Genomic DNA, 287360 nt, shown 5'->3' with positions numbered 1-287360 from the left:
GTGTTAAAACGCGTTTAACTATATGCGAAAATTAAAATACTTTCTTACCTTTGTATTCTTACCTAATACATTATATTCTAAATTATAATTTATACAGCTCTGCACACTTAGTTGATCTAGCCACAAGTGTGCAAAGAGGTGTTTATATATGAAATTGTCGTTTTGTCGTACTGGCCACTTTGATCTCAAATATCTCCTCTTTGGTTACGAATTACAATTTCAAATTTATACAGCAATTTACTCATGCATTTGTTTTTCGAAAACCGTAATCCATATGTTTTCCATCCTTGGTTTTTTCTTTGCGTCACTCAGTTTACAAAATGGAAAATTGGTTACGAATTACAATTTCAAATTTATACAGCAATTTACTCATGCATTTGTTTTTCGAAAACCGTAATCCATATGTTTTCCATCCTTGGTTTTTTCTTTGCGTCACTCAGTTTACAAAATGGAAAATTGGTTACGAATTACAATTTCAAATTTATACAGCAATTTACTCATGCATTTGTGTTTCGAAAACCGTAATCCATATGTTTTCAAAAATGGAAAACTTTCGATATAATTTTATCGTGATTAACTTTAAGCGAAAATTAAAAATATGTTCTCACCTTAATATTCTTACCCAAGAAATTCTGTTCTAAATTATAATCTATACACATATTTTATCGTGATATTTTCCTTCATGTCCCAAGTACGTGCTGACCTCACGTTTTTCTTCTCAGCCATGGCAGCCCCAGCTTCTCAACCGTCCGTAAAAATTTTCCGTTATCCCTCCGATGTTGGGCACACTGAAGGGACAAGTCACAATCATAGCGGTCAACGAACCACGGCAGGTCGGGAATTTAAAGAATTTGGGAGGCTGTAGATTCACAATTATTATGAATTTATTATTTTCTTGTATATATATATATATATATATATGTGTGCATATATATACAATGGAAGAGGATGACATACAGCGCTAACCCAGCAAACATAGTTTTACTATATTAATTACTATCGTTATTAACAATAGGGGTTGGTGATAGAAGGGTGAAAATTTAGGGTTGTATGCATTTTTAGGCCATATTGTAAAATAATAATTTTGCCAAAAACAAAAAAAAATGTTAGGTGTATGAAATCTTTAGGGGTATGAAAAATAGATAGTAGCCGATCCTCAGACCTACTGAATATGCATGTAAAATTTCATAAAAATCGGTTAAGCCATTTCGGAGGAGTATGGTAACAAACACCGCGATACGAGAATTATATATACATACTAGTTGACCCCGCGACTTCGTCCGCGTGAAATTTAACTTTATTTTTCTAAAATAAAAGTAGCCTAAGTTCCTCCTTATTACATCAGCCACCTGCCAAAAAAAGTCCCATCAAAATCGGTCCATCCATTTCAGAGATTAGCCGGATCAAACATACAGACAGACAGACAAAGAAAATTGTAATAAAATGTTATTTTGGTGTATGTACCTTATTTATATTCATATGCATGTAGTAAGAAACGGTTATTTCAATATTACAAACAGACACTCCAATTTTATTTATATGTATAGATTATAGTTTTTTTTAGGGATATAAAGGATTTATGGATATTCCGCGGGCGGGTGAGTATGCAATTTCACACCCTTACCGTTTAGAGATGAAGTGAAAAAGCTAATATTTATTAGAAATTATTCATAAAAATACATTAGACAGTACTAACAGAAGGACTTTTAATTAATAAATATATATTCATTTTTATTAGAATAGAATAGAATAGAAAATCATTTATTCAAATAAACTTACATTGAAGCACTTTTGAATAGTCATTACATTGTTTTTTAATCTACCGCTCGTTCGGAAAGCTGTCTCATCACAAGAAGAACGAGCAAGAAACTTGCGTGTTGCTCTTTTAAATATTTTTATTATTACTCTACAATTTAAGTTTAAATGTGTGAATACAAACTACCGATTAGCACTAATTCAATTAAATAATCAAATAGAAAAAATATTGAATATACAACTAACTGGTTAAACAATTAATAAGAGGAAATCAGTCATAGTGATTAGAGCAGACCAGTCCCTACAAGCAGCACCCGTTCACGAGTATGACGGATACTTAATTATAAAATATAGATAAAAAATACTTTGTAAAGAATGGTTTTATTTATATATATTTGTACCTTAATGTTGATATTAATAAGGAATAAGATTACCAAACCAATGATGGCTGTCTCATCCGTCATACTCGTGAACGGCTACTGCTTGTGGGGACTGGTCTGTTCAGGTTACGAACACTGATTAGACATTTCGCTTTTGCAATAGCATATGCTGGTGGTCACTCTATTCTCCCAAATTTGAATTTATAATGAATCTGTATTATTGTAAACATGTACAACATTTATTTGAAAAGAATACGAGCTGAGTTTTTTGTTAGTTCTTCTCATCTCGAAATCATTCCGAACTGACGATAGATTTGACATATCATTTGACATATCACTGTAATATCATGACATCACATCTTTATTCATGTAGGTCTATTGACCTGCATGAATAAAGATATTTTGAATTGATTTTAAATAAAAAAAACTGCATTTTGGAATGTGGAAAATATTTAATTAATAATAAAAAAAGAATAAACCATATAAAAACTAATGGCGGTAATGTATCAGACGCCGATGAATACGAATAAAATCTGTTAATCCGGTAAAAGCATCAGATATATTGAAGTGTATGCATTAACAACTTTATTTATATATTGGTTCAATTTCAGATTTTATTTCCATTTAACACATCTATATCTTTTTTTATTCATTTACTAGCTGTACATGCGACATCGGCCGCGTGGAAATTAACTTTATTTTTCTAAAATGAAAGTAGTCTAAGTTATTCCTTATTACATCAGCTACCTGCCAAAAAAAGTCCTGTCAAAATCGGTTCAGCCATTTCAGAGATTAGCTGGCACATACAGATAGACAGACAGACAAAAATTGTAAAAAATGTTATTTTGGTGTATGTACCGTATTTATATTCATATTTATAGTAGTAAAAAATTGTTATTTCAATATTACAAACAGAACAAACAGACAGACAGGCAGACCAAAATTTGTAAAAAATGTTATTTCGGAGTATCTACCGTATTTATATATATTTGCATGTAGTAAAAAACTGTTATTGCAATATTACAAACAGACACTCCAATTTTATTTATATGTATAGATTAACACATCCAGTATGTATGTGGAAATATTTTTTTTTATATTTATTTAGAAGCTTTACACGTGTACAGTTTATTTTTACAATTATCGCCAAACCGGTTGACATTGTCAAACAAACAAACAAACTCTTCAGCTCTATAATCAATACATATAAATAAAATTGGAGTGTCTGTTTGTAATATTGAAATAACCGTTTTTTACTATATGCATATGAATATAAATACGGTACATACACCAAAATAACATTTTTTAAAATTTTTGTCTGTCTGTCTGTTTGTGCCAGCTAATCTCTGAAATGGCTGGACCTATTTTGACGGGACTTTTTTTGGCAGGTAGCTAATGTAATAAGGAGTAACTTAGGATACTTTTATTTTAAAAAAATAAAGTTAAATTTCACGCGGTTCAGTTAGTAATATAACATAAATAATTCTTTCATAGAGGTGAAGAGGGCTGTTAGTAATATGGACTGATGACCCCATTGCTACCAATGTACCATGTCAGATTGACCTCCACGCGGTTCCCTCTGGAAACCATTGTGATAAATTTACCACGATGGGCTAGCTGATCTGATCTCATGCTCATCTTATCATCCTCCACTAGTGGCAGCAGCGTAAACCATTAGAGCAGGTGGGTTCACCTTTCCATTGTCATCCGAAAGAAAAAAAACTGGCAGGCAAGCCATTCCAGTTAAAAAAAAATGTTTAATATTTATTATACTAATTTAGGAAAATGTTACTTCTATTCTATTCTTCATTATAATAAATAACATGACGGACACCGAAACTCTAACAAAGGCAGATAAGACGAAAATATTTATTGCTTGTTTACACTTAATACACGAGCACTCCGGTCAATAACGTTAAAAGATTAGAACGGCGGCATACAGTCGATTAATCGTCGGGTTGACTTAATATCACTAATGTTTCGTTGGACGCCGCATTTAGACTTTTGGGTGCTACAGTATTTTTATTCTTTCAGTATTTTATTATTTTATGCGCCAATTGTAATATACGAAGGAAGGTTAGTTGTAGAAGGACAAAGTGTGACTTAGTTCGCTAATTAACTAATTCATAAGAGCGATCCGAAAGAATTAAGCGTCCAAGTCTGCAGATCAGTCAGTTTTTAGTTCGTTCTATAATATATAATACTGATTAAAAAAATAAAATATTGTTGACGGCTAAAGAATAAGTACATGTATTTGAGTTTAAAAAAAGCACTCCGGTTAATAAAGTTAAAAGATTAGAACGGCGGCATACAGTCGATTAATCGTCAGATTGATTTAATACCACTAATGTTTCGTTGGACGCCGTATTTAGACTTTTGAGTGCTACTATATAGTATTTTTCTAAATGCGCCAATTGTAATATACGAAATCCATCGGAAGGTTAGTTGTAGTAGGACAAAGTGCGACTTTGTTCGCTAAATTATTTAATTGAATTAGTGCTAATCGGTAGTTTGTATTCACACACTTAAACTTAAATTGTAAAGTAAGAATAAAATTATTTACAAGAGCAACACACAAGTTTCTTGCTCATTCTTCTTGTGAAGGCAATCTTAATCCTTATTAATATCAACATTAAGGTACGACTAAATAAATAAAACCATTCCTTACAAAGTATTTTTTTGAGAACGGGTGCTGCTTGTAGGGACTGGTCTGCTCTAATCACTATGACTGATTTCCTCTTATTAATTGTTTAACCAGTTGATTATATATTCAATATTTTTTCTATTTGATTATTTAATTGAATTAGTGCTAATCGGTAGTTTGTATTCACACACTTAAACTTAAATTGTAAAGTAATTATTAATATTATTTAAAAGAGCAACACACAAGTTTATTGTTCGTTCTTCTTGTGATGAGACAGCTTTCCGAACGAGCGGTAGATTAAAAGAAATGTGATGACTATTAAAAAGTGCTTCTATGTAAGTTTATTTGAATAAATGATTTTCTATTCTATTCTAATGAACTAATTCATAAGAGCGATCCGAAAGAACTAAGCAAACAAGTTTACAGTTCACTCGGTCTTTAGTTCGTTCTATATAATACTGATTAAAGAAATAAAAAAATAAAAAAAGCACTCCGGTCAATAACGTTAAAAGATTAGAACGGCGGCATACAGTCGATTAATCGTCAGGTTGACTTAATACCACTAATATTTTGATAGACGCCGCACTTAGACTATTGGCGCATTTGGCTGCTATTATACAGTATTTATTTATTTCTTAAATGCGCCAATTGTAATATACGGAATCCATCGGAATGTTACTCGTAATAGTACAAAGTGCGACTTTGTTCACTAATGAGCTAATTCATAAGAGCGATCCGAAAGAATTAAGCAAATAAGTCTGCAGATCACTCGGTCTTTAGTTCGTTCTATATAATACTGATTAAAGAAATAAAATATAGTTGAGGGCCAAAGAATAAATACATGTATTTGAGTTGAAAAAAACACTAGTTCAAAATAACAAATCTTGACTGATGACAGGAACCATTTAAGAAATAACTTTTTTGTAAAGAAGAAATAACGTTTGTGGTAAATGGTGGTGTTAAAAGCTGAACTGTGACTTCAATGTTGCGGACTATTTTGCAATGGAAAGAATCTTTATTCACATAAACTTATTATAAGCACTTAAGGTCATTGGGCTCCCTAAAATATGGTCGAGCGCAGTGATGGCTGGCTCATACGTCATACCCGTGAACGAGTGCTGCTTGTAGGGACTGGTCTGCTCTTATCACTACGACTGATTTAATCTTTTATTATCTATCGTGTTTTTATATTTGAGCCTAAATAAATTGCTGGTTGGTAGTTTGTATTCACACGTTTCGACTTGTAAAATGTGAACTTACAAGGATTATTTAAAAGAGCGACACACAAGTTTCTTCCTTATTCTTCTTGTGATGATACAGCTTTCCGAATAAGCGGTAGATTTAAAAATAAAATTGTTGACTATTCAAAAGTGCTTAAATTAAGTTTATTTAAATAAATGATTTTCTATAATTCTATAATCTTCATATTTTATTTTCTTCTAACACTTATTCGGAATGCAGGCTCTACACAAGAAGAACGAGTAAGAAACTTGCGTGTTTCTCTTTTAAATAAATTTATTCTAAATAAATACACAATAACCAGGATTAGGCATGCGACAATCAACATAGAAACCGCTACACACTCAATTATTGCGCAAGATAGTATTGTCAGCGCTACGAAATTTAAGTTAGAACTTCTCTACTACTCTTTGTGTAAGACTAACGGTTGATTGACTGTATGTTGCCGCTCTTTGACGAATTCCGAAGTCTTAAATCACGATATTACGATCAGTTTCTTCTAGTCTTTCAGCTGGAAAAATACAGTCTAATATTAGGAAAGGCCATACATAATCTTTCGTATTGGCCGATAGCCAGAAAACTGACCATTACGGACAAACTCTTATTAGATCTTTAGATTTAAGTTAGATGAAAAACAGGGTCTTAATTATAAGAATAATAATAATAGTAATGACCCTAGACAGGGTTGTATAGGGTTATATGGATCATACAGGGTCATTTAGTCTCAATGTAAGCAGAGCTTATGTTATAGGTATTTATACATTTTTTTTGTAAATACATACATAATATACATAGAAAACATACTCATGAATACCAATGATTGTACCGTGCGAGGCATCGAACCCGCAACCATCGGAATAAATCCTCCTATTGGTCCCGTGATGTTATATATGTTCCCGTGATATCTAATATCCATCGATAAATGAGCTATCACTAAAGACATACAGTATTTTTTTTAATTCGAATTTTTTTTTCACCATCCAGTTGCGGTATCGTCTTTAGTTGAGAATATCCGGCAAGAAGTTATACATATACATTTATTAAATTATACCAAAGATCCATATAAGATCCATAATATATACAGACGAATACAATCAATAAAATTGATAAAAAAAATCGAAAAGATTGAAACCGCTATCATTAGCAGATGTTATCAAAGCTGCTCAGGGAAATTTCTGTCAGCCATCTTTTCCACCACTGCGCAGAGATATCCTCTCTGCGCTCTCGTTGGCCCAAAATGCTAAAGAGAAGGCCGATCTCCTTGGGTCTTTTTGCATCCAACTCGACACTGGACGATAGGGAGCAATCACCGCCGGTCATCTCGCGGTGTGAGACTTTTATGCCAGAGGTAAAATTTACCCAAAAGCTGGTACGTAAGTCTTTTTTCTCCCTTGATATCCACAGGTCGAGTGGGCCTGACGGTATTCCTGCTATTGTGCTCAGGACGTGTGCACCTGAGTTGGCTCCGGTACTAACGCGTCTTTTCCGGTACTGCTACTCTACAGGTGTAGTCCCGAAACTTTGGAAGATGGCTTTGGTTCATTCGATTCCTAAGAAGGGAGAACGCTCAGATCCAGCTAACTATAGGCCCATAGCCATCACCTCCTTATTCTCAAAGACCATGGAGTCGATTGTCAACCGTCAACTCCTACGATACCTAGAAGTGAACCAGTTGATTTCTGATCGTCAGTATGGCTTTCGCCAGGGTCGCTCAGCTGGTGATCTTCTAGTGTATTTGACACATCGATGGGCAGAGGCTATTGAGAGTAAGGGCCTCCCCCATCTGTTAGACTGGATATTGCGAAGGCCTTTGATCGGGTTTGGCACAAGGCTCTTCTTTCAAAGCTACCATCCTTCGGGTTGCCTGCGAAGATATGCAAATGGGTCGCCAGCTTTCTCGCTGATCGGAGCATCAAGATCGTTGTCGATGGTGCTTGCTCCGACCCACACTCTGTGAATGCTGGTATTCCACAAGGCTGTGTGCTGTCTCCGACCCCTTTCCTTCTGCGTATCAATGACATGTTACAAATCAGCAACATTAATTGCTATGCGAATGACAGTACCGGAGATGCCTTGTACAGCGGCCATGTTAATATGTCGCAGGCAAAATTATAGAGTACCGGAACAAACTTGTGTCCGAAATCGAAACTTCACTCCATCAAGTTTCGGTTTGGGGTCAGGAAAATTGTGTTCAATTCAACCCCAAGAAGACACAAGTTTGCGCGTTTACCGCTAAAAAGAATCCATTTATCGTATCTCCTCAGTTTCAAGACACTCTCCTTGATGTGAAGCCAAATCTCGAGATCCTTGGCGTTGATGTATCCAGTGACGTTCAGTTTTACGGTCATTTGGAGGACAAGGCTAAAATAACCTCAAAAAAGCTTGGTGTGCTCAGTAGAGTGAGACGGTATTTCACGGCGGCCCATCGCTTGCAATTATACAAGGCGCAGATCCGGCCGCACATGGAATACTGTTCTCATCTCTGGGCGGGAGCACCACAATACCAGCTACTTCCATTTGACCGCATTCAGAACCGAGCAGCCAGAATCATTGGTAATCAACGTCTATGTCACAGACTCGACCTACGGCGACGGGGAGTGTTCTGAGGAATTGTTCGGATTAATACCAGCTGCTGAGTTTCACCACCGTACCACCCGCCAGAAACTGAAATAACATCCTGATCATCTGGATGAATGGCGGTCTTCCACAGTGCGGTTTTCTAGAAACTTTTTGCCTCGCACAACCACATTATGGAATCACCTTCCAGCAATGGTATTTCCGAACCGATACGATATTGAAACCTTCAAGAAAAGAGCTTATTCCTTTTTAAAAGGCCGACAACGTACTTGCAATTCCCCTGGTGTTGCGGGTGCTCATGGGCGGCGGTAATCACTTACCATCAGGTGAGCCGATTGGTCGTTTGTCCCCTGTGTTCTAAAAACAAAATGTTACTTTTAACCACTGCACCACTGAGTCCGCCCCACGAACATCATTCGCCAATTCATAAAGTGTTCACATCGACAACAACCTAATTTCTTAAGCGGTGAGTTTATAGTGAATTAATTATATAAAACTCCTCGGGGAGCGGTTCAATCAACGGCCCTCTCAAATTGGGAATTTGCAGAATTGATAAATTCCTGAATTCATTAGTGAGTTTTCAATCGTTTCCATCCCAGCGAGCCGGATCAATATAATGTTGTAATCGACGCCCAGACATTGGGACTGACAGCCTCGGTGGTCTAGTGGTTTAGCACCGCCTTACTTCCGATGGTCGCGGGTTCAATTCCGCGCACGGTTCAAACATTTATGATAGACAGAGTTACTTTCGCATTTATAATATTAGTAAGCCAATGCATTTATAATGTTAGTAAGTAAGTATTTTTTTTGTATGTTAGACATGTTTAAATATTAATTGATGAATTTCAAATATCTCATATACCATACTACAGAGCTACATTATCAAAAGTGGAATGGCATTAGTTTGGAATTAATGACCCAATATGTGTGTTCAAACAAGCTAAACCTAGAATAGAATAGAATAGAAAATAATTTATTCAAATAAACTTAATTTAGGCACTTTTTAAACAGTCATAACAATTTTTTTTTAATGGTAGATTAAAAAAAATGTTACGACTGTTTAAAAAGTGCTTAAATTAAGTTCGGTTCTCATTCGGAAAGCTGTCTCATCACAAGAAGAACGAGCAAGAAACTTGTGTGTTGCTCTTTTAAATAATCATTGTAAGTTTTCTAGCTTTAAAAATGACAAAATTTACAAAATTTCATATTCTGTTTTAATCCCTTACTATAGTTTAAAACACATAACGTATACAACGCAATCTAATTAAAAAGTAGTTTATCCTTTCTCAGGATCTAGACTATCTGTGTACCAAATTTAATTTAAATCGTTTCAGTAGTTTTGGCGTGAAAGCCAAACAGACAGACAGACGGAGTTTCTTTCGCATTTATAATATTAGAAAGATAAACATGAGTATTTTTTTTATATGTACTAAAATAAATTTAAAAAAAAGTTCGCATAGAATTAACAAGTTTCAATATTAATGGATCAATTTAAGAATCCTTGTATAATATATTACAGAGCTACAATATCAAAGAGTATCTATAGCCAACAGTGGCTTATCATTACTTATTATTATAATTGATAAACTGTACAGTACTGTACGTGAGGCCGTCACACCTACACTGTGACGTCAACAGCGACTCGTCACTTGGTCACAGTTGCATACGTCACTGGAATTAATGACCTAACATGAGTGTGGTCATTAAAAAAGCTAAACCTATATATATATTTGCAATAATTAAAAAAAAAACATTCATTCAATAGCCTAAAAAATAAGTGCCAAGCATCTAGCTTTAAAAATGACAATAATTCCATACAAAAATTCATATCCCCTAACAACCCTTTCTTTGCATTAAGAAGTAGACTATTTCCTTTCTCAGGGTCTAGACTATCTGTGTACCAAAATTTCAGTTAAATCGGTTCAGTATTTTTGGCTTGAAAGTGAGACAGACCGACAGATAGAGTTACTTTCGCATTTACAATATTAACAAGATAAACAGAAGTAATAAAATTGTAATAGACAAGTTTAAATAAACCATAGCCAACAATGAAACCATATCAAAGAGTGACTATAGCCAACAGTGTCTTATCATTACTTATTATTATAATTGATAAACTGTACAGTACTGTACGTGAGGCCGTCACACCTACACTGTGACGTCAACAGCGACTCGTCACTTGGTCACAGTTGCATACGTCACTGGAATTAATGACCTAACATGAGTGTGGTCATTAAAAAAGCTAAACCTATATATATATTTGCAATAATTAAAAAAAAAACATTCATTCAATAGCCTAAAAAATAAGTGCCAAGCATCTAGCTTTAAAAATGACAATAATTCCATACAAAAATTCATATCCCCTAACAACCCTTTCTTTGCATTAAGAAGTAGACTATTTCCTTTCTCAGGGTCTAGACTATCTGTGTACCAAAATTTCAGTTAAATCGGTTCAGTATTTTTGGCTTGAAAGTGAGACAGACCGACAGATAGAGTTACTTTCGCATTTACAATATTAACAAGATAAACAGAAGTAATAAAATTGTAATAGACAAGTTTAAATAAACCATAGCCAACAATGAAACCATATCAAAGAGTGACTATAGCCAACAGTGTCTTATCATTACTTATTATTATAATTGATGAACTGTACAGTACTGTACGTGAGGCCGTCACACCTACACTGTGACGTCAACAGCGACTCGTCACTTGGTCACAGTTGCATGCGTCACTGGAATTAATGACCTAACATGAGTGTGGTCATTAAAAAAGCTATTATTAAAAAAATAAAATAGTATAGAGGCTTAGCACTCTGCCTTACTTCTGATAGTCGCGGGTTCGATTCCTCGCACGACACAAACATTTGTATTCATGAGCATGATTGTTTGTATCGTCTGGATGTTTTCTATGTATAATATGTATGTTTTTACGAAAAAATATATATCTATGTATTTGTATCAGTTGTCTAGTATAACACATGCTTCAGCTAGCTTAACTCAGGTCTACATGGCGCTGTGTGAATTGTCCTGAGATTATTATTATCACCCTCCGATCGATCCCCCGTCCAATTCAAACGGGGATCGAAATTACGACGGCCTGAGCCGAGGTTCGAACCCCTAGTGGTGCCCTCAGACTAAAGTCGTATCCGTCAGGCAGGAGTTGGCCTTCAGCCGCTGCATAAGTCCTTCCGCGGGTTTGGAGTGCCATCTGCACTCGCCCCCTATCGTCCGGTGAAGCTGTAAAGGCCAGCTGCGGCCAACAACACTAGAGTAATCCGAAAAAAAAAAGTTTGTTCTTTACGTATATATTTTATATATCTCCCTTTATTTCCGGCTACTAATAGCCCATATTATAAATAACTTATAGACAAACACACAAATTAATCATTATAAAACAAAGTCACTGTCTGACCCTATGTAAGCTTAAATCTTTAAAACTACGCAACGGATTTTAAAGCAGTTTTTTTAATAGATTGAGTGATTCAAGAGGAAGGTTTATATGTATATGTACGCCCGTGCGAAGCCGGGGTGGGTATCTAGTTAATATTAATAAAATATATATCTAAGTAAACTAAAAAAAAATATCTCTATAGTTTATTCCAGAGGTCCAGCGTACCTATTGAACAAATAGATACCGTAAGCTGCTATTAAGGGTTTCAATTGAAACTACCATTCAACTGGGATGATAGGAATTTATTAAAAAAAATAACTACATCCCTGTAGTTTTTTTTTTTAATAAATAATCATAATTTTTTTTTAATAAATAGTCATAAAAACAAAAAAAATCTTAATAGTGCCAGTTATCTGTGGCGCCATCTAGTTTGCACGGAGTGAACTAAAATTATACATTTGTAACTATCTTAAACACCTAAGGTTACACAGGTTCCAGATAGAGTAGCAAACATCAAAATATTTATATTCTTGCCACAGAATAATCGCCGTAAACCGCTCCCGCTGACGCTTATGCGCGTGGTACTCATCGCTCATTTCATGGCCTCCACATTAATCGTACGCCTCGCTCATTGTTTTTTAAACTGTGCGTCCGTTGTCCGCCCTCTGTCACTCGCAGGTGACCATCACACCGTTGACAAACTGACCGTCCATTCTCACTTTGCAGTTTAATTTATTATATCAAACAGAAATGTGAAGCGAATTTTTTTTAATCATCATTTTCAACCAGAGTTCATGGTTACGCAATGGGGAATTTTTTCACATATCATATTTTTTTTACAAATTCAAATTCAAAATATCTTTATAAAAAATTTTGAATTTGAATTTGAAAATTTGAACTTCAGTTATAGATTTGGTATTTCAGTCTCATTTGATTTCACCGCCATTTAGCTTTTGCCCGCGGCTTCGCTCGCGTTAATTTATCCCCTTAGGGGTGTAATTTATCAAAATCCTTTCTTAGGAGATGCCTACGTCATAGTAGCTTTATGCATGCAAAGTCTCAGCCCTATATATATATATATATTTATTTATTTATTTATACAGGAAACACCAGATCAATACAAACAATCATACTTATGAATACAAATTTCTGTAATATGCGAGGAATCGAACCCGCGATATTTGAAAGTAAGGCAGTGTCCAGACTAGACCATCGAGGCCGTCTCAGGGATCTATTACGTGGACGATCACTTAATAGATCTCTTATGTAATTAACAAATTTTACTATTTTAATAAAAATAATCTTATATAATCAAATTACATTTATAAGTCAATCGGTGTGATCCAGACTTGAACTCATAACCTCTTAGTTATTAAACCACTAAGCTATGACGTTCTCTACGTACCTATGCTGCTTTATCGCTAAGTATTCCGGATAAGCACTAAGTAATTAAAGGAAACACTAAGCTACAGTACCTATATAATAAATTATCTGAGAACAATTGCAAAGTCCATAAAAGAAATTATGTAGGCAATACCTAGAAGCTTCGATTAGGGTTGCCATCGTTTAAGGAAATGGGAAACTGAAAATTATTGCGATTCTGCCCAAAAGGAGCTAAGAGATATACCATCAGGATTTTATGCATTAGTCACCGATAACGAATTACTCTCCCTGGCCGACTTTCCTGATGTAAAAATAAAAGTAATTAATTAACAGAAACACTAAACTATACATATAACAGATTATCTGCGATTAATTGCAAAGTCTATTAAAGAAATTATGTAGGCAATACTTAGAAGCTTGGGTCAGGGTTGCCATTGTTTTCAGCATTGGGGCATGTGTCGGGCAACCTCCTCGTATGTTCCTGCCATTGGAAGGCTTCCCCATCCTCGTGGATACGTCCGCGGGAACGGTGGCCGAGCAATGGTTGGTTCTGGTACGCCCGCGGGATAGTAGTAGTTCCTTCGGGATGTTGCTACTGTGTCGGTAGTCTGGCGAAGGGGGGCGGCGCAGGCTGGGACAATGGGCCCAGGTGGGGCCCGTCCCGGCCGTTAAGCGTCGCATTGGTGGCCCGCTCCTGCTATGACTCTACTCTTGTAGAGACCTCTGCGGAGCGAGCGCAGCTCTATGTGGGCGGCAGTCTCAGAGGTTCAAGTCTGCCGCTCACACAACAGGAGTCGACATGGGGGGGAGGCCTTCCGTATTCCGGTGCGTCTACCCCACGGTGGGCGGAGGCGGGGGAACTGGGAAGATTTCCCCCGAGTTGAGCGGGCAACCGCACCTGGGGTCGCGGTTGATTGCCAGCTCGATCCCGTGACCGAGATGGCGCCGAGGAGAAATATCGTGGGATTTTTAGTAAGTAGGAATCTCACAGTACCCGTCCGTCCAACCCCTCAGATGGGCAGGTCTCCATGAGGAATTGTCCTAAAAGAAAAAACGTTGCTATTGTTAAAACTTTTCCTCGTACATTAGAGCTTTAAATCTCATATCTAGATCTTCATCTAGACATCTTTTTAAATACTTCATATTTATTTAATATAATTTTCTTTGAATTCGGTGTCGAGACCCTTGGTCCGTGGGGTCCTAGCGCTATAAGACTTTTCAAAGAAATAACGAAAAGGCTAGTCGACATCACAGAAGACCGAAGAGCTGGCAGCTACCTTGGACAAAGAATTAGTCTAGCTATTCAAAGAGGGAACGCTGCCAGTGTCTTCGGAACGTTGCCTAAAGGGACCCCTTTTAATAATATATTTTAGTCATCATATTATATATATTTTTTAAGCTTTTTAATTTTAGATTTTCTTTTACAAAAATATACAGTAACGACTTTTAACCCAGATGAGGTAGTCAGTGGCTTTTTTTTAACGGATCATAATGAAATGGTGCACTCGGCTCTGCTGACGGTTCAGGCGTGCCCAGTCAAGGAAAAGATCAGGTGAGTTAGTCCTTCACGGCAAATTCAGCAGGTATTTATCACAATGGTTTCCAGGGGTTCCATAAATGTGATTAAAAAGTAGAATAGAATAGAATAAAAATAATCTTTATTCAAATAAATATAAGCACTTTTGAATAATCAAGTTTTTTGATTCTACCGCTCATTCGGAATACAGATTCATCACAAGAAGAATAAGCAAAAAACTTATGTGTAGCTCTTTTAAATAAATATTGATTTAATTATATTTAATTAACAACAAGGATTAGGCATGTGATAATCGACATAGAAACCGCTACGCACTTAATCTCTGTTCAACAAAAGTTGTCTATATATATAAATTAGTTTAAATTTACATTTAATTCTTCTACAGTTGACAACCCTAGTTACAATCGAGTTCATCAATAGATGAAGAACTGCACTCTCCAAGAAATTAGTTTTTAATCCCAGCCCTGCAAACTTGAGCACCTAACAAAGTTCTCTGTAAATTCTTAGGTCGTACTTGAAGTTTCATAGCATCCTTCAGATTGATGACTACACTTGTAATATTTCTGTCGACACTTAAGACCCTTCCGTTAGTTTACGTCTCCATTAACATAGATTTAAGTTAAGTGTAAAATCAGTCTGCGTCCCGACTCCGCGTCGACTGTACGCGTTATTAATAAACCATGTAGCAAACTACCAATAAACTTAATAATGTCTAATATATAGTGCAATCATTTTACCGGTATACTCACTACCTACATACTACAATCTATAATATATTATATAGCGACACCTCATCACAACATATATAACGCTACAGTGATGAGGATACCACCGCGCTACAATACAATAATCTATTTTACCAACTTCAAAAAGGATATAATAATAATAATAATAATGGTGTGGAGAAAATAAAACAAACAAAAAAATAAGTTCATATCAAAACAAAATCTGAAAAAAAAAATCTCAGGACAATTCACACAGCGCCATCTAGTCCCAAGTTAAACTAGCTAAAGCTTGTGTTACGGGTACTACATAACTGATACAAGTACATGGATATTTTTTTTTGTAAATACATACATATCATACATAGAAAACACCCAGACCGATACTAACAATCATACTCATGAATACGAATGTTTGTGCCGTGCAAGGAATCGAACCCACGACCATCGGACGTAAAGTGGTGTGCTAACCGCTAGACCACCGAGGTCGTCAACGTCGACAACGTCAACTTCAAAAAGGAAGTCGCAGTTTTGGTCGTCGCACAGTCACCACTGGGCTTCTAAGTCGTGTACAAACTCTATTTAATGCCTGATGACGCCTTCAGAGGCACGTGTCGCAATATGGGTAAGACTCAATAACGGTCGGAATTTGATCGCCAATAGAGAAGATCTTACGCTTCCAGTTGCGATGGTCACACATCTATACATATAAATAAAATTGGAGTGTCTGTTTGTAACATTGAAATAACCGTTTTTAACTACATGCATAATTGCATAGGAATATAAATAAGGTATTTACACCAGAAGAACATTTTTTTACAATTTTTGTCAGTCTGTCTGTCGGGCTGTTTGTTCCGGCTAATCTCTGAAATGGCCAGACCGATTTTGTCGGGACTTTTTTTGGCAGGTAGCTGATGTAATAAGGAGTAACGTAGGCTACTTTTATTTTAGATAAATAAAGTTAAATTCCACGCGGACGAAGTCGCGGGTACAGCTAGTGAATAAGTAAATAAGCCTGGGCAATTAACACAGTGCATCTATTAAACTACAACTAATATAAATACTTAATTTTTTTTGTAAATACATACATAATATACATAGAAAAACTGAATATACGATCTCTATATCATACAATATTTTAAAATTGACTAAGGTTTTATTATCTGTCTCATAGTGACTGTTATAAACTTCCAGCTGTATATAATCTTTATAAGTAAATAATTAGTTTATTAGCATACAACGTTATAATTTATTTATCTCATTGCTTTCTTGATTCAATTATTTTAGAAATATGAAAGCGTAGCGGTTTTTGTATTGATTACCGCATGCATTCTTATGTGAAATGTGAATACTATAACCATCAGATGAGACAGCATTCCGAGTGAGCGGTAGATTAAAAAAAAATGTTATGACTATTCAAAAGTGCTTCAATGTAAGTTTATTTGAATAAATGATTTTCTATTCTATTCTATAAGAAATCGTCAAAAATATACAAACAATTCAAACTTCTCTTCCAGGTGTTATGTTTGGAACCCATTGAAAGTTAGCTAACTGCTATACTTCGGGCCACTGTACCCATAAATCAAGTAAATAGCGCGGTTAGGCTTTAATTCTTTTTAGCGAACGAACGGACGGACAAAGCGAAACATGAATCGTATGAATATGTATATATATTGATAGAAATGGTTGATTGTACACCTGACGTGATCGTCTGACCGGACAGGATTGTTGGTAATCAAATCAAATCATTTTTGTTTTGATTTGATTTGACTGTATTACAATGTTGCATTACTGTATATACTGTACTGTATGTTGTTGTTGGATTACAAGCTGTTCCCGCGACTTCGTCCGGGTGGAATTTAACTTTATTTTTCTAAAATAAAAGTAGCCTAATTTACTCCTTATTACATCAGCTACTTTCCAAAAAACAGTCCCGTCAACATAGGTCCAGCCATTTCATGGTCAGAGATTAGCCGGAACAAACAGACAGACAGATAAAAACAAAACGGAAGCTACAGCCAGAGGTTGCAAAAAAATTAAATAACTACTTTCTATTCCAAATGTTCACAAATCTATAAGAATTATTTTCATTAAGGAACCTTGTATCCATTTAGAGCGAAGATGTCCTGTATAACATTTTAATTTGGGGGAAAAGGGGATTGTTAGTAATGTGGACTTATGATCTTATTGCTAGCAATGTACCATGTCAGGTTCCACGCAGTTCCCCTAGGAAACCATCATAATAAATAAAGTCTTGGTGAATTTGTCACGATGCGCTAACTGATCTGACCTCATGCTCATCCTATCATCCTCCACTGGTGCCCCGACAGCGTAAACTGTTAGCGCAGGCGGATGCATCATTACATTATCATCTATAAAAAAAAAAAAAAATTGCGTGAATCCGCGGGCACATATTTCGCACATTTATCTATTGAAATATATATAACTCAAAGCTGACTGACTGCCGTAGTGATCTATCAACGCACAGCCCAAACCACTGGACGGATCGGGCTGAAATTTGGCACGCAGGTAGATGTTATGACGTAGGCATCCGCTAAGAAAGGATTTTGATTAATTCTACCCCCAAGGAGATAAAATAGGGGATGAAAGTTTGTATGAAACTTTGTCAATTATAAACCGATCAGGCTGATACTTTGCATGCATAAAGCTACTATGACGTAGTCATCCCCATAAAAATGGTTGTGATAAATACCACCCCTAAGGGGATAAATTAACGCGAGCGAAGCCGCGGGCAAGAGCTAGTTAACTGTAAATATGCAAAATGTCGTATTCTTCCGTCCGCGTAGTTTTCGTAAAACTCTATTTCTATTCCTATAGTTTACAAGTCTATAAGAATTAATTTCATTTAGTAACCCTGCAGATTCTGCCCTGCTGAGGAGCCATGCGCCAAACGCCACTATACATCCTGTGTGGTTGTTGCCCACTCATGCATGAACGAAATATCTCCTTTGGAAAGTTAGGGGAAAAATGGATTGTTAGTAATATGGACTTATGATCTTATTGCTAGTAATGTACTATGTCAGGTTCCCCGCAGTTCCCCCTGGAAACCATCATAATAAATAAATTCTTGGTGAACTTGTCACGATGGGCTAACTGATCTGACCTCATGCTCAAAAAGGGGTACGAAGTTTTTTCTTGATATATAAACTCTATTTCTATTCCCATAGTTTACAAGTCTGTAAGAATTAATTTCATTAAGGAACCCTGTATCCATTTAGAGCGAAGATGTCCTTTATAACATTTTAATTTAGCGGGCGTCCTCGGGGAAATATTCTCGAAACAATATCTATGATTACACCAGTGTCGCCATTTTGTACAATGCAAAAATGTATGCGCCATTATCAAGATGGAAGGTAGTGCATTTCATTAGGATATTGGACCTTATTGTATTGAATTTATTTAATACTAACTGTACACGTGACTTCGTCCGCGTGGAACTTAACTTTATTTTTCTAAAATAAATGTAGCCTAAGTTACTCCTTATTACATCAGCTACCTGACAACAAAAGTCCCGTCAAAATCGGTCCAGCCATTTCAGAGATTAGCCGGACCAAACAGACAGACAGACAAAAATTGTAAAAAATGACATTTTGGTGTACCGTATGCACGTAGTAATAAACGGTTATTTCAATATTACAAACAGACACTCCAATTTGATTTATATGTATAGATTACGTATAATATACTACTATTTGTACAGATGTATAGATTTGTATCAGTTGTCTAGTATCGATAACACAAGTTCTGCTCACCTTGAAACTAGATGGCGCTGCGTGAATTGTCCTGAGTTATTATTTTTATTATACCATTCAGACAAAATCTTTGAGCAAATATTTGACTATTTGCAAGTAAATTGTATTCCACAAGCCGACCGCGGCGCGATCAGAAGTTGATTTTTGGTATTACACATCAGCCATTCACATATTCAGGCCTTAGCGCGTCCTTGGCTACAGAGGGGATAGTGTGGGGATATACGGGAGTGTAATTCGTACGGGCCTGCAACAGATACCGCTGTTAGATTACCGCGTTTGTGAACCTATGTGTAATATTAACCTCTCTTCTGCGAAGGTTAGACTCTTAAAAGCCTGTGTGCACGTAACTTAATTAAACTCGGGGTATGTTTGTTTTCAATAAAAAAGTTTGTCACGAATGTTGGTTCTGACCAGTGTAGCATTTATGTTGTGACGTCACTGTAGAGTTAATCTGTACCAAATCATAATATCTTTGTTCATACAGCCTCTTATCTGCGAAGGAGCCAATTATTGGAGTTGGACACTATAGCCCCATCTGTGAGAAGTCCAGTATTTTTCTAGTCCTGAGATTATTATATGTTAACAGTACATCTCGAAATACAATAATTTGGTCCGAAAGCTATATGTGATAGTCGAATTCGAAATGCAACAGCCAGATTTGAAAATAGTCGACTTGCAAATACCATAAAATATTTTCCGAGGTTTACTCACGAGACAGCATGGGGTTTCTCATGAAGGGTATTTTAAGGTTTCTTAAGGGTCGGCAACATGTCGTGACACCATGTTTCAGGTATTCATAAGCCGTAGCCAAGCGAACTGCTCCGTTACCGTAGTAACCGTTTACCATCAGACGAGCCGTGTTCGTTCGTCACCTACATGATACAAAAACTTTTGTATTTGATAATGCGCGACCGCTCACAATACTCGCCCGTGTGTCACAAATAGAACATCTCAATCTACATTCAAAGCAAGTCCATGAGAGTGTTTTCCGAGCGTTTTCGCCGCGCAAAACGAAAGCCAACTACTTCGTATGCGCGAGGACATAGCCATGATTTATTTACATAGGGAGGGGGATGAGGGATGCTGTGGGGGGAGGGCGCGACGTGATGTCTTTTTTGGTTTTTATTTATGTTCCAAATCCGTTGTGATTTGACAATGTGCTTTACTCTATAGTCCTAATAAAGTACCTATTAATAGTAGTAAGAAGTTAAAAAAATATGTAAAATTAAATAAATTTATTCGAAAATCAGAAAATTTAGTGAAAAGTCATAAAAAGTGTTTAAAATCAATTATTACTAGGAAGCAAAAAATTGACTTATCAATAGAATTAAATAATTGTAAAGAAAAAATATATAACAAAGATTTAGAAATAGATGAATTATCACAAAAAATTAAACTATTAGAGAACTCGTTGTCCAATTTATCTTTGAAATACGAATCAGCTAAGAATGAAATACATGAATATTCTGATCAGTTGGATAATTTAATAAAATTAGGTAACTACAACATGGAGCGGTTTGTTTCTCTTACGGATAGATGTCACTGTAATTCACCAGAGTCTGATAACTATATCCAACCGTCCCACCATAATCAGTTGAACATTGATATCTCATCCGTCACGGAACCAGACGTTTCATGTTTACCCACACGAAACAGTACAAAAGTAAATAAATGCAGCACTGTACATGAAACCATCAGGAGAACAATTATTTATTCAGATGAATTTGGCAGGGATTTAGGTAGTTTATTATCGAACCGTCTCTCGCAACAAGTAATAAATAATTGTTTTCCGGGATCAGGTATATATAAGATTATAAGAAATATAGTAAATGAAAAATATGATATTCACACGACCCTAGTAATAGCGTTAGGGAATTGTTTGCATATGCGTAAATCTGATATAGTTAATTTAATAAAATCATTATATAATATAGTGGAGCTTGGTATAGGTAAAATATTATTATGCGCATTTCCCTACTCTCAATCCCTGACTAATGAACAGAATAAGTTCATTTATAGTATAAATAATTTAATTTATTCGATGACATATCATTGTAATGATATATTTTATTTTGAAAGTAACAAATTTGTTACAAATTATTATATGACGGGAGGTAATTTTTATCTTCCTAAAAAACAAAAAAAGACTATTGCTAGTTTACTAGCGTATAACATTATGATCCCATTATAAGTAGTATAACGGATTTAATTAGTAATATTAGTAATTATACTAATAATGTGACATGTGTTAATTTAAACTAACATCTACGACATTGGTTAAGCCACAGGATATGGTCATTATTCATCAAAATATTCGTGGCTTCTCCAGCAAAGAATTAGAATTAAGTCTTTTCTTAGAATCTAACAATGTACGGGTGTTATGTCTGACAGAACATTGGCTTAAACAATATGAAATAATTTGTCCTTTTGAACATTATAATATAGCTAGTTTTTTTGCTAGGAACAATGCCATTCATGGCGGGTCAATTATTATTTTAAAAAATGATGTAGAATATAAAAACCGTCAAGACATTGTAAATATTTCTATTGAGCAAACAATTGAACTATCTTGCGTAGAATTAGTTACTTGTATAATAATTTGCGTTTATCGTCCGCCATCGGCTTGTTTTGATTCTTTTGAACTGGCTATGGAGGAAGCATTGAGACGAGTCGCACGGAGGAATAAAACATTATTTGTATGTGGCGATTTTAATGTTGATTTATTATCGGAATGCTCAATAAGCTTAAGATTGATTAACTTATTTAAATCATTTAATTTGCACAATCTTTTTTTAGAACCCACTAGGGTCGCAGGCAATTCTGCCACTTGTATAGATAATGTTTTTTGTAATTGTGAAGTAAAGGTGAAAATGAATTTCGACTGTCTTGGATCTGATCATTATGGACAAAAAGTTATAATTGAAACTAAGGGATCCAAAGGGACTCAAACAATTACATGCAGACAAATAACACAAAAGAATTTGGCACGTTTTAAAAATAAAATTGAACATAAAATATCTAGTGTCATAGTACCTCAATATGACCCGGACATTGTATGTGAACATATTTTTAATTTAATTGAACATGAAGCTAGCAGTGAATTTAAAACAAAAACCTTTTCAACTAGTGTTAAATCAAAGTTTTGTGACTGGGCCACGTTTGGTATTTATAAGTCTAGGGCTAATCTTTACGAACTTTACGAAAAACGAAGCTATATATCCGATCCCTTATTTCATGAACATGTAAAATCTTATTCGAAAATATTTAAAAAGGTTTGTCATATAGCTAAGTCTCTCTATTTAGGTAAAATAATAACTAAATCTAAAGATAAAATAAAAGCCACTTGGAAAGTAATAAATAGCGAAACTGGAAAAGTTAATTTTCAAAATAGCAAAATAGCTTTAAATATTAATAACAAATTGGTAAATTCCGACACAGAGGTCGCGGATACATTCGAATCTTATTTCACTAATATTCCATTAATTACGACACAGGCTCTAAAATCTTCCCCGTCTGCTGCTGAAACTTTACTAACAGACAATGTTAGCAAGTCATCAGCTGTATTTAACTTTAGACATACATCATCAGTAGAAATAATGAAAATATTCAAACAGCTTAATAATAAAAAAACAGAGGATCTATGGGGTATATCTGTTAAAATACTGGATAGTATAATGGAAATTATTGCGCCCTCTCTTGCTTTTATTTTCAATAAATGTATAGATGAAGGTAAATTTCCTAACATAATGAAAATTAGTAAAATCATACCGCTTTTTAAATCTGGAGATAGGAGTGACCCAATAAATTATAGACCTATATCTATACTCCCAGCACTCAGTAAAATTTTTGAAAAAATAATCCTTATGCAGCTTGTCAGTTATTTCAATTTAAATAATTTAATCCACAATAGTCAATTCGGTTTTTCCAAAGGTCGTTCAACTACAGACGCAGGTGCAGAGTTGCTTAGACACGTATTTGCTGCATGGGAAACTAAAATGGATGCGATAGGTGTTTTTTGTGACCTTTCTAAGGCTTTTGATTGCGTTGATCATAATACATTGCTAAAAAAACTTGCTTTTTATGGCGTCAAAGACAATGCTTTAAATTTAATAAAATCTTATCTATCTGATAGAATACAGAAAGTGAAGGTTAGCAACGCTACGTCTGACGGGTCACTTGTGCAAATGGGTGTACCTCAAGGATCTATTCTCGATCCATTTTTATTCCTAGTTTACATTAATGATCTCCCATATACCATGCAGGATAGATGCGGCATAGTATTATTTGCAGACGATACTTCATTGATTTTTAAAGTTAATAGAATGACTAATAATTATGACGATGTAAATAGTGCTTTGCGGCGTCTCCTGCACTGGTTTACAACTAACAATCTTATGTTAAACGCTAAAAAAACAAAATGTGTTAATTTCTCTCTGTCTAAAAGTTTTAATACTAATTGCAATATTAAATTAAATGACGAATCTCTCGAATTTATAGAATCTACTGTCTTTCTAGGAATCACACTAGATAATAAAACACAATGGGGTGCACAAATTCAAAGCCTTGCAGCGAAATTAAGTTCAGCAGCTTTTGCCGTGCGTAAGGTTAGACAGTACACCGATACTGATACTGCTAGATTAGTCTATTTTAGTTATTTTCATAGTTTACTTTCTTATGGAATATTACTATGGGGAAAAGCGGCAGATATTAAAAATATATTCATATTACAAAAACGTGCCGTTCGAGCGATCTACTGTATGAAGAGTCGTGACTCATTAAGAGAGAAATTCAAAGAGGCAAATATTCTCACCGTTGCTTCTCAATTTATATATTCAAATATCCTATATGTTCATAAAAATCTTGACTTATTTCCAAAAAACAGCAATATTCATAATATTAATACAAGATTTAAAGACAAACTTGCTGTCCCCAAGTATCGTTTAGAAAAAGTTAATAGGTCTTTTATGGGAATAGGTATAAAAATTTACAATAAGATACCAAAGGATATGTTGGAATTACCCTTAAATAAATTCAAAACATCTGTTAAATCATATTTACTGAGCAAAGCCTATTACTCACTAAACGATTACTTGAATGACGAGTGTGCATGGCAATAGTTGTTCATGCACTGAATTTTCATTTAATGTTAGACATAGACACCTATATAAATATACATTGTAAATAAACTGGCTTTAAAAAAAAAAAAAGTAATTCAATTGAGTTTCTTGCCAGTTCTTCTCAATTGGATCTATATACCGAACTGGACGGTAGGGAAAAAAATAAAATTATAATGTAAAATTTGACGTTCATAAGCGGCTAAAATGTCCTACATGAATAAATGATTTTTGAATTTGAATTTGAAAAATTTGAATCTGTAAAATATCGGTTGCTTTCTGCATGTGTCAGTAGGTTCGAAGCCACGTGCGTGTATATATATTTTAAGGGTAATATGAAAGCCCCATGGTAATAATGAATCTTCATAACCTTAAAATAACCATATTTTATGTAAATAATAATAATCTTCATAACCTTAAAGTAACATAAAAATAGAAATAATAATAATCTCAGGACAATTCACACAGCGCCATCTAGACCTAAGTTAAGCTAACTAAAGCTTGTGTTATGGGTACTAGATAACTGATGCAAATACATACATTTTTTTCGTAAATACATACATAGAAAACAACCAGACCGATACAAACAATCATACTCATGAATACAAATGTTTGTGCCGTGCGAGGAATCGAACCGGCGACCATCGGTCGTAAAGCGGTGTGCTAAACCGCTAGACTACCAATTGTACGCACTAAAAGTAATTAATAATTATATCACTTCACCAGTAATCAAATTGCCATTCAAACGAAATGTAATGGATTTTAATGAAACTAGTATAGAGTTTATTTGAATATAGATTATTTGTATTTCTCACAAATAATCTATATTCAAATAAACTCTATACTAGTTTTTTGTCAAAGAGCTAAGCTACTGCAATTTCGAGAACGCAAGTCATAACAACAAAGTATAGAAATAGAAATAGAAATAATCTTTATTCAAATAAACTCATTACAAGCACTTTTGAATAGTCATATATAGATTCTACCACTCATTCGGAATGCAGATTCATCACAAGAAGAATGAGCAAGAAACTTGTGTGTTGCTCTTTTTAATACTAGATTTTTGTCAAAGAGCTAAGCAACTGCAATTTTGAGAACGCAATTTGTTATTAATTTAGGTAATGTATTTTTAATGAATATTTAAAAGAAATATCAGTACTCTGTACTCCCTGTTATAGAAACGAATGACAAGTGTGTGAAATTTCACATTTACCCGTCTGCTCAATTTTTATAAAGAGGGGTAAAAACTTTTTGTTCACGTATATAGTAGTAATACACAGATAAGTAGATAGTGTATATTAATAACAGTTATTTTCAACATGCCATCAAATTGAAATGAATATCGTCATTTGAATAACTTCAATCATAACAATAAAGTATGATCAGCAAAAGCAAAGCAAGTACAGTCTATGAATATAAGTGTTTATTATATTCAGAGACTGTACTTGTTCTGCTTTTTGAATAGTTCACTAGTATTGAGTTTATAATCATCATCTGCTTCTTCCTTATCCCATTTATTTGGGGTAATATGTTTTTCTCTTCCATTCATCTCTGTTCGCAGTCATTCCGTTATTGACTCCCTTTCTCACCATATCATCTTTCACACAGTCCATCCATCTCTTTTTCGGTCTTCCTCTACCCTTATAATCATCCACATTCATATGTAACACCGATCTTCATTCCTACGCATTACATGCCCATACCACGATAGACGATTACTCTTTAACCTCTCTGACATTGAGTTTATAATCTATATTCAAATAAACTCAATATAGTTACTTAGTAATAATAGTTTCATTAAAATCCATTCAGTTTGTGCGTGAAAGATTAACAAACATACATCCATCCATCCAAACTCATAAACACCCGCGTTTACAATATTAGTAAGATGTTTTTTTTCCAAAAAAGTCTGTTGATATAAGTCTTGTTTTTAAATTATTTATGTAATATAAACAAGATATCAAAACACAAAAAAAAAATATAATAAAAACACAATACTCAATAAAGTGTTTTTCTCAATTTACATTAATAATTCTCATCTATACATCTATACATATAAATAAAATTGGAGTGTCTGTTTGTAATATTGTAATAACCGTTTTATACTACATGCATCTTCTAAATATATATATATATATAACTCAAAGGTGACTAACATAGTGATCTATCAACGCACAGCCCAAACCACTGGACGGATCGGGCTGAAATTTGGCATGCAGGTAGATTTTATGACGTAGGCATCCGCTAAGAAAGGATTTTGATTAATTCTATCCCCAAGGGGATAAAATAGGGGATGAAAGTTTGTATGAAACTTTGTCAATTTTAAACCGATCGGGCTGAGACTTTGCACGCATAAAGCTACTATGTCGTAGGCATCCCATAAGAAAGGATTTTGATAAATTCCACCTCTAAGGGGATAAACGCGAAGGAAACCGCTGGCAAAAGCTAGTATGATACAGCTAGTATGGTACATACACCAAATTTTTTTTTTTACAATTTTTGTCTGTTTGTCTGTCTGTTTGTCTGTTCCGGCTAATCTCTGAAATGGCTGGGCCGAGTGTGCCGGGACATTTTTTGGCAAATAGCTGATGTAATAAGGAGTAACTTAGGCTACTTTCATTTTATAAAAATAAAGTTAAATTCCACGCGGACGAAGTCGCGGGAACAGCTAGTTTGGAATATATAAGCGGATAACATCTCAAGGGCACTTATGCAACAAATATAATTTAATAGGTACAGGTATTAGTACAGATTTGCCTCATTAGCATTCGGCCTTTCAACTCGTGCAAATTTCACTCCCTTTTGAAATTGAGCCCGCCATTTTGTCATAAGTATTTCTTTGTCTCGCTGGTAACGACCTTTACTTTTACAATAACATTGTAACTACAGACATATATATTACTAGCTGTCCCGGCAAACGTTGTTTTGTCTTAAAATAAAAAAAAAATTTTGGGATGGACTACCCCTAACATTTAGGGGGATGAAAAATAGATGTTGGCCGATTCTCAGACCTACTCGATACGCTCATAAAATTTCATGAGAATCGGTCAAGCCGTTTCGGAGGAGTATGGGAACGAAAACTGACCTTTACGCTCATTTTATCATTCTCCACTAATGCCCCAAAAGCGTAAACCGTTATTGTAATTCCATTATCATATATTATTGACCACCTCGGTGGTCCAGCGGTCTAGTACACCGCTTTACGACCGATGGTCGCGGGTTCGATTCCTCGCACGGCACAAACATTTGTATTCATGAGTATGATTGTTTGTATCAGTCTGGGTGTTTTCTATATATAATATGTATGTATTTACAAAAAAAAATATCTATGTATCAGTTATCTAGTACCCATAACACAAGCTTTAGCTAGCTTAACTTGGGTCTAGATGGCGCTGTGTGAATTGTCCTAAGATTATTATTATTATTATTATTATTATATCAGCGCCATCTAGTTTCAAGGTGAGCAGAACTTGTGTTATGGATACTTGACAACTGATACAGATCTATACATCTATACATATAGTAGTATATTATGCGTAGTCTACACATATAAATAAAATTGGAGTGTCTGTTTGTAATATTGAAATAATCGTTTTTTACTACATGCATATGAATATAAATATAAATATGGTACATACACCAAAATAACATTATTTACAATTTTTGTCTGTCTGTTTGTTTCGGCTAATCTCTGAAATGGCTAGACCGTTTTTGACGGGACTTTTATTGGCAGGTAGTTGAAGTGATAAGGAGTAAGGCTATTTTAAAAAAATAAAGTTAAAATCCACGCAGATGTTTTGAAAGGAACAGCTAGTCATCAATAAAAAAAATCAACCACAAGAAATTTTATCAATGCAGACGTTTTAAGAGGAGCCCATTAGAATCAAACTTTCTATTCTTTAATATTTCATCTCATATTTCATAAGCAAAGTCTTTTAATAATACCCACCGTTTTCCTTCCTAATTCCGTAAGTTTATGAGGCGAAAATTTTCAGATAACTTACAGTGATATCTCAATTTTTGTGAATTTTAACAGAACAATATCTTGTTTTATGGCTGCTTGTTAAATACAGAGATACCTAATTTATACTTATATAATAATAAGTAGCTGTCCCGGCAAACGTTGTTTTGCCTTAAAATAAAAAAAAAATAGGGGTGGACTACCCCAAACATTTAGGGGGATGAAAAATAGATGTTGACCGATTCTCAGACCTACTCAATACGCTCACAAAATTTCATGAGAATCGGTCAAGCCGTTTCGGATGAGTATGGGAACGAAAACTGTGACACGAGAATTTTATATATAAGATAATAATAAGTTACCATCTCCTTTCCTTAAGATGAGAATGTTTTTCTTAAGTTTAAAAAATAATAAATATAACAGATGCATCAATAAATACCCTGACTTGCCTCCTAGTATATACTGCCAACTACAGAAGGCTGTAATTCAAAACACATGCCGCATTGTCAGAAAATTTTTACAAACCGATTATACCGATATTTATAGTACATAATTATAATAATCTCAAAATATAACATTACTATGTACTTGGCTTAGGCCCGTACATACCAAAATTACCGGTGAAAACCGAGAAAAAAATTAATAAAAAAAAAGAAAAATTAATAATAATAATTGAATGTATTACACCTGTAAAAAGGGAGATATATAATAATAATAATAATAATAATTCTTAAACATCTGTCGTACTGTCCGAAAAATTTCTCGAAATAGATGAAAAGAATATAAGACCAGTCAAGCAATAAGTACACACACACACACACACACACACACACATTCGAGTACAATTAACACACAGAGAGAGACAGACGTTTGACATATTTGAGACAAGATACTGACATTGACAGATTACATGAAATAACAACACACTAGTGAAGACAATAGCTGTATGGGCTGAGTCCTTTTGCTTTTCCCTGAGAAGGGAAAAACCGACCCAAAAAAAAAATAGAGCGTGATTTAATACTCTCTCAGTGGCATATACATACGAATCAATTGATAGAATCATGATGATTACTATACATATATGACAGCCTCGGTGATCTATTGGTTTAGCACACCGCTTTACTATCCGATGATCGTGGGTTCGATTCCTCGCACGGTACAAACCTTTGTATTCATGAGTATGATTGTTTGTATCGGTCTGGGTATTTTAAAAAAAGATTATTAAAAAGAGCAACAAACAAGTTTCTTGCTCGTTCTTGTGATGAATCTGCATTCCGAATGAGTGGTAGAATCAAAATATGACTATTCAAACGTGCTTGTAATGAGTTTATTTGAATAAAGATTATTTCTATTTCTATTTCTCTGTATAATATGTATTTATTTACAAACAAAAAGTATCCATGTATTTATATCAGTTGTCTAGTACCCATAACACAAGCTCTGCTTAGCTTGGGACAAGATGGCGTTGTATGAATTTTCCTGAGATATTATTATTATTATATAAAAGAATCCTTGAAAAAGATTTCTGTTCAGTCCTAATGAATTTCAATAATATACAATGAAGGAGATATTCGTACTTGCAATTGCTTTAAATTAAATTCTCAAACGTCTGCCATCCCCATTTTCTTTGTGACCAGATTGGCTTGATAGACAATTACGCGTGAAATTATTTGATTGATATTGAACGACTTTTCACCGAGACGAGTAGAGCCTGAATACTTGAGAATATTCATTTTTTTTCACAAAGACCGAAATACATTCATTTTAACAAATGACTCGACAGACTGTCGAGTCATTCTTTGCTTTATTGCTTTTTTTGGGAACAGAAATTAATGAGCAATGAATTATTGTCTAAGTCGTTTCTTAATAATATGACTTATGATAATCATGAAGACGTCAGCCTCAGCAGGGAAATAATGATCATCACAGTTCGGTAACTGCATATCTTTTTTGTGTACTTATTTTTTTATTACTGGACACATACCTTTTTTTATGTACTTATTTTTTTTATTCCTGGACACATACCTTTTTTATGTACTTCTTTTTTTATACCTGGACACATGCATTTTTTGTGTACTTATATTTTTATTCCTGGACGCATACCTTTTTTTATGTACTTATTTTTTTATTCCTGGACATATACCTTTTTTATGTACTTATTTTTTTATTACTGGACACATACCTTTTTTATGTACTTATTTGTTTTAACCTGGACACATAAATTTTTTGTGTACTTATATTTTTATTCTTGGACACTTATCTTTTTTTATGTACTTCTCTTTTTATTCCTGGACAATTCAATTATTAGTGGTTATTATCAGTTTTCAATGGACTAAACTATTCTCGGAAGTGGATAAAAAAATTAAACAATAAGACGTATCATACATATTTATTTTATGTAGATATAAAACTTACTACATACATAGTTTTAGTTTAATAAATGGAATACATATTTTTTATAATTACTATATATTCAAAAACTAGATACTATATTAGATTATCTGAAGACCTTCTGTGGTCAAGCGATTTAGAACACTGTCTTACCACCAAAAATCGCAGGTTTGATTCTCGTTCATATATGTTTTTATATATTACTTAATTACTTAATGGAGATTCTGAACGAAGAACTGTATATATATGGGGCTGGTAGATATAATTATGAAAATACGGGTTTTAAGAAGCAATAATATAATGTTATGTACAAAAGTATAATAGTTACAGAACAAGAATGACAATGATATACATATTCTATATAAAAATAATAGGTAAAAAACAGAAATAATATCTAAAGAGGTGGGTCATGCACAGAGATTATTTTGTTTAATTCCGCTTCTATTAGCATGTGTGAGACAACGAATGACGGCATGCAACTGAAAAGCGAATGTTGATAGATGTGTGGTGTGACAAGAATGGATAAAATAAAGAATTAATACATTAGAGGAAGTATGAAAGTGGCGCCGGTGTCGGAGAGGTTGAAGAATCATCTGTCGTGGAATGAGACTCTAATGCGTAGGAATGAAGATAATATTTTAAGGAAGGTGTTACATATGAATGTAGATGGTTATAAGGGCAGAGGAAGGCCGAAAAAGAAATGGATGGATTGTGCGAAAGATGATATGGTAAGAAACGGAGTAAATAAAATTGGCTGAAACTTTGCATACATAAAGCTACTATGACGTAGGCATCCCCTAAGATAGGATTTTGATAAGTTCCATCCCTAAGGCGATAAATTAACACAGGCAAAAGCTAGTTATAAATATAAACCTTCCTCTTGAATCACTATCTATTAAAAAAAAACGCTTCAAAATCCGTTGCGTAGTTTTAAAGATTTAGGCATACATAGGGACGGACAGACAGCGACAGCGACTTTGTTTTATACTATGTAATGATGACTATTTGTATACGATTAGATATTTTATATGTATATTATGTATATATTTACAAAACGATACTCAAGTGTTTCAATCTTTTCTTATATGAGTACAAATCTGTAGGACTTATTGAACGAATTTCTTTCATTTACGTCAATTCTTTTATACACTGCAGCGTGTCTTCTAGAAGAATTGAATCACAGAGGTAACGCCGTGATGTACCGTATCCACTCCCTCATAATCGGGATGTTGGTGTACACTCCTGGTTGATCAGGGACAGCACAGCCCACTCCAAATGACACTAGCCCAACTAACTTGCCATTGATAACTGCTGGTCCACCAGAATCACCCTGATGGAGAAACCATTAATTATTTAAACGTTGATGTAATTTTGACTATAATGAATTAGTGCTAGTTGGTAGTTTGTATTCACATTTCTACTTAAAAATATAAAGTAACAACAATTATTTATAAGAGCAACACGCATATTTCCTGCTTGTTCTTATGATGATACAGCTTTCCGAATGAGTGGTAGAATAAAAACGTGATTTTTCAAAAGTGCTTACATTCAGTTAACTTGATAAAGAATATTTACATTTCTATTGGAATGCCGATCAATTTGACTGACCACTTGATATTCATGGCCTCGGTGGTCTAGCGGTTGAGCACACGGCCTTACTTCCGATGGTCGCGGGTTCAGTTCCTCGCACGGCACAAACATTTGTATTCATGAGAATGATTGTTTGTATCAGTCTAGGGGTTTTTAAGTATATATTTACGAACATAAATATATATCTATGTATTTGTATCAATTATCTAGTACCCATTACACAAGCTTTAGCTAGCTTAACTTGGGTATAGATAGTGCTGTGTGAATTGAAGAAGATTATACTAGCTGTACCCGCGACTACGTCCGCGTGGAATTTAACTTTAATTTTCTAAAATAAAAGACATTTTCTAAAATAACAGTAGTCTAAGTTACTCCTTATTACATCATCTGCCAATAAAAGTCCCATCAAAATCGGTCCAGCCGTTTCAGAGATTAGCCGGAATAAACAGACAGACGAAAATTGCAATAAAATGTTTTTTTTGTGTATGTACTGTATTTATATTCATATGCATGTAGTAAAAAACGGTTATTTCAATATTACAAACAGACAATCCAATTTTATTTATATGTATAGATTAAAGTTTCACTTCGAAAAGAATATATTTGTCTACCTGACAAGAGTCCTTAGTGCCATTCGGGAAGCCAGCACAGAACATTCTAGGCGATATAGTGCGATAGTTCTGATTGGGCTGCGATTGGCATACCTCAAACGAAATAACTGGCACAAACACTCGACGTAACACGTCTTCCATTCTTCCTTGCTGAAATAATAATAATAATCACTCATTATTAATATAATCAGATAATATTGTCAGTGCTGTGGATTTTAAGTGTTTCTATAAAAACATTATTATCGTTAACGAATTCTTCAATTTTACAGTAAGCTCTTTTGCAAAGGAAGTGTTTTATATGACATTTAAATCTTTTTTCAGGCAGATTTATAACAGACTCTGTACTATGTATTTTGTTGTAAAACCTTACGCAATTGCCATAAAACGAATTACTAGCTTTAGTTAAACGACATTTAGGTAAAATCAGATTGTTATTGTTACGTAAGCTTTTATTAGTGTAATCACTAACTCTTTTGAAACTGTCTATATTCTTCCTGGCATACATGATATTTTCATAAATATATTGAGAAGCAACGGTGAGGATATTTGATTCCTTAAAGCACTCTCGCAAAGACTCCCTGGAACCCATGCTATAAATGGAGCGAATGGCCCTCTTTTGTAAAATAAATATTGTATTTATATCAGCTGCTTTGCCCCATAACTTACTTACGTACTTAATTATACTTAAAAATAATAATAATAATATATGAGGTATGTTGCCATCTCCTCTCCTTAAGATGGGAGATGAGAATATTTGGAAAATAAAAAATTCTTTTATAATTGTCATTGTTTGGTGATATTCACCCGTAATGACAAGTTTAACACTTCATCAAAGGGAGATATATAATATATATATAAAAAAACAATAATAATAATCTCAGGACAATTCACACAGCGCCATCTAGACCTAAGTTAAGCCAGCTAAAGCTTGTGTTATGGGTACTAGATAACTGATACAAATACTATATATATAATATTATACATAGAAAATACCCAGACAAGTACAAACAATCATACTCATGTATGCAAATTTTTGACGTGCGAGGAATCGAACCCGCGACCATCGTACGTAAAGCGGTGTGCTAGACCGCTAGATCACCGAGGTCGTCAAATACTTACTTTATATCTTGTATGACCCCATCCGCTTACTGAAACCATAGCTCCGGAAACTATATCCTCAATCGACCCAATCGCAATTGGTCTCGACTTGGATGTGACCGGAATTGGAGTCTCAAGTAACAGCAATTGATAGTCGAAGTCATGGAAATGCACTTTTTCAGTGCTATTCCATAATGGATGTATGAAGTGAGCGCAAATCTTGAACGGGAGAGTTTGACTGCGGTACGTCGATCCTGCGTATACATAATTCTCTGTGCTTCTGTAACAGTTACAATAGTTTTTATGAGATGGAATGGTATGATTTTGAAGGCCGTCATACTCGTGAACGGGTGCTGCTTGTCCCCACGAGCACTGGTCTGTTCAATTTACGAACACAGTAGAGTTTTTACTTTTGCAATAGCATATGCTGGTGGTCACTCTATTCTCCCAAATTTGATGCGTATACATAATTCTCTGTGCTTCTGTAACAGTTACAATAGTTTTTATGAGATGGAATGGTATGATTTTAGTAGTCGTCATACTCGTCATATATCTATTGCTGAAAACTGTATTGAAATTCGTTGCGTAGTTTAAAAGATATAAACGAAAAGACAGATAAATAAAAAACCCCTGGACAATTAACAGCGCCATCTAGTCCCACGGTAAGTAGAGCTTGTGTTATGGGTACTAGACAACTGTTATAAATACGTAGATATTTTTTTGTAAATAAGGACATAATATAAATAGAAAACACCCAGACCGATACAAACAATCATACTCATGAATACAATTAGAAATAGAAATAGAAATAGAAAATAGAAATAATCTTTATTCAAATAAACTCATTACAAGCACTTTTGAATAGTCATATTCAAAAGTGATTCTACCACTCATTTGGAATGCAGATTCATCACAAAAAGGTTGAGCAAGAAACTTGTATGTTGATGTATATATATACAGATAGAGAAATATCACTGTCACCTGCAATGTGCTGCAGTGATGACCCACTCCGGGGCTATGAGGGTCCCTCCACAGTACCTCCCGTACATCACCTGGTATGGAATATCCGTGATGGAGATCTGCCTGCCACCTACGATGCGCCATTTTAACTGTAACATAGAGGGGGGAAAAGGATCGTCAATAATGTGACCCATTGCTAGCAATGTACCATGTCGGATCGACCTCCACGCGGTTCCCCCTGGAAACCATCGTGATACATTCCCGATTGAATTTATCACGTTGGGCTAATTGATCTGACTTCATGTTCATTCTATCATCCTCCACTGGTGCCCCGCCAGCGTAAACCGTTAGCGCAGGCGGGTGCACCATTCCATTATCATCCACAAAAAAAAAACACTGTACATAATATACAGCTTGTTAAACATAAATATTTGTTCCCACTCTTCCTGTTGAGGAGCAGGACCTTCGCAACTTATTTTTTTTAATAATAATATCCAGCTTCTCAACCTATCCTCGGAAATACATCCTTTCGCTAGATCTCATTGTACAACTATCCAAAGCAATTTAAAACAAATAAAAAAAATTGAACTGTCCGTTTACAATTTCAAATTAACAGCTTTTTACTAAATGCATATGAAACTATATAAGCTAATCACATTAAAAAATAATATAAAAAAAAAACTTTTAGTCGATATGTCTGTTTGTACTTGGTAATCACTGAAACAGTGGGATCGATTTTGAAACGACTTTCACTCGCAGATAACTAATATTATAAATTAAATCAAAAATCATTTATTCGTATTTTTTTGGCTGTTTATGAAAGTCAAGTTTTTGTATTAATAATTTTCCTACTATCCAGTTTAATATAGATTCAATTGAGAAGAACTGGCAAGAAACTCAACAGATTTTTTTAAAAGCCAGTATATTTACATTGTGCACTGTTAGCGGTATGATTATAGGGGCTTTATTTATATGTCAGTTTTGTTGAATAAAAGTAATTTACAGACAGATAAAAGTAATGAAGAACAGTATAAAAAAAATTGTGATCAGAAGTACAATAGTTTAGAAGAATCTCTAGAAATCTTTAGAAAAATCTTCAGAAGAAGCCATTTTGTAGTTAGTGTCCCGCGCAAACGCAACGCGCCACAGATAACACAATATGCAAGGCGCACAGCCGCAGTAGGATGACGAGCGCGTCATGGCTGTATGAGCGATGTTAATAGTATGAGTATTAGCACTGCCTTAAAGGTAATACATTCAAAATTTGAATGTCACATTTATTTATGTATATGACATTCAAAGTTTGTAAAAAATATAAGTTTATATAAGTATTTTATTGTAATAAAAGTAATTTACAGACAGATAAAGTAATGTATAATAAAAGAGTATAAAAAAATTAGTGATCAGAAGTACAATAGTGTAGAAGAAAATCTGCAGAAGAAGCCATTTTGTAGTTAGTTTCCCGCGCAAACGCAACGCGCCACAGATGCACAATATGCAAGGCGCACAGCCGCAGTAGGATGACGAGCGCGTCATGGCTGTATGTGTCGTCTATGTCCAAGGGCGGATCCAGGTTTGGCGCCAGGAGGGGGTCACATAGTCGTGGTCAAGTCAAGAACTTATAATTTAATTTTGACAACAATAGACACAAGTAAAAAGTAGGTATTTTAATAATGTACAAAGTTATTATATTAATTAAATATTGAAGGTATGTAGTTACATAAAATCTGTATGGTGTCAAAATATATAAAACAAATCATTGTTTAATTAGTGGTCCACCTAAGTCCTGGAACCAGCTCAGGGGGGGAGGGGGTTATGACCCCCATGACCCCCCTGGATCCCCCGTTGTCTATGTCTAACATTAAAGGGAAATCCTGCGCATGAACATTGCCCTGTCAGTTTTTCATTTCAATATTCGTGTAGTTAGACCCAAGTTAAGCTAACTAAAGCATATGTTATAGGTACTAGATAACTGATACAAATACATACATTTTTTTTCGTAAATACTTACAGATTATACATAGAAAACACCCAGACCGTTACAAACAATCATACTCATGAATACAAATGTTTGTGCCGTGCGAGGAATCGAACCTGCGACCTTCGGACGTAAAGCGGTGTGCTAGACCGCTAGACCGCCGAGGTCGTCGTGGTGTTGCTCATTAAATATGATTTAACAGATATTTTAATTTATTTAAAGGTAATTCTAGCAAATCTTATTGTATTTTTTTCTAGGCTAACTCAGACCTCACGCTCATCTGATCATCCTCCACTGGTGCCCCGCCAGCGTATACGGTTAGCGCAGGAGGGTGCACTGCATTATCATCCATTAAAAAAAATACCTTGACATTCCTTGTAGTCTCCATATTCTCTTCATAAAAATGGACTGGGTCTGAACTCCTGGTTTCATGGAAGTATTGGTAGTTTCTTGGTGGTACCCTTCTGGTGATGAACATCCGATGGTAGCTGGTGACACAACCAGGGGTCAAGAGACCTGTATAATTACCTAGTTAACAAAATAATAAATAAATAAATAACCCTGAACAATTAACACAGCGCCATCTAGTCCCACGGTAAGCAGAGCTTGTGTTATGGGTACTAGACAACTGATACTTAGATACATATTTTTTTGTAAATACATATATATTATACGTAGAAAACACCCAAACCGATACAAATAATCATGAATACAAATGTTTACTGTGCGAGGAATCGAACCCGCGACCATCAAAAAAAAGCGGTGTCCTACACCGCTAAACCACTGAGGCCGTCATGAAATTAACTGAAATGATTTTTTTTTTATAACAGAGGGGTCAAACGTGCATGCGGCTCTCCTGATGATAAATGATTACCGCTGCCCATGAGCATCCGCAACACCAAGAGGAATAGCAAGTACGTTGTCGGCCTTTTAAAAAAGAATAAGCTCTTTTCTTGAAGGTTTCAATATCGTATCGGTTCGGAAATACCATTGCTGGAAGGTGATTCCACAATGTATGTAGTTGTGCGTAGCAAGAAGTTTCTAGAAAACCGCACTGTAGAGGACCGCCATTCATCCAGATGATCAGGATGGTATTTCAGTTTCGGGCGGGTGGTACGGTGGCGAAACTTAGCAGCTGGTATTAATCCGAACAATTTCTCAGAACACTCCCCGTGATATATGCGGTAGAAAATGCATAGAGACGCAATATCTCGCCGCAGCCAATGGGTCGAGTCTGTCACATAGACAAAAGATTCAACAACAATGATTCATTTCATTAAAATCATTACAACTAATTATTGCACTTTATCTTTAAAAATGCTTATTATGAAATAGAAGAGTTTGTAAATGATAATCAAGATAAGAGAGTGACATCGAGCAATCAGCTTGGCGTTTGAAATATGTAAGATTGAGGTACCCACGCAGGCTAGTCTTTACAGTCCACTTCATTCTCATGAAATATATTCGCCACTCAATGAATTTATATTATTTTGTTTAATTCCGCAACCATTGTCGTGTTTTGAGTAGTCATGCTCACTAAAATGTCCAGACTTGTGGCGGCGTGGTGGGCCTGGTCATTGGGCTCCCTAAAATATGGTCAAGCGCAGTGATGGCTGGCTCATCCGTCGTACTCGTGAACGAGTGCTGCTTGTAGGGACTGGTCTGCTCTAATCACTATGACTGATTTCCTCTTATTAATTGTTTAACCAGTTGGTTGTACTGCTAATATTTTTTCTATTTGATTATTTAATTGAATTAGTGCTAATTGGTAGTTTGTATTCACACACTTAAACTTAAAAATGTAAAGTAATTATAAAATTATTTAAAAGAGTAACACGCAAGTTTCTTGCTCGTTCTTCTTGTGATGAGACAGCTTTCCGAACGAGTGGTAGATTAAAAAAATGTAATGACTTTTCAAAAGTAAATATAATATAAAAAGTAATATAAGTAAGTTTATTTGAATAAAAGATTTTCTATTCTATTCATTAGCATGTGTAAGATCACAAATATTCAGTACGGAAACTTGACCACTGCTGTTAGAAACGTTGCGACCTTCTCTAGTGATGATCAAAATCCGGATTATTAGATCTACACCCATATTACACACATGTTTCATCTCTGTACGAGGTGCCATTAGATCTCGGATATAGCTTGCCTAGTGTTGACTGTTCGACGACTAGACTTCAGGCAGACTCAAGTAGTGAAATGGACTTGAGTAAAAATCTTAAAATGGCCTTCACTAAAAATCTATTTTTTACTGTTCGCTACTTAAGTATCTCTGAAGTCTGGTCGCTGAACATTCAACAGTAAGCTAGATTAGACCTGCCAATGAATAGGAATATAAGGCTAAATCTTTACTATAGACTACATTTAAAATTAACCTAAGTCTAAACTAAACTCAGTCTGAAGTCTGGTCTGAACATTCAACACTAAGCGATCTCGCTTAGTGTTGAATATGAAATATTAATGAATATATGTTGAATTGAATAAACTTGCCATTGATCAGAAATACTATTAAATAGTTATCCATCAATATCAATTGAAGTTAGAAAACCCGATGACCCTAAACCTAAAACAGTAAAAACTTTTCATTCCAAATTTAGGAGACATGGATTGGAAGAAGAGGTTAAACCTCCTCCATCACGCGCAGCCCTATTAAATAAAAAGGTCACACCTGTTCTACCACCCACAATACAAATACGTAAAAGACCATCACCTGTACATAATGAAAATCCACCAGAAAAGAAGCCTAAGACTGTCGAAACAATTGAATCGAAACCTGGTTCTATAAAACTATAAAGTTAGACTACAGAAGTAATTTTAAAGAAGAATTCTAACAATGTTAAAATGTTTTACGTACCATAAACAGAAGATGTAACAAAGACGAATAATGTAACAAAAATTGATGGCATCGTAAGTACAAGCATTGCGTTCAACTGCACGCATGTATTGCAACTAGTAGGTACAGTTCGGTGTCGCAATGTAAAGCGGAACGAATATCTTCACGCCTACTAACTGAAGAACTGATTGAAAATAAAATGTATTCTTAATGATTTCTATGAGTGTTGTTTTATGATATTACACTTGCATTCTCTAAATCTTTGTTCAAATGCCATAAGACATAAACATATAAACATCTTTCCAAGGACATGGGTAGTTAATAATACGACATTAATTTATGGAAAATTGTAAAAATTATCTCTTGCTTTTACCGGACTATTCATTTGTTGATGTTTTCTTTAGTATGTATGTATTTGTGTATAAATTTATATATTTATGTTTTTATATATTATGCATTATATATAAGTATGAATGTAGTTGGATATATGTGTTTACTTTATTTATTCCTACTTGTATTTATTTTCATGTTATTTTCTTAATAATGCACCGCCCACTAATCTCTGTTTACCTCATGGTCGACTGGTAGAAAATGCCTTATGGTGTTAAGTCCACCATTTGCACCATTTTTTTTGTATTTGTGCATTAAAGTTTTAATAAATAAATAAATAAATAAAATAAATTCATTTTTTTAATTGAATTCAATTTATTTCCATGCAACTGATGCTATGTTGGTGGTCACTTTATTCTCCCAAATTTGAATTTAAAAATGAATCTGTATTATTACAAACATATGTAACATTTATTTGAAAAGAATACGAGCTGAGTTTCTTGTCAGTTCTTCTCATCTCGGAATCATTCCGAACTGACGGTAGATTAGACATATAAGAGTCTGTAATAGACCTACATGAATGAAGATAATTTGAATTTTGGCAATTATGGGACACAAATGTCTTGATATTACAATGTTATTTTTTTTTTGATGACAATGGAATGATACACCCGATAGCGCTACAACAGTTTACGCTGGTGGGGCACCAGTGGAGGATGAACATGAAATCAGGTAAAGATATTTTGAATTTTTATTTGAACTCAAAGGTACTATCTTATCCATTCTTGTCACACATTAATTTGGAATGTGTGACAAGAATGGATAAGATAAAGAATGAATACATTAGACGAAGAGTGGAAGTGACGCTCTTTGACTGATTTTGAAGGGACTTTCACTCGCATATAGGTAATGTTATAATTAGACTAGACTTAGGTTAATTTTATTTTAGAAAATTTATTTATTTTAATAAAAGAGAGCTAATGTTACGAGATGTAACTTAGACTAGTTTTTGTTTTAGAAATAAAAAAAAACAGTTAAATAACACGTAGACGAAGTCGCTTGTAAGATGTAGTAAATGGGTAAGAAAAAAATATTTCATTTCACACAATAAAGAATGGCAAATATAGTAATAATACTATACAACTTGTTGAAAAATCAATTTCCTTCGAACCGTCTGAACTACATGAAGTGATAGTAAATTCCGCCCCCAAAACTGACGGGGTTGGGTCCTATCTCAGTTATTTGCAGATAAGAGCCCTACCCCAATAAAGTACCGCACTTTTGTCTAACATAACGTCGAAAAACTATAATATGCTAATTTTAGTTCGTTCACTCTGTCGCATATTGAACGAAAGTGATGTTTTTTTATATGAAAATGGTAGAGAAAATTGTCTACCATGCAAATTAGTTTTTACAAAGTTACTAGCTGTGACCCGCGAGTTCGTCTGGTTTTTAGACTAAAGTCACTCCGTTACACACCCAGACTAATACAAGCTATCATACTCATGAATACAAACGTTTGTACCGTGCGGGAAATGAACTCGAAATTATCAGAATTAAGGCGCTGTTAAACCGCTAGACTACTGAGACCGTCACCATTATTAATATGAAATAAAGTCGCGGTAGCTGTCTCTCCGTCCCTAGGAGGAGAGAAATCAAACCCGTCACCACCGAAAGTGAAGCGGTGTGTTAAACTACTAGACCACTGAGGCCGGACTTTTTAGGCTTTATAATCTGAGACTGTAATACTCCGTATTCACGATTTTTTTCTATATCTATATAATTATAGTGTCCACCAACATCTATACTTCATTATTATTATATAGTATAAAATAAAGTGGCTGTATGTCCGTCCCTATATATTCTTAAATCTTTAAAACTAAACAACGGATTTTGAAGCGGTTTTTAATAGATAGAGTGATTCAAGAGAAAGGTTTATATATATAATACATGTACACACGTGCGAAACCGGGGCGAGTAGCTAGTAAAATATATGAGAACTATTTACTGTGTTCGCTTGCAAATATATCATTAATTTATTAAATTTATTTATGGGACACAGTTACCTAGATATATCTAAATAATAATTGCATTTAATATTGTCTAGTAAGACAAATCCAATATTGTGTACTAAGCATACTGTGTTATGGATACTAGATAATCTGATACAAATACATAAATATATATTTCTTTTCGTAAATACATAGAAAACATTCAGAACGATAAAAAAAATCATACTCATGAATACAAATGTTTGTGCCGTGCGAGGAATCGAACCCGGGACCATAGGAAGTAAGGCGGATTGCTACACCGTTAAACCATCGAGGCCATCAGATGATGTCAATCTGTTATAATCAGTCTGTTATAAATCTGCCAGAAAAAAGATTTAAATGTCAAATAAAACAGTTCCTTTGCAAAAAAGCTTACTATAAAATTGAAGAATTCGTTAACGATAATAATGTTTTTATAGAAAAACTTTAAATCTATAGCACTGACAATATTATCTGATTACATTAATAATGAGTGCGTAGCGACTTCTATGTTGATTATCGCATGCCTCTTACTTGTTATACTGTAATTATTTATATAAAAAAAACATCTATTAAAAAGAGCAACATACAAGTTTCTTGCTCATTCTTCTTGTGATGAATCTGCATTCTGAATGAGTGGTAGAATCAAAATATGACTATTCAAAAGTGCTTGTAATGAGTTTATTTGAATAAAGATTATTTCTATTTCTATTTCTATTTCTATTTCTATTTCAGACGTTGGAAGATGAATATGGAACATCGCATTTAATTTTAAGAAGCATTGCCGCAAACCATGGTTTCTTGTACATATAATTATATTATATCTAGATATAGTAATCACCAACATCTATACTTCATCATTATTATTACATAGTATAAAATAATGTCGCCGTATGTCCGTTAAAGATTTAAGCATACATAGGGATGTATGCTTAAATCTTTAAAACTAAAAAAACTAAACAACGGATTCTGAATCGGACTTTAATAGATAGAGTGATTCAAGAGGAAGGTTTATATTTATAATACTAGTAATATATATAAGAACTATTTACTGTGTTCGCCTGCAAATAAATCATTAATTCATTATATTTACTTATGGGACGCAGTCACCTAGATACATCAAAATAATAATTGTATTTAATAATGTCTAGTAAGACAAATCCAATATTGTCTACTAGGCACTGCTGTCTAAACTGTGTCACCCCACCTTATATTTTCCTATTGTTATTTAGTATATAAGATCATTATTTGTATGTACATATTGTCAGTTTATTACCATCTGTAATATACATCGTCTCACCTCAACATGATATTATCCCGCACCATACTCATAGGATCGTCCAAGTATTACGTAAGCAGATTACTTGTTAGAATATTTTAATCTCTATCGTAAAGTAACCTACTCTGTACAACTTTTGTGTTCTCTGTTTTTTTATTATCTGTGATTATTTCTTTCACCTTGACCTTCTTCTGGTTTTTGTTTAGGCAATCAAAGATGTTTGACGTCTTTTGTTCAAATAAATTATTAAATAAGTACATAAGTATCTAATTGACGACCTCGGATGTCTGGCGGTCAAGCACACCGCTTTACGACCGATGATCGCTGGTTCGATTCCTCGCACGGCACAAACATTTGTATTCATGAGTATGATTGTTTGTATCGGTCTGGGTGTTTTCTATGTATAATATGTATGTGTTTACAAAAAATATATCTATGTATATGTATCAGATATCTAGTACCCATAACATAAGTTTAACTTGGGTCTAGATGGCTCTATATGAATTGTCCTGAAATTATGTAAAAAAATAAAAAATAAGTATCTAATTATTTCACAATTGTCAACAATGGTAGCAGAGCGTGGTTTAATCATTCACCCCCCTCCCCCCATTCCCCTTATCAGCAAAAGTAAGCAAAGCTCTTACCCCCTTGCCATTCGTGTAAAAAAGTAACTAACTCCCGATAACGTAATCATCATCTAGACTCCACTACCCCCATGTCATCCAAAATAAGAAAAATAAAGCCCCGCCCACCCCCACTCCCCCCATAGTGCTTACGTAATACTTGAACGGCCCCATATGAATATTACGTGACATAATCTATCGTCATGAAAATTTTCATTCAAATCCAGTCAGCAGTTCTGTCGTAAAAATGTACCAAACAAACAAACAGACTTTATCATTCACAATATTCATATCGAAGTAGGGACGGTACTCTACGACAGTATATCGAAACAGGTACGATAACAATGTAGCAGTTTAAATTAATATAAAGTTTAAACTCGTTAAACTACTGATGCGTATCTCGTTTATTGAATTCACTACACTGTGACGCGTGATTTAGTTCTAAATTACATAATTTAGTTTAAACAAAGTTCTAATCGCAGTTTTGATTAAATATCTCCAATATTAATATTGGAGGGTCTGTTTGTGTTTCAGACGAACCCCAATAACTGTATGTAAACCAGAAAACTATTTACAAATTATACTTAGCTACTCGCCCCGGCTTCGGACGGGTGTACATGTATTATATTATGTTTAATATATATATATATATATATATATATACATCCCAAGTTCGGCCGCACATGGAGTACTGCTCTCATCTTTGGGCAGGAGCACACGGATACCAGCTCGGTCCTTTTGACTCGGTTCAGAGACGTGCTATGAGAATTGTCGATGATCCCAATCTCTCAAACGGTATCGAACCACTTAGCTTGAGGCGAGACTTCCCATTGCTTTGTGTGTTCTACCGAATATACAACGGACTGTGTTCTGATGAATTGTTTGACATGATGGCTACCTTTTACCATCGCACCGCTCGCCATCGACAGGGAATTCATCCCTACACGCTGGAACCTAAGTGGTCTCGGACAGTGCGGTTTCAGAGGAGCTTCCTCCCGCGTACACTTAGATTGTGGAATGAACTACCTGCCGAGGTTTTCTCGAGAGACTACAGCATGGAGTTTTTCAAGAAGGATATATTAAGGTTCCTTAAGGGTCGGCAACGCGTATGTGAGACCCCTGGTGTTTCAGGCGTCCATAGGCTACTGTAACCGTTTACCATCAGATGGGCCTTATGCTTGATTGCCACCTAAGTGGTATAAAAAAAATATATACGTTTCTAGAAAACCCTGTTACCTGTGCGAAGCCGGACGAGTAGCTAGTTTTATTATAAAAATACATCAAAAATATGTACGTTTAAAAGAATTAAGTGAACCGAATATTCTAAAATTTGTTTCCAAAATTTTGAGTTTCCTTTATAGCTGTAGATGTTCTCCTGAAAACACAATGACACAAAGAGGTGTCTAACGGTGATGAAGATATCCTTGGTCCAAATTATCTGAAGTCAAGAAAGAAGAAGGAAATAATACACAGAGTGTATTATGTGTACAAAACTTTAAAATTTTAACGGCGATCAGTTAACTATCTATACAAAAAAAAAAATCAAAGTGTCTATTTGTAATATCAAATTAACAATTTTTCACTAAATACGTATAAAAGTATATGGTTCTTACACGAAATAAAAGTAAAATTTCCGTCAACTGTCTGCCAATTTGTTCCTGCAAATTTCTGAAATGGCTGGACCGGATTTTGACGTGACTTACACTCGCAGATAGCTAATGTTATATGGAGTAACTTAGGCCACTTTTATTTTAATTATTAAAAAAAAGTTAATTTGCACGTAGACGAAGTCGCGGGTAAGATTTAGTATACATTATAGGTACAAGCACCGTATGAATAATGTTGTAAGGAATAGCGTGTAGCGTCTATACGCAAAAAAGGCAGGATCTCAGTGTAGGTACTGTTTACTCGAGAAGCAAACCAATAATTTTCAGGTTACTAATACAATGTAATAAACTATGCAATAAATATTATCTAATCTGTGCTAGGACAGACAAAAAAATAGTAGTTCCATTCATACGTGGAAATTTTTCGGATCCAAGCAGAGAGACCGCACCGAGCAGCCAGAATCATTGGTAATCAACGTCTATGTGACAGACTCGACCCATTGGCTTTGCGGCGTGATATTACATCTCTGTGCATTTTCTACCGCATATATCACGGGGAGTGTTCTGAGGAATTGTTCGGAATAATACCAGCTGCTGAGTTCCACCATCGTACCACCCGCCAGAAACTAAAATACCATCCTGATCATCTGTTTGAATGGCGGTCCTGCACAGTGCGGTTTTCTAGAAACTTTTTGCCACGCACAACTACGTTGTGGAATAATCTTCCAGCAATGGTATTTCCAAACCGATACTATGTTAGAACCTTCAAGAAAAGAGCTTATTCCTTTTTAAAAGGCCGACAACGTACTTGCAATTCCCCTGGTGTTGCGGGTGCTCATGGGCGGCGGTAATCACTTACCATCAGGTGAGCCGCATGCTCGTTTGTCCCCTGAATTATAAAATAATATATATACATATATATATAAACGTTCCTCTTAAATGACACTATCTATAAAAATAAACTGCTACAAAATCCGTTGCGTAGTTTTAAAGATTTAAGCATACGTAGGGACGGACAGACAGCGATCTCGACTTTGTTTTATACTATGTAATGATTAAAGTTAGATACTACTGATTTGGATAGAAACTTCTAATTGTTTAGTATACGTGAATCTTAATTAATTAAATTATTATTTTGAACTAGCTGTATCCGCGTGGAATTTAACTTTATTTTTCTAAAATAAAAGATTGTTTCTAAATAATAGTTACTCCTTATTACATCAGCTACCTGCAAAAAAAATCCGTCAAATCGGTCCAGTCATTACAGTGATTAATCGAAACAAACAGACAGACAAAAATTGTAAAAAATGTTATTTTTGTGTATGTACCCTATTTATATTCATATGCATGTAGTAAAAAACAGTTATATCAAAATTACAAACAGATAATCCAATTTTATTTATATGTATATATGTATACAGTAAGAATCAGATGGATATAGATATAGATATAGATATAGGATTTTTTATTTAAAAAAAAAATACATACATCATATTAAACCAGGAAGTATAAAATCATAACATAATCATAACGAAATATCAAGATTTACAATCTAAAAATGTGTACTTGCGCACTGTAACAATGACCTTTCTATTTCCGTTTAATTCCTGGCTTCTAGTGGAGGTAAATATAGCTATCCAATATTACAATGAGGAACGAATTTAAGATGAAATCATCTTAAATTCTATCCCAGAGCGAGAATTAATTAAACTCAACTAAGATGGCAATTATTTTGGCAAAAACAAAAACACTCAAATCCGTAATTATTCCCCTAAAGATAAGGCAACATTTTTCAATTTGCCGCGAGTAAATCTCTTCGTTTATTTACAAAAAGCCTATTTTATGTCACTGGGGGTTGTATTGCGAGGGGTTGTTGAGTGTTTTTGGGACCGTACTAAGGGTGCGCATCTCCATTTTGCAGGGATTGCTGAGACTCTGAAATAATCATAGTATACTGCATCTTGAGAACGTTAGTTTCTTGTTCATTCTTCTTGTGATGAATCTGCGGTCCGAATGTGTGGTAGAATCAAAATATGACTATTCATAAGTTTATTTGAATAAAGATTATATCTATTGGTTTAAGTTTCACTACGAAACTTATCAACTTCAAATGTTTAAATCTGATCGATACCAGGAAGTTTGTGTCGATTTACAATTCTAACTAATTTTCTGGTTATTTCTAATAACAACTTTCAAATTAAAAAAAAACTTATTTATGTAGGACATTTTAGTCACTTATGAACATCAATATTTTTATATTACCTATAATTTTTTCTCTACTGTCCAGTTCAGTATGTAGAACCAACTGAGAAGAACTGTCAAGAAACTCAATTGAATAACTTTTTTTTAAAAGCCATTTTATTTAGGGGAATAATCTCTTCGTTTATTTACAAAAAGCCTATTTTATGTCACTGAGGGTTATATTGCGAGGGGTTGTTGAGTGTTTTTGGGACCTTATTAAGAGTGCGCATCTCCATTTTGTAGGGATTGCCGAGAATCATGAGACTCTGAAATAATCATAATATACTGCAGTATATAGTATGGATCAGAGTGCTGGCCCATAAAGGCGACGGATGAGAGAGGACTGCATGCAACTGAAATGCGAATGTTGAGATGGATGTATGGTATGACAAGGATAGACAAGATAAAGAATGAATACATCAGAGGAAGTATGAAAGTGGCACATATGTCGGAGAGGTTAAAGAGTAATCGTCTATCGTGGTATGAGCATGTAATGCGTAGGAATGGAGATCATATCCTAAGAACGGTGTTACATATGAATGTGGATGGTTATAAGGGTAGAGGAAGACCGAAAAAGAAATGGATGGACTATGTGAAAGATGATATGGTGAGAAAGGGAGTAAATAACGCGATGACTGCGAACAGAGATGAATGAAAGAGAAAAACATATTACGACGACCCCAAATATATGGGATAAGGAAGAAGCAGATGATGATGACTGCAGCTTGAGAACGTTAGTTTCTTGCTTATTCTTCTTGTAATTGATCTGCGTTCCGAATGAGTGGTAGAATCAAAAATATGACTATTCAAAGGTTTATTTGATTAAAGATTATTTTCATTTTCTATCGGTTTAAGTTTCACTACGAAACATGTCGTCTTCAAAGATTCCATTCTAATTGATATCAGAAAGTTTATGTCGAATTACATTTCTGACTAACTCTAGGGTGATTATAGCACTGTTAACAATACGAAATATCCCGATTCATTTCGGATGTAGGCAAATAATTTGACAATATTTCGATACCTTATTTATTTACTTTTATGAGTCACCAACATAAAATACAGCATTTCAATATATTATACTTGAATATATAAGTATACTGACGGCCTTCAAATTCCTATATTTACAGGTCAATTATACTAATAATAATAATAAAGCACTTAGACAATTTACGTTTAATTAATTTCCAGAACGCCATCCAGTCCCAAGTTAAGTAGAGTTTGTGTATGGGTACTAGACAACTGATATAAATACTAAGATTTTTTTTGTTAATACGTACATAATATACATAGAAAACACCCAAACCAATACAAACAACAATACGAATGAATACAAATGTTAATACCATTCGAGAAATCGAACCCGCCATCATCGAAAGTAAACCACTAGACCACAGAGTGTTTATACCATGCCAAGAATAGAACCCGCGATCATCGGTAGTAAACCACTAAACCATCGCGGCCACGTTATCAGTTTATTAAAATGTAGCATCGGAAGAGATGCAACGGTTTTATAGAGTGGAGCAGATATCCGTTTTACCGAGGAATAGCTTTCATTCCACGAATAGAATGGACATAAAAAGTGCATAAAGTTAAGGGCCCGGGTCTGCGATGATGGAGTTTTTATACGGAAACAACCCATATCCTACGGGTTCACCCGCCTGTTACATTTAAAAGACATGGCGACCACCCACACACTGCGTCTTTCCGTATTGCTCTGCACCACTCACTTGCGTTTATATTTAGAATGACAACAATTTCAGTAATTCTGACACCTTGTAGGGACTGGTCTGCTCTTATCACTACGACTGATTTAATCTTATTGTGTTTTTATATTTGAGCCTAAATAAATTAGTGCTGGTTGATAGTTTGTATTCACACGTTTCGACTTGTAAAATGTGAACTTACAAGGATTGTTTAAAAGAGCAACACACAAGTTTCTTGCTTATTCTTCTTGTGATGAGACAGCTTTCCGAATAAGCGGTAGATTTAAAAAAAAATGTTGACTATTCAAAAGTGCTTAAATTAAGTTTATTTGAATAAATGATTTTCTATTCTATTCTATTCTATTCCTTTTAATTATAAAATTTAATGTTTGAATATTAGAAATAGAAATAGGAATAATCTTTATTCAAATAAACTCAATACAAGCATTTAATGTTATATACCTTTTATGCTACCACTCATTCGGAGCGTCCTTGGTAGAATAAAAAAAATAAGACTTTCAAAAGTGCTTATATTAAGTTTATTTGAGTTCTATTTCCTTACGATACGATTTGTCTATACGTTAAAAAAAATTAAAACCAAATTATCTTTATTCATGTAGGTCTATTACAGACTCTTATGATATGTCAAATCTCCCGTCAGTTCGGATTGATTGATACCGTCAGATGAATGATTTCGAGATGAGAAGAACTGACAAGAAACTCAGCTCGTATTCTTTTCAAATATGGTTGTACATGTTTACAATAATACAGATTCATTTTTAAAATCATATTTCGGAGAATACAGTGACCACCAGCATGCTATCGCAAAGAACAAAAAATGTTATCAGTGTTCACAACCTGAACAGACCAATCCCCACAAGCAGCACCCGTTCACGAGTATGACTGTATGACTAGTATGACTGTATTGATAATCATAATTGTTCAAGCACAGACAAAATGGAATAATGAGTGAACTTACGGGATTGTTTGCTGGTTTCAGTCGATATGTTACACCATTCTTGTTATTGTTATGTTATAAGCTATAGCAATTTTGTCAAAAGGAGCAATAAGCAAATAATGTAGTCAGTGTTTGTAACCCAAACAGACCAGTCTCCACAAGCAGCACCCATTCGCGAGTATGACGGATGAGCCAGCCATAATTTCACTCAACCATATTAAAAGGACATTGACCCAGTTAAATTTCATTAAGTAACAAACAGATGGACAGACAGGCCATCGCATTTATAACATTATTAGTACGGATACGGAAATACTGAATTATTATTCGTAATGGACGCGATAATTAAAATGGAAGCTTTCATGAAATGTGCTTTAGTTAAGGGATGTATACAGGTGATTTAAAATGTTAAGTTACGTATGAAAGGAACTACTATTTTTTGTCTGCTATATTATAGCCCCAAACCATTATGCCATACCATAGAAATAGAAATAGAAATAGAATATCATTTATTAAAATAATCTTAATTTAAGCACTTTTGAGTAGTCATGATAGAATTCACATCATTATTGTAGAAAAAATCCAATATTTTAAAAAAATATTAAAAGATGGTAGTTTGTTTTTAATACTAATGAACGACCCAATGTAAGGATTATTACGAATATTGTAAATAGCGCCATCTAGTATTTATAGACCAACTTACTACACTGACTTTGGTCTATAAATACGGAGGCGTTGTCGGCCTTTTAAAAAGGAATAAGCTCTCTTCTTGTAGGTTTCAATATCGTATCAGAAATACCATTGCTGGAAGGCGATTCCACAATATGGTTGTGCGTTTTTTTATATAATACAGGGAACAAACGAACAGACACAAAATCCGTTGCGTAGTTTTAAAGACTTAAGTATACATAGAGACCGACAGAAAGCGACAGCGACTTTATTTTGTATTATGTAATGATAATGATACCACATCAAAAAAAAAATGGATAAGGCATTCTCTGGGGTACAGTGCTGGTAATGGGGGCAATGACCCCATTACCAGCAATGTACCATGTCAGGTTGACCTCCACGCGATTCCCCCTGGAAACCATCGTGATAATTTCCTGGTGAATTTGTCACGATGGACTAACTGACCTGATCTCATGTTCATCTTATCATACTCCACTGGTGCCCCGCCAGCGTATACCGTTAGCGCAGGCGTGTGCAACATTCCATTATCATAAAAAAGAAACTCTCTCTCTGTCTCGCTCAAAAAACATGCTGTCTCAACCATTTGATACTTGTTGTAACTCATCTAATTTTTAACTTAAACTTTATCTAATTAAACACAGTAGGTATAAAGGAGATGAAATTAAATCTAATTGTCGAGATAAGAAAGTTACAAGGTAATTTCAAACGCCAACGTATTACACGGAGATATTAAATCTGTAGCAGTATCAGTAACGAGCTCTTATCAACGCGTCTCATTTTGACTTCTTATAAACTCAGCAATTAATATTATCTAATAAAAATTTATGTTACAGTTAAGTAGGCATTTAGTTGTTTTAATTTCTTCTAGAATATTCGATAGACCTGAGAGTCACTTCTCTTATCTCAGAAATGAAACGAATATTGTTTAGAAACTTTATGATTTAACTAGTTACTCACCCCAGCTTCGCACGGGTGTACATGTATTATATATATATAAACCTTCCTCTTGAATAGCTCTATCTATTAAAAAACTGCTTCAAAATCCGTTGCGTAGTTGTAAAGATTTAAGCATACATAGGGACGGACAGACAGCGACAGCGACTTTGTTTTATACTATGTAATAATGATAAGATCCTGCAATTATTGTGTAGAAGAGGTACTCCAACCCATTCCGAGGTATTGCAATAGTTTAAGGTAATTACAGATACCTCCCAAACTCGGATATGTGACCTCAAACTTCGCCGTTTGATAATATTAATTAAAAACAAATATAGTTAGACAAACATGTAATTGATACACACTCAAAGCAAATTAATGGATATTTTCAGTTGATCTGCCTCCAACTTTATACGTTACCGTTTGAGTATCCTTTAATTAATATTTGTGGTCGAAATTATGTGCGGTATACTAGCTTTTGCTCGCGTTAATTTATCCCTTTAGGGGTGGAATTTATTAAAATCCTTTCTTAGGGGATGCCTACGTCATAGTAGCTTTATGCATGCAAAGTCTCAGTCCGATCGGTTTAAAATTGACAAAGTTTCATACAAACTTTCACCCCCTATTTTATCCCCTTGGGGGTTGAATTAATCATAATCCTTTCTTAGCGGATGCCTACATCATAACATCTACCTGCATGCCAAATTTCAGCCCGATCCGTCCAGTGGTTTGGGCTGTGCGTTGATAGATCACTATGTCAGTCAGTCACCTTTCAGTTATATATATTTTGATGTCTAGTACTCATAGCAATCTCTGCTTATAGTGGGACTAGATGGCGCTGTATTTGTTGTCCAGAGTTATTATTAACTGTAATAACTTTACACTATTGCAATACTTTAGACTGAGGTGGCTTAAGTCGGCGTCAAAATAAGCACACGATCGCTTTGCGGCTGTTGTTCTGTATAAAAAAATCTTTATTAAAGTTCTGTATGCAAAATTCTACAGAAATACTAGCAAACGCTATTCCGCCATATAAATTGTCGATGGTATCACATTATAAAAAAAAATATGTCCAAAATATTAAGAATGCATTATTTAATGCCACATTATAAGAAAAATATTTTGAGCAAAAAATAAAAAAAATTGTTAGGGGTGAACTACTCTTATCATTTAGGGGTATGAAAAATAGATGGTAGGTATGCGTATAAACTTTCATAAAAATCGGTCAAACCGTTTCGAAGGTGTATGGTAACTAACATTGTGACAAGAGAATTTTATATATGTTTAAAAAATAAAATAAAAATCAGTGTGTCATAACATTACTCCCTGTCGAAAAGAGTTACAGATAAATGTGGATGGTTATAAAGGCAGAGGAAGACCGAAAAAGAGATGGATGGACTGTGTGAAAGATGATATGGTAAGAAAGGAAGTAAATAACGAGATGACTGCGAACAGGGATGAATGGAAGAGAAAAACATATTACGACGACCACAAATAAATGGGAAAGGAATAAGCAGATGATGCCCAGGAACATACGCGAGGACGCATGTAACAAGACCGACACGTCCAACCAGCCCAAGATTTCATGTAACTTTGTCTGTACTAAAAATTAAAATTAAAATCTTTGTTTGCTCAGCCGTCAAAAAGATTGGAAAGGTTTTTTCACATATTACTGTTTTTCTTTTTAAAATATTGGGATGTTTGGGTTATTCTCAGATGTTTGTAGCACCTGTAGCACTGCGACCTACATAGATCTATTGTACTCGCCCTTTTACAAAGTTCGCTACCTAGACCCGTCAGGGACAAGAATTGAAGGATATTCTTAGGTGCGATGGTTTTTAGCTCCTCGGGAAAGAGTGTAAACTTTCCAAAGGAGATATTTCGTTTATGCATGAGTGGGCTACTACCACATAGGATGTGTAATAATGCTGTTTATAAATATATAAAAATTTGCAATTAAATTGGTGTAATTAAACAGTTGCCAATAATATTATTGTCTAGACATATTACTATGATCTAATTGTATAATACACAAATAAAATTTCATTTCATTTAATGTCATTTGATGTATATAGGTGATAGTTACACTACATAATCAGTCAGGCTATCAGTTTGTCTGCTACAATACACTGTTGTTCCAATTTTTTATAAAATTATAATTTCGTACACAGGTAGATCTAAATTAACGTAACTCTCCTGGACTGTAGGTAATTTGTATTGTAGTGGCGTTTCCTCTTCAGTTTGGCAGAATCTGCAGATATTTGTCGTGCATAAGCCTAGTTTTGCCATATGCTTGTTTCATATTACTGTTACGTTAACTGTATATATGTTTGTTATAGTGACACGCGTTAGTGAGTAATCTAAATATAGCGTATCGAGTTAACAGCCTTGAATGGTGCCGATAATAAAGAAGTAATAACGATATTGTAACCATTTTACAGTTACGTTCATCAATGTGAAAATATAATAAAAAATGTGAGTTTTTTTTCACCGATTAAGTATGAAATATATAATAATAACCTTGGACAATTTACGCTTAAAAAAAGGGTTTTTTTTTGCCGATATTATCTATACATATAAATAATATTGGTTTACTACATGCATATGAATATAAAAACGGTACATACACCAAAATGCCATTTTTTACAATTTTTGTCTATCTGTCTGTTTGTTCCGGCTAATCTCTGAAATGGCTGGACCGATTTTGACGGGACTTTTTTTGGTATGTAGCTGATGTATTAAGGAGTAATTTAAACTACTTTTATTGTAGAAAAACAAAGTTAAATTCCACGCGGACGTAGTCGCGGGAACAGCTAGTCAGTTTTTAATAATATCTCTAATTCAAACGCCTTTACTTGAGGTCATCATGATTAAATTGATTAAAATCAACGTGATGTAGCGTTAAGACTGAATGCTTAGTGGTATAATCAACTCGCTTTCACTACGGTTGGTGCAGGAGCCAACGTAAAAAACGAACCATGACTGATTAAAAAATCATAATCATTACATCGTATAAAACAAAGTCGCTGTCGATGTCTGTCCGTCCTTATGTATGCTTAAATCTTTAAAACTACACAACGGATTTTGAAGCGGTTTTTATTTAATACATAGTGATTCAAGAGGAAGGTTTATGTATATAATACATGTACTCCCGTGCGAAGCCAGGGCGAGTAGCTTTGTTTTATATAAAATTAAAATACATACACTTAATGGAACTGATATATTAATATAAAGAAAGCGTAAAAATAAATACAATAAAATAATAAAAAAATGTATAATACTAAAATTAAAAAGTTAATTCATGTTCATATGTAAGTTTAGGTGTTGGACAAGTTCTGACCAACCATCTAAATATTATAACTCAAAGGTGACTAACATAGTGATCTATCAACGCACAGCCCAAACCACTGTACGGATCGGGCTGAAATTTGGCATGCAGGTAGATGTTATGACGTAGGCATCCGCTAAGAAAGGATTTTGATTAATTCTACCCTCAAGGGGATGAAATAGGGGATGAAAGTTTGTATGAAACTTTGTCAATTTTAAACTGATCGGGCTGAAACTTTGCATGCATAAAGCTACTATGTCGTAGGCATCCCCTAAGCAAGGATTTTGATAAATTACACCCCTAAGGGGATAATCTAACGCGAGCGAAGCCACGAGCAAAATCTAGTCTTGTTATTATAGTGTTCACTTATTGGTTATTTATGTCTTCTTGTACATATGTAAGTTATCGACGTAATATCGGCTCGTTAGCCATAGCTCCACGTCTTTACTCCGCGGCGCTTGCGCAGGGAATCTCTTCCCTCTTGCGCACGGCGGTCCGTGTACGCTCGGCTCGAGACGATAGATAATAAACTGCTAGTGTTTCCACATACCCTACAGTTATATAATTGGTTTAGGTAAATCTATCATTTTAGATCTCAGTAGGATCGTATCCCCATCTCTCTGCCTACAATCCAGTGGCACCCAATCAAGCAAAAATTTGCTAATACATTTGCACAAACATTTGATGATACCGCGCGCTGTGATGATTACGTGGTTATGCAAACAGGCCAATATTTGATTTTCGTAATGTATGCTAGCATTAATTGATCAAACGTTTGTAATAATTGCGTTTGCTTTGCGTGTTTCAGTACTCGTATTAGATACTAGCTGAGCCTGCGACTTCGCGCAGCGCACGCAACGGAAGCCCTCAAATATGATTCATTTACCTACCCATTTTTGCAACATTTTTCACTAATGCTTCACTTCTATAGGTCGTAGCGTAGTGTTATATAGCTTAAAGCCTTCCTCGACAAATGGACTATCCAACACAAAAATAATTTTTCGATTTGAACCAGTTGTTCCTGAGATTAGCGCATTCAAACAAACATCTATCCATACTCACAAACTTTCTCATTTATAATATTAATATGATGTGTTATTCTAATGTATAAGTTATATTACTGTAAAGTTTTGTTTTAGTCCGTTTAGTAGTTTTTGCGTGAAAGAGTAACAATCATCCATACTCACAAACTTTCGCGTTTATAATATTACTAGCTACTCGCCCCGGCTTCGCTCGGGTGTACATGTATTATGCATATGTGTACATATAAACCTTCCTCTTGAATTACTCTATCTATTAAAAAAAACACTAAGCATACATAGGGATGGACAGACAGCGACAGCGACTTTCTAATAATAATAATGATAATGAAGTGTAGATGTTGGTGGATACTATATCTAGATATACATATAATAAAAATCGTGAATACGGAGTATTACAGTCTCAGATTATAAATTCTAAAAAGTCCGGCCTCAGTGATCTAGTAGTTTAACATACCGCTTCACTTTCGGTGATGGCGGGTTCGATTCCTCGCACGGTACAAACATTTGTATTCATGAGTAATTAATTTTTTTTTTATAACACAGGGGACAAACGAGCTTGCGGCTCACCTGATGGTAAGTGATTACCGCCGCCCATGTGCACCCGCAACAGCAGGGGAGTTGCAAGTACGTTGTCGGCCTTTTAAATAGGAATAAGCTCTTTTCTTGAAGGTTTCAATATCGTATCGGTTCGGAAATACCATTGCTGGAAGGTGATTCCAAAATGTGGTTGTGCGTGGCAAAAAGTTTCTAGAAAACCGTACTGTGGAAGACCGCCATTCATCCAGATGATTAGAATGGTATTTCAGTTTCTGGCGGGTGGTACGGTGGTGAAACTCAGCAGCTGGTATTAATCCGAACAATTCCTCAGAACACTCCCCGTGATATATGCGGTAGAAAATGCACAGAGATGCAATATCACGCCGCAAAGCTAATGGGTCGAGTCTGTCACATTGATTACCAATGATTCTGGCTGCTCGATTCTGAATGCGGTCAAATGAAAGTAGCTGGTATTGTGGTGCTCCCGCCCAGAGATGAGAACAGTATTCCATATGCGGCCGGATCTGCGCCTTATATAATTGCAAGCGATGGGCCGCCGTGAAATACTGTCTCACTCTACTGAGCACACCAAGCTTTTTTGAGGCTATTTTAGCCTTGTCCTCCAAATGACCGCAAAACTGAACGTCACTGGATATATCAACGTCAAGGACCTCGAGATTTGGCTTCACATCAAGGAGAGTGTCTTGAAACTGAGGAGATACGATAAATGGAATCTTTTTAGCGGTAAATCTTTGTGCAATTAGGTAATTTTGAGCAGAAACCTTACACTGGGTTAGCTATTAGACGCTATTACTAAAATCCCTTCCCTCTACTTAGTAGTAATAGGTCGTGATTTAATTAATAAAATTGACATAAATACGTATGTATGTACACAAAGGAAACACGGCATCTGTGTTTGAAGTGGAGACAAAATGTGTTACCAATATGATGCTCAAAATATTTGCTCATTTCTCTGAAAATATCATAAGTTATTGTTCTTTCGATTTAGTCCAAAGATTAAATAAAAATCAGACATGACAATTCAATCGTTATGTTTTAACGTACTAGATGTTATATTTGCAGAAGTCCTTTTCTTTATCGGGTGAATCTACGGATAGCGCGCGACATCGCCGTTGCCTAGCGACGTAAGATTAAGATGATTCAACAAGCCTGACATAGTCTTAGTAACTTCTTATTACATCAGCTACCTGCCAATAAAAGTCTCGTGAAAAGCGGTCCAGCCATTTCAGAGATTAGCCGGAACAAACAGGCAGACAGACAAAAATTATAAAAAATGTTATTTTGGTGTATGTACCGTATTTATATTCATATGCATGTAGTAAAAAATGGTTAATTCAATATTACAAACAGACACTCCAATTTTATTTTTATGTATAGATAACTTATATATCTTATATAACAAAGGTGACTGACGTAGTGATCCATCAACGCACAGCCTAAACCACTGGACGGATCGGGCTGAAATTTGGCATGCATGTAGATGTTATGACGTAGGCATCCGCTAAGAAAGGATTTTAATTAATTCTATCCCTAAAGGGATAAAATAGGGGATGAAAGTTTATATGAAACTTTGTCATTCTAAACCGATCGGGCTGAGACTTTGCATGCATGAAGCTACTATGACGTAGGTATTCCCTAAGGAAGGATTTTGGTAAATTCCATCCCTAACGGGATAAATTAACGCGAATGAGGCCGCGGGCAAAAGCTAGTATTGTATATTTTCGACGTCGATATAATTTCAAACTATTCAGAAATGTTTACATAGTATAAAACAAAGTCGCTATCGTTGTCTGTCCGTCCCTATGTATGCTTAAATCTTTAAAACTACGCAACGGATTTTCAAGCGGTTTCTTTTAATAGATAGAGTGATTTAAAAGGAAGATTTACATGTATAATACATGTACACCCGAGTGAAGCCGGGGCGAGTAGCTAGTATACAAATCTATCTCCTGTCCTCTGAGATGTATGCATCTCAGTGTTTGCCTACGACAATATAACAGTTCTGCGTGTTACCTACATTATAATCTTTGACACGTAGAAGTTAGTGTCCTAACGAGGGTTCAGAAAGTTTGCGCAAGGGTTATTTGAACAAGATTCTCTTGATTTCACGGAAAATACGATCCGGAATGTATTTACCTTTACTTCGCTCGTTGTTTCCATCCAATGGTTATGTTTCGTTATTGTTAAAGAAGCTAATTCAATATTTAACGTGTTTTTTTTAATAAAAAGATGGTTTATTCCAATAAACCTAATACAAACATTTTAAAATAGTTTTTTTTTTATATTCAATCACTATTTTCGTAATATATGAATGTGGATGGTTATGACGCCAGGAAGACGAATAAAGAGATGGACTGTAAGAGATGATATGAATGGCAGAGAAATCTTATTATGCAGACTGCAAATGAATGAGATAAGGAAGAAGTAGATGATGAAATTCAGTCAAGAAATAAAGTATGAAACATGTCTGTTCATCTTTTCAAGCAAATGGTCCTATATGGATAATAATGTTTCTGTAGAAAATATCTAACTTAAAATTCATAGCGCTGACAATGTTATCTAATTGAACTGAACAGAGAGTAAGTGCGTGGCGGTTTCTATGTTGATTGTCGCATGCCTAGTCCTTATGTTAATTAAATATAAGTAAATCAATATTTATTTAAAAGAGCAACATACAAGTTTCTTGCTCATTCTTCTTGTGATGAGTCCGCATTCCGAATGAGCGGTAGAATAAAAAAACATGACTATTCAAAAGTGCTTATATTATGTGCAAATCAAATTTGCAATCGGTCCAGCAGTTTAGAAATCCATCGCGGACAAACAACTTGACACGTCATTTTTATATATAAAGATTAGTCATTAAGGTACATATAATGTGTGCTTACATTGTGTATGAAGTTGCCAGATATAAAAATCAATTATTATTATTAAATGCTGTTTCCCATTTAAATTAAAAAGAAACACTTTCACATAAGCGACTTTTTTAAATGACGCAACTAAAAAAACAACTTTCTCGTCATGTATACATAAGCTTTAACCACTCACCCTTACAAAGAGCTTTTTGCAAAGGGACATACGCCAAGTGTCATGTTTTGCGGACGTCCCAGATCCCTGAGGGAATGCCTTAGCGTTGTATTTATACTATTGTAATATTTATACACATTTTCAACCTTATTTTCAAGGGGATAAGTTTATAATTGTGAATAGGTGTTTAAGTTTTAACATACGAGTAAAATTTGGGTTTAGATATACTAATTCTATATGTTATCTTATATATAAAATTCTCGTGTCATAATGTTAGTTACCAAACTTTTCCCAAACAGACAGACAGACAGACAAAAACTCTAAAAAATGTTTTTTGATGTATGTACCGTATTTATATTCTTATGCATGTAGTAAGAAACGGTTATTTCAATATTACAAACAGACACTCCAATTTTATTTATAGATTGTAGTATGTAGGTAGTGAGTATATAGGTGTAATAATTATACTATTTATTGTACGTTATAGTTATTTCTACTAATCTTATATATGTGAAAGTAGGGATGTATGTTACACTTTCACGCAAAAACTACTGAACCGATCATCATGAAATTTTGTATTTGAATGAACATAGAATACATTTTATTACAAAAAAACATTCGATCGAAGCCGCGTATAAAAGCTAGTAGTATATATATTAAGTTTATTAGGTAGCAGATATGATACTTAAAAAAAACATGCGAGCGAAGCCGCGTATAAAAGCTAGTAGTATATATATTAAACTTAAATTGTAAGTAAGAATAAATTATTTAAAAGAGCAACACACAAGTTTCTTGCTTGTTCTTCTTGTGATGAGACAGCATTCCGAATGAGCGGTAGATTAAAAAAAAAAAAAATGTTATGACTATTCAAAAGTGCTTCAATGTAAGTTTATTTGAATAAATGATTTTCTATTCTATTCTGTAGTATATAAGTTTATTTGAGTGACTTATTAGTAACGCGTACATTCGACGTGGAGTCTGCACGTGGACTGACTTTACACTGAACTTAAATCTGTTATCTGGAGAGGTACTAATGGACGGGTCCCGAGTGATGACAGAAATATTACAAGTGTAGGCAGAATAGCAAAATTTGTAGTTAATAATTTCCATACAATTTAGCCTATGAAGATTTGGATGGATATAGGCTGATGGCGGATGGTTACTACTGACATAGAGAAGTTATGGAAAGGGTAAGAGTTATAAAAAAACAACAGTACACTCAAAAGTTTAAAACAAATTTATTAACCATGTTATATCTTATATTATAATATTGTCTTAGGGAATAACACGGTGTTATACAGAAGCATTTGAATATAATACAAATATATATATATGTATATACATATAAAAACAATTTTATGTGTTGACATCAGAGTAGATATACAATATTTCATCTTTCCATTCCTAAGATACCCTCAAAAGACATAGGTACACGAAAAAAAAACACTATACCAAACCGCCTGGCCAGCATGGCAAGTATAGATTAACATAGTCTTATATTTTGACACTTTACTTTTTAATAAAGTACTGCTAGGAACAGTAGATTAATCTCGTCATATTACATTTGACAAACGAGCTTGCGGCTCACCTGATGGTAAGTGATTACCGACGCATATGAGCACTCAACACCAGAAGAATTGCAAGTGCATTTTCTTGAAGGTTTCAATATCGTATCGGTTCGGAAATACCATTGCTGGAAGGTGATTCCATAATGTGGTTGTGCGAGGCAAAAAGTTTCTAGAAAACCGTACTGTGGAAGACCGCCATTCATCCAGATGATCAGGATGGTATTTCAGTTTCTGACGGGTGGTACGGTGGTGAAACTCAGCAGCTGGTATTAATCCGAACAATTCAGAACACTCCCCGTGATATATGCGGTAGAAAATGCACAGAGATGCATTATCACGCCGCAAAGCCAATGGGTCGAGTCTGTCACATAGACGTTGATTACCAATGATTCTGGCTGCTCGGTTCTGAATGCGGTCAAATGGAAGTAGCTGGTATTGTGGTGCTCCCGGCCAGAGATGAGAACAGTATTCTATATGCGGCCGGATCTGCGCCTTGTATAATTGCAAGCGATGGGGCGCCGTGAAATACTGTCTCACTCTACTGAGCACACCAAGCTTTTTTGAGGCTATTTTAGCCTTGTCCTCCAAATGACCGCAAAACTGAACGTCACTGGATATATCAACGCCAAGGACCTCGAGATTTGGCTTCACATCAAGGAGAGTGTCTTGAAACTGAGGAGATACGATAAATGGAATCTTTTTAGCGGTAAATCTTTGTGCAATCAGGTAATTTTGAGCAGAAACCTTACACTGGGTTAGCTATTAGATATTACTAAAATCCCTTCCCTCTACTTATAGTAATAGGTCGTGATTTAATTAATAAAATTGACATATATGTATACACAAAGGAAACACGGCATCTGTGTTTGAAGTGGAGACAAAATGTGTTACCAATATGATGCTCAAAATATTTGCTCATTTCTCTGAAAATATCATAAGTTATTGTTCTTTAAAGATTAAATAAAAATCAGACATGACAATTCAATCGTTATGTTTTAACGAACTAGATGTTATATTTGCAGAAGTCCTTTTCTTTATCGGGTGAATCTACGGATAGCGCGCGACATCACCGTTGCCTAGCGACGTAAGATTAAGATGATTCAACAAGCCTGACATAGTCTTAGTAACTTCTTATTACATCAGCTACCTGCCAATAAAAGTCTCGTGAAAAGCGGTCCAGCCATTTCAGAGATTAGCCGGAACAAACAGGCAGACAGACAAAAATTATAAAAAATGTTATTTTGGTGTTTGTACCGTATTTATATTCATATGCATGTAGTAAAAAATGGTTACTTCAATATTACAAACAGACACTCCAATTTTATTTTTATGTATGGATAACTTATATATCTTATATAACAAAGGTGACTGACGTAGTAATCTATCAACGCACAGCCCAAACCACTGGACGGATCGGGCTGAAATTTGGCATGCATGTAGATGTTATGACGTAGGCATCCGCTAAGAAAGGATTTTAATTAATTCTATCCCTAAAGGGATAAAATAGGGGATGAAAGTTTATATGAAACTTTGTCAATTCTAAACCGATCGGGCTGAGACTTTGCATGCATGAAGCTACTATGACGTAGGTATTCCCTAAGGAAGGATTTTGGTAAATTCCATCCCTAACGGGATAAATTAACGCGAGTGAGGCCGCGGGCAAAAGCTAGTATTGAATATTTTCGACGTCGATATAATTACAAACTATTCAGAAATGTTTACATAGTATAAAACAAAGTCGCTATCGTTGTCTGTCCGTCCCTATGTATGCTTAAATCTTTAAAACTACGCAACGGATTTTCAAGCGGTTTCTTTTAATAGATAGAGTGATTTAAAAGGAAGGTTTACATGTATAATACATGTACACCCGGGCGAACCCGGGGCGAGTAGCTAGTATACAAATCTATCTCCTGTCCTCTGAGATGTATGCATCTCAGTGTTTGCCTACGACAATATAACAGTTCTGCGTGTTACCTACATTATAATCCTTGACACGTAGAAGTTAGTGTCCTAACGAGGGTTCAGAAAGTTTGCGCAAGGGTTATTTGAACAAGATTCTCTTGATTTCACGGAAAATACGATCCGGAATGTATTTACCTTTACTTCGCTCGTTGTTTCCATCCAATGGTTATGTTTCGTTATTGTTAAAGAAGCTAATTCAATATTTAACGTGTTTTTTTTAATAAAAAGATGGTTTATTCCAATAAACCTAATACAAACATTTTAAAATAGTTTTTTTTTATATTCAATCACTATTTTCGTAATATATGAATGTGGATGGTTATGACGCCAGGAAGACGAATAAAGAGATGGACTGTAAGAGATGATATGAATGGCAGAGAAATCTTATTATGCAGACTGCAAATGAATGAGATAAGGAAGAAGTAGATGATGAAATTCAGTCAAGAAATAAAGTATGAAACATGTCTGTTCATCTTTTCAAGCAAATGGTCCTATATGGATAATAATGTTTCTGTAGAAAATATCTAACTTAAAATTCATAGCGCTGACAATGTTATCTAATTGAACTGAACAGAGAGTTGTGGCGGTTTCTATGTTGATTGTCGCATGCCTAGTCCTTATGTTAATTAAATATAAGTAAATCAATATTTATTTAAAAGAGCAACATACAAGTTTCTTGCTCATTCTTCTTGTGATGAGTCCGCATTCCGAATGAGCGGTAGAATAAAAAAACATGACTATTCAAAAGTGCTTATATTATGTGCAAATCAAATTTGCAATCGGTCCAGCAGTTTAGAAATCCATCGCGGACAAACAACTTGACACGTCATTTTTATATATAAAGATTAGTCATTAAGGTACATATAATGTGTGCTTACATTGTGTATGAAGTTGCCAGATATAAAAATCAATTATTATTATTAAATGCTGTTTCCCATTTAAATTAAAAAGAAACACTTTCACATAAGCGACTTTTTTAAATGACGCAACTAAAAAAACAACTTTCTCGTCATGTATACATAAGCTTTAACCACTCACCCTTACAAAGAGCTTTTTGCAAAGGGACATACGCCAAGTGTCATGTTTTGCGGACGTCCCAGATCCCTGAGGGAATGCCTTAGCGTTGTATTTATACTATTGTAATATTTATACACATTTACAACCTTATTTTCAAGGGGATAAGTTTATAATTGTGAATAGGTGTTTAAGTTTTAACATACGAGTAAAATTTGGGTTTAGATATACTAATTATATATGTTATTTTATATATAAAATTCTCGTGTCATAATGTTAGTTACCATACTCCTCCCAAACGGCTGGATCGATTTTTATGAAATTTTATATGCATATTCAGTTGGTCTGAGAATCGGATGCTATCTATTTTTCATACCCCTAAGTGGTAAGGGATATCCACCCCTAAAAATATATTTTTTATTTTATCGACATATTTTACTTGAAAAATACATACAACCCTAAATAATCACCCTTGTAGCGTCAACCCCTATTTTTTAATAGCGATTTTAATTTATATGGCAAAACAACGTTTGCTGGTACAGCTAGTATATCTATACATATAAATAAAATTGGAGTGTCTGTTTGTAATATTGAAATAACCGTTTTTTACTACATGCATAAAAAACGGTTATAAATATTACAAACAGACATCAAAATAATTTTTTATTTTTGTCTGTAAATGTTATTTAGTATGTAGGTAGTGAGTATATTATTATTAAATTTCTCGCCATAATTCTTGAATCTATCTATCTATAGAACAAACAGACAGACAGACAGACAAAAATTCTATACTATTTATTGTACGTTAAAAAACGTTATCTCTACTAATATTATATATGTGAGATATTTGATGTATGAACATAGAATCATCATTTTATTTGAAAACAAAATACATTTTATTTAAAAAAAATCATTCGATAGAAGCCGCAAGTAAAAGCTAGTAGTATATATATTAAGTTTATTTGGTAGCACATGATACTTAAAAAAAAACATGCGAGCGAAGCCGTGGTTAAAAGCTAGTAGTATATAAGTTTATATGAGTGACTTATTAGTAACGCGTACATTCGACGTGGAGTCGGCACGTGCACTGACTTTACACTGAACTTAAATCTGTTATCTGGAGAGGTACTAATGGACGGGTCCCGAGTGATGACAGAAATATTACAAGTGTAGGCAGAATAGCAAAATTTGTAGTTAATAATTTCCATACAATTTAGCCTATGAAGATTTGGATATAGGCTGATGGCGGATGGTTACTACTGACATAGAGAAGTTATGGAAAGGGTAAGAGTTATAAAAAACAACAGTACACTCAAAAGTTTAAAACAAATTTATTAACCATGTTATATCTTATATTATAATATTGTCTTAGGGAATAACACGGTGTGATACAGAAGCATTTGAATATAATACAAATATATATATGTATATACATATAAAAACAATTTTATGTGTTGACATCAGAGTTGATATACAATATTTCATCTTTCCATTTCTAAGATACCCTCAAAAGACATAGGTACACGAAAAAAAAAACACTATACCAAACCGCCTGGCCAGCATGGCAAGTATAGATTAACATAGTCTTATATTTTGACACTTTACTTTTTAATAAAGTACTGCTATGAAAAGTAGATTAATCTCGTCATATTACATTTGACAAACGAGCTTGCGGCTCACCTGATGGTAAGTGATTACCGACGCATATGAGCACTCAATACCAGAGGAATTGCAAGTGCGTTTTCTTGAAGGTTTCAATATCGTATCGGTTCGGAAATACCATTGCTGGAAGGTGATAAAATATCATGTTCATCTTATCATCCTCCACTGGTGCCCCGCCAGTGTATATAACCTGCCCGTTAGCGCAAGCGGATGCATTCCATTAACATCCATTACAAAGACGGACTATATCAGTCTATATCGAATCGCTTTGCGATTTAGCAGAACGAATAATTCAAGCACCTTAAACTATCAAAAAGGGCAACAGCTGTTATACTTAAAAGGACACTTGTTATACATAAAAGGACAAACAGCTGTTATACTTACAAGGACAGCTGTTATATATAAAAGGACAGCCGTTATACACAAAAGAGCAAACAGCTGTTATACTTAAAAGGACAGCTGTTATACATAAAAGGACAAACAGCGGTTATACACAAAAGGACAAACAGCTGTTATACATAAAAGGACAAACAGCTGTTATACATAATAGGACAAACAGCTGTTATACATAAAAGGACAGCTGTCATCTTTAAAAGGACAGCTATCATATATAAAGGGACAGCTATTATACACAAAAGGTCAAACAGCTGTTTGTCCAATAGGACAAACTGGTGGTTTATACATATATATATTTAACAGCTGTTATAAACAAAATACTGTTAAATTTTTTTTTGCATTACAAATATAAAAACAACACTTACAAACTAAGCAGAAGTTAAAATTAACAATTTTAAGGAATCACAGTTTAAATATATATTTTGTCTTAGCCTTTATTTTTTTTTAAACCTATAAATAAATAAATAACCCTGGACAATTCATTAACACAGCGCCATCTAGTCCCGCGGTAAGCAGATCTTGTGTTATGGGTACTAGACAACTGATATAAATACTTAGACTTTTTTTTGTAAATTCATACGTTACATATATAGAGAACAGATAAGATCAGCAGAACTAAAACTGAATACCTATTCTGCGATTTCGGCGGTCTCTCCAGTTTCAAGCCTATCTATCTAAACGGTGTAATGCTTCCGGTATGCTCCGATTTTCGATCGGTTACATTATATATATTTACATAGACTCGATGTAACAAAATACTGTTGGATGAAATTTTTTTTCTCGCGATTACAAATATAAAAACAAAGGGTTACAATAAATCTATCATAAGACCTGTCATTTTGTATGGATCTGAATGTTGGGCCGTAAGGAATCACAAAGTTGCATAAATATATATTTTCTCTTGGATGTGTGGGGTTAAACCTTTAAATAGAATAAATAATATACGAGGAAGTTTGAAAGTTGCGCCGGTTATACAAAAGCGCCATAACAGATTGAGCTGGTAAGGGCATGTTATGCTTGTGTTTATGGAAAGTGTATAATATGAATGTGGATGATATAAATACTTAGATTTTTGTGTGAAATTCATGAATAAATATATAGTTTAGAATGACGATTGATAGAGATAAAGAGAAGACATACTCATGAATAAAGGCAAGGCAATGATGACATATATAGAGAACACCCAGGCCGATAAAAACAGTCATACTCATGAATACAAATGTTTGCACCATGCGAGGAATCGAAGCCGCGACCATAAGAAGTAAAGCGGTGTGTTTGTATTGTGGGGTTGTTTGTATTGTGGGGTTACCCATTGCTATTAATGTACTGTGTCAGGTTGACCTTCACGCAGTTCCCCTGGAGACCATCTTGGTAAATTGCCATTTACCAAGATGCGATTTACCAACTGACTTCTTGCTCATTTTATCATCCTCCACTGGTGCCCCGCCAGCGTAGTCCGTTAGCGCAGGCCCCGCCTGTACCATTCCATTATGTTTCTTTCCGGACTACTCTAATCCTGTTTTTTATGTGGCCTTTACAGCTTCACCTCAAAGGGAGCGAGTGCAGATGGCACTCCAAACCAAAGGAAGGACTGATGGAGCGGCTGAAGGCCAATTCCCGTCTGAAGGCTTGGGGTTCGAACATCAGCTCAGGCCGTCGTAATTTCGATCCCCGTTCGAATCGGGGATCGATCGGACGGGATTCCATTATCATCCATAAAAAAGTACGTATTAATTTTAATAATAATAATAATAATAATCTCAGGAAAATTCACACAGCGCCATCTAGACCCAAATTAAGCTAGCTAAAGCTTGTGTTATCGGTACTAGACAACTGATACAAATACATAGATATTTTTTTTTTTCGTAAATACATACATATTATACATAGAAAATACCCAGACCGATACAAACAATCATACTCATGAATACAAATGTTTGTGCCGTGCGAGGAATCGAACCCGCGACCATCGGACGTAAAGCGGTGTGCTAGACCGCTAGACCACCGAGGTCGTCGATTTTAAGCGTTTAAACATAGCCTTACACGGGTGCACAGTGCATGTAAAAGATCGTATATATAATATTAATAATCCAGGATAATACACTCAGCGCCATCTAGTCCCAAACTACAACACATATCGTATTGTAGAATATAACTGCGGCAGAACAGTGAGGCTCTGCCAAAAACACCTTTCCTTTCGAATCAAACTCCCTGAATAGTAAAAACGTGTAAAATAACCGGTTATTTCAAGAGTTTTCCGTATTATTCCGATTATCATACAGCTCTATTTGATTTCATTGCTGTTAAAAATCATATCACAACAGTACATAAGTAATTTGAATTTCATTCAAAGATTTTTGGGTTAAATTGATATAGTATTTGATATAAGTACATATATTTCGATACCACAATTGATAAACAACTTTAAACATACCATACTTTCACTTAAAGTTCAATTTTCTTTGACACGTATATTAATAAAATATTTATAATAGTCCTTAGAAATAGGTATATAATTTTGTGACTAAATTTAATTTTAATTTACACCTTAAATATATGATTTTAAAGTTCAAAATTCATTACACTTCATATTGTACATTTTATACGTGATACAAAATATAGAAAAATATACGATACTATAATTAAAAATTATAGACATTTTGATCTTTATTCCATTTAACATATGGTACATAATAGTTCAACTTTGCTGTAACAGACTTTATAGTAGAAATATCACATGCAGATAGGCATCTGCAAATTTATACAGAAGGCAAGCACTATAAAAGAACAAGAATTGGTATATAACACTAAAATAGTAATAAAGATAGTAGAAGAGAAAATAGATAAGAGAAAGAAAAAAGAAACAAAAGAAAAGTCGAAAGCAGTCCAGCAACTTATTAATGAAATTAAAACTCTCGTATCACAAAATAAAATAACAAGCATGTGTTAGGGGCATCCATAAATTGCGTGAGATGTTTAAGGGGGGGAGGGGGTCGAGTCAAATCTCATCTAATCTTACGTTGAAGAGAAGGGGGTCTCGGCAAATATCACGCAATTTTTTTTCTGATTGAAACATAAAAAAATTTACTATTTTGGTCCATTTAATCCAGATTGTACATGCTTATTACACTTATAACTCTCAGCAATATTGATTACTAGTCTTAACTAGTCGTAAATAAAAGCACGAGGCAATTTTTTTGTTCTTTTTACAATAACAATTAAACGCGTTTACGTGAGAAATCCATATTTTGAAAAATCTCACGTGATATTGGGGGATGGGGTAGGGGGTTGAATAAAATCTCGCGTCATCTCACCAGGGGGGGAGGGAGGGATAGGAAATTCTAAAAACATCTTACGTAATTTATGGACCCCTTGGCATGATATAAATTCATACATAAGTATAGAAACAGTAAAACATTCAGGTGCATTTTGTATCTTAAGCGTATGTACACAAAGTATATTAGAGCATCGTCGACCTTACGATCTATACAATAGAGTTCATAATATATTCTTATCTATACCGGTCATGTCCAAACTGTCATCAGTATCGTATTGTTCCTCGTGGAAGTTCTCCACAGGTTCCTGGTCTTCTTGGAGGGCCCTGGTGAGTATCCTTTCGAGTTTGGGCTGGACGTCACCGAGTAACGCCCGCTGCGTGGGTTCAGAAGCCCAGCAGGACTCCATGATATTCCAACATTCGTCTGTGAAGTGGGGTAACCGTTCGGGACGAAGACCTGTTGAAGACAATTGTGTGAATGGTATACCACTGCCGAATTGATGGGGTGATGGTGAATGACAACCAGCCATCGGAGTAGGTAGAGCTATTTTATGTACTTGCCATATGATAGAATAATATGGATAATTCCAGTGGTGCAGAAAGAGACAAAGAAAGATGTGTCACTCTACTCACACCCGTGACACTACCTGTACGTGTGAGCAAGAGCGCATTATAATTTTATTATTTTAGGCAGCTAGGCTCCTTATAAATACTTTATAGACTAACATACATATGAAATAATATTTTAATATCAATATATTGATATTGTCTGTGTGGTCACGGTACTGATGACGCCAATCTGCCACGGTAGCGCCGATACACCACACCGTTCGGCCAGTAGTCCTCCTTCATGAAGATGAGCAGCATGTTGGTGGGGACCCGGGCCATAAATGCCTTAAAACTCGAATCCAGCTGCGTCACCACAATGTCAGGTTACTTTTGGTTCGTATATAATCGACAATATCCTGCTCCTTAGAGGCTTTAAGCAGCGATATCACGACGAGTGTCAAAAGAGCGGTGAAGTCGCTCGTTGATCCATATAACATCAATAGCTCTACCTACTAAGATTAGTAGTGATAACAGTCTATAAAGGGATTATAAGTAATGTGGGGTGATGATCTCGTTGTCCAGTCACGTTGTCCTCTACGCAGTTCACTCTGAAAACCATCGTGATAAATTCCTGGTAAGCCAGGATAGGCTAACTGACCTGACCTCACGCTCATCCTATTATCCTCCTGATGCCCCAGCAGCGTATATCTTTAGCGCATGTTTATCATTCCATTAACATCCATAAAAAGGAAGGAGTAACTAGGAAGGAAGTAGTACTACTAAGGAAGGAGTACTACCAATCCTCTTTCCCCCCCTCCCTCCGTAAGGGGCAAGGGGGGAGAAAGAGGATTGGTAGTAATAACGCCATTGCGCGGGCAATGTCAGGTACCAGGTCAGGATGCCTTCCCGTGATTCCCCCTGGAAACCATAGTGATAAATTCCTAGTGAATTTGTCACGATGTGCTAACTTAACCTGACCTCATCTTATCATCCTCCACTGGTGCCCCGGCAGCGTAGATCACTAGCGCAGGCAGGTACACTAGGGCATTCATTAAAAAATCCGTCGTCGACATGAACTACGGACATCACGTTATCATGTGGCGTCACATGATCCTCATCATGATCACATAGTCCTCCTTCTTGAAGGTGGGCAGCATGTTGGTGGGGACCCGGGCCACAAACGCCTTATAAATCACTAGCGCAGGCGGGTGCACTAGGGCATTCATTAAAAAAATAATATAGTGCAAAATGATTATAAGTATTAAAAATATACCTCGTTTCACTTTGGACCAGAGCTGTTCCTTGTTCTGGAACATTTCGAAGGCTGTAGGTAGCGTTATGTTGCCTGCGCACACGTACCTGTAACAAGCATTGTACAAAATTCAAAATTCAAAAATTCTTTATTCAGATAACACAATTTTACAATTACATTCTACAGTTGTTGAAGACTCCTTTTAAGCCATCTCTGATCGATCCCCCGTCCAATTCAAACGTGGATCGATATTACGACGGCCTGAGCCGAGGTTCGAACCCCTAGTGGTGACCTCAGACTAAAGTCGTATCCGTCAGGCAGGAGTTGGCCTTCAGCCGCTCCATAAGTCCTTCCGCGGGTTTGGAGTGCCATCTGCACTCGCCCCCTAACGTCCGGTGAAGCTGTAAAGGCCAGCTGCGGCCAACAGCATTAGAGTAGTCAGAAAAAAAAAAATCCTTTTAAGCATGAAGATGCCTTTGCAACGAGGCTCCACTCTTCCAAAGCTTACATCAAACATTTGTAAAATGTTTCTAGTTTATTATACTATAATTAGTTAAAAGGTGACTGATATAGATAAACTTACATCAAACATTTGTAAAATGTAAGCACATTCTAGTTTATAATTATAATTGCACTATAATTAGTTAAAAGGTGACTGACGTCGTGATCTATCAACGCACAGCCCAAACCACTCGATGGATCGGGCTGAAATTTGGCATGCAGGTAGATGTTATGACGTAGGCATCCGCTAAGAAAGGATTTTGATCAATTCTACCTCCAAGAGGATAAAATAGGGGATGAAAGTTTGTATGAAAATTCGTCAATTTTAAACCGATCGGAGACTTTGCTTGCATAAAGCTACTATAACGTAGGCTAAGAACGGATTTTGATAAATTCCACCCCTAAAGGTAGTTAGTTATATAATTCAATTTTAATATACATACATTATAGGAATATATACATATGTGTGTTTGTGTGTGTGTCATCACTAGATAGTATAAAACAAAGTCTCTGTCGCCGTCTGTCCGTCCCTATGTATGCTTAAATCTTTAAAACTACGCAACGGATTTTGAAGCGGTTTTTTTTAATAGATAAAGTGATTCAAGGGGAAGGTTTATATGGAATTACATGTTCACCCGGGCAAAGCCGGGGCGAGTAGCTAGTATATATAACTTTCACATCTATATTAAATCATGGATGAACTTAGGTCCTCAGGCTCAGCAAAAGAATAGTATAGAAAATCCTGTATTCAAATAAACTTAATTTAAGCATTATTGAATAGTCATCACAATTTTTTTAATCTACCTCCTTTGGAAAGCTGTGTGAGAAGAAGAATGAGAAAGAAACTTGCGTGTTGCTATTTTAAATAATCGTTGTAAGTTTTCATTTTTAAGTCGAAACGTGTGAATACAAACTACCAACCAGCACTAATTTATTTGGGTCAAATATAAATATACAATAAGATTAAATCAGTCTTAGTGATTAGAGTAGAACAATTCATACAAGCCCGTTACCGAGTATGACGTAGCCAGCTATCACTGCGCTCAACCATATTTTAGGGAGTCCAATGACTCGAACCTATATCTACAGGTGTTGACTTATTTAAATGAGATATCCAATTTTAAATTAACCTGTATGGACTTGTTACATATAACGAGTAGTTCCTCTATTTGGGATACCTCGTCATCAGAACCCATATTGGGCATGGTGTAGGCAAGAAATAATAGTCTTATTGCAAAATATAATCGTCTATTCACTCACTCCCAATAACAAAATAATAAAATCACTAACAATCAGCCAGATGACAACGGATTATTCAGGGAAACGCGGCAAGTTCGGTACAGAGTGCAGCACAACCTCTCACGCTCGCGCCCAATTCAAAAGTGCCGTTTCGTAATTGCTGTCAAAACTGCTTTACCCTGTACCGACCTCACCCAAGCCGCTTGACGTTTCCAACAACGATAATAGATGGCGCTATTCTAGTAGAAATTAATCAATTGAGCCTCGTTGTTGATTCTGCGACATATATAATTCCAGCTATATAAAGAAAACTTACCAAAATAATATTCCAAAGGCGTATACATCAACAGAAGCGTCATACTCGCCGGCTAACAACTCCGGTGCCATATGCACTGGTGTGCCGACCACCGACCCTGATATGAGAGCTTCTGCTGCACAGAATCCAAGATCTGATAACGCAGCCCGATCCTCGTTGTCCAGAAGTACGTTCTTCATTTTGATATCCCGGTGCACCAGCCCCAGGGAATGGAGGTAACGGATACCTGATAAAAAAATCTAATCTAAGAATATAAATGCGAAAGTAACTCTGTCTGTCTATCTGTTTCGCTTTCACATCAAGACTACGGAGCCGATTTAAATGAAATTTGATACACAGATAGTCTAGACCCTGAGAAAGGGCATAGTCTACTTCTTAATGCGAAAAAGAGTTGAAAGGGGTTGAAAGGGGTTGAAATGGGGATGAAACGTTGTATGGAAGTATTGTCATGTTTAAAACTAGTAAATAATATAATAATAACTAGCAGACCCGGCCACAGGTTGCTGTAGCTAAGGTTCTTGAATAAATCTTTACATACATTTTCATACCTATTTGTGAAATGGTCTTAATTTTAACGTTTTATTTTCTTTAGTAATATTTACGTACGCTCTCTCGTGTGTGGTGGCCCCACTGAAAATCAGCGCTGTGGTATATGTATACTGCAGTATAAATGCTGAGTGGGAGTCACATTCAGCGTTACTAGTTTTAGCTTCTAGCTTTTAAGTTGTATAGTATATAAGATAAATAGCATCTAAGAATACTGTAATGCTGAATAAATGTCTTTATTATTATTTAAAATAATATTACGACTAAAAATTGAGATGTTAGCTATCCTATCTTTCAAGTTGGATCAAATTGCACACAATGTGCAAATCAAATTTGCAATCGTTTCAGTAGTTTAGGAGTCCATCGCGGACAAACAACATGTGACATGTAATTTTTATATATATAGATATTCCTGGACTACTTTACACTGTAGAAGAGACTAGACTAGAAAATACCAGGAGCAATGTAAATATATAATACTAGCTGTGGCCACGACTTCGTCCGCGTGGAAGGTAACTATACCTTCGATATTTTTATATATTTAGGGTAATTATTTTATAACGCATGACATCGTTCTAGCATCAAAAATTACAAATTTCAGTACAACCTTTCATACCCTATTTAATTTAGGGGCTAAAATAAAATACGGTATGAAAGGTGTAAGGGTAATTTTTTACAAATTTTGAATATCATATTTAATCAACAGCCTAAAATATTAGTTTCAAGCAACTACTTCTATACAACTCGTGATCTCCCGTTTCAACCCATTTTCGCATTAAAAAGTAATCTGTAATATGGTCTTTCTCAGGGTCTAGACCAGTGTATCCCAAAGTTTTTATGCCATGTCCCACATTAGTCTTTCTAAACTTCTACGCAAACTATGAAGGGCATACATGTAATCAGTATGTAGGGCGGTCAGTGTCTGTGCTTACCTTCAACGATGTCACAGGCGATTCTCATGCGCGCTGCGAACGACAGCCCAGCTCGTACAGCAGCGTGGAGGTCACGTGTCTGTGAACAGTACAGTAATTACAGATTAGCAAGAACAGACAGACAGACACAAAATGTCTAGACAGTTTTTTTTGTCTAACAGACTAAATGTCTTTAATTTTTTTTTTGTATCTGCAGTCTGGCCGTTTGATGTTTGCGTTTCTAACAGGTCCAGGGCATCGACCAATCAACTGTTTGTTTTTGTAGTGATGTGATGTGACCAAATAACCTTGAACCAGCGCCGTTTGATGTGGTTTGACTTTTAAAAAATATTGTTTTTATATTTGTTAAGCAGTTATAGGTAATAATTCTAGTCCAAAATTAATAAGTTTCTTGTAAGTTGGAATAAATATTAAAGTTTTAATATTATCACTCGTTAGTAAGGCAAAAAAAAGATATTTAAAATTTTGCCGTAAATTGTACGTCAATACAAAGTTACATCGCCCTTTCAGTACCGACCTGTCAGAAATGCTAACTCTGGGCGGCCGGACTGTACTTTTACTTTCGAATGAGTGGTAGAATAAAAAAAACTATCTCTATTCATACAATACAAAAGTTCTTGAATTGAGTTTCTTTGAATAAAGATTAAACTCTATTTCTACTTTTATACCACGATGGTAGTAATCAAGTATACAGCCCGTCTTGTTGTAAATGTTTAGACATACGTATATTAAATAACTAGCTTTTGTCCGCGGCTTCGCTCGCGTTAATTTATCCCCTTAGGGGTGGAATTTATCAAAATCCTTTTTTAGGGGATGCCTACGTCATAGTAGCTTTATGCATGCAAAGTCTCAGTCCGATCGGTTTAAAATTGACAAAGTTTCATATAAACTTTCATCCCCTATTTTATCCCTTTGGGGGTAGAATTAATAAAAATTCCTTATTAGCGGATGCCTACGTCATAACATCTGACTGTCCAGTGGTTTGGGCTGTGCGTTGATAGATCACTACGTCAGTCACCTTTGAGTTATATATATTTAGATGATTTTTTTTTTGTAGTAAATACCTTCCGTTCGGAGACAAGTAGCACTGCGGGTGCTGCGCCCCCGCGCTGCAGCACAGACCCTAGGAGACGCACGATGCGAGGGTGCGCAGGGATGCTCCTAGAATTCAAAGCAATTATAATTATAACAAAGACTGAACAAGACTCTATGTGCTTACACTTACGATACGACTGGTCCACCAACTCAAAGTACCTCTCCGAGCTATGGAAAGATCTATGCTTGGAGTTCATCTGAGAGACCAAATCTGAAAGAATGTAATTCGCCACCGAACTAAGGTCACATAGCTCTTCGTATTTGCAAGTTGAAGTGGCAGTGGGCTGGTCATATCTGTCGCAGAATCGATGCTCGTTGAAGTAGACGTATTCTAGAATGGAGATCACGAATTGGCAAATATAGTGTAGGACGCCCAGCAGATAGGTAGAGCAACGACGTTTGTAGGGTTGCGGGTAGTAACTGGAAGAGAAGGGCTGAAGATCGTGCCCAGTGGTGTGCCTTGGGAGAGGCCTATGTCCAGCAGTGGACTGCAGTGGGCTGATAATGATGTGCTAATATGTCTCGGTGCTAACTCCTCCATGTGCCGTAGTTAACGGCCTCGGTAGTCTAGCAGTTTAGCATCGCCTTACTTCCAATAGTCGCGGGTTCGATTCCTTTTATTTTAAATACAATTTTCCACAGACATATTCGTCCGTGCCTTTTTTAATTTACTTTAATATTATTATATTTCTTTAATTTCCACCTTTGTACAACTCCAGAGGAGCCTCCAGCCGAGATGTTACAATTTGGCTTACAGTGACACCGAGGCAGACCTTATCCGTCTGGCCCAGAACCACCGCTGGCCGGCCGGGTGGGTTGACAACATGCAGTGTCACCTATTTTTATTAGGAGCCAGGTTCGAATCCTTGCACGGCACAAACATTTGTATTCATGAGTATGTTTGTATCGATCTGGGTATTTACTATGTAAAATATTTAGATGGAAATTACGACGGTCTGAGGGGAGGTTCAAGCCCTTAGCGGTGCCCTCAAATTAAAGTCGTAACGGTCTAGCAGAAGTTGGCCTTCAGCTGTTCCATAAGTCCTTCCGCAGGTTTGGAGTGTCATCTGCACTCGCACTCTATCATCCGGTGAAGCTGGACAGCTGCGGCCAACAGCATTAGAGTAGTCCGAGAAGAAAAACGTACAAAGTTGCCAGCTGTGGACCAAAAATCCACTCTTCTCCAGCAGATCCGGTCAAATCTTATAGAAAAACTGACCTGGTATAGAAGAACTCCATGGCGAGGTCCTGGTAGTGTCGCTCGTCTGCCGGCAGCACCGACTTGACGGCGGCTGGTGAGTGACCTCCCCACCCGCCGCGGGCCGCGTACACCACGCCGTACTGACCACGTCCTGACACGCCGACAAACACACTATTACTTATACAAACAAGAATACCATAACAATAACCTCCCCCGCTGATCGATCCCTTTGTCCAATTCAAACGGGGATCGAAATTACGACGGTCTGAGCCGAGATTCGAACCCCTAGCCGTTTCCTCAGAGTTGTATCTGTCAGGCGGGAGGTGGCCTTCAGCCGCTCCATATGCCTTTCCTTTGGTTTGGAGTGCCTATGCTTTGAAAATTGCGTATTAATCCTTTAAATAATTGTTGTAACTTACATTTTTGACGACCTCGGTGGTCTAGCGGCCAAGTACACCGCTTTACGACCGATGGTCGCGGGTTCGATTCCTCGCACGGCACAAACATTTGTATTCATGAGTATGATTGTTTGTATCGGTCTGGGTGTTTTCTGTGTATGTGTTTACAAAAAAAACATCTATGTATTTGTATCAGTTATCTATAAATAATTGTTGATAATTGTCCTGAGACTTATTATTATTTTTAAGATAAAATGTGTGAATACAAACTATCAACTAACACTAACTCATTAGAGTCAAATTATTAAATACACAGTGAAATTAAATTAGTCATGATATAATAGAGCAGACAAGTAGCATTCGTTCACGAGTATGACGGACTGATAATGACTAATTAGTTAACTGAACATACCGATCTCTCTCCCCAGTTCCGGTGTCCCGTACATAAGTAGATCCCGCATAGATGTACTCTCGAGGCACAGGCGTGCAAAAGAGGGGGCGTATCTGCAACACGTATGTATAATATTTTTTACTGGCAATAACAAAAGAAATTTCTTACTTATGTATATTACAAACGCGAATGTTTGTGAGTATGGATGGATGGATGGGTGGATGTTACTCTTTCATCTGAATGGATTTTAATGAAACTTTATAGTAATATAGCTTATTACTTACTATACATCAGAATAACAAATAGCCCATTATTTAAAAAGATATTACGTAAATTGGGCGTAATATAATCATAAATGTCAAGTAAAGTCAAGTGTCATACAGACGAAGTTGCGTGGGTTAACTAATAAAAAATAAATTTTAAAGAAAGTGTTATATATTTGTATGAACAGGGATATAAGAAATAGAAATAGAAATAATCTTTATTCAAATAAACTCATTATAAAATCATAAAACCACTCATTCGGAATGCAGATTCATCACAAGAAGAATGAGCAAGAAACTTGTGTGTTGCTCTTTTTAATAGATGTTTTTTTATATAAATAATTACAGTATAACAAGTAAGAGGCATGCGATAATCAACATAGAAGTCGCTAAGCACTAATTATTAATGTAATCAGATAATATTGTCAGTGGTAGATAGTGATAAGGGCAGAGGAAGGCGATGGATGGACTGTTGAAAGATGATATGGCAAGAAAGGGAGTAAATAACGAGATGACAGCGAATAGGGATTAATGGAAGAGAAACATATTACGCCGACTACAAATGAATGGGATAAAGAAGCAGATAATGATTATAGAAAATAAATTACTTTTTCCTTATTGCTAATTTGATAACTTCCGTATGCTTCAATCGGCTTTCCAGCGCCGCTTCAAGCGATGACAGCGCTGATTGGTACTTCTCGTGCGCTAGTGTCAGTCTTTCTAGAATCTGAAAATTATTTTTATACTTTAGAACTATTTATGAACATACAATTAGAAAAAATCACGGGATCTTACAACGTTTAATTTATTTTCATTGAGTTCCCGATATTTCGGGAGTGTTTCAAACGCCATGATCACGGGTAAATTGAAAAGCAACAGGTAGATCATAAATAATATATTTTATGGGCAGATGTATTTGTCTACCTTTACACGTCGAAAATATGCACCAGGGTACCCTTATATTTCCGACGACTAGACATCAATTATCAACAAAAAGAGTTACGGGCCTAAAATCGATCCCTGATGTAAGCCTACAGCCACTCTGAACTCGCTGGTGTCTCCAGCATGGTGTCTCCGACTGAGCATGAGTACGAGGTTGACTGTACATAGCACGAATTAACTCCACATATTTCACTGGCACTCTATCTTTCAGGGCCCACCACAAAACAGTAAGGAGTACTTTATCGTAAGCCTTTTCCAGGTCTACAAACACCATGTACAAGTTCTTATGAGTCTATACTTTTCCCATAGCTAGCGCATATATTACTTCGGGCTGGCATAAATTCAAACTGGTTTTTGGTGATCTCAGTATCTTCACGCAATCTCGTCTCTATCAATTTCTCCCATACTTTCATGAGGCATAAGCTTTATTCCCCAATAACTTTTGCAATCCTATACATCACCCTTGATCTTAAAAATGTGCACTAGTGAACTATTGCACCATTTGTTAGGGATCGCCACGCCAAGAATTTATTAAAAAATCAATCTAGCCACTGGCAGCTATCTTCTCCTAATAATTTCCATACTTCTACTAATATACCACCTAATCCAAAGACTTTCCCATTTTTCATAGTTTTAGCTCTTTTCCTTACTTCATCCATACCAACCGCATTCACTACACCATTCTTTACCATGCCATCTTTTATAGCATCATTCCACTTCCTTTCTTCGTTTCCAAGTTTGTCAAAAAATGTTTGTTTGTTTTTATGTCGACCTCTTTCAAAATTTGCTCCGTATCATAATTTATGCGTTTTACATGCTTCATATTTTTCGCTCTTTTTTCTCTCATTCTTGTTATCCGGTATTGTTCTCTTTGACCAATAGGTTCATCAAGCGACATGTATATTTTATCTACGGTCCTTCTTCCAGATACTGCTCTTGTCTTTTTCCAATTTTTATAAATCATATTTTTCTCTTCTTTTAGTCGTTCATTCTCAATCTTTGTAAGCATTCTTCTTTTCTTTTAATAATTTTTATACGTCTTCACTCCACCACTGTCTATCCTTGTCTATCACAAGCTTTCTATTACTTTCTCGTAAGATATTTTGCTACTATTCTATTAGACTACTTTTTCAGCTCAACTTTCATTCACTATTTTTCCTTTCATATCATTAATACTAATTATCTTACCTACGATTTCTTTCTGGAATCTACTTGTACACTCATTGTTTTCTATTATTCTATTCCATCTAGTACAACTAGGTGGCGTGACACATTTCATATTTTTATTCTTATTTATATTATTAACAATCTATATGGCGTAACTAGATATTCCCTTGGTCCGGGTGTTTCCATGTATAGGACATATGTTACACTGCATGAAGTTATGAAAATTTTGAATGCAATGTAAAATAAAAGGCTGTGTGGTTATAACGTTATGTCTATATTCATTGATAAAAATATTATCGATATTTGACTGAAACCGTCGACATTTTTATTAAATCTATATTTTGACCGTGGTATCTTTCCTAACAAATTAAATGTATAGATCAAATATGACATTAATCGAATGTGGTGTGCTACAAGGTTCTATATTAGGGCCAATTTTGTTTCAGTCGTTTAGTACCCATAGTACAAGGTGTGGTCGGGTCTGTTAGGGTAGTTACCTGCGCGGTGATGAGTCCGGCGAGCCGTGCGGGCCGCAGCGAGTGCAGCGTGTGCAGCGCCACGCGCCGCCGCCAGCGAGGACTCAGCGCGCAGCACGCCGCCTCCGCCGCGCCGCCCGCCGCCCACACCCTGACACAGACACACACACACGTACCACGCGCCGCCGCCAGCGAGGACTCAGCGCGCAGCACGCCGCCTCCGCCGCGCCGCCCGCCGCCCACACCCTGACACAGACACGCGCAGCACGCCGCCTCCGCCGCGCCGCCCGCCGCCCACACCCTGACACAGACACACACACACGTACCACGCGCCGCCCACACCCTGACACAGACACACACACACGTACCACGCGCCGCCCACACCCTGACACAGACACACACACACGTACCACGCGCCGCCCACACTCTGACACAGACACACACACATGTATCATACAGACAGTCACATATCATACACACAGACAACCAGTTTTTGCGCGTGAAATGACGATAAATACACCAGAATACCATTTTTTACAATTTTTGTCTGTCTGTCTGTTTGTTCCGGCTAATCTCTGAAATGGCTGGACCGATTTTGACGGGACTTTTATTGGCAGGTAGCTGATGTAATAAGGAGTAACTTAGGCTACTTTTATTTTAGAAAAATAAAGTTAAATTCCACGCAGACGAAGTCGCGTGAACAGCTAGTGTATTATATATATAAACCATCCTCTTGAATCACTATATTTATTAAAAAAAACCGCTTCAAAATCCGTTGCGTAGTTTTAAACATTTAAGCATACATAGGGACGGACAGCGACAGCGACTTTATTTTATACTATGTAATGATCTGTGTTGGTGATGAATAAATGACTTACTTGTTGAAGAGCCTCCGGAGCGACTCCAGCATGGACCTGAGCAGGGAGAAGGAAGCGCAGGGCTGCAGGTCGACCTGCCGCGCCACCGACACCAGCTGCCGCATGGCCTCCGTGGCTGGTCTTCCACCCAACTCCTGACGGCACGAGGACTCCAGAGAGTCCAGACATCTGACATCCATCACCGAAGACTCCACAATTAATTAACCGATTTAATATTTTTTTATTAAATACTTTGTAATTTGTATAAAAATTTTGAATAATAAATGGTCGAGCGCAGATGGCTGGCTCATACGTCATACTCGTGAACGAGTGCTGCTTGTAGGGACTGGTCTGCTCTTATAACTACGACTGATTTAATCTTATTGCGTATTTATATTTGATCTTAATAAATTAGTGCTGGTTGGTAGTTTGTATTCACACGTTTCGACTTGTAAATGTGAACTTACAAGGATTATTTAAAAGAGCAACACACAAGTTTCTTGCTCGTTCTTCTTGTGATGAGACAACTTTCCGAATAAGCGGTAGATAAAAAAAAATAAGACTATTCAAAAGTGCTTAAATTATGTTTATTTGAATAAAGAATTTTCTATTTTTTCTATTCTATTCTTTAATTACAGTTAGCCCAGTTCTATTGCGTAACTAAAACAGATTGTTTATGTGCTCTTAAAAGACTAACTTACAAAAAAAAATTAATACAACAATAATTATTTTTAATTATAAAAATATTTTCAGATTCATGTATAAATTTTTTAGAGCCATACAATATAGGGGTTGGTGATAGTAGGGTGAAAATTTAGGGTTGTATACATTTTACCTACATCAATATAATAATTGCATTTAATAATGTCTAGTAAGACAAATTCAATATTGTCTACTAAGCACTGCCGTGTCTAAACTGTGTCACCCCACCTTACATTTTCCTATTGTTATGTATAATAATAATAATAATCTCAGGACAATTCACACAGCGCCATCTAGACTCAAGGTAAAATAGCTAAAGATTGTGTTATTGATACTAGATAACTGATACAAATACATAATTTTTTTTCGTACATATTATATATAGAAAAAACCCAGACCGATACAAACAATCATACTCATGAATATAAATGTTTGTGCCGTGCGAGGAATCGAACCCGCGACCATCGGACGTAAAGCGGTGTGTTAGACCGCTAGACCACCGAGGTAGTAAATAAGATCAATATTTCTATGTACATATTGTCAGTCAATTATCATCTGTAATATACATCGTCTCAACCAACAATATAGTATCATTTACCCGTAACAAATTATAAAAAAAGTGTCCAAAAAATAAATGTTACTGGTGGACAACCCTTATCACGTAAGGGTATAAAAAATAGATAGTACCCGATTCTTAGATCTACTGAATATGCGTATAAAATTTCATAAAAATCGGTCACGCCGTTTCGAAGGAGTATAGTAACTAACATTGTGACACGAGATTCTAAATATATATAACTCAAAGGTGACTGAGATAGTGATCTATCAACGCACAGCCCAAACCACTGGACGGATCGGGCTGAAATTTAGCATGCAGGTAGATGTTATGACGTAGGCATCCGCTAAGAAAGGATTTTGATTAATTCTACCCCCAAGGGGATAAAATAGGGGATGAAAGTTTGTATGAAACTTAGTCAATTTTAAACCGATCGGGCTGAGACTTGGCATGTATAAAGCTACTATGACGTAGGCATCCACCAAGAAAGGATTTTGATAAATTCCATCCCTAATGAGATAAATTAACGCGAGCAAAGCCGCGTGCAAAAACTAGTTCTATATATAAGAAGATTACTGAAAAAAAAACCAACTTCATTTATGTCACAATGAACTGGCTCATGATTGAAGCTTATATTTTGTAGCATGAAATTAATTATCACAGATTATCGTATATAAAATAATAAATTACCTTTGCAATGTTCCGAAGTACGAATCTCTGAGGCAATCGACAAATTTCACAAGCTTTAAGCTTATTTTGCGGCTTAAATTTGACAAAACTGAAACGAAACATAACAAATTAAAAAAACACTCCACACCAAAACTTCAATATTTCACAAATTGTTCTTGCTAGGTTTATTGAACTCGAGAGACTGCTTTGCGATTGAAATACGTGAGCTATAGTTGTAAAAACCCGTTAGCTACCGTTATTTAACTAAATGTATGGTTAGCTACTGCTAAAATGCGGTTATTAACTGTTAGTTATCCGACCTGAGACGAAGAAATTTAGTAAAATACAGTTTTTTATTGTGTAGTTTTTTATAAGGAATTTATCTGGTCTGTATTGAAACATTCTGGGATCATCTTCTGAATTCATCATCTTTATGATGCCTTTCATGGTCACGTTGCCTTTCATACCTAGAATTGAGAAAGGCTTGTTTTTGGAGTTTCTACTTGAGACTTCTTTTATTAACTTAATTTGTCTTTTGTTTGTGTTTTTTTTTATCAAATGAAAGTTGAGTTCTAGCTACTGAAAGAACGACGCATAAAATGCAGTTAATTAACCGTTAATAACGAAAACTGAATTTTTAACCGTTAACTAAAAAAACAATGTAATTTCTCACCTGTTTGTTGTACATCTAACGACGCCTCCTTTACAGATAGATTCCCAGAGTTGGTACACATGCTGCTGCCGTTCCAACTGAGGCTGGTCAGCGAGAATATCTCAGATTCATTCTCTATAAGTATCTGTCCGATTTGGGAATCGTTTGACGATTTGTTTTCAGGTTTTGACTGTGGATTGGAAATAGAAACATTTGTGTTACAGTCAAGTCAATTACCAAGCAATCTTATTATATTAGTTTTTTTTTCGGACTACTCTAGTGCTGTTGGCCACAGCTGGCCTTTAAAGCTTCACCGGACGATAGAGGGCGAGTGCAGATGGCACTCCAAACCCGCGGAAGGAATTATGGAGCGGCTGAAGGCCAACTCCTGCCTGACGGATACGACTTTAGTCTGAGGGCACCACTAGAGGTTCGAACCTCGGCTCAGGCCGTCGTAATTTCGATCCCCGTTTGAATTGGACGGGGGATCGATCGGAGGGGTATTATAGTAGGTTCTTCGGAAAGTAATTTCGTTTTTTCCTAAGTTAGGATTTAATTGCATTTTTTGCACTCAACTTCACATTAAGTGTGAAGTTGCAAAAAATACCGGCGAGTAACACAACACGTAAGATCGGATTGAGGTTAAATTTATCAAATTTAACAATTTATGACCACTTAAAAGGCCTGGGATGTTATAAGTGTTGTTGTTCGCAGGTTCGCATCCAACCAATGCCTTTATCAGCTTCAACCGGCCTTCCCGAGGGTGGTGGATCTTCGACATCAAAATTGCCGGAGTAATTAACTTGGTGTAAAGAATATCAGGATTATTGAGACTGAGAGATTGTAACTGTAAGTCTAATTTATATTTAACCGTGATTTCGTATTTATTAATATTGTAAGCATTTATTTGTCTTTTTGATCTTTTATTATTGGTATTTTTTTTTAGTCTGATTACTAAACTTAACAACTTGACCACAGTTATTTGAAGGAAGTTTATTTATTATTAATTTTTCAATATACTCACCAACTCTTTCAGTTACCAAAAACATTGTCAAGACAAGTAGCATTCGATGATGATGATGATGATGATGATGATGATGATGATATACTTACCCTAAATTGACTGAAACTGCTCGTATTAGTATTTAAACTCTCATCATTTGACTGTATAATTTCGTATTCATCGAAATTATAACTATCATATGACAAGGCTTCTTCGCCGTCCGACGGCGCTTGGTCTGGTCTCCCGGACGGTAGACTGGCGAGGCGGACGGACGCGCCCGGACGGTAGGACGAGTAGAAAGTGGAGTTAGAGACCATGAACTCTCTGTCCTGGTGGTAGGGCAGATCTGAAATATATCAAGCTTTTCAGAATATAACCAGTGCCCCGAAACGGTAACTAACAGTGACCATCACTGTCAAACTCCAAAACCTCTTTGGCTTGTTATTTACAATAGTTCAATTTTGTTATTTATATATCTAAATAAAATTGGAGTGTCTGTTTGTAACATTGAAATAACCGTTTTTTACTACATGCATATGAATATAAATACGGTACGTACACCAAAATATTTTTTTTACAATTTTTGTCTGTCTGTCTGTCTGTTTGTTCCGGCTAATCTCTGAAATGGCTGGATCGATTTTGATGGGACTTTTTTGGCAGGTAGCTGATGTAATAAGGAGTAACTTAGGCTACTTTTATTTTAGAAAAATAAAGTAAAATTCCACGCGGACGAAGTCGCGGGAACGTAACTAAATAATTGTTGTACTACTCAAGTTTGGTATATCAACCAAAACACAGCTTTGAAAATTTATTAAAACTATATTTTATCTTGGATTTTATTACCTCCTAAAGTTTGTTTGACACTTTTTCAAATATTTTCAGTGCTAAGAAATTGGAGTTGTTTTAAGTCTAAGCAAGCTACTTGGTGATTACAATCGGTTAAAACTGTAGTTATCTACGCAGAGGATATATTACAAAATGAACTTCGGTTCAAATTCACCACCAAATCACGAGGACGAAGATAGCCTATCTTGCACTTTTTCAACCACTACGATAGCAAACATACGGCCCATCGGATGGTAAAGGGTTACCGTAGCCTACAGATATAGTACAACAGGGGTGTCATGACACCTTAATATATACCCTTCTTAAAAACCCCATGCTATTTCTCGTGTGAAACCCCTGTAGTGAAACCACACTGTCCCTGACCACCTAGGTTCTAGCATGTGGGGATAAAGTCCCTGTATAAATGTATTGGTAGATCTGAACTGCTTACCGTCCACACTCCAGTCCATAACCTCGACCTCCGCCCGCATCTCCTGGAGGACCTCCTGCATGATCTGCACCAACTCCTGCTTCTTATCGCCCTCAGAGAACTTGCTGTTTATGGTCTGTCGCCGAAACAATAATCCTATTATTAATAACAACCAAAGACAATTCATACATCTCATCGCCATCTCATTCATTTCAATATAGAATTAATAATAATAATAATCTTAGGACAATTCACACAGCGCCATCTAGACCCAAGTTAAGCTTGCTAAAGCTTGTGTTATGGTCTAGATAACTGATACAAATACATAGATATATTTTTTTTTGTAAATACATACATATTATATATAGAAAACAAGACCGATACAAACAATCATACTCATGAATACAAATGTTTGTGCCGTGCGAGGAATCGAACCGCGACCATCGGTCATTCATTTGGACCACCGAGGTAGTCACACAATTTATCACACACAGCGGGCCAGAAGACGCAGCGTGGATTTGAGGTGATTCAAGAGGTTTATATATATGTACACCCATGCGAAGCCGGGGCGAGTAGCTAGTATAAGTTTAAGCTAGTATAAGTTTGTTACTATATCTAGAATTTTACACTAGCAAAACGAGATTTCACAGATTTTATTTTCCAATAAGGCGTGGGAAGGCCTCCAGCAAGGTGGACCGACGATCTGGTCAAGATCGCTGGTAGGCCTTTGTGGCTGGTGGATCTTTGGGGAGGCCTTTTTTTTAATTTATTTATATTCTAATTTTTTATTTCCACAGATAGCGGTCCGTGCCTTTGTTAAAATTAATTCGAATTTATTTTATTAACATTTTATGACCTTATTAACATTTTATGGAGACCTTTGTTCAGTGGACGTCTTCCGGGCTGAAATGATGATGATGGAAATAAAGTGTAACTACAAACCTCGTAGAGTTGGTGTTCTTGTGTGGCAACATATTGTATCTTCTTTGGCACGACTTGCAACTCTCTGGCTAAGTCAAACGACGCCAGTATAAACTGTTGTAGTAACCTCACGTGAACCTGTAAATATATACGATAAAAAATTAATTCTACGATTGTTAGAGGTCACGTCAATATTGTAGAAAAAGCCGATATTTTAAAAAGATATTAAAAGAAGGTAGTTTGTGTTTAGTACTAATGAAGTACCCAATGTAAAGATTATTACGAATATTGTAAATAACGCCATCTAGTATTTATGGACCGAACTAAGTTATCTGTCATATAACCATTACCCCCGCTTCTCTCCCTACTACACTGACTTCGGTCTATAAATACGGAGGTCAGTAGTTAAATAATGTCCCCTCCGATCGATCCCCCGTCCAATTCAACTAGGATCGATGTTACGACGGCCTGAGCCGAGGTTCGAAATCCAAGTGGTGCCCTCAGCCTAAAGTCGTATTCGACAGATGGGAGTTGGCCTTTAGCCGCTCCATAAGTCCTTCCGCGGGTTTGGAGTGCCATCTGCACTCGCCCCATAACGTCCGGTGAAGCTGTAAAAGCCAGCTACGGCCAACAGCATTAGAGTAGACCGAAAAAAAAAATAATTGAATAATCCTCTTTCGTTGGGTGAGCCGCGGCATTCAGTCGACGAGCGCAGAGCGTGCCGGTTGTGTTTTGGATACTGAAGTGAATTGTATTAGGAATGGGTTTATCCCGGTCTTAGTTGGGCCTGGGGGGAGGCTGCGAGTAGTGAAGGTGAGTGTTAATGCATTCTAAAAGGGCCTTTTAAACCTACACCCGTGTCACAAGTCACGGGCGTTACTTGAGGTTTCCCTTGCGGTAGCCGGCTTCAAAGTCTAAGTCGTCATCATAATTAGTGCTTCTTACAATTATTACTATATCTTACCTCGCTCAACCTCGTACTATACTCCAAAAGGTAACTCTGCATACATTCCGTGGCAAATTTGTATACGTTATTCAATAGTACTGTTCTATTTTTAACAACCCTATCTCCATTTTTACCCTTCGTCAAAGTTTCGCCGATAATATGCATGGAGTTGTTGAGGTATGATGCGTGAGATTTGTGGTTGACTGTATTTAATAGTTCTACATCATTTACGATTAAGTTTCGACTTTTAACGTAATGTTTTAGGGGTGGGCTAGCTGGAAAAAATACAAATTGTAAGTATATTTAATAAAAAAAAAAACAATAGTTAATTTTAAACTTTCGTGTTTAATATACATTATTTAAATTATTAACCGGGTCTTAACACCAATAATTTTATGGCAAATAAAGGTTTCTTTCAGTAGCATCAATAGTCAATAAGTGTGTGCTGTGTCACGGATACCGTGAGTGCTGTGTGTCGCGAACTTTCGTTAAACAATCTAGTGACGGTAGATGAAGAAAAAACTGCTGTCACCTATCTACATTGACATCGCTGTTACTCCAGTCAGCTCGTGACCACGGCTAGTGCAACCTAGTCGAAACGTCGAGAGGTAAATAACTTTATTTGCCATAAAATTATTCGTGTTAAGACCCGGTTTATAATTTAAATAAAAAAAACAATATTTTATATCATCCTATATTTCACCCCTTTCCTTTATTTTGAGGTACAAGATAGCCTATTTCCATCCTCGTGTATTTTCATACAAAATTTCATTTATATATGTTCAGCCGCTTGGCAGCGAGAAGGTAACAAACAGACAGACTAGATAGACCGAATTTTCTATTTGTTATACTAGTGGTTACCTTCTCATGAATACTATAGATACAAATTCAATAATTGACGACCTCTGTGGTCTAGGGGTTAGACGACTTACTTTCCATGATCGCGGGTTCGATCCCCGCACGGCACAAACATAAGTATTTTTGAGTATGATTGTTTGTATCAATCTGCGTGATTTCTATGTATTTACAGAACAAATATGTCTATAGGTATTTATATCAGCTCTAGTACCCATAACACAAACTGCTTAGCTTGGCACTAGATGGCGCTGTGTGAATTGACCAGATTACTTATTACAAGTTCAATACACATAAAATAAATCTTGAGTCAGCAATGAGCAGGTGACACCCCTGGTGTTTCAGGCGTCCATAGGCTACGGTAAACGTTTATCATCAGATGGGCCGTATGCTTCTTTGCCACATCATGTTCATCTTATCATCCTCCACTGGTGCCCCGCCAGCGTAAACCGTTAGCGCAGGCGCGTGGATCATTCCATTATCATCCATAAAAAAACCATACAGCTCATAGAGTTTCATGCGGTCGATCTATTATTAATTTAATATTAATATACTCACACAACAATTCCCATTGGTCTAATAAATCATTCATAAAACCGATCTGCTCCTCTTCCAGTCTTCTGTTCTCTATGCTCAATTTGCTTATTGGAGATTCTTGAGAGTGCCTGAAAATAAGAATATAATCTTATATATAACTAGCTGTCCAAACAAACGTTGTTTTGCCTTAAAATAAAAAAAAAATTAGGGGTGGACTACCGCTAACATTTGGGGGGATGAAAAATAGATGTTGGCTGATTCTGAATGAAAACTGTGACACGAGAATTTTATATATAAGAAATTCTCGTGTCACAGTTTTCGTTCCCATACTCCTCCGAAACGGCTTGACTGATTCTCATGAAATTTTGTGAGCGTATTGAGTAGGTCTGAGAATCGGCCAACATCTATTTTTCATCCTCCTAAATGTTAGAGGTAGTCCACCCCTAAATTTTTATTTTTTTATTTTTTAGAAAAATTTTTTAGTTTCTATTATTTTATGATACAACATACAAAAATACATACCTATCCTAAAATTTCACTCTTCTATTATCAACCCCTATTTTTTATAGCGTTATTACGGCTGGCAACGGCAGTGAATTAGGGTAATATAAATGAAATTACTTACCAAAATTATAGATGTATTTAGTGGTAGCGTATATGACAAAAACAATATAATAAAAAATATATGTCAAAAATTGTATATAAAAATATATGGTTTAAAAATAGAAATATCTATAAAAAGAGGTCTGTCGCCAACAAGCGTTATTAATTTATATGGCAAAACGTTTGCCGCGACAGCTAGTAATTTTATAATATCTCTCTTGCTTCATATAATATAGATATACAGCTCTACGTATTTCAGCTGCCAAGTAGCTAGATTTTTTTTTATACTGCTATGTTGGCAAACAAGCATACGTCCCATCTGATGGTAAACGGTTACCGTAGCCTATGGACGCTTGAAACACCACATGTGTCACGAAGTTGTGTGTGTTAAAAAACCTTAATATACCCTTTTTGAAAACCCCATGCTGTAGTCTCGTATGTGTGTGTGTGTAAGAAACAATGTGTGTGTATGTGTATAAAGATAATGATAGGTTGTAATTAACTTTTCGAATGTCTATCGTCTGTCGCAGCGATCGAAAGTAAATAGGCGATGTGTGCGTCTGCTGTTTTTACAAATGCGTTTCAATTTTATTTCGTTTTAAATAAGGACTAAATTGGTCCAAAAAATCACTGTTTTGCGGGCACAGATCTTTGACAAGACGGTAATACGGTTTAAGAGGGGTGCACAGATCTGTGTCAAAACGTTCGAAGGGTGTTCAAATTACACAAAAAAATGTTAACATTGGTTTGTCGTACCTTATCACGCCTTGCAACCCTTGGTCCGACTCTGGCAACTCTTCTACTCTGTATACTGTATCCTCAGTAGACTCGGTGGCTTCGTTTCTATCTCTTACACTCTCTTCTGGATCTGTGCTGTCCGAGAACAGAACGAAGAGCACCTGGCTGTTCTGGTTGATGTGTTTTATTTGGTGGAGGTCTAAGCAATTCTGGAATGTTCCAATGTGGGTATTAGCGTATTACTATCAGAAGAACATCAGTCTTTTTTCAGAGCAACACAATGATCTACTGCGACACTAAGCAGTTTATTTTTTTAATAGCTTTTTTTATGGATGATAATGTAATGGCGCACCCTAATAGTTGACACTGGCGGAGCACCAGTGGAGGATGATAAGATGAGCACAAGGTCAGGTCAGTTAGTACATCGCATTTAGCCCATCATGACAAATTCACCAGGAATATATCATGAGGGCTCCCAGAGGGAACAGGGTAGACTTGAACCTGACATGGTACATTGCTAGCAATTGGGTTAATACACGACGGTAGACTTGAACCTGACATGGTACATTGCTAGCAATTGGGTTAATACACGATGGTTTCCAGGGTGAATTGCGTGTAGTTCAATCTGACATGGGACCTAGCTAATGACGGGGTCAACAGTCCATATTACTATTGCTAGCAATGGGGTTAATACACGATGGTTTCCAGGGTGAATTGTGTGGAGTTCAATCTGACATGGGACCTAGCTAGTGATGGGTCAACAGTTACTATTGCCATGGGGTTATTACTAATTGACATGGGACCTAGCTAGTGACGGGGTCAACAGTCCATATTACTATTGCTAGCAATGGGGTTAATACACGATGGTTTCCAGGGTGAATTGTATGTGGTTCAATCTGACATGGGAGCTAGCTAATGATGGGTCAACAGTCCATATTACTATTGCTAGCAATGGGGTTAATACACGATGGTTTCCAGGGTGAATTGTGTGGAGTTCAATCTGACATGGGACCTAGCTAGTGATGGGTCAACAGTCCATATTACTATTGCTAGCAATGGGGTTAATATACGATGGTTTCCAGGGTGAATTGCGTGTAGTTCAATCTGACATGGGACCTAGCTAGTGATGGGTCAACAGTCCATATTACTATTGCTAGCAATGGGGTTAATATACGATGGTTTCCAGGGTGAATTGCGTGTAGTTCAATCTGACATGGGACCTAGCTAATGACGGGGTCAACAGTCCATATTACTATTGCTAGCAATGGGGTTAATACACGATGGTTTCCAGGGTGAATTGCGTGTAGTTCAATCTGACATGGGACCTAGCTAGTGACGGGGTCAACAGTCCATATTACTATTGCCAGCAATGGGGTTAATACACGATGGTTTCCAGGGTGAATTGCGTGTAGTTCAATCTGACATGGGACCTAGCTAGTGACGGGGTCAACAGTCCATATTACTATTGCTAGCAATGGGGTTAATACACGATGGTTTCCAGGGTGAATTGTGTGTAGTTCAATCTGACATGGGAGCTAGCTAGTGATGGGTCAACAGTCCATATTACTATTGCCAGCAATGGGGTTAATACACGATGGTTTCCAGGGTGAATTGTGTGTTCAATCTCACATGGGACCTTCAAACAGTCCAAATTACTATTGACATGGGGTTAATACACGAAGGTTTTCAAGGTTATTTGCGTGTAGTTCAATCTGACATGGGATAGCTAGTGACAACAGTCCATATTACTATTGCCAGCAATGGGGTTAATACACGATGGTTTCCAGGGTGAATTGTGTGTAGTTCAATCTGACATGGGAGCTAGCTAGTGATGGGGTCAGCAGTCCATATTACTAACAGTTCCTTTCCCCCATGTTTTTCATCCAATATATATATATATATATGTATATATATATTGAGCTCTATACATCTGTGACACGCATATTTATCTGTCACGGTATTTAAAATCTGTTTATCTCTTATAGGATTAAAGAAAATTAACTTATAAGTTTCCTATTTCGGACGAAATAGGAAACTTATAAGGACGAAATAGGTCGCCCTAACGAGATGGGGCTTGTCCTACACCATTTACAGAGCGAGCCAACGCCGGAGTCGCGATAAAATGGTAACAACCTCGGGACTCCAGCAATATCGCTCGTAGGTACACCGTGTTATTTTTCATGGGTAAGGGATACATCCCCTCACTATCCCTCCTGCGAGGGAGTTGTTTTTGTGATGATGTTTCCATGACGATGATGTTATAGAAGTTTCAAGAAAATTAAAAAAATTGTACAAACCTCAGCTGAGAAGACTGCAGCATCCCCGCCTCCCTCCAAAACCGTCTCCTGATCCCGCGCAACAGTCTTATCACTACTACTCGTTACGTTGTACAAATTGAACGTATTCCAAAAGTCCTCCTCACTTCGCGACGTCATCATAGAGCTGGGCATGAAGCTCTCACTGAAAACACTCTTCCCTATCTTGTCTATGGCGTACAAGTAGACCGGGTTAAAATTCTTTAGTATCACATGCCGCTTCGAGTACAGTTCGGAGTGGATTTCCTTTAAAGTTTGAAGATTGGACCCGCCCGGGTCGAGGATATCCGGGGGAACGATGATCCGGAGGCCGTCTTTGAGGAATGAATTGTTCAGTTCCACTTCTAGCATGGTGGCCTGGTCGGTTTGGTCTTGACGGAGGAGATCCTGAGAGACAGATGGTATCTTAAATATGATGTAGAACAGGTTTTGCCGTTTGTTTGTTTGTTTGAATTATTGAAGATAACTCAAAAACTACTGGTCTTTTGTAAGACTATCGAACTAAGAAAAAAAAATTCAACACATAAACAAGTTTGAAGTTTGTAATTTAAAATTTTCAAACTTTTTACTAAATACATATAAAAGTGTATATAAAAATATAATTTATAAAAAATATCTGTGTGCCTGTTTGTTCTTACTCATCTCTAAAACGGCTGGGTCGATTTTGACGGGACTTTGACTCGGAGATATCTAATCTTACAAGGAGTAACATAGACCACTTTAATTTCAGATATTTTAATGTGTTCACTAAAAAAAAAAGCGGGTAACTTCTAGTCAATAAAATTATTAAAAAAAGCTTTACGTAGAAAAAAAACAGTCGAAATAAGAATACCCTCATTTTTTGAAATCGGTTTAAAAAGGCTAAAAACTATGTACTTCTAGGTATGTAGAATATGTCATGGCCTCTTCAAGTCAATAAAATAAAACAAGCTTTACGTAGAAAAAAACAATCAAAATGAGAATCCTCTCTTTTTGAAGTTGGTTAAAAAAGGCGAAAACTATATACCTCTATAGGCTAAAATTCTATACCTCTATAGGTAGAGTATCCCACGGTCTCTTGTTGCATTCCAACTCCTCAACAAGTTCAAACTCAGAGTTCCCGAGCGTGAGATGCACTTGTGTCGAACTTCCATACTGGATTCGTAGCTGTAATAAGGCAGAATGCACCATTATTATAAATAAACTAGCTGTCCCGGCAAACGTTGTTTTGCCATATAAATTAATAACGCTATAAAAAAATAGGGGTTGATGATAGAAGGGTGAAAATTTAGGATGGTTTGTTGTATCATAAAAAAATAGAAACTAAAAATATTGTCTAAAAAATAAAAAAAAATTAGGGGTGGACTATCCCCAACATTTAGGGGGATGAAAAATAGATGTTGGCCGATTCTCAGACTTACTCAATACGCTCACAAAATTTCATGAGAATCGGTCGAGTCGTTTCGATTATGGGAACGAAAACTGTGACACGAGAATTTTATATATAAGTAATAAGAAAGATATTTTGTTCAGGTTACGAACACTGATTAGACTTTTTGCTTTTGCAATAGCATATGCTGGTGGTCATTCTATTCTCCCAAATTTGAATTTAAATGAATCTGCATTATTGTAAACATGTACAACATTTATTTGCACAGAATACGAGCTGAGTTTCTTGTCAGTTCTTCTCATCTCGAAATCATTCCGAACTGACGGTAGATTTGACATATCATAAGAGTCTGTAATAGATCTACATGAATAAAGATATTTTGAATTTGAATTGGAATTCTTAGGAGCGATAGTTTTTATCTCAGGATATGATGTAAACTTTCCAAAGGAGATATTTCGCTTATGCATGAGTGGGTTACAATCACATCGGATGTGAAGTGACATTTACTGTTCTGCTCGACAAATACTGTAGATTGTTGTTAAGTTGATTTTGCCAGTGTTTCTTCAATTTGCAGTGTCCAGTGAGGGCCCTAGTCATGATGCATATTGTTTTTACTCAATAGCAATAGTTTATCGGAGTATTGATTCCCTTTGTTATTAACTATCTCCATAGTTGCCAGTTACCACCTACCATCAGATTTTTTTCTATTATTATTCCATCCTGAATTAACCATTACTGAAATTTCCTTAACAGCTTATCCAGACACTAATTTCTCATAATCTCCTAACACAGCTGATCAGAGCTGTGTTCCAGACCCTTACCCATCGACAGCCTCTTGGTGTTGGATCCGGAAGCAGCTGTCTCCCCAGCAGGCAGTGCAGTAATCGGGCCCTCGCTGATGGGCTGGTCCCGAAAATGATGAGCGCTGTAGAACGAGCCGACAGGTTGCCGATTTCTTGGACAGTTACTGATATATCGGGGTCTGAAAAAAAATCAGAATAATATATATAAAAAAAATTTAAAAAATTTGGTGTCTGAAAAAAGTCAGGTAAATCGTGATAAAAAAAGAAAGGAAATTGAAAAACTTGAGATACCGAATCATAATTTGTACACAGTATAAAATTATAATTACGAAGTCACTGGGGTTTATTTATACTTCAATACCAATATTTTTTAAATTTAAGTACGCTGCGTATCCCGTGCAAGCTGCGAGTGCGTGCAGCGTCGCGGGACGCAGCCACTACACAGTACACAGTACACAGTACACAGCGCTACCTGTGGTGAGTATGTCGGCGACGTCCCGGAGCGCGCGCTGCGTGTCCCGCACCAGCCCGCGCAGGCTGCGAGTGCGAGCAGCGTCGCGGGACGCAGCCACTACACAGTACACAGTACACAGCGCTACCTGTGGTGAGTATGTCGGCGACGTCCCGGAGCGCGCGCTGCGTGTCCCGCACCAGCCCGCGCAGGCTGCGAGTGCGAGCAGCGTCGCGGGACGCAGCCACTACACAGTACACAGTACACAGCGCTACCTGTGGTGAGTATGTCGGCGACGTCCCGGAGCGCGCGCTGCGTGTCCCGCACCAGCCCGCGCAGGCTGCGAGTGCGAGCAGCGTCGCGGGACGCAGCCACTACACAGTACACAGTACACAGCGCTACCTGTGGTGAGTATGTCGGCGACGTCCCGGAGCGCGCGCTGCGTGTCCCGCACCAGCCCGCGCAGGCTGCGAGTGCGAGCAGCGTCGCGGGACGCAGCCACTACACAGTACACAGTACACAGCGCTACCTGTGGTGAGGATGTCGGCGACGTCCCGCAGCGCGCGCGCTGCGTGTCCCGCACCAGCCCGCGCAGGCTGCGAGTGCGAGCAGCGTCGCGGGACGCAGTCACTACACAGTACACAGTACACAGCGCTACCTGTGGTGAGTATGTCGGCGACGTCCCGGAGCGCGCGCTGCGTGTCCCGCACCAGCCCGCGCAGGCTGCGAGTGCGAGCAGCGTCGCGGGACGCAGCCACTACACAGTACACAGTACACAGCGCTACCTGTGGTGAGTATGTCGGCGACGTCCCGCAGCGCGCGCTGCGTGTCCCGCACCAGCCCGCGCAGGCTGCGAGTGCGAGCAGCGTCGCGGGACGCAGCCACTACACAGTACACAGTACACAGCGCTACCTGTGGTGAGGATGTCGGCGACGTCCCGCAGCGCGCGCTGCGTGTCCCGCACCAGCCCGCGCAGGCTGCGAGTGCGAGCAGCGTCGCGGGACGCAGCCACTACACAGTACACAGTACACAGCGCTACCTGTGGTGAGTATGTCGGCGACGTCCCGCAGCGCGCGCTGCGTGTCCCGCACCAGCCCGCGCAGGCTGCGAGTGCGAGCAGCGTCGCGGGACGCAGCCACTACACAGTACACAGTACACAGCGCTACCTGTGGTGAGTATGTCGGCGACGTCCCGGAGCGCGCGCTGCGTGTCCCGCACCAGCCCGCGCAGGCTGCGAGTGCGAGCAGCGTCGCGGGACGCAGCCACTACACAGTACACAGTACACAGCGCTACCTGTGGTGAGGATGTCGGCGAGGGCGTCCCGCAGCGCGCGCTGCGTGTCCCGCACCAGCCCGCGCAGGCTGCGAGTGCGAGCAGCGTCGCGGGACGCAGCCACTACACAGTACACAGTACACAGCGCTACCTGTGGTGAGGATGTCGGCGACGTCCCGCAGCGCGCGCTGCGTGTCCCGCACCAGCCCGCGCAGGCTGCGAGTGCGAGCAGCGTCGCGGGACGCAGCCACTACACAGTACACAGTACACAGCGCTACCTGTGGTGAGTATGTCGGCGACGTCCCGCAGCGCGCGCTGCGTGTCCCGCACCAGCCCGCGCAGGCTGCGAGTGCGAGCAGCGTCGCGGGACGCAGCCACTACACAGTACACAGTACACAGCGCTACCTGTGGTGAGGATGTCGGCGACGTCCCGCAGCGCGCGCTGCGTGTCCCGCACCAGCCCGCGCAGGCTGCGAGTGCGAGCAGCGTCGCGGGACGCAGCCACTACACAGTACACAGTACACAGCGCTACCTGTGGTGAGGATGTCGGCGACGTCCCGCAGCGCGCGCTGCGTGTCCCGCACCAGCCCGCGCAGGCTGCGAGTGCGAGCAGCGTCGCGGGACGCAGCCACTACACAGTACACAGTACACAGCGCTACCTGTGGTGAGTATGTCGGCGACGTCCCGGAGCGCGCGCTGCGTGTCCCGCACCAGCCCGCGCAGGCTGCGAGTGCGAGCAGCGTCGCGGGACGCAGCCACTACACAGTACACAGTACACAGCGCTACCTGTGGTGAGTATGTCGGCGACGTCCCGGAGCGCGCGCTGCGTGTCCCGCACCAGCCCGCGCAGGCTGCGAGTGCGAGCAGCGTCGCGGGACGCAGCCACTACACAGTACACAGTACACAGCGCTACCTGTGGTGAGTATGTCGGCGACGTCCCGCAGCGCGCGCTGCGTGTCCCGCACCAGCCCGCGCAGGCTGCGAGTGCGAGCAGCGTCGCGGGACGCAGCCACTACACAGTACACAGTACACAGCGCTACCTGTGGTGAGTATGTCGGCGACGTCCCGGAGCGCGCGCTGCGTGTCCCGCACCAGCCCGCGCAGGCTGCGAGTGCGAGCAGCGTCGCGGGACGCAGCCACTACACAGTACACAGTACACAGCGCTACCTGTGGTGAGGATGTCGGCGACGTCCCGGAGCGCGCGCTGCGTGTCCCGCACCAGCCCGCGCAGGCTGCGAGTGCGAGCAGCGTCGCGGGACGCAGCCACTACACAGTACACAGTACACAGCGCTACCTGTGGTGAGGATGTCGGCGACGTCCCGCAGCGCGCGCTGCGTGTCCCGCACCAGCCCGCGCAGGCTGCGAGTGCGAGCCGCCAGCCGCCGCGACCACACGCAGCCGCCCGCCATCGCGGGGTCTTACCACGGGGGCCGCCCACATGCGACGATGATTCCTTCTGGAAATAAAAAAAAAATAACATCATTAATTTTTTTTTTATTTTGTATTTAAAAATATTTAAGATTTATTTTTGTATTCCTTTATGTACACAACTGCAAATGTACTTATAACGTTAACAGAATGTTGGAGGGAACTGACTTTCGTGGCACAGGTTCACCTATATCGAAAGCCAGAGCTAACTGTATTTATCTGTACCATACAGTTATGAATAGAGATTATTATTCAAATACAAATTCAAAATATCTTTATTCATGTAGGTCTATTACAGACTTTTATGATATGTCAAATCTACCGTCAGTTCGGAATGATTTCGAGATGAGAAGAACTGACAAAAAACTCAGCTCGTATTTTTTTTTAATGTTGTACATATTTACAATAATACTATTTCATTTAAATTCAAATTTGCATTTTTGTCGCAATTTCTCAGCTTTTGCTGTTTTTTTTCACACTTACGGGCCAAAACCAAGTAAGTGCAGTATGTGTGTGTATGTGTGAGTGTGTGCGTGTATGTATGAGCGTGTGTGTATTATGTGACTGGTGTTATTATTATTATTATTATTATTATTATCATCACTATCGTCTCACTCTCTCAGCTTTTATTTATATTATTAATGTTTTAAGTTCTGAATAAAAACCAGGTTATTACGAGTTCAGTTTCGTTTACAAACATTTTATAAATCCATTTCAGTTCAAATTTGTGTAAAAAAGTCTGAGTGAGTTAAGCCCCCCCCCCCCCCTTTACCCCTTCAAAAAAGTCCCAAACCTTGCGTCGTATCCATTGTAGCAATCAACTAGAAATAGAAATAATCTTTATTCAAATAAACTCATATATTTATTCTACCATTCATTCGGAATGCAGATTCATCACAAGAAGAATGAGCAAGAAACTTGTGTGTTGCTATTTTTAATAGAACAATATCGTGGAATTTAACGTTATGTTTTTTAAAATTTTAAGAACTAAAAAATATTTAGTGCATCTTAATTTATTCGTTCCATTTGGTACAGATAGGTTCAAACTAATACATTTATATCCTGCATCATCCCTTATTTTATTCCCATGATACAAAATGTTTAAGTCTTCATCATAGTAGCTCCAATCTTTAATTTCAGTTCAATCACTCGAAAATCTAAGAAGATTTATACATCATCCTCTATACCCTATATATAGGAGATGAAAGATGAAAAAATCGAATCGACCACCGTGTATAATATATATGATTTTTTTTTGTAAATACATACATATATACACCCAGACCGATACAAACATTCATACACATGTCTTATCGTTAACACAATCTACAAACAATTATTTACGCATGAATACAAATGTTTGTCCGTGCGTGTAGGAAACGTGGAATTAGCGTGTCTCTGTCTAACAACCGTCAATTTGCATCTTGCTATCCACCGCCTCGTAAATATATGAAAATTGCAGGTATTCTCCACACATTCTTTTTTTTTATGGTGATAATGGACAAGCGTCCGCCTGCGCAACGGTTTACGCTGGCGGAGTCACAAATGATTCATGAGCATGAAGTCAGATCAGTTAGCCCAACGTGACAAATTCACCGGGAATTTATCACGACGGTTTCCAGGTGAACCGCGTGGAGGTCGACCTGACTGGTACATTGCTAGCAATGGGGTCATGAGTCCACATTACTAACAATCCCCTTCCCCCAATATTAGTACTAATTTGATAATGGTACTCTACCATCACTGGCTGTCCCGGCAAACGTTGTTTTGTCATATAAATTAATAACGCTATAAAAGAATAGGGGTTGGTGATGGAAGGGTGAAAATTTAGGGTTATAAGTATTTTTTGAAGACATAAAAAAAATTGCCCAAAAAATAAAAAATAAAATATATGTGTGGACAACCTTTATCACTTAGGGGTATGAAAAATGAGAAAGTAGCCGATTCTCAGACCTACTGAATATGCATATAAAAATTTCATAAAAATCGGTCAAGTCGTTTCAAAGGAGTATGGTAACTAACATTGTGACACGAGAATTTTATATATATAATATATGTAACTCAAAAGTGACGTAGTGATCTATCAACGCACAGCCCAAACTATTGGACGGATCAGGCTGAAATTTGGCATGCAGGTATATGTTATGACGTAGGCATCCGCTAAGAAAGGATTTTGATTAATTCTACCCCCAAAGGGATAAAATAGGGGATGAAACTTTGTATGAAACTTTGTCAATTTTAAACCGATCGGGCTGAGACTTTGCATGCATAAAGCTATTATGACGTAGGCATCTCCTAAGAAAGGATTTTGTTAAATTCCACCCCTAAGGGGATAAATTAACGCGAGCGAAGCCGCGGGCAAAAGCTAGTATAAGATAAAGAGGTAGGTACATGTGGTAGAGTTACGAATGCTCAGATAGATGTGAGGGATTATTTTTAATGGAGGAGAATGAAATGGATATGGATAAAATAAGAACTGAAGAAGTACTGCAAAGGGTTAAAGAAAAGAGATCTTAAACATTATTGAGAATAGGTGTGGAAAAATGTTGGGGCACTTGATACGACAGGACGAAGTAGCTGTACCCGCAACTTCGTCTGCGTGGAATTTAACTTTACTTTTCTAAAATAAAAGTAGCTTATGTTACTCCTTATTACAACAGTTACCTGCCAAAAAAAGTCCCGTCAAAATCGGTCCAGCCATTTCAGAGATTAGAACAGACTGACAGACAAAAATTGTAAAAAAATATATTTTTGTGCACATACCGTATTTATATTCATATGCATGTAGTAGAAACGGTTATTTCAATATTACAAACAGACACTCCAATTTTATTTATATGTATAGGTATATAAAGTATCGAAGGAAAAATAGATGGAAAGAGAGGAAGGGGAAGACCAAGACACAGCTATATCAAGCAGAATAAAGAAAAAGATGGAGTCGTGTTGAATCAATAACTAAAAGAATTGATGGAAGATTCATGTAGATCTATTACAGACTTATGATATGTCAAGTGACGGTCACTTCGGAATGATTTCGAGATGAGAAGAACTGACAAGAAACTCAGCTCGTATTTTTTTCTAATGTTGTACATATTAATAGAATAGAATAGAATTTTTCTTAACTCGTTTTTACAGTAATAACATAAGAAATACAAGAATAATTTACACATTAAAAAACGGAGTCAATGTGGACCACAACTCAGCATAATGCTGGAAATAGTTTCCAGCGCTGATTAACAGTAATACTATTTTATTTAAATACCAGCTTGTATTCTATTCAAACAAATGTTATACATATTTACAATTATACATATTCATATCTATATTACAATGATATCTTTTGTCTATAAATTAGCAGACGAATTCGCGGGAAAAAGCCAGTATTAGTACAGATGACAAGTGTTCTTTATCAGAATCATGGAGAAAGGTTAACGCATCCTGTATTAGATAATGATGTTGAATTAGAATGTTTGTTTACAAATGAGACACTAATTACGTGTGGCAGCCGGTGAATTGAAATAGAAATAGAAATAATCTTCATTCAAATGAAGTTCTGGAGTAAAGAAAATCCCCTCTGATCGATCCCCCGTCCAATTCAAACGGGGATCGTATTCATGAGTATGTTTGTATCGATCTGGGTATTTACCATGTATAATGACATATTGTAAATTAAATAATGTAAATTTAATATTGTAATGGGTGAAAACTGTGATCGGTACAGCCTATGCTGTAAATAATATAATTAACGTAGTGGAGTAACCTGAAACAGTCATGCTCGCTGAAACTTGCCGAGGTTCGAACCCCATAGTGGTGCCCTCAGACTAAAGTCATATCCGTCAGGCACTATTATTTGAAAAAATTACGAGCTGAGTTTCTTGTCAGTTCTTCTCATCTCGATATCATTCCGAACTGACGGTAGATTTGACATATCATAAGAGTCTGTAATAGACCTACATGAATAAAGATATTTTGAATTTTGAATTTTGAATAATATTTAGATGGAAATTACGACGGTTTGAAGAGAGGTTCTTCAGCTGTTCCATAAGTCCTTCCGCGGGTTTGGAGTGTCATCTGCACTCGCCCCCTAACGTCCAGTGAAGCTGTAAAGGCCAGCTGCGGCCAACAGCATTGGAGTAGTCCGAAAAAAAATGATTGTATATTATAGTACAGTTTGTTTTTTTAATCTCGGAGGCTAAATTAGCAGATAAGCAAGGCAAGCGGCAATCAACATAGAAACCGCTACGCACTCATTCTTTGTTCAATTGTAGCTGTGACGTGGTCGAGTGGAATGAGTAGTCATGCTCACTAAAATGTCCAGACATGTGGCGGCGTGGTGGGCCGGGTCATTGGGCTCCCTAAAATATGGTCGAGCGCAGTGATGGCTGGCTCATCCGTCATACTCGTGAACGAGTGCTGCTTGTAGGGACTGGTCTGCTCTTATCACTATGACTGATTTAATCTTATTGTATATTTATATTTGACTCAAAAAAATTCGTGCTGGTTGGTAGTTTGTATTCACACGTTTCGACTTGTAAATGTAAACTTACAAGGATTATTTAAAAGAGCAACACGCAAGTTTCTTGCTCGTTCTTCTTGTGATGAGACAGCTTTCCGAACGAGCGGTAGATTAAAAAAAATGTAATGACTATTCAAAAGTGCTTCAATGTAAGTTTATTTGAATAAATGAGTTTCTATTCTATTCTATTCAATCAGATAACATTGTCAGCGCTTATACTTATAGAACAAAAAAATGCTTATAGTATACCAATAATCTAATAATAATCTCAGTACAATTCACACAGCGTCATCTAGACCCAAGTTAAACTAGCTACAGCTTGTGCTATAGAGGTACTAGATAACTGATACAAATATATAGATATACATAGAAAACAGCCAGACTGATAGAACCAATAATACTTATGAATACAAATGTTTATGCCATGCGAATTGAACCCGCGAAAAAAATTATCTAGGTATTTATATCAGTCGTCTAGTACCTAATACAAGCTCTGCTTAGCTTGGTACTAGATGGCGCTGTGTGAATAGTCCAGGGGTATAATTATAACTTTTAAAAGAACCGCCCCTTTCTCCCCCGCTCCAAACCCCCGTAATTTGTAAAAAATATCTTATCGACAGTTTGATGTAATTGGTTCACTATTAATAAGTTGAGATAGACACTCTTATCTCTTATCTATAGTGATTACGTCTATGTAATAATGATTATCTATAATGTATGTCTATCCAAATCTAAACATATTAAAAATGACTACGAATTTCATAAAAAAAACACATCTAGGTACACCATATAAATAAATAAACTTGAAATTTGAACTTGAATTTCAAATTAACAGTTTTTCATTAAATGCATAGAATAGAATAGAATAGAAAATCATTTATTCAAATAAACTTACATTGAAGCACTTTTGAATAGTCGTTACATTTTTTAATCTACCGCTCGTGATAAAGCTGTCTCATCACAAGAAGAACGAGCAAGAAACTTGCGTGTTGCTCTTTTAAATAATTTTATTATTACTTTACATTTTTAAGTTTAAGTGTGTGAATACAAACCACCAATTAGCACTAATTCAATTAAATACTCAAATAGAAAAAATATTGAATATATACCAACCAAGAAATCAGTCATAGTGATTAGAGCAGACCAGTCCCTACAAGCAGCACCCGTTCACGAGTATGACGGATGAGCCAGCCATCACTGCGCTCGACCATATTTTAGGGAGCCCAATGACCCGGCCCACCACGCCGCCACAAGTCTGGACATTTTAGTGAGCATGACTACTCAAACTACAAAACATATTACTCACAGATAGTCAAATTTCATTTTTGTTTATACCTAACAAGCTGTAAACGCAAACAAAGTCGGTTGTCCAAGTCCAAGACAACTGCTCGTTCGGTTTTCTTCGGTCAGTCGCCTGGGCCCTTGTGTGGATGATAATTACTTTTTTTTATCGATGATAATGGAATGGCACTCCCTGCGCTAACGGTTTACGCTGGTGGGGCACCAGTGTCGGATAAGATGAGCATAAGGTCAGGTCACTTAGCACATCGTGACAAATTTGTCAAGAATTTATCACGATGGTTTCCAGGAGGTACCGCGTGGATGGCAACCTGACATGGTACATTGCTAACAATAAGATCATATTTGACGACCTGGGTGGTCTAGCACACCGCTTTACGACCTATAGCCGCGGGTTTGATTCCTCGCACGGCACAAACATTTGTATTCATGAGTATGATTGTTTGTATCGGTTTGGGTGTTCTCTATGTATAATATGTATTTATTTACAAAAAAAATCTATGTATCAGTTATCTAGTACCCATAACACAAGGTTTAGCTAGCTTAACTTGGGTCTAGATGGCGCTGTGTGAATTGTCCTGAGATTATTATTATTATCATCAGTCCACATTACTAACAATTCTCTTTCCCTCGGTATAAAGTTGTTAAATAGGTCATGGTCGCCAGTCGATGCGAAAATAAAATAATCTTAGTGAAAGAGTCATTGAAAAATATATTAATTATTTTGTTTTGCATCCTTCTAGAGGTATTTGTCCTGGGGTTATCATTTGTAACCTTATTGCTACTTGTCGCTAAGTTGATAATGCTCTGCCATAAATAAAATTATGACAGTAACTTCCTATATCATTACAATAGAAATAGAAATAATCTTTATTCGAATAAACTTAATATAAGCAATTTCGATTAGTCCTATTTTTTATTCTACCGCTCATTCGGATCGCAGACTCATCGCAAGAATAATGAGCAAGAAACTTACGTTTTGCTCTTTTAAAGCACAGTTGTAAGTAACAAAACTTGTTGCAAGTAAATACACATTAACAAGGATTAGGCATGCGACATCACAATCTTTGTTCACATAACATTGTCAGCAATATGAATTTAAAGTTACATTGTTAAAAAACTTAACTATCATGTATGAACTCTTTAGTTTTATAGCACCTCTAACTTTTTTACAAAGAAAGTGTTTTATAAGCCATTTGAAAAGCTTTTCTGGCAGATTGAGGAAACTGTCAGTTTGTCTGTCTGTACATAGTGAAGAGCATATCCCGCGTTCTCTTCAGGAAATATTAAAGCACTCAAGAACATTTTGTTGTACTGTACGCCTACGCTATCTCAACAATTCAATACATATATAAAAAAATATATAAAGTCTAAAACAGGCAAAAATGGGTGTAGGAGCGCAGATCCTTTTACCATCAGAACCAAAAAGTCTGGCTGTTTGTTGTGAAATCGTATAAAAATCGTCTTTGTAATATATACATTTATGATATTACTACCAGAAAAAAAAACCGATTTTTTAACCGACTCCAGAAAGGAGGAGGTTCTCAATTCGCCTATATTAATAATAATAATAATAGTAATAATAATAATAAACCGAAACTTCGATTACAAACCAATGTGCTTGTCAACTGAAAAAGGTGTTACTGAAACTTAAAAAAATCTATGTAAACTACCCTTATTCTAACCCCTTTATTCGTAAAACTTTCTTCAACACAATCTATACATATAAATAAAATTGGAGTGTCTGTTTATAATGTTGAAACAATCGTTTTTTACTACATACATATGAATATAAATACGGTACATACACCAAAATATCATTTTTTACCATTTTTGTCTGTCTGTCTGTTTGTTCCGGCTAATCTCTGAAATGGCTGGACCGATTTTTTTGGGAATTTTTTTGACAGGTTGGTGATGTAATAAGGAGTAACTTAGGCTACTTGTATTTTAGAAAACATTATTTTATTCTAGACAAATAACGTTATATTCCACGCGGACGAAGTCACGGGTGCAGCTAGGAGTATATCAATTAGACACAAAAAAAGTAAGTCTCATTTAAATATAACAATTTCTTAAATGTCCAATCATAACCAATGTACAATTATTAATAGTAACTTTATAACAATGGCCTAATGTGTTTTTTATTTTGTAACAGTTTAACATACTATTATGTATCGTTAGATACAATTAGTTTCTCTACTCGGGGAAATCCTAACAGCTTCCGGTGTTGTAAACTAGTGAGCAATCATAATGTTAAACGTTTGACGGTCTGTTATTGTGTAGATACAGAACTAGTTGGTCAAATTACATTACCCGTTTATGCAACATTTTTCATAGATAGATATTTACTTTATTCACATCAATACATACACACACACATGTCAAAAAACAGTATGAATTAAAAAAAAAACACTTTCCAGCATTAAAAGATAAACTACGCGTACTTATTATGTACTAGTTGTACTCGATACTCTGTCCGCGTGGAATTTAACTTTATTTTTATAAGCCTAAGTTACTCCTTATTACATCAGCTACCTGCCAATAAAAGTCCAGTCAGAAGTGCCATCAGCATTGGCCCCTAGCATCCGATGAAGCTGTAAAGGCCAGCTGCGGCCAACTGCATTAGAGTAATTCGAAAAAAAAAGCTATTACATAAGGAGCAATACATTCTTTATAGCATAGGGGACAAACGAGCTTGCGGCTCACCTGATGATAGGTGATTACCGTCGCCTATGAGCACTTGCAACATCAGAGGACTTGCAAGTACGTTGCTAGCCTTTTAAGAAGGATTGAGCCCTTTTCTTGAAGGTTTCCATACAGTTGATGCTAAGTTACCGCCGCCCATGAGCACTCGACTTAACTGACTTGCCTCCTTTGTATTTATTTTAAATTTCATTCATTTGTTTTAAGAATAAAAATATTAATGGATGTTAAAATTCCAGTGCCCCACCAGCGTGAAGCGCACCAGCGTCAAGCGCATACCATGGGAGCACTTTTTATATCATGTTCATTTTTGACTAGAGCCCCACCAGTTTTAAGTCAAAATATTAATGGATGTTAAAATTCCAGTGCCCCACCAGCGTGAAGCGCAGGCGGGAGCACTTTTTATACATTTATCATTTTTGACTAGTGCCCCACCAGCGTCAAGCGCAGGCGGGAGCACTTTTTATACATTTATCATTTTTGACTAGTGCCCCACCAGCGTCAAGCGCAGGCGGGAGCACTTTTTATACATTTATCATTTTTGACTAGTGCCCCACCAGCGTCAAGCGCAGGCGGGAGCACTTTTTATACATTTATCATTTTTGACTAGTGCCCCACCAGCGTCAAGCGCAGGCGGGAGCACTTTTTATACATTTATCATTTTTGACTAGTGCCCCACCAGCGTCAAGCGCAGGCGGGAGCACTTTTTATACATTTATCATTTTTGACTAGTGCCCCACCAGCGTCAAGCGCAGGCCGGGAGCACTTTTTATACATTTATCATTTTTGACTAGTGCCCCACCAGCGTCAAGCGCAGGCCGGGAGCACTTTTTATACATTTATCATTTTCGACTAGTGCCCCACCAGCGTCAAGCGCAGGCCGGGAGCACTTTTTATACATTTATCATTTTTGACTAGTGCCCCACCAGCGTCAAGCGCAGGCCGGGAGCACTTTTTATACATTTATCATTTTTGACTAGTGCCCCACCAGCGTCAAGCGCAGGCCGGGAGCACTTTTTATACATTTATCATTTTTGACTAGTGCCCCACCAGCGTCAAGCGCAGGCCGGGAGCACTTTTTATACATTTATCATTTTTGACTAGTGCCCCACCAGCGTCAAGCGCAGGCCGGGAGCACTTTTTATACATTTATCATTTTTGACTAGTGCCCCACCAGCGTCAAGCGCAGGCCGGGAGCACTTTTTATACATTTATCATTTTTGACTAGTGCCCCACCAGCGTCAAGCGCAGGCCGGGAGCACTTTTTATACATTTATCATTTTTGACTAGTGCCCCACCAGCGTCAAGCGCAGGCCGGGAGCACTTTTTATACATTTATCATTTTTTACTAGTGCCCCACCAGCGTCAAGCGCAGGCCGGGAGCACTTTTTATACATTTATCATTTTTTACTAGTGCCCCACCAGCGTCAAGCGCAGGCCGGGTGCCCCACCAGCGTCAAGCGCAGGCCGGGAGCACTTTTTATACATTTATCATTTTTGACTAGTGCCCCACCAGCGTCAAGCGCAGGCCGGGAGCACTTTTTATACATTTATCATTTTTTACTAGTGCCCCACCAGCGTCAAGCGCAGGCCGGGAGCACTTTTTATACATTTATCATTTTTGACTAGTGCCCCACCAGCGTCAAGCGCAGGCCGGGAGCACTTTTTATACATTTATCATTTTTTACTAGTGCCCCACCAGCGTCAAGCGCAGGCCGGGAGCACTTTTTATACATTTATCATTTTTTACTAGTGCCCCACCAGCGTCAAGCGCAGGCCGGGAGCACTTTTTATACATTTATCATTTTTTACTAGTGCCCCACCAGCGTCAAGCGCAGGCCGGGAGCACTTTTTATACATTTATCATTTTTGACTAGTGCCCCACCAGCATCAAGCGCAGGCGGGAGCACTTTTTATACATTTATCATTTTTGACTAGTGCCCCACCAGCGTCAAGCGCAGGCCGGGAGCACTCATTTTTTAGGGACAAATAGCAGGTAGCAATTTTTATACACAATATTACTGACAGCTAATAAGAAAGAATATTATGCGTCACAAAGCAAATGGAGGAAAAATCTAAATCAATTAATACCCCTACTAATTAACTGAAACAGTAATATCTATTATAGCAGGGATAGGGCAGACCAACACGCGGCCCGCGGGGCGATGCGGTCCTTTAAACATATTTAGCTGAAAATCAGTGTTTTGCTCCTTGAGTGATTCTCCACACTGAGCTATATACCATGTTGCGGGTGAATAATAAGATGTTGTTGGTCGAGACGATGTATATTACAGATGATGATAAACTGACAATATGTACATAGAAATAATGATCTTATATAATAAATAACAATAGGAAAATGTAAGGTGGGGTGACACAGTTTAGATAAGTGTCTATGTGTGTATCTATCAGTGCCTAGTAGACAATATTGAATTTGTCTTACTAGACATTCATCATCATCATTGCCTTGCCTTTATCCCATTATTTGTGGTCGGCGCAGTATGTCATTCTCTTCCACTGCTCTCTATCGGTCGTCATATCTAAACATTTATCTTTTTTATTCATATCATCTTTCACACAAGCCATCCATCTTTTCTTTATCATTTTTTACTAGGCGTCCCCCAGCGTCAAGCGCACATCCATCCACATTCATATTATACACTTTCCATAAGACATGGTCCTCATTCCTGTCTTACTAGACATTATTAAATCCAATTATTAATCTGATGTATCTAGGTGACTGTGTCCCATAGATGTTTTAGAATAGAATAGAATAGAATATTTATTACTATCACACATCACAACACAACAATGACGATGCTCACGGCAGCATATAAGTTATTATAACATATAAATAGAAATAATAAATACAATACAAATCATTAAGAGAAAAAAAATTAAATAAAAAAAAATGCGAACTAGAAAATCAAACAAAAGATAATAATATATATAAACACATATACCAAAAACATTGATAAAAATGAAAAAAAAAAATGCGTATCCACCACTGCGGAGCATCGTCACCGAGTCACTGTGTACTGATGTGTGTGTAAGGGATGCCATGACAAAAACCACGACGCTGATTTTCAAGAGTTTTGTATTGCTGTAGCATACACATGTGAGTTTACCATTATTGAATTGTTATATTATAGGTACTTGTCATGTGATGTTATAATTGAGCCTATATGTGTGTACTAAGATACAAATAAAAATTATTATCTATTTACCTATTTATGCTAGGGGGGGAAAGGGGACAGTTAGTAATGTGGATTGATGATCTTATTGCTAGCAATGTACCATGTCAGGTTGACGTCCACGCAGTTCTCCCTGGAAATTCTTGGTGAATATGTCACGACGGGATTCTCCACACTGACCTTATACTCATCTTATCAATAATCCATGGTGCCCCGCCAGCGTAAACCGTTAGCGTAGGCGGGAGCACCTATTATCCATAAAAAAAAACATAATTTGGCGTCAAGCATTTCTAAAACTGAATTTATATTTTTAAATTTCTCCCATCTATATATTGTTACAAAATTAATTATAACAAAATGGTTTTAGAATCTATAGTGCATACTAAAACGAAACATTTTTTTCACACGAGCTACTGACTTGTCGGCGTCTCGTTCATTATCTATCTGATCATATTGAAATAACCGTTTTTTACTACAAATATGAATGTATATAAAAAAAGCGTACATACGCCAAAATAATATATTTTTACAATTTTGGTCTGTCTGTCTGTTTGTAGCGGTTAATCTCTGAAATTGGACCGATATATATTCACGAGATTTTTTTTTGAGGCAGGTAGCTGATGTAATTACAAGAAACTTAGGCTTATAAAAATAAATTTAAATTCCACGCAGACGAAGTCGCGAGTACAGCTAGTATATAATAAGAACTCGGTGCGTCTGCGCGAGTATTTGTTTTACATTAAAACTGGTACATGAAATCTTTGCTTTTTTTAATATATTTTTTATTCTAATCTTCATTACAAATACAGTTTTGTAAATTACTATTGTGCTAGTTTAGGTGCGGCCCGCCAAAAAAATTGAAAATTTTAATTGGCCCATTGAAGAAAAAGGTTGGTCACCCCTGTATTATAATATTAAACAATAATAAACACAATAAATTGAGGAAACATATTGTTGTATATATATATATATAGAGGTAAAGTTTGTAAGTATAGAAGTTCAGGGTATTTACGGGTATTGCTGTTCCAATTTTGATAATTCTTTAAATATAAGATAGACTATTCATTGAATAAGCCCAGAGACTATATATAATATCACACTATTACCAACAGTAGTGGAACTGCAATGAAAACTGCTACTTAAAATTAGGATTCTGTCAGATGTATTAGATATTCCATTTTTTTTTCTGAATAGGTACCTCCGCGGATATATATATACCATATATGATAAATTCTTGGTAAATTTGACGATGTGCTAAGTGACCTGACCTTATGCTCATCTTATCCGACACTGGTGCCCCACCAGCGTAAACCGTTAGCACAGGCGTGAGTGCCATTCCATTTTTTATTATTATTATTAAAGCTTTATTATAAAATTAATTATAACAAAATGTTAGTGCATATGTCCATATATTACAATTGTAACTAATATTTTAAGTTTTTTTATTAATTTATTTTCTTTATATATATGGTCCCATGTGGGTAAAAAAATTGCCTCCTCCAACTTGTTCCATTGAAGAAAAAGGTCCCTCTATTACAGCCACAATCATCCAATAAATTGAGGCCACTTCTTTAATGTATATATATATATATATAGAGTCGACCTAAAGTTTTTTCCTGTCGGTCCCCGCCACTTTGTTAGTTGGTAAGTTCACCTTTTGTAATTCTTTTTGTATAAGATAGACTATTCATTGACCTGCCCATTTCCATATATAATATCACACTATTAGGCCATGTTGAAGTGCATCTTTTATTTTGTCTTCTTAAAAATGACTGTGTCCCATATTTTATGTATTCCACGCGTAGCTTTAGTACATCGTGATCTCTCCATTGCGTGCTGACAGGACAGGACTTTGTTTTTAATTTTTCCATATATACCCATGTTTGGCTTGCATAAGTTAAGCATGGCAGGATGCTGGAATCCATTATTATCTTTTCCATTATCATCGATAAAAAGATATTCATTAAGTAAAGCTATCTATACATATAAATAAAATTGGAGTGTCTGTTTGTAATATTGAAATAACCGTTTTTTATTACATGCATATGAATATAAATACGGTACATACACCAGACTAACATTTTTTACAATTTTTGTCTAGTCTGTTTGTTCGGGACTTCTTTTGGCTGGTATCTGATGTAATAAGAAGTAACTTAAGTTACTTATAGAACTACTACTAGCTAGCTACTTAATAAATTATTTTTGAATTTGAATTTGAATATTCTATCCAAAGACTATTATTGTAGTACTAGTAAAGTATGCAGGTCCATACTTTTATAACTTTTTAGTTTGTTAACCGATCGTAATAAAACTATAATCATCATCTCAACCCGGAAGACGTCCACTGCTGGACATAGGCCTTCCCCAAAGATCGCCACGACGATCGGTCCTGCGCTGCTCCCATCCAAAGCCTTTCAGCGATCTTGACCAGAACTAAATAATATATTAAGAGTAACAAATAGCAAAATTCTAACAAATCTTCTTAATATTTGTTTGTTCTTTGTTTAATTGTTTGAATTTCTGGTGCAATAAAGTGTTAATAAATAAATAAGTTACTGGCAGCGTTGAGTTACTGGGTTACTCGATGTGCCACGTTGGTTTACAATGATTCTTTTTGTGATTGTTTGTATGTATAATGTATTATATATATAATGTATTATTGAAGGAGATGCGCTATCACGAGAACAGCCGTGACCAAGTTGCAGAAGATATGGAAAAACCGTAATATCACGTAGAACACTAAAATGCACTTAATGAAAACACTAGTTTTTCCAATTTTCCTTTATGGTGCAGAGACTTGGGCAGTGAGGATGCAAGAATGCAGGAAAATTGATGCCCTCGAGATGTGGTGCACCAACAAGATGGACTGACAGTATAAGAACGGCTACACAGCACTCCATGGTACAATGTTCTCAGCCAAAAACTGTACCAGGTGGAGACAAATTGTAAGGAGCTCTTTCGCCAAGGACCACAACGATACCATATCACAAAATATACCAATATGAAAGCCACGACCACTCTGCCAAGAGTGAACGACTGAAGAAGAGATAATGTATTATATAAATTTCCTACTAACACAACAAACCTATACAAAAAGTTACTTCTTAGATTAATATACACAAATGCATACAAACAGACTAGACGAATTCTCATACATTTTCCTTTTTCAATCAGCAATAATTTCAGTTACTTTATTGTTATGTCTTGATATTTCATGTTAAAAACAATATCAGAATTCTGTACAACCTGAACACTGCGACTATACATTAAGAAAACGTACTGAAGCCTTACAAATTGTGCAAATAACAGCATAACCGGTTTAACTACTTTATTTGCGTATTCCGACACGATTCTGTAAAGTTTTGAGGGTAATATGAAAACAAATTAGAAACCAACTCCAATTAGTTATTGGCGGTAAATTTTCTACAAAGTAAACTGTTGGAACACGCGAATTAAATAAGTATCTGCACCTTATTAGTATTATTGTAGTTATACGTTTGTTTTCGCTTACCTTGCAAGAGGATAAATATCAGACGAGGCTTAATAAAACTTCGGTGTACGCGAACACAGTCATAGTGAAACACAAAAGAATTTTAATGAAACACAGTCCGTGTATATTGTTTTCACTTTGCGAATACCGAATGAAAGTACAAGGAAATAAAAATAACAAACAGTGAAGTCTAGTCAAGTGGAATTCGCTTAATTTTGATGGATTGATTGAATGTACATCAACAACTATGTCAGTCAAATAGTGTCAGTTCAATGAGGAATGACAGCACTGACGTTTTATCAATGTTGTCATGATATAGTTTCTAAATAACACATCTCCAATTGTTTCGTTAATTTTAAAATACGAGTACATCAAATGTATATATATATGTAATAATTTAATAATAATTTTATAGATTGCATACTTTTAATATATAAGAATATTAAAAAACCTATTTAAAATAGTAAAATAACAAATAAAATAATTTAAAAATCTTTGCTATTTTAAAAGGCATATTATAAGAAAAGCAACTATAACATGCATATTGCATGTAGTTGTGTACAGTCGCTATTTTTTTTTTAACCTAACAATGTTTCTTTTCTGAAATATTATTTTCTTGGGAATCACTGTAAGATGATTAGCTGTTAGTCGACTGTGCCAAATTAATTGGAAATGAATCACGTTGTCCAAAAGAAGTCCAGAGGCCGACTTGTCGTTGTGTTGTCATTGTGATTCCTTACAATGTAGGGTACATACACTTGACTAGGAATGAGTCACAAGCCTTTTTTTAAGTTGGTTAATTACTTTATTTCATAATTTTTATAATATTTATAAAAAATATATAAATATCTAATGAATTATATCAGTAACATGTCTTTCTCTTAACTTTTCCTACCTAAAAGGGAAAGAGTAAAAATCAATTACTGGCAACACTTAAAACAATTATTATTTTTCTGATTAAAAGAGATCACAGACCTCTATCTACAATGCCTAAAAAATATAATTTAAAATTAGGATTATAATAATTATCTATTATAAATAATACTGATGAAAATATACCTTGTTTAGGTATTAAGAATATTAAGTTTATTTTTTTAATTAAATGAGGACGGTAACTGTTTTATTTTATTTCTTTTTATCTTTTATATTGTCGATGGAATCTTATAACATGATATTTAGGTATATAATAATAATTAATAATGTTAATAAATATAAATATACTGCAACGGAAGCGCCACCTACGCATAACAGAAGCGAACTAACATAATCACTTCGATAAGAGCCGCCGAAGTTCCACTCGACGACCCAGTTGCCTCGAACATTAAAAATAGCAAGCGACAATAGCTCGTACACTATTTTTAGTGTGTACCATTAAATGTCCAAGCACTCTTAAGTTTATTTTCAATGTAAAATCCGTTCCTTGCGTGGTCTGCGTTACCCTTACTACAGCGCAACGCATAGACTACTTATCTATACCTCTCGGATCGATAGTAAGGACTGCGTTCACTCAGTCACTACCATTTCTTCACCTGCTCGCTAGTGTCCGTTTTAATTATCGCTAGATTTCTTAGTTTAGTAAACAAGGGAACATGTTTTAAATTAAAAAGTAAAATGGAAGCAAGTGTTAAAAGGTATATTAGGAGTGAATCGGCCAGTTGCGCCCACATGGTGGAAGAGAACACGGCAAATAACAGAAAAAGTGTGGACCCTCATGAAAAATTAAAGGCATTACTAAACTCTCCTGATGAAGACACAGACGATTCTCTCCCTCCATCGGATGCACCAAAATTCGGGACAGTAATACACAACAGAATATTCGTGGGTGGTTTTTCATTGACGACAACCGACGAGGACCTGTGGAAGTTTTTCTCTGGCTTCGCGACAGTGACCGCTGCCAGGGTGATCTACGATAGAGCGGGAGTGTCCAAGTGTTATGGATTCGTGACATTCGCAAGTCCCAGGGTAGCGAGATTGATGGTGAAACAGGTAAGTGTTATTTTTGTGTATCGTCAACTTACATTGCATCGGATTTATCTCTGTTATCTTAAGATAAATATTTTTAGACCTGATAAACGTATTGGGTCCTTGTCTTTCGTGATAAATTGTTTGGAATACACAGTTTTGTTGTATGTCAGCGGATTTTCGCTGTACAATTTGGCTGGCCTTGACACAGTTTTGGGTACAGCTATCAATATTTCTAACAAAGGGATTTCTGCGTGCTCAGAATAGGGCTTGGCGTGCTCTCTTTAGTTAATTCCTGTGAACAATATACTGATATACACCTTTTTAATACAGTAATTACCTATTACTACACATCTAGATGCCTTCTATATAAATGTAACGAAGTATTATTGTACCTAATCTATATATCTATGCTTTACGTATCGAAAATAAAATTTTAAAAGTCAATTTCTTCAATAGTTACATATTATATATTTTTAGATTAGCAGATTTAAATGCATTATAATTTATACATACATACATCAGTTATTTGTGAAACTACCTCTTAACCGTAACTTCGTCTGCATTTTTTAACAGAAAAACCTTTACATCCGCCATGATACTGTCTATATTTACGTCAAATTTCGTTTAGATTCGTTTAGCCGTGAAACGCTAACAAACGGATAGGCAGACAGACAGATATATACTTTCGCGTTTCTGATATTAGTAAGGATCAGCCGTAAAGAGAAATTTACTTAATGATAAAAATTCCTAGTTTGTATGTTTGTCCAATTGTCAGTTTATAGCTTTGGTTGTAGGTGTTTGTGGTAAATACTGACTGTAAAAATAAGTCTATCAATATATAGATTTTAAAACAATTAGATTTTACTAAAGTAAAATTAAACCGGGTTTAAAATCAAATATTTTTAAACCCGGTTTATTTTCAGTGTTTGTGGCAAATACAGCCAGTATTTGCCACAAACACTGAAATTCTAGAATAAGTCTGTTAATATATAGATTTTAGAACGACTAGATTTTACTAAAATAAAATTAAACCAGGTTTGAAATAGGTGTGGTTATATTTAACCACACCTATTTCAAACCTGGTTAAATTTTATTTTAGATTAATCTATACATATAAATAAAATTGGAGCGTCTGTATGTAATATTGAAATAACCGTTTTTTACTACATGCATACACGTAAATACGGTACATACACCAAAATAACAAATTTGTTCCGGCTAATCTCTGAAATGGCTGGACCGATTTTGACGTGACGTATTTTGACAGGTAGCTGATATAATGAGTTACTTTATACTACTACTAATTAAATACAATAACGGTCGGAATTTGATCACCATTAGAGAAGGTGGTAACGGTAGTCAAGTTGCTACACCGAAGATTTGTGGTCTCATACAAGCTAATTGTAGCTGAATTAAACAGAATAATATAAATTCCTCAAGTAGTGAAATGGACTTCCGCAATATAACATCTAATTCGATTAAATATATCAAAACTATATATTACCAAGGTACTTATTTATTTTTATTTATTTAAATAACTTTAATGCACGTCATACACAGGTAAAAAGTACATATGGCGGACTTAACACCTAATGGCATTTATCTAATTTACTTTTCATGATAATAGAATAAAATAAGAATAATTTATTGTTGAAACATTGAAATGGCATAAAAAATAACACCAAAAATCTATGTGTAGGCGCGAAAGAAACAGTGGGCACAGCTTTAGTATTAATATGTAATATTATATTATCTGTGGTATTAATAAACATTAAGTAGGTACAGTTTGTAATACGTTTTACTTTATGTTTATAGTGAACTAGCTAGTCGCCCCGGCTCCGCACGGTTATACATGTATTATATATATAAACCTTATCAAATTCTAATTCAAAAATCATTTATTCATGTAGGAAATTTTGAGCCGCTTATGAACGTCAAATTTTTACATTATAATTTTATTTTTTCCCTACCGTCCAGTTCGGTATATAGATCCAATTGAGAAGAACTGGCAAGAAACTCAATTGAATTACTTTTTTTTAAAGCCAGTTTATTTACAATGTATATTTATATAGGTGTCTATGTCTAACATTAAATTTTCAAAAATTCAGTGCATGAACAACTATTGCGGTTTAGCATACCGCTTTACTCGGTCGCGAGTTCGATTTCTCGCACGGTGCAAATATTTGTATTCATAAGCATGATTGTTTGTATCGGTCTGGGTGTTTTATATGTATATTTTAATAGATATTTTTTGCATCTTTTTTACATCTAGTTCCACGGTAAGCATAGCTCTTGTTATGGGTACTAGAATACTCATATAAATACATAGATATATATTTTTGTAAATACATACATAATATACATATAAAACACCCAAACCGATACAAACAATCATACTCATGAATACAAATGTTTGTGCCGTGCGCGGAATCGAACCCGCGACCATAGGTAGTATGGCGGTGTGTTAAACCGCTGTACCACTGAGGCCGTCTAATATAATTTTAAATTCGGCCGTGTGTTCATAACTATGTAACTTTTGTGTATTTATTTATTAATACATAAATAAAAGTGCACATGGCGGACCTAACACCTTGAGGCATTTTCTCCTAGTCCACCTTTAGGCAAACAGAGATTCATGTATTTCAAATTCAAATTCAAAGTATCTTTATTCATGTAGGTCTATTACAGACTTATGATATGTCATATTTTCAAAAATTTTTTTACGAGTTCTAGCCGATCTGATCGGATTTCTGGGTAGCGCTGAGTTATGAGGATAGAACTCAGGTAGCGCTACCCAGAACTCCGATCAGATCGGCTAGAACTCGTAAAAAAAGTCTCCTATAAGTCAGTCTTGAAAAGATAATATGGAAAATAATTATTTCACAGAAAAAAGTTATTCTTTTCGATAAAACTCTGGTAGCGCTACCCAGAACTCTGATCTTAATATGCAATAGATGTCTATATATATATGTGACATATATATACCTACAATGTCACGGAAATGTTAATTTGTAAGTACATACGAGTAGATACCGACACCGTTAAGGTCAATCGGGTCATGTATTGATAAATAATAGTCGTCGTCCACGAAACAAAGTCCCAAATCGAAATATGGTACAGAAACGAATAATGTCATTTTTGTATATTAAAAAAAAAATTTTGAATATTTTGGATATGTCATATGATAGCTAAATAGTATTTGTAAATAATCTGTACATCATCATCTGCTTCTTCCTTATCCCATTTATTTGGGGTCGGCGTAATATGTTTTTCGCTTCCATTCATCTCTGTTCGCAGTCATCTCGTTATTTAAATCAAATCAAATCAAATCAAATTTATTTGCACTAAACATAGGTTTACATTGGTTGTTATTGTAATATAATGTCCCATTATGTTATTTACTTACTTATTTACTTATTAGTTATTTACTTCCTTTCTTACCATATCATCTTTCACACAGTCCATCCATCTCTTTTTCGGCCTTCCTCTGCCCTTATAACCATCCACATTCATATGTAACACCTTTAAAATATTATCCTCACTCCTACGCATTACATGTCCATACCATGATAGAAGATTACTCTTCAACTTCTCTGACACCGGTGCCACTTTCATACTAAATATGTAAATATCTATACATATAAATAAAATTGGAGTGTCTGTTTGTAATTGTATTGAAATAACCGTTTTTACTACATGCATATGAATATAAATATGATATTCTTGCTAGTTCCTCTCAATTGAATCTATATACTGAATAGGAGGGTAGTAAAAAATATTAATACAAAATACTTGACATTCATAAACGGCTAAAATGTCCTACATGAATAAATGATTTTTTATTTAATTGTTTTATTTTTTTATTATAGCGTTGCAATGCATAATTTTACAGTAGATAATAATAATAATATTTTTTTGCAGGAATAATAGTAATAACACTAGTCATACAATGAGTACACACACACTCACACATATACACATGCGCTCATACGCACGCACACATACGCACGCTCACACACACACACAAACTGCACTTACTTGGTTTGGCGCCCCCGGGCGTCCCTCCGACCGATCCCGCGTCCAATTCAAACGGGGATCGAAATTACGACGGCCTGAGCCGAGGTTCGAACCCCTAGTGGTGCCCTCAGACTAAAGTCGTATCCGTCAGGCGTGAGTTGGCCTTCAGCCGCTCCATAAGTCCTTCCGCGGGTTTGGAGTGCCATATATACATATGACTATTGCATTTATCTGCCCCTAACGTCCGGTGAAGCTGTATTTTTTAAAATGATGTTTAGCTGCGGCCAACAGCATTAAGTCCGGAAAAAAAAAGCCTTTGAGCACAGGATGTGCTGGTTGAATTTTAAATGCTAAAGTGAATTGTGTTAGAGACATAGTTACATTAATGCTATATCGTTGTTATTTTATTATAATACATACTTTTACTAGTACATAGAGTTGATATATCTTACAGTAGGTATAGTAATTTACAAATATAAATCAAGACATAAAAAAATTCTTTCACTATAAAAAAAAATATTCCAAGTCCCTCGAGAACAGAATTTAAATTATTAACACGGAAGGAGCCGCCGGTTATATTATACTACAGAATAGAATAGAAAATAATTTATTCAAATAAACTTACATTGAAGCACTTTTGAATAGTCATTACATTTTTTTAATCTACCGCTCCGTAACTATAAGCTACAAGCTCTGTAACTAACATATTAGTTTTAATTAAATATACATATATAGGTGGAGGTTATCACTGTTAGATAAACGGACAAACAAATCTGTTATAATAAAAATCGTGTAATTAATATCATATCGGTATAACTTTGATGTCAATGTCAGGAGAACGTATTTTTGTTTTGCTACTATCTTATATATAAAATTCTCGTGTCACGATGTTCGTTACCATACTCCTTTGAAACGACTTGACCGATTTTTATGAAATTTTATATACATATTCAGTAGGTCTGAGAATCAGCTACTATCTATTTTAGCCCTAAGTGATACTGGTTGCCACCTTCTAACATTTTAATTTTATTGTTTCGACAATTTTTTTTAGGTATTTTTTTTTATAATGTGGCATTAAAAATACTTTTAATACATAAGCAATATAATAATAAATCCCTATTTTTAATAGCGATCTTAATTTATATAACAAAACAACGTGTTTTTATGAGATCAAACTAAAAAAATCTTAATTAGTCTGATTAATTAGTCAAACTTACTGGTCTGTAATAGTTAATAATTATTTGGCAATTATTTTGTGGACTCCCGAGATACAGGTTCGCCTAGTGCGGGGTCCAGTGTATAATCAACTTTGTAATATGTACGTTTGAAAATAAATATATAAAATAAATAAATAACGTTTGCCGGGATATCTAATAATGAATAAGTAAGTAGTAAGTAAGTAAATGAATATATAATTTACGACACAGAAACAGGCTTCTACCTCCACGTTAGCACTACATTCAAGTGGTCCTCTGGTGTCATCCATAAACATATATAACCACCTACCACTTTCTTTAAAAGAGATAAAAAATGATAAAATATTTATAAGAAATCTCAAGACATTATTGATTAAAAAATGTTATTATACAATTTTAGAATATAAAAATGACATATTGAATTAAATATTGTACAATTTTAATAATTAAATATATACTATTTCAATTTATTAATTATTATTACTATTTTTTTATTAGTATTATATATTATATAAAAAATCATGTCCAAATGTTTTTATCTCTTCCGCTTGCTGTATGAAGTAACATATTCAAGGGTCCATAATTAACCTACTTTGAAATGTACCTGTCTATCTATTTACTGTAAAATTATGGAATGCAAAGCTTAAATAAATAAATAAATAATCTTAGGACAACTCACAGCGCCATCTAGTTCCAAGCTAGACAACTCAGGGGCGGGGGGACTGTTAGTAATGTGGACTGACATTCTTAACTTGCTAAAATACAGTACCATGTCAATACCATCCAAACGATTCCCCTGGAAAAAACGTTACTTTAAATTTCGTGGTGAAATTGCCATGATGGGTTAACTGACCTGACATCATGCTCATCTTATCATTCTCCACTCTCTCCGAGAAGGCGGTTCGATTATCATCCTAAAAAAAATACGTAGATATATATTTTTAAACATACATAGAAAAAACCCATAAAAGATACAAACAATAATGAACACAAATGTTTTTATCGTGTGAGGAATCGAATCCGCGACCATATGAAGTAAGATATTCAAGGTTAATTAATAAAATAACCCGTAAGTCTATGGAAACGCGTATTTCGTTTTCTATTTATTTTAGCAACATACAGTTGTTATTTAAATATACAAATAAACGTATTTCTACAATAGTAGATAATAGACATTGAGTGCAGAAAATGTATACATAATTGTATAGTGAGCCCAGTGAGCTAAAATAAAAAAAGTTTTAAGAGAATGCAATTAACTTACAAAAAATACAGTAAGAACAATAGCATACAAACAACAAAGTAAAAAACGTTACTTTAGTATTTCGTATTCAAATTCAAATTCAAATTCAAAAATCATTTATTCATTGAATTTCTCTCTTATGAACGTCAAATTTTTACATTATAATTTTATTTTTTCCCTACCGTCCAGTTCGATATATAGATCCAATTGAGAAGAACTGGCAAGAAACTCAATACCTAATGATGAAACGGAGTATAAAGCAGTAGGTATTTGAAATAGAAATAGAAATAATCTTCATTCAAATAAACTCATTACAAGCACTTTTGAATAGTCATATTTTGATTCTACCACTCATTCGGAATGCAGATTCATCACAAGAAGAATGCGAAAGAAACTTGTGTGTTGCTCTTTTGAATGGATGTTTTTTTTTTTATATAAATAATTACAGTATAACAAGTAAGAGGCATGCGATAATCAACATAGAAATCGCTACGCACTCATTATTAGTGTAATCAGATAATATTGTCAGTGCTGTAGATTTAAAGTTTTTCTACAAAAACATTATTATCCTTAACGAATTCTTCAATTTTATGGTAAACTTTTGTGCAAAGGAAGTATTTTATATGACATTTAAATCTTTTTTCAGGCAGATTTATAACAGACCCTAGTATTTTGTTGTAAAACCTTACGCAATTACCATAAAACGAATTACTAACTTTAGTTAAACGACGTTTAGGTAAGATCAGTTTGTTATTGTTGCGTAAGCTTTTATTAGACATACGTAGGGTTGCGGGTAGTAACTGGATGAGAAGAGCTGAAGATAGTGCCCAGTGGCGTGCCTTGGGAGAGAGGAGAGAGGCTTATGGCCAGCAGTGGACTGCAGTGGGCTGATGATGAAAGCTTTTATTAGTGTAATCACCAACTCTTTTGAAATTGTCTATATTCTTCCTGGCATATTATATCTCTGTATCAATCAACATCGGGCGTTTTCTTCAACAATTTTCCTCCAGTTGTCAACTGGCATGATGAGGGTTTAATTTGACGTCATTAATTATAGGACTAATGACATCACACCAACAATAACCTCGGGGAAAAACAAATTTGCTGGAAATCTTAAAGGTTGGCTCGCCTTTAATAATAATAATAGTATACACTTAAAAATATAACATTGCTATGTACTTGGCTTAGGCCCTTACATACCAAAATTAAAAATAATAATGCTTCTGGGGGGGGGGGGGGGGGGGTGTAAGTAGCCATCTCCTCTCCTTAAGAGTTATAGTTATATATTATAGTTACTAACTTACTAACTGTTAATGTTATTGCAAACGTGATTTTGCCATGTAAACTAAAATCGCTATTAAAAAATAGGGGTTGGTGATAGTAGTGTGACAATTTAGGGTTATATGTATTTATTTTACCACACTATAAAAAAAACTAGCTTTCGCTCGCGTGAGTTTATCTCCTTAGGGGTGGAATTTATCAAAATCCTTTCTTAGGCCTACGTCATAGTAGCTTTATGCATGCAAAGTCTCAGCCCGATCGGTTTAAAATTGACAAAGATTCATACAAACTTTCACCCCCTATTTTATCCCCTTGGGGGTAGAATTAATCAAAATCCTTTCTTAGCGGATGCCTACGTCATAACATCTACCTGCATGCCAAATTTCAGCCCGATCCGTCCAGTGGTTTGGGCTGTGCGTTAATATATCACTATGTCAGTCACCTTTGAGTTATATATATTTAGATTGTCCAAAAAATAAATGTCAGGAGTAGACAGCCCTTATCACTTAGGGGTATGAGAAATATGTTATAGTGGATATGGTATAAATAAGGTATTATTAAATCAAACAAACAACTAATATAATTACTGGTTAAAAAGATATTAAACCGTTCATTAATAATTACCCTATCACTTTACGATGGCGTGTGGTTATAAGTAGGTAGCGAGTTTAGAATCAGAATTCATTTGGTAATACAAATGACCCACTTTATTGGTTACTAGCTGTAACCACGACTTCGTCCGCGTGGAATTTAACTTTATTTTTCTAAAATAAAAGTAGTCTAAGTTACTCCTTATTACATCAGCTACTTGCCAAAAAAAGTCCCGTCAAAATCGGTCCAGCCATTTCAGAGATTAGACGGAACAAACAGACCGACACACAGATAGACAGACAAAAATTGTAAAAAATGTTATTTTACTATATGTACCTTATTTATATTCATATGCATGTAGTAAAAAACGGATATTTCAATATTACAGACAGTCACTCCAATTTTCTTTATATGTATAGATTGGAAATATTCCTATATGTGTTATATATGTTAAAAACAATTTGGCTTTCGGGCTCCAAGGACCCAACGGCAAATGGTAAAGCGTATATTGAATGCGTCTATATAATTTAGCTTTTAGGCATACATAGTGTTGGATCAATTCAGTTTTTTTTTAATTTATTTAATAAAGATATTTGTACAGCTGTTTTTATACATTGTCGCCAACTGTAGATCAAGATATCGCTCAGTTTTTTTTGCAATTTATTTAATAAAGAATATATAGATATTATTGATTTTAATAGTGACGCCACGGAATGTTCGAGATGGAGTGCAAAATTGTATATAAAATAACATCGATGTTCTGACGTTCTAAATTTGAAATTTTTAAATTATATTTTTAAATAAAGTAAAGGGCTATTTGCGATCGCTGTATTATTCCCATATTTATGCACATAAATACACGTTGTTACAATGGATTACTGATACAGCGGTGATTTTTATACTGATTTATATGTGAATGTATTTTAATTTATATTTTAACTTAATTTATTATTAATTTTTGATATTATTCCAACAAAAATAAGTAATGGGAAAAAGGAAGCGGTATTATTATTTTTGTGTGTGTGATTTAGTGTATCTGTAGTTCGTCAACTCCTGTGCAAATACGTACTAACATTAATTATAAGAAATCTGTAATACTAACAAAGTGGGCAATTAAGCCTGATAATAAATACATTATTATTATTATATTTGTACAGTTGTTTTTATACATTGACTCGCCAAACTGTAGAACAGTTTGTTGGCAAGATATCGCTCAGTGTTTGCTGGAGGAATATTGCAGTGGTTGATATGTTTTAAATTTAAATAAAAAGAATATATAGATTGTATTGTACGTTGATTTTAATAGTGACGCCACGGAATGTTCCAGAAGGAGTCCAAAGATGTATATAAAATAGAATCGATGTTCTGTGCCTGACGTTCGAAATTTGAAATTTGAAATTTTATTTTTAAATAAAGTAAATGGCTATTTGCGATCGCAAACACTCAGTTTTTTTTTAAATACTATTATTCCCATAAACTTCTATGCACATAAATACACGTTTTTACAGATAATTACATACAATTATTATACAATTTTTGTTTAGTTTATCTAAAAATGCTCTTTTTAATTTTGATTTCAGTACTGGTACTTAAATTAGAATTTCATTGTAATCCATCTATATTGTTATAACTTTTTGGAACCAAAAGCCCAGTAGTTCTTACCCCGTAATAATTGATAGCTCTCGGTTGAACAAATTTACTCTTCGTGTTATTTCTGGTATTATATATATTATATTTATTACAATTTTGTGTTCATTATTGTTATACTGCTCCAGAGCTATCATATATTTAACCTTACTATGCACGGGTAGTATTTTACAATATTTAAATAAATTTTCATAATCACCGTTAAATACAGTTTTAGTTTTGATTAATTAAGTATTTCAGTAGCATAGTTTGTATTTTTTTTATTTCATTTAGATATGTAGTAAAAGTACGTCCATACACACTCAGACCAAAACTAATCAGTGAATCTGCTAGTGCGTAGTATAAAATGTATAACATATGTATGTTTGTTCAACACTTTCTTTAATTGATAAAATTTCCCTAAAATATTCCTAATTTTCATACACACACTATTAATATGAGATTTCCGAAGTGAACTGTGAAATCAAACAATCAATAATTAAACAAAACCTGGACTGTAACAAATAGTGAACTTTGAAAATAATGTTAAAATAAGATTTCATATAATTGTATATGCAGTGTAAGAATTCATAATGTGTATTGTTACATTATGAATTCTTACATTGCACAATGTAATGAAAACTGTAAAATTAGTAGTAGTGTAAGATTTATATAATTGTATATGCATATTGATAAATCTAATCTTCCAAATAAAGATGGGTGACACTGCATGTTGTCAACTCACCCGGCCGGCCAGCGGTGGTTCTGGGCCAGACGGATAAGGTCTGCCTCGGTGTCACTGTTAGGCAAATTGTAACATCTCGGCTGGAGTTGTACAAAAGTGGAAATTAAATAAATATTATAATATTAAAGTAAATTAAAAAAGGCACGGACGAATATGTCTGTGGAAAATTGTATTTAAAAAAAAAATAAAAAAATGAGATTTCCAACTAAAGTTGCCATCCACAACTAGTTCCAGATATTTGAAGTTATCAACAAAATCTATCCTTTTGTACCCAACTTCTAATTATATTATTAGATTGATTGTAATCTGTTTTGTATGCTAATAAATAAATAAATAAATATGTAAGTGGTTCTGCATTTCAAACAGAATTATATATTGGCTATTAAGTTACTAGTATTTAATAAATTGAAGTTTTAAATTATATATCTGAGGAGATATGTATTTTGAAGTGTCGACATTGCCACGCGCATTCCTAACCCCTCGAGGAATCTCGGACTCTTGAAATATGGACTGAATGCTGTCGAGAAAGCTACTTCAATTCGACAGTAAATAAACGTGTTATGATGTTTAGAAAACTTTATAGTGATACAGTGATATAGTGATACCTGACCCCGCGAAGGATCTGTTGCCACATAAATTAAAATGGCTATTAAAAAATAGGGGATGGCGATAGAAGGGTGGAAGTTTAATGTTGTATGTATTTTTTATTGCACGTAAACAATTTTTTTTTCTCGAAATAATATAAAATAAATGTTTGAGGTAGACAGTCCTTATCACTTAGGGTTATGAAGAATAGATAGTAGTCGATTCTCAGACCTACTGAATATGCATATAAAATTTCATAAAAATCGGTCAATCCATTTCGGAGAAGTATGGTAACTAACATTGTGACACGAGAATTACATATGTATATAAGATAAGATGGCGGATAGACAAATAAGGATCTTAAAAATATATGATGACTGATATGACAATAAGTCTTAAAATATTTTTTTAACTTACACAAATTGAATGAATGAATGACTAAATGCATTAATGAAGGATTGAATAAATAATATAATAATATCTCAGGACAATTAACACAGCGCCATCTAGTCCCAAGCTAAGCACAGCTTGTGTTATGGGTACTAGACAACTGATATAAATACATGGATACTTTTTTTTTGTAAATAAATACATATTATACATAGAAAACACCCAGACCGATACAAACAATCATACTCATGAATACAAATGTTTGTACCGTGCGAGGAATCGAACCCACGACCATCGGATAGTAAAGCGGCGTGCTAAACCACTAGACCACCGAGGCTGTCATACATGAATTAATGAATGGATAAATGAATGAATGTTTATTTACAAAATTGTTTTTAATATACCAAAATTAATATATTTCATTTCATAACAATAATACCAGCAAATATTTGACTAAAACGTACAGACGCCATATTTAATTATAAAACGCGATAACGAATAACAAACGATTTTCATTCGCCGTATCGCCATCTCAGATCTACGTCTCCCGTGTCCCAGATTCGAATCTGCTCGTGTTAATTTACAAGCCGTAATATGTATAGGAAATGAGTGGGCTCTGACCGCGGTGCTAGGTCAAATATTTACTGCGACATATATTTAGGGTCACCTTTATACGACTGACCGTTTGCAGCAGTGTTTCCCAAAGTGGGCCCCACGACCCACAGGGGGGTCAGTTCGAAAATGGACTCTATTAAAATTATATGGAATGTGAATTTCATTTTTTTATAATCTACTTAGTGTTAAATTCCTAGGACATGTTATGCGGTGGAACGAGGATCATGTCTTATGGAAAGTATAATATGAACGTGGATGGAAGGGGAGAGGATGCCCTAAAAAACGTGGATGGATTGTGTGAAAGATGATATGAATAAAAGAAGAGTATGTTCAGATATGACGACCGATAGAGAGCAGTGAAAGAGAATGACATACTGCGCCGACCACAAATAATGGGATAAAGGCAAGGCAATGATAAATGATGATTTTAAATTCCTATTTTTTTTATTCCTGTTATATGTTTATAATTATATACCTATATTTTAATTTCATAGTGAATTTTAGAAAGGTTAAGTTGGGTCATGGCGCTAAAAAGGTTGGGAAACACTGGTTTACAGTCTTATTTCTACATACAGCGACTGCTAACGTTATTTTTTACTAACTGTACACGCGACTTCGTCCGCGTGCAATTTAACGTTAATTTTCTAAAATAAAAGTAGCCTAAGTTACATTAGCTACCTGCCAAAAAAAGTCCCGTTAAAATCGGTCCAGACACTTTAGAGATTATCCGGAACAAACAGACAGACAGACAAAAATTGTAAGAAATGTTATTTTTATGTATATACCGTATTTATATTTACATACATTAGTGCTGGTTGGTAGTTTGTATTCACACGTTTCGACTTGTAAATGTGAACTTACAAGGATCGTTTAAAAGAGCAACACACAAGTTTCTTGCTTATTCTTCTTGTGATGAGACAGATTTCCGAATAAGCGGTAGATTTAAAAAAAATGTTGACTATTCAAAAGTGCTTAAATTAAGTTTATTTGAATAAATGATTTTCCATTCTATTCATGCATGTAGTAAAAAACCGCAAGTACGTAACATTTTTTATATTATAATTTTTCGCTTCCGTCCAGTTCAGTATATAGATCCAATTGAGAAGAACTGGCGAAAAACTTTGTGGAGCCCTGTGCTAAATCTACTTAACTTAACTACCTAATTATATTATTCAACTAAAAAAATACACCGACCAAAAACTACCGACCAGAAATTTCCCGTTCCTTTCGCTAGACGTGCACTTGCATGGGTTGATTGATCCCAGGTTTTGTGATAGGTGCTTTAACATTCTAAATATTTTTTTTATCCTAAATATCGTTTCAGTGAGGACTGGGAGCCCTTTGTATCCTCGGGGCATTGGGCTGCAGCCCAAAAAGCCTTTAGATAGATAGATAGATAAGTTCTTTATTCAACAATTACAAACACATAGCATACATGAGATACATTTTATAAATAGAAATAAAGTTTACAAGTTAAATAATACAGAAATATAATATTACAAAGTAAAATAAAAATGGAGGTGGCTTTATGTGTCGCAATGATGAAGAGGCAACCAACTCAGCATGAAGCTACAGATAAGTCTGCAGCGCTGATATTCTGTTGGCTCCTATAATTAAATACATACTTACTGTTCAAAATCTACCCTGTACCATTGTAAGCACATTATTATATTAGAGTCCGTTAGTTTGTGTTCCCGCGGTTTCTGTTCTCCTCCCTTTACTACAGTAACAAACGGACCGTACAGCGGCCTTGACGCGCGCGCCCATTTGTTGTGAATTAAAATAAATTAGAACTGTGAAACCTACTGTGAAACTGGAAAGCTAGCGAAGATACCTTCGAGACCCTGAAGCCCAAGAAATCCGCAGAACCATACAGGTACGTGACAGACATAGTAAATTCCCTAACATTTTGGTAGCAGAGTAGTTTCTCAAACACTTACATACATATATACGTGAATGTTTATATATTACACTTCGAGCTCTTAAACAATTATACAATTACAGAACATTATACAATATATAAATAGATTAAAAATGATGTGGTGTGTTATGTTATACACATATTGTTAACCTATACATAGTACATACAAAAATAATAGGTGTTAGGTAGATTCGCCCCTGAATAGAATCCAGAAGAATATCTTTCTTGCATTCTTGAATTTCTTATGTAAAATGTGAATACTATAACTCTCAGATGCAAGCAATTGTGTGTAGCTATGACGTGGTCCGGTGTTTTGAGTAGTCATGCTCACTAAAATGTCCAGGCATGTGGCGGCGTGGTGGGCCGGGTTATTGGGCTCCCTAAAATATGGTCGAGCGCAGTGATGGCTGGCTCATTCGTCGAACTCGTGAACGGGTGCTGCTTGTGTGGACTGGTCTGCTCTAATCACTATGACTGATTTCCTCTTATTAATTGTTTAACCAGTTGTTGTGTATTCAATATTTTTTCTATTTGATTATTTAATTGAATTAGTGCTAATCGGTAGTTTGTATTCACACACTTAAATTGTAAAGCAAGAATAAAATTATTTAAAAGAGCAACACACAAGTTTCTTGCTCGTTCTTCTTGTGATGAGATAGCTTTCCGAATGAGCGGTAGATTAAAAAAAATGTGATGACTATTCAAAAGTGCTTCAATGTAAGTTTATTTGAATAAACGATTTTCTATTCCATTCTTGAATTTCAGCACAATCACAAGAACGCAATTGTGAAAGTGCAAAGTTTTCCATTCAACATGATCTTTCCGCTGTAATAATAATGAAATTCATGGAGTCAGCTCCTTGGAGAGATGTCGATATTGCACGAGTTGGTAGAAATAGGAACTTTATTACAATTCTATCAAAGTAGGTGTTCTTTTGCAGAAGTCACTACTTTTTGGATTTATTTGACGACCTCGGTGATCTTGCGGTTTAGCATAGCCTTACTTCCGATGGTCGCGGGTTCGATTCCTCGCACGGTACACACATTTCTATTCATGAGTACAATTGTTTGTATCGGTCTCGGTGTTTTCAATGTAGAATATGAAATGTATTAAAATTTAAGAAAAAAAAATATATACTATATATATTTGTATCAATTATCTAGTACATGTAACACAAGCTTTAGCTAGCTTAATTTTTGACGGCCTCGGTGGTCTAGCGGTTTAGCACACCGCCTTACTTCCGATGGTCGCGGGTTCGATTCCTCGCGCGGCACAAACATTTGTATTCATGACTATGATTGTTTGTGTCGGGTGTTTTACAAAAAAAATATATCTATGTATTTGTATCAGTTATCTAGTATCCATAACACAAGCTTTAGCTACCTTAACTTGGTTTGAGATGTAGATGGCGCTGTGTGAATTGTCCTAAGATTATTATTATTATTATTAACTTGGGTGTAGATGGCGTTGTGTGAATTGTCTTGAGATTATTATTGTTATGTTTGGAATCTTCATATAGGTTAAAACCTAGTGTTAACTGAGTCGCGGTTTAGTCGCCGAACAGTAGGCTTCAGCTATATCCGAACTCTATTCAACACCTGCTGATGCCAAGTTCAGAGGCGAAACACGTGTCGCAATATGGGTGTAGACTCAATAACGGTCGGAATTTGACCACCATTAGAGAAGATCGTAACGGTAGTCAAGATTCCGCACCGCATATTCGTGATCTCACTCAAACCGCGGGCACAGCTAGTAATTAATAAATAAAAACTACCATACCGCTACCCGCTTATAATTTAAACCACACAATTTTACCTGAATGCGTTTACAATCTACCTTTATTCAATATGACAAAGGCCTAAGTGCTTTCCCGTGTATGTGATTTGCAACTTTGCCTCACTTAACGCGTTGACCGGGAGCTATTGATAGAAAAGCCGGGTGTAAGCTATTTATTTAGTAGCTACTTATACCTACAATTCGGACGAGACGCGGCGTGAAATAATAATGGCGAGATTTGGGGTCCCTTGTGCATATAAAATATTGGGGCACAAATATTTTTAACCCGCGCAGAGTAAAAATTATTCACAAAGCACCATCACCATCTCTCAGCACTCATCAATTATAATACAAGCTCGACTTAGCTTGGGAATCCAAGCAAAGTCGAGCTTGTATTATGATTTATTAGACATAAATTCTGTTTGCACGGTGCGAGGAATGGAACCCGGTACCCACGGATGTATGGCGGTGTACTAAACCGATTCCGTTAAAATGATTTCGATCTCAGTGGTCCAGCAAACTTTCTGTCCATTGCTAAAAACTGCATTAAAATTCGTTGCGTAGTTTCTAAAATATTTATACTTAAAAGATCTAAGCGACTTCATGTAAAGATAACCAATCAAATTTACAGTAATTTTAACATATATTTGCCTAAACAAACATTTAGTATTATTACAATAAAATCTATATGATCCTTTGAGCCGGATCGAAATCTACAATTTTGTAATTATGTATCTACAATTTCATGATTGGACTTGCGAATTGAACAAATTGCACCAAGGTAGTCCTTGTACAATGTCTGCTCATATTGTAAGATGTGCATCGGTTGAAGGGTAAGATATGACAGTGAATAGTAGGCATCTAAAGTACCACAGTACAGGCACTTTATAAAAAAACCATATGTATCTGCAGTCTAGTACTGATAAAGCTCTGCTTACCTTGAGACTAGATATTAGGACATAAAAACTATATGGCGTTCTATGAATTATTTTAGGATTTTATTCAAAAAAGAGTTTAATAAGTGACAAATAAAGTTATAATTCTCATTACATTACAGAGTGGCGGAGTGATGTTTTCGCCGTTGGGACGTCTGCGGGTCGCACAAGCGGTGAGGAAGCAGGTACGTACAAAAACATTAAAAATAAAAAATTATGTCCAACAATACAAAAATAAATATTACGGTTGGATAGCCCTTTTCACTGAAGCATTTCATTAATTCACGTAATTCTCAGACCTTCTGAATATGCATATAAAATTTTATAAAAATCGGTCAAGCCGTTTTGGAGGAGACATATAAGATTGGAAATACTCCTTTTTATGCGAATTATAGTTTGTTTTTAAAACAAAAGAAGTCATCCACGGGTATTTACCTACACCATTATTGCTCCTAAATTACTCTTTGAAAATGTCGAATAACGTAACGTCTACGTATTTTTTTTATAACCATCCCAGTCATCAATACAATTTAAATAATAGTATACTTGAGAATTACGACCTTTTCAACCGGTAAAACTACATGAGACAAAGTCATCTAAGTTTTCTGAAAAGATAAAGCACGAGGAGCCATATAATGTCGTGATGTGCCAACTATCTTGACGACAGTTTGTTTGCCAATTCTGTATGATCCATAAAATAAATCATATTCCAGATGAGTCAGCTACCAGTACTCGGCACAGAGGCAACGCCACTCCAAGCCCCGCTGTGCTACCAGCTGCTGTGTGCGCCACCATTGGCACCACTCCCTGCCTGCGCACCCTGTGAATTACCACCGCCACCTTATGCGGTATACCCTCTACCGTTCGACAGTAAGTTATCTTGTCTATTCTCCAAGTTCCTGAGTTTAATATTTTGTTGAAGTCTATCTAGGTTATTAGATTTGTTGGTTTATATAATTTTGCTACCAACTGTATCAGTCGGCAATATATTACAGTACAATTATTAGATAGTTTGATTCAAGATTGCAATTGGGTAACGTGCGAGTGTTATGGTCAGTACTTGCTCAGTTAGGTACTTCAATGCTTCATTGCTGCCTTCCCTTTCAGAATATTCTTTTCTCAGATCAAAGTTGTAAATATTTTCTTAAGTAGGCAATAATCTTTTGAAAAACCTAATCATAATTTGATTTCATTTTCAATCCACATAATGCAAGTGGCAATTATTGCCCATATACATAAACAGCTCCATGGGTTAGTTCGTCACCTCACTTGCCACTCCTGGAACTAACATGTAATATTTCTGTAAGCTGTAATTTCCCTGATATTCATGTAAAACTATCATGTACATTTTCCATTCCAGCTACTCCAGCGATCTACGGTCCACCAACACAATATGCATTGGTACCAGCACCGTACACAACTCCTTGCTGCGAGCCAGCTTGCTGTGCCCCCCTCGACAAGCAGCCACGGGTACCTCCCCCACCGCTTCATCCCGCGTTTATTTACTGAACTATAATCATAATATTGTGATCATATAACTCTGAAGAATAATCTAAACTTAACTGTACTTTATTATCAGTTATATTTTTTACTCTTATTTCAACAGCGACAATTGCATTAGTTATTCCGCTATCAAGATCCGCTGTAACATTATCAATATGAATAAGAGCTTCTCAATTAACTGGTACATTTCTGAAGAGTTGTGTTTAAAACTGTTCCTTTTGCTCAAGTCTTCCAATCACTGTCATGCTCAATCATCCTTTATTTCCATCACTCCCTCATATAGTACTTCCTTTCTTAAGATATTGTCTGTGACTTGTTAATGGACATTAAATTGTAGACGGTCATGTGATGCAAGTGTTCAAGGTTTAGTAAGCTCGTGTCTATTCGAGAGTGTGTTTTTGAAGATTTTGTAAACGGATGTTGGATTGCTTTTATTTATATAGATTGTTAAGATATATTAGCTTCAAACAGGTATTTATAAGGACGGGAACCGTGGATTCGCGTGCTATCAATAATGTAGAAGCACTTATGTTAGGTATAAGTGAGGCAAATCGTTCTCTTAAAAGAATTCTTTCATAAGTATATTTGCAGATACATAATATTGCCTAATAAACCTTTTGGACTATTATTCTTATATTATCGTGAAATATATAAACAGCAACTTCTTTTTGTAGATTCCGATTTGTAGATTTGTTGCAATTTCTAGTCATTTCATTAAAAATATTATAGTTTCTATTGAAGAACCATTTGCTTCACATATTCCACTATTGTTAGTATATCTGTGCGCGTGCACAACGAATTAAGCACAAGAGGATAAGTTGCTAGATTTTAGAAGACGTTCATTACCTCTGATAAAAGACAGATTTGTTGATATCGCTTGTTATCCTTTAAAAGGAGTTTTGTTTACCCTTAGTATAAGATTGTTTTCTGGTACCCTAAGATCTAGAACAGAGAGTGAACCTATTTTATAAAGAAGTTTAGTTTTTACACGTTGTTGTTTATCATAAAAAATCTGGGGTCCAACACCTGTTAGAGAGACGTGATCTTTCAAATTCTATTGTTTTAGAATGTTGTCAATACATACATAGAAGGTAAATTTGGTACGGATTTGATTTTAATGTTTACGACATTAAAATCATAGATGTTATTGTTAAAGTAATTTTTACTTCCCATGAACTAGTTATCTTTTGTGTTTGTATCCTCAATAAGGTAATTATTTTCACTGTCTGTTAATCAATACCTGTATTTCCAATTTGCTCTTTTAAAAAGAACAAACATTTCTATACTTTAATATCTATAAGTTTATTGTTGTCGTTATACCTTTTAAAATGGTCGAAACACTTAATTCGTCAATAATGTGATATGGGATATTCAATATAGCGTTAGTATGATTTTCTAGTCTCATGTAGTTTTTAGATTACTATGCTGAAGAAAATAACTGCTACATTGTAGTACTACTGATTGTACAGGACCAAAGATGATTTAATAACACAATCATCTTTGTAGTGTTACAAAAATTTAACAAATCTCTTATACGTAAATTTGTTATGTAAGTGAATGTAAAATTTCATATTGTATCCTTTACTTCTAGGCTCTTCCAACAGAGCGTAATTAGATTCGTAAGCTGAGGCTAATATTCGTTCTTAGCTTAAATTCGATTTTAATTCTAAAATTCCATAAAATTTTTGAATCTTTACACAACAAAAACCGTTTTGACATTTATTCTTAATTTATAAATTGCAAATTTGAGCGATTGTATTAATCAAGTAAAATCTATAGAATTAAAATCGAAATATCTAATGCGTTCTATGTCTTTATTATCTTTGAGTGACCTTAAGAAATACGGGGGTTGCAAGCTTGAGTCTGAAATGAGCGTATCATTATTGAATAGCTTGCACGTGGGTCTAAAGCATTTCTATGGCCTGTCTTTAGATGTAAGGCTTTTGTCTCAATTACTACTACTACATCATATTATTATACGATTAGTCTTACTGGAAATACTGTCAATTTATCGTCTTGAATTTCTAAGACTATTTATTGTTAGTTGTTAAGTATAGTTCTAAATGTGACTTGCAATGCTTCAGTGCTACAATTTTCTAGATCATTTTACTCTTGTCTTTAAACATTATGATTGGTATTGTCTATACAATTTTCTGTTATGTCATTACTGTTACCATATTGTTCAATATTGGTACCAGTTAATATTGATGTGATAATGAAACTGATTTAAGAATTTGTATTCGACTGTTACAGAATTCTACAGAAGCAACGTTTACTATATTCACGCTAAACTATTTATTTTTTAGGATCTATGTAAGCATACAAACTATTTCTATCAAGTACTTACGCTGCTTTTATATTTTCTGATATAAATATGTATTTAGATGACGGTATACCATTATTGTCAAGATTTTGAGTAAACTGACCAACATAATTCATTCCTTAATGTCATATCATCTATAGATGGCGTAATTTTATCTCCAAGTGTCATATGTAATGATTCTTCAATATAAAACGGATATTTAGCATATAAAAAAAGTAACTCAATAAAAGTCTTGAATCTATCAACATCATCTGAAACTCTCGAATAATATACGCTTACACAATATATATTTTCTAAGTAATTGAAACTGATGGTGGAATAAATACGATTACCGATCTAAATATACATTTATATCTAGAATCATGTTGAACAATATTATGTGGCCTAGTGACTATACTGCCTGACATATCGTATATAATGAATCAATATGCTATAGTTATTTATTTTTTGTAAAACTTATCTTGTATATAACTCTCGCTAGATGGATTTAGAATTGTGAAATGAAACGAAATAATTTAGACAATATTACTCTAAATTAGAGTAGGATTATTATTAAGTATTAATATTTATCTGTATGTATAAGTAGTTATGATCTATTTGTGTGTTTGCATATTTGTCCGTTTGCTGGAAACTTCGTTGTTACAACAGTGATTTTAGAAATATTTTCATTTATTAATTGTTGGTATATCTAAGAACTTGGTGTTAAATATAAAACAGTATTTGTCTATCAATCTAGTTGATTTCCAGCCAAATCGATATCAATCCGATTAGAATTAGGATTTTTATGGGATACAAATGCTACTTAATTGTTGTTAGTAAATGAGATAACTTCATTCGAATCTATATTTAAAGAATCATTTACAATCATCAAATTGTTAATATTGTCAAGTTAAGAAACGTATGCAATTGTTATATCATCTGCAACTTATTGTAAGGCAAACTCTGCAGTAGCTGTTAACATTTCAACTTGCAGTGACACTTATAACTGTTTTAGCGTAAGTGTTGTAATTTCAAATTGATCGTCTCCAATCTATTAAATTTCATATTGTACAGGGATGAAGACAATACAGTTACATTGTTTCGAGAGAATTTATTTTGAGTAGAATTGTTATCCTATGGGGATGAAATCAAGACGTCCATATTCTGTTCAGGCTACATTGCAGAATTGTAACCAAGTTCAGATAGTTGCACTGCTTGTGGTAATTAAAATATATTGTGCATAAAACGGAGTAACTCAGTTTAATTAACTTACGTTAATTTACATTTCGGTTTGAGATTTGAAGAGAGAAGGCAAAAATCTGATAAAAACTTAAGCGGATAATATGACACGAGAAGTGATAAAGTATTTGAAGATAATGTTACCAAAATGGTCGTGTATTTACATAATTCGTTTGAAGAAGATGGATAGAGTAATTGCTAGTCTGTTCGCCATTTTCAAACGAATGAAGTTGATTGTTAAAATTATTTCTGACGTAACTGAAATTTATAAATTATGTTATACAACTAATAGATTGTTAATTAATAATATCACAATATAGTGTTTAATAAAAGACAAAAACAACGTATCTATTTGATCTCCATAACGTATAATGTTACACTCGGCACTAGATTTTAGATAGGAAGCGTATTAATCTTTCATAAAGGACTTTATAGCTCAAATTGTTATTGAATGTTTGTGAACGGACACTGTCCAAAGTACAACACATCATCTTTCGAATATTTTGTTAAATATGTTTGTTGACTTTTGAATTGTATTTTGTAATCTGTCTACAAATTGACGTTGTGATAATAAATGTTAACACAATACAGAGAAATAAATATATAACGTTGAAATTAGCAAATTAATATACATCAGGAATAATCGCATTGCGAACTATTTCAATGCCCGTATATCGGCCCTATTGGTTTTAAATTTATACAGGTTTACGACCAAACTTTTCTAATTTCAGGCAATGAGGGTCTAAATTAAACGGAACTTTAAACTAACTTTTGATGAAAACGTTCCATTTACATGTCATGTACATGTAAATGGAACGTTTTCATTACTATTGGCATATAAATTAAATGAGATCGTGTGTCTTTAGTCTACTCTATCTTAATATCATCAAGATAGTATTCAAGACATAGAAAAAAAGAATACTTATGTTCATAACTATAATGTGGACGCTAAATATCACAAAGTATTTCATATAACTTGGAAATTTCGGGAAAGTTTTGCAGTTAGTAAAGAGGTAAAAGGGGTAGGTAAACTATTTGTTGGTTTAGATATTTGATAATAAATTATTTACACTCCGAAGTACTGTTAATGAATAATATGTCTATAAAATTCTGAATCCTTTACTATATGTATAGTTGTATGAGTTAAAATTATACAAGTTGATTATAATAACATACTTTTAAAATTAAAGAATAGAATAGAACAGAAAATCATTTATTCAAATAAACTTAATTTAAGCACTTTTGAATAGTCATAGTTATCATTCTTTTAATCTACCTCTCATTCGAAAAGCTGTCTCATCACAAGAAGAACGAGAAATAAACTTGCGTGTTGCTCTTTTAAATAAGCATTGTAACTTTATATTTCCAATACGAAACTTGCGAATACAAACTAGCACTAATTTATTAGGGCCAGATATTAACAATAGGATTAAAACAGTCATAGTGATTAAAACAGACCAGTCCGTACAAGTAGCAATAAGTAACCAAAAGACTAAGCCATGAACTTACTTGACGGATTATTACAAAGATTTGATATACGAAGATGAATTTCCTGACTTACTTCATTATCCACAACGTCAATTTGAATTCAGTGACAATTTTGATATACCTATACAAGTTTCTAATCCGACATTTTGTTACAATAGTTTTAACCTTTTATAGAGTCGTACATAATGCAAAAATAATTTATTACATAGATACGTATCCAAGGGCGGATCCAGCTTTGGCGCCAGGAGGGGGTCACTTAGTCGTGGTCAAGTCAAGAACTTAAAATTTAATTTTGATAACAATATAAGTACAAGTAAAAAGTAGATATTTTATTAATGTACGTAAGTACTGTAATTAAAAATATTTATTCTTTATTATACACTTGAAAAACTTAACACATAATAACTTGTACATGTACACATACATTGTCATCTTCTCTTGAAGATATCCAGAGAATCACTATTTAAATAATGAAGTTATGTCATTATCATCATCTGCTTCTTCCTTATCCCATTTATTTGTGGTCGACGTAATATGTTTTTCTCTTCCATTCATCCCTGTTCGCAGTCATCGCGTTATTTACTTCCTTTCTTACCATATCAACTTTCACACAGTCCATCCATCTCTTTTTCGGCCTTCCTCTGCCCATATAACCATCCACATTCATATGTAACACCTTTAAAATATTATCCTCATTCCTACGCATTACATGTCCATACCATGATAGCCGATTACTCTTCAACCTCTCTGACACCGGTGCCACTTTCATACTTCCTCTAATGTATTCATTACGAAGGTATGTAGTTACATAAAATCTATATGGTGATAAAATATATAAATAAAATCATTTTGTTCAATTAGTGGTGCACCTCCGTCCTGGGCTCAGGGGGGTTCGTGACCCCCATGATCTGCCTCTGGATCCGCCGTTGCACGTATCTCATTGTTGACTACTTTTAAGGAAACCTCTTAGATTGCTATGCTTTTTATAATTGACCAGTAGTGTTTAATGGTTATTTAAATAAAATATACGACTAAATACAATGTATAATATAAGTATATAAATATTCGTAAACACACGAAGCTATTTCTGTCAAATTGTTGCGAGATATATATATATATATATATATTATTTATTCTACGTGGAATGTACTGTAACGTTTTAGTGGTTTAATGTAACTTTGATAATAAGATAATCTTGTTAAATTTACCGACGTTATATTATAGATCGTATATTAATGTTATTGGATCAAAAAAATCTTCAATAATAAACATAATTAATCCATTAAGATCTTTAATTGTAATATTTAATCGTAATGAGTATATACGTGCGCGTGCAATATGGTGATCATGTTTAATCGTAACGCACATAAATTAATTGTTAATATACGAATTAATAATAAAATATATATGTGTATCTACACCATTTATCATCGAATGTATGTCTTTGTTGATTGTTGTATTTAATATGTAAGGTTCTAATAAATTATCTGCATTTTCTTCTTCAAGGTATAGTATTAGATACCTACATATATATGTATCTTCTCCAAGGTATAAGTAGTATTCGATATATATGTATATATATATATTAATTGTAGTAATGGACTTCCGTGCGCTTAATATTATTAAATATCTAAAAAATATATATATTCTATAAATGCATGTAATTAGCTTTGAGTGAATTGGGCTTTAGCTGTCGTGAGTTTGTACGCATTAAAGTCATTGTACTGCCTTAGTACCTAAACGAGGCAGGAGTTGACCTTCAGCCGCTCCATAAGTCCTTCCTTTGGTCTGGAGTGCCATCTGTACTCGCCTATCGTCCGGTGAAGCTGTAAAGGCCAGCTACAGCCAACAGCATTAGAATTGTGGGCAAAAAAACGTACCTACATAAAGATATATTTATGTTATGTATTATTGAAGAAATTTTGATATAATATATTTATATATAAATAGTATAATACAGCAGTATGGAATTTCTTTATTATAAGCAAGCAAAACAATATACTGTCACGTTATTTTTATTTATTTATACACTATACTATACTTATGGTCATTACAAATAACTTATAGACTAATATACAGATGAAATAAGATATGATAAAAATAATGCTCATGTCATAATTGGCAGATTTGGTTGTCAACAATGTCCTGCTCCTTGGCATTGCCATAGTCGGTCTAATACCGCTCTTTCATGATTGGCAGCATGTTGGTGGGGACCTGACCACAAACGCTTTTAAACTTGTGTAGTGACTCGACTCTAGCTACGTCACTTCAATATCAGGTTACTCCTGGTCCGGTAGTCGACTATGTTCTGCTTCTTGACATTGCCATAGTCGGTCTAATACCGCTCTTTCATGATTGGCAGCATGTTGGTGGGGACCTGACCACATACGCTTTTAAACTTGCGTCATGACTCGACTCCAGCTGCATCACTTCAATATCAGGCTACTCTTGGTCCGGTAGTCGATAATCCTGCTCCTTGGCATTACCATAGTCGGTCTAATACCGCTCTTTCATGATTGGCAGCATGTTGGTGGGGACCTGACCACAAATGCTTTAAAACTTGCGTCGTGACTCGACTCCAGCTGCGTCAGTCAGTATCAGGTTACTCCTGGTCCGATAGTCGATAATGTCCTGTTCCTTGGCATTGTCGTGGTCGGTATAACTGTCGATATTGTGTTTTTTTTTTATAACAAGGTTCAAATTAGCATGCGGTTCACCTGATGGTAAGTGATTACCGCCGCCCATGAGCATCCGCAACACCAGGGGAATTGCAAGTACGTTGTCGGCCTTTTAAAAAGGAATAAGCTTTTTTCTTGAAGGTTTCAATATCGGATCGGCTCGGAAATACCTTTTGGAAGGTGATGAATATGTTGAAGGTAACACTGTAAATGCCCACTAGTCGCTCAGCATTTGAATCTAAGCTGGGAAGTGGCGGGCCTACGGCCATCTGTTGGGTGTTTCTTTCTTTATTACCGTAACATTTATATATAACCTGTCGTATATCCAACCGTATGACTTGTAGCAGAAAATGCAGATAATATCTTAAAACCTGGCATGATAATCATTGTCTAGTTATTATATTATGTGATATTGTTATTGGAGTTATAGATATATGAAATGATAATTAAATATTAGTAATTATATTGTTCTCCTTGTTGACTTATGTGTGTATTAGGATAATTCTCTCTTAAGATATATATGTTGTACGTGTAAGACTATTTTAAAACTGAATTCTGGTGTAGAACTAGTTTTGTGCTGGATATTCGCTTGTACTTTTAGTGTTATGCTAAATCATTGTTGGTAAGTATATACTATATTGAAATGTTAGCTTTATACGGAAAAAAGAGTTAAAAACTAAAAAAACGTACTAAACTACATACTAGAGATGTGTCAACTCGAGTTAACTCGAGTTGCGGTGAATTCGAATTAACTCGAGTTGAATTCTGCCAACTCGAGTGATTATGCGATCCGTAAGTCCTTCCACGGCTTTGAAGTGCCATTTCTACTCGCTCGCTATGGTTCGGTGAAGCTTTCATGGCCAGCTGCGGCCAAGAACATTAGATTTATTCGAAAAATTAAAAAAAAACATAATAAAACTGTTTATTCCAGGTAACTCGAGTCATTTCTATTACGAGTGAGCACATCTCTACTATATACTGATTAAATAATAATAAAATGCAAAAGTTTATAGTATATATATATATGTACTCTCAGTCTGTTTGGTAACTTTTTACGACATAATGGCTGAACGGAGTTTTATAAATTATATGAATATATATGCAACATTTATTTTAAAAAAAGCAGACATACCAGTTAGTTATACATATATAATAAATTTACGCACAAAATGTTCATAGTTTACAAGTTAAAAAGTTCACTTTCTGGTTAATATAATTGTATATCCGAACTATGAAGACTTATAATTCACACTCATAAATACAAATGTTTGCACCGTGCCTATAAAATCTTCATAAAATTTCATATTTCTTGAATAGTTTACTAATCTCTCTTCCTTGCCCGATTTAGATGAAATTTGTTACAAAGATAAATCCTATTAACTTTCGAAAGTGGTACGGCAATGTAATGAACAGTTCATTTCATTCATAATTTAAGAGCTACGCTCTTGTCGGTGGAGCTCTTGCCACTTTCCGCGATCTTCCATCATGCTCTTTAATTCTTGATACGACACGACTCCCATTTTGTCCTCAATTTGTTTGATGTAGCTATGCCTTGGTCTTCCCCTCCCCCTCTTTCCTTCTATTTTCCCCTCAATAATAATTTTCATGAAATCATCGTGCCGTATCAAGTGTCCTAACATTTTTCCTCGTCTATTTTCTATTGTGTTCAATATCTGCCTTTTTTCTTTTACCCTGTGTAGTACTTCTTCATTTCTTACATTATCTTATCTATTTTATTTAAAGTAATGGAACAGTTATTCGGACAAAAAAGATATTATGAACCTGCGACCGGATTGCAAGTAAAACGGTGTGCTAAACCGCTAGACCACCGAGTCATAATAATTTCTATATTAAATGGTAACTTACCAACAATGTGATAGTATCATCACTGGTCCATATCACTGGATAAACGCATCTCAATGTAATATAAACCTAAGTACAATAAAATTATGAAGCAATAACAAATAAATACATTTAAGTCACCTATTATAATAAATTAATTAATGGATTATTTAGTTGTTTTATTTCAATTAACTACTGAAAATAACCTACTCAAGTTATGTGGTCACACCACACACCACACCACATCAGGCAAAATATGATAGTGGATGAAGAAGAAGTAGTCGAGTGGAATGAGTGATGCTCATTAAAATGTCCAGACATGTGGCGGCGTGGTGGGCCGGGTCATTGGGCTCCCTAAAATATGGTCGAGCGCAGCGATGGTTGCTCATACGTCAAACTCGTGAACGAGTGCTGCTTGTAGGGACTGGTCTGCTCTTATCACTACGACTGATTTAATCTTATTGTATATTTATATTTGACCCTAATAAATTAGTGCTGTTTGTATTTGTTTGGAATTGTATTGTAAATGTGAAGTTACAAGGATTATTTAAAAGAGCAACACACCAGTTTCTAAATCGTTCTTCTTGTGACGAGACAGTAGATTAGAATTTTTTTTATGACTATATGACGCTGTATAGTCAAAATCAAATTTAAATTCAAATTCAAAAGTCATTTATTCATGTAGGACATTTTAGCCGCTTATGAACGTCAAATTTTACATTATAATTTTAGTTTTTCTCTACCTACCAGTTCGGTATATAGATCCAATTGAGAAGAACTGGCAAGAGACTCAATTAAATTACTTTTTTTTTATAGGCCATTTTATTTACAATGTATTTTTATATAGGTGTCTATGTCTAACATTAAATGAAAATTCAGTGCATGAACAACTATTGCCATGCACACTCGTCATTCAACTAATCGTTTAGTGAGTAATAGGCTTTGCTCAGTAAATATGATTTAACAGATGTTTTGAATTTATTTAAGGGTAATTCCAACATATCCTTTGGTATCTTATTGTAAATTTTTATACCTATTCCCATAAAAGACCTATTAACTTTTTCTAAACGATACTTGGGGACAGCAAGTTTGTCTTTATATTTAGTATTAATATTATGAATATTGCTGTTTTTTGGAAATAAGTCAAGATTGTTATGAACATATAGAATATTTGAATATATAAATTGAGAAGCAACGGTGAGTAAAATGCCTCTTTGAATTTCTCTCTTAATGAGTCACGACTCTTCATACAGTAGATCGCTCGAACGGCACGTTTTTGTAATATGAATATATTTTTAATATCTGCCGCTTTTCCCCATAGTAATATTCCATAAGAGAGTAAACTATGAAAATAACTAAAATAGACTAATCTAGCAGAATCAGTATCAGTGTACTGTCTAACCTTACGCACGGCAAAAGCTGCTGAACTTAGTTTCGCTGCAAGGCTTTGAGTCAGCACTAGGCTTCCTAATTTTATCCAAACTATTGATTGACTGATGATGTCTCGTCTAGAGGCGAAACACGTATCGCAATATGAGTGTAGATTCAATAACTGTTGGAATTTGATCACCAATAGGTGCTTAGTGCTGCTAGTAACGGTGGTCAGGTTTCCGCACTGATTATTGTAAATCACCACATGCTAATAGTAGCGGAATAAAATAAAGTATTTTTTTTACATTTCATTTCAACTTTACATCTAGTTCAGACTTCATTTTTGATTGAAAGACTGTGGGCGATAAAGAAAACCTGGTAATTGTAATATATACATTGTATATAATATTATATTATATATATATATATATGTATAATGGCCTATTCGTCTATTGTGAACAGCTTTTTTCGTGGCTGTATAAACCGATACGAGAACGGCATGGCCTACCACAGGCCTGACAAGGGAAACTATCAGTAGTCTGTCCTGAGCCGCCTAGGTGGCGCTTCCATCTCTTGTCACATATGGTCACATTTCAAATAGACCACCGTGGCTGGCAGAAGCTCGCAACCAATAGATCAGATTATCTATACATATAAATAAAATTGGAGTATCTGTTTGTAATATTGAAATAACAGTTTTTTACTACATGCATATGAATATATATACATACACCGAAATAACATTTTTTATCATTTTTGTCTGTCTGTCTGTCGGTCTGTTTGTTCCGGCTAATCTCTGAAATGGCTGGACCGATTTTGACAAGACTTTTTCTGGCAAGTAGCTGTTGTTATAAGGAGTAACTTAGGCTACTTTTATTTTAGATTATTTATAATTTTAGAAAAAAAAGTATAAAAATAAATTCCACGCGGACGAAGTCGCGGGAACAGCTAGTATTATATAAACTACAACTAATTAGGGCTAGGAAGGGGAACCTAAAAGAGCAATAAAAAGCAGTGATATTTAGAATAGGATTTGGTATTTGAAAAATAAATCCTATAAAATATATTATACATAAAATAACTTGCCTGTATTCCACAAACACTATCAACTATATATGAAACATGTGGTTTTAGTTACAATAATACTTATATCGTTTACCAGAGGAAGACTTTCTACAAAGTCCTTTGTCTAGTTCAGCTGAAAGCAGCTTGCTCTGTCATGTGTTTCGGTTGAAAGTTTAAGTTTACCAGATATGTCTAGTTCAGTGAAAGCAGCTTACAGGGTACAGAGACTTTCTACAAAGTCCTTTGTCTAGTACGAGATCTTATCATTTACCAGAGGAAGACCTCATTCCTCTGGAATAGTTAGGCATGATATCGTTTACTTTCTACAAAGTACTATTATGTGTGTTTCGGTTGACGTCATATCCTTATCATTCCTCATTCCTCTGTGATCTTGTTCATCTTGTATATATAGACAACGGTTACTTCTTATCAACAAGTTGGTGGTTAGTTTGTCATTCTGAATACATAAAAAAAACTAAATATGTACTAATATCATACACCTCCATCTGAGCAGAATTTTTACTATTAATTCTAGACATTTAATTAAATAACACTTAATGTATCGGTTCGGAAATATAATTGTTGGAAAGACTTACGATTTTTTTCGGACTACTCTAATGCTGTTGGCCGCAGCTGGCCTTTACAGCTTCACCGGACGTTAGGGGGCGAGTGCAGATGGCACTCCAAACCCGCGGAAGGACTTATGGAGCGCCTAAGACCAGGACTGTAATCTGAGAGCACCGTTAGGGGTTTGAACCTGGGCTCAGGCCGTCGTAAGTTCGATCCCCGTTTCAGAGGGATCAATCTTAGGGGTATTTTTCTATATGTCAATTTGTTTATCTAAAAATTCTCAAGTACATACAATACATACCTGACCCACGCTACTTCGTCTGCATTTCACTTACTTACATTTATCTTTATGTTTCATACAATTTCAATAATATATCTTTAAATTATAGCCTGTGTGTTAATCAGATCTAGAGTAAAGCTCTATCAAAATCCGTTCAGTAGTTTTTGTGAGAAAGAGTAACAAACACTCACAAACTTTCCCGTTTATAATATTAACAAGATAAAATTTTGTCAATTACTACATTTACATATAACATGTAAATTACTAAACAATAAATAAACATATTTAATTACATTTTTAAATATATATACATATTATATATTGAAAATATCCAGAGTAATACATGTTAGATATATCAACTCTATGTACTATTAAAAGTATGTATTATAATAAAATAACAACTATATAACATTAATTTAACTATACATTATTTAAATTATTAACCGGGTCTTAACACGAATAATTTTATGGCAAATAAAGGTATTTACCTCTCTCGACGTTTCGACTAGGTTGCACTAGCTGTGGTCACGAGCTGAAACTTGACCTACCTTTATTTGCCATAAAATTATTCGTGTTAAGACCCGGTTAATAATTTAAATAATGTATATTAAACACGAAAGTTTAAAATTAATTAATTTAACTATGTCTCTAACACAATTCACTTTAGTAATTAAAATACAACCAGCACATCCTGTACTCAAAGACCGAATGCCGCGGATTACAAAAACCCTCCCTTTTATGTATAAAGCCCCACTCATATCTTCTCTGTAGAGAAGATATGAGTGGGGGTTATATGCAACTAGTTTAACGATTCCGAGTAATAATGAAACTACCTTCTTTTAATATAAAATATCAGATTTTTCGACAATATCAGTGTGAACCCTAACATACATAGTCATGAATACGTTAGCAAGATAAAATTTTTATTTTCCGTAAACTCTTAATTGAATATTAACTTAAACATTACCAAATAATACATAAACATAATTAGATGTAGTTTTAAATACATACATAATATACATAAAAAACATTCACACTGATAAAAACTATCAAATACCTGTACTCCAAGAACCGAACCCGCGATCGGTAGTAAGTCGGTATTTAACCACTACACCACTGCGATCGTCAATATACATCTATATCAATATATAGCTGTATACCCAGTTGTAATTATACTTAGTGGTTATAGTGATAAGTTGTACAAGTGGCAGTAAGCAGTGTGGTAGGCCTGCTTGACTATTCATTGGCCACCATCCAGACGAACCAGGAGCCACGAAACTCTACTACAAATTGGATATGGTAAACTTAACAATCCACATATAATCGAATACCTCGTCATGCCATGATCAACACTATTATATATAGAGCATTTTTTTATTTGGATGACAATGGTATGGTGCACCCACCTGCGCTAACGATTTACGCTGGCGGGGCACCAGTGGAAGATGATAAGATGAGCGTGAGGTCAGGTCAGTTAGCCCATCGAAACAAGCTCACCAGGAATTTGTTACGATGGTTTCCAGGGGAACCGCGTGGAGGTCGACCTGACATTGTACATTGCTAGCAATGGGGTTATCAATTCACATTACTAACAATCCCCTTTCCCCCTTATATAGAGCATTGGCGACAGTACTAGAGCCTAGTGGCTTTGTCCGCGAAGACAGGAGTCGCCCTGGTATGACCCTGGTCCCGTGGAAACTGGGAAAATGTTTAGTATGAAATGCCACGTGTGTTGATATATTGGCACCAAGTTACGTGTCTGGATCGACCTCTCGACCTGGCACGGCAGTAACACAGGCGGCAATTTTAAAAAGACGAAAATATACGAATCTGGGGTTCGAGCTGAAGCCCAAGAAATCCGCAGAACCATACAGGTACGTGACAGACGTTTCCACACATATTTTTCCATATATATATATATATATATATAAAGTACTTTACCTAACATTTTGGTAGCAGAGAGTAAATTCCCTAACACTGGGAATTATAATATGTACATTGTATATAATATTATATTATATATATATATATATATAATGGCCTATGCGTCTATGAACAGCTTTTTTCGTGGCTGTATAAACCGAGAACGGCATGGCCTACCACAGGCCTGACAAGGGAAACTATCGGCAGTAGTCTGTCCTGAGCCGCAAATATACGAATCTGGGGTTCGTATTGGTTTTCACTATTGTCGTGGGACGTTGGACCCATGGAGCCTGGAAGCCAAATTGTTTTTAACATATATTTCAGCGCGGTTGAGGTTACTTGTGACCCGAGAGCTGGTAGCTACTTTGCCCAAAGGCTAAGTATGGCCATTCAAAGAGGCAACGCTGCCAGTATCTTGGGTACGCTGCCTCGATGTGCCGCGTTGGATTACAATGATTGTAATGTATTATGTAAATATCAAATTTATTAACGACCTCGGTGGTCCAGCGGTCTAGTACACCGCTTTACGACCGGTGGTCGCGGGTTCGATTCCTCGCTGGTGCAAACATTTGTATTCATGAGTATGATTGTTTGTATCGGTCTCGGTGTTTTTTATGTATAATATGTATGTATTTACAAAAAAAAAAAAAACTATGTATTTGTATCAGTTATCTAATACCCATAACACAAGTTTTAGCTAGCTTAACTTGGGTCTAGATGGCGCTGTGTGAATTGTCCTAAGATTATTATTATTAAAAAAAACAATCTACATTGAAAAGGGTAAGGTAAGGTCTTGCTAAAATCTAGGGGGAAGGGATTATCAGTAATATGGATTAATAAAAAAAAGGTAAGTCCTGGTATCCTGGTAAAAGCCGGAAGACAGTTGTCAGTAAAACCTAACAATGGAGATTAAAAAAAAGGTAAGGTAATGGGGCTTATTAATGTGGATTACAACCCTATTGCTATCAATGTACATACGCGGTCCCCCCTGGAAACCATCGTGATAAATACTTGGTCAATTTGTCACGATTTCCTAACTGAGTCAATCTCATGCTCATCTTATCATCCTCCACTGGTGCCCCACCAGACCAAATTAGCACAGGTGAGTGCACCATTCCAAATAATCCATAAAAAAAACGCTTATTTATGTGGCAAAAGGAATTGCCAGTAATGTCGACTGCCTCGGTAGTCTAGCAGTTTAGCACACTGCATTACTTCCGATGGTCGCGGGTTCGATTCCTCGCTGGTGCAAACATTTGTATTCATGAGTATGATTGTTTGTATCGGTCTGGGTATCATTATTACAACACAGTAGAAAATAAAGTTGCTGTCGCTGTCTGTCCCTATGTATGCTTAAATCATTAAAACTGCGTAACGGATTTTGAAGCGGTTTTTTTTAAATAGATAGAGGGATTCAAGGGGAAGGTTTATATATATAATACGTACAGCCGTGCGAAGCCGGGGCGAATTGCTAGTTTTCTATATAATAATATATTATGTATGCATTTGCAAAAAAAATAACTAAGTAAGTATCAGTTGTTTAGTACCCATAACACAAGTTTTTTGTCAGTTTTTCTTATAGTTTGTTGTGTAGTTATACCACAGATAATATAATATTACATAGTTATACTAAACAAAACAAAAGCTCAGTTGAAAATAATCAGAGCTGAGTTTCTTGTCAGTTTTACTTATTCTATTTCTTGTTGTATGTGTTATATATACTAAACAAAACAAAAGATAATATAATATTACTTATATTTTTTGTTGTATGTGTTATATATACTAAACAAAACAAAAGCTCAGTTGAAAATAATCAGAGCTGAGTTTCTTGTCAGTTTTACTTATTCTATTTTTTGTTGTATGTGTTATATATACTAAACAAAACAAAAGCTCAGTTGAAAATAATCAGAGCTGAGTTTCTTGTCAGTTTTTCTTATTCTATTTTTTGTTGTATGTGTTATATATACTAAACAAAACAAAAGCTCAGTTGAAAATAATCAGAGCTGTGTTTCTTGTCAGTTTTACTTATTCTATTTTATAAGTACACTAGCTTTTGCCCACGGCTTCGCTCGCGTTAATTTATCCCTGTAGGAGTGGAATTTATCAAAATCCTTTCTTAGGGGATGCCAACGTCATAGTAGCTTAATGCATGCAAAGTCTCAGCCCGATCGGTTTAAAACTGACAAAGTTTCATACAAACTTTCATCCCCTATTTGATCCCCTTGGAGGTAGAATTAATCAAAATCCTTTCTTAGCGGATGCCTACGTCATAACATCTACCTGCATGCCAAATTTCAGCCTGATCCGTCCAGTGGTTTGGGCTGTGCGTTGATAGATCTCTATGTCAGTCAGTCAGTTATTATATATATATATATATATATAGATACAAATGAGAATATCCAGTTTATTTCAAACGTTGCATACCAGCAAGTAGTAGAGGCACGGAGACAGATCTTTACACATTCACGGCGCCTTGAGTCGCCTGAAAAATTATTAGAGCAGAACCAAGTGGGAAATGTAAATCGTCAAATATAACATTTTTAATTTATTACAAACACTATAACCAGTTGTTACAACACTTAAAATTTTTATCGTCTCCCCGCTGGGAGCAGTTCACAATTAAAAAGATGGTATTTGCTACTTTATTGGACTGAAATATGATTGGGTGCTGTTCCGTATTGTTAACAAAATAAAACAATAACAATTATTAAAGTTTATTTCTTTATAATCAAAACTATATATGTATGTATATATATAATTTTGATTATATAGAAATAAACTTTAAATATATTAATATTAAAAGAGTTTCTCAACAAATCTTCCCGTAATAAACATACACATGACAAAACTGCAACATATAGTAACATATGTCACCAATTATAGAATAATTATAGTTAAATAATAAAAGATTAAGATTATAAACGCGAAAGTTTGTGAGTACAGATGGATGTTTGTCATTATTACATGCAAAAACTACTGAACTTATAGTTTATATAGAGGTGTATAGTTATTTTTTTTAATATAATAAAAAAAAATATTAAAATTCAAACGTGATTCAATTTAAGTTTATTTAATAAATTATATTATATTCAATTAATCTAGTATGACAAGCACCGGCTTTTAAATAAAAGAGTCATCATAACTTACGAATACAAATGTCTGCTCCGTGCCAGGAATCGAACCTGCGACCATCGGAAGTAAAGTGGTGTACTCAACCGCTAGACCATTGAGGCCGTCAATTTTACATTTCATTCTAAAACTCATGCCTAATCATGAGTATATGAAGGATGAAGTTCCTTGACCTATATATGGAGCATGATCCAATTCCGGCCGACACAGCAACCGGGGCCATCGTACGCAAGATATCGAGCCACGAACGAATCAAATAATCAAAATAAGTAAAAAAAAAACATTATATTATTAAGAATTATTTTATATTATACTAGCGATAGTTCTAGCTATATATATAAACATTCCTCTTGAATCACTCTATCTATTAAAAAATCCGCTTCAAAATCCGTTGCGTAGTTTTAAAGATTTAAGCATACATAGGGACGGACAGACAGCGACAGCGACTGTATTTTATACTATGTAATGATTATTAAGAATATTTATATTATTAATAAATAATAATAATAGCGTTGGATAATTATTCTGGATAATAATTATAATTCACATAGCGCCATCTAGTCCTAAAGTAAAAAAAAACTTGGATTATGTGTACTTGACAACTGAGATACATTTATTTTGGTAATATATACAATATGCATAGAAAACACTCAGACAGACACAAACCATAATCTAAATATATATAACTCAAAGGTGACTGACATAGTGATCTATCAACGCACAGCCCAAACCACTGGGCGGATCGGGCTGAAATTTGGCATGCAGGTAGATGTTATGACGTAGGCATCTTTTAAGAAAATATTTTGATCAATTCTACCTCCAAGTGGATAAAATAGGGGATGAAAGTTTGTATGAAACTTTGTCAATTTTAAACCGATCGGGCTGAGACTTTGCATGCATAAAGCTATAATGACGTAGGCATCCCCTAAGAAAGTATTTTGATCAATTCCACCCCTCAGGGAATAAATTAACGCGAACGAAGCCGCAGGTAAAAGCTTGTCATATATACAAATGTTTGTACTATACAAGTAATCAAACCTGCGACTATAAGAAAGTGTGCTAAACCACTAGACCATCGAGGTCAAGTTTACCAATATATAAACTTGTAGTTCCATTATTAACGTTTCTGAGAAAGGGGATTTTTAGTAATGTGGATGATCTTATTGCTACACTTTACATCATGATATATTCCTGGTGAATTTGTCACGATGTGCTAACTGACCTGACCTCATGCTCATCTTATCATCCTCCACTGGTTCCCTGCCAGCGTAAACCGTTAGCGCAGGCGGGTGCACCATTCCATTATCATCCATAAAAAAAACTATTCCTTAAAAAGCAATATACTTCTATTGCTTCTTACATTTAGTATAGTGTGTTATTTGTGTAATATTTATATGTATGTATAATTTTTATGTGTATGTATGTATTTATTAATTTTAATTTATTTAAGTAAGTTTATATATATATATTATATTTTGTTACCCTATTTCCACTCACGTGCCGCCTACTTTATTTTTATTTATACTCTCTTTCATAAGGTTGTCTGGAAGAGATTGCGTTAGCGATAAGACTGCCTTCTGTACCTTCTTCTTTCTTTAATGTATTGTTATATATTATTTTCTTTTTATGTATCTACTTTTAATATTGGTGCAATAAAGAATTATAAATAAATATACTTAAAATAGCATTAAACTATCAACATTGATTGAAGAAAGAAATAAATTGATTGAAGAAAAGAAATTAATGTAATGAATTATCGACCACAGCCCGCATCTCTGAACTAACAAGTTAAAGCAAGAAATAAATCTAGAGCTATTCTGTAAGCATCACTTGTAAATTCGAAAGCGGAATTCACTGTGAGATTATATAGTACACTAGCTGTACCCGCGACTTTGTCCGTTTGGAATTTAACTTCATTTTTCTAAAATAAATGTAGACTAAGTTACTCCTTATTACATCAGCTACCTGTCAGAAAAAGTCCCATCAAAATAGGTCCAGCCATTTCAGAGAGTAGCCGGAACATACAGACAGACAGATAGACAAAAATTGTAAAAAATGTTATTTTGGTGTATGTACCGTATTTATGTTCATATGCAGGTAGTAAAATACGGTTATTTCAATATTACAAACAGATACTGCAATTTTATTTATATGTATAGATTGGTTGCCTGTAACTCGATAGCGACTGCAGTGCCACACGTTCGAGAGCAGGATGAAGATAAAACAGGCGCTAGTGATTTTTTTAGATATATAGGCAATATCTAAAAAATATTGCCTCGATCTCGATAGCTCTGTAGGAACTTTATATTTGACAAGTTTTACGAGTGCCTCGAGTGAAGCGAAAAGTGAAATGAGTTGATAAAACTCTTACAGAATACCAATGCTGTAACCCAAAGAAAACCGCACTAAACGCTCAGCTAACTTCGTCTGTTGGAGACAGTTGCACTGTACATTGCTGCCCTCCACCCAACGTTACCCTCCACACTCCTCTATCAATCAGTAGTGTAGCAAAAATGTCAAAAAACACAAAAAATAACCCGCGAAATCCGCCTGTAAACGGGTTTGGAGAGAGACGCAAGATCACGTTGTGGTGCGTGCGAGAGGGACGGAAAGCGGATAGTCTAAATTATTGTATTATACATAATAATATTTGCGAGGTTTTGTAGTATATGCAAGGTTTTCAGATGTTGACAGTAATAATGTATACTTTTTTGTGTGGTGCAGTGGTTTAGCACATAGCTTTACTTGTATGGCCGTCAGTTCGATTGAATGTATTAATGAGTTTGATTGTTTGTATCAGTCTGTATAAATATAAATTGTCTGTGGTCACGGCACTGACGACGACAATCTGCCACAGTTGTTTCGATACACCACACCCTTCAGCCTAGTCCTCCTTCATGAAGGTGGGCAGCATGTTGGTGGGGACTGGACCACAAACGCCTTGATACTCGCGTTATGACTCGATTCCTGCTGCGTCACTCTCAATTTTTGATTACTTTTGGTCCGTATGTTGTCGACAATGTCCTGTTTGTTGGTAGCGTAGTGGAGACGGGACAGATATATTGCTGTGGTCGGTGTAGCAGCACGCAACAAGAAATTTATGTTTTTTATGACTATCTTTATAAAATAAACATACAGTCACTACTGCATCCCAGATGAGGTTGTGCACTAGCATTATGGTGAATACAAGTCGTGACATCTCTACAGGTATATTTGTATTCAAATTGGCAGGCACTGCGTGGTCTGGAATGATTTGGTTTGCTATCGGTATTTCCTTCACCGGAGAATAAGTCAGAAATATAAATTGACATATTTTATTTATTTAACTTATAAAGATTGGTTATTTTTTTGTGTCGGCCCAATTTAGTCTCATTACCTTTTGGGTGTAACTAATTGATTAGAATAATACTAGCTGCTGAATTTCTCTATCGCACTACCCGCAAGAAACTAAAATATCATACCAATAATTTGGATGAATAGCGGTTCTCTTTGCGTTTTACCAGATACTTTTTCAAACACATTGTGGAATCTCAATAGAAGCCTATTTGTCCCCTGTATTATAAAAAAATCAAAATACTGTTATACATAAAACAAGTTGGAAAATTAAAAAAATTGTAATATATCCGTGTGAAACCGGGAAGGGTCGCTAGTCTATATGCATCTTCACTTTTCCCATATACTGCGCCACCATAATCGTATTGTCTCCATGTTGCGAGAGGACGCATCGCACGAGCCCAAAACACACCCCTGATACGCCCACAAAACCACTCCAAATTATACTCTATTCTCCACACTTTAGATTCAAATTTGAATAACGAGTTTGTTTTCATTAGACGTTTCGATTTCACCACAGTTATATCGAGACGCGACGGCGCGGGCAGTCTGAGGAAATTTTACCGCTTAATTTAGGGTTAAAATATACTTCACCCAGCTATGGATGGGGTGCTCTCAAGGTCATACGGGACTCGTCATGTTACGTCATTGTCACCTAGAAAAAGGGAGAGTGATTAACTCTATTGCTAACTAGTGAACCACCCCGGTTTCTCACGATTAATAATAATAAAATACCTGCCAAATTCATACAGCGCCATCTAGTCCCAAACTAAGTAAAGCTTGTGTTATAGGTACTAGATATCTGATATCAATATTTATATTTATAATATAAATACATATATAAGATACATCGAAAATACCCAAACCGATAAAAACAATCATACTCATGAATACAAATGTTTGTACAGTGGACAGGAATCGAACCCACAGCGACAGCGACTTTGTTTTACTCGCCCCGGCTTCGCACGGGTGTACATGTATTACACACATAAATCATTCTCTTGAATCACTCTATCTATTAAAAAAACCGTTGCGTAGTTTTAAAGATTTAAGCATATGTAGGGACAGACAGCGACAGCGACTTTGTTTTATACTATGTAATGATATCCTACCATTGAATCTACTGTCATCGATCGAGGTATAAAGTTAAATCTTTCGACGACCTCGGTGGTCTAGCGGTCTAGCACACCACTTTACGACCGATGGTCGCGGGTTCGATTCTTCGGGCACAACCACGACACAAACATTTGTATTCATGAGTATGATTGTTTGTATCGGTCTGGGTGTTTTCTAAGTATAATATGTATGTATTTACGAAAAAAAAAATATCTATGTACTTGTATCAGTTATCTAGTACCCATAACACAAGCTTTAGCTAGCTTAACTTGGGTCTAGATGGCGCTGTGTGAATTGTCCTGAGATTATTATTATTATTATATATCTGCAGTCTATTATCAAGAATTTACGCGTATCTTATCGTAGAAGTAATAACTTTCTAGAATATTCTAGATAGTTCTGTGATAAAGGTCAGTTTTAAGACAGCGTTGAGTCACAGCACTGTAGCCATACAGCTCGGCTTTGAAGCAGAGATTTTAAAACAAGCAATAAAGCTTCAAGTATATAAATGTACAAAAGTCCTTACGGTATTCGGTGACTTAATGTAATTATTTAGACATTACATCTCTATCAAACTACCTGAGTGTGGTCTAACTTTGACGACCTCGGTGATCTAGCGGTTTAGGACACCACTTTACTTACGATGGTCGCGGGTTCGATTCCTCGCACGGCACAAATATTTGTATTTATATGATTGTTTGTGTCTTTCTGGGTGTTTTCTATGTATAATATATGTATTTACGAAAAAAATATGTATTTGTATAAGTTGTCTAGTACACATAACACAAGCATTAGTTAGCTTAATTTGGGTTTAGATGGCGTTGAGTGAATTGTATTGTCTGTACATATAAATAAAATTGGAGTGTCTGTTTGTAACATTGAAATAACCGTTTTTTACTAGGTACATGCATTTGAATATAAATACGGTACATATACCAAAATAACATTTTTTACAATTGTTGTCTGTCCGCATTCAGTCGACGACCTCAGAGCGTGCCGGATTTTTTTTTTGTGGATGATAATGGAATGGTGCACCCGCCTGCGCTAACGGTTTACGCTGGCGGGGCACCAGTGGAGGATGATAAGATGAGCATGAGATCAGGTCAGTTAGCCCATCGTGACAAATTCACCAGGAATTTATCACGATGGTTTCCAGGGCGAACCGCGTGGAGGTCGACCTGACATGATACATTGCTAGCAATGGGGTTATCAATCCACATTACTAACAATCCCCTTCCCCCCAGAGCGTGCCGGTTGTGTTTTGGATACTAAAGTGAATTGTATTAGAAATGGGTTTATCTTAGTCTTAGTTGGGTCTTGGGGGAAGCTGCAAGTAGTGAAAGTGATTGTTAATGAATAGAATAGAATAGAAATAGAATAGAAAATCATTTATTCAAATAAACTTAATTTAAGCACTTTTGAATAGTCAACATTGTTTTAAATCTACTGCTTATTCGGAAAGCTGGCTCATCACAAGATAAATAAGCAAGAAACTTGTGTGTTGCATTCTAAAAGGGCCTTTTAAACCTACACCCGTGTCACAAGTCACAGGCGCTACTTGGGGTTTCTCTTCCGGTGGCCGGCTTCGAAGCCTAAGTCGTCATTATAATCAATGCTTCTTATGCTACGTTTATATTCAGCTGCTTCCCCTGCCACTCGCTGCCGGAAATATTGACAACTGAGCGAGAGGGCTGAATGTAAAAACACGCTGCCACTCGCGCTGCCAGTCCTTTGACTCGCGCACGAACAACCGACAATCGAGGGAGCGCCGGGCAGCGCGAGTGGCAGCGCCAATGGCATGGGAAGTGTTTCCACTCGTGTTTACACTCTCGCGCTGCTCACTTCCCTGCCCACTCGGGCTGAGTGTAAATTGGGCATAACAATAGTAAATCTTACGGCAAAGTAGTTGTATATATATGTTTAATGTTATTTTATTCTATTTTGTTATTTCTAGTATATGTAATTGGTTTGTATTTATTAGTTGTAATTTTGTTTTAATTATTATCATTAATATATTAAATAGTGCCCTCTCTCTCTCCCCCTTTTATATATATATTTTTGGTGCCACTGAAAACCAGCTGTATGTTCACCTAGGACATACATTAAAGCTGAGTGGAGCCATTTCAGTGCATTTTTGGATGTAAAAAATGATTATTTTATGTTTATTTTTAATTATGGTAAATTAAGTTTAATTATATTATTAATTTTTAAATATACATTTTATTCCGACGATCTGGTCAAGATCGCTGGAAGGCATTGGATGCGAGCAGCGCAGGACCGATCGTCGTGGAGATCTTTGGGGGAGGCCTATGTCCAGCAGTGGACGTCTTCCGGGCTGCGATGATGATGATGATGACATTTTATTTGCTCATTTTTTTTTCTCGTTTGTTTTTTATATTGTATTTTTTACATTGCACTGAATAAAATATTTTTCTTTCTTTCTTCTTTCTTTAAATAAAATATTTTAGTAAACGTTTTCCGTGTGACTGTAGGGGCCATTGGGCGCTGCAGGCCGGGACTACGGAATATGTCGCGAGCCTCCCTTGCAGTGACTTATTTTCTGTCGCGACAATATATAATTGCATATTCATGTGCCGCCATTTTATATTGCTAGTGTTTTCTTATTTTTCATACATACACATTACTAGCTGTATCCTGTGGAACTACCCAAGTTGGCTGATATATCTAATATATAAAATTCTCGTGTCACAATATTAGTTATTACTCCTTCGAAAGTTGACTGATTTTTATGAAATTTTATATGCATAGGTCTGAGAATCGCCTAATATTTAGTTTTCATAATCCTGACTGATAAGGGATGTCACTATTAGGCACATTGATTGAAGTAGAAAAAGTATAATCCATCACATTTAAAATAAGTATTGTTGCTAAGTAACAGTTTGTATGTAACGTGCAACTGTGATCGGAACGAAGTAAATTATATTTACAACTATATATGTAATCCACTCAATATCTCTATCAGTCACTACCATTTTTTATGGGCAATAATTTTATTATTTTACTAGCTGTTCCCGCGACTTCGTCCTCGTGGTTATTTAACTTTATTTTTGTAAAATAAAAGTAGCCTAAGTTACTTATTACATGAGATACTTGCCAAAAAAAGTCCCATAAAAATTGAAGGAAGAATGAGCTTTTTTCTTGAAGGTTTCAATATCGTATCGGTTCGGAAATACCATTGTTGGAAGGTGATTACACAATTATAAATTACAACGCTATTAAAAAATAATGATGATGATAACGGAGTGAAAATTTGGAAATTTTGAAACATAAATTTATCAAAATCCTTAGATAATCTAAACATATAAATAAAATTGGAGTAACTGTTTGTAATATTGCAATAACCATTTTTTACTACATGCATATGAATATAAATACGGTACATACACCAAAATAACATTAACACAAGTTTAGTCTGTCTGTCTGTTTGTTCCGGGTAATCTCTGAAATGGCTGAACCGATTTTGACGGGACTTTTATTGGCAGCCTATTACATATAAGGAGTAATTTAAGCTTCTTTTATTTTAGAAAACTAAGGTTAAATTCCACGCGGACAAAGTCGAGGGTGCAGCTAGTAGCTAATATATCTTGAGCATTCGAGTATCGTAGAGTCAATGCCCGTGTTATTGAAGAGAAATAATGCACCCGTTGTATTAGACTTTCCGATGCAGCAATTCAAACTCTGTCCCTTCGCTTGGCAGGCGACCATTGTATCTACTGAGGAAGTGGGTCACGAATAGTTTCCTCACTTTACTATATTTTACACTATTATTGAGAATAGAAATGCTTATTGAAGAGTGTAAACAAGTTTGATCCAACATACATATATAGAAACTAGCTTTTGCCCGCGGCTTCGCTCGCGTTAATTTATCCCCTTAGGGGTGGAATTTATCAAAATTCTTTCTTAGGGGTGGCCTATGTCATAGTAATGCTTTGTGCATGCAAAGTCTCAGCCCGATAGGTTTAAAATTGACAAAGTTTCATACAAACTTTCATCCCCTATTTTATCCCTTTGGGGGTAGAATAAATCAAAATCCTTTCTTAGCGGATGCCTACGTCATAACATCTACCTGCATGCCAAATTTCATCCCGATCCGTCCAGTGGTTTGGGCTGTGCGTTGATAGATCACTATGTCAGTCACCTTTGAGTTACATATAGATACATGTACACCCGTGCGAAGCCGGGGTAGATAGCTAGATATTATTATAAACGCGAAAGTTTGGAAGTTTGTTACACTTTCACGCAAAAACTACTGAACGGATTTTGATGCAACTTTACAGTAGCATAGCTTATACAACAGAATAACATATAGGCTATAAATTTCACACAAGCGAAACCACAAGCATAGTATATAGTAGTATAGAGCGAGAGAAGTATACAATATATCTTGCCCGGCCAGCTACGCAGCTACGGCGTAACTCGTCGCTACGAGAGTCGTAGCTCGCGCTACGTTATTTAAACAATAACTTAAAAGCAAGGAATAAATACATGTTTTGGCTACATCCTTATTGCAGGGTAGGAATTATAGTGCCATATGGTAATAAATAGCGGGACCCTATTGCTTTTATAGTTATGGGATGTGGGTTCGATTCTGAATGAACTTTTATGCATTGTATGTTACATGCCCAACATAATTATAATACTAATAAAAATAACCCAAAACAATCTATATTTATAATCATTTACAATCATCTCTATTAAAAAGAGCAACACACAAGTTTCTTGCTCATTCTTCTTGTGATGAATCTGCATTCCGAATGAGTGATAGAATCAAAATATGACTATTCAAAAGTGCTTGTAATGAGTTTATTTGAATAATGATTATTTCTATTTCTATTGTTTTTTATGCTTAAAAAATAAAAGATTAATATTACAAACGCGAAAGTTTGTGAGTACGGATGGTTGTTTATTGGGACACAGTTACCTAGATACATCAAAATAATCATTGCATTTAATAATGTCTAGTAAGACAAATCCAATATTGTGTACTAAGCACTGCTGTCTAAACTGTGTCACCCCACCTTATATTTTCCTATTGTTATTTAGTATATAAGATCATTATTTCTATGTACATATTGTCAGTTTATTATCATCTGTAATATATATCGTCTCGACCAACAACATCGTATCATTTACCCGCAACAATAGTAATAATGTAATGTAATGTTGGACTCCATTTTCCGCAATTGGCCTCTCACCTGGGCCGTTGTGCGTGTAGAGCCAGGCTACTAACGTAGCCAGCCAGGCTTCTCCCAGAAGCGCAGAAGTTTCCTGGTGTCTTCACAGGCTTAACGGAGCGACCTCTCTGTTCCGAGGATTTGATTACATTGTGTGGACACTTCAAGCACTCCAGGATTACGTGAGCAGCCGTTTCCTCGGCTACAAAGCAGCCCCGGCACAGGGGACTGTCTGTAGCAAGTATTGTGTACAGATGTATGTTTAATACATTAAACGTTGTACCCAATTGAGTATAGGCAAAATATTTTTTTTTCTGCTCACATACTCGGTATTTTAATTGTAGTAATCATTTAATAATTCAAAAAAGTAAGCGGAGGGTACTTTCGAAAAAGTTAACATTACGAGTTGTCAAAGTTTTGAATTTTAAAAGTCACTACAGGTTCTCATTGTTATTTTTTTTTACATTTAGATCTATTTTTCTGTTTCTCGGTTATAATTCTAAGTAAATAAATATGATTTATATCTTTGAATATAAGAAATGACGTCGAAATATATTTTGACAAGCCTCATTTGAGTACACCCCTGTAAAGTGCTGAAAATTAGAACAACTTTTTTTCTCTTATTTTAAGTCCTTATATACTTTATAGTTTTTTTTTTTAAAGTAGATTTATTTTGAGGTTTTTGTTTTTAGATATGTCAACCCCATTATTGCAAACTAATCGGAACAATTCTTAAAAATAACAAACAATCAAACAATTGCCAACTGCGAGGGATCCATTTATTAAATACTTTATAGTTATGATTGTAATAAAGCGAAACCTGAAAAAAAGCTTGTAGTTTTTGTTTGGTCATTAATGGGTAAAGGAATTTGTCCGACATGTTTAGCCATCTAGGCTAAACATGTCGGACAAATTCCTTGTATGTATATCATCTACTTATGTGACCACGCATGGTTTACAAATAAAAAAAAAACTAAAAAAAAAGGGACAGTCACATCATTATTTTTAGGTTGTGCCTGTCCAGATTTAGTATTAGAATTTTTTTAGAATTAGAATTAGAATTTTTTTATTAACTCGTTTTTACAGTAATAACATAAGAAATACAAGAATAATTTACACATTAAAAAAACGGAGTCAATGTGGGCCACAACTCAGCATAATGCTGGAAACAGTTTCCAGCGCTGATTTTCAGTTGGGCCCCCAGTACGGACGCGCAAATATTACAATTAAAAAATACGTATACATTAACTTAATAAATCAGATACTATGCAATTAAAATAAAAATAATAATATCAAGAGAAAAGTATATAAATAATAAAAAGTAAAATTATATATTAATAATCTTAAATAATAATCCTAAAACATTATATACGTAATGGATAAAAGAAAAAATGAACAATTACAAAGAAATAAAATTTAAAAAAATATATATATACCCACAGTGATGCTTACGGTGCATTTTACGTATTCTAATAACGGTATCGCAGTATTAAAATAAAAATATCCATAACACTCGCTCTCTGGTACCAGCAAATAGTTTCAGCATACAGTATTCGTTTCGTTGTTCGCTGGTTTGTTTTACGAATTGTCACTTTTGATTGTTTGCAATCGGTGGTTTGTTTCCATCTTTGGTTTCGTATCTCAGTGGATCTTTGGCGAATCCAGGATCGAAATTGCGGGAATAGTAATGGCAAAAGCGGGTGGGGAAAAATTATAATAGTAAAACTCTATATTGTGCATAAAAAAAAATGCGATCAAAAGGCTGCCTTATCGCTCGAAGCGATCTCTTACATAATTAAACATTATAGAATAGAATAAGTTTTTCGTCATACTTGTGAACGGCTTATTTTATTACGTAACATACGTAATGTATGTTTGTCTGTCCTGTGTTCAACATTGAGACGATATACGTATGTTTGATATAAATAAGCAATGAATGAATTACCCTCGATGTCACACTGGGCTATCTAGTCCCAAAACTAAGCTTATACGGCGGGTTTACGTAACTGGAAATTTAACCTTGTTTTAAACATATAGGTACATATACAGTACATTTATTTCTTTATTGATTTATTTATGACGGTCTCGGTGGTCTAGTGGTTTAGCACACCGTCTTACTTCCAACGGTCGCGGGTTTGATTCCTCACACGGCACAAACTTTATATTCATGAGTATAATTGTTTGTATCGGTCTGGGTGTTTTAAGTATATAATATGTTTGTATTTACGAAAAAAAACGTATTTGTATCAGTTGTCTAGTATCCATAACACAAGCTTTAGCTAGCTTAACTTGGGTCTAGATGGCGATGAATTGTCCTGAGATTCGGATATCCATCCATATTATATTAGAAAACAACATATATACTATGTTAGTAAATTACATTCGTAACTCATAACAAAATAGCCGGAATCGAACCCATGACCATCGGTAGTTGAGGCAAGTTACTTTAACTACTACACCACTGAGGTAGTAGTTATGGAGATATATAATTTGATCTTAAAGTGCTTGCACCAAGTGAGTAAAAATGGCTAACATAGATAATATTTTGTTATGTATATTTATCATCATAAGAGAGTTATTCAGAAATATAAATTGACTGATATAAAATATGGCAATAGCAAAATCGAACCCGCAATAACTTTCGTTAAGTGTCAAATACATAACTTACTATAATCGTGAAATATAATTCTTATTTTTTTTTAAAAATCATATATAAATATGATTTTTAAAAAAAATTAAGAAAAATTAATACTTTCATTTCTTCTGTTTTTCTTTTAATTAATTTTTAAAAAATAAAAATTATGTCCATTTTCTATGGTATATCTTATATTTAAAATTCTCGTGTCACAATGTCACTTACCATACTCCTCCGAAACGGCTTGACAGATTTCAATGAAATTTTATATGCATATTCAGTAGGTCTGAGAATCGGCTACTATCTATTTTTCATATCCCTAAGTGATAAGGGATGGCCACAACCCAAATTTTTTGATACAACCCCTAAATTTTACCCCTTCTACCATCAACCCCTATTTTTTAATAGCGATATAAATTTATATGGCAAAACAACTTTTACGGGATCAGCTAGTAATATATAATATATCGATTAGGATCCATTCCTTAATTGTGAAAATCTAATATAATAATAATAATAATAATCTCAGGACAATTCACACAGCGCCATCTAGACCCAAGTTAAGCTAGCTAAAGCTTGTGTTATGGGTACTAGATAACTTATACAAATACATAGATATTTTTTTTTTGTAAATACATACATATTACATATATATAGAAAACACCCAGACCGATACAAACAATCATACTCATGAATACAAATGTTTGTGCCGTGCGAGGAATCGAACCCGCGACCATCGGTTGTAAAGCGGTGTACTAGACCGCTGGACCACCGAGGTCGTCAATATACAGACTATATACAGACAGTCAGACAGATGCTCTCATTTATAGTACTAGTATGGACTTATAAAACAGAACTCCACGCCAAAAAAACGTCCCGCCATATTATTTAAAATATTACTGTACTGTGACATTCGATGCAATCTCTTCACTGTAAATCGACATCGTAGGACGTATGCGATATTTTTTCGTCTCGTCTCAATCGACGATAATTTAACATGAAAACGTGCCAGCCATGCAAATAAGACATTTATATTCATGGTACTTACTTCTCTAAAATACGAGCAACCTATCTGACTTTCACACGAAACCAAAAAAAAACCGAACCGAAATTTACTTAGAAGACAACGTGCCTTCGCATAGCAATACCACTGGGAGTTCAAAGATCTTTCAATAACTGCAATTACGCTTGAGTCACGCTGAAAAAAGGGCATGCGGCACCCATTGCAACTGTATGTAGCATTTTCTCCCGATTATCGGGGAGTATTTGAAGGATGCAGCGGGCGGCGGCGAGACGCCCGCGGGGGGAGGACGCCGGCGCCTCCAGTCGAGTCGTGGCAACCGCGCGTGACGGACGTGTGATGGCCGAGTAGAACTAACCAAATGAGGACTCCGCGGAACCTGAATTCGCGAGCGTACACCAAAAAGATTTTACCAGCTAGTTATTGTTGACTGTGTTTGAATACCTCCAACTTCTAGGTATAAGATTCTCTTGGACTGTATCCTGTTTGTGCCTAATGTGAGTTGAGATCTTGCGGTCGCGTGTGGCTGCAGATCACGTGCCCTAGATTTTGGGGTGTCGTCACTGGATCGCTCGAATGCTACATTTTTCGTTTATTTACGAGCAGGCAACGCTTCTGTAGACCTAGTATTAGCAATTGTAGAGCTTATTTGTAGATAACGAACAAGTTTAGTGCTGACATTAAATTTTGTGTTGTCTCGTAAAATTTTATGTCATCTGTATTGACCGCGAGCGATCTCGTGGAGCATTTGCGATTTGCCACTTAAATTTGGTTATTTTGATTGATATAACGCTGGGCTCACATTTTTAAACATCATACGCACTTTACTGTTATATTACAATTAATAACATTGTAAACACTAAAGTCACTGTAATGTCACGTACGTATTTATTTGGGTAGTACTGTGTGACGTTGTAGACAGTGCAATTTGGACTTTATGATCTAGGTGTAGAGTTTTATTTGGATTGTAAATTGTAAACTAGAAGCATTAAATCTGAATGTCTGTAAATTCATTTTATTTCTTCATTTTTAGTTAGCTCCTTTACAACGTTTCGCCAATAGTTTTATGCGGCATTCTGCTATATGTGTAATGCAGTAGTGTACTTGTATTAACCAGTCAAATTTCCTGGTTCACGACAATATAGAGGGGTGTTCGCGTTAAGGGTAAACGCACGTGGTTCACCTGAAGGTAAATAATTGGTGCCACGTGGCTGTAGCTCAATTAACCTCCCCCATGAGGGGTAGCGTACGCTTTTACTAATGAAGGACCTTTGCTGTCGTTAATAAGAGTTGCATGCAATTCTTTTCAATTTTCAAGCTTTTTAGATTTTTGCGTTTTATTTTCGCTTTAATTGGATGCCGACGATGCGTTTCATCGAATGTAAGTAGCATAGTTATATATTAATTGTAGAATATTTCTTGTAGAAATAGACTAGTATATCTATTACATATTTCTCTATTTGGAATATACATTTTTATATATAAGTCTAATTAAGTCTGTGAGTTAATAAGTTAATTGTATAAGCACTTGATTTTAGATCATCCAGATAAATTTTCGTGTGCCTCGTATTAAATATAAGTGTGATTGAGTTATATAAATCAATCAATCGCTCCGTTGCCGATACTTAATGAGTATTCCGTACCCAATAATTTCTCGTTTCAATGACTATTGGTTTTCTCAACATAGAAGACTTAATATTCGGATCGGATCATTTGGCAGAACACATTATATATCGGTGTGCGTCTTCGGCTCTATGCGTACGGCTGTTTGTGTCTGGGCAAGGGGGTTGCGCCGGGTGGTGGGGGGTCGGTCGGGGAGCAGGGGGGGCTGCGGGCCAGTGCCGGGCACATGGCGGATCGATGCGAAGCGCGTCGCCCGCGTATCATTTGCGTGCGACTGGCGGTCCGCCCCCCGCCCCGGATGCCGCTAGATGACCCCCTGCTCGCAGACGGTTATAAAGTCCGCGGATACGCAGTCTGCATTCCGTGATGAAATCGTCTATGATTTTGCAATCGTCTCATACTTATATAATTGAAATTGAGTACCAATTCGGAACGTTTCTACCGAATTAAGGTTCAATCTTGCTTACATTTTTAATATACATATTTTTTATTTACGAGTGCAATAAATTTCTTCATTCTATATATTATAATATACATACATGCATAGAAGGGGGATTAGTAATGGGGCCTACTATTGCTCTGTTAGCGTATATCATTAGCGCAGGCAGTTGCATCATTCTTTATTCGTAAATTAAAAAAGTTGACATATTTTCTTTTTAATTACACAAATACATTTAATTTAAATATTAAAAAAATATTTATTAATATAGAAAATTCGTCAAATTTTTTATATGTTAAATTTTCCTTACCATCCAGTTCAGTATATAGATCTAATTGAGAAGAACTGGCAAGAAATTCAATTTGAATCACTTTTTTTTAAGCCATTTCATTTACAATATATATTTATATAGGTATCTATGTCTAACACTAAATGAAAATCTCGTGCATGAACGTTCGTCATTCAAGTAATTCTTTAGAGATTAATAAGCTTTGCTCAAAAAAAAAAAATTGTTTTATCGTATCTATATTCTAACCAAAATAAATTATTTCCTACTTAATAGACGAGAGACCTATATTTAAATAATTAACTACACAAGGTTACTTCTAAAATAGCGGTTAACCGTTATTTTTAGGCTACAATAACTACTACAGTTTGTGGTTATAGTTCTACAAACTATTTTGTGTGTACGTTTAATGGAAACATTGCGGCATGGTTCGTTTTTCTGACATCTATTAAAGCATCTCAAGGATGATATAATCAGAAATCTTTTAGTACAGAAACTTTAACTTATTTAATACAGACTCCAATTCAATTAGGTACAACATTAACAAATTTATCATCAGAAAATAATTTAGAAATATACTCGTATATACATATTTTACAGAGTTATGAAAAACATGTCCCACGTTGGGCGCCCATTTTAAACATCTACAAAAATCATTTCAGTTAACAATCATTACATAGTATAAAACAAAGTCGCTGTCGCTGTCTGTCCGTCCCTTTGTATGTTGAAATCTTTAAAACTACGCAACGGATTTTGAAGCGGTTTTTTTTTAATTGATAGAGAGATTATAGAGGAAGGTTTATATATATATATTAATATACTAGCTGATCCTGCAAACGTTGTTTTACCATATAAATTAAAATCGCTATTAAAAAATAAGGGTTGGCAATAGAAGGTTGTAAATTTAGGGTTGCATGGGTTTTTTAATTAAATCAATAATTTAAAATTGTCCAAGAAATTAAAAAATAAAAGTCAGGAGTGAACAACATTTATCACTTAGGAGTATGAAAAATAGATGCTAGCTAATTCTCAGACCTACTGAATAAGCATATAAAATTATATAAAAATCGATCAAGCCGTTTCGGAGGAATACGGTGACTAACATTGTGACACGAGAACTATATATATGAGACTAGCTGTCCCGGCTAACGTTGTTTTGCCTTAAAATAAAATAAAAAATTTAGGGGTGGACTACCCCTAACATTTAGAGGGATGAAAAATAGATGTTGGCCGATTCTCAGACCTACTCAATACGCTCACAAAATTTCACGAGAATCGGTCAAGCCGTTTCGGAGGAGTATGGGAACGAAAACTGTGACACGAGAATTTTATATATAAGAAAACCAACAAAACAATAAAAGAAATATAATTTTATATTTAGAAAAATAATATCAACTATAAATTATTTTTCTAAATATAAAATTATAATTACAATGTCTTTTGTCACATGATAGAGTAATGTTTTATTTCAATTATGGTTTAAAAATCCTTCATCTTAAGTTTTGTATTGGTGATTAAATTTTTCTTTTCAAGTTTTAATTTAATTATTTATTTAATTCCTGCTGGGATTAGACGAAACTAAGTACGTTTTTTCATTCTGTATAATTGAATTGGCAAATAATTACATAACCGTTACTTACCACATACCACTATGTACCGTCAGATTTCAGTTTCACATAACAAACTAAAATCGTCACTGTAAGGTAAAAATCTTTAAGCGTTGAAGCCATTTAAAACTTGGTTATTGATTTGATAAACATTGTAAGAGTCTGTAAAAATAAATAATACTAAAAAAACGATCGTCGAATTGATTATGTCCATTATATAGGTCCAACCAAATTGATTTCGTTAGGTTTCTAAACATATGCATTATTGTAAAATGTGAACTTACAAGGATTATTTAAAAGAGCAACACACAAGTTTCTTGATTATTCTTCTTGTGATGAGACAGCTTTCCGAATAAGCGGTAGATTTAAAAAAATGTTGACTATTCAAAAGTGCTTAAATTAAGTTTATTTGAATAAAATTAAATGATTTTCTATTCTATTCTATATGCAAGTTAATTCGACCTAATCTTATGGTTAAGTTGAAGTTGACGACCTCGGTGGTCTAGCGGTCTAGCATACCAAAAAAAAAAAACTATGTATTTGTATCAGTTGTCTAGGACCCATAACACAAGCTTTAGCTAGCTTAACTTGGGTCTAGATGGCGCTGTGTGAATTGTCCTGACATTATTATTGTCCTGAGATTATTAAGTTCCATGATGGAAATTTAATTAATTAAATACAAGTATTTTTATTGATATTACAGAATAACAGATTTATCACCAGATATAATTTAGTAATAAGATTCCTATATTTAGTTCAACTGTAGATCTTGTCACTTTCAGTGATATTTTCAGTAAGTAATATATTTAACGTATCTTTCTCGATATTTAACTGTTTTATATGGGAGTGATGAAACCGAACTTTTTATAAGAAATAGAGTATATAATTGTAGATCATTACATAGTATAAAATAAAGTCGCTGTCGCTGTCTGTCTCTTTAGATCTTTAAAACTACGCAACGGATTATGAAGCGATTTTTTTAAATAGATAGTGATTCTAGGGGAATTGATCTAGGAGAAAAGTGATTTTTGGGGTATTTTAGAAAACTTTATAGTGATACTAGCTGATCCCGCGAACGTTGTTTTGCCGTATAAATTAAAATCGCTATTAAAAAATAGGGGATGGCGATAGATGGGTAAAAATACATATAATAATGTATTTTTTAATGCTACATTATGAAATTCAAAAAAATATTAGGGGTGGACAGCCCTTATCACTTAGGGGTATAAAAAATAGATAGTAGTCGTTTCTCAGACCTACTGAATATGCATATAAAATTTCATAAAAATCGGTCAAGTCGTTTCAGAGGAGTATGGTAACTAACATTGTGATACGAGAATTTTATATACAAGTTTAATAGTTAAGTAATTTGTATTATATATATATAACACAGATTACTTGACTACTAAGCAATCGGTTTAATTTCGAGGTGTTTATTTATTTACCTACGTTACGAGTCATGTCAGTCACACTGACTACTGCAGTGTTTGTCAACCTTTAAACTCTACTCAACCTTTTTAGTTTGTCCCCATGGGACCGGAAAGGCTAATGTGGGCATGTCCCACATTCTTTCTGGTAGGTATTGAATAGAATATAATAGAAAATAACAAAATTATATTCTTATGTTCGTACATAATATTTATTATTAAAAGTTTTAGAAAGAAATCACTATGAAATTGTTAACGAAATACAGTAAGTAAATTTTCAAAACATAAAATGAAATAATTTTAAGAAAGATCTTCCTACATTCAATTATTATTTTATTTTTATTTAGTTTTAGTAGTAATTTAGTGCTAAATCAGTTATTTACGTACTGGGTTTTTTCAATAAATTTGGCACCGAAATCTAGTATTGCATTTAAATATCTCGGAGAGAAAAGGTTAAGTGTGTGAGTCTATTTTGGAATTGGCCACCTTAAAAGTCAAATTGACCCCCTGTGGGCGGTACCCACTTTGGGAAACACTGGACGACTGCGTGTTCAAGTACAATACTAGTAGTAATTCATTAATCTAATCATTAAATGATTAATGCCGAGAAATAGAAATCCTACTTATGTACTTACCTATAAATACATAAGTAGAATATCTATACATATAAATAAAATTGGAGTGCTGTTTGTAATATTGAAATAACCGTTTTTTACTACATGCATATGAATATAAATACGGTACATACACCAAAATATATTTTTACAATTTTTATCTCTCTGTCTGTCTGTCTGTATGTTCCGGCTTCCGGCAAATCTCTGAAATGGCTGGACGGATTTTGACGGGACTTTTATAGGCAGGTAGCTGATGTAATAAGGAGTAACGTAGGCTACTTTTATTTTAGAACTGAGTGAAGGTTTATGTTTAAATTAATACACAGAAATTTATTAACATTTGAGGCTTGTAGATGGATCGTAAACAACCATAAAGCTAATACGGCACTTTCTTTTAATCCACTAATAACGTGACAGCTGCGTCGGCATCCCCCACCCCTCGTACGCAATTACCCTCGATGTAAATCCCTTCCGGAGACCAGCAATCGGATGAAATGGCGTTCGTTTTGAAGATATTTTTTATGGGTGTTATCTATTCTGTCTGTTCATGTAAGTCACATATTTATACGTTTGTTTTAAGTGTCGTTATGAAGGTTGCATTCTACGCACGATGCAAACATTTCTATTCACGAGTATGAATGTTTCAGTTGAGGTTTTTTCTATGTATATTATGTTTGTCTTTATAAAAAATTAAATAATTTGTATCAGTTGTTCATAACACTAGTTCTGTTTAGCTTAAGTTAGTAATTCGTTTTATGGCAATTGCGTAAGGTTTTACAAATGGTAGATTTTGTTGTAACTGGCTGATAAAAATGTATTTTTTTATTCTAAACTAGCTGTACTCGCGACTTCATCCGCGTGTGATTTAACTTTATTTTTCTAAAATAAAAGTAGCCTAAGTTACTCCATATTACATCAGGTACCTGCCAAAAAAAGTCTCGTCAGTATATAAATATAGCACATACACCAAAATAACATTTTTTACGAATTTTGTCTGTCTGTTTGATTCGGCTAATCTCTATAATAGCTAGATTGATTTTGACATGGCTTTTTTTGGCAAATAGCTGATGTAATAAGGCCTTAGGCCACTTTTATTTTAGTCTCTAATTAACTTTTTAAAAATCTCTAATTAACTTTTTTGATAAATTCCACACGGAAGAAGTCGCAGGCACAGCTTCTGTGTTATTATTTTAATTAAAAAAAAAAAAAAAAATAATAATAATCTCAGGACAATTCACACAGAACCATCTAGACCCAAGTTAAGCTAGCTAGAGCTTGTGTTATGGGTACTAGATAACTGATACATATACATAGATATTTTTTTTTGTAAATACATACATATTATACTTAGAAAACACCCAGACCGATACAAACAATCATACTCATGAATACAAATGTTTGTGCCGTGCGAGGAATCGAACCCGCGACCATCGGACGTAAAACGGTGTGCTTGACCGCTAGACCACCGAGGTTGTCAAATGCATTTTATATCGGACTATTTGCGTGTTTCTCGTATTGGCCGTGGCTTGTGTTCTGGAGGCTGTAGAGGCATATTTCTGGTTGGCACGCCGGGACGGTTCACCCACATTTTATGTTCCGGGGTAACGACCGGAACGGAACATGTCGAAACTATTAACGGACATCTTGCAACATGTTTATTGCATGTTCATTTAATATTATACGGTTCCGCCTCTGTTGTTTTACGTTTGACAATATTATTGATGTTATTTTCCAAATATCATAAAGATACCTCGGTGGTGTAGCGGTTTAACACACCGTCTCACTTCCGAAGGCCGCGGGTTTATACTTGTACAGTGCAAACATTTGTATTAATGAGTATGATTGTTTGTATCGGTCTGGGTGTTTTCTATGTATAATATGTATGTATTTACGAAAAAATGTCTATGTATTTGTATCAGTTATCTAGTACCCATAATACAAGCTTTAGCTAGCTTAACTTGGATCTAGATGGCTCTGTGTGAATTGTCCTGAGATTATTCTTATTATCATAAACATACGATACGGATGAGCCAGCCATCACTGCGCTCGACCATATTTTAAGGAGCCCAATGACCCGGCCCACCACGCCGCCACATGTCTGGACATTTTAGTGAGCATGACTACTCATTCCACTCGACCACGTCACAGCTAAAATTCTAGATGTTTTAACAGCTCAATTGCACTGCTGATTCATTCAGGATATTGCTTTAGTAGCTTTTGACTTAATTCTTTAGATTAAGTGCAATTAGACTTACAAATATATATAATGTTTTATTTATATTCAATATTAAAATAAATTTATCCATAAATGGATTACGGACGTTGTCGAACTCGGGTCATTGTGCTCCCCACAATATGGTCGAGCGCAGTGATGGCTGGCTCATCCGTCATACTCGTGAACGAGTGTCTGCTCTTATCACTACGACTGATTTAATCATCATCATCATCTGCTTCTTCCTTATCCCATTTATTTGTGGTCGTCGTAATATGTTTTTCGCTTCCATTCATCCCTGTTCGCAGTCATCTCGTTATTTACTTCCTTTCTTACCATATCATCTTTCACACAGTCCATCCATCTCTGTTTCGGCCTTCCTCTGCCCTTATAACCATCCACATTCATATGTAACACCTTTCTTAAAGTATTATCCTCGTTCCTACGCATTAGAAGTTAATATTTATATTTGACCCTAATAAATTAGTGCTGGTTGGTAGTTTGTATTCACACGTAAATGGGATAAGGAACAAGCAGATGATGATGATGATGGTAGAAGTATTTCTACTAGGGTCATTGGGTTCCCTAAAATATGGTCCAGAGCAGTGATAGCTGGCTCGTCCGTCATACTTGTGAACGAGTGCTGCTTGTAGGGACTGGTCTGCTCTTATCACTACGACTGATTTAATCTTATTGTATATTTATATTTGACATAAAATAAATTAGTGCTGGTTGGTAGTTTGTATCCACACGTTTCGACTTGTAAATGTAAACTTACAAGGATTATTTAAAACAGCAATACGCAAGTTTCTTGCTCGTTCTTCTTGTGATGAGACAGCTTTCCGAATGAGAGTGCTTAAATTAAGTTTATTTGAATAAATGATTTTCTATTGTATTCTATTAGAATATTCTAGATTAAATACAGTTAAACTTACAAATACACATAATATTTTATTTATATTCAATATTAAAATAAAATTATTAAACATTAAGCATATTGTTGACTCTTTAAATAAATACAAAACCAATTTGAAAAGTGTTGCGAGGTACACGATGTAGTTGGTCGAGACGATGTATATTACAGATGGTAATAAACTGACAATATGTACATAGAAATAATGATCTTATATACTAAATAACAATAGGAAAATGTAAGGTGGGGTGACACAGTTTAGACACGGCAGTGCTTAGTAGACAATACTGGATTTGTCTTACTAGACATTATTAAATGCAATTATTATTTTGATGTATCTAGGTAACTGTCCCATAAAAAGTAATTCTCAATTCGACAATTCTTTAGGTAGCTATTATAAATGTTTATAAAAAAAATTTATGATGAAAGAACTGGTTTTTTCGTTTCGTTTCACGTTTCTTTAGACTCTGTGCGTTGAAATAAAGCGAGTTGTAAGTTATAACGAGTTCAATGTCTGCATCAAATGAGATATTTATCGCTAAAGGTACCTCCGCAAAGTTTCAAAGTCAGCCAACTTACTTCATTACCTACAGTCCCGAAATTCATGGGTTCCGCGCCGAGCACGCGATTTGCAACTCTACCGTTTTGTGTTAAGGTCTACGCTGGGTGGGTACGTTGAGAAGTTTAGGTAAGGCCGTTCAGTTTGATGCTGCAATGTTTTCTCGTCTCCATACCATTATTCTTATTTGAAGTATCAAACTACAGAAGCTGATAATTTCCACTGTTTCTAGAAACAAATATATCCAGATATCTACTTTTATTTATGGGATATTAGAGTTTTCTGTACAAACTTTCGTACCATTTTTCAACGAGATTATATTCTAAACCGATTCGTCCTGGATTCGCTCGGATTCATTACAATACTTTGAATTTCTCTGATTGTTCTATACTATAACAAGTATGTATCTATACATAATAATAATAATAATCTCAGGACAATTCACACAGAGCCATCTAGACCCAAGTTAAGCTAGCTAGAGCTTGTATTATGGGTACTAGATAACATATTTTTTTTTGTAAATACATACATTTTATATATAGAAAACACCCAGACCGATACAAACAATCATACTCATGAATACAAATGTTTGTGTCGTGCGAGGAATCGAACCCGCGACCATCGGTCGTAAAGCGGTGTGCTATACTGCTAGACCACCGAGGTCGTCAAAACAAATATAATACATATGAATAATATTGGAGTGTTTGTTTGTAATATTGAAATAACCGTTTTTTACTACATGCATATGAATATAAATACGGTACATACACCAAAATAACATTTTTTACAATTTTTGTCTGTCTGTTTGTTAGGGCTAATCTCTGAAATGACTGGACCGATCTTGACGGGACTTTTTTTGGCAGGTAGCTGATGTAATAAGGAGTAACTTTGGCTTTATTTATTTTAGATCAAATTCTTTTGTTTTAGAAAAATAAAGTTAAATTCCACGAGGACGAAGTCGCAGTAAATTTAATCTAAATCGGTTTAGTAGTTTTGGAGTGAAAGCGATAGACAGACAGAGTTACTGTCGCATTTATAATATTAGTAAGGACTTCATTATCGACGGGTACATGTGTGTTTGTATTAAAATATATATAACTACCTACTCGGCCCGGCTTCGCCCGGGTGTACATGCATTATATATATAAACCTTCAGCTGGAATCACTCTATCTAATAAAAAAACCGCATTAAAATCCGTTGCGTAGTTTTAAAGATTTAAGCATACATAGGGACGGACAGACAGCGACCGCGACTCTATTTTATACTAGCTGTTCCCGCGACTTCGTCCTTGTGGAATTTAACTTTATTTTTTCTAAAATGAAAGTAGCCTAAAGAACTAAAAATTATTTTGATCATCTTAATTTATTCGTTCCATTAGGTACTGACATGTTCAAATCAATACATTTACATCCTGCAGCATCTCCTGTTTTATCCCCTTGGGGGTAGAATTAATCAAAATCCTTTCTTAGCGGATGCCTACGTCATAACATCTACCTGCATGCGAAATTTCAGCTCGATCCATCCAGTGGTTTGGGCTGTGCGTTGATAGATCATTATGTCAGTCAGTCAGTCACCTTTGAGTTATATATATTTATACTATGTAATGATAATTATTTGAAATGTTTATTAAAAACTCTTAAGATGACGGGGCGGGTTTTAAAATAAAACAAATTTAGAGGCACTTATAATAATGTTGCCCATTCAAAGATGACTAGCAACCCCTAGTCATTGTAACAACGATTTGTTTAGCAACCCCTATCTATTTATTTATTGCTGTGCTTGTCTGCAGTTGAGCAATTATCTTCATGATAAATATTATTCAAGCTGAATGAATACGTATAACTATTGGTTTAAGTATTAAAATGACTTTGAATTTTAATCAATTGTAATAATTTCTACGATAAAGTATTGTTGTTCGTGCGATTTCAAGTTTTTGGTTTTGGTTTGTTTGGTTTAATTGGTTGTAACTTCATTATTTTATCTATACATACAAATAAAATTGGAGTGCCTGTTTGTAATATTGAAATAACCGGTTTTTACTGCATGCCCATGAATATAAATACGGTACATACACCAAAACATTTTTTACAGTTTTTGTCTGTCTGTCTGTTTGTTCCAGCTAATCTCTAAAATGGCTGGACCGATTTTGATGGGATTTTTATTAACAGTTAGCTGATGTAATAAGGAGTAACTTAGGCTACTTTTATTCTAGAAAAAATAATTTTTTTTGAAAAATAAAGTTAAATTACACGGACGAAGTCGCGGGTACAGCTAGTTGAACCTAAACTTGTCTGTACATATTCGCCTCTTTTTTTTTATATCGAGATAAATATGAAGTATCCCTGATGAATTATACAGCATCAGTAGAGACATCATTGACGGTTAATCAAGAATTTGGACAGTAACTTACTGTAGTTACAAAATCAATTTAGTTTGAATAGTCCTCTGATAAGATTATGTCGAAGTAAAGATGAAATATTTCTGTCTGTATCATATACAGCATTAGTAGAGACATTGACCGTTAATAAAGAATTTGCAGTAACAGAGAGTCACTGTACTTACAAAATCAATTTAGTTTGAATAGGCCTCTGATAAGATTCTGTAGTAGTAAAGATGAAATATTACTAACTGCATCTAAAACTGTATGTAAAATATCTATATTTTTTTAATTCAGACAAGGAAAGTCTGGTAGTATCTTGTAAGTTTCTGGTTTTCTGGTTTTTGTTGATTAGCAAACCAGAAATAGAAATAGAAATAATCTTTATTCAAATAAACTTAATATAAGCACTTTTGATATCTATATTTTTTTATTCTAGCTTATTCGGAATGCAGATTCATAACAAGAAGAATAAGCAAGAAACTTGTGTGTTCTCTTTTTAAATATTGATTTACTTATATTTAATTAACAACAAGTATTAGGCATGCGACAATCAACATAGAAACCGCTACGCACTTAATCTCTGTTCAATCAGAAAATCAATGAACCTAAATTTGTCTGAAAAAATTAGCCTCATTTTTTTTCATTGCCTCATTTTTGAGATAATAATAATAATAATAATAATAATCGCAGATTCACACAAGCCATCTAGAATAAGCAAGCTAAAGCTTGTGTTATGGGTACTAGATAACTGATATAAATACATATTGATTTTTTTATATTTAATTATTATACATAGAAAATACCCAGACCGATACAAACAATCATACTCGTGAATACAAATCTTTGTGCCGTGCAGAAAATCAATGACCATTGGACATTTGTCTGGAAAATTATACCACCAAGGTCGTCAAATATATAACGATGAAGCATCCTTGACTGTATCATATACAGCATCAGTACAGATATTGACCGTTAATCAAGAATTTGGCAATAACAGACAGTAACTTACACTAGTTACAAAATCAATTTAGTTTGAATAGTCCCCTGATAAGATTACACCGAGTTCTTCTAATTCTGCACCACCAAGGTGACCCCTCTGACATTCCCATATGATATGTGATTGCTCGAAGTTACTTTGAGTTTTTTATTAGCAAAACATTTCATCTTGACGGTTGATGGCAAATTGTTTAATACCAGTCCATGGCTGTCGGATAATAGAATAGTTTATGGTTTCTGCTTACGTTTGCTTTGGTATTTCTTATAACTCTCGTTTCGTTTGAGGTGACATTGTATTAATCAACATAAACTTTCTCATGAATAGCACAATTGAGATTGTCCAAAGAATGCGACGGTTGTTTTCTGAATGTATTTACCATTTATTATTCTTATTTATTTATGTACAAGGCTACATTTTCAATTTTGTTTATTATCTGTAGCTTGATTTTTACTTTGAGATTCATCAATTCAATTTTTTCAATTCAATTCAATTTATTTACTGGAACATGTGAACATAATGGTCTTAAGATTATAATAGTTTCAAACATGCCGTTTCCGGCGTGTAAAATTTTACAATAATATTTATATTACATTATTATCACATTATTATCACATTATTTTATTTAAAACTATTAATACAATCCATTATTATCATTTAAATAATCATTTGTGGAATAATAACATTTATTTAGTAATTCTTTAAATAATTTACTTTTAAATTGTTTATTGTTCAAATTGTCTGGAAGATGATTGAAAATTTTTATGGCCATACAATATACATTATTTGAAAAAAGTGCCAATCTTTGTTTAGGAACATATAGCTTGTATTTATGTCTACTTCTACTTTCTGGAATGTCACAGTTTCTCTTAAATGTGGGTATTTGTCAACGAACATTCACATTACATATATATACAGACATGATAGCGGGAGAATATTAAGTTTTTTAAATAGTGGTACGCAGCTGTCCCTTATATGCGCTCGACATAGTGCCCTGATACATTTTTTTGTATTTTAAATACTTTTTCGAAGTCTACAGAATTTCCCCAGAAACATAGCCTTGATAACATGAAAGAGATGCTTTCAAATTCAAATTCAAATTCAAAAATCATTTATTCATGTAGGACATTTTAGCCACTTATGAACGTCAAATTTTTACATTATAATTTTATTTTTTCCCTACCGTCCAGTTCGGTATATAGATCCAATTGAGAAGAACTGGCAAGAAACTCAATTGAATTACTTTTTTTTTTAAAGCCACTTTATTTATAATGTATTTTTATATAGGTGTCTATGTATGTCTAACATTAAATTCAGCTTGTTATGCTTGCTACATTTTCAATTTTGTTTACTACCTGTACTGGCAGCTTGATTTTTACTTTTCTCTATCCCGGCCCTATCCCATCTTAATTGGGGTCGGCTCTCCTAATCATCCGTCTCCAGAGACTTCGTGTCTGGATCGTCATTGGGTCTGAATTTTCACGCGTTAGTTCTTTTTTGATGGAGGCTATCCATGTACGTCGAGATCTTCCACGCTTTTGTTTCGGATTGACGTTTAGTATCTTTTGGGTCATATGGTCTTCTGATCTTCTCAATACGTGAATATTATACATATATTTATTAAACTTTTTATATATACTCTTTATTGCAATTGATAATTTAAAATATCATATATAATTAATTTTTTTTTAATAATTTCAATTTCGTATTTCAACTTGATATATTTTTTTTTCTCTTTATTTTTTTTTGGAATTGGAACCATCGTGCCTATACTAAATAACAAAAATAAACTTAAAAAACTTAGTGCTTAGACCTTAGCATTGCGACCTACATAGATCTATTGTGCTCGCCCTTTTTCAGAGTATACTACCTAGACCCGTCAGGGACAAGAATTGAAGGATATTCTTAGGAGCGATGGTTTTTATCTCCTCAGGAAAGAGTGTAAACTTTCCAAAAGAGATATTTTGTTGATGCATGAGTGGGCTACAACCACATAGGATGTATAGCGGCGTTTCCTCTTCAGCTTGGCAAAAATCTGTAGATTTTTGTTTATTAACAACTAACTGCTATCTGCGACTTCGTTCGCGTGGAATATAATTTAATTTTTATTACATGAATATACTTTCTAAATTAAAAAGTCCCATCCGAATCGGATTTTAGAGATTAGCAACAAACAGACAAAAGATTTTTTCATTGTTTCTTTTTATTACTTACATAAATATAATCGTATTAGGGTATATGCATTTACTGAAGACCTGTCAATAAGAAATTACAAACAGACACATCAAATTTATTTGTATAGATACAAACCTACATTGTAGACCTGTGGGTCAGAAGTTTGATGCCCAGTTATCAATAACATAAATATTCCATTTTGAGGAGTATCACTTAGTATGATTAGCTAGAACTCAAAATTATCACATATAATACAGAGATAAATAAATAGCAATCAATATTATGCTTTGAAACATAGGTTATCATTAGCTGCTTTTACACCGTACGTTTTTTCACGCAGGATCGAGAACGCGTGCGATTCAGCGCGACAATGCTACCGAGTACATATATGTCCGCCATTTTGCAATGATCATTAATTATTACAGAAAGTCGCTAAACCAGACGCTGTGTGTATGTGATTGCGCGCGCGCGGTTCTCTCGTTCTCTTCGTCTTATATTCTTCCATTTAAAATTTTGTTTCTGGTTTCCACATTTTTATTTTCCAAAGATACATTTAATTTTTATATATTATAGACGGCCTCGGTGATCTAGCGGTTTAGCACACTTCCTTACTTCCGACGGTCGCGGGTTTGATATATGCACAGCACAAACATTTATATTGAAGAACAGAGAAATGCGCGAATTGTATCGCGCGCGGTCTTTCTCGTTTTCTTCGTCTACATTTAAATGCTCTATGTTTGCCGCGTCAAAGTCGATTCGCGTGAAAGAGCGCACGCGTAAAGGCAGAGGCACTAAAAACGCAGGAATGCGCGAGCTGACGGCGCGCGCACTCTTTTTCGTTCTCTTAATCTACATTTACATACTCTATCTTGGCCACGGCAAAGTTGATTTGCGCTAAAGAGCGCACGCGTAAAGGCAGAGGCACTAAAACACGATGGCGCTGTGTGAATTGTTCTCTTCATCTACATTTACATACTCTATCTTGTTCACGTCAAAGTCGATTTGCGCTAAAGAGCGCACGTGTAAAAGCAGAGGCGCTAACGTACGCACGATTGAAGGATGCGGGAATGTGTGAATTGACGGCGCGCGGTCTTTCTCGTTCTCTTCATCTACATTTACATACTCTATCTTGGCCACGTCAAAGTCGATTCGCGTGAAAGAGCGCACGCGTAAAGGCAGAGGCACTAAAACACGCAGGAATGCGCGAGATGACGGCGCGCGCACTCTTTTTCGTTCTCTTCATCTACATTTACATGGCAGATTGCCATCATCAGTGCCGTGATTTTATTATCATTCATATGTATGTTAGTCTGTAAGGTATTTATAATATTTATTAAATAAATAAATAAATAACTAAGTATATAATTAAGTCTATGGAGCGCGGTATATGTCCGTTCTCTTCATCTACATTAATCATTAATTATTAATCCAGAAAGTTGATTTGCGCTAAAGAGCGCACGCGTAAAGGCAGAGCCACTAAAAAACGCAGGAATGCGCGAGCTGACGGCGCGCGCACTCTTTTTCGTTCTCTTCATCTACATTTACATACTCTATCTTGTTCACGTCAAAGTCGATTTGCGCTAAAGAGCGCACGCGTAAAGGCAGAGGCACTAAAACACGCAGGAATGCGCGAGCTGACGGCGCGCGGTCTTTCTCGTTCTCTTCATCTACATTTACATACTCTATCTTGTTCACGTCAAAGTCGATTTGCGCTAAAGAGCGCACGTGTAAAAGCAGAGGCGCTAACGTACGCACGATTGAAGGACGCGGGAATGCGTGAATTGCGCGCGGCCTTTCTCGTTCTCTTAATCTCCATTTACATACTCTATCTTTGCCGCGTCATAGTCTCTTTTCCCGCGCGAATCGAAGTTCGTCTCTTCGTCTATTTAATAGATACTCTATCTTTGCCGCGTCATAGTCGACTCGCGCTCTTTTCCCGCGCGTATCGAGTTCGCGCGTTAAAAAGCGCACGTGTAAAGGCAGCTATTGAAAATACTGAGTGAACCGTACAAGTGTGTAATGAAGATTTGAACTCTTGACCTGGCAATACAAAGTGTACCAAATACTATATGAACGTGTAATACCTACGTGGCGGGATCGTACAGAGTTGTGTATTCATCTCTTGTGAAATATTCATGAGCGATGTCTTTGTATGTTCGTATTCCACTCGTGCAACCTAATTTCTGGGTTAATTTTTATGTATTGCATCTTCTTAAAGAACCGAGTACAGTCATCTATATATATAAATAAAATTGGAGTGTCTGTTTGTAATATTGAAATAACCGTTTTTTACTACATGCATATGAATATAAATACGATACATACACCAAAATAGCAGTTTTTACAAATTTTTTCTGTCTATCTGTTTGTTCCGGATAATCTCTGAAATGGCTGGACCGATTTTGACGGGACTTTTTTTGGCAGGTAGCCGATGTAATAAGGCATAACTTAGGCTACTTTTATATTAGAAAAATGAAGTTAAATTCCACGCGGACGAAGTCGCGAGTACTGCTTAACTAGCTTATATACTTAAATATAATTTACATGAAATAATTAAATGGACAATTAAATGAAATATTGTTTAGTTATTCAAATAAGACGGTAACTGTAGAGGCTGTTCTGCGTAGCAGTGCTTCAAGTGAGGCAGACGGGGTATACTGTTAGTTAACTTATACTGGCCATAGTTAGGGTTGCCAACTTTAGTATAGATAACATTTTTTTTAATAATTATTATTAAGGAACTAACTTGTAATTTACAGACGGGTTAACTTATACTGGAAATGATCAGGGTTGCCAACTTTAATATAGCTAAACTTTTTTTTTAATAATTATTATTTTTAACTAATATTATAAACTATACTAACTTGTAATTTACAGACGGGTTATACTGTTAGTTAACTTATACTGGCCATAGTTAGGATTGCCAACTTTAGTATAGGTAACATTGTTTAAATAATTATTATTTAACTAATATTATAAACTATACTAACTTGTAATTTACAGACGGATACTGTTAAACTTATACTGGCCATAGTTAGGATTGCCAACTTTAGTATAGGTAACATTGTTTAAATAATTATTATTTAACTAATATTATAAACTATACTAACTTGTAATTTACAGACGGGTTATACTGTTAGTTAACTTATACTGGCCATAGTTAGGATTGCCAACTTTAGTATAGGTAACATTATTTAAATAATTATTATTTAACTAATATTATAAACTATACTAACTTGTAATTTACAGACATACTGTTATTAACTTTACTGGCCATAGTTAGGGTTGCCAACTTTAATATAGATAACATTTTTTTTAATAATTATTATTTAACTAAAATTATTAACTATACTAACTTGTAATTTACAGACGGGTTATACTGTTAGTTAACTTATACTGGCCATAGTTAGGGTTGCCAACTTTAATATAGATAACATTTTTTTTAATAATTATTATTTAACTAAAATTATTAACTATACTAACTTGTAATTTACAGACGGGTTATACTGTTAGTTAACTTATACTGGCCATAGTTATACTGTTAGTTAACATATACTGGCCATAGTTAGGGTTGCCAACTTTAATATAACTAACCTTATTTTTAATAATTTTTATTTTACTAATATATACTAACTTGTAAGAGGATAAAAATGTCCAAATATTTTCCACTAGCTGACCCGCGCAGCTTCCTCTACATCACACATACTTGATATTTATCATAACATTTCACCCAATTTACATAATATCATTGAAAATTATAGCCTACTAGCTTGATAATTTTAGCCTATGCATTATTCTGATATATAAGCTATATTACTGTAAAATTTCATGCAAATCCGTTCAGTAGTTTTTGCGTGAAAGAGAAACAAACATCCGTACTTACAAGAATTCGCATTTATATTATTAAAATTAAGATATGATGTGTTATTGTGATGTATAAGCTACATATATTATGTGAAGTTTCATTTAAATGTGTTCAGTAGTTTTTGCGTGAAAGAGTAACAAACATCCATACATCCATTTACACTCACAAACTTTCTTTTTTATAATTTTAGTTAGATCTGTACTTGTAATGTTGACACCCCTGGCCGTAAGTTTATAATTATACATAGTTAGATCTGTACTGTTATCGTAATGTTGACAACCCTGGCTCTACAGGCTATACAGTAGGGTACGTATTGAATTATATCAGGGTTGGCAGTAACGATGTGAACTGCATTCTAGCCAAATTATATATAAGTATATTCGATTAATAAAGTGACTAGCGACCGACCCTGGCTTCTAACTGGAATTTAAACAAATTTACACAAAATCTTAACAAGTCATGCAATTAAATTTTGTTTATTTAAACTTTAATGCACAAATCTATACATATAAATAACATTGGAGTGGCTGTTTGTAATATTGAAATAACCGTTTTGTTACGGTACATACACCAAAATATTTTTTTACAATTTTTGTTTATCTGTCTGTCTGTTTGTTCCGACTAATCTCTGAAATGGCTGGACCGATTTTGACGGGACTTTTTTTGGCAGGTGGCCGATGTAATATGGAGTAACTTAGGCTACTTTTATTTTATAAAAATGAAGCTAAATTCCACGCGGACGAAGTCGCGGGAATATCTAGTACAATATATACATGTACATATGGCGAACTTAACACCTAAGAGCGTTCTCTACCAGTCAGCCGTAAGGTAAACTGAGAAATTTATAAGCGGCATATAAATCTTCTTCAGAATGTTTTCTATTCATTTATGAAAACCGCATCAGAATACGTTCAGTAGTTTTTGACATCGCGAATATACAGATAAACGCGGTGGTGATTTTGTATATGTATATTAGTATAAACATACAACGTGTATATAAATAAATTTTAATATCAATTTTAATTTTTAACTGACTCCCCGGTGATGGAAACACCGATAACAAACAAAACAATTTTAGAGGTGGCGATAGTAGAGCTGCCACGTTAAAGTAAAATAAATACGTAGGGAAATGTGTACTTGTCATATATAGATGTGGGTACTTACTTTTATATTTTGTTGATTAATAAAGTTTATTAATGTAGGTAGGTACAATATCTTCTTTACATAAAGTGATACAAGCTACATAGCACGTTTTATTTAAAATACTATATCTTGAGGACATATTAGTACTGATAATTAACAATGTCTCTGACTGCCCCCACCTACGATAAGTGTCGCAACTCTATATTTGTGTCTTTGTATTTAGAATAGAATAGAATAGAAAATAATTTATTCAAATAAACTTACATTGAAGCACTTTTGAACAGTCATTACATTTTTTTTTAATCTACCGCTCGTTCGGAAATCTGTCTCATCACAAGAAGAACGAGCAAGAAACTTGCGTGTTGCTCTTTTAAATAATTTTATTATTACTTTACATTTTTAAGTTTAAGTGTGTGAATACAAACCACCAATTAGCACTAATTCAATTAAATACTCAAATAGAAAAAATATTGAATATATAACCAACTGGTTAAACAATTAATAAGAGGAAATCAGTCATAGTGATTAGAGCAGACCAGTCCCTACAAGCAGCACCCATTCCCGAGTATGACGGATGAGCCAGCCATCACTGTGCTCGACCATATTTTAGATTTAGATACAATGTGAACCTTATTGGACTCCAATAAGGTTCCAATTTCATTACGTTGTAGTAGAAAGTTGTAAAACAAATATCTACAACAGTAGCTATTAGGGCTCTGAATAATAATGTATGGGAGCCTTAAAAATGCCAACAAGCAACAATAATAAAGCAACAATTTGGCGCGAACGCAATAAAGTACGTCAGTGTTGCCAACCCCACAGCAGATCGATGTGGGTGCTGCAATTTGTGCCACTGTAGCCAAAATAATGACCACACAGAAACTGTTCTTACCAAAATAGAGTTTAGTGTGTCTAAATAAATAATAATGATTGCAGACAGAAATTGTTGTTCCTAAAATAAAGTTTGGTGTGTATGAGTAAGTCATAATATACCAATTCTTATCTCATCCACAGATGTCATTCCAGAATCCTTACACTCCAGCCTCAAAATATTACAGCTTCACCCACTTTCATACTTCTCCAAAAAGCTTTATTTTATAATTGTCATTGTTTGGTGATATTCACCCGCAATGACAAGTTTAACACCCCATCAAAGAGAGATATATAATATATATATATAAAATAATAATTCTACACAGAAATTGTTGTTACTAAAATAGAATTTGATGTGTATAAATAATTGATAATAATAATTCCACATAGAAATGTATTTCTTTTTTTTTTTAAATACAATTTTCCACAGACATATTCGTCCGTGCCTTTTTTAATTTACTTTAATATAATAATATTTATTTAATTTCCACTTTTGTACAACTCCAGCCGAGATGTTACAATTTTCCTAACAGTGACACCGAGGCAGACCTTATCCGTCTGGCCCAGAACCACCGCTGGCCGGCCGGGTGAGTTGACAACATGCAGTGTCACCCATCTTTATTTGGAGGATTAGATTTACCAATATGCATATACAATTATATAAATCTTACACTACTACTAATTTCACAGTTTTCATTACATTGTGTTGTATTGTTACATTATGAATTCTTACACTGCATATACAATTACAAATAACATTATTTTCAAAGTTCACTATTTGTTATAGTCCAGGTTTTGTTTAATTATTTATTGTTTAATTTCACAGTTCACTTTTTGTCGTAATTCGGCAATTTTTTTTTTTTACGCAACACGCAAGTTTTTGCTCGTTCTTCTTGTGATGAGACTGCTTTCCGAATAATAATAATAATCTCAGGACAATTCACACAGCGCTATCTAGACCCAAGTTAAGCTAGCTAAACCTTGTGTTCTGGGTACTAGATTACTGATACAAATACATAGATATTTTTTTGTAAATACATACATATTATACATAGAAAACACCCAGACCAATACAAACAATCATACTCATGAATACAAATGTTTGTGCCGTGCGAGGAATCGAACTCGCGACCATCGGACGTAAAGCGGTGTGCTAGACCGTTAGACCACCGAGGTCGTCGAATGAGCGGTAGATTAAAAGAATGTTAACTATGACTATTCAAAAGTGCTTAAATTAAGTTTACTTGAATAAATGATTTTCTTTTCTATTCTCTTCTAATAATAACACTCCCACACAGAAATTGTTGTTACCAAAACACAGTTTGTTGTGTATGAATAAATAATAATAATTCCGGAGGTCTAGGATGTTTCTCTGTACCTTGTAATTTTACTGCCATATCTCAACCAAAAACTCCAAATCTAGGTGTTCAACGGGTGAAATAGATGAGGCAGAAACATCCAGCCATACGCCCATATAAAGTCTAGGTTGAGGGATGAAAGGGATTATTAGAAATGGGGTAGTTACATGGGAATTAAATGGGGACTTACTAACAATGTACTATGTCAGGTCAACCTCCACGCTGTCCCCTCTTAAAACCAGTGGTAAATTCCCAGTGCTGGACATCCATTTTAATCCTACGTATAGTCTCCATTTCTAATAATCCCTTTCATCCCCATTTTTTTAATATATATAACACAAGGAACAAACAAGCATGGCGCTCACCTGATGGTAAGTGATTACCGCCGCCCATGAGCACCCGCACCACCAGGGGAATTGCAAGTACGTTGTCGGCCTTTTAAAAAGGAATAAGATCTTTTCTTGAAGGTTTCAATATCGTATCGGTTCGGAAATACCATTGCTGGAAGGTGATTCTACAATATGGTTGTGCGTGGCAAAAAGTTTCTAGAAAACAGTACTGTGGAAGATCGCCATTCATCCAGATGATCAGGATGGTATTTTAGTTTCTGGCGGGTGGTACGGTGGTGAAACTCAGCAGCTGGTATTAATCAGCAGCTGGATTTAAAAAAACTAACGTGAGAGGATCAATTACGTGATGCTGAAATAAAAAAAAATATTAAAAAAAATACTATAATAATGATAATAATGTTACGTAGGTATTAGGTAAGAATATAGAATAGTTTACGTAAATAAATTATCAACATATAAAAATAACAGAAGGTTGTTACCTACTGATAACGCTTCTCAGGGCCGTGTTCAGCCTGCAACAATATGGGGTGAATTTAATTTTATTCTTCAAGTGACTAGAAAAAAAATAACATTCTTTTAATAGTAGATAGATAGATAAATTCTTTATTCAAAATTACAGACACATAACATACATGAGATACAGAAAAAACACGAATTAATAAAAGAAATGTAGATGACTTTATGTGGCGCAAAAGTGAAAAGGTAGCCAACTCAGCATAATGCTACAGATATCTCTGCAGCGCTGATATTCTGTTGGCTCCTTACTTAGTACCCTTCAGGTTCAATTCGATTAGATTAGATAGTTTTTTTTTATTATAATAATAATAGAAAATGCGACAATAATGTAAATCTGTGATTATCAAAGTGGTCTATATAGACCACCAGGGGTCTATGACTAACTGCAAGAGGGCTACGACAGTGATCAGCTCGACTTCGCACGGGTGTACATGTATTATACATATAAACCTTCCTCTTGAATCACTCTATCTATTAAATAAACCGCTTCAAAATCCGTTATGTAGTTTTAAAGATTTAAGCATACATAGGGACGGACAGACAGCGACTCTGTTTTATACTATACTAGCTACTCGCCCCGGCTTCGCATGGGTGTTGGTACATGTATTATATTATATACTAGCTGTACCCGCGACTTCGTCCGCGTGGAATATAACTTTATTTTTCTAAAATAAAAGTAGCCTAAGTTACTCCCTATTACATCAGCTACCTGCCAAAAAAAGTCCCGTTAAAATCGGTTTAGCCGTTTCAGAGATTAGCCGGAACAAACAGAATGACAGATAGATAGACAAAAATTTTTAAATGTAGTTTTTTGGAGTATGTTCCTTATTTATATTCATATGCATGCAGTAAAAAACGGTTATTTCAATATTACATACAGACACTCCAATTTTATTTATATGTATAGATATAAACATTTCTCTTAAATCGCTCTATCTATTAAAAAAGCCGCTTCGAAATCTGTTGCGTAGTTTTAAAGATTTAAGCATACATAGGGACAGACAGACAGTGACTTTGTTCTATACTATACTAGCTACTCGCCCCGTCTTCGCACGGGTGTACATGTATTATACATATAAACCTTCCTCTAGAATCACTATATCTATTAAAGAAAAGATTTAAGCATACATAGGGACGGACAGACAGCGACTTTGTTTTATACTATGTAATGAATGAATTTTTTTTAATGTACAACAAAACAAAAAAAAATATGAGCTGAGTTTCTTGTCAGTTCTTCTCATCTCGAAATCATTCCGAACTGACGGTAGATTTGACATATCATAAGAGTCTGTAATAGACCTACATGAATAAAGATATTTTGAATTTGAATTTGAATTTGAAGTGTTTTTTTTTTATTTTTGAAGCTTTAGAAGGCGGTCCTGGAGTCTTTTATCTTAAAGTATTAAAAGTTGCTTCGAAATCACTTTTAATTTCTATTTCTTATCGTAATCTGTATAATTATAGTTTATTATTATCACAGTTATCTATATCAACGTCATTGAATAATAAATAAAATATACGGCCTTGATGGTGTAGAGGGTAAGTACAGTTATTGCTGACGGTCGCGGGTTCGAGTCCTTGTACAATAAAATAGAATGAATCTTTATTCTAATAAACTTAACAAGCACTTTTGAATAGTCGCATTTTTTTAGTCTACCGCTTATTCGGAATGCAGACTCATCACAAGAAGAATGAAAAAGAAACTTGTGTGTTGCTCTTTTAAATAGAAATACATAAGTTACCGCAAAAATCAAAGTGAGAGAAATTAACATCTATAAATATATATATATAATATATAAATAAAATTGCAGTGTTGCCTAACTTCGTCATTTTTAACGCTAGCACGATGATTTTTTTTATTTGGCTTTTATTGGATTAGGTTACTAAATATTTTTTTAATTATTTGGGTCAAGGTCACTAACTTACGCGGACAAAGTCGTGGTTACAGCTAGTAAATTGTGTTATATACATTTACAAGAGTGTTTTTATTTGACGGGCTCGGTGGTCCAGCGGTATAGCACTGTACCTAAGGTCGCGGATTCGATTCCTCGCACGATGCAAACAGTTGTATTCATGAGTATGATTGTTTGTATCGGTCTGGCTGTTTTCTATACATATTATGTATGTATTTAAAAAAATATCGAATCTTAGTACTTATATCAGTTGTCTAGTACCCATAACACAAGCTCTGCTTACCGTGGGACTAGATGGCGTAAATAGTACTGTGTAAATAGTCCGTAGAGTAAATCACTATCATTACATAGTGTCTGTCCATATATATGCTTAAATCTTTAAAACTACTCGACGGATTTTAAAGCGGTTTTAATAGATAGAGTGATTCAAGAGGAAGGTTTATATGTATAATACATGTACACCCGTGCGGAGACGGGACGAGTAGCTAGTAAAAAAATAAATTATATATATATATATATATATATATATATATATAATATATTTTTTTACTATACAACACAAGAGTGTACAACATTGTGACAGACACACCAACTTTTTAACACATACCCACACTTTCTATCACAAAAAGACACTTGAAATAGTTTTCTGAACGCAACCCTATCCTATACTCGTCCCGCCGCTATCACAGTGGGGTGAGTTACACCCCCACCTCTTTGGCAAACTCTCAAATATATATCCTATGTATTTAGCCAGGGTAACCGTTTTATTTTTGTGTGAAACTTAAAGTAGTACTTTGACCGATTTTAGACTAAGTGACTTTGAAATGGACTTTACTGCGGGGACAGTTAAAATTGAATTATTTTGACATTTAAGTTAAATAAAACTAAATCAAATCAAATCAAATCAAAATATATTCATATAGGTCTATTACAGACTCTTATGATATGTCAAATCAAAATTTACAGTCAGTTCGGAATGATTTCGAGATGAGAAGTACTGACAAGAAACTCAGCTCGTATTTTTTTTTTGTTGTACATGTTTACAATAATACAGAATCATTTAAATTCAAATTTCGGAAAATAGAATGACCACCAGCATATGCTATTGCAAAAAACAGAAAATCTAATCAGTGTTCGCAACCTGAACAGACACGTTCACGAGTGTGACGGATTAGTAAAAAAGATAGAAGATATCTATATTCATGTAGGTCTACTATAGACTCTTATGATATATCAAATTTACGGATATTACCGAATGTTTTTTACAGGGTATTATAATAGATCAAATCTATCGACAGTTCGAAGTGCTTTCGAGATGAGAAGTACTGAGCTCTTAGTTCTGAGCTCTTATTTCGTAGTTTTATGCATGCAAACTTTCAGCCCGATCGGTTTAAAATTGACAAAGTTTCATACAAACTTTCATCCTCTTGGGGGTAGAATTAATCGAAATCCTTTCCCTACCTGGATGCCTACGTCATAACATCTACCTACATTCCAAATTTCAGCCCGATCCGTCCAGTGGTTTGGGCTGTGCGTTGATAGATTACTATGTTAGTCAGTCACCTTTGATTTATATATATTTAGATTGTAACGATATCTATGTCTCTGCCTAGAAATAACTAGAATATGTTTTGATATATATTTGTGTTTATATATACTTACTTTTAGTATATGTATAATTTTTTTGACCTATTGTTTTTTTTATTGATTACATTTGCACCGCCTACAGTTTCTCTGCACAACCTGTGGTTGACTGGTAGAAAATGCCGTAAGGTGTTAAGTCCGCCATATGTACTTTTACCTTGGTATTTTGTGCATTAAAGTTATATAAATAAATAAATATATGTATACTAGCTACACGCCCCGGCTTCGCCCGGATACACATGTGTTATATATATATACAAACCTTCGTTTTGAATCACTTTATCTATTAAAAAAACAGCTTTAAAATCCGTAGCGTAGTTTTAGAGATTTAAGCCTATATAGGTACGGACAGAAAGTGACAGCGACTTTGTTTTATACTATGTAATGATTATTAAATATTACATATTTCGGAAAATACACAAAAAACCAATTCAAGTCTAATTAAAGAAATATTTTTTGTAAACACGCATATATATTTAATACACAATATTACAAACAGACACTCCAATTTTATTTATATGCATAGATTACAAATTATATATACATAATGTAATTATACAATAAAGAACTTAAATTAAAAGCCTTAAAAAATATAATATAATAACTAAAATATGTTATTAAAAGGAGTCCCTTTAGGCAAGATTCCGAAGATACTGGCAGCGTTCCCCCTTTGAATTGCTAGACTAATTCTTTATCCGAGGTAGCTGCCAGCCATACAAGATAGAAATGTCTAGAAATGGATATCCAATTCTAGAAATTTCTAGTCTCCCTTCAACAGAATCACGTCATACAAAGCAAGCTGCTTGATTGTTGAAATAAATCATATAGAGGCGAATATAATAATAATAATAATAATCTCAGGACAATTCACATAGCGCCATCTAGTCCCAAGTTAAGCTAGCTAAAGCTTGTGTTACGGGTACTAGATAATTGATACAAGTACATAGATATTTCGTAAATATATACATATTATACATAGAAAACACCCAGACCGATACAAACAATCATACTCATGAATACAAATCTTTGTGCCGTGCGAGGAATCGAACCTGCGACCATCGGACGTAAAGCGGTGTGTTAGACCGCTAGACCACCGAGGTCGTCAAATATGACCTTGTGTCTACCTAAGTAAGGTCTATTATTGTTTATTTATTCTAGATCTTTTCTTATATTTTGATATTTGTTAACGGTAAAACAAAACATGTGTTAAATCATAAGCTTGTGTTATGGGCACTAGACAACTGTACAAATACATAGATATACATATATATTTTTTCGTAAATACATACACATTATACATAGAAAACACCCAGACCAATACATACAATCACTTATGCACAAATGTTTGTGCCGTGAGAGGAATCGAACCTGCGACAATCAGTATTTTTTTTTAATGAGGGTTTTGGGCAATTTCAGGTATTAAAACCTATAGCACTGCGACCTGCATAGATCTATTGAACTCGCCCTTTTTCAAAGTTCGCTACCTAGACCCGTCAGGGACAAGAATTGAAGGATATTCTGGTTTTTATCTCCTCAGGAAAGAGTGTAAACTTTCCAAAGGAGATATTTCGTTTATGCATGAGTGGGGTACAACCACATAGGATGTGTAGTGGCGTTCCTCTTCTGCTTGGCGGAATCTGCAGACTTTTGTTAAGTTGAGGCTTAATTTTGCAAGTGTTTATTTAATTTGTTTTTAACAATAGTCTGTGCTGTTCTAGTGCATTTATTGTTCTTACTCAATTCGCCAGAGAACTGAGGTCACATAGCTCGTATTTGCAAGTAGAAGTGGCAGTGGGCTGGTCATATCTGTCGCAGAACCGATGCTCGCTGGAGTAGACGTATTCTAGAGTGGAGACCGCGAATTGGCAAACGTAGTGTAGGACGCCCCGCATCTAGGTCGAGCGACGACATACGTAGGGTTGCGGGTAGTAACTGGATGAGAAGGGCTGAAGATCGTGCCCAGTGGTGTGCCTTGGGAGAGGCCTATGTCCAGCAGTGGGCTGATGATGATGACGATGACTCAATAGTCTGTGCTGTTCTTGAGATCATCTTATGTTAGCCTCAATATGTCAACTTAAATATATCTCACAATCTACCAAAGAATATATATCTTGAGTATCATATTTCAAACAAACTGGGACTCGAATCGAAGGATTTACTCGAAAAGGTGTCAAGTTTTATATTCCAGTTTCATAGATTTGTGACTCTATAGTGTAATGAATAAGGCGTATATTCCAATAAATATTCATACTAGTTACGTCCTTATATAATAAACGAGAGAGTAGCAAAGTAACGAAATGTATAGAGAACTTTGGACTATTCGCATAGAATAATTCACAGTAACCGAATCCCGCGGCATTAAAATAGAATAGAATACGAGTAGAATAGAATAGAATAGAATAGAAAATAATTTATTCAAATAAACTTACATTGAAACACTTTTGAATAGTCATCACATTTTTTTTAATCTACCGCTCGTTCGGAAAGCTGTCTCATCACAAGAAGAACGAGCAAGAAACTTGCGTGTTGCTCTTTTAAATAATCATTGTAACTTTATATTTCCAATTCGAAACGTGCGAATACAAACTAGCAATTTATTAGGGTCAGATATTAAGTACACAATAGGAATTTTTTTTTATGGATGATAATGGAATGGTGCCCCCGCCTGCGCTAACAGTTTACGCTGGCGGGGCACCAGTGGAGGATGATAAGAACATGAGGTCAGGTCAGTTAGCACATCGTGACAAATTCACTAGGAATTTATCACGATGGTTTCCAGGAGGAACCGCGTGGAGGTCGACCTAACAGGGTACATTGCTAGCAATGGGGTTTACTAATTCCCATGACTAATAATACCCTTCCCCAACATACAATAGGTTTAAAACAGTCGTAGTGACTAGAGTCCCTATAAGCAACAATCGTTCACGAGTATGACGTGCCAACAGATGAGGGACAGTGTTTTGTATGGAGCCGGCGGACCGTATAAATATAGTATTGACTATTGAATATCTCCAATTTCCGTAGCAATCCAAGTTGCAGTTAAAGTTACTGTCGTACGTAGGGTTGCCAACTTTTTTTGATAAAATAAAGTATAAAATGGTTTGGATTGGAAAAAATAAAGTATATATTATGTTATCTGTGGTGTTTGTGATCGCAAATAGCCATTTACTTTATTTAAAAATAAAATTTCAAATTTCAAATTTCGAACGTCAGGCACAGAACATCGATGCTATTTTATATACAATTTTGCACTCCTTCTCGAACATTCCGTGGCGTCATTATTAAAATCAACGTACAATACAATCTAAATATTCTTTTTATTTAAATTTAAAACATATCAACCACTGCAATATTCCTCCAGCAAACATTTTGGTCCCAACGAGTCGGATTAACTAGTGCATTCTGTGAAATACATATATATCTACAAGAATTAATATTTATTCAATATATCTGCAATACGATCGTCATACATAATAAAATGGCGGAGGAATATTCTAGAACAAAAGCACAACGCAACGCAATAAAAGGACGAATAACTAGAATATTTAGTTTTGTACAACAACAAAAGGAAGGATTCGATATCAACGAATATATTACACGCAACGTGGAACTTGAGAAGTTAATGGAAAGGTATGATGAACTTCAGACATTACTTGAGATGAAGGACGATGGAAGCCAGGATGGAGACCAGTCAGCTGCAAATGAAGAGGACCGGAGCGCGGTTGAGACTAGGTATTATTTATTTATTTGATTTTAATTCGGATTACATCCATATTGTGTTAGTAAAAACTTATAAAACTATGTTAGTAACTTATAATATACATATACGTAGATATATTTAATTCATATATCTGTGTCCACGTCCAGAAGCACTGGGTCCACAATGCAACGTTATCCAGTGCCTCTGAAGCGGACAATCAGGTATATTCGCAACAGTTTTTTATTTTATTATACAACAAGAGTGGCGCTACATAAAGTTATTGATGCCCACCCACTGCAATATTCCTCCAGCAAACATGTGGTATTATGAAAAAAAAATGGATTTTTCAAATTTCACATTTTTTTAGCTAACATTTTTTTGTTATTTAAATGCTGCAAAGCTTGTTTGAAAATTAACATTTAAGTTTAAATAAATAAACAATTCGTTTTTTGTTCGACGACCTCGGTGGTCTAGCGGTCTAGCACACTGCTACGACCGATGGTCGCGGGTTCGATTCCTCGCACGGCACATTTGTATTAATGAGTATGATTGTTTGTATCGGTCTGGGTGTTTTCTATGTATAATCTGTAAGTATTTACGAAAAAAAAATCTATGTATATGTATCAGTTATCTAGTACCCATAACACAAGCTTTAGCTAGCTTAACTTGGGTCTAGATGGCGCTGTGTGAATTGTCCTGAGATTATTATTATTATTTTTTTTTATTATATACTCTCAGCTTATGGTGGTTTTTTTTTGTATTATTATAATTATTATTATTATTATTAATCTTCGATTATAAACAAAACCTGCGGATCATTTTTGTACAATTTCGTCGACAGTGAGTGACAACTGTGAGCTGTGACAAATATCACAACTCACAACTGACAACTAACATTTCGTTCAAACAACAGCGGATACAGGGGGTCATGGGGGTCACGACCCCCCCCCCCCTCCTGAGCCCAGGACGTGGGTGAACCACTAATTGAACATAATGATTTTATGTATATATATTGTCACCATACAGATTTTATGTAACTGCATACCTTCAAATTATATTCAATTTTTTAAGCTCGGGAATAGAATAGAAATGATTCTAAATCTCAGCAATAGAATAGAATAGGAATAGAAATTATTCATCAATCATTTATTTAGTTCTATAGACAGTATATTCTTTGAGCTCGACAATAGAAGTGTCTTTTTATAATAGTTATTTGGCCACGGAACTCTAAAAAGACATGGGTTAGTAACAGTAGTGTGGTAGTGGAAATACGCCAAGTATAAAATATATATTTTACAATAATATCTATCTAATGATATCTGTCTAAAAGTAAAAAGAGTTGTAAGGGGTTGAAAAGGATGAAAGGTTATATCGAAAATCTCAAATTCTCTGATCAACGCTACGGTTGACTGATAGAGAATACCATCAGGCATTAAGTCCGTCTTGTATACATTTTTGTGTGCAAAAGAATAAATAAATAAATAAATGGAAGAGTGTCGTTATCATTAAAGCTAGAAGCTGGAAAATTATTTTTTAGGCGGTTGATCAAATATGAATAAACATGACAATCAAACTTTAAAATCTTTGTTTATATATTTAAAAGAGAGATAGACAAAAAAAAATTATCTTTCGATGTGAGTACCGTATATACGTTCAGATTCATTTAGTGAAAAGCTGTTAATTTGATATTACAAACAGACACTTCCATTTTATTTATTGTATAGATAGAATATTTTTTAAGCTCTGGAATAGAATAGGAATAGAAATCATTTATTTAGTTCTATAGACAGTATATCGTTTATATTATAGTCGTTTTAGTTATTTGACCGCGGTACTCTAAAAAGAGATGGGTTAGTAACAGCAGTGTGGTAGTGGAAATAAGCCAAGTTTAAAATATATATTTTACAATACATAATATCAATTTAATTATATCTGTCTGTCTTTAAAATATTTTTTTATATATTTTAAAGAGAGACAGCCAAAAAAAATAAAAAATTTTCATTGTTAGTGCCGTTTATAATTATTAATATGAAATTACAAACATACACTTCAGGTTTATTTATTATAAATGAAATAAATACAACTAACACAGGACTGGACAATTAACACAGCGCCATCTAGTCCCACGGTGAGCAGAACTTGTGTTATGGCTAGTAGACGACTGATATAAATACATGTTAGATAGAAAAGCATAAGAGTAGAAATCATTTATTTAGTTCTGTAGACAGTATATTTTTTAAACTCGACAATAGAAGTGCCGTTTTAGTTACTTGGCCGCGGAATCCTAAAAAGAGATGGGTAACAGTAGTGTGGTAGTGGAAATACGCCAAGTTTAAAATATATGTTTTACAGATAGTCCGAGCCGTTATATCCGCAAAGATACATCAAACTAAGGTCGCATGGCAATAAAATAGAAAGGGTGCCAGCGAATGCATATATAGCCTCCTTTTTATGTTGTCCGAACGTTATACTTGTAGGTTTGTATGTGAGATTAGGGGGAGTTGTGTACGCTCTTAATCTTCATTATATAGTATAAAACAAAGCCGCTGTGGCTGTCTGTCTCTATGTATGCTTAAATCTTTAAAACTACGCAACGGATTTTGAAGCGGTTTCTTTAATAGATAGAGTGATTCAAGAGGAAGGTTCATATATAATATATGTATTGGGGGAGGCCTTTGTTCAGGAGTGGACGTCTTCCGGGCTGAAATGATGATGATGAAGGATTATTTAATTCCTCTACAATTTAGTGCGAAGACCTGACCACCGCTAGAAAGAAAAGGTGGTAACAAACGAAAGCGGTATAGATAAAGTTACTTTCGCATCATTACATAGTATAAAACAAAGTCGCTGTCGCTGTCTGTCTCTATGTATGCTTAAATCTTTAAAACTACTATTTTAATAGATAGAGCTGAACATGTACGATTGCATATATAAAAATTGATTAAATTTGATACATTGTGTGCAATTTGATCCAACTTGAAAGATAGGATAGCTTACATCTCAATTTTTAGTCGCAATATTATTTTATTCAAGAACCTTAGCCACAACGAGTGACCGGGTCTGCTAGTTACATTATATTAAGTAGTTCGCGTTCATTATAGTGTTTTTTTTTATTTTTTTTTTTAATAATGGGATTGCGCTTGGTCGTACCTCATCTGATGGTAAATAATGGCAAGACCTAGGATGTATGTAGTCAACAATGTCCTGCGTTTAGGCCATTGCCGTGGTCGGTGTTGCGGCACGTAGAACCTCATCTGATGTTTAGTCAGGTGGCAGCGTAGTTACTACCAAATCATTACATATTAAAAAATATTTATATATTTTAAAAGGTTTTTAATTTTAGGTTCTTTGTTGTATAATTACGTTATGTATATATAATTTGTAATCTATACATATAAATAAAATTAGAGTGTCTGTTTGAAATATTGTATATTAAATATATATGTGTATTTACAAATAATATATCTTTAATTAGACTTCAATTACTATTTAGTGTATTTTCCGAAATATGTAATATTTAATAATCAGTACATAGTACAAAACAAAGTCGCTGTCGCTATCTGTCCGTCCCTATATATGCTTAAATCTTTAAAAGTAGTTTTTTTTTATTAGAGTGATTCAAGAGGAAGGTTATATATATAATACATATACACCCGTGCGAGGCCGGGGCTAGTAGTAGTAAATAAAATGGAAAGGTAATAAACATGGTAGAGTTGGAATTTTAAATATAGTTGAGTGCAATGATAGCTGGGTCAACCGTCATATTCGTGAACGGGTGCTGCTTGTGGGGACTGGTCTGTTCGGGTTACGAACACTGATTAGACTATTTGCTTTTGGAATAGCATATGCTGGTGGTCACTCTTTTTTTTTTTATAACACGGGACAAACGAGCATGCGGCTCACCTGATGGTAAGTGATTACCGCCGCCCATGAGCACCCGCAACACCAGGGGAATTGCAAGTACGTTGTCGGCGTTTTAAAAAGGAATAAGCTCTTTTCTTGAAGGTTTCAATATCGTATCGGTTCGGAAATACCATTGCTGGAAGGTGATTCCACAATGTGGTTGTGCGAGGCAAAAAGTTTCTAGAAAACCGCACTGTGGAAGACCGCCATTCATCCAGATGATCAGGATGGTATTTCAGTTTCTCTATTCTCACAAATTTGAATTTAAATGAATCTGTATTATTGTAAACATGTACAACATTTATTTGAAAAGAATACGAGCTGAGTTTCTTGTAGAAGAAGTGCAAGACGAACGGACAAGAGTGACATGGATTTGGATGTAAAAAAAACTGTCTGTGTATGTGTTATATGTACGACTAGCTGTACCAGCGACTTCGTCCACGTGGAATTTAACTTTATTTTTCTAAAATATAGTAACATTTCTAAGATAAAAGTAGCCTACGTTACTCCTTATTACATCAGCTACCTGCCAAACAAATCCCGTCAAAATCGGTCCAGCAATTTCAGAGATTAGCCGGAACAAACAGACCGACTGACAGACAGACAAAAATTGTAAAAAGTGTTATTTTGGTGTATGTACTGTATTTATATTCATACTAGCCTTTGCCTGCGGCTTCGTTCGTGTTAATTTATCCACTTAGGGGTGGAATTTATCAAAATCCTTTCTTAGGGGATGTCTACATACACATCATACTAGCTTTATGCATGCAAAGTCTCAGCCCGATCGGTTTAAAATTGACAAACTTTCATCCCCTATTTTATCTCCTTGGGTGTAGAATAAATCAAAATCCTCTCTTAGCGGATGCCTACGTCATAACATCTACCTGCATTCCAAATTTCAGCCCGATCCGTCCAGTAGTATGGGCTGTGCGTTGATAGATCACTATGTCAGTCACCTTTGAATTCAAATTCAAATTCAAATTCATTTATTCATGTAGGACATTTTAGCCGCTTATGAACGTCAAGTTTTTACATTAGAATTTTTTTCCCTACCGTCCAGTTCGCTATATACATCCAATTGAGAAGAACTGGCAAGAAACTCAATTGAATTACTTTTTTTTCTAAATCCAGTTTATTTACAATGAATATGTACATATTGGTGTCTAGGTCTAACATTAAATGAAAATCCCGAACATGAAAACTATTGCCATGCACGCTCGTCATTCAAGTAATCGTTTAGTGAGTAATATATTTGAGTTATATATATTTAGGTTATTTCAATATTACAAACAGACACTCCAATTGTTATATATATTTAGATGCATGTAGTAAAAAACGGTTATTTCAATATTACAAACAGACGCTCCAATTTTATTTATATGTATAGATTACGAGTGATAAACTATAAAAAATGAGCGGAACTAATAAAACGAGTTATAAATAGCATGGTACACCATATAATATCACCTACCCACTGTGAAAACCAGGGATGTTAAGGTGCTCCGTAACCGTAACCGAAACTATCGGATATCCGATATAAAAAATATCCGTAACCGTAACCAAAACTATCGGATATCCGATATAAAAAATATCCGTAACCGTAACCGAAACTATCGGATATCCAATATAAAAAAAAATCCGTAACCGTAACCGAAACTATCGGATATCCGATATAAAAAAATATCCGTAACCGTAACCGAAACTATCGGATATCCGATATAAAAAATATCCGTAACCGTAACCGAAAATATCCGTAACCGTAACCGAAACTATCGGATATCCGATATAAAAAATATCCGTAACCGTAACCGAAACTATCGGATATCCGATATAAAAAATATCCGTGACCGTAACCGAAAGTAACGGATATCCGATATAAAAAAATATCCGTAACCGTAACCGAAACTATCGGATATCCGATATAAAAAATATCCGTAACCGAAACCGAAACTATCGGATATCCGATATAAAAAATATCTGTAACGTAACCGTATATCCGAATAAAAAAATATCTATCGGATATCCGATATAAAAAAATATCTTTACCTTACTTATTACCTAAATACCATCTGCACAAAGTCAGTAATTCATTCTATGGTAATTGCATAAGATTTTATAATAAACTGCCAGAATCTGCACTAAATCTGACAGAGAGGCAATTCAAAACTTATATTAAACAATTTTTGTGTAAGAAAGCCTATTACAGGATAGACGAATTCATAGACGACAACATATCAAGTAAATAATTAGTTTATTAGCATACAACGTTATAATTTGTTTATCTCATTGCTTTCTTGATTCAATTATTTTAGAAATATAAAAGCGTAGCGGTTTTTGTATTGATTGCCGCATACATTCTTATGTGAAATGTGAATACTATAACTATCAGATGGCAATTGTAAGTAGCTTTGACGTGGTCTGGTGTTTTGAGTAGTCATGCTCACTAAAATGTTCAGAATGTGGCGGCGTGGTGGGCTGGGTCATTGGGCTCCCTAAAATATGGTCGAGCGCAGTGGTGGCTGGCTCATCCGTCATACTCGTGAAAGGGTGCAGCTTGTGTCGACTGGTCTGCTCTAATCACTACGACTTATTTTCTCTTATTAATTGTTTAACCAGTTGTTGTACATTGAATGTTTTTTCTATTTTATTATTTCATTGAATTAGTGCTAATCGGTGGTTTGTATTCACACACTTAAACTTAAATTGTAAGTAAGAATAAATTATTTAAAAGAGCAACACACAAGTTTCCTGCTTGTTCTTCTTGTGATGAGACAGCATTCCGAATGAGCGGTAGATTAAAAACAAAATGTTATGACTATTCAAAAGTGCTTCAATGTAAGTTTATTTGAATAAATGATTTTCTATTCTACATATTCTATGCGTAACCGTAACCGAATCCGAAATAAAATTTCGGACAATATCTTACAGGGGCGGAGCGTAATTGAGACACGTCCCATAACCATTTTATCAGCTATTAGTACTTACCTTTTGAAGTCCTTAAAAAAAATCCGAAACTAACGGATGATCCGAAATAATTTCATATCCGCATCCATATCCGTATATAGTATAATAATTATTCTTTTATCCGACACCTATCCGTATCCGAAATTTCATATCCATAACATCCCTAGGGAATACTTTACGATACACCCTACACCCCAGTTTACGAGTTCAGTGTTATGATTTTTCCTTTATCTCTATATTATGTAAGGTATCAAATTACACATTATTACATTTGACAGCCTCGTCGGTCTAGTGGTGTAGCACATCATCTTATGTTCGATGGTCGCGGGTTCGATTCCTCGCACGGCACAAAAATTTGTATTCATGAGTATGATTGTTTGTATCAGAAAGATAGAAACTTTTTGCCTCGCACAACCACATTGTGGATTCACCTTCCAGCAATGGTATTTCCGAACCGATATGATATTGAAACCTTCAAGAAAAGAGCTTATGTATTTAAAAGGCGACAAAAAATTTATCTCATGTATTTGTATCAGTTGTCTATATCTATTAGGTATGTATTTACGACAAAAAATTTATCTATGTATTTGTATCAGTTGTCTAGTACCCATAACACAAGCTTTGCTTACCGTGGGTCTAGATGGCGCTGTGTTAATTGTCTAACCTTATTTAATTATTTATTTACAATTATTAAAATAAATTCAATAATACGTAATAATTTAATTATCGAAAATTATATAATATATATTATGATGAGTAATTTCATGACCTATAGCAATAAAATAATTATACGGTCGTTAGCAGGCCAATTATATATATAAAAAACTAGCTGTTGGCGTGACTTCGTTCGCGTGGAATTTAACTTTATTTTCTTTAATAAAAGTAGCCTAAGTTACTCCTTATTACATCAGCTACGAGCTAAAAAAAGTCCCTTCAAAATCGGTCCAGCCATTTCAATGATTTGACAGACAAAAATAGTAAAAATTTTAAAAAATGTTATTTTGGTGTATATACCGTATTTATATTCATATGCATGAAGTAAAAACGGTTATTTCAACAACAAACAGACACTCCAATTTCAAATATATGTGTAGATTGATGTTATATAAATATTTAAGATTTTTGTATCTATTTACAAAAATTGAATGTGCATACTATGTTTTCTCAATTTGCGACGACATTATATAAGACTAGACATCTTCGTGACTTTGTCCGCGTGGAATAGATACTATAAATAAAGAAAAAATATTTAAAAATGTAATCCAAACAAGTCAAAGATAAAATATCATCATTCTAGTTACAAAAATACCGAATTTACATATAAACTTTTTTTTTACTGCCTTTTTATGATCTATAATCATATGCTAGGACTTTATTTATATACCAGTTTTTTTGTATACAAGTATTTTATATACTGTTTTAAACTTGACGCGGTCATTATTTATATGTATAACTTGCTGTTCCCGCGACTTCGTCCGCGTGGAATTCTACTTTATTTTTCCAATTTAAAAGAATTATTCTAAAATAAAAGTAGCCTAAGTTACTCCCTATTACATCAGCTACCTGTTAAGAAAAGTCCCTTCAAAATCGGTCCAGTCATTTCAGAGATTAGCCGGAACAAACAGACCGACAGACAGACGGACAAAAATTGTAAAAAATATTATTTTGGTGTATGTACCGTATTTATATTCATATGCATGTAGTAAAAAAAATTTTATTTTTAAATAAATAAAAAATAATCAGCTGCCTGCAAGCCAGCCAAGCATGTCATATAAATAAATATGACATTCAAAGTTTGCAAAAATGTACCTTTAAGGAAATAAAAAAAAAAGTTTATATGGAAATCCGTCATTTTTGTAACTAGAAATTCGGATGAAATTTGGTACACAGGTAGTCTAAACCCTGAGAAAGGATAAGGGCTACTTTTTAATGCAAAAAAAGGGTTGTAACAAGTTGAAAGGGGAGTGAAAGTGTGTATGTATCGTCATTTAAATAGCCCAAAAGGATGTCGCCACAATAAAAGCGGCAGATATTATCATATAATTATAAAAAATATATAATTTTAAAGCTACTGTGTAGAATCTTGTTTTATAGGCTGTTGATTATTTTTTTACAAACTTTGAATGTCATATAAATAAATATGACATTCAAAGTTTGTAAAAAAATTACCTTTGGGCAGTGTTAATACTTATAGTATTAACATCGCTCATACAGCCATGACGCGCTCGTCATCCTACTGCGGCTGCGCGCCTTGCATATTGTGTTATCTGTGGCGCGTTGCGTTTGCGCGGGAAACTAACTACAAAATGGCTTCTTCTGCAGACATTCTTCTAAACCATGGGTATTCAAACCGCGGCCCGCGGGCTGTTTGCGGCCCACTGATGTATTTTCTACGGCCGGCCAACAGTATAGGCCCAATATTTAAATTATTAACCGGGTCTTAACACGGATAATAATTTAAACCGATTTTGACGGGACTTTTTTTGGCCGGTAGCTGATGTAATAGGCAGTCATATATATTTATATGACATGCTTGGCAGGCTTGCAGACTGCTGATTATTATTTTTTTATTTAAAAATAAAATAATCAACAGCCTATAACACATAATTCAGTACTGAAACTTTAATATGACGATACTTCCATACAAACTTTCAACTCCCCTTTCAACTTGTTACAACCCTTTTTTGCATTAAAAAGTAGCCCTTATCCATCCTCAGGCTCTAAATTATCTGTGTACCAAATTTCATTAAAATCAGTTCTGTAGTTTTGTCGTAAAAGCGTGACAGACTGATAAACAGACAGACAGATATAATTACTTTCGCATTTAACATATTAGTAAGGATGACTTCGGATTCTGATTACGAAACAGTAAAGTCCTCGAATGGCAACCGCGGGCCGGGAGACGCAACGTGGGAAATCCTCCAAGAGGGTGGACCGACGATCTGGTCAAGATCGCTGGAAGGCGTTGGTTGCGAGCAGCGCAGGACCGATCGTCGTGGAGATCTTTGGAGGAGGCCTTCGTTCAGCAGTGCACGTCTTACGGGCTGAGCTGATGTTGATAATGTAGGATTGTTTGATATCGCTAGATTTAAATTTAAGTGCCTGGAAACCTGACTATCGATACTGGAAAAAAGATGATAACGCTCGTTCGTTACCACCTCTTCTATAAATAAGTTTAAAGCTTCTAACATTAAATCTGACAATACTTCCATGCGACCATTCATATTGTCTTTCGATCCTTTACAACCTTTCTTTCAAATTAAAGAGTAGTCTGTGTCTTTTCTCAGGGTTACATAGACCTATTTAAAAGAGCAACACACAAGTTTCTTGCTCGTTCTTCTTGTGATGAGTTTGCATTTCGAATGAGCGGTAGAATAAAAAAACTTTACTATTCAAAAGTGCTTATACTAAGTTTATTTGAATAAAGATTATTTCTATTCTATTCTATTCTTTGTTCAGCAGTGGACGTCTTCCGGGCTGAAATGATGATGATGATGAAGGATTCTTTAATTCCGCTACAATTTAGTGCGGAGACCTGACCACCGCTAGAAAGAAAAGGTGGTAACAAACGAATGCATTACAGATAGACAGAGTTACTTTCTCATCATTAAATATAAAACAGTCGCTGTCGCTGTCTGTCCCTGTGTATGCTTAAATCTTTAAAACTACGTAACGGATTTTGAAGCGGTTTTTTTTTAATAGAGCGAGTGATTCAAGAGGAAGGTTTATGTATATATAAAATATGTACACCCGTGCGAAACCGGCCGAGTAGCTAGTTTATAATAAAGATTAAAAAAAGCATCAGTTATGGTAACATTACAAGACCATAAAATAAATTCTACAGTAAATTACATGTGACAAATCGATGTGTAACTTGATTCCCGCAAAATTAAGTTTCTCAACTTTAAAACTAGTCCACGCACATAAAGTTCATATTAGACAGTTATGTAGATGCTCCGCATAATTTTATGGAATTTGTTACAAGTATTTCTGGACAAGTAATGCGTAGGAATGAAGATCATATATTAAGGAAGGTGTTATGTATGAATGTTGATGGTTATAAGGGTAGAGGAAGACCGAAAAAGGTATGGATGGACTGTGTGAAAGATGATATGGTAAGAAAGGAAGTAAATAACGCGATGACTGTGAACAGGGATGAATGGAAGAGAAAAACATATTATGCAGACCACAAATAAATGGGATAAGGAAGAAGCAGATGATGATGATGATGGTAGAAGTATTTCTGCTAGAGTCATTGGGCTCCCTAAAATATGGGGCCGTGATGGCTCATCCGTCATACTCGTAAATGAGTGCTGCTTGTAGGGACTAATCTGATCTTATCACTACGACTGATTTAATCTTATTGTATATTTATATTTGAGCCTAAATAAATTAATGCTGGTTGGTAGTTTGTATTCACACGTTTCGACTTCTAAATGTGAACTTACAAGGATTATTTAAAAGAGCAACACACAAGTTTCTTGCTCGTTCGCTCTTGTGATAAGACAGCTTACTAAACGAGCGGTAGATATTTTTTTTTGTTATGACTATTCAAAAATGCTTAAATTAACTTTATTTGAATAAATGATTTTCTATTTCTATTTCTACTGGCTTCTAAACGACTCCGTTTGAAAATTATAAACTGAAATAACAGCCTCGAAGTACGTCGCCTTAATTTAGATGGTCGCGGGTTCGATTCCTTGACAAACATTTGTATTCACGAGTATGATGGCTTGTATCATTCTAGATGTTTTCTATGTATAATATATATGTATTTACAAAAAAAGTATGTATTTATATCGGTTATCTAGTACCCATAATACAAGCTTTAGCTAGCTTAACTTGAGTCTAGATGGCGCTGTGTGAATTGTCCTGAGATTATTTATTATTTACTAAAATGTGTCGAACAGTTCAACACTTTAAAAGTTCAACTAATATTAGTTTGTTTGTTTCGAAGGGGTTTGTTGTTAGTACAGTAATAATTTTGCAGCCTTATGAATACGTAAGGGATGGTAATAAGGGTTTATAGTTGGTGCAGTAATGTACTTTACTACAATGTTATCCGGCTCTTCTAAAGGATCTTTTACAGCTTATGGTGTATTAGGGATTTTACTCGTTTTTACTGCCACGAAATGGAGGAACTTATCTTCTTTTATATCATGTAATTTGCTTAACGCAACATTTAGTAATAAATTTCGTTACGATATATAATATAATAGAATATAAAAAAAACTTGACTAAAATATACATTGCTAACTGATCCGTGCAAACTTCGTCTGCAGCACAATTATTTATTAAATAATAATAAATAATCCTGGACAATTAATACAGTTTCATCTAGACCCAAGTTAAGCTAACTAAAGCTTGTATTATGGGCATTAGATAACTGATACAAATACATAGATTTCTTTTTGTAAATACATGCATATTATACATAGAAAACACCCAAACCGATACAAATAATCATACTCAAGAATACAAAATGTTTGTGCCGTGCGAGGAATCGAACCCGCGACCGTCGGAAAAAAAGCGGTATCCACTAAACCACCGAGGCCGTCAGTTATCATTTAACTTTATATTTTGCACAATTTGCATATTATATTTTTTAAATTATAGCTTATGCAATGTTCTGATATTTAGGCTATATTACTGTAAAGTTTCATCTAAATCGGTTCAGTAGTTTGTGTATGGGAGAGTAACAAATATCTGTTATACTGATTTTAAGAAGTTACCAACCTAACCTATCTGATACTACTCTACGTATCTCTTGATCCCTATATAACAACATTTTTTGTGAAAATTTCATCTTAATTCCATCAGCCGTTTTAACTTTAAATCTATATTTCTTATTTTAAGTTAACGTAAGAAATAATTAAGTTATTATATTATATTAAATTTTAGATTTAAAGCAAACAGAAATATTTTATTTTGACGTGATTTTAAAAGTCATAATGTGTATAAAAAAGATTAAAATCTTGCCTTAGAATAGAATAAAATAGAATAGAAAATAATTTATTCAAATAAACTTAATTTAAGCACTTCTGAACAGTCATAGATATTATTCTTTCAATCTACCGCTCATTCGGTAAGCTATCTCATCACAAGAAGAACGAGCAAGAAATTGGTGTGTTGCTCTTTTAAATAATCGTTTTAAATTTGAAATAGAATAAAAGATAAAAATAAATAAATAAAGTTTATAATACTACCCTGTCGTAAAATATCAAATTCAAATTCAAAATAATTTATTCATGTAGGACATTTTAGCTGCTTATGAATATCAATTTTTTATATTATAATATTTTCCTGACCATCCAGTTCAGTCTACAAATTCAATTGAAAAGAACTGACAAGAAACTCAATTGAATTACTTTTTTTTAAAAGCCAGTTTATTTACAATGTATATTTATATAGGTGTCTATGTCTAACATTAAATGAAAATTGCCATACACGCTGTCATTTAAGAACGTTTAACTATAGACTTTGCTCAGTAAATATGATTTAACAGATGTTTTGATTCATTTTAGTATATCCTTTGTTTAGTGAGTAATAGACACCGCTTTATGTCCAATGGTCAGTTTGTATTCAATATGATTGTTTGTATCGGTCTGGGTACAGATGTTTATTTACGAAAAAAAAAAATTTATTTATATCAGGTTATTTAGCTAGTATATCCTGTTGAATTGTATTATTATTATTATTATTATTAAATTTTTATACCTATTCCCGTAATAGAGCTATTGACCTTTTCGAAACAATACTTGGGGATAGTAAGTTTGTATTTAAATCTAGTATTAATATTATAACTGTAATATGAATGTTATGAACGTACATCATCCACTCAAACGTACCAGAAATCCAACACCACAAACGCGAAACTACATCTCTTAAAAACCCTGCGTATTTATATATATATATATATGTATAGATTAAACTACGGTGAGTTTAATTTATACATAACTAGCTGTCCCGGCAAACGTTGTTTTGTCTTAAAATAAATAAAAAATTTAAGGGTGGACTACCCCTAACATTTAGGAGGATGAAAAATAGATGTTGGCCGATTCTCTGACCTACTCAATACGCTCACAAAATTTCATGAGAACCGGTCAAGCCGTTTCGGAGGTGTATGGGAACGAAAACTGTGACACGAGAATTTTATATATAAGATATATAAAATTGGAGTGTCTATTTGTAATATTGAAATTATCGTTTTTTACTACATGCATATGAATATAAATACGGTACATACACCAAAAAAAAAATTTTGAATTTTGTCTGTCTGTCTGTCTGTTTGTTCCGGCTAATCTCTGAAATGGCTAGACCGATTTTGACGGAACTTTTATTGGCAGGTAGCTGATGTAATAAGGAGTAACTTAGGTTACTTTTATGTTAGAAAAATGAAGTTAAATTCCACACGGACGGAGTCGCGCGAACAGCTAGTAAAGATATATAACCGAAGTATAGTACTAATAAAAAGTATGTACAAGGCATTCATCATCGTGGTCCACACCCAAACACCAGTTCCCGGCCTACTTACGAGATAAGCGCCGTCTGCACCCCCGCCCGCCCTCCGCCCGCCGAGACTGGCCGGCGCCGCCCAAGGCTGTCTGAAACCAAAGGTTAAGGACTTGCGTTCAGATCTTCAGATACATTTTATCTAACTCCACTATTCACTGATATCGATATAATTCGTCAACTTGACCACAGTCGAGTGACTCGATAGTTCGATACGCGTAACCTTGTTATGGGATCTGGAGGCTGTACAGCGAAAGGAAGTTTATAACAGACTTTTACGAGGCAATGGCGCGGATTTATACTGCGGAAGCTGTTAATTTCTTTGATTTACAGAAGTAAAAATACACAATTTTTTTTTAATTTTTTTTTTTCTTATATATAAAATTCTCGTGTCACAGTTTTCGTTCCCATACTCCTCCGAAATGGCTTGACCGATTCTCATGAAATTTTATGAGCGTATTGAGTAGGTCTGAGAATCGGTCAACATCTATTTTTCATCCCCCTAAATGTTAGGGGTAGACCCTCTAAATTTATTTTTTTTATTTTTTAGACAAAATTTTTATTTTCTATTTTTTTATGATACAACATACAAAAATACATACAACCCTAAATTTTCACCCTTCTATCACCAACCCCTATTTTTTTTATAGCCTTATTAATTTATATGGCAAAACAACGTTTGCCGGGACAGCTAGAATTTATATAACTTCAATGCTCAAGATACCAAGGTAAAAGTACATATAGCGCACTTAACGCCTTACGGCATTTTCTACCAGTCAACTTATGTTTGAAATGAAATTATATTTATTCAGTAGAAGAAAAAATTAAAACACACATTAAACAAACAAATTAAAGAATAACAAACAGTGCTGCGACAATTACAAAAACAAAAAAAACAGTACACAAATTACGTGTGTGCGGATGTGCATGCATGTGTATGTCTGTCGAAGCATCTACTGAACATAATGCTGCAGCGGCTGGACCGCTGCAACGCTGTTTTCAGCACAATACCTGGGGTGGTTTATTGCAGTGTTGTACACGATTTATGATATGTTTCGCATTTAACATATAATTGAAGCTGAAAGAAAGTAGTATCTACGATATAGGCTCGGTCTAGTATAGATACTACTGGTAAATTCTATATATCACGCGTATTTAATAAAAATGTAATAGTTTATTAGAAGATTAACTAACTGTAACTATTTAAATTGGTGTCAATAAATATATTATTATATATATTCTTTATTGCACTTTTAAATACAGTACAAAACTTAAACATATACAGAGTGGACAAAGGTGGACTTATCTCTAAGAGAGATCTCTACCAGTCAACCCAACAATGTGGCATAGCTAGTAGTGAGTGGATAACACCTGTGCAATTAACACTATTATGTTGAAATGTCCAAAAGTTGAGAAAAATAAAACATTTAAAATTCAACAAATTAAATAAAGTTCTAATTATATTATAATTATAATATATATAATAAATAAAATAAACACTAATAAAAGACATACATATACAATTACTATAGATATCTACATATATTACACAAAATACAAATAATAAAATACATGATGAAACGAATCATACTAAGGTCGATAAATAGTATGATTTCAACCTCTTCTTAAAACAACCACAAATTATTATTATTTACACTACATATTCTCAGCCTTTACTGGTTTTCTATTACTATTATTATCACTATCGCTCACTCTCTCAGCTTTTGCTGGTTTTTTCCACACTTACGAGCCGAAACCAAGTAAGTGCAGTGTGGGTGTGTGTGTGTGAGCGCGTATGTTTATGTGTGTACTTATTGTGTGACTGGTGTTATATCCTTTTGACATGTACAAGACCATGATCCGGCCTGCTGTCTTGTATGGATCAGAGTGCTGGCCCGTAAAGGCGACGGATGAAAGACGACTGCATGCAACTGAAATGAGAATGTTGAGGTGGATGTGTGGTGTGACAAGAATGGATAAGATAAAGAATGAATACATTAGAGGAAGTATGAAAGTGGCGCCGGTGTCGGAGAGGTTGAAGAGTAATCGTCTATCATGGTATGGACATGTAATGCGTAGGAACGAGGATAATATTTTAAGAAAGATGTTACAAATGAATGTGGATGGTTATAAGGGCAGAGGAAGGCCAAAAAAGAGATGGATGGACTGTGTGAAAGATGATATGGTAAGAAAGGAAGTAAAACGCGATGACTGCGAACAGGGATGAATGGAAGCGAAAAACATATTACGACGACCCCAAATAAATGGGATAAGGATGAAGCAGATGATGATGTTATATCCTTTTCATCTATTTCGAGAAATTTTCGCACAGTACGACAGGTACTTAAGATGGCAGCCTTTTGAAGTGTGATGTAGATTGTTTTTTGTGTTTAATTATTTCAGGCTATGATGTGGGTGATTAGGTATGATATCTGTAGATAATACCCATAGTCCTCTACTATGGGTATTATACAAATTTTTATTATTATTTCTTTGATTTACAGAATTATAAACAATAATAAACCTAGACATTAACACAGCGCGTTACGAAATCATGAAACATTGAAAACGCTGTATAGGCAGCGGCCTCAATACGGCGCATCGTACCATGCGCCGAAACGTGCCGTCGAGTCAGCAAAACTGAAATGTTGAAATCGACCAAAGAACGCTATCGGAGTTGAATCACTCTTGGTTCTAACATCGACCAATTGGCATCTATAATAGTTAATAAGTTAAATTGTAATTTTTATATTTCAATTAAATTTAATATATAATATTTTTTGGTTTTTTTTGCGCCCTTCGGCTGTAGACTTTTTATCTGGCGCAGTCGGTAGGATCGCTGTAAAGTAGAGTCAGTGAATCAAGCATCTGGCGGCGGCGATTCTGAACCTAAGAAGCTACAGACGAGGGGGTATCCAGACATCGATACTGCAGAGACAACTAAAGAATGCTCATGTAAGTACCACTAGAATCGATCTAGAGTTGCTTTCCTATCTATATTCCTGTGTCATTTTTTTTTTAGATCCTGTGTAATTTAATTTTCCAAGATTTTCCAATCGAGGCAATCGAGGACCCGTAGATATAAAGATATAGATTTAAATAGGAATTTAAATTTTAGTGATAGTGACACTAGCAGTGAAAAATCTTTTTCATCGAGCAATAATTTTATTGTAGGAGATAAATTTAATTTAATTATGGCAGATTTAGACAACATATGGAAGGCCCTTCGAATGGTGCCTGAATTTGATGGTAACCCGAATATTTTAACACGTTTCATTGGCTTGTGTGACCATTTAGTGAACGAGTATGTCAATTCATCACCTGATAATGGCTTATTAAATGCTGCACTACTGAACGGCATCCTGAATAAAGTTACGGGGCCCGCCGCACGTTTAATAAACTCTAACGGCATACCGGATAACTGGCAGGGTATCCGTAACGCACTTATAAATAATTTTGCAGATCAGAGAGACGAGACCTCTCTCTATAACGACCTCGCTTTATTAACTCAGGGCTCAAGCACTCCTCAGGAATTTTACGAAAAATGCTTAAATTTGTATAGTACCATCATAACATATGTAACATTACATGAAACTATTGCCACCACTATACATTCTAAGCGCGAACTCTATAAAAAACTTACATACATTACAAGCATATCTACGCGGACTTAAGGATCCCTTGGGATCGCGTATAAGGTGCATGAGGCCTGAAACTATCGAAAAAGCTTTAGAATTTGTTCATGAAGAGATGAACACACTCGCTAAGAAGAATGAGCAAGAAACTATTTGCAAAATCGCAATGAAAGTATGCCTGAAAAGAGGACTAATCCTCTATTTATGCATAATTATAATAATAAATTTAATAATATGCCACCACAGCAAGGTCCATCTAAACCATTTACATTTAATATGCCCGGACCATCACGTTCGCAACCCATGCATATGGTTCAACCATCACGTCCTCCCGTGATGTGGAAACCCAACTACAATCAACAATCGCAATTTAGAGGTCCAACTAGAACTCAACAGATATTTAGCGCAGTCCCTCCTAATTATAATCCACGTAGTAATGTATTTGCACTACCCCAACGACCATATAATTCGAATAATACGCCACGCCCTATGAGCGGTGTCAGTCACTACCCAACAAAACCGATGTTGACTGGACATGATTGGAGGAAACATGGAAATCCACCACCTACTAATTACCTTAAAGGTCGCGAATTAAACTTAACTGAATGCTACGAACCCCAATACTATTACGACACATATAATAACGTTGACAGTGACTATTACTATCCCGACTATTATACAGAAAACGACGAACAGACTTATGCATCCCCGTATGTAGAGGAAACTCGTGACGAATTTACTGAAAATGAAAATTACGAAGTTACTGAAAATGAAAATTTTCAGAATATTCAGAAATCAGGAAAACTAAAATAGAAATAAACTTACAGACACAGCGACAATTACCGTATATTCAGATATTAAATCCGCCCCTTAAACTACTCATTGATACCGGTGCCAATCAGTCTTTCATAAGCCCCAAGGCAGTAGAAAAGTTCTTTCAGCGTATACCATGTAATTATGATCCTTTTGAGGTAACAAACATTCATGCAACCACGAAAAATTATTATTCCTTAACTTTACCGTGCTTTCAAGAATTTAAAGAGAATGAAGATATTACTCTATTTATCTATAAATTTCATGATTATTTTGACGGCCTTATTGGTTATGACTTATTAGAAAAATTAGAATCTAGCATTAATCTAAAGGATAAGGTTTTAGTTACACGGAATTCGAAAATACCTCTGTTAATGTACGATTCTCGTAATTTAAATTTATATGAGGATATAATCCCCGCAAATACATCTAAATTAGTTCGTATCCCAGTTAATTTTCATGATGGTGATGCATTAATAAATGATCAGACTATCTCACACTGTCAAATTAAAAGTTGTGTAACTACAGTTAAAAATAACCGCGGCATAGTAGAAGTTACTAACCCGACTAGACATGACATAGTTTTTTCTATGGACAAACCAGTTAGCGCAGAGCTATTCAATATTCAGTGCATTCGCACCGAACAGCAGTCCAATCGCGTAAACGAAGTTTTATCACGTTTGCGTACCGATCATTTAAATCCAGAAGAAAAAGCTAACTTAGAATCTCTTTGTAGTCAATATTCCGACGTTTTCTATATAGAAGGTGATCCATTAACTTTCACAAATAAAATCAAGCACCACATCCGCACAACAGATGAGGTACCAGTTTACCCAAAACCTATCGTTATCCCTTCATTCATAGGCAAGAAGTTCGAGAGCAAATATCTAAAATGTTAGAGCAAGGTATTATACGGCCCTCACAATCAGCATGGAGCTCTCCCATTTGGGTGGTTCCCAAAAAAGCAGATGCATCAGGAAAAACTAAATGGCGTATCGTTGTAGATTTTAGAAAAGTAAATGAAAAGACCATTGATGATAAGTACCCTATCCCGAATATAACTGATGTTTTGGATAAGTTGGGTAATTGTCATTATTTCACAACTCTTGATCTGGCTAGCGGGTTCTACCAGGTCGAAATGAATCCAGATGATATACAGAAAACCGCCTTTAACGTTGAACATGGACATTTTGAATTCATGCGTATGCCCATGGGACTTAAAAATTCTCCTTCCATGTTCCAGCGCGTAATGGATAACGTTCTAAGAGGCCTCCAAAATGAAATATGCCTCGTATATTTAGATGATATAATTGTATTCAGCGTCTCGCTACAAGAGCATATGGTTAACTTAGCAAAAGTATTCAAACGTTTGAGAGAATCAAATTTCAAAATTCAGATGGACAAATCAGAATTTTTAAAATTAGAAACCTCATATCTAGGACATATTATTAGTAAAGACGGTATAAAACCTAATCCAGATAAGATTGTTGCTATTCAAAAATTTCCTTTGCCTAAAACAGCCACAGAAATAAAACGATTTTTAGGATTACTAGGCTATTATCGCAAATTCATTCCCGATTTTGCTCGCATAACAAAACCAATGACACAATGCTTAAAAAAGGGTTCAAACATTTCCATCAATAACCCAGAATATATTAATTGTTTCGAAAAGTGCAAAACTTTATTAACCAATGACCCAATCTTACAATACCCAAATTTCACTAAAGAATTTGTTTTAACGACTGACGCTTCAAATTTGGCAATAGGCGCGATTTTATCACAAGGACCCATTGGTGCCGATAAACCCATAGCTTATGCTTCGAGAACATTAAATACAAGCGAAATAAACTATAGCACCATTGAAAAGGAATTGCTAGCAATTGTGTGGGCTACTAAGTATTTTCGCCCTTATCTGTTTGGGAGAAAATTCACTATAGTTACAGATCATAAACCTCTTCAATGGGTTATGAGTTTAAAAGAACCTAATTCGAGATTAACTAGATGGCGACTAAAGTTAAGTGAATACAATTTTACTGTTATCTATAAGCAAGGCAAATGCAATCAAAATGCAGACGCTTTATCTCGAGTTGAAATACATAACGAAGATTTAAGCTCCATTGCCGTGCAACCCTCTGAAAAACCTCCATCAAGAGCCGACTCTACAACCCTTACAGTTCATACTAGTAACGAAAATCCTATTTTAGAGATACCTATTACGGATGAACCTATTAATAAATTTAGTAGACAAATATGTTTCACGATTGTAGGCGATGTAAAAAGACGTCCAGTTGTTAATAAACCTTTCGAGTCACACGTTCGAACTAATATTCAATTATCTGAAAATAATCTAGAACAGGACATCATAAATGCGATTAAAGAATATGTCAACCCCAAAGTTAGAACTGGTATAATAATTTATCCACCCTTAGCAATGTACAAGATCATTCCAATAATACAAGAAAAGTTTAAAAGCTCAGCTATGAATCTCATTTTAACCAAATTAGAAGTTGAAAATGTTAAAGAGTAATTACGTCAACAGGATATCATTCAGAAGTACCACGAGGGTAAGACTAACCACCGAGGTGCAGGTGAATGTTATCTTGCATTATCAAATAAATATTTTTGGCCTAAGATGAGGGATCATATCTCTAAATACATAAGTGAATGTAATATCTGTGGAATGGCAAAGTATGACCGTAATCCAATAAAACAAAAATATTCTATTGTACCACCTCCTACTAAGCCATTTGAAACAGTACACATTGACTTATTTACAGCTGAAAATGAGAAATATTTAACTTTGGTTGACGCATTCTCTAAATACGCACAGGCGTATCACCTTCGGGATGGTACAGCTGTAAGCGTAATACAAGCGCTACTTAAATATTTTACTCATCACGGTGTCCCCATAATGTTAATATCTGATCAAGGTCCTGAATTCACAAACCAAATATTCTTAGAATTTACTAGATTACATAAAATACAGCATCATAAGACTTTAGCACATAATCCTAATAGCAATGGAATAGTTGAACGATTCCATTCGACTATTCTGGAACATCTACGAATTCTTAAATTAGAACATCGCAATGAACCAGCTGTCAATTTAATGCCGTACGCGGTACTAGGATACAATAGTTCTATCCATAGCTTTACGAAATGTAGGCCTATAGAAGTTATTACAGGTCACTTTGACCCACGTGACCCTATAGATACGAACATAAATGAACATCTTCTCCAACAGTACGTAATAAATCATAAGTTACGAATGAGTATGGTTTATAACATCATTAATGAAACATCTTTACACAATCGTACGGAGATTACAGAGGCTAGGAATAAAGATCGAGAAATTGAAAAAGAATATAGTCCAGATGAGCAGGTTTTCATTCGTAACCCTATGGCTAGCAGACAAAAATTAGCTCCACGTTTCACCCAAGATGTGGTACTGGCTGATCTGCCAATACACATATATACTAAAAAGAAAAGAGGTCCCATTGCTAAAGCACGCCTTAAGCGAAGACCTAATAGTAACCCGTTGTTACAGAACATTCCTGACGATCACATTACAACTGACCAGAGCGGAAGACGTAACACTTGACACCCTTGACAATGGACCAGGAATTCTTCCCTTCAACCTTGGACCCACAAAAGTCATTTCCCATTATCACTCATTTTTATACTACATAGACCTAGATGACATGTTCACAAAAATAGAATCAGTTATAAGTCAGATAGATAATTTTAATCCTCAACTTAAAAATAAAACGTTATCTCTCTATGAACCCCATCTCTTACATCTTAATAATAAGCTCATAAGAGTACGCGAACAGTTGCAAACTTTCTTACAGACACGTAATAAAAGAGGACTCATAGATGGTCTCGGTTCAATAATTAAAAGTATTTCAGGTAATCTTGATTATTCTGACGCTGTGAAGTATGACGGTGCTATAAAAGCTCTTCAAAATAATGAAAATAAGTTAGAAACAGAGTTGAATGAACACATTAGTTTAGGTAAAGAATGGATAACCGATCACTCTGTAATATTAAATAACATACTAAAAAATCAGGATGAAATAAGTAAAACTATTAACCTAATACTAAAATCAGACGCAGACAGAGATACTGACTTAATAAAGTATGCACATCTAGCTCAATATCTATTGATGCTCACAGATAATACAGATAATTTGTCAGAAATTTTACTTAATTTAGAAAATACGTTAGCTTTTATTCAGACTAAGAGTATATCTCACTCTATAATTAATATTAATTCATTAAATAATATGCTAATTAAACTTAGACAACTTTATTCTAAGGAAAAAGTTATAGATATAGAATTAAGGGAATATTTTTACATTATAAAATCGGGTTCATATTATGTAGGAAATAAAATAGTTATAGTTATTAAGGTGCCGATTGTCTCTCCTAATACCTATATCCTGTATAAACTATCAATCATACCAAACCAACATAATCAAATACTTATACCTACCCAACCCTTCATAGCAATTCAGAGAACAGGTTCTATGTACATTGCGACAGAATGTCCGAAGTTAAGCACATACTACCTTTGTGAAGAACAGCTCCAGTACCAGTACCAGATTCGTGATAACCAAGACTGCATCCAACAGCTTATCCTAAAACAACAGGTCAGTCCTTCCTGTGACCTGACTTCAGTAAATCTTACCAGAGCAGCCCTCGAGAAGCTCGATGACCAGCACTACACCATGACACTACCTAAAGCAACTAGAGTACATATATCCTGCGGGCACGAGTACTACAAAATTCTTAAAGGAAGCTATCTAGTATCAATTCCTATAAATTGTATGCTGTCAACTCCAGATTTTACCATCTCTAACATTCAAGATAGAATTAAAGGACATGCCGTGCAGATTACACTGACGGAAGTACCATATGACGAGAGTGCCACATCTAAACCTCAACCTATAGTAAGATTAAATTCTATCAATCTAGAACATCTTCACGAGACAAATGCTAGAATATCATTGCAGCAGCCAGCAATCTTAGAACAAGTCAATGTAGATAGTGTCTACCACACAACTATACCTATCTACACTATTATAGTAATCATCTGTGCAAGTTTTGTAACTATTAAATTATATCGCCGATTCCGTAGCTATTGCGGACAAATAAATTCAACTGATGTAATGGATACAGTGAACATTACAAATGAACAACCTGAGGTGAGAAATATCCAACCTAAAGATGTGAAGATCGACACTAACAGCATCCCGGCAACTTTCTCAGTACAGCTTACGAATAGTTGCCTATCTTCGAGGGGAGGCGTTACGAAATCATGAAACATTGAAAACGCTGTATAGGCAGCGGCCTCAATACGGCGCATCGTACCATGCGCCGAAACGTGCCGTCGAGTCAGCAAAACTGAAATGTTGAAATCGACCAAAGAACGCTATCGGAGTTGAATCACTCTTGGTTCTAACATCGACCAATTGGCATCTATAATAGTTAATAAGTTAAATTGTAATTTTTATATTTCAATTAAATTTAATATATAATATTTTTTGGTTTTTTTTGCGCCCTTCGGCTGTAGACTTTTTATCTAGCGCCACCTAGTCCCACGGTAAGCGGAGCTTGTGTTATGGGTACTAGACAACTGATATAAATACTTAGATTTTTAAATACATACATAACGTACATAGACAACATACTAAAGGTAAAATAATTTTAAATATCTATTGAGTATTTTCCGAGTTTATTATAACGGTCAAATAAAAAAAAATCATTTATTCATATAGGATAATTTAGACGCTTATGAGCGTCAATATTTTATATTGTTATTTTTCTCCTACCGTCCAGTTCAGTATACAGATTCAATTGAGAAGAACTGGCAACTACTTTTTTTAGGCCAGTTTAGAATAGAATAGAATAGAAAATCATTTATTCAAATAAACTTAATTTGAATATAATAGAATAGAATAGAAAATCATTTATTCAAATAAACTTAATTTAAGCACTTTTGAATAGTCAACATTTTTTTTTAAATCTACCGCTTATTCGGAAAGCTGTCTCATCACAAGAAGAATAAACAAGAAACTTGTGTGTTGCTCTTTTAAACAATCCTTGTAAGTTCACATTTTACAAGTCGAAACGTGTGAATACAAACTACCAATCAGCACTAATTTATTTAGGCGCAAATATAAAAACACAATAAGATTAAATCAGTCGTAGTGATAAGAGTTTATTTTATTAAGAGTTTATTTACATTGTGTGCTCATATAGGTGTCTATGTCTGACATTACGCCAATCAACCAACCAAGTTTTTGACTAAGTCTCGGTTTGGTCGCCGAACAATCAACACTAAGTTTCCAAGCTATATCCGAACTCCATTCAACACCTGATGATGCCTCGTTCAGAGGCGAAACACGTGTCGCAATATGGGTGTAGACTCAATAACGGTCGGAATTTGATCACCATTAGAGAAGGTCGCAACGGTAGTCAAGTTTCCACACCGAATATTTGTGGTCTCACACGTGCTAATTGTAGCGGAATTAAACAATCTATACATATAAATAAAATTGGAGTGTCTGTTTGTAATTTTGTAAACCGTTTTTCACTACATGCATATGAATATAAATACCAAATAACATTTTTTACAATTTTTGTCTGTCTATCTGTCTGCTCCGGCTAACCTCTGAAATGGTTGGACCGATTTTGACGAGACTGTTTTTGGCAGGTAGCTGATATAATAAGTAACTTAGGTTACTTTTAGTTTAGAAAAATAAAGTAAAATTCCACGCGGACATAGTCGCGAGTACAGCTAGTAAATAATAAGAAGCTCAACATATGGAAATAAAGAAAAAAAATATTAAGAGCACCATAATTCTGTGGAAAAACCCTCCAAGTTCAACAGTCAACGTGTTAAAACCATAAAGAAAACCCATAAAAAATAATAGCGGTAGTACAGAGAAAGTTACCAGTTTTATGTAACCGGTTAGTTTGCGTCTGCGAGGCGTGTTTACAGCGTGTCTGTGACCACGGCGGCACGTCAGTCACGTCACTCAGACCGTCCTCGACCTTCGGACGTGATAGCTGAAATGTGGTACTGCAATTTTAAATAGAAATACAAATAATCTTTATTCAAATAAACTCGTTACAAGCAATTTTGAATAGTCATATTTCGATTCTATCACTCATTCGAAATGCAGATTCATCACAAGAAGAATGAGCAAGAAACTTGTGTGTTGCTCTTTTGAATAGTTTTTTTTATATAATAATTACAGTATAACAAGAAAGAGGCATGCGATAATCAACATAGAAATCGCTACGCACTCATTATTAGTGTAATCAGATAATATTGTCAGTGCTATGGATTTTAAGTTTTTCTATAAAAACATTATTATCGTTAATGAATTCTTCAATTTTATAGTAAGCTTTTTGCAAAGGAAGTGTTTTATATGACATTTAAATCTTTTTTCTGGCAGATTTAATATTCGTTACTAGATAGTGATTTTACGCACTTTTATCTATACTAAAGGGGGCAAAGAGATTGTTAGTAATGTGGACTGTCGACCTCATTTCAAATTCAAAATATCTTTATTCATGTAGGTCTATTACAAACTCTTATGATATGTCAAATCTACCGTCAGTTCGGAATGATTTCGAGATGAGAAGAACTGACAAGTAACTCAGCTCGTATTATTTTCAAATCAATGTTATACATGAGTATGATTGTTTGTATCGGTCTGGGTGTTTTCTATGTATATTATGTATGTATTTACAAAAGAAAGTATCTATATATTTATATCAGTTGTCTAGTACCCATAACTCACGCTCTGCTTAGTTTGGGACTAGATGGCGCTGTGTGAATTATTATTATTATTCAAACATAAAAAAATCTCATCTCGCCTTTTAAGGAGAGGAGATAGCAACTTACCCCCGGCAGAAGCACAGTCGGCCGGGGTTCAGGGCCCCAGGGAGAGAAAACGGCGTAGGTACAATGCGGGCAGAATCTAAGAGCACCACTTTCTGCATCTTTCCCGGGAGTGAGCCGCCCCGGAATCCCAACCGTCTGAGATGTTGTTCCAGACTGGTTGGGATAAGACCGTTCACCGACAAAACGATTGCAATGATTTCGGTGGACATCACCCCCCACATTTCGGTCTCCTCGTGAGCCAGGTCGAGATATTTTCTCTTTATTATTATTATTATTTTTTTTTTTCAAAAATTCTCATCACCCCTCTTAAGGAGAGGAGATGGCAACATACCCCCGGCAGAAGCACAGTCGGCCGGGGTTCGGGCCCCAGGGAGAGAAATTATTATTATTATATTATTCGAAATTAATATTTTCACAAAGATATAAATAAATACAAAACTATTCACGTAATACGTATATGGAAAATTTGTAACATGTGCCTATAGTGTGTATTTACGCATGAACACGTTTCGACACGTTACTAGTACGTACTAGTAACGTGTCCTCGACCTGTTCGACCTTGTCCTTGGGTTATAATTACGGCATGCTGTAAGACTGTAAATAAAAATAAATAGGCTGAGTGTAATAAACAAGTGTGAAACTAGTGACCGCCCGTGACTTTGTGTGGTTTTGGTTTATTAATTTGAGCAAAAATCATCGTGATTTCGGTATATTCCGTTTCTATTGAAATTACGTTACGACATGTCTACATTACGTTGTGGCGACGTAATAAATCGCTTAAAAAATCATCAATTATTAACAAAAATATTTATAAAATAATTGTTTTTTAATTTTTATTTATTTACTAGTTGACCCATCAAACGTTGTTTTGCCTTAAAATAAAAAAAAATTAGGGGTGGACTACCCCTAACATTTAGGGGGATGAAAAATAGATTCTCAGACCTACTCAATACGCTCACAAAATTTCATGAGAATCGGTCAAGCCGTTTCGGAGGAGTATGGGAACGAAAACTGTGACACGAGAATTTTATATATAAGATTTCAGGCAACTAGGCCCATATTATAAATACCTTATAGACTAACATACATATGAAATAATATAAAATTAAGATATTGAAATTGTCTGTGTGATCACGGCACTGACGGCGGCAATCTGCCATGGTATTTATTTATTTATTTATAATTGCACATGCATATACATAAATTTACATATGATAAATTAACAATACACGTGGACTCTGTTCAAAGAGTATGGCAATATCGTAGATGACTCATTCCCATAATGTAATTTAAAATTTTGATCTGTTGTAGTGTCCACTTAGCTCTTATAGTACGTGTGTTAAAAAATCTTTTACTGTATAGTAAGCTTTGTCGGTCAGTAGATCTTTAAGCCTTTTTTTAAATAAATAAATTTTATCTTCTTGTTTTATGGTTTCCGGGATTTTATTATACATTACAATGGATCGGTAATACGGACTCGCCCTAAACATTTCTATTTTAGGTTCTGGTAGGGCCAGTTGGCTTTTTAGCGCCGGTACACCACTTCCTTCGGCCAGCAGTCCTCCTTCATGAAGGTGGGCAGCGTGTTGGTGACCCGGGCCACAAACGTCTTGAAACTCGCGTTGTGGCTCGACTCCAGCTGCGTCACCCTCAATGTCAGGTTACTCTTGACGTGTTTTAATAATTGTTATGTTATGCATAACAATTATTTTACAAAAAAATTGTTTTATTACCAATTTCGGTATATGATATGCCGTTCCTACTGGAATTCCGCTACGCATATCGTAATTCTGATGTGTGCTGATACCAATGGAATTACGTTGTGCCGAAGTAATCAAATCAAAATCAAAATTATCTTTATTCATGTAGGTCTATTACAGACTCTTATGATATGTCAAATCTCCCGTCAGTTCGGAGTGATTTCGAGATGAGAAGAACTGATAAGAAACTCAGCTCTTATTAATTTGAAATGAGCTTGTACAGGTTTGAAGTAATACAGATTCATTTGTAATTCAAATTTAGAATAATCAAGACAATATATATATATTTGTATGTTTTAAAATAAATAAATATGTATGACTTTCGTGTGCATACAGCCTAAACTTATTGTTTGAATAAGATTACAGTTCCATACACATTTCATCAAGATCTGATTTTATATACAAAATTCTCGTGTCACAATGTTAGTTACCATACTCATCTGAAACAACTTGCCGATTTTTTTGAAATTTTATTTGCATATTCAGTAGGTCTTAGAATCGGCTACTATCTATTTTTCATACCCTTAAGTAATAAGGGTTGTATATCCCTAACATTTTTTTTGACAATTTTTTTTAATGTGGCATTGATACCAATTTCCACCAAAAAAATCACCAACCCCCATGTTTTAACAGCGATTTTAATATATATGGCAAAACAAAGTTTATGGGGAATAAAAAGATTATCAAATGAAATTCATGCGCGTAATTTTTTTTATATTATATTTTTTCCCTACCGTTGTCAATACCTGTTCCCGTAGGAAAAAAGTTCTTTGGTACATATAAAAAAAATCGGTCAAATTGAAAACCTCATCATTTTTTTAAGTCGGTTGTTGATAATAATGAACCTTGTACGGAACCTTAATATATTGTTGATATAAGGCAGTAATCAGCGTTTTGCATGTCAACATAGTATGCAACTGGAGCATAAACAAGTTAAAGTCGACCTTGTCATACAATTCTAGATTTAATATCGGTTGGATAGCAACTGGTACAGATAAAACAACCATTTACAATGAAATTCATTAGAATAGATTAGAATAGAAAATCATTTATTCAAATAAACTTACATTGAAGCACTTTTGAATTGTCATCACAATTTTTTAATCTACCGCTCATTCGGAAAGCTGTCTCATCACAAGAAGAACGAACAAGAAATTTGCGTGTTGCTCTTTTAAATAATTTTATTATTACTTTACATTTTTAAGTTTAAGTGTGTGAATACAAACCACTAATTAGCACTAATTCAATTAAATACTCAAATAGAAAAATATTGAATATATAACCAACTTGTTAAACAATCAATAAGAGGAAATTAGTCATAGTGATTGGAGCAGACCAGTTCCTACAAGCAGCACCCGTTTACGAGTATGACGGGTGAGCCAGCCATCACTGCGCTCGACCATATTTTATATAAGTGCAATACCACAGAAACTGAAGGCCCACCAAATGTAAAACAGCAAATTTACGTATCTGGCTAACTAAGAGACATATTCTGTTTAAAATAACGACAATTTTGTTCTGATACAGATAAAACTACAATTTACAATGAAATTCATTATTTTACATAAATACAATAGCACAGAAACTGAAGGTCCACCAGATGGAAAATAGCAAATATGACTATATTTGGCTAAATAAGAAAGTTACCAGACATTCTGTTTAAAATAACGACTATTTCTGTTCTGATAGATATAAAACGACAATTTACAATGAAATTCGTTATTTTATATAAATGCAATATCACAGAAACTGAAGGCCCACAAGGTGGAAATTAGCAAATATGACTATATCTGGCTAACTAAGAAAGTTACGAGACATTCTCTTCAAAATAACGACAATTTTGTTCTGATTCAGATAAAACAACAATTTACAATGAAATATATATTTTTATGTCTGTAAGCCCACCAGATGGAAAATAGCAAACATTACTCTATCTGGCTAACTAAGAGTTACGACATATTCTGTTTAAAAGAACGACAATATACAATGAAATTATAATTATATAAATGCAATTACACTAAAACTGGATGCCAACCAGATGGAAAGTAGCAACTATGAGATCTGACATTCTTAGTGACGTGAAATTCTGTATTAAAAAATCGTTTTTTAATAAAAACCGTAACCGTTCGTAACCTGTTGAAAACACTAAGAAGATTTGTGTTTTGTTAGGTTTAGGACAAACTCCCCGTTTGTCCGAAATATGTTCTGAAAAAAAAAAATTGTTTCTAATAATCATTTTTTCACGATCATCGATGAGCGAGCGGTGCGATGGTAAAAGGTAGCCGTGGACATCATGTCGAACAATTCTTCAGTACACAGTACTTTGTACATATATTCCCTTAAAACCCCATGCAGTAATCTTTCGATAAAACCTCGGCAGGTAATTCATTCCACAATCTAAGTGTACGCGGGAGGTAGCTCCTCTGAAACCGCACTGTCCGAGACCACTTAGGTTCCAGCGTGTGGGGATGAATTCCCTGTCGATAGCAAGTGGTGCGATGGTATAAGATTTACTTTAATATAATAATTTATATGCAGCTGTGAGCATTGTTTTTATTGTGTTGTGATGTGTGATGTAATAAATGTTATTCTATTCAATTCTATTCTAAAAGGTAGCTGTGGGCATGTCGAACAATTCCTCAGAACACAGTCCGTTATATACCCTCATATCTAGATTTTTATAAACATTTCTATAACAATTTATTTTGTATTTATGGTATCCAAGAATAATACACATATATTTCCTAATATATATTTCCTTTGATTTTATATAAATTGGATCGCTCACGTCTCTCTTTGATGTTTACAGATCTATGCTATAATAACATATACGTAAAAATAAAATTTAAATGTATGGTTGTAATTGAACAGTTTCTCACTAAATGCATACGGTACTTACTTCAAAAATTATTTTTTGTCTGTCTGTGTGTTTCTTTTTGCTATATCTCTGCAATTTTCAGATGAATTTTGATGAGACTTTCTCTCGCATACAGCTAATGTTATAAGGAGTAACTTAGGCTACTACTCTTTTAAAAAATTTGTTTATTTTATAAAAAAAAAACAAGTTAAATTTTGCACGAATTAAGTCATGGGTAACAGCTAGTTGATATATATTTACATAATACATTCCAATTTAATGTTTAATTCAATCTTTCTTTTATTTTATTATATATTAGCTACTCGCCCCGGCTTCGCTCGGGTGTACATCTAAATATATATACCTCAAAGGTGACTGACATAGTGAACTATTAACGCACAGTCCAAACCACTGGACGGATTGGGCTGAAATTTGGCATGCAGGTAGATGTTATGACGTAGGCATCCGCTAAGAAAGAATTTTGATTAATTCTACCCCCAAGGGTATAAAATAGGGGATGAAAGTTTGTATGAAACTTTGTCAATTTTAAACCGATCGAGCTGAGACTTGCATACATAAATTTACTTTGACATAGGCATCTAAGAAAGTATTTTTTAAATTCCACCCCTAAGGGGATAAATTAACGCGATCAAAAGCTATATATATAAACCTTTCTCTAGAATCACTCTATCTATTAAAAAAACCTCTGCAAAATCCGTTGCATACTTTTAAAGATTTAAGCATACATAGGGACGGACAGACAGCGTCAGCGACTTTGTTTTATACTATGTAATAATCGTACGCGTACAAAATTACACAAATTGAAATAACAGTGTATATATAACACGTTGTTATGAAATAATTTATTCTGTGAAGAATATTATTTTAATAAATCATTAGGCAGCTACGAATTTCATTAAAAGAAGAAACAGTTATCATATAAATATAAGGTTTGTAATAATTTATTGTACGAAATATTTTGTGTAAAAGAACAGAATTAACTTATAAAGCAAGTCCTTAAAATGGCGGACGTATTCCAAAATGGGATTTATTCACGTCAACCTTTGAATGATGGAGAAGGATTGTGGAGAAGACCTTATCGCTAACCTCTATTTCACGGAATTACTCGTATGTTCTGTGAAAAATTCATAATAATTCCTTCAGCAATGGTAATGTGAAATATTAATACAAAAATAGATAAACAGACTCTTGTCTCCGAATTTTTGTATGTAAATAAAATAAATAAAGATACATATTAAATTTACAATTATTTTTTATATATTCCCAGACATAGCTTGTGTCATTTTCTCTATCTATTTATTACATTAAAAATGACATTTATACATATAAATAAAATTGGAGTGTCTATTTGTAATATTGAAATAACCGTTTTTTATTACATACATATGAATATAAATACGGTACATACACCACAATAACTAAAATAAAAATTAATAAAAATTGTAAAAAATGTTAATTTCGCGTATGTACCGTATTTAGTACATACGCCAAATTAACATTTTTTACAATTTTTGTCTGTCTGTCTATCTGTACATTTGTTCCGACTAATCTCTGAAATGGCTTGACCGATTTTGACGGGACTTGTTTGGCAGGTAGCTGATGTAATAATGAGTAACTTAGGCTACTTTTATTTTAGAAAAATTAAATACTAAAGTTGAATTCCACACGGACGCAGTCGTGGGAACAGGTAGTTTAAATTATAAATTTGATTAAAATTACAATATAAAAATTTTGGCGGGAAAAGGGATTGTCAGTAATGTAATTCTTGGTGAATTTGTCACGATGGGGTAACTGACTAGACCTCATGCTCATCTTATCATCCTTCACTGGTGCCCCGCCAGCGTAAACCGTTAGCGCAGGCGGGTGCACCATACCATTATCATCTATTAAAAAATATATATATACACATATAAATTTCAAAAATTTTAATTAACTTAAAAAAATATATATATATACTTCATTTATAAAACGAACAACTCTCCATTTCTGTATTTCTAATGTACCCACAGAAGAAAAAACTTTATTCTGTGGACGTATCTCTATATTATATACTGTTTTAAACTTGACGCGGTCATTATTTATACGTATAATTATTAAAAATCACGGGATCTTACCACGTTTTATATTTATTTGCTGAGTTCCCGATATTTCGGTAGTGTTTCAACCACCATGATCACGGGTAAACTGAGTTTACCCGTGATTTTTACTAATTATACGTATCTTTATATTTATTAAACTCTACAAGTTACAATTACAAATGTAATAATTACAATACATGATAAATTCTGTGGATGTATTTGCCTATTTATTAAACCCTACAAGTTACAATTACAATCAAATACAGGACTTTTCAAAGAAATAACGAAAAGGTTAGTCGACGTCACAGAAGACCGAAGAGCTGGCAGCTACCTCGGACAAAGAATTAGTCTAGCTATTCAAAGAGGGAACGCTGCTAGTATCTTCGGAACGTTGCCTAAAGGGACCCCTTTTAATAATATATTTTAGTTATGATATTATATTCTTTTAAGCTTTTTAATTTTAGGTTCTTAGTTGTACAATTAGGTTATGTAAATACTAGTAATTAATATATTTGATGATTACAATCATAATAATGTATTGTAATACATAATAAATATCTTGTAATTTTCATAATGAACACGAAAATATTATATTCAAACAAATTACACTCAGTTGTAATTTAAAACTTAAATTACGTAATTATATTGAATTAAAAGAATATGAACAAAATTTTCTACATGTACCAAGTCATTCCGACAGGCATCGAACCCTGACTGGGTTCGATTCCTCGACGATACAAACGTTTGTATTCCTGAACGTGATTATTTGTATCGTCTTGGTATTTTCAATGAATATAATGTACTAGCTGTACACCCGTGCAAAGCCGGGGCGAGTAACTAGTAATTAATATAGTAAACCATAGATAATATAATCTATACATATAAATAAAATTGGAGTATCTGTTTGAAATATTGAAATAACCGTTTTTTACTACATGCATATGAATATAAATACGGTACATACACCAAAATAACATTTTTTAACAATTTTTCTCTGTCTGTTTATTTGTTCCGGCTAATCTCTGAAATGGCTGGACCGATTTTGATGGGACTTTTATTGGCATGTAGCTGATGTAATAAGGAGTAACTTAGGCTACTTTTATTTTAGAAAAATTCAGTCGAAAGTCGCGGGAACAGCTAGTATTACATAATATTACATGGGTTCAGTAATTAAATGTTAAAACCTTCCTCATTCACATAACTGTCTATATACTTGATTCGCTCTAACTAGGCCCTCTTTCTAAATATAAAGCAGTTATCGATCTGTCTGTTTATACTTACATATATGTATCTTTGCCGATTCCTGTTTATTTACCTTCACGCGTGCAATCCTAAATAGGGCAATCAGCGGAATAGTTAAAGATTACTATCGACATCTTGGTTTATATATCTTATAAGATAGTTACTATGTCAAAAATTTTGTGTATAAATTTTACCAGTATTTCCGTTACAGGAAAGAACATTGGAAATGTGACTAGAGCAGTTCACTATATAACTATTCAATAAGAACAGAATAGAATAGAATAACACTTTGTTATGTTGTGATGTGTGATGTAACATCACAACATAACAATGATGATGCTGATAGCAGCATATAAATTATTATATCATAACATTGTAAATAAAATTTAATTGGAGATGAAATCATTATATTATAAAAAAGAACAAAAAAATAAATAAAAAACAAATATTAATATAATAATAATAATAAGTAGAATACTTAGAAGAATATTCTTTAAATCAAAAACTATTAAGTTTTTGATTAGTTACATGTATTTTTTAATCAACCACTCATTCGGAAAGCTGTCACATCACAAGAAGAATAAGCAAGAAACTTGTGTGTTGAACTTTTAAATAATTTACCATTCATTCCAAGTTTGTATTTAAATTAATCTGTATTGTTGTAAACATGTACATTTAAAAAAAATTACGAGCTGTGTTTCTTATCAGTTCTTCTCATCTCGAAATCATTCCGAACTGACGGTAAATTTGTAATAAAAATTGTAATAATAAGTCTGTAATAGACCTACGTGAATAAAGATATTTTGAATTTCAATTTGTATCCTCCCCTAATCTCTGTTTAAAGTACCGGCAGTAATAAAATACAATAATTACCCTTCCCATACCCTTAAATTTAGTAATTACAGCCATTCATTTACCGTTTATTTTCCTGTAATTTTTCATTAAAGAAAATTAGACTCTACTGCTTTTAAATAAAGTATGATATGCTGAAAATGATTCCACTGTGATTTTAAGATCGACAAATTTTGATGGATAATTGTGTCAGTTGCAGGTGGTTTTAAGATTAATTTAGATTGAAACTTGACTACTTTTATATTATCTGCCAATTTTCCAAGATCAATACATAGTATAAAACAAAGTCGCTGTCACTGTCTGTCCGTCCCTATGTATGCTTAAATCTTTAAAACTACGCAACGGATTTTGATTTGTTTTGAAATAAATATGTCTATATATACATATCTTTTATACGATTTTTTTTTGCATTTCTGGAAAAAAAACATTTTGTAGACATATCATTCAACATAGTACAAAACAAAGTCGCTGTCGCTATCTGTCCCTATGTATGATTAAATCTTCAAAACTACGCAACGGATTTCTAAGCGGTTTTTTTAATAGATAGAGTGATTCAAGAAGGTTTATATGTATAATACATGTACACACGGGCGAAGCCGGGGTGAGTAGCTTGTAATCTATATAATAATAACCCTGGACACTTAACACAGCGCCATCTAGTTCCACAGTAAGCACAGCTTGTTATAAAACATTTGTATTCGTAAGTATGACTGTTTTTATTGGTCTGAATGCTTTATATCAGCACTTATATCAGTTGTCTAGTACCCATAACACAAGCTCTACTTACCGTGGTACTATATGACGCTGTGTTAATTGTCCACAGTTATTCATTTAGTTACTAGCTGTGCACGCAGTTTTAGCCGCGTGAATTTCATAGCCTATATGTTATTCTATAATACAATACGTACAAGGTATATTACTGTAGTTTCATCAAAATCCGTTCAGTAGTTTTTGCGTGAAAGAGTAACAAACATCCATCCATACTCACAAACTTTCGCGCTTATAATATTGTAAAAATGTGTTTTTTTTTTTAATATTTACCTATCCGTTTTTTTTAATACTTACCTACCTATATACATAGATGTATATAGGTACCTACCTATATACATAGACTAAAAAAAACTGAGCGATATCTTGCCAACAAATTGTTCTGCAGTTTGGCGAGTCAATGTATAAAAATAACCTTATTAATTAAATTAAAAAAACAAGATATTATTTACCGTGCAAATTGACTACGATATCTCAATCTTAAAACCAATAACATGTAGCCCTTAAGAGATATAGCGTGAAGATATACGTATAAATAAAATTGTAATGTCTTTTTGTAACATTGAAATAACCGCTTTTTACTACTTGCATATGAATATAAATACGGTACATACACCAAAATAATGTTTTTTTTTAATTTTTGTCTGTCTGTCTGTCGGTCTGTTTGTTGCGACTAATCTCTGAAATGGCTGGACCGATTCTGATGGGACTTTTTTGGCAGGTAGCTGATGTAATAAGAAGTAACTTAGGCTACTTTTATTTTAGAAAAATAAAGTTAAATTCCATGCGAACAAAGTCGCGGGAACAGCTAGTTTTATATATATATATATGTATAAACTTTGCACATAACACCACGCCCATATGTTACCTTCTAAACTTGCTGCGGAGCGGACCCCAGCACTAAAGCAAAAGTTTCATCCCCCATTATATCTACTTGTAAGTACTTTATTATGTTTATAAATAGGCCTCTTTAACCAGATAATGCAATACTCAACTTTATTTCCAATGTTCACAACGAAAATTTCTGTCGTTCTTTTGAGAGAAATTATCATCTGCTTCTTCCTTATCCCATTTATTTGTCGTCGTAATATGATTTTCTCTTCCATTCATCTCTGTTCGCAGTCATCCCGTTATTGACTTTCTTTCTCACCATATCATCTTTCACACAGTCCATCCATCTCTTTTTCGGTCTTCCTCTACCCTTATAACCATCCACATTCATATGTAACACCGTCCTTAGGATATTATCTTCATTCCTACGCATTACATTCCCATACCACGATAGACGATTACTCTTTAACCTCTCCGACATCGGTGCCACTTTCATACTTCCTCTGATGTATTCATTACATATGCAATTACATTTATATAAAAATATATATTTCATTGTAAATTATAGTTTTATCTGTATAAAAACAAAATATTTTAAGTTTTTTTTTTCTCAAAAGACGACATCTTTTTCATCATTCCACTTTGTTCAGATCTAGTTGTAGGATATTATTTGTCTATATTTTTGTCCCTAGTTTGTAATTTTGTTTGTTTATATCTTATTTTTTTTACTAGTGTTAGAATTAGTCGTATTTCTTTCTAGTTGTAGGATATTTTTTATTTATATTTTTGTCTCTAGTTTGTAATTTAGTTCGTTTTTATCTTATTTTCTTATTAATGTTAGAATTAGTCGCCGGAGTGTGGTCCTGGATTATGTCACTAGTGGTGCGACCTGCCTTTCTCTGGATGGTCTATATTGTGTGTAAAGTTATGATACTTTATTTTTTTTATACTCTACTTTATATTTTAATATGTTATGTTTTACTGATTATGTAATTTTAGAAGGTAATAAAATTCTAAAGTCGGTAAAAATATTTAATTTATTAAATTTACGGCGACTTTATCTTATACTACACTAGCTATTCGCCCCAGCTTCGCCCGGGTGTACATGTATTACACATATAAACCTTCCTCTTGAGTCACTCTATCTATTAAAAGAAGCCGCTTCAAAATCCGTTGCGTAGTTTTAAAGATTTAAGCATACATAGGGACAGACAGCGACAGCGACTTTGTTTTATACTATCTTGAATGATATGTTTACCTAATGTTTTTTTCTAGAAAACCAAAAAAAATCTTATAAACGATATATATATATATATATAAATACATATATATATAGACATATTTATTTCAAATTAAATCAAAATATCTTTATTCATGTAGGTCTATTATAGACTGTTATAATATGTCAAATCTACCGTCAGTTCGGAATGATTTCGAGATGAGAACTGACAAGAAACTCATATAGAAATTTATATAGTACAATCTAGGGGAACAGTTACACTAGGGGGAGGAGTATATAAATTTTTCACACGCATGAAATTTATAACCTATTGTAATTCTGATATATAAGCTGTATTACTGTAAAGTTTCATCAAAATTTGTTCAGTAGTTTTTGCGCGAAAGAGTAACAAACATCCATCCATTTATAATTTTAATAATATTTAGTGTTTGCTAAACAAAAATTATATAATTTTTTATACTACGATGGTGGCAATCAAGCATACGGCCTATCTGATGGTAAATGGTTACTGTAGCCAATGAACGCCTGATACGTGATCGTTGCCGACCCTTAAGAAACCTGAATATACCCTTCTTAAAAAACCCCATGCTGTAGTCTCGTGGGAAAACCTCAGCAGGAAGTTCATTCCACAATATAAGTGTACGCGGCAGGAAGCTCCTCTGAAACCGCACTGTCCGAGACCACTTAGGTTCAAGCGTGTGGGGATGAGTTCCCTGTCGATGGCGAGCGGTGCGATGGTAAAAGGTGGCCGTCGGCATCATGTCGAACTCCTCAGAACACAGTCCGTTGTATAATCGGTAGAACACACAAAGCGAAGCGAAGTCTCGCCTCAAGCTAAGTGGCTCGATACCGCTAGAGATTTTTAAACACCCGTAAATCACTTTTCAGGCAAAATTAAACATATTTGTGTTTATAATATTATTAAGATAGTAATTCAAGTAGATAAACTCTGAACAGTGCTCCATCAACGTTTGCCAAACTTCTCAATTATTGTATTGAAAACAATAAAGAATGAAAACTGAATGCCAAACTTTGTAACCGGATACCGGTTCTAGCTGAAAACATTTCTCGACATAGACCATCGACGAAAATTACTTTTATATCTTCATTAGACCAGTATCTTTTAACATCTTATTTGTCATGTATATGTATTATAATAATAATAATAATAAATCCGAAACCGAGAAAAAGAGAAAATATCCACTGTCCGTGATGTCCACCGAAATCATTCCAATCGTTATGTCGGTGAACGGTCTTATCCCAACCAGTCTGGAACAACATCTCAGACGGTTGGGATTCCGAGGCGGCTCACTCCCGGGAAAGATGCAGAAAGCGGTGCTGTTAGATTCTGCCCGCATTGGACGTTGGTTTCTCTCCCTGGGGCCCTGAACCCCGGCCGACTGTGCTTCTACCGGGGGTAAGTTGCCATCTCCTCTCCTTAAGAGGGGAGATGAGATTTTTTTATGTTTGAATAATAATAATAACTCACACAATGAGTACACACTCACAAATACACACACACACTGCATATACTTGGTTTCGGCCCAGAAGTGTGGAAAAAAAACCAGCAAAAGCTGAGAGAAAATAAAAGAAATAAAAATATATATATATATCTCAGGACAATTAACACAGAGCCATCTAATCCCAAGCTAAACAGAGCTTGTGTTATGGGTACTAGACAACTGATACAAATACATAGATAGTTTTTTTTTCGTAAATACATACATATTATATATAGAAAACACCCAGACCGATGCAAACAATCATACTCATGAATACAAACGTTTGTGCCGTGCGAGGAATCGAACCCGCGATCATCGGACGTAAAGCGGTGTGCTAGACCGCTATACCACCGAGGTCATTGTTGCGGGTGAGTGATACGATGTTGTTGGTCGAGACGATGTACATATATTACAGATGGTAATAAACTGACAATATGTACACAGAAATAATGATCTTATATACTAAATAACAATAGGAAAATGTAAGGTGGGGTGACACAGTTTAGACACAGCAGTGCTTAGTAGACAATATTGAATTTGTCTTACTAGACATTATTAAATGCAATTATTATTTTGATGTATCTAGGTAACATAGTCATCAAAGCGGCTAAAATGTCATACATGATTTTTTTTTTTTAACTTGAATTTAATAAAAGCGTGTGAAGCAGCGGGTATAGTCTTGTATTACACTGGCCAAGGCCGTTTATACAATACGGCGATTAGATACTTGTTATCGTTTAAAAACATAACAAACTCTTTGACTTACTCTACGTCTGACGTCAATTACATAATGATGAAATTAGACCATGACTTGGACGTTTTAATTGCCATTTTATTGGCTACTAGCTGTACTCGCGACTTCGTTCGCGTGGAATTTAACGTTATTTTTCTAAAATAAAAGTAGCCTAAGTTACTCCGTATTACATCAGCTATCTGCCAAAAAAAGTCCCGTCAAAATCGGTCCAGCCATTTCACAGATTAGCCGGAACAAACAGACAGACAAAAATTTTAAAAAATGTTATTTGGTGTATTTATGTTCATATGCGTGTAGTAAAAAACGGTTATTTCAATACAAACAGACACTCCAATTTTATTTATAGATTGCTAAACCTTTTTTAATATTAAATTAATATAAAAATATATAATTAAAATATGTAATATTATAATGTTTGTTTTTATAAATATTCTATGGTTTCAATATATATTTTAATTTAAAAATAAATCTATTTATTTATTTATTTATTTTTGATACCTGTTGTATGATTTATTGTTATTTTAGAAAAATAGCGGTGCAATTTTACAAGTATTAAAAAATATGTATATATGTACATCACGCGGACGTATATATATATATATCTATCATTCTATAAGGCATTTACAACTATATATATAAAAAAATATTAAACATGTATATATATATAAAACTATTAAATGTATAGTGACTCGGTGGAAGCCGGGCGTACAACTTGTATAAATGAATCTGTACAAAGGAACATTAACATTACAACAGAAATGCGTACATTTTATTTATATCTATAATATTCCTGCATTCAGGATTCTTTATGTGAAATGCAAAACTCTGGCCATAACTCATAGAGCCAGTTAAAATCGCAGTAACTTGAATGCAGTGGAAATTTCGATGTTTTATTTCGAAAATTAACACTCGGTTACGTTTTACTCCATACCGATATTATTAAGGTTTTGCGCCGAGGTTTTCTCGCGAGACTACAGCATGGGGACTTTTCTTCATCTATACATATAAATAAAATTGGAGGGTCTGTTTGTAATATTGAAATAACCGTTTTTTACTACATGCATATGAATATAAATACGTACATACACCAAAATAACATTTTTTTACAATTTTTGTGTGTCCATCTGTTTGTTCCGGCTAATCTCTGAAATGGCTGAACCGATTTTAACGGGATTTATTTTGGCAGGTAGCTGATGTAATAAGGAGTAACTTAGGCTACTTTTATTTTAAAAAAATGAAGTTAACTTCTACGCAGATAAAATCGCGTGTACAGCTAGTTCATTCATAATTTGAGAGAGACGCTCTTATCTGTGTAGTCTTGAAACTTTCCTCGATCTCCCATTATACTCTTAAACGTTGATAGAGACGACTCCAATTCTGTCTTTAATTTGCTTGATGTGGCTGTGCCTTGGTCTTCCTCTCCCTCTCTTTCCTTCTATCTTTCCCTCAATACATTTTTCTAGAAAGAGATATTGAAATTTCTTAGTCGGCAACGCGCAAGTGACACCCCTGGCGTTTCAGGCGTCTATAGGCTACGGTAACCGTTTACCATCAGACGGGCCGTGTGTTATATTGTCCATGTAGTGTAAAAAAATACGAGCGAAAGTGTGTGGGTTTCAAATTTGAATCAGTTTTAATTTCAATTTGAAAAGACTAGACTAATTCATAAAATACTTTTTTTCGGACTACTCTAATGCTGTTGGCCGCAGCTGGCCTTTACAGCTTCGCCGGACGATAGGGAGCGAGTGCAGATGGCACTCCAAACCCGCGGAGGGACTTTGGAGCTCCCGCCTGACGATGTCCCGTCCAAACCAAACGGGGATCGAAATTACAACGGCATGAACCGAGGTTCGAACCCCAAGCGAAGCCCTCAGACTAAAGTCATATCCGTCAGGCGGGAGTTGAACTTCAGCCGCTCCATAAGTCCTTCCGCAGTTTTGGAGTGATAAAAATATATTACCAAATCTATTTTTTTATTTATTTATTCAAATAACGTAAATATTACCAAATTTATTATACATTGGACCCCGCACTAGCTGAACCAGTATCGCGGGAGTCCACAAAAGAATTGTATATAATTATTTACTAATACATACTATAATTAATTACAAATATGTAATTATTTACTATTATACTGATCAGTGAGTTTGACATATCAGACTAAATTAATATTTTTTAAATTACTTTCATAAAAAATACAATTGTTGACTATATAAAACATGAAACAAGATAAACAGAAAATAGAATAAAAAGAAAACTTAAAGATCAACATCATATTTCTTGATAAAAATATATTAGACTAAATATATAAAGAATACTGTTGGAACTTTTATCGAAGCGCAATTAAAATCTGTAATTTTTTCATTGGGCACATTATCTGTATATTTTGACTACCATATCTCACCCAACATAAACACACCTCAAAGCACTGCAAAGACTTATAAATATGTACCCACGCAAAAAACTTCATAAACTAGTGAAAATCGTATAAATAAACAATCTTTAATATTCAAAGTTATATATTTTGATAAACTGATCTATATTTGAACGGTATTATTATCATAATTGGGTATCTTGTTATTTATTTATATACCTGTAGTATATATATAGCGTTGATTCTCAAAGCTTATTATGTACAGAGCGTAGCTAATGTGGGCGTACTTCATTTGTACCAAGCTTATCTGAAATATCAGAAGTTTATGTTGAAAATACTAAGGTTTTAGTATGGCTTTACGTGTATTTTGTTTATATGACAATCTTTACATAGGTATAAATAGTAAATCACGGGATCTTGCCGGGTTTTATTTCTGTTGAGTTACCGGTATTTCGGCAGTATTTCAACGGCCATGATTACGGATAGGCATGGCCATTGAAACACTGCTGAAATATCAGGAACTCAACGTGATTTATTATTCATAATTATAAATAATAACCGCGTCAAACTTAAAAAATCATTACATAGTATAAAACAAAGTCGCTGTCGCTGTCTCTACCTATATATGCTTAAATCTTTAAAACTACGCAACGGATTTTGAAGCGGTTTTTATAATAGATAGAGTGATTCAAGAGGAAAGTTTATATATATAATACATGTACACCCGTGCGAAGCCGGGTCCAGTAGCTAGTAATATTATACACGCGAAAGCTTGTGAGTATAGATGGATGTTTGTTCTTTCACGCAAAAACTACTGAACGGATTTTGATGAAACTTTAAAAAAAGGAAGTTCTATTTTTATTTTTTATACATCATTACATAATATAAAACAAAGTCGCTGTCGCTGTCGGTCCGTCCCTATGTATGGTTAAATCTTTAAAACTATGCAATGAATTTTGATGCCGTTTTTTTTAATAGATAGAGTGATTCAAGAGGAAGTTTTATACGTATAGTGATATGATATAAGCCGAGAATGATAATTATAATTGTTACTATTAAAAGTAGATAAAATTTGTTACACAGACATACAGACATAACCGACATGTGTAGAAATTATATGAACGTTCAGATAAAAGTCGCCCACGGTGAACGATGTCAAAATATAAGGATCAATGGAAGCGGCTTAGACGTAGTTTTTTTTATTCCGCGTAGGTGGCAAACAAGCATACGGCCCATCTGATGGTGAACGGTTACCGTAGCCTATGGACGCCTGAAACACCAGGGGTATCACATACGCGTTGCCGACCCTTAAGAAACCTTAATATACCCTTCTTGGAAAACCCCATGCTGTAGTCTCTCGAGAAAACCTCGGCAGGTAGTTCATTCCACAATCTAAGTGTACGCGGGAGGAAGCTCCTCTGAAACCGCACTGTCCGAGACCACTTAGGTTCCAGCGTGTGGAGATGAATTCCCTGTCGAGAGCGATAGTTATATGACATGAAAGAAATAGTAAATCCTAGCTGTGCCCGCGACTTCGTTCACGTGGCAGTGAACTTTATTTTTCTAAAATAAAAGTAGTTAATAAGTTAAGTTATTCCTTATCCATCAGCTACCTGCCAAAAATCCCTTTACGGTCCAGCCATTTCAGAGATTAGCCGGAACAAACTGACAGACAGACAGACAAAAATTGTAAAAAATGTTATTTTGGTGTATGTACCGTATTTATATTCATATGCAGGTAGTAAAAAACGGTTATTTCAATATTACAAACAGACACTGCAATTTTATTTATATGTTTAGATTTACCTGACAATTTCCTGACTGTCATGCCAGATGAAGTAGACAGAAATCAAAAATATTCAAAAATTGCGTTACATAATACTTGAACGTTCCCAAATGCATTTGAACATTTTATACGTATATACACATCTGTGTATATGTTATATAACAATAATAATCTCAGGACAATTCACACAGCGCCATCTAGACCCAAGTTAAGCTAGCTAAAGCTTGTGTTATGGGTACTATAATAGATAACTGATACAAATACATTTTTGTTTTGTAATTACATACATATGTATTATACATAGAAAACACCCAGACTGATACAAACAATCATACTCATGAATAGAAATGTTTGCACCGTGCGAGGAATCAAACCCGCGACCATCGATCGTAAATCGGCGTGCTAGACTCGAAATATATTTTACAGAACGTGTTACATATTAATATGGATGGTTATAAGGGCAGACGTAGGCCGGAAAAGAGATGGATGGACTGTGTGAAAGATGATATGGTGAGAAAGGGAGTAAATAACGAGATGACTGCGAACAGAGATGAATGGAAGAGAGAAACGTATTACGCCGACCACAAATGAGATTAATAATAATAATAATAATAATAATAATCTTTATTTATCTCAAACAAAAACTTTTTACACAATACAACTGTTGCCCATACTAAATTTAAAACGTGGTGGGACAAAACATTGGTCCCTAAAATATAGTCGAGGGCAATGATGGCTCTCTCATCCGTCATACTCGTGAACGGGTGCTGCTAGATATAAACTGGTCTGTTCTAATCACTATGACTGATTTCCTCTTATTAATTGTTTAACCAGTTGGTTATATATTCAATATTTTTTCTATTTGAGTATTTAATTGAATTAGTGCTAATTGGTGGTTTCTATTCACACACTTAAACTTAAAAATGTAAAGTAATAATAAAATTATTTAAAAATCTTTAATACGCAAAATTTCTTTCGTTCTTCTTGTGATAAGACAGCTTTCCGAACGAAGATTAAAAAATGTAATGACTATTCAAAAGTGCTTCAATGTAAGTTTATTTGAATAAATGATTTTCTATTCTATTCTAATAATATAATTTAAAACTAATGAATGAGACAAAATGGTCTAAACTCAGTGAGGGCAATGAGTCCACCCTCTCTGCTATTCTGTTATAGCCTTTATCAGTAAAATAATACAATTTATAGATATAAAATTCCTTCTAGTTTTCTTTATATCTTTGTATTTGGAAATTTGCTTAGCTTTATATACAATTTAAGGACCGTAAAGGGATCTTCGGGTATAAATTGAGACTTGTTGCCGAAGTTCATCCAGTACTTCGTGACTTGCTCCTTAGTAAAGGTGTCTGAGTTTGTGACAGTGCTTCAGCCTAGATAGATAGATACGGTGTATATAATTATTTAAAAATCTTTATTATAGGCTCAAATAGTTGAGTATTGTATATTATAGGTAAGGAATAATTACTAGCCGTTGTCCGTGACTCCGTCTGTACAAGCTTACTTCACCCCTATTACTCACTTAAGAATGTCCATAGGTTCTGTTCATGTTCATGGGCTACAATTATTTAAAAATCTTTATTATAGGCTCAAATAGTTGAGTATTGTATATCATAGTCCCAATGTACTCCACTGGGCATTTGTCCATAGGATAAGGCAATAACTACTTTTAGTTTTTTTATTATTTAGTATTGGTTTTTCTATTGTTCTTTTTTTTAGATACTGATTTCATCTCTAATATAGTACATTGTTTTATTTACGTTTATTTTATATTAGCTACTCGCCCCGGCTTCGCCCGGGTGTACATGTATTATACATATAAACCTTCCTCTTGAATCACTCTATCTATTAAAATAACCGCTTCAAAATCGGTTGCGTAGTTTTAAAGATGTTAAGCATACATAGCGACGGACAGACAGCGACAGCGACTTTGTTTTATACTATGTAATGATAATATATGCTGCTTGTGATCGGATAAATAGATGATATTCTAGATGAAGATTACGAGGTTCCGGGGCAGCATAATTATTAGTAGATTTATATATGAATGATACTTTCCAATTGATATCTACAAATTATATATTAAAATTTATTTATATATTTTTTTTTCATTTTTATCATTGTTTTTGGTATATGTGTTTATATATATTATTTTCTTTTGTTTGATTTTCTTGTTCGCTTTTTTTTTATTTCATTTTTTTTTCTCTTAATGATTTGTATTGTATTTATTATTTCTATTTATATGTTATAATAATTTATATGCTGCTGTGAGCATCGTCATTGTTGTGTTGTGATGTGTGATAGTAATAAATATTATTCTATTCTATTCTATATATATTCTATTAAATAAAGAAATAATTTAGTGAATCAGGGAAAAAATATAACGTCACTTTTTACAATAATTTAAGGAACGAACAATCAAAATTTTAAAACATATAACTTTTAAATATAAAAATTTTACGAAAGATGTTTCTAATATTCGTGTATAGGTTATAGACGGGCTCGGTGGTCTAGTGGTTTGGCACACCGCCTTACTTCCGATGGTCGCGGGTTCGATTCCTAACACGGCACAAACATTTGTATTCATGAGTATGATTGTTTGTATCGGTCTGGGTGTTTTCTATGTATAATATGTATATATTTACGAAAAAAAAAACATAAGTATGTATTTGTATCAGTTGTCTAGTACCCATAACACAAGCTTTAGGTAGCTTAATTTGGGTCTAGATGGCACTGTGTGAATTGTCCTGAGATTAGGACCTAATTTAGGTTTTACAATAAAATACCAGAGTCTGTTATATATCTGCCAGAAAAAAGATTTAAATGTCAAATAAAACAATTCCTTTGCAAAAAAGCTTACTATAAAATTGAAGAATTCGTTAACGATAATAATGTTTTTATAGAAAAACTTTAAATACATAGCACTGACAATATTATCTGATTGCACTAATAATGAGTGCGTAGCGATTTCTATGTTGATTATCGCATGCCTCTTACTTGTTATACTGTAATTATTTATATAAAACAACATCTATTCAAAAGAGCAACACACAAGTTTCTTACTCATTCTTCTTGTAATGAATCTGCATTCCGAATGAGTGGTAGAATCAAAATATGACTATTCAAAAGTGCTTGTAATGAGTTTATTTGAATAAAGATTATTTATATTTCTATTATTTATTTATTTATAGGTAATACGAAAAAAGGCTAGGTAAATGGAGAAAAATATATATTTAGATAATATACTGACATATAACAGAAATAGAATGAAAGTGAACAAACAAGAGTGTACAATAAAAGAAACTAAAGAATTTAAATACAAATTTAGAATACAAAATACATTGTGTACAATAAAAGGAACTACGGAATTTAGAATACAAAATACATTTGTGATTAACCAGTTACAACAGTCAGCAACGTTATTGTTGTGTTGTGATACATGTTATTTTATACTATTCTATTCAGCTTACAAAGAGCAACACACAAGTTTCTTGCTCATTCTTCTTGTGATGAATCTGCATTCCGAATGAGTTGTAGAATTAAAATATGATTATTCAAAAGTGCTTGTAATGAGTTTATTTGAATAATGATTATTTCTATTTCTTACCTTTGCCTTATACTACAGATAAAATTACATCGATTTTAGTCATTCATTATTTATATTATTAACCGGGTCTTAACACGAATAAATTTGTGGTAAATAAAGGTATTTACCATATTTAGTCCGCTCTTGACCACGGCTAGTGCATCCTAGTCGAAACGTCGAGAGATGTAAATTTTATTTGCCATAAAATTGTTCGTGTTAATACCTTATCTATACATATAAATAACATTGGAGTGTCTGTTTGTAATATTGAAATAACAGTTTTTTACTACATGCCTATGAACATAAATACGGTACAGACACCGAAATATTAAAATTTTCGTCTGTCTGTCCGTTTGTTCCGTTTAATCTCTGAAATGGCTGGACCGATTTTGACGGGACTTTTTTTGGCAGGCTACTTTTCTTTTATAAAAATAATGTTAAATTCCACGCGGACAAAGTCGCGTGTACAGCTAGTTAATTATATAAATAACGTATATTAAACACAGTTTAGTTATAGTTGATAATTTTTATAGCGATATATTTTCTTTATTTCTTTCAAACTACAATAAGAAACCAAAGGATATTCTGGAATTACATTTGAATAAATTCAAAACATCTGTTTAAATCATATTTACTGAGCAAAGCCTATTACTCACTAAACGATTACTTGAATGACGAGCGTGCATGGCAATAGTTGTTCATGCACGGGATTTTCAATTAATGTTAGACATAGACACCTATATAAATATACATTGTAAATAAACTTACTTTAAAAAAAAAAACAATTGAGTATCTTGCCAGTTCTTTTGATTTGAATCTGTATAATGAAATGGACTGTATAATGAAAAAAAATTTTGACGTTCATAAGCGGCTAAAGTGTCCTACATGAATAAATGATTTTTGAGTTTGAATTTGAAAACTGGGGCAGAAAATCACTAAACCTTGAAACTATAATCTAAATATATATAACTCAAAGGTGACTGACATAGTGATCTAATGCAAGATGTTATGACTTAGGCATCCGCTAAGAAAAGATTTTGATTAATTTTACTCCCAAGGGGATAAGATAGGGGATGAAAGTTTGTATGAAACTTTGTCAATTTTAAACCGATCGGGCTGAGACTTTGCGTGCATAAGGCTATTATGACGTAGGCATCCCCTAAGAAAGGATTTTGATAAATTCCACCCCTAAGGGGATAAATTAACGCGAGCGAAGCCGGACAAAAGCTAGTAAGTGTATAATTATAGTGAACATTTGTTACAAAATGAAACATAACTATTATTTCCGGATAAATATTTAGAGATTCTAACAAAAAATGTGTCAATATTAACTGTAATACGTTATTATTAGATACTTATAACGCCACGCCTTCATTGTTACACATTTCAAACGACACTATTACAGGAATTTAGTTATTTGTGACAGTAACAAGAAATTAATATGAACGCAAATGAGGTATTACGTTAACGAATGTAATAGAGATGCTATAGCACTTATCGTTGTCTCCATTGCGGTGTTAACGCCGCATTTCGGGCATTGACTCGCTAGATTTTGATAGATATATCTGAATAGTGAAATATTATTCGACAAAATGAAAATTGAGATGCAAAATCAAACAGCTGAATTAAAGGATTCATTAACAAAAAGTATTATGGATAAAATAGAAGAGAAATTATATTTAGTTGAAAAAAATAAAAATCTAAAAATAAAAGTAGAAAAATTAGAAAAAGAAATAGAATCCCTGAAAAGAGGGGAGAAAAATAATAATATTATAGTATTTGGCGTAGAAGAAAAGAATCGTCAACGTCTGAATTACTACAAGAAATAAAGAAGAACCTGAAACATGATCTAAATATTAGTATAGAAGACTACGAAATCAACAAAATCTATCGTTTAGGAACTAAGATTAGAGAAAGCAATAAGCCGAGGCCCGTACTATGTTCATTTATAAACAACTGGAGAAAGAACGAAATTATTAAAAATAAAAGAGACTTGAAGACTATTAATATTAGTGAAGATTACTCAAAAGAAGTTTTAGAAAAAAGAAAAATGTTACAAGCGGAACTAGCTGAAGAGAGAAAAAAAGGCAATATAGCATTTCTGAAATATGACCAACTAATAGTAAAAAAGAACATCAACAACCAAGATAAAAGGAAGAGGGAATCTTCTACTTCACCTTCCGTTTACAACAGCCACTCCAAAAAACAACAGATTGTTTCCTCAGTTAAGTCGAACAGAACAAATGCCTTTGATATGTTGAGGTCTAGATCCAACTCCCTTACTAACGTATCTACCACCAAAAAACAATAACAATTAATAATCGGCAAACGGAAACCAAATCTAATCGAAGAAACTAACAAAGAAATAAAAACACACCAATCTCCCCCAAGCCGACTGGTCCTCGTGGGGGAAAGAGACCACAACCCTCCAATAACAAAAAAAACAATAATCAATAACAACAATAACAGTAAAGAAAGTCGTAAAAATAAAATATACATAGCAGCCCTCAATGTACTCACGCTAAAAAATGAAGAAAATATTACAGAACTAATGTATGTGCTAAAAGACATCAAATGGGACATTGTTGGTCTCAGTGAAGTGAGAAGAGTAAAATATCATATCTTATCCAGACTACCTATTTTGTCATAAAGGCAGACCCCAGGCCTTCATGGGGTTGGATTCATTGTTAAAAATAGTTTAATTAATTACGTGGAAGAATTTATAGGTATTTCGGAACGTATTGCAATATTGAATCTGAAATTACCTGAATATAAGAACCCCTGGTCTATTGTACAAATATACTCTCCAACTGAACAATCTGATCAAGAAACTATAAATAAATTCTACTTTAATCTAAACAATGCTATCCAGGAACACGGTCATAAAAACCTTATAATAATGGGAGACTGCAATGGTCAAATAGGAAAGAGACGTCCAGGAGAAGAAAAGGTACTAGGATCATACACATATAGTAGTAAAACAAGAAGTAGAAATGGAGAACAGATCATGAATTTTGCCCTTGAAAATAACCTAACCATCTTAAACACTATATTCATGAAAAATAAGAAAAATATGTGGACTTGGATCTCACCGGACAGTAAAACAAAAAATCAAATCGATTTCATAATGACTAATAAAAATAGTTATTTCTCAAATTTTTCCGTAATCAACAAATTGAACTTTAACACCAATCACAGACTAATTAGAACAGAACTGGTATTAAACGAACCAAAAAAGTCTAGACCAAGATGTGGAATAGCAAAAGTAACGATCGGAAACCATCAGACTGAACAAATAACAATTGCTCTAAGGGACAAATTCAGTGACTTTCAATCTGAAACAAAGGATTTAGGTACGCAAGACAAATACAACTGGTTAGAAAATATAATGAAAACCCAAATACAAAAAATCGCAAATATAAAAAATGAACCAAGAAAATGGCTATCAACAAATACCATACAATTACTAGAAGAGAGAAACCACTTAATCAGCGCTCGAGGCATAAATGACAGAAGAAAATATCTAACGAAGATTAGTAAAGAAATAAAAAATAGCATAAGAAAGGACAGGAAACAAAGAAAAATGGAAATTCTAGAAAGGTATATATGGAAAACAGGCGGAGCCAAAAAAGCATACAAAGACTTGAAAAACTCAATGGACTGGATAGTTAAAATGAAAAACTATGATGGAAAATGGAACCACCGCAGAGCAGACATTCTGGAAATAGCCACATCTTATTACAAGAAACTGTACAAAGGGGACATCACGGAAGGTGGAATCGATCTGGTCGGTACCACAAGCGTTCCTAGTATTCTTAGAGCAGAAGTCGAAAAGGCTATAGTTACCCAGAGATTAGATAAAACACCGGGTCCCGATGGCATAAGTAACGAATTCCTAAAATATGACAAGGAAATCTTAATACCAGCCCTACTGATATGTTTAACACTATATTAGAAACTGAAATAATACCTCAGCAATGGACAGAATCTAACATTATCCTGTTATATAAGAAAGGAGATAAATTCGAAATAGGAAACTATCGCCCTATCAGCCTTATGTCAAACATTTACAAAATCTTCGCCAAGGTCATTTTAAAACGACTTGAAAGAACGCTAGACGAACATCAACCGATAGAACAGGCTGGATTTCGTAAGGGTTACTCTGTCATTGATCATATCCATGTAGTTCGTCAAATTTTAGAGAAGTACAAAGAATATCAACTTACATACTATATTGCATTTGTCGACTACAGCAAAGCATTTGACTCTCTGCTACACAAAAATATATGGGAAACATTAGCGGAACAAGGGGTTGAGCACAAATACATCAGATTAATAAAGAATGTATATATTTATAGTACAGCTAGGATCCAGCTAGACAAGAAAGGTCATTCATTTAATGTTGGCAAAGGCGTTAGACAAGGAGACCCCCTATCTCCAAAAATATTTTCAGCTGTTTTGGAATCAGTTTTCAGACAAATCAAATGGAAAAATTTTGGTATCATGGTAAACGGCGAATCTTTAACACATCTGAGATTCGCTGATGACATAGTACTATTCGCTGAAACATCTAAAGAGATTAATGCTATGATCGCAGATCTTGCCATAGAAAGTAAGAAAGTAGGCTTAACACTGAACCCAGAAAAAACTAGAGTGATGACAAATGGAACTAAAGACACGATACTCTTAGGTAACTCTGAAATAAATTATACTGATGAATACATCTATTTAGGACAGCTTATAACTCAAGAACAACCGATGCATGAAGAAGTAAAGAGAAGAATTACTAACAGCTGGAGTAAATATTGGAGCATGAGAGAGGTTATGAAAGATAAAAAACTTCATATTAGTATTAAAACCAAACTATTTAACACCTGCATTTTACCCGTCCTTATGTATGGATGCCAATCATGGACTTTAAGTCATGAAATGACAAGTAAACTCGCAAGTTGTCAACACGCTATGGAAAGGAGTATGCTGAATGTCAAGAGATCAGACAGACTGAAAAACTACATCATCCGGAATAAAACAAAAGTTACAGATATAAATTTGAAAATTAAAAGACTCAAATGGAGATGGGCAGGTCACATAATAAGAGGAGATGATAAATGGAGTAAGAAAGTGACAAGATGGTATCCCAGGGAAGGAAAAAGGAAAAGAGGCAGACCCCACACAAGATGGGATGATGATATTAGGACAGTGGCAGGAGTAATGTGGAACAGGGTGGCACAAGAAAGAGAAGAATGGAAACGATTGGAGGAGGCCTTTGCCGATTGGCAAACAGATCTACAGACATTAAAAAAGATCCAAATAATAGAATAACTATTTTCGTTTTAAGTTTAAAACTTAAAACGAAAATAGTTATTCTATTAGCTTTGTTTGTTTGTTTTAAAATAATGTATAAGTTGAATCTGAATAAAGGCTATAATAATAAATAATAATAATAAATCTGAATAGTGAACAATAGTAGAAATATGAATGATTGCAATGATACTAGTATGTGTTAAAAATTATAATCAATATATCTTTATTCATCTACGTCTATTACAGATTCTAATGTGGGGACTGGTCTGTTCAGGTTGCGAACACTGATTAGATTTTTTGTTTTTGCAATAGCATATGCTGGTGGTCACTTTATGCTCCCAAGTTTGAATTTAAATGAATCTGTATTATTGTAAATATGTACAACATTTATTTAAAAAAAAAATACGTGCTGAGTTTCTTGTCAGTTCTTCTCATCTCGAAATCATTCCGAACTGACGGTAGATTTGACATATCATAAGTCTGTAATACACCTACATGAATAAAGATATTTTGATTTTTTTTATTTTTATGATATGTCAAATCTACGGTCAAGTGCTTTCAATCCAATATGAACTGACAAGAAACTCGGTTCTTATTCTTTTCAGATGAGCTTGTATATATTTACAAAAATATAGATTTATTTTGAAATTCATATTTTCAAAGTTCACTACCTAGACTAATCAAGCACTTGAATTGCAGGATATTCTTAGGAGCGATGGTTTTGATCTCCTCAAGATAGAATATACATTCCAAAATAAATGTTTTGTTTATACATGAGTAGGCTACAACTACATGGGATATGTAGAGTTATTTTCTCTTCAGCTCGACAAAATCTGCATATTTTGTTTATCTATAGAGACAGATGTATAAATGAGAAAGTTGAAAGTGACAATTTTTATCTCCTTAGGATAGATTATACTTTTCAAAATAGATGTTTTGTTTATACATGAGTTAAGCTACAATAACATAGTATATGTAGAGGCATTTTCTCTTCAGTTCGGCAAAATTATGCATATATTGTTTGTCTATAGAGACAGATATATAAATGAGGAAATTGAAAGTGAGAGTTTTTATCTCCTTAGGATAGAGTATACTTTCCAAAGGAGATGTTTCGTTTATACATGAGTAGGCTACAACTAATGGGATTTAAAGTGACAAAATTTAAAGTGACAGTTTTTATCTCCTTAGGATAAATTTTACTTTCCAAAATAGATGTTTTGTTTATACATGAGTTAAGCTACAACAATATAGGATATGTAGAGGCATTTTCTCTTCAGCTCGGCAAAATCTGCATATTTTGTTTATCTCTAGAGTCAGATATATAAATGAGAGAATTGAAAGAAAGTGCTATTCATCTTTACCCCGCGTGTGGCATACGTTATTTGCATACAACATTATCTTGTACGCATCTTTATTGATCTCGTCATCATTGTCCTCCCATCTTGTATATTCAGCTATCTTTTTATGTTCAATAAATATTCTTACGACTGTAATGCTATAAGAGATAGGCAGAAGTTGTTAATTGTCACTGCATTAACTTAATCTTAAACATTATAAACATTTAATTCTAAAGTTCTAGCTGTACCTGCGACTTCCTCCGCGTGGAAAATAACTTTATCTTTCTAAAATAAAAGTAGCTAAGTTACTCTTTATTACATAAGCTACTTGCCCAGATAGCTTAGTATAAAACAAAGTCACTGTCGCTGTTAATTCCTGTGTATGCTTAAATATTTAAACTTTTTTAATAGATTTCTTTTAATAGACTGAGTGATTCAAGAGGAAGGTTTATATATATAATACATGCACTCCCCATGCGAAGCCGGTGTGCGTAGCTAGTATTTAAATAATAGAGCTTGAAACATCATTGCCTTCCCTTTATCCCATTATTTGGGGTCGGCGCAGTATGTCATTCTCTTCCACTGCTCTCTATCGGTCGTCATATCTGAGCATACTCTTCTTTTATTCATATCATCTTTCACACAATCCATCCATCTTTTCTTAGGGCGTCCCCTCCCTTTACATCCATCCACATTCATATTATACACAGAGCTTAAAACCTTGGATTAAAATTTATAACTTAAAAATGACAATTAACTTAATGAGGTAACAATTATAGAATTACAGTTAATTATTACTAATTAATATACCGAAATGGACGGCAGGGAAAAAAAGTTTTAATGTAAAAACTTGACGTTCATAAGCGGCTAAAATGTCCTACATGAATAAATGATTTTTGAATTTGAATTTATAATGGTAGAACAGAATATTAGTCAGTAAACTGACATATATATATATAGTATTTTGTTATATATATTAATTAGAGAATCTATACATATAAATAAAATTGGAGTGTCTGTTTTTACACACAATATAAATACGGTACATACACCAAAATAACATTTTTTACAAGTTCTGTTACTGCTTATTCCGGCTTATCTCTGTAATGGCTAGATCGATTTTGACGCACTTTTATTGGCAGGTAGCTGATGTAATAAGGAGTAACTTAGGCTTATTACATCGGCTACCTGCCAATAAATTGCCATACCTGCCAATTTTTCTAAAACTTTATTTTAGAAAAATAAAGTTAAATTCCACGCAGACGTAGTCGAGTATACAGCTAGTATATTTATTTATTTATTCAGATATTTCAGGCAACTAGACCCATATTATAAATACCTTATAGACTAACATACATATAATATAATATTTAAAAACTAATACAATGATATTGTCTGTGTGATCACGGACTTAAGACGGCAATCTGCCACGGTAGCGCCGATATACCACACCTTTCGGCCAGTAGTCCTCTTTCATGAAGGTGGGCAGCAAGTTGGTGGGGACCAGGGCCACAAACGCTTTGAAACTCGCGTTGTGACTCGACTTCAGCTACGTCACCCTCAATGTCAGGTTACTCTTGGGTCGTATATAATCGAGAATGTCCTGCTCCTTAATGATTAGTAATATTGATGTAATAATAATAATAATCTAATAATAATCTCAGGACAATTCACACAGCGCCATCTAAACCTAAGCTAGCTAAAGCTTGTGTCCTAGACAAATGATACAAATACATAGATATTTTTTTTCGTAAATACATACCTAGACCGATACAAACAATCATACTCATAAATACAAATGTTTGTGCTGTGCGAGGAATCGACCCGCGACCATCGGACGTAGCGGTGTGCTAGACCGCTAGACCACCGAGGTTGTGATGTAGTATAACATAATACATCTATGGTGATTTTACTTTGATGATTGTAGTGGCACCACACGTACACACATCGACACACCCCTAGTCCTTGTAATGAATATAAATAAACCTAACACGTGGAAGGAATATTCAAAATTATATATTAACAACTAGATGACCCGGTAAATGTTGTTTTACCATGTGAAGTATTAATATAGCTATTAAGAAATAGGGCTTTGCCATGTTAAGTATAAAATATTAAAGAATAGGGATCGATGGTAAAAAAATTGAATTGTATGTATTTTTTAATGACGAATCTTAAAGAATAGAATAGATCATTTATTCAAATAAACTTACTTTGAAGCACTTTTGAATAGTCATCACATTTTTTTTAATCTACCGCTTATTCGGAAAGATGTCTCGTCACAAGAAGAACGAGCAAGAAACTTGCGTGTTGCTCTTTTAAATAATTTTATTGTTACTTTACATTTTTAAGTTCAAGTGTGTGAATACAAACTACCAATTAGTATTAATTCAATTAAATACTCAAATAGAAAAGATATTAAATATACAACCAATTTGTTAAACAATTAATAAGAGGAAATCAGTCATAGTGATTAAAGCAGACCGGTCCCTACGAGCAGCACCCGTTCACGAGTATGACGGATGAGCCAGCCATCACTGCGCTCGACTATATTTTAGGGAGCCCAATGACCCGGCCTACCACGCCGCCACATGTCTGGACATTTTACTGAGCATGACTACTCAAAACACCAGACCACGTCATAGCTACTTACAGTTGCCATCTGATAGTTATAGTATTCACATTTTAGGATATGAAATGAAATAATCTTTATTCAAATAAACTTAATATAAGCAGTAGAATAGAATAGAATAGAAAATCATTTATTCAAATAAACTTACATTGAAGCACTTTTGAATAGTCATAACATTTTTTTTTTAATATACCGCTCATTCGGAATGCTGTCTCATCACAAGAAGAACAAGCAAGAAACTTGTGTGTTGCTCTTTTAAATAATTTATTCTTACTTACAATTTAAGTTTAAGTGTGTGAATACAAAACCAGTTTTGAATAGTCACCTTTTTTTCTACCACTCATTTGGAATGCAGACTCATCACAAGAAGAATGAGCAAGCAACTCATGTGTTGCAAAATCTATACAACAAGACTTTTAAGATAGTAATTCAGAGTTGAAATATCTCACTTTTTTGGATGGTAACTCAGTTTCATCTAAATTATCTGCTATTACATTCAGCATCTCATATTTCGGAGTGCGTCTACAAAATCTTGCGTGCAAACACGTTGAAAGTTTAATCGGAACGGGTCGTACTGCCGGCTTTATGTCCAAGTCAATAAAGAACTTCTCAATTACCCTAATGAACGATTGATGAGTTTGCCCCAGTTTTGCGTAGCCATTATAATTTCGTTTAAATCCGAATAGTGAAGGGTTGCACCGAAATATGGACTTATAATTTTTATTTTGCGGAAGTCCATTTCACTACTTAATTGATTTATATTTATTTATTTATTGACATCAAACTAAGCGAGTTTTTTTTTATACTATTATATATACTATGGTGGCAATAAAGCATACGGCCCATCTGATGGTAAATGGTTACCGTAGCCTATGAACGCCTGAAACACCAGGGGTATCACTTGCGCGTTGCCAACCCTTAAGAAACCTTAATATACCCTTCTTGAAAAACCCCATGCTGTAGTTCCGTGGGAAAACCTCGGCAGGAAGTTCATTCCACAATCTAAGTGAACGCGGGAGGAAACTCCTCTGAAACCGCACTGTTCGGGACCACTTAGGTTCCAGTGTGTGGGGATGAATTCCCTGTCGATGGCGAGCGGTGCGGTGGTAAAAGGTAGCTATCGGCATCATGTCGAACAATTCCTCAGAACACAGTCCGTTGTATAATCGGTAGAACACACAAAGCGAGGCGAAGTCTCGCCTCGAGCTGAGTGGCTCGATACCGCCAGAGAGATTGGGATCATCGACAATTCTCATAGCATGTCTCTGAACCGAGTCAAAAGGACCGAGCTGGTATCCAGGTGCTCCCGCCCAAAGATGAGCAGTACTTCATGTGCGGCCGAACCTGTGACTTACATAAGGAAAGTCTCTGGTCCGCAGTGAAGTACCGCCTCGCTCTATTGAGCACACCGAGCTTCTTGGACGCCAGCTTTACCTTTTCTTCCAGGTGACTGCGGAACTCAACAGCACTAGAGATGTCGACACCGAGAATCCCAAGCCTTACAGCTTCCCAATATACTCGCTTAGGAAAAAATGTACAAAATATGAAATATTAATAATTATAAAACATATTAAAACAATAACAACAATTTTACGTGTTATTTAGGAAATTCTGCTATTATTTTGTTTAATTCCGCTACAGTTAGCATCTGTGAGACCACAAATATTCGGTGTGGAAACTTGACTACCGTTACGACCTTCTCTAATGGTGATCAAATTCAAAATAATATAAATCCATTCAGTAGTTACGATTTGTTTGTTTAAAAAAAAAAAAAAAGATAACTGTAGATTTATTTTTATATAAATAAATAAATAATCTCTGTTTAATTAATTCACACAGAAAAATTGCCATCTATTTTGAAGCCTTAAATAACTGTAGGTACTTAAACCATTATATCACTTAAAAAAACTTTTACAACTGATACAAATACATAGATATATATATATTTTTTTAGTTCGTAAATACATACATATTATACATAGAAAATACCCAGACCGATACAAACAATCATACTCATGAATACAAATGTTTGTGCCGTGCGATGCACTAGCTGATCGAACCCGCGACCATCGCTTTTGATGTATATTATCGTAAAGTTTAATCAAAATCCATATTATAAAGTAAAAATATTCGTCTACTAACTGAGTGAGCGAGCAATTTTTTTTTGTTCTTGGTTTATCCTCGATCAGAATGTCTATTATAATCGGATTGGAGTTTTAAGGATTGAAGTTTGTGAGTATGGATGGTTTTGTTTTTTGTGAGACACACCGAGGTCGTCGTCGTTTGTTTATTATACACTAGTTGATCCCGCAGTTTCACGCACGTGAAAATTATAGCTTATGTGTTATTTTGATGTATATTATTGTAAAGTTTCAAAATCCCTCCAATCCAGTAGTTTAGCATGAAATAGTAAAAATATCAGTCTACCATTATTATAAATGCGAAAGTTTGTGAGTATGGATGTTTTTAATAATAATGGAACGGTGCACTTCTGCGATAACGGTTTACGCTGGCGGGGCACCAGTGAGAGATGATAAGATGAACATGAGCATGATGATCGATGATGAGTTACTCAGTCAGTCACCCCAACGTGACAAATTCACTAGGAATTTATCATCATGATTTCCAGAAGGAACCGCGTGAAGTTCGACTTAACATGGTAGATTGCTAGCAATGGAAGTTACTAGTTCCCATTACTGACAATCCCCTAATGGATGATTAGATTACAGATTTTAATTAAATAAAAATTAAATTATCATCATCACTACATAGTATAAAACAAAGTCGCTGTCGTTGTCTGTCCGTCCCTACTCCCTATGCTTAAATCTTTAAAACTACGCAACGGATTTTGAATCGGTTTTTTAATAGATAGAGTGATTCAAGAGGAAGGTTTATATATATAATACATGTACACCCGTGCAAAGCCGGGGTGGGTGGCTAGTAAATGATAATTATAAGTGTAAGTATAAATAATTTATTTTTTATTTATTTATTTATTCAAATAACGTACAAATATTACCAAATTTATTATGCATTGTACCCCGCACTAGGCGAACCTGTATCGCGGGAGTCCACAAAAAAATTGCCAAATAATTATTTACTATTATACTGATCAGTGAGTTTGACATATCAGACTAAATTAATATTTTTTTAAATTAATTTCATAAAAAATACAATTGTTGACTATATAAAACATGAAACAAGATAAACAGAAAATAGAATAAAAAGAAAACCTAAAGATCAACATCATATTTCTTGCGATGATATGTGTGCATAGTCAAATTATTCAAATTACACCATGTTAACCTTCTTATTAAATTATTGATTGAATGGGATTTTAGGAATACGTAATACTATTTAAAATTTGTTCAGTGGCATCATAGTCTAATTTTTGTAGGTAATGTTTTACCTTGTGTTTAGCTTCAATCTTGGTAATATTTTCCAACTTGCAAAGCGCATGAATTTTTCCATATAAGAACGGGAACGAGTATGTGCTAAATCGTTTGGCAAAAGTAGTTCTAACGCCAGGAATCCTTATATTGCGTCTTCTCTGGTGTGATGACAAATCAGTTAGTTGTGGAGAGTTATGATGCGAAAGAGCTGCCTAACTGTGAGGACCGCTGCCTCTTGGTGTAAAAGATACGTGGGAAATCGGAAAGGTTTTCCAAGCATAACTTTGAGAACAGATCTTTGTGCCCTTTCAATTGAGATCATATGAGTCTTTGATGCCCCACCCCATGCAGTTATGCAATACATCAGCAACGACTGAACGACAGTATGATATACTTCTAGTAATTTAAGACGCTGATCTGACCGTATGGTTTTAATTTCCACGTCCGCGAGCCTTTCTTGGCATTCATTTAGTGATGTGAACATTTCCGTTACTTTATCTGTCAGTTTCGATACATCTTGTCTGAGTAAGCGGATTTCGGAAATCAGAGTACCCAAGCTTACCTCTGCATCTGATGATTTGTCATTCGACACAATAACTTTGTTTTTTGTACGCAAAGTAACGTTACCGCTAGTGTATGATGTTTTGACTGGAGTATTTGAGTTATCACCTCCTTTTTTTAAATTGCAACGACATTTTTGACAAACCCAATTACGTGGGTCTTCTGGAAGAGACGGCCCTATGCATATGTCACGATGGAATGACGTTTTACAAGATTCTATGCTACATGTAATGAAGTTATTATCCATTATGTCCTTCAAACATGCACCACATTTTCGATTACTCTTAGTGGCCATTTTATTGCTGTCAAAACTGTTACTATTTGATGTGTGTGTGTTACCTTTAGCTTCGACGAAATGTATAAGTTAAATCAAATAATTCACAAAAAATGACAGTGTGGTGGGATTTGAACTTCGGCTCTTTGTGCTAAATAAACCGTAGCAATTTATGCAACGTACGTTTACGTTACGTAGCAACAGACGATGATGTTAATTGATGAAATTTGTGATCCTATACCCTATATGTACAGTTCCTTCAGTAGGTAGAAATTTACTTAGTCATGATGATTCATTAACAAACAATGCAACACTCACGGCTTCCAATACGGCCGGTCACTGGAATATTCTTAACTTCTTTTGATTATTTAAGTGTATAAACTTGAAATTATTTCTCGCTGCTTGTAGTTATGTTACAGTCAATATTACTTTTCAACTTAATGTATAACTTTGTGCAAAAATATAAAGTTTTTGAGGTGTTATTGTATTTAAATATACGGACCAACAATAACGTGTCTTCACTGCACAGTCACAAGTCTATACTCTATAAATATATATATATTAGGGTATGGTGTTTTGGTGCGCAGGCGCGGTAATGTCGCGTGTTCGATGACATTGTCAGTAAAGATGGTCTATTGTTGTTAGAGAATAAATTGTTAAAGTTACTATAATTATAATTTTTAGTGTAAGTGGTAAAGTTTCACATTTAATAAATATTAAGGTATGCACTGTAGTGCACCGGCGCGGTATTGTCACGTTGGTGCGTGTTCGATAACACAGTAGGTTAAAGATGAACTATTGTTATATGCAAATAAATTAATAATGATAATTGTTAGTATTAGTCTCACATTAAAAAAATATTAAGGTATGATCTATTGGTGCGCAGGCGCGGAAATGTCGCGTTGCCGCGTGTGCGATGGCGCCGGGTGAGCGCGCGGCTCGGCTAGGCGCCCATGCGCGCCTGGCTCGTGGTGTGTGCGGCGCTGGCACTCGCGCCGTGCCGAGCGACCGCCGCGCGCCCGCCGCAGGACGCCGCGCGCCTCGAGCGCATCAAGTCGCACATACTCGCCAAGGTGACACAGCCCTTACACTTCCTATAATAATAGCCAAGACACAAATCCACAAGAATTCATACAACGCCATCTAGTTTCAATCTAACCAGAGTTCGTCGTAGTGACAAAGCCTTTATGGCTTCTGTAGTAATAATAATCACTCTGGACAATTCACACAGCGGCATCTAGTCCCAAGCTAATCAGCGCTCGCCAAGGTGACAGATATTTTGGATTCTATAGTTATATCCCTTGACATACAACGCCATCTAGTCCCAAGCTAAGCAGAGCTAACTTCTGTAATAATAACTCTGGACAATTCATACAGCGCCCTGAGCGCATCACGTCGCACATACTCGCCAAGGTGACACCGCCCCTACACCTTCTATAGTAATAACCTATGACGATATATATAGAGCCATTTTGGATTCTATAGTAATAACCATGGACAATTCATAGAGCGCCATCTAGTCCCAAGATAAGCAGCGTTAACTTCTATAATAATTTCATATTTCACCATCTAGTTTCAAGCTAATTTGCGCTCGCCAAGGCTTTGTGGGTTCCGTAGTAATATCCCTTGACAATTCACATAGCGGCATCTAGTCCCAAGCTAAGCAGAGCTGACTTTTATAATAATAAATCTGGATAATTCACGCCTTGAGCGCATCAAGTCGCACATACTCGCCAAGGTGACACCGCCCTTACACCTTCTATAAGAACAACCCTGGACAAATCTCACAGAGCTTTTTGGATTCTATAGTAATAACCTACTACGATTCACACAGTGCCAGCCCTTACAGTAATAGCATTAAGTCATAACGCCATCTAGTTTCTCTAACCAAGGTCGTAGTGACACCGCCCTTGGACAATTCTATAATAATCAGCAAGGTGACAGATATTTTTGGATTCTATAGTTATATCCCTTGACATACAACGCCATCTAGTCCCAAACTAAGCAGAGCTAACTTCTGTAATAATAATACTCTGGATAATTCACACAGAGCCTCTATGGATTCTATAGTAATAACCTACAACAATGCGCACAGCGCCATGTAGTCCCAAGTTAAGAAGCAGAGGTAACTTCTATAATAAAAACCCTGGACAATTCACACAGCGTCATCTAATCCCAAGCTATTGCTGTTGTGGTAACTAGGCAACTGTGTGGATAGATACCTAATAACATTTTTTTTAAATGCATAAATAATATACATATAAACAGTCATACTCATGAATACAAATATTTATACCATGCCAATAATAGAAGTTTCGGCCCACTGCTTCTAGCAAAATATATAAAATATGCAATATTGCAGCTGGGTCTTACGTCGCGGCCGACGCCGCAGGGCGCGCCGCCCCACGACGTGGTGCGCCAAATCCTGGCTCGCGCCGCTGATCCTCAGCCCCGGGTGCATCCGGACACGCACCACGACAACGAGCACGCTATGAGGGAAATCATAGCGATAGCACATAGAGGTATTTCCAGCTCCGTTCCTACCTTCCCACTCCGCTCCTCTCCACATAAGCACACGACACCGTCCTCGACCGCGAGGACGTTGACCCTAACCACACTATTTTATGCACAGAATAATAATGAGACATATTTTTTCTAAACTGTGGCTCATTGTTTAATTTTTTTCTTTTTTCAAATTGCTAAGTTTATAGTAAGGTACAGTTAATTTTAAACTTTAGCAATTACTACACGTTAACTATTTCAATGGTGTAGTTACAAAATACTAAATGGTTTTCTAAGATCCTCCAAAACGCACACATTTCATTTGTAATTTTGTCCGAAATTACAAGCCGAGTCGCAAAAAGACTAATTTAAATTTGTCATAATTAAATTATTGGTTTGTATTTTTTATTATATTTATGTATCTGAAACAAAACATATATGTAAGTAAGTTCACGAAAAAACCGGTGACAACAAATAACTGAACATCTTAATCTAAAAATTCAAATATATAATCCCAGACTGGCTAGCCTATTTATTTATTTATATTCGGAAAACCAAAGCTATATACAAACGTAGAGATAAATAAAATACAATCAGAAAGGCTACTTATAGGTTTTCACAGCTAGTAATTTTATACACACATTATCAAATTCTGACTTCTTCTTCAGAGGTCTTTTATGGGAATAGGTATAAAAATTTACAATAAGATACCAAAGGATATGTTGGAATTACCCTTAAATAAATTCAAAACATCTGTTAAATCATATTTACTGAGCAAAGCCTATTACATACTCACTAATCGATTTCTTGAATGACGAGTAGGCATGGCAATAGTTGTTCATGCACTGAATTTTCATTTAATGTTAGACATAGACACCTATATAAAAATACATTGTAAATAAACTGGCTTTAAAATAAAAAAAAGTAATTCAATTGAGTTTCTTGCCAGTTCTTCTCAATTGTATCTATATACCGAACTGGACGGTAGGGAAAAATAAATTTAAAATGTAAAAATTTGACGTTCATAAGCGGCTAAAATGTCCTACATTAATAAATGATTTTTGAATTTTGAATTTTGAATTTGACTTGGTGACAATAGAACCACTTATGTAAGTACAAAACCTTCCAAACAAGAAAAAGGATGGTAAAAATCCACAATTAAAGAAGTTATCCACGAAAACACACAAAGAGCATACATAATTGTTAATTTCTGAAGTCAATTAAAATTGGTATTTATTTCATCGAATTAGGTGTTATATTTAATTACTTAATGGATTTATATGATTTTGTTTAATTCCGCTATAATTAGCATGTGTGAGACCACAAATATTCGGTGTGGAAACTTGACTACCGTTACGACCTTCTCTAATGGCGATCAAATTCCGACCGTTATTGAGTCTACACCCATATTGCGACACGTGTTTCGCCTCTGAACGAGGCATCATCAGTCGTTGAATAGAGTTCAGATGTAGCTTGGATGTCAACACTACCAGCTACAAATATTCGGTGGGGAAATCTGACCACCGTTACTGGACAGAGAAACTCGTAGGTACCAGTAACGGTGTTAAATTATTCTCTAAAATTGTATTATATAAAGTTTTTACTTTACTTACTCTCTAAATTACAAAAAATTAATAAGTGTTAGAATATTTATCGACCATATATAATAGATACAACATATATAATACATGTTCAATACCAAATTAACTAAAAAGAAGCAATATAACTCATACAAAATTCAATAATTAGGTTAATCATAGTCGTCTGGACTGTTATACTATAATATCTACAATTCTGTCTGGGTATTGTCTGTCTGTCTGGCATATGCCTGTGTTAATATACATTACAATAGCTATAATATATCAACTAGTCTGAACACAGTCTAGTCTATTATATAATGAACGTTTTGTTATTAATGACTTATTCATATTGTAATTGTCTGGACGTTATAACATTATTTTGGCAAATAAAAGACACTTAAATTGTCTATAGAGTACTACATTACACAAAAAATTGAAGGTCTTATACAATAGGGCCTGAAGTAGATTTTTTTTATTATTTTTTATTTTTACTCCTAGTTTTTATTTTTTCCGTTTTGCTATTATATTATTTCTAGTATGTATCTTTATGAATAAAAATTATCAGAATGAATATAAGTTAAATAATAATATGTATAAATATATAATTAAAGAAATACATGTAATAGTCTTATTTTGGAAAATAAAAACTTTTTTATTTATTTTATTTATAATGCCTTTTGAATTATTGGCTGGTAATTCACTAGGTATCTACCATTTATTTATTTATATATATTTCTTTTCTTGTCAAATATACGTAATATAAAATAGATTTATTACTTGGTTGATTATAAATTTTATTCATAAGTAAATTAAGGCTGATATTTCTTTCAATAATCCATAAAATCATTTGTTTCTGAAATGTTAATTGAAAATTCAAATTTCTACTTTAATTGCGTATTGGTGGATTTTATAATTTAGTATTATAAAAATAAGATATATAATGATTTTTTTAATTTATGTGTACATTTAGAAATGACCCATCTATAACTTCAATATATTTAAGACGTTAAGAATATATATTAGACTAGTAGAACTGGCCACGCGTTGCTGTGGCTAAGGTTCTTGAATAAAATAATATTGCGACTATAAATTGAGATGTAAGCTATCCTATCTTTCAAGTTGGATCAAATTGCACACAATGTGCTAATCAAATTTGCAATCAGTTCAGTAGTTTAAGAGTCCATCGCGGACAAACAACGTGACACGTAATCTTTATATATAAATAAAATTGGAGTGTCTGTTTGTAATATTGAAATAACCATTTTTTACAAGCATATGAACATACACCAAAATATCATTTTTTACAATTTTTGTCCGACTGTTTGTTGTGGCAAATCTCTGAAATGGCTGGACCGATTTTGACGGAACTTTTTCTATCAGGTAGCTGATGTAATAAGGAATAACATAGACTACTTTTTTAAAAAGTAACTTGATGAGAATATGTATGTGTAATATTTTTCTGAGTTTGATTCCAGATTTTAGACAAAGTTATAAGAAGCTGACTGGTGACTAACCGAAATGTGAGTATTATTAATACATATATAAAATTGAACTGTCTGTTTGTAATACTAAATTAACAGCTTTTTACTATATGCACTAATGGTCGGGCCTGAAAAGGATTGCCTCCGTTTATAACCTGGAACCCGACCAGGGGGTATAAAAAGAAGATAGCTCAGTTTTGAAAGGTTAAGTAGGGATGCGTACAATGGCTTGCATAAGATAAAAATAAGACTCACAGTTGATGGCTGGAGCGATTTCTTGAAGGCTTGATTTCACTGGAACTGATGCAGCTTGTCTTCCAAAGCTTGACTACACTTTTCACTGCCTAAGAGCTAGCCCAGCACAAACTTATTTAATTTAGTATATTGTTACTTGAATTGAAACTCTGCCGCCATTACCGCATCTCGAAGCGCCTGTGACGTGGGGGAAAGGAGATTGTTAGTAACGTGGACTGATGATCTTATTGCTAGCAATGTACCATGTCAGGTTGACCTCCACGCGGTTCCCCCTGGAAACTAGCGTGATAAATTCTTGGTGAATTTGTCAGGATGGGCTCCACTGACCACCTCATGTTCTCTTGACAGCTTTTTTTGTGCCCCGCCAGCGTAAACCGTTAGCGCAGGCGGGTGCACCATTACATTAGTTTGGCGACACCACCGGTTTCTCTGCCTAATGTAAGGGAAGGGAAGTCGAAGCAGCTAGCTGCTTGGCGGCTTTGATATATGCTACAGAAATACTTATGCAGATGACTTTGTTCAAAGTGTAATTTCATACTGAACTTAGGTACTAACTATTCGTTACCTCCCCGGAAATGATAAGCAATGACGTCATCATAGTATCCTGTAATGATACTTCCTGCTTACTTAACAGTAATATCTAATTTGATTGCTATATATATATTTTTTTCAGATGGCGTTATTCTGCATGCTTCTGGATGCATCTGAATGCATCTGGATATATCTGGATGCAAATTAATTGAAAGAATATGGCGGACCGTGAGTTGAAATCATTCACGAGCTGTTTTAGGTATGTACATATTTAAAATAACAATTATTATTAATAATAATAAGTAAGTGTGGTATATGTCACAAAGCACAGTAAAAACTAGCTATTACGGCTGGCAACGGCAGTGAAATAGGGTAATATAAATAAAATTACTTACCAAAATTATAGATGTATTTAGTGGTAGCGTATATGACACAATGTAGCAAAACAATATAATAAAAAATATATGGTTTAAAAATAGAAATATCTATAAAAAGAAGTCTGTCGCCAACACTAGCAAAAGCTGTGAAAATGAAGATTACAAATAATAATAATAATCTCAGGACAATTCACACAGCGGCATCTAGACCCAAGTCAAGCCAGCTAGAGCTTGTGTTATGGATGTACTAGATAACTGATACAAATACATACATATATATATTTATAAATACACATATAATATACAAAATTGAAGAATTCGTTAATAGAAAAACTTAAAATCCATAGCACTGACAATATTATCTGGTTGCACTAATAATGAGTGCGTAGCGATTTCTGTGTTAATCATCGCATGCATCTTACTTGATATAATTACAGTAATTATTTATATAAAAAATATCTATTAAAAAGAGCAACACACAAGTTTCTTGCTCATTCTTCTTGTGATGAATCTGCATTCCGAATGAGTGGTAGAATCAAAATATGACTATTCAAAAGTGTTTGTAATGAGTTTATTTGAATAAAGATTATTTCTATTTCTATACATAGGAGACATCCAGACAGATAAAAACAATCATACTCGTGAATACAAATAATTGCATAGTGCGAGGAATCGAACCGGCGACCATCGGAAGTAAGGCGATGTCAACCGCCAGACTACGGAAGCCCTACATTTGTAATGTATCTTTAATTTGTAACATAAGCGTGTACTAAGAAATATTTTTTTAAATATCCACTTAATACGCATGCAAAGCAGAGAGAAAGAACTAGTCTTGTGTAGAGATTAATCCTGTGGTACAATTAAATAAATAAACAATCTCAGGACAATTAAACACAGCGCCATCTAGTCCCACTGTAAGCAGAGCTCGTGTTATGGGTACTAGACAACTGATATAAAAACATAGATTTTTTTTAAATACATAGAAAACACCCAGTCAGATACAAACAATCATACTACGTGCTACGAGGAATCGAACTCGCGACCATCGGAAGTAAAGCGGTATGTTTAACCGCTACACCACCGGAGCCGTCGAATTAAATCTAGAAAAAGTCGCACCAACTATACGCAGCAACTAAATAAAGAAAGAAAACGCAATAAAATATATAAAATCACATCTCCAACCATAGCGCTCTGATTGCATATCCTGTCTTCCCACCGAGAATTCCATGCGATTTTCGACTCTATTCATTCACGTTTAAAATCCAGAATTGAATGAAGTAAATTTTTTAATGTACATTTCAGTCGAACGATTTTCAGTTTTATGCGCAAGGACATAAGGGCTATATGATAATTTGAGTTTTGTATCCGCAACCGCTGACATTTGGGTGGTAGCCAGAATGCGAGTACGTCCTGGTTTGCGTTCCAGTTTAAAAAAAATGTCTTAGATTTAATGTTTCCAGTGTCCTTTTTAGTTCTGTCTAGAATTCCGCACTGAGCTAGTGAATTATACCTATATATACATACAAGCTGTGCGCGCAGTTTCAACCGCGTCAAATTTATAGCCTATGCAGAGCTGGGCACCGTTAATCAAATAGTTAACTTCGTTAATCGTTAAACCGCTAAAAAAAAGTTTAGCTCACCTACAATTCCGATGGTCGCGGGTTCGATTCCTAACACGGTACAAACATTTATATTCATAAATACGATTGTTGTTATTCCATGTACCTATATTGATATACTATATGTACGTGACTTCGTCCACGTGGAATTTAACTTTACTTTTCTAATATAAAGGTAGCCTAAGTTACTCCTTATTACATCAGCTACCTGCCAAAAGATGTCCCGTCAAAATCGGCCCAGTCATTTTAGAGATTAGCCGGAACAAACAGACAGACAGACAAAAATTGTAAATAACGTTAATTTAGTGTATGTACCGATTTATATTCATATGCATGTAGTAAAAAACGACTATTTCAATATTACAAACAGACACTCCAATTTTATTTATATGTATAGATATATGATTAAAAATCATTTGAAATATTGTGGTGCATAAAGATCAAGGTCCGTTAATGGGCTCGTTGACTCAACAGGGAGGTGTGACCCTTGATAGCAGGCCATTGCCCTTAACACATCCCATACGATTTGCAACTCCGTGTGAATGGAAGTTAAATTATTTATTCCACATTGTGGAATCACCATCCAGGAATGGTAATTGCTAACCATTACGCCAGAAACATAAGTACCGTCTCGATTACTTTATAATAATAACAATAAACTCGTCGACTTAATTCTGCCGGTTATGTGGTAAGAAGAATTAGACAATTAACAGACGTGGCAACGGCTCAACTTGTCTATTTTAGCTATTTCCATAGCATGTCGTATGGTATTTTGTTATGGGGCAAAGCAGCTGATATAAATACAATATTTACTTTACAAAAGAGATCCATTCGCTCCATTTATGGTATGGGTTCCAGGGAGTCATTGCGAGAGTGCTTTAAGGAAACAAATATACTCACCGTTGCTTCTCAATACATTTATGAAAATATCATGTATGCCAGGAAGAATATAGACAGTTTCAAAAGAGTTAGTGATTACACCAATAAAAGCTTACGTAACAATAACAAACTGATTTTACCTAAATGTCGTTTGGCTAAAGTTAGTAATTCGTTTTATGGCAATTGCGTAAGGTTTTACAATAAAATACCAGAGTATGTTATAAATCTGCCAGAAAAAAGATTTAAATGTCAAATAAAACAGTTCCTTTGCAAAAAAGCTACTATAAAATTGAAGAATTCCTTAACGATAATAATGTTTTTATAGAAAAAGTTTAAATCCATAGTACTGACAATATTATCTGGTTACACTAATAGTGAGTGCGTAGCGACTTCTATGTTGATTATCGCATGCCTCTTACTTGTTATACTGTAATTATTTATATAAAAAAACATCTATTAAAAAGAGCAACACACAAGTTTCTTGCTCATTCTTCTTATGATGAATCTGCATTCCGAATGAGTGGTAGAATCAAAATATGACTACTCAAAAGTGCTTATAATGAGTTTATTTGAATAAAGATTATTTCTATTCTAAAATAAAGCCGAGAATAAAAATAATAATACTAGCAATAGAATTAAAAAGACAATGGAAAGCACACACCATCCACATAGTACCCATAGTTTTGTCATCCACAGGAATTATACCAAAAAGTCTGAACAAACACGTAGACACGTTGCATATCCCCTCCTCTACAACAGAACTATTACAAAAAGCCGTCATTTTCAACACATGCCGTATTGAAAGAAAATTTCTTCATCACATAACTCATCTATGGTTGGCTAAGGCCCACGTGTTTGAATATATTACCTCCGTAAAAAGGGTGATATAATATATACATATATATAATAATAATAATTATTATTATTGTTGGCGAACGGCCGCCGCAACATCTTTTGATACTTTTATTATTTTTAAACCTATATTTTTAGAACAGTTCTTTTTATGCGTCATGATTTTTGATACATTTCAATTATTCTATTATTGTCTTTCGTACAGTTCGCAATTGCACATATTAATGTATTATATTATTTCAAACTACGTGTTTTCATCATTTAGACATACAGTACATAGACCCATACAGTCCACAGATCCATTACAATTATTATATCTTGTAAGGAGCATTTGTATAAGATGATGACTTAGGCTTTGAAGCCGGCTACCGCAAGGGAAACCCCAAGTAGCGCCCGTGACTTGCGACACGGGTGTAGGTTTAAAAGGCCCTTTTAGAATGCATTAACACTCACCTTCACTACTTGCAGCTTCCCCCCAGGCCCAACTAAGACCGGGATAAACCTATTCCTAATACAATTCACTTTAGTATCCAAAACACAACCGGCACGCTCTGCGCTCGTCGACTGAATGCCGCGGCTCACCCAACCAAAGAGGATTATTCAACTACCGACCTCCGTATTTATAGACCGAAGTCAGTGTAGTAGGAAGAGAAGCGGAGGTAACGGTTATCTTCTGACAAACAACGTGGTTCGGTCTATAAATACTAGATGGCGCTATTTACCAAATAGATCATATTAGATACTCAATTATATTCATAATCTTACAATCTAAACTTCAAAAAAAAATCTCATCTCCCCTCTTAAGGAGAGGAGATGGCAACTTACACCCGGCAGAAGCACAGTCGGCCGTGGTTCAGGGCCCCAGTGAGAGAAACCGGCGTACAATGCGGGCAGAATCTAAGAGCACCGCTTTCTGCATCTTTCCCGGGAGTGAGCCGCCTCGGAATCCCAAACGTCTGAGATGTTGTTCCAGACTGGATGGGATAAGACCGTTCACCGACATAACGATTGGAATGATTTTGGTGGACATCACCCCCTACATTTCGGTCACCTCGTGAGCCAGGTCGAGATATTTTCTCTTTTTCTCAGTTATTTTTATTATTATTATAAAATACCACGATCTTGCAATAGAGGTAAAAACACAATGGCGAGCTGATACTGTACATACTGTACCTATTGTACTTTCTTTTGCGGGTATTGTACCCAAAACAGACGACCTCGGTGGTCTAGCGGTCTAGCACACCGCTTTACGTTCGATGGTCGCGGGTTCGATTCCTTGCTCGGCACAAACATTTGTATTAAATTTGAATTAATTTGTAAAATGTTATTTTGGTGTATGTACCGTATTTATATCCATATGCATGTAGTAAAAAATGATTATTTCAATATTACAAACAGACACTCCAATTTTATTTATATGTATAGATTTATCCCGCAGCTTATCATAATAATTCGTTGCAAGGTAAAATATAAGTTTATTATAAACCAGCTACTCGCCCCGGCTTCGCACGGGTGTATATATATTATATATATAAACATTCCTCTTGAATCACTTTATCTGTTAAAAAGAACTGCTTCAAAATCCGTTGCGTAGTTTTAAAGATTTAAGCATACTTACCTTATTTCTGTTGTAAATACATACATATTATACATAGAAAACACCTAGACCGATACACACAATCATACTCATGAATACAAATGTTTGCACCGCGCGAGGAATCGAACCTCTAGTAAGAAATATGTGAGAGAGAGGACAAGCAAGACTTCATACAAAGTACACTTCTATCAAATTGAATATTGTTTAAAAGGAAATTGTAAATAAAAACCTGTAAAGCAATTATCGCCCGCAGCATTGTACGATAATATAGTTTATGAGATGCGTCAAGGGTCAAGGAAAGACAGATAAATGGCAACGCTATATAATCCTGTGTGGTCTAATTTATCTAAACAAGTATTAATCTAGGTATTGTTCATTTACATGACATTTATAGCCTACTAGCGAATAGCTACTTTTATAAACAAAATACATTTTTTTAATCACTAACCCTACGATAGTTGAAATAACTACATCAGCCGGCAGGAATCTCAATTGGTAATAATATTTTGGTATTTTTTATACTCAATAACAAAACAGTCTCCAAGAATAGAATAGAAAATCATTTATTCAAATAAACTTAATTTAAGCACTTTTGAATGGTCATAACAATTTGTTTTTTATCTACCACTCGTTCGGAAAGCTGTCTCATCACAAGAAGAACGAGCAAGAAACTTGTGTGTTGCTCTTTTAAATAATCCTTGTAAGTTTACATTTACAAGTCGAAACGTGTGAATACAAACTACCAACAAGCACTAATTTTTTGGGTCAAATATAAATATGCAATAAGATTAAATCAGTCGTAGTGATAAGAGCAGACCAGTCCCTACGAGCAGCACTCGTTTCACGAGTATGACGGATGAGCCAGCCATCACTGCGCTCGACCATATTTTAGGGAGCCCAATGAACCGGCCCACCACGCCGCCACATGTCTGGACATTTTAGTGAGCATGACTACTCATTCCACACGACCACGTCACAGCTACAAAAATTACTATATGTTAGTTACAGTATTCGCACTTTACATAAGGATGCATGCGGCAATCAATACAAAAGCCAAGTACGTGTTTTTAATATTTATAACCCATTACATTATAGATTTGGAAGTGCGCTATCTATTTCTATGTTTCCTTTTTACGACTGAACGTCTGATCCCAATGAAATTTGGCATCTAAGAGATTACGTTTTCGCATTACGAGAACGAACCGATATCTAAAGTAGACGAAGTGGCGGGTAATAACTAGTCTTAAATGAAAGTGTACCTAACTTAGTTAAATATTTTTACTATATATCTTATCTACCTAACTCAAAGGTATTTAAATGTTTTATGACGAGTGCAGAACTCAAAGCTGATTAAATTACAGATGAAACTAACGAACTTGCTGCAGAAAACTTATATGAATCGCATTTAACAAGAACGCTCAAATAAAAATAAATATATATAACTATATATAATAAAGATTTTGAAGCGGTTTTTTTAAATAGATAGAGTGATACTAAAAATAAAATAAGGGACGAAGAAGTGGTTGAAAGAGTTAAAAAAAGAGACAGATCATAGATATTATTGAGAATAGTCGAGGAAAATGTTGGCGCACTTCATACGACACGACGAACTAATTAAAAACATTATTGAAGGAAAAATAGATGGAAAGAGAGGATGGGGAAGACCAAGACACAGCTATGTCAAGCAAGTTAAAGAAAAAGTTGGAGTCGTGTCGTATCAACAGCTAAAAGGACTGATAGAAGATCGTGGAAGGTGGCTCCGCTGACAAGAGCACAGCTCTTAAATTATGAAGGACAGTGATTCTAGAGGAAGGTATTTGTACACCCGTGCGAAGCCGGGGCAAGTAGCTAGTATTTATATAACTATTTGTGCAAAATACGTATATAAATATTTACGAGTGCAAACCTTAAAGCTGATAAAATCACAGATGAAGCTAACGAACTTGCTGCAGAAAACTTACGGAAACTGATACAGCAACAATGTACAAATACACATAGATATAAAAAAACTGCTTCAAGATTCAATTGAAGATTGAAATAATGAAATTGCATTAAGGCTGAATTAGGTGAGACTGAAGAGATCATGCAGAGGACTTACAGTCTACCACGGTGGTGTTGTGATTTCTAGATGCCTACTAGACCCGGTATAAATACACATAGATATTAAAAATCTGCTTCAAGATTCGATTGAAGATTGAGATGATGATATTTCAGTAAGGCTGAAATAGGTGAGACTGAAGAGATCATGCAGAGGACTTACAGTCTACCACGGTGGTGTTGTGATTTCTAGATGCCTACTAGACCCGGTATAAATACACATAGATATTAAAAATCTGCTTCAAGATTCGATTGAAGATTGAGATGATGATATTTCAGTAAGGCTGAAATAGGTGAGACTGAAGAGATCATGCAGAGGACTTACAGTCTACCTCGATGGTGTTGTGATTTCTAGATGCCTATTAGACCCGGTACAAATACACATAGATATTAAAAATCTGCTTCAAGATTCGATTGAAGATTGAGATGATGATATTTCAGTAAGGCTGAAATAGGTGAGACTGAAGAGATCATGCAGAGGACTTACAGTCTACCACGGTGGTGTTGTGATTTCTAGATGCCTACTAAACTTGAAAATTAAAATATAATAAATTTATATAATGTTACGGACATAATGTTAGATATTAAATAACAATAATATAGGAAATGTTGTCGGCAGTTTGTCCATCATACTTTTTATAAATATTTATACAAGTATTTGTGCAATATACGTATATAAAAATTTACGAGTGCAGAACTCAAAGCTAATGAAATCACAGATGAAGCTAACGAACTTGCTGCAGAAAACTTACGTGGATCGCATACAGCAACAACTAACAAATAAAAATAGATATTGAACAAAAAAAACGATATTTTCAATCGACTTCAAAAAAGAAAGGGTTCTCAATTCAACCGTGTTTTTATAAAATACACAGCATTGACTTGTTTCATGATTGTCTAATAATATAAATGCGAAAGTGTGTCTTAATGTTCCTTATATTTTTACAACTAAACATATTTGAATAAAATTTTATAAGATAACAGATGTTCACGAGAAAGGATAGAACTAGAGACCGAATTACCTATACATCTATACATATAAATAAAATTGGAGTGTCAGTTTGTAATATTGAAATAACCGTTTTTTTCTACATGCATATGAATATAAATACGGTACATACACCAACATAACATTTTTAAAAATTTTTGTCTGTCTGTCTGTCGGTCTGTTTGTTCCGGCTAATCTGAAATGGCTGGACCGATTTTCATGGGACTTTTTTTGGCAGGTAGCTGATGTAATAAGGAGTAACTTAGGCTACTTTTCTTTTAGAAAAATGAAGTTAAATGCCACGCGGACGAAGTCGCGTGTACAACTAGTTATAGATATAAACCTTCCTACAGAATCACTCTATGTATTTTAAAAAAACCGTTTCGAAATCCGTTGTGTAGTTTTAAAGACTTAACCATACATAGGGACGGACAGACAGCAACAGCGACTTTATTTTATACTATGTAATGATTTAACATATTTACAACCCGAATGATATAACAATAACAATAACAACTCTTTATAACAGATAAACAAATAACAATAAATATACATTGAAAGTGTTTTACAAATATTACCCTCCTTTCTTCAGAATCCAAGAGATAAGTCTTGGTGCTGACTTAGTGTTACATAACACTATCCACTAAGTACAAACACATCCATCGATTCGTTCACCACAAATCTCATATAATTCTATGGTGCAGTCTCGTGCAGTTCATGAACGAACTAGTATTGAAGAGCGCACTCGAAGATCGTAGAGACGTTCTAGTTCGTAGATTTCTAGTTAGCTTCCCTAGGTATGCTGATATTCTAAATTAAGAATAGAATAGAATAGAATAGAATAGAAAATCATTTATTCAAATAAACTTACATTGAAGCACTTTTGAATAGTCATAACATTTTTTTTTTTTTTTAATCTACCGCTCATTCGGAATGCTGTCTCATCACAAGAAGAACAAGCAAGAAACTTGTGTGTTGCTCTTTTAAATAATTTATTCTTACTTACAATTTAAGTTTAAGTGTGTGAATACAAACCACCGATTAGCACTAATTCAATTAAATATCCAAAAAGAAAAAAATATTGAATACATAACCAACTGGTTAAACAATTAATAAGAGGAAATCAGTCATAGTGATTAGAGCAGACCAGTCCCTACAAGCAGCACCCGTTCACGAGTATGACGGATGAGCCAGCCATCACTGCGCTCGACCATATTTTAGGGAGCCCAATGACCCGGCCCACCACGCCGCCACAAGTCTGGACATTTTAGTGAGCATGACTACTCAAAACACCAGACCACGTCATAGCTACTCACAATTGCCATCTGATGTTTATAGTATTCACATTTCACATAAGAATGCATGCGGCAATTAATACAAAACCCGCTACGCTTTCATATTTCTAAAATAATTGAATCAAGAAAGCAATGAGATAAACAAATTATAACGTTGTATGCTAATAAACTAATTATTTACTTGATATGTATTAAGAAAGTTGTTTAAGGCTCAACAAAGTACTAATGGCCATTAGTCATTTCATGGAACGATATTAAGAAAAAGATGGCTGCTTAATACTCAGACAACGCAGAAAAGAGTACTTAGTCGCAAACGTACAGGGTGAAATGAAATGAAAATTTATTGCGAGGAATGTGGTGTGCAATCCGCTTTATATGAAAACATGCAGAATTTTAATAGATAATAAATTTATATTATTAAGGAATTGTACATAGTGATTATTGGCTTACTGACATCACTCAATGCTGTATTTGTGCTTTATCTGTGTGAGGGCGCCACCTCAGCTTTTTACTTACTATCTGTCATCTAAATATATATAACTCAAAGGTGACTGACATAGTGATCTATCAACGCACAGTCCAAACCACTGGACGGATCGGGCTGAAATTTGGCATGCAGGTAGATGTTATGACGTAGGCATCCGCTAAGAGAGGATTTTGATTGATTCTACCCCCAAGGGGATAAATTAACGCGAGCGAGGCCGCGGGCAAAAGCTAGTTCTCAAATTGTAAAATTCATTCTGTAGTTCTGCATCATTTATTGTACTCGAAATTTACTTAAAATATTAGAAATTGGAGCAAGACGCAGCGTGGGAAGGCCTCCAGCAAGGTGGACCGACGATCTGGTCAAGATCGCTGGAAGGCATTGGATGCGAGCAGCGCAGGACCGATCGTCGTGGAGATATTTGGGGGAGGCCTATGTCCAGCAGTGGACGTCTTCCGGGCTGCGATGATGATGATGATGATTAGAAATTAGAAATCTTACTCAACTATTTAATGTTTTAATATCCCAAACTAATAGCTTCTGTAAAGAATTACTTAATCCGATCGACCTCATATAAACGGGGATCAGGGGTTGGACAAAGAAGTAATTGATATTCTAACTATGAAAGGGTTGGAAACAAATTTATAAAATTGTCAATAATATAGACTATTACGTGTATAGATATAGGTTATCTTATGTCTCGTAAGCTAGTATATTTTATGTATGTGTAGCATATATAAATCAAAGTAGCCCACCGGCCACCTGTATATTCTTAATAATCTTTAAAACTATTCGATGATAGTGTAATTAAATAAAATTCTTTATAAATTTATTTAAATACTCGTGGGTAACTAACTACTCACTAATCTATACATATAAATAAAATTGGAGCGTCTGTTTGTAATATTGAAATAACCGTTATTTACTTCATGCTTATGAATATAATTACGGTATATACATCAAAATAACTTTTTTTGCAATTATTGCCTGTCTGTCTGTTTGTTCCGGCTAATCTCTGAAATGGCTGGACCAATTTTGACGGGTCTTTTTTTGGTAGGTAGCTGATGTAATAAAACATAAAATAAAAACTAGAGGTGTTGCAACCATATAACAAGTGATTATAGTTATTCAAATACTTGATAGAAATATTACTGTCCAAATAAAACATACTACACATACCCAAAAGAACACTTCTATGCCTCGAGACAAAAGTAAACGAACTAGTTAGCAGAGCGGCTGCGAACGAACTAGTTTCCAGAGCGATTGCGAACTAAATTGAGCGCTCTCAGTCACGAACTGTTTACAACAACACTAGTGCGGTGCATACAAACTATACGCCAGTAGATTGTGGGGTCGTTCGTACATTTTATGATCGGATGTGCAACCGTTTTATGTACGTACTATTGTAATTGTTTTGATGAATATATGTGTAATGTATTTATTGGATTTGTTTGTTAAAATTACATTCTTCTCAATTGGATCTACTAAATATATATTTCTATATATTTTGAAGACCTCGTCTAGCGGTCTAGCGGTCTAGCACACCGCTTTAAGACCGATGGTCGCAGGTTCGATTCCTCGCACGGCACAAACATTTGTATTCATGAGTATGATTGTTTATATCGGTCTGTTACATACATATCATACGTAGAAAACACCCAGAGGGTATATTTTATATCGATATTAAACGCGGGTGAAACCGCGGTTGTAGCTAGTATTAATATATTTCTATTTCTATTGTAAATCTATTGCACCTTGTTCAAATTAAAATTCAAAAATCATTTATTCATGTAGAACATTTTAGCCGCTTATGAACGTCTAGTTTTTTATATTATAATTTTATTTTTTTCCCTACCGTCCAGTTCGGTATCTAGTTCCAACTAGCTTTTGCCCGCGGCTTCGCTCGCGTTAATTTATCCCCTTAGGGGTGGAATTTATCAAAATTCTTTCTTAGGGGATGCCTACGTCATAGTAGGTTTAGGCATGCAAGATCTTAGCCCGATCGGTTTCAAATTGATAAAGTTTCATATAAACTTTCATCCCCTATTTTATCCCCTTGGGGGTAGAATTAATCAAAATCCTTTCTTAGCGGATGCCTACGTCATAACATCTACCTGCATGCCAAATTTCAGCCCGATCCGTCCAGTGGTTTGGGCTGTGCGTTGATAGAGCACTATGTCAGTCACCTTTGAGTTATATATATTTAGATATAGAAAGTAATATAATAATCTCAGGACAATTCACACAGCGCCATCTAGTCCCAAGTTAAGCTAGCTAAAGCTTGTGTTATGGGTACCAGATAACTGATACATATACATAGATATTTTTTTTTGTAAATACATATTATACATAGAAAACACCCAGACCGATACAAACAATACTCATGAATACAAACGTTTTTGCCGTGCGAGGAATCGAACCTGCGACCATCGGACGCAAAGCGGTGTGCTACACCGCTAGTCCACCGAGGTCGTCGTTTAATAAACTAGCTGAAAGGAATGGAAATCTATAAATTGTAAATTTTGTAAAATTTCAGGTGGTGATTTCTGAGAGTTCATGGGATGATGGATCTTATTAACGTGGCTGATGAGACATCCATATATTGATGGTAAGTATAGAATGACCAGCCTCGGTGGTCCAGCGGTTAAGCACACTTGCTTCCAAGCAGTCGCGGGTTCGATTCCTCGCACAGTGTTAAATATTTACAATATTGGAAATTAGGTAAACAAGATAATCATTGTTGGCAACACTTTTATCATTGCTGGTAACACTGTATAAAGTAAATTCTTACCTTTTTAATATAACTATAAAGTGCTTCTTACTATAATCCTTACTTCATTATCATTACATAGTATAAAACAAAGTCGCTGTCGCTGTCTGTCCCTATGTATACTTAAATCTTTAAAACTACGCAACGGATTTTTTTAATAAATAGAGTGATTCTATAGGTTTATATGTATAATACATGTACACCCGTGCGAAGCCGGGGTGTTGCGGGTAACTGAATACGTTGTTGTTGGTCGAGACGATGTATATTACAGATGGTAATAAACTGACAATATGTACATAGAAATAATGTTCAAATTCAAATTCAAATTCAAAAATCATTTATTCATGTAGGACATTTTAGCCGCTTATGAACGTCAAGTTTTTTCATTATATTTTTTTCCCTACCGTCCAGTTCGGTATATAGATCCAATTGAGAAGAACTGACAAGAAACTCAATTGAATTACTTTTTTTTTAAAGTCAGTTTATTTACGATGTATAGGTATTTATATAGGTGTCTATGTCTAACATTAAATGAAAATCCCGAACATGAAAACTAGTGCCGTGCACGCTCGTCATTCAAGTAATCGTTTACTGAGATGATCGAAGATCGAATGATCATATATACTAAATAACAATAGGAAAATGTAAGGTAGGGTGACACAGTTTAGACACAGCAGTGGTTAGTAGACAATATTGGATTTGTCTTACTAGACATTATTAAATGCAATTATTATTTTGATGTATCTAGGTAACTGTCCCATAGGTAGCTATTCTTAAATATACTGAAAAGTTTGATCGTCCCACGGAATTCGACCCCGCATCCTTCAGTGTCAATTTGGACATCTTGTCGGAAACTATGGAGAGAAACGTATGACGTTTCCTTATATGTTACAAATAGAGAATCGACAACATGTTTGTAATATTGAAATAACCGTTTTTTAGTACATGCATACGAATATAAATACGGTACATACACCTAAATAACATTTTTTACAATCTTTGTCTGTCTGTAAATTTTTGTTCCGGCTAATCTATGAAATGGCTGCACTGATTTTAACGGGACTTATTCTGGCAGGTAGCTGATATAATAAGGAGTAACTTAGGCTAATTTTATTTTGTAAAAATAAAGTTAAATTCCAGGCGCACGAAGTCGCGGGTGTAGCTAGTTATACATAAGCTTGTATGTATGTACTTGGATACAAATAAAGTTGATATCCATTCTCCCAAATTTGTATTTAAATGAATCTGTATTATTGTAAACACGTACAACATTTATTTGAAAAGAATACGAGCTGAGTTTCTTGTCAGTTCTTCTCATCTCGAAATCATTCCGAACTGACGGTAGATTTGATATATCATAAGAGTCCATGAATAAAGATATTTCGAATTTGTGATTTTTTTTTGCTACTCGCCCTGGTTTTTCACGGGTGTACATGTATAATATTATACATATAAACCTTCCTCTTGAATCACTCTATCTATTTAAAACAACCGCTTCAAAATCCGTTGCGTAGTTTCAAAGATTTAAGCATACATAGGGACAGACAGCGACAGCGACTTTGTTTTATACTATGTAACTAGCTACTCGCCCTGGCTTCGCACGGTTGTGCATGTATTATACATATAAACCTTCCTCTAGAATCATTCTATCTATTAAAAATAAACGCTTCAAAATCCGTTTCGTAGTTTTAAAGATTTAAGCATACATAGGGCCGGACAGACCACGACAGCGACTTTGTAATGAACAGACGAAGTCGCGGCTAACAGCTAGTCTTACAATATTGGTTCCCAATTAAATTATTTGTAAATAGATAAGTTACAATTACATTTAATTGGTGTTTGTGCCACCCCGCTGGTAATACGTTTGTTTGTGTTGTGACGTCACGTGTTATCAAGTACTACATTATGTCTTGATTCCAATATTTGTGTACCCTTATAATTACCGACAGTTCATTAACTTATTTAATAAGGCTAATTACCTAGCTATTAAAGGAACTACATGTTTATTACAAGAATTTCCAACTTAATTTATTTATTTATTTTCGGAAAACCAAGGTTTTTTTATACCACGTAGGTCGCAAACAAGCATACGGCCCATCTAATGGTAAATGGTTACTATAGCCTATAGACACCTGAAACACCAGAGCTGTAACGTACGCGTTACTGACCCTTAAGAAACCTTAATATACCCTTCTTGAAAAACCCCATGCTGGAGTCTCGTGGGAAAACCTCGGCAGGAAGTTCATTCCACAATGTAAGTGTACGCGGGAGGAAGCTCCTCTAAAACCGCACTGTTCGAGACCACTTAGGTTCCATCGTGTGGTGATGAATTTTCTGTCGATGGCGAGCGGTGCGATGGTAAAAGGTAGCCGTAGGCATCATGTCAAACAATTCTTAAGTACACAGTACTTTGTACATATATTCCCTTAAAACCCCATGCAGTAATCTTTGGAGAAAACCTCGGCAGGTAGTTCATTCCACAATGTAAGTGTACGCGTGTGAATTTTTTTCCCTACCGTCCAGTTCGGTATATAGATCCAATTGAGAAAAACTGGCAAGAAACTCAATTGAATTACTTTTTTTTTAAAGCCAGTTTATTTAGAATGTATATTTATATAGGTTCTTTCTTTCTTTTCAAATTCAAATTCAAATTCAAATTAAAAAATCATTTATTCATGTAGGACATTTTAGCCGCTTAAGAACGTCAAGTTTTTACATTATATTTTTATCCCTACCGTCCAATTCGGTATATAGATCCAATTGAGAGGAACTGGCAAGATACTCAATTGAATTACTTTTTTTTTTAAAGCCAGTTTATTTACAATGTATATTTATATAGGTGTCTATGTCTAACATTAAATGAAAATCCCGAACATGAAAACTATTGCCATGCACGCTCGTCATTCAAGTAATCGTTTAGTGAGTAATAGGCCTTGCTCAGTAAATATGATTTAACAGATGTTTTGAATTTATTTAAGGGTAATTCCAATATATCCTTTGGTATCTTATTGTAAATTTTTATATCTATTCCCATGAAAGACCTATTGACTTTTTCTAAACGATACTTGGGGACAGCAAGTTTGTCTTTAAATCTAGTATTAATATTATGAATATTGCTGTTTTTTGGAAATAAGTCAAGATTTTTTATCTTTTCTTTCTTTCGTTGAAAGTAAATAACAACAATGATAACTGTCCGGAGTATCGTAAATTGATCTGTAATGATGTAAACAAATAACTCATTTGCAGTTAATTTATGACTTCTCTCATCTCATCGCCGCTTGTAGATTAGTCATCATAACATCACATTACCACAAGTGTAATATGTAAGCAATATTTTAAAGAAAACAAAATTTTGACTGTACCATGCCTAAACATATTGGTGCTATTAACAGATTTTGTAAAAAGTATTTGTTACGGGTAAATGATACTATATTGTTGGTCGAGAAGATGTATATTACAGATGATAATAAACTGACAATATGTACATAGAAATAATGATCTTATATACTAAATAACAATAGGAAAATGTAAGGTGGGGTGACACAGTTTAGACACAGCAGTGCTTAGTAGACAATATTGAATTTGTCTTACTAGACATTATTAAATGCAATTATTATTTTGATGTATCTAGGTAACTGTGTCCCATAGTATTGTTGGTAGTGACTAGGGAGAATCGAGACATAAAGAATATACTCGCAGAATGAATTGAACAGAGATCAAGTGCGTAGCGGTTTCTATGTTGATTGTCGCACGCCTAATCCTTGTTGTTAATTAAATATTCATCATCATCATCATCATCGCAGCCCAGAAGACGTCCACTGCTGGACATAGGCCTCCCCTAAAGATCTCCACGACGATCGGTCCTGCGCTGCTCGCATCCAATGCCCTCCAGCGATCTTAACCAGATCGTCGGTCCACCTTGCTGGAGGCCTTCCCACGCTGCGTCTTCCGGTCCGTGGTCGCCACTCGAGGACTTTATTGCCCCAACGGCCATCTGTCCTACGAGCTATGTGCCCTGCCCATTGCCACTTCAAAGTCGCAATTCTTCGGGCTATGTCGGTCACTCTGGTTCTTCTGCGGATCTCCTCATTTCTAATTCGATCACGCAGAGTAACTCCGAGCATAGCCCTCTCCATTGCCCTCTTGGCTTAAAGAGAGCAATATGATGTTCAATTTAAATAATTATAACGTTGTCAGCTGCTTCAATAGAAAGTCAGTTAACAGAGGCGGGTCTATGATAATTGCAAGAAATAATATTAAAGTAAAGGAACGTGCTGACATTGTTAGACTTTCTATTGAGTGTTGTATAGACTTATCTTGTATAGAACTAGAAAATTATATCCTTATATGTGTGTACATTTTCCTAATAGTGATTACAATGTTTTTGAAGGGGTGATGGAGGATATTTTAAAAAAAATATATAGTATTAAAAAAATTATTGTATGTGGAGATTTTAACGTTGATATTCTTTGTAACACACCCACATGTACAAAAATTATTAGTTTATTTCAGTCATTTGATTTAAGTCATGTCTTTCATGAACCCACTCGTGTAACTGTGTCTGAACTTGTCTTGAGAATTTTTTTGTAACTGTGAGTATACAGAAAAATTCATAATAAATAAACTTCCTTCAAATCACTGTGGTCAAGTTGTTAAGACAACAATAATAAAAAATCAAAAAGACAAATAAATGTTTACAATATTAACAAATACAAAAGCGCGATTAAAAATAAATTTTTTGCTGTTACAATATAGTAATAATCCTGATTATCTTTACACCAAGCTAATTACTATTCTATCAGGAGAATATGAACAATTTTTCAAGAAAAAAGAAGTTTATGTTAAATCGAAATTCACGGAATGGGCAACAGTAGGTATACTTAGAAGTAGAAATATTTTGTTTGATTTATACGATCAAAAAAAATATCGATTTATACAAATTCACCACTTATGTGAAAAATTATTCAAAAATTTTTAAAAAAGTTTGTATTACGGCTAATTCTAATTATATTAATAAACAAATTAACCAGTCTTCTGACAAAATTAAAACCATCTGGGGCATTATAAATAAAGAAACCGAAGATCTAAATTAGCCTATAATCAATTTGCATTAAATTATGATAATAAATTAATAACAGCAACAAAAGATGTAGTTAATGTTTTTGAAGATTTTTTTGCTAATATTCCGATTAATATTACATCTTCTCTGGACTCATCTCCATCTCGAGCAAAAATATTACTAGAGTATAATATCGGTTGTTGTGCTTTAAGATTTAAATTTTCACATGTTAGCCCCGTTCATATCATAAAAATATTCAAACATCTAAATTTAAAAAATACAGAAGACCTTTGGGGCATGTCTGTAAAAGTAGTTAGTTCTTTCATAGATATTGTTGCTATATCTGCTACTATTTTTAATAAATGTATTGATAATGGGACTTTTCCACAATTAATGAAATTTAGCAAATTAATCCCACTTTTTAAATCAGGAGATAAATTTGAGCCAGACTATAGACCTTATCTATTTTGCCATTTAAGTAAGGTGTTTGAAAAGATAATGTTAAATCAAATGTTACAACACTTCAGGGATAACCGACTGCTTCACAGTCAACAATATGGTTTCACCGCCGGCAAGTCTACCACTGACGCAGGTGTAGCGCTGATAACACATATTTTCCAATCAGGGGAGAAGTCACAGGATGCACTCGGAGTTTTTTGTGACCTATCAAAGGCATTTGATTGCATCATAAAACACTTTTGTACAAGCTCGAACATTATGGTATAAAAGATAATGATCTAAAATTAATGAGAACTTATTTAGAGGATAGGGTCCAAACTGTAGATATTGACGGTATAAAATCTAATATAATATTGGGATGGGCGTTCCACAAGGGTCAATCTTAGGCCCCTTTCTCTTTTAATTTACATAAATGACCTACCCTTTATGGTAGAAAAATTGCAGATATAGTTGTTTGCGGATGATACTTCGTTAGTGTTTAAAATTGGACGTCAAACTAATCAATTAGACGATGTAAATTGTGCTATGTCTGCTATATTAAATTGGTTTACATGTAATAATCTATTATTAAATTCCAGCAAAACAAAGTGTATAAAATTTACACTTCCTAATGTAAGACCAATAAATACACAGTTATTACTTAATAACGAAATAGTAAATTTTGTTAATGATACAGTTTTTTTAGGTATAACAGTGGACTCGAAATTACAATGGGGGCCCCATATTTCAAAATTGGCCAATAGACTCAGTTCAGCTGCATATAATTAGAAGAATTTGGCAATTAACAGACGTGGCTACGGCTAAACTTGTATACTTTAGTTAACCATAGCATTATGTCATATGGTATACTACTTTAAAGCAGCCGATATAAATACTATATTTATTTTACAAAAGAGAGCCATACGTTCTATTTATGGTATGGGTTCAAGAGAGTCATTACGTCAGTGTTTTAAAGATTCAAATATCCTCACCGTTACTTCACAATACATTTATGAGAATATCATGTATACACGAATGAATTTAGACAGAACAGAAAACTTAAAGACTGTACAAATAGAAACTTACGCAATAAAAATAAGCTAATTTTACCTAAATGCCGCCTGCACAAAGTCAGTAATTCATTCTATGGTAATTGCGTAAAATTTTATAATAAACTGCCAGAATCTGCACTAAATCTGACAGAGAGGCAATTCAAATCTTATATTAAACAATTTTTATGTAAGAAAGCCTATTATAGGATAGACGAATTCATAGAAGACAACATATCAAGTAAATAATTAGTTTATTAACATACAACGTTATAATTTGTTTATCTCATTGCTTTCTTGATTCAATTATTTTAGAAATATGAAAGCGTAGCGGGTTTTGTATTAATTGCCGCATGCATTCTTATGCAAATGTGAATACTATAAACATCAGATGGCAATTGTGAGTAAAATGACGTGGTCTGGTGTTTTGAGTAGTCATGCTCACTAAAATGTCCAGACTTGTGGCGGCGTGGTGGGCCGGGTCATTGGGCTCCCTAAAATATGGTCGAGCGCAGTGATGGCTGGCTCATCCGTCATACTCGTGAACGCTTGTAGGGACTGGTCTGCTCTAATCACTATGACTGATTTCCTCTTATTAATTGTTTAACCAGTTGGTTATGATTTCAATATTTTTTTTCTTTTTGAATATTTAATTGAATTAGTGCTAATCGGTGGTTTGTATTCACACACTTAAACTTAAATTGTAAGTAAGAATAAATTATTTAAAAGAGCAACACACAAGTTTCTTGCTTGTTCTTCTTGTGATGAGACAGCATTCCGAATGAGCGGTAGATTAAAAAAAAAAATGTTATGACTATTCAAAAGTGCTTCAATGTAAGTTTATTTGAATAAATGATTTTCTATTCTATTCTATTCTATTCTCTGAGTGACTCTGAGCTTGTTGATGGGGCCCATAGTTAGCGACCACGTCTCTGTTCCGTAATTAAATATTAGTAAATCAATATTTATTTAAAAGATCAACATACAAGTTTCTTGCTTATTCTTATTGTGAATCTGCATTCCGAATGAGCGGTAGAATTAAAAAACTTGACTATTCAAAAGTATCCCTATGGGAGGAATGACCATGCTACATGCATGGTCATTCCTCCTATAGGGCTCCAAAATTATTTTATTATATCGATTATGCTGTTTATATATATATAGGCTTTTTTTTGGGAATGATAATGGAATGGAGTACCCGCCTGCGCTAACGGTTTACGCCAGCGGGGCACCAGTGGATGATGACAAGTTGAACATGAGGATCCACTATTTCTTCTGTAGTCTATGATTAAATGAAATTAAAGTATACTCTATGTTCTGTTTTTTAGACACTTTCTTCTCAGTTTCTTGGTTCGTTTATAAGGGTAAAGGGCATTTGCCACTACTGGCCACTAAGAAAAAACAAATGGCCACTTAAATTTACGAAAAAATAATGAATTTAAAATTGGAACTGTTATACGAAAGATGCTCAGGATTTATTATATTGACACTAAAATAATGGAATAATTTTATTTTTATTAATAAATCTACAATTTAGAGTATTTGGGTATTAAACTATATACTAGACGTCGGGAGGTGAGCAAAGCTGAGGTCAGTCGGTCAGTCCATCATGACAAATTCACCTAGAATTCATCACGATAATTTCCAGGGGGAACCGCGTGGAGTTCGACCAAAAATGGTACATTGCTAGCAATGGGAGTTACTAGTTCCCATTACTAACAATTCCCTTTCCCCCTATATATAGGCTTTATATCAGCCCACTTTATATCAGGTAGACCGCTAGAATTACATAAACCCCCTCCGATCGAACCCCCGTCCAATCCAAACGGGGATTGAAATTACGACCTGAACTGAGGTTCGAAGCCCTAGCGGTGCCCTCAGACAAAAGTCGTATCCGTTATGCGGGAGTTGACCTTCAGCCGCTCCATAACTCCTTGTTTTGGAGTGCCATCTGCACTCGCCCCCTATCGCCCGATAAAATTACACTTATTACTACATACAAGAAATCAGAATGTATCTTATTACGACGTTTTCTGTTTTTTTCTTACAGTTCCCATGAGCAGCAACAAGCGGCCGTTCTTCTGATATATGAAGCTAACTTCTTATAATGTATATATAATTTGTTTATTACAAATATATGTATGTGTATAAAATATTATTGTAAAAAAAATAAACATGATTGAATTACTAATATTTTTTTTTCTAGTCGAAACGTCGAGAGACGTAAATACCTTTATTTGCCATAAAATTAGTAGTGTTATGTAATATTATGTTATCTGTGGTAGTGTTAATAACATAAGACCCGTTAATCTATACATATAAATAAAATTGCAGTGTCTGTTTGTAATACTGAAATAACCGTTTTTACTACATGCATATGAATATAAATACGGTACATACACCAATATAACATTTTTTATAATGTTTGTAGCTGATGTAATAAGGAGTCACTTAGGCTACTTATCTTTTAGAAAAATTCATTTATTTGAGAAAAATTAATTTAAATTCCACCCGGACGAAGTTGTGGGTACAGCTAGTTTTTATATATAAATACATAGACGAAGCCACGTGCAACAAGCTAGTAGTATTTGTACAATAGGATGGTGTAGATAGTGTTACATTTCCAGGAATCAATATTATCTTATTGGCGGATGTTATTGATTGAATAGATGTGTCAAAGTACTAATTTGTCTTGTTGAATATGAATGAATTGAATATTTTCCTCAACATTAATATTTATTACCCTCGGAGGTACAGCAATGTAACGTACTATCTTAACTCCACTAGTCACAGGTTCGATTATTTCTTTTGTAACAATAACAAATTGATCTTACCTAAATGTCGTTTAACTAAAG

General features: G+C 34.9%; 5 protein-coding genes, 1 long non-coding RNA gene and 1 pseudogene across 8 annotated transcripts; 4 read left to right on the top strand and 3 right to left on the bottom strand.

The window, feature by feature from the left end:
* Positions 1 to 32043: 32043 nt before the first annotated feature.
* Positions 32044 to 40015, bottom strand: LOC131843113 (trypsin-like). Its single transcript, XM_059191711.1, has 6 exons — positions 39964 to 40015; positions 37468 to 37631; positions 35147 to 35274; positions 34187 to 34445; positions 33068 to 33217; positions 32044 to 32196 (listed from the first exon to the last, which is right to left on the bottom strand). Exons 1-6 carry the CDS (start codon positions 40013 to 40015, stop codon positions 32044 to 32046), a joined length of 906 nt encoding a protein of 301 aa, XP_059047694.1.
* Positions 40016 to 70144: 30129 nt separating this feature from the next.
* On the bottom strand, positions 70145 to 114756 carry LOC131843104 (dual serine/threonine and tyrosine protein kinase-like). Its single transcript, XM_059191701.1, has 23 exons — positions 114598 to 114756; positions 99241 to 99402; positions 96242 to 96402; positions 95081 to 95197; positions 94034 to 94438; positions 91755 to 91945; positions 90417 to 90523; positions 89022 to 89278; positions 88079 to 88195; positions 87158 to 87272; positions 85992 to 86227; positions 84900 to 85068; positions 84248 to 84335; positions 82321 to 82488; positions 81464 to 81593; positions 79466 to 79584; positions 78616 to 78707; positions 77824 to 77956; positions 76574 to 76670; positions 75510 to 75588; positions 74032 to 74257; positions 71997 to 72082; positions 70145 to 70631 (listed from the first exon to the last, which is right to left on the bottom strand). Exons 2-23 carry the CDS (start codon positions 99353 to 99355, stop codon positions 70396 to 70398), a joined length of 3444 nt encoding a protein of 1147 aa, XP_059047684.1. The 5' UTR covers positions 99356 to 99402; positions 114598 to 114756; the 3' UTR covers positions 70145 to 70395.
* A 1314-nt stretch (positions 114757 to 116070) lies between these two features.
* Positions 116071 to 134968, top strand: LOC131843146 (protein boule). Its single transcript, XM_059191749.1, has 4 exons — positions 116071 to 116562; positions 133582 to 133644; positions 134173 to 134329; positions 134820 to 134968. The coding sequence occupies exons 1-4, from the start codon at positions 116188 to 116190 to the stop codon at positions 134966 to 134968; spliced, it is 744 nt and encodes a 247-aa protein (XP_059047732.1). The 5' UTR covers positions 116071 to 116187.
* Positions 134969 to 166468: 31500 nt separating this feature from the next.
* Positions 166469 to 264254, top strand: LOC131843102 (uncharacterized). 3 transcript variants are annotated; one of them, XM_059191699.1, is made up of 4 exons: positions 166469 to 166646; positions 259539 to 259725; positions 261015 to 261174; positions 264210 to 264254. In XM_059191699.1, exons 2-4 carry the CDS (start codon positions 259606 to 259608, stop codon positions 264245 to 264247), a joined length of 318 nt encoding a protein of 105 aa, XP_059047682.1. In that variant the 5' UTR covers positions 166469 to 166646; positions 259539 to 259605; the 3' UTR covers positions 264248 to 264254. The 3 variants fall into 3 exon arrangements, with proteins under 3 accessions (XP_059047682.1, XP_059047681.1, XP_059047680.1); XM_059191698.1 differs by lacking the exon at positions 264210 to 264254 and having other exon boundaries at positions 166469 to 166606; positions 261015 to 261613; XM_059191697.1 differs by lacking the exon at positions 264210 to 264254 and having other exon boundaries at positions 261015 to 261613.
* On the top strand, positions 246604 to 247692 carry LOC131843126 (uncharacterized; annotated as a pseudogene).
* LOC131843125 (uncharacterized) lies at positions 257996 to 258808 on the bottom strand. Its single transcript, XM_059191728.1, has one exon. It carries the CDS (start codon positions 258671 to 258673, stop codon positions 257996 to 257998), a length of 678 nt encoding a protein of 225 aa, XP_059047711.1. The 5' UTR covers positions 258674 to 258808.
* A 904-nt stretch (positions 264255 to 265158) lies between the features above and the next one.
* LOC131843101 (uncharacterized) lies at positions 265159 to 286602 on the top strand. The gene is made up of 3 exons (XR_009357516.1): positions 265159 to 265260; positions 277726 to 277797; positions 286556 to 286602. It is a non-coding gene; the product is annotated as an uncharacterized LOC131843101 (long non-coding RNA).
* The last annotated feature ends 758 nt before the right edge of the window (positions 286603 to 287360 follow it).

This window comes from Achroia grisella, unplaced genomic scaffold (genome assembly GCF_030625045.1).
Source record: "Achroia grisella isolate CSIRO2021 unplaced genomic scaffold, CSIRO_AGI_Agris_v1 utg2786, whole genome shotgun sequence".
Classification (NCBI taxonomy): Eukaryota; Metazoa; Arthropoda; class Insecta; order Lepidoptera; family Pyralidae; genus Achroia; species Achroia grisella.
Note: the sequence above shows the minus strand (reverse complement) of the source record. Positions and strands in the feature narration are given on the sequence as shown.

Excerpts from the sequence above, each read along its gene's own strand:
- LOC131843102 (XM_059191698.1), top strand. The coding sequence starts at position 259,606 with ATGCGCGCCTGGCTCGTGGTGTGTGCGGCGCTGGCACTCGCGCCGTGC. Across the intron at positions 259,726-261,014 it reads AGTCGCACATACTCGCCAAG|CTGGGTCTTACGTCGCGGCC; the intron begins GTGACACAGCCC and ends GCAATATTGCAG.
- LOC131843104 (XM_059191701.1), bottom strand. The coding sequence starts at position 99,355 with ATGGCGGGCGGCTGCGTGTGGTCGCGGCGGCTGGCGGCTCGCACTCGC. Across the intron at positions 77,957-78,615 it reads GGAACTGGGGAGAGAGATCG|GACGTGGTCAGTACGGCGTG; the intron begins GTATGTTCAGTT and ends TCGGCGTGTCAG. Across the intron at positions 72,083-74,031 it reads GCCTTTGGAATATTATTTTG|GTACGTGTGCGCAGGCAACA; the intron begins GTAAGTTTTCTT and ends TGCTTGTTACAG.
- LOC131843146 (XM_059191749.1), top strand. The coding sequence starts at position 116,188 with ATGGAAGCAAGTGTTAAAAGGTATATTAGGAGTGAATCGGCCAGTTGC. Across the intron at positions 133,645-134,172 it reads CACAAGCGGTGAGGAAGCAG|ATGAGTCAGCTACCAGTACT; the intron begins GTACGTACAAAA and ends ATCATATTCCAG. Across the intron at positions 134,330-134,819 it reads ATACCCTCTACCGTTCGACA|CTACTCCAGCGATCTACGGT; the intron begins GTAAGTTATCTT and ends TTTCCATTCCAG.
- LOC131843113 (XM_059191711.1), bottom strand. The coding sequence starts at position 40,015 with ATGCCATCAATTTTTGTTACATTATTCGTCTTTGTTACATCTTCTGTT. Across the intron at positions 34,446-35,146 it reads ATCACTGCAGCACATTGCAG|AAGCACAGAGAATTATGTAT; the intron begins GTGACAGTGATA and ends TAACTGTTACAG. Across the intron at positions 32,197-33,067 it reads GCACTAAGGACTCTTGTCAG|GGTGATTCTGGTGGACCAGC; the intron begins GTAGACAAATAT and ends TTTCTCCATCAG.
- LOC131843125 (XM_059191728.1), bottom strand. The coding sequence starts at position 258,673 with ATGGCCACTAAGAGTAATCGAAAATGTGGTGCATGTTTGAAGGACATA.